The sequence below is a fragment of the Castor canadensis genome, chromosome 5, assembly GCF_047511655.1.
Source record: "Castor canadensis chromosome 5, mCasCan1.hap1v2, whole genome shotgun sequence".
In the NCBI taxonomy this organism is placed as follows: Eukaryota; Metazoa; Chordata; class Mammalia; order Rodentia; family Castoridae; genus Castor; species Castor canadensis.
In genome coordinates this window covers 152,319,475-152,606,555 of record NC_133390.1, presented here as the reverse complement: position 1 = coordinate 152,606,555, position 287,081 = coordinate 152,319,475, and the positions used below count along the sequence as shown (strand labels likewise).

General features: G+C 43.0%; 5 protein-coding genes, 1 long non-coding RNA gene, 1 other non-coding gene and 2 pseudogenes across 24 annotated transcripts; 5 read left to right on the top strand and 4 right to left on the bottom strand.

Annotated features, from left to right (window-relative positions):
- Positions 1-6,480: 6,480 nt before the first annotated feature.
- Positions 6,481-8,313, bottom strand: LOC141423378 (uncharacterized). The gene is made up of 2 exons (XR_012448183.1): positions 8,178-8,313; positions 6,481-6,541 (listed from the first exon to the last, which is right to left on the bottom strand). It is a non-coding gene; the product is annotated as an uncharacterized lncRNA (long non-coding RNA).
- Cdc25b (cell division cycle 25B) lies at positions 6,532-17,249 on the top strand. 4 transcript variants are annotated; one of them, XM_020171184.2, is made up of 16 exons: positions 6,532-7,435; positions 8,206-8,321; positions 8,935-8,986; positions 10,784-10,825; positions 10,963-10,999; positions 11,237-11,359; positions 11,463-11,585; positions 11,744-11,878; positions 12,280-12,360; positions 12,477-12,653; positions 12,854-12,949; positions 13,481-13,543; positions 13,702-13,800; positions 13,988-14,121; positions 15,300-15,411; positions 15,769-17,247. In XM_020171184.2, the coding sequence occupies exons 1-16, from the start codon at positions 7,236-7,238 to the stop codon at positions 15,907-15,909; spliced, it is 1,731 nt and encodes a 576-aa protein (XP_020026773.1). In that variant the 5' UTR covers positions 6,532-7,235; the 3' UTR covers positions 15,910-17,247. The 4 variants fall into 4 exon arrangements, with proteins under 4 accessions (XP_020026773.1, XP_073930517.1, XP_073930519.1 ...); XM_074074416.1 differs by lacking the exon at positions 12,280-12,360 and having other exon boundaries at positions 15,769-17,249; XM_074074418.1 differs by lacking the exons at positions 6,532-7,435; positions 12,280-12,360 and having other exon boundaries at positions 8,197-8,321; positions 15,769-17,246.
- A 4,504-nt stretch (positions 17,250-21,753) lies between these two features.
- On the top strand, positions 21,754-30,891 carry Ap5s1 (adaptor related protein complex 5 subunit sigma 1). 3 transcript variants are annotated; one of them, XM_020171186.2, is made up of 3 exons: positions 21,754-21,911; positions 28,359-28,549; positions 29,795-30,891. In XM_020171186.2, exons 1-3 carry the CDS (start codon positions 21,867-21,869, stop codon positions 30,219-30,221), a joined length of 663 nt encoding a protein of 220 aa, XP_020026775.2. In that variant the 5' UTR covers positions 21,754-21,866; the 3' UTR covers positions 30,222-30,891. The 3 variants fall into 3 exon arrangements, with proteins under 3 accessions (XP_020026775.2, XP_073930515.1, XP_073930516.1); XM_074074414.1 differs by lacking the exon at positions 21,754-21,911 and adding an exon at positions 26,999-27,184; XM_074074415.1 differs by lacking the exon at positions 21,754-21,911 and adding an exon at positions 27,199-27,446.
- A 16,242-nt stretch (positions 30,892-47,133) lies between these two features.
- On the top strand, positions 47,134-60,344 carry Mavs (mitochondrial antiviral signaling protein). 5 transcript variants are annotated; one of them, XM_074074407.1, is made up of 8 exons: positions 47,516-47,556; positions 48,165-49,027; positions 51,175-51,304; positions 52,796-52,973; positions 54,213-54,385; positions 55,602-55,749; positions 57,620-58,125; positions 58,742-60,344. In XM_074074407.1, exons 3-8 carry the CDS (start codon positions 51,188-51,190, stop codon positions 59,186-59,188), a joined length of 1,569 nt encoding a protein of 522 aa, XP_073930508.1. In that variant the 5' UTR covers positions 47,516-47,556; positions 48,165-49,027; positions 51,175-51,187; the 3' UTR covers positions 59,189-60,344. The 5 variants fall into 5 exon arrangements, with proteins under 5 accessions (XP_020026771.2, XP_020026770.2, XP_073930507.1 ...); XM_020171181.2 differs by lacking the exon at positions 48,165-49,027 and having other exon boundaries at positions 47,422-47,556; positions 51,124-51,304; XM_074074406.1 differs by lacking the exon at positions 48,165-49,027 and having other exon boundaries at positions 47,494-47,556.
- Positions 60,345-68,301: 7,957 nt separating this feature from the next.
- Rnf24 (ring finger protein 24) lies at positions 68,302-184,352 on the bottom strand. Of its 4 annotated transcripts, none has more exons than XM_074074411.1 (7): positions 184,210-184,352; positions 151,890-151,958; positions 140,720-140,869; positions 126,940-126,982; positions 124,559-124,600; positions 119,469-119,548; positions 68,302-68,457 (listed from the first exon to the last, which is right to left on the bottom strand). In XM_074074411.1, the coding sequence occupies exons 2-7, from the start codon at positions 151,943-151,945 to the stop codon at positions 68,355-68,357; spliced, it is 474 nt and encodes a 157-aa protein (XP_073930512.1). In that variant the 5' UTR covers positions 151,946-151,958; positions 184,210-184,352; the 3' UTR covers positions 68,302-68,354. The 4 variants fall into 4 exon arrangements, with proteins under 4 accessions (XP_073930512.1, XP_020026762.1, XP_020026764.1 ...); XM_020171173.2 differs by lacking the exon at positions 68,302-68,457 and adding an exon at positions 109,539-118,415; XM_020171175.2 differs by lacking the exons at positions 68,302-68,457; positions 151,890-151,958 and adding an exon at positions 109,539-118,415.
- On the top strand, positions 82,594-109,990 carry Pank2 (pantothenate kinase 2). Of its 6 annotated transcripts, XM_020171176.2 has the most exons (9): positions 82,600-82,691; positions 82,976-83,535; positions 90,399-90,467; positions 94,147-94,499; positions 97,512-97,765; positions 99,942-100,118; positions 103,213-103,336; positions 104,795-104,920; positions 109,420-109,990. In XM_020171176.2, the coding sequence occupies exons 2-9, from the start codon at positions 83,256-83,258 to the stop codon at positions 109,468-109,470; spliced, it is 1,434 nt and encodes a 477-aa protein (XP_020026765.2). In that variant the 5' UTR covers positions 82,600-82,691; positions 82,976-83,255; the 3' UTR covers positions 109,471-109,990. The 6 variants fall into 6 exon arrangements, with proteins under 6 accessions (XP_020026767.2, XP_020026765.2, XP_020026766.2 ...); XM_020171178.2 differs by lacking the exons at positions 104,795-104,920; positions 109,420-109,990 and adding an exon at positions 103,547-104,624 and having other exon boundaries at positions 82,594-82,691; XM_020171179.2 differs by lacking the exon at positions 82,600-82,691 and having other exon boundaries at positions 83,408-83,535; positions 90,403-90,467.
- Positions 125,990-126,158, top strand: LOC141423509 (U2 spliceosomal RNA; annotated as a pseudogene).
- Positions 170,545-170,708, bottom strand: LOC141423493 (U1 spliceosomal RNA). Its single transcript, XR_012448359.1, has one exon. It is a non-coding gene; the product is annotated as a U1 spliceosomal RNA (small nuclear RNA).
- Positions 184,353-260,910: 76,558 nt separating the features above from the next.
- Positions 260,911-261,313, bottom strand: LOC109701345 (cytochrome c oxidase subunit NDUFA4 pseudogene; annotated as a pseudogene).
- Positions 261,314-287,081: the final 25,768 nt, after the last annotated feature.

The following is a 287,081-nucleotide window of genomic DNA, read 5'->3' as shown; positions in this document are numbered from 1 at the left end:
GAGCTGGAAGTGCGGCGAGCGGGGCGGAGCGGGTGGAGCGGGATCTCGCGGGAAGCGCGGGGACGCCCGGCGCCGCCTCCCGGTCCTCCGCGCCCACCCCCTTCCCGCTGCCCCCGACCTGCCACCGGGGGCGCTGCGGCCTGCGGGACCGGCCAGTGCTCCAGCGACCGGCGGGCATCGGCACGAGCCGGGACGTGGTGCGTCGCCATTGCGCCGGGTGGACAGCGATTAGCTGCATAAAAAGAATAACAACCTTTTTTCCCCCTTTAATATAAGGTAAAAATAACTCACGTTTTTTTCGGAAACCAAAAAATGCCAGAAGCTAAAAAAAATCACCTTTCACACCAGCACCTGGAGAGAAGCACAGGTAACATTTTGATACATTTCCTTCCAGTCTTTTCTCTATGCGCAAGCAGTTTTTGTTTTCAAATGTATGGTGTCAAGTATATCTGGCATCTGCTGCTATTTTACCTGGCATCAAGTGATAAGAATTTTGCCTTATCGGTAAATTTCCTTACCAACATGCTTTTTAACGGTTCTAAGCGTTTTTAATTGTTCCAAGCGTGGATGAACACTAATCTATGAACCTACTGTTACACATTTAGGTTATTTGTATGAGTTTTAAATCTATTTGATGATGCTAATGACATTTCAAAAGTTCTAATAATCCTACAATCTTTGATAAGCATTTCAGTGTGTCACTGGGCTTTTTCATGCATGTAGCCATAATATGTGTATTTGACTTACAGAAATAGCTGATATGTTTATACATATGCATATATACACACAAATCCTGAAGCCTCGGATTGGAGCATCAAACTCATAAAAACAACAACAAACCAGTTCTCAAGCAATGAGTGCAATGCAGACTTTTTAAGTCTCACAGAGCAGCAACCCAGGGGGACAGGTTGAAGACCTGGGGGCTGAATGAAGCTTCAAGTGAGTGGGTACAGATGAAGAAAAGGGGGAAGGGTTTGAATGTTGTTGAACATGCATGAAATGGAACTATGATACATGCTGAAATTGTTTTATGAGGAGGGGAGAGGGAATTGAATGGAGGTATACTGTATGAATGTGTAGAATGATCACAATGAAACCCCTGTGTACAACTAATTTCTTAAAAAGAGTCAAAAAAAAAAAAAAGAAGGAGGAGGAGGAGAAAAGAGTAAGAATAGTGCCCTGAGAGCTCCAAGGTTAAGGGTGCAAGAAAGAACCAACAAGCAGCTCATGAGGAACAGCTAAAGTAGCTGGGGAAAACCAGACCAGAGCAGTGTTCTGGAAGACTGTGTAACTAGCTGTTGTTTTAATGTGCATTTTTCTTTTCATATGTTTATGGGCCATTTGAATCCTGTGATTTTCCACCTTTGTCTGTGTGTGTCTTGTGTTTGTCTTTTTAAAAAACACTTTTCATTAGTATATGATAGCTATACAGGGAGTTTTGTTGTGACATTTCTGTATCTACATATATTGTACCATGGTTTGATTCATCCTCTCTATTCTTCTCCTTCTTCCCCCTCCCCCTTCTTAAAATGACTTTGACAGGTTTCAATGTTCCATTTCATACATGTATAGAAGGTACCTCAACCATATTCACCCTCCTTTATACTCCTGGGTTTTTCTTTCTTTCTTTCTTTCTTCCTTCCTTCTTTCTTTTTTTCTCTTTCTTCTTTTCTTTTCTTCTCCTTCCCTTTCCCTCCCTCCCCTCCCTCCTTCCCTTCCTTCCTAGAAAGAGAAGTTTGTAGTTTTCAAGCTCCGTCCATTTTTTTTTCCTTTATTGCTTCTGGATTGTGTCATACTTAAAGGCCTTTGTCACCCCTGAAATATATTTTAAAAAAATAGTCTTATAATCTCAAGGGGCAGAAGAAAATATGGGAGACTTTTTCTCATTGAGGCCAGATCAGTGCTTGGCCCCAAGACAGGTACAAGGTCACTGTGCCAAGGTGAATATGAATTCTCCTGGCTGAGGACGTACTCCTAAGTATCTTCAGGACGCTGTTGGAAACTTCATCCATGCACACATAATCCCCACCACCACGCATACACGTGTTCTCAGCTTATTATCAATGGGTATTTGGATGAATGCACTGTGGATGGACTCTTTCTCCCACTTTGTTGAATTTTTCAAGTTTTCTGTTTGTTTTGCAGTGCTGGGTATTGAATCCAGATTCTCAGGATTAATAAACAAGCTCTCTACCACTGAGCTACATCCCCAGCCCCCTCCCCCTTCCTTTAAATGTATTTTGAGACAAGGTCTTGCTAAGTTTGAGGCTGGCCTCAAACTTATGTGATCTTCTTGCCTCAGCCTTCTTGCTTATAACCTGGGGTTATAAGCATGGGCCACCATGCTCAGCTCAAGTTTTCTTTAATAAGAAGTACTACATGTCGTAGCTTCCGGGCATGGCTCAAGAGGTAGAATACTTGCCTAGCAAGCACAATCCCTGAGTTCAAACCCCAGTACTGGAAGAAAGAAAAACAAAAAACTAACCCCAGTACTGGGGGGTGGGAGCGGGGTGGGGGGAAGAACAAGATTTGGCTGGGTGAGTAATCCCAGGTACTTGGGAGGAAGAGATCTGGAGAATTAAGGTCAAGGCCAGCCTGGCGAAAAAGTTAGTGAGACTCTCTATCTCAACAAACAAGGCAGTTATGATGCCAGTTACTGGGGCGGGCGGGGGGGGGGCACACAGGGAGGAGGACAGGGGTCCAGGCCTACCCAGACAAAAAATGTGAGACTCTATCAAAAAAAAAAAAAACTACAGCAAAAAAGGCCTGGGGTCGTGGTTCAAGTGGTAGAGCGCCTGCCTAGCAAGCAAAGGCCCTCAGTTCAAATCCCAGTATTGAAAGAATATATATACCTGTTTTTTTAGTGAATGTTTTGAACTTGAGGATAAAAACCTGACCTCTTTTAATTCTATCACTCAAAGACTATCTTCATAGAACATTTTCCCATGCATATTTTTTTTTGAGGTTGCATCTTGTTATGTAGCCTAGGCTACATAACGAAATCCTCCTGCCTCAGGCTCCTGAATGATGTTTATTGTTTTTAAACTGTACTGTATTTGGAATAATAACTTGTAGCCCATATTGTTAACAAATCTCAACATAAGTGAGTTTCACACTTTTACTCTAGGAACCCTTTGTTCAAAAGACTTTTCTGGGAGCCCAATTTGTAGTCATTCAGTAATCAATAATTGCTTATTGAGCCCCTGGCAGCTGTCAGGCATCCTTCCCCAACTGTCTATCCTTTTTAAAGGCTGCAACTGTTGCAGGTACATAGGAACCAGCCTTGTATGGAAGAACAATGGCTCAGAGCATATATCCATATGTACTTTTATCATCTCTTTAGGAGAAATCCCTTGATGTGGTATATTAGGGTCAGAGGCCAGCCTTGGGCTCAGGCCTTTACAAGATGCTAGGAAGCTGGTCACTGGTGGCTTATGCCTGTAATCCTAGCTACTTGGGAGACTGAGATCAGGAGGATTGCAGTTCCAGACCAGCCTGGGCAAACAGTTCATGAGACCCCCATCTCTAAAATAACCAGAGCAAAAGACGGACCGGAGGTGTGGCTTCAAGGTGCTTTTCAAGTGTGAAGACCTGAGTTCAAATCCCAGTACTAACAACAACAACAACAAAAGATTCTGGGAGACTGACTGAAAGACGTAAATGACTGGGTCTCTCCCTGTCTTTCAGTCAGCTTAAGGAGATGAGATTCAGGAAGAGTGAAAGGCAGGTTTTAATACACAATCCTGTACCTTCCAGCAGTCCCTCACTAGGAAATCATTCTATAGAGCACACAAACATGTACAGGTATATTTCCTGCATCATTAGAAAAGCACATGATCTAAGGGTTCATCACTGGGGCTTGAGCAAACATAGACTATTATGGTACTAATATGGATCATCTCCAAGTCAAATGAGGAAAGTGAATGATCTGGAACAATGTTTCATATGCTGTTTGTATACTTTTTAAAAATTTTTTATTTTATTCATATGTGCATAGAATGTTTGGGTCATTTCTCCCCCCGTTCGTATACTTTTTAAAATATAAGTGTACCCATACTTGTAAACATAATGACCCGCACTGTGGAGAATGGTAGCCGGGTAGCCGCATGTGGCTGTGGAATCTTTGAAATGTGACAAGTGCAAATTGAGATCTGCTGTTACCATAAAACACACATTGGATTGTATCAGGAGCATGTCATATATCTCACAATAGTTTTTATATTGATAGCATGTTGAATAATACTTTGAATATGTTCTGTTAAATAAAATATTAAAAGTAGTCTCATTTGTTCTTTTTTTGCCTTACTTAGGTTTTGCAGTACTGGGGATTTAACAAAGGGCCTTGCATATGAGAGGCAAGCACTCTATCGCTTAGCTACACCTCCAGCCACTTTTTACTTTTTTTAATGTGGCTACTAAGAAATTTTAAATTCTGTTTGTAGCTCACATTGTACCCGCCATTATGTTTCCATTGGCTAGTTGTAGACTATCTCTAGGAGAAGATGCAACAAATTTATAATATTGACTGCTGCTGGGAAAGGGTCCTGAGGGTTTGGGGGGATACTGACTTTTCACTGCCTTTGGTACTATTTAAATTGTTCTTTGTCTGAATTTTGGTGCCATGTAGCAATTTTTGTTTTGTTTTGTTCTTTGAGACAGGGCCTCACTATGAAGCCTAGGCTGGCCTGGAACTCCATATGTAGTCCAAGATGGCCTCAAGCTCAGGATCTCTTCCTACCTTAGTCTCCCAAATGCTGGAATTACAGGCATGAATCACCACACCTGGCCCCATGTAACAATTTTTAAAAGCTACAGCCTGGCATGGAGGATTGTGACCCTCTCAAAAAAAAAAGAAAAACCCAAAAAACTATTTAATATATTGCAATCCATGACAGAAAAGGATCCAGGAAGGGAGGAAAGTTCCACAATGGTGATGGCATATGGGAACAGGCTTGGAGAGACTTTAGAAACAAGGTCATGTTTTCTGCTTCTCTGCCTAAGCCCTGCTGTCACACCAGACACCCTGGAAGAAGTCTAGAGCTTGAGGTGCTCAGACTCAGGGTGTCTGCTTTCATAAGAAGATGGGGTCTTGTGCAGCCCACATGTATGACCAGAGCCTGGCTAGATGGGAGGAATTGGGCCTCTTACTATCCTAATCACAAATATATCCCTTCCTTTTCTTTTTTTTTCCCCTGAGACAAAGAGTCTCACTATGTAGTTCATAGAACTTGCCATATACCTGAGGCTGGTAGGGAACCCACAGTCCTCCTGCCTCATCCTCTCAAATGTCAGATTACAGGTGTGTATCACCATGCTTGTCTGCAAATCTTTCTCATAACTTTTTTAAATTTAATTGAGCACTTACTCTATGATCTACTTGGCAAAAGGAGATTCAGGAAGACACAGAGTTGGTGTGTTGGGATGCTTAGAAGGACAGACTCCTCTGTGGTCCTGCTTTTCCACCGCACGGCAGAGACCACTTCTGGCTATGAGATATCAGGAGATTTTCAAAATCAACACAGCAGGTTTCCCTCTCATACCCCCTATGTGTGTTGGGTGGGAGTGGCAGGCGGGGAAGAACCTGCTGTGTTGGTTTTGAAATTGCCACCCTAAGGGCAGTTTTATTCCAGGTCTTTGGGGTGGGAGGCCAAATAGCAGCACACTCCTCCCTCCTACTCCTGACACTGAGGGTAGTCTCTGTGGGTAGGGGCTGGAGATTTGGAACTTGACCCTTGACCCAAACAGGAAATGGATCCATGTCCATCTGACCGTGGAGTGCCTGGCCCTGAACAGGAGCTGGGCAAAATTCCCACCTTGGTCACTCCTCTCTGATGGGGCTAGGGTCTTCCCTTCCTTCGCTTATCTGTCGAACCACCTGGTGCCCTAACCTACTCCCCCCGCAAAAATAAATAAATAAATAATAATATGGGTCCTCTTGCTCCACCTAGGACGGATGGTTGGGACTGCATGGATAAATACACAAGTTTCCCACTCAACTTCTGCTTCCTCAGCTGTGCCTCCCTCCCCCAACCCAGATAGTGACAGCCTCTTCCCTGGGGAAAGTAAAGCTCCCAACTGCCCACCAGCTCCTTATTGGCTCCGTCCAGGAAAACAGGCTTGGCTGAAAGGTGATTAGATAATTAGAAGATGCTAATGACAAATTCAGCCTCCCTCATCATCAAAGAAACCCCAATTAAACAATATGGTGCCATTGACACCAAGTTAGCCAAACCATTAGTGGGTGTGAGGTAATTCTGGTTTCTCTGGTGGGGCTGCGGGAGAAAATTGGGCCCCGAAGGGGTCGCGTCTAACCTTCGGGACCCGGAAGCTCCTGTCAGTTCCGCTCGGGTCCCCGCCGCCCGCCCACCTCCAGCTCTAGGGCCTCCCTCCGCCTACGAATTATGGTTCGACGCTGCTGTGCGATGCCGGGAGGCTGCGGGGTCGGAGGCTCCGGGGGAGGAGTTTATACTGGCTCCATCACTTGCTCAAACGCGCGACCTTTAATGGGTTATTGAACTTCTCCATGCCTCAACGCCCCGGTCTGTAAAATGGGAAAGGGAAAGCAGATCTTACAGAACTGTATTTGGCAAACTTCCTGAAGTCAGGTGGAGCATCTCACGGTCCCTACTGGTTGGTAATCGTGCGCGAAGTTAAACAGCGAGAGGTCGTTCTGAGACCACCCTAGGGGCTGCTGCAGGGGCTGCTGCTTCCACTGGGTGGGGGGGAAGGGTAACTCCAAATGCACCCCAAGAAATGGGATTCTGGAGACCAGGATCCTTGTGCGGGAAGGCTGGGGTGGGGTGGAAGAGATGTGCAGGGGTATGGGATAAACCCCAATTCCTCTGCTCCACCCAAAGTGGGTGGGCCGGGCTTGTCCAGCCTGCTGGCAGCTCACCCCGCGGCCCCGCCCTCGATCCCGCCCTCCTCTAACCCGCGCCCCCATTGGTGGCGTCTGGCGGCGCGGCCGCTGTTATTTTTCGAATATATAAGGAGGTGGAGGTGGCAGCTGTGACTAGAGGCTTCCCGAACTGCTGCCTAGCCCCGCGTCCCTTCCCCCCCTCCCACCCTCCCCGCATCCCTCTCCACCCTCGCCTCCCTCGCTCCCGTTGCTTTTCCTCCCTCCCCCCCTTTGCCCCTACCCCGGGCCGGCTCCTTCCCTGGTGCCGGCCAGCTGTGCCCGGCGTGTGTTGGCCTCAGTGCATCCGGCCTTGTAGCCTTCTGTCCGCCCCTCGGCTATGGAGGTGCCCCAGCCGGAGCCTGCACCGGGCTCGGCTCTCAGTCAGCCGGGCATCCGCGGTGGCGCTCAGCGTCCAGGTCACCTCCCGGGCCTCCGCCTGGGGTCTCATGGCCTCCTGGGGTCCCCGGAGCGCGCGGCGTCTTCCTCTCCGGTCACTACCCTCACCCAGACCATGCACAACCTCTCCGGGCTCGGCAGGTAAGGACGCCCCAAGGATACTGGGTATGGGATGGGAGGCCCTGACTAGGGTGCTTAGCAGCAACGACGCCTTTACCCCAGCTTCAGAGACCCAGGGCAAGAGCGCTGAGACATAGACTATATAGACTTACCCCTCCAGCTGACCTGCTTGGGACCGTCTTGCCCCTCCCCCTCCCTCATTGTGCCTCTACCACGCTGTCTCCCTAGTCTGTGCCCCAAGCGCCACCATTTTGCCCCAGGCAAGGGATCCCAAGCCTGGAGGGGGAATTCAGGGGTGAACAGCAGTGGTTTGTATAGGTTCTTCCTTGCCCCTGTTCCCTGCATGCTCCCTTCTGCCCCTAGGGTGAAAGTGATTAAAGGCTGATCCTGATCTCTAAGCAAAGCCTGTGGGGTCCCAGCTGCAGTAGAGACCCAGGTCGGAGCCCTTGCTCTGGGGAAGACTCAGGGAAGTCTGAAGAGCAGGGAAACTCTCTGTACTGCCCCCAGCCCAGCCTAGCCTCTACAACCTGGTTGCTGGCTCATCCCTCCTTGCACCTGGGAGGGTTTTTCTAAACTAATCAACCCAGAAGACACTCTAGAGCCTCAGTGAAATGAGCCACTTTGACTTGAGAAGAGGGTAGACCTGTGATATGGCCGCCTTTGGTGTGTCCCTGGGCTGGCAGTGCAGAGGCTGGGTGGGCTCTTCAGAGGTGGGGGAGTGGGTAGGAACATGGACCAGCTCACCCTTGAGCCCTACTCTTACCTTTCTCCTTTCTTGAATCCCTTCCCAGCGACACCCCAAAGAGTGTGGTAGGGAGCCTGTCCTTCCACAGGCGGCTGACACGCCTGTCCAGGCGAGCATCTGAATCGTCCCTGTCATCTGAGTCCTCCGAATCTTCTGATGCAGGTAAAGGTGGGATTCCTGGGGAGGTTCCCCCAGTGCCAGAAGAGTTCAGGGAGCTTCCTGATTTCTTGCCCATCAGGTTAACATCCTTCCTACAACCTGGTGGGCCCAGGAGCCTCTCTTGCCCTGCCCACAAAGCTGGAAGACACACCACACCCAACCCAAACTGGGGAGCCTGGGAGGGTGGGGCCCTCTCGTAGGAGGTGAGAGCTTACCTAGTCAAAACCGGGCGCCAAAATCCCTAAACCACAGCTCCACCCAGAAGGCACTTAGGGCTGAAAGTTGGTCTTTTTTAGAACATTCTCTTATTCTATAGCTGTTTTCCTTAGAAAGCCATTGTCTCTCCCAAATTATTTTAAACCAGCTTAAGAAAAATGCTTAGAAAGCGTTGTGGTTCTAAAAACTGAGTTTCCGTAGTGAGCAGGGAGTGGAGCACTTTGCCCTTTGAGGGACAATGTGTCATGTTCAGGATCCGTGGTAGGTTTTACTTCATTTTTTAATGTTTCCAGATCTCAAATTAAAACAGTTTGCTTTTTCCCTTCTTGGGATGTGGTGGAGGAAAGTATATAGACAAACAATACTGCTACTTTCAAACCAAGGTGCTCCGTCCCCCCAGGTCTCTGCATGGATTCCCCAAGCCCTGTGGACCCCCAGATGGCAGAGCAGACGTGAGTAGAGAAAAGGGACTCCCCACCCACTGCCTTTGGGACTCCTAGTTCTAGCATAAACTCACAGGAGCCTCAGAAAGTAGATAAATCCCTCAGGATCCCCATGTGTGGGTGGGTAATTGGCCTTCCCAGGCCTTGATGGGGGGTCTGCTCTCATGGGAACCAGTTGGGCTTAGGACCAAGGATGGTGGGGAGCAGAGGATACTTGACTTCAGCTAGCTCTTGTCTTTCAAAAATATAAGCTTGTCCCATTTTTCTTTTTTCTTATATACATTTGTGTGTGTGAACTATGCAATTTAAAAATATGGTCCTGCTAAGCATGGTGGGGCACACCTGTAATCCCAGCATATAGCAAGCTAAGGCTGAAGGATCACGAGTTTAAGGCTAGCCTGGGTTATATGGTGAGATCCTATTTCAAAACCCCAAAAACATTAAAACAAAACAAAAAAATTCAAAACTTTAACTCATTCTAGGCCAAATAAAACACAGTTGCCCGCACACTGGCTTGGCCCATCAGCAACCTCTGGCTTTTAATGACACTTGACTCTTGTCAACCCCTGGGCCAGGCTCCCTGCCAGAGGGAGTGGAGAGAAAATTGGTGGCCTTTGCTCTGGGTAGAGCAGGCACCTTCCAGAACACACCTGTTCTCATACAGCTGTTAAGGTCCAAGCAGGCAGAGCAGCTGCGAACCATTAGTAGGGACAGCTGGGCATCCCCAGCCTGGGCTAGGGGACTGTGGCTTTGGGTTTAGGGCAGTGACTGTTTCCTCCTGTTGCCTTTGATCAGAATGGGTTGGGCTCAGGGTTTGTTCACAAACAGGAAACAGAATTGGGTGGGGGTGGGAGGATTGTGGGTTGGTTTTTAGTGGCAACACAGCTCTCCTTGCTTACCTCCAAGGCCCAGCTGCAGATTAGAAACCAAACCAATTAAACTGGTCATGTCTGATGCCAGGTTGACTGGGCACAGCCCCCTAGCGGGGAGGGGCACCCCTGACACTAGCACTGAGTAACTCCCCTATCTTTGCACCTGCTTTGCGGGTTATAGAGTTTCTCAAAAAGAAGCTGGTATGTGTGTGCACAAAAGCTCTGCGTGGCAGGTGGTCTGCAGTAAAGTAGCTGGGGGGGAGGAGGGAGCTACATACAGACGCTTATGCCCTAGCCTCAAAAGGAACATCTGTTGGAATTCCTTTCCTGTTGGCCTCTTCTAAGGCAGGAGGAGGGGATGGGACAGAAGCTGGGTCCGGGAAAATTCCATAGGAGGGAGGAGAGGATGTGATCCTGTACATTAGTCCTTAGGGGGTCTGCTGTGGCACACTGGGCTGCAGGCCCCTGTCCTGGAGGGAGCCAGGCCAGCTTTGCTGGAATCCAGTCCTGGAGACACCCACATTGCTGGATGCCCATGGCCTGTCATCATGGGATGGATGGATGCCTTTCCTGGCGGCCATATGGCCCCGATAAGGTGATTTGCATACAGGTGGAAGGCCTGTGCTGGTGCAGGCTGGCGAGACTGTTGCCTTGGTGACGCCTCAGTGACCTTGCGACCTGCCCCAGCTGTCTCTCACTGCCATTCTCTGGGCCCTCTTCCATTCAGAGCAGCCTTTAAAATCCCAAGCCGCCTCTCATCTCCCTCCTCCCCAATACCTGGGCCTCACTGATAATGGACTTCTTTCTGCCCTTCCCATTCCCCTGCTCCTTGTTCTTGTCCTCATCCCTGGTCCCTGGCCCCTGTGGGCTGGGACCTGGTCCTGGGGGTAGATGATAGGCTACAGTGAAGATGCATTCTCTCTTCTCTTTCTAGGTTTGAACAGGCCATCCAGGCAGCCAGCCGAGTCATTCGAAAGTAAGTACACCCAGCCCTCTGTACCTACTTCAGGCTTTCCCTCAGAGTATAGAAGGCTCTGGTACAGGGACATCCTGCCTGCCCTCAGTCCCTGCCCCCAACTTCCCCAGCCCTGACTTACCATGTCCCTTCTGCAGCGAACAGTTTGCCATAAGACGCTTCCAGTCCTTGCCGGTGAGTGTCCTAAGGCCTGACAGGGCGCTTAGGCATGCATGCTGGGCAGGGGCAGAGGCAGAAGGCAACATGGGGTCACCTCCTAGCCGGTGAGCTTAAGGCAGCCTGGTGTCCCGAGGCTGGCTGGGCAGGCTGGAAGAGTTGGAGTGGGAGTGGGGTGGGAGCAGGTAGGGCCTGGGTGGTGGCAGAGGAATGCAGCCATCAGTACCTGCTGCTCTACCTCAATCTCTACCTCAGGTGAGGCTGCTGGGCCATAGCCCTGTGCTGCGGAACATCACCAACTCCCAAGCCCAAGAGAGCTGGAGGAAGAATGAGGCAGGCAGTGGAGTTGCCAACAGCCCTGGGGAAAACAAAGAGAATGTACGCTTCCAGATTCCTGGATGGGGAAGCTACAGGGAGAGCAGCAGGTGTGCTGGAGTAATCCAGTAGTATTCGATCACCTCTTCTTGCATCTTGCCCATAGGATGGATTTGTCTTCAAGATGCCTTGGAAGCCCACACTTGCCAGCTCTACCCAAGCTCTGGCGGCCTGGGCAAGCCGCAGAGAGTCCTTTACCCAGAGGCCAAGTTCAGCCCCTGACCTGATGGTACATAAAACAGCTGATCCCTTGTAGGGCCCTCAAGAGGAGGCCTGGGGGAAGAAAAGGGTGGTTTGGGGACCCTAGGCACTGGGGACCTGTCCTCACAAGGGATAGCAGTCCCCACCCATGAGAACACCATGCCTGTTTGTTGTTCGGGTGGACAGTGTCTCACGCCAGAGCGGAAGGTGGAAATACAGGAGCTGTGTCCTGTGGCCCAATCCTGCTTCTCCATGACCCCTGCAGAGGGGGCTGCTGAGGAGGACGATGGATTCGTGGATATCCTGGACAGTGATTTAAAGGTAAACAGCCTTTAAATCTGCCAAGCATCTACATCCTTCTCTCTGGGAGCAAGGCTATGACCTTATTCCAACGTCAGAAGAATTTGAGGTAACTGAGTCACAGCCTGATGTCTGGCCAATCAAAAAGGAGCAAGTGGCTGTAGCTGCAGTGGAGTGGAGGCTGAGTAGGATGTGTGGGGGTTGCGGGGAGGGGCTTCCCACAGCTCAGTGCAAGCCCCAGAGCAAGTGGGTCCCTGCAGTTTTGGGGTCTTGGAGGGGTGTTCCTGTAGGTGGAGGAGCCAGCAGAGTTGGTAGGGCTGGAGCCTCGTATTGCTGGGAGAGTAGGGAAGATCGTGTTGGAAAATTCAGGAGTTTGCCCTATGCCTGTGGTTGTGACCCTGACCTTGCTGATTTCACCTGAGGATGATGATGTGGTCCCCCCAAGCATGGAGAGCCTCATTAGTGCCCCACTGGTCAAGAAGGTGAATAAAGAAGAGGAACAGGTGGGCCTCTGGGGTGCCCCCACCTGAGAACTTGGAGGGGTGGCCTTCTTCTCTCCAGGTGGGATTTGGGGTTGGGGGTCTGGACATTCTGACCCCGGACCTGCTGTTCCCACCAGGACCTCATCATGTTCAGCAAGTGCCAGCGGCTCTTCCGATCTCCATCCATGCCCTGCAGCGTGATCCGGCCCATCCTCAAGAGATTGGAGCGGCCCCAGGACAGGGATACACCTGTCCAGAGCAAGCGGAGGAGGAGCTTGACCCCCCTGGAGGAGCAGCAGCAGCCTGAGGAACCTGTGAGTGTCTTCCTGGGACTGTGCTGTCATTGCCCACCTGGGGATGTGTCTGGGTACTGCCTTTTTGGCTGGGTTTATGGCAGAGGGCAGTGTGTAGGTAGTTGTAGGTGGCAGAGAAAGAAGGTTCCAGTCAGACAGGGCACTGAGAGGCAGCTACAGTGTCACTCCTGACCCTGGCCTTTATCTGCTTCACCTCCCAGAAAGCCCGTGTGCTTCGCTCAAAGTCCCTGTGTCATGACGAGATTGAGAGCATCTTAGACAGTGATCACCATGGATTGATTGGAGATTACTCCAAGGTACTAGTGTGGGGCCCTCAGGAAGCTTGACCTGTTATCCGTTGTGGACCTCTAGATCAAGAGCTACTTTAGCTCTGTCTTTCTTCCTAGAGGTCCCCTTTTCTTTTCCTTTATATCTTTTCATCCTTCGTTCCCTCGCAGATCCTCCCTCTGGCTCTCCTTGGTTTCCTGACTCTACCTCAAATCTTTCCAGGCATCTGATGTAACTCAGTCTTGGAAAACATTTCCAAACTAATATCTAGCATGGATCAGCCTTCTGCCTCATGCCCTGGGCTTGCAGAGCCTTGGGGGCAGGAAGCAGAAAGTTCTTGTCTTCTATTCCTTTCCTCACCTTCTTCTTGGAAGGTTGTTCCCTGGGTATCAGACCCAGGAGGGCCTGTTGGTTGCTATGGGAACCACAGCTGAATTTGAAGGCCAAAGCAGGTGTGGCCTCTGGGCTTGGGAACAAAGCTCTGTCCTTTCCAGGCTTCTTGTCTCTCCACTTTCACTTTCTACCCTGACTCTGTCACTGTTTCTCACACATCCCTTTAGGCCTTCCTTCTCCAGACTGTGGATGGCAAACATCAAGATCTCAAGTACATCTCACCAGAAACTGTAAGCAGGGTTGAAACACTTCCCAGTGCATTTGGGATCACTCTTTGGCAGTTGACCTCCCCTGGGGATAGGCTGTATGTATAGACCAGTGGAAGGGCGAGTGCCAGCCCCCAGCCGCCAGCCTCACCTGTTGGCACCAACCCCCATGGCCTCTGCAGATGGTGGCCCTGCTGACAGGCAAGTTCAGCAACATTGTGGAGAAGTTTGTGATTGTGGATTGCAGATACCCCTATGAGTATGAAGGCGGGCACATCAAGGTGAGACGGGTGAAGGGGGGCCATTACCCCACTTGGTTCAGTTCCCTTGCCCAGAACTAGAGGCAGATTTACCCTCTCACAGGGAGGGAACTGCCTAGGAAAAGGTGGAGTCACCTCCGCAAAATGCCAAGGGGAAGGGTCTGCCTTTGGGGCAGAGACTTGGCTTGACCTTCAGCTCCTCTGACAGACAGCTGTGAACTTGCCCTTGGAACGGGATGCCGAAAACTTCCTGCTGCAGAGCCCCATCACACCCTGTAACCTGGACAAGAGAATCATCCTCATTTTCCACTGTGAATTCTCATCTGAGCGTGGGCCTCGAATGTGAGTCCCAGCTCCACCCAACCAGCCCATTCGTACCTGCCCTTTGCCTTCCCTACCCAGGCTATGGCTGTTATAGCCTGGGCCTCTTGCCTCATCTGATGCCTAGAGCTAACCTTACTTCCTTACTATGGAAGGCACCCTCACTGTCATCCCATGAGGCCCTGTGTCCACCGTCTACCTCAAAATCTGGTGCTAAGTATCCAGCAATGTCCTCAGAAATCCTGAGTGCCTGGGGAGGTGGAGATAGGAGAACTTCGATTTGAGGCCAGTCCAGGCAAAAAGTTAGGGAGACTCTATCTCAAAAAACAAGTTGGGCATGTTGCTTCATGCCTGTGGTCCCAGATACTTGGGAGGCAGAGGTAAAGGATTGCAGTTCCAGGATGACCTCAAATCCTAGCTGAAACAAATGAAAGCAGAAAGGCTTGGAGGCATGGCTGAAGTGGTAGTGTGTTTGCCTAGCAAGCATGAGGCAAACCTCAGTACTGACAAAGGAAAAAAAAAAAAAAATCCAAGGTCCTTGTCAGTATTCTGTCCCTATCCTGAGTGATGCTCAGCTTCTGGTATTTGATGCCATTACGTCTCTCTTGGAATTCTGTTCCCTTGGTGTCCACAACCTGGGTCCTTGGCCTCTTTCACCTAAGTCTCTCCTGTCTGTGTTCATGCTTTGCCCCGTGGTCTCTCCTTTCCCTACCTCCTATCCCAGGGTTGCCACCAGCTCCATCTGACAGCTGGTGGTGGCGCTGTATTCAGGCTTTACAGTGAGCTGAAATCTGCCCCCAGATCCTCTGTACAGTGGCCTCATCCTTACTACCTTCCTCTCCTCTGAGATGCCAATCTGTTCAGGAGCCCTCCTGGATGTATCTCTTGTATTATGTGTGCTTGTCACCTCTCTTGCGTCCTCTTTCCTGATCCAGGCCACGGATCTCTCTAACAAAAGGTGCACAGCTGCCTTTCAGAAACACAGAGGCCACCCCCTTGATTTACCTCCTTCCTGACATTGCCCTAATCTCTCTTACCCAATAGCCAGACTGATCTGTGACTGACATTCCCATGTTCATAAGTTTTCTGTGGCTCCCAAAAGCCCTCAAACAAGTGGATACGGGCAACAGGTCCCCTGTGTGCATCTCACCACATGGCCAGCTCTGACACCATCCCCAACTCCCACCATGCTGCTCCAGGTGCCGATTCATCAGGGAACGAGACCGAGCGGCTAACGACTACCCCAGCCTGTACTACCCTGAGATGTATATCCTCAAAGGCGGCTACAAGGAGTTCTTCCCACAGCACCCGGTAACATGGGCAGGGTGGTGCGACCCAGCCGTTGTGTCACACTTGGACTAAAGGACAGGGCTCAGCCAAGCTGTAACCCTTAGAGAAGGGAGGGCTGCTGGGTGCAGGCGGCTACTTGGGAGGCAGAGATCAAGAAGACTGCAGTTTGAGGCCAAGCCAGGCAAATAGTTCTGGAAACCCTATCTCCAAAAGAGTTAGAGCAAAATGGATTGGAGGTGTGGCTCAAGCCATAGAATGCACCTGCTTTGCAAGTGCAAAGCTCTGAGTTCAAACCTCAGTCCCACCAAAAAAGAAAAAGGGGGGCTGGTTCTCCCCCAACTGTCCCCCTATTGATAGACTCCTCCCATCCTGCCCTAGAACTTCTGCGAGCCCCAGGACTACCGGCCTATGAACCATGAGGCCTTCAGAGCTGAGCTGAGGACCTTCCGCCTCAAGACACGCAGCTGGGCTGGGGAACGGAGCCGGCGGGAGCTCTGTAGCCGGCTGCAGGACCAATGAGGGGCCAGTGTCAGTTCTGCCACCCTCCTTGCCTCGCAGGGCCTGGAGGCTGGTGGTCCCATGGGTCTGCAGGACTGAGGGCCTACTGGAGGCCCTAGGTGCTATCTAGGGGAGAGATGGCATGGGTGTGGTGTCCATCTGCCCCTGTCTCTGATTCCCTTTGTCTCACTCCATTCACTTTCCATATCCTAGTGTCAGCCTGGTAGATTAGTACCAGCTCAGAGGACGTATTTTGTATTTAGCAGGAACCTTTATGCTTTTCTTCTTCCTTGTCTTATATGTCCAGAAAAGCCCCTTTGTGTATATGTGAGCTGAGGGTAGGAGAGCCACAGCCCCCAAGGATGGGTAGAGCAAGCCCAACTGTGGCCCTGAGCACTTATCAGTAGGGCTGCTCCTGCCCTCTGCAAGAATCATGGTGTCCCTGCCACATTGCCCCTTTCTCTTTTCCTCTCCTGTCCCTCAGCACAAAGCACCTCCAGTGTAAATGTAAGCTCTTACTCTTTCCTGTTGTAGTGTTATTTTCAGGCTCTATTTTTGTTCGTCTCACTTTTATGTCTTGCTGGCTATGTAGACTCCCCTTGCCCAGCTGGGGGTAGAGAGTCAAACATAATTACCCACCTGGCCCTGGCTTCTGTTCCCCGAGAAAGGGGTGTTATCCTTGAGGGCCTGGGAGCCCCATCCCCATTGCTGTAAACCCTGGAGCCTGACTGGTCAGAATTTGCTGCTGTCCTGTTGCAGATGGACGAATGGACAGGTGAATGGATAGATGGATGGCCATGGGTACACAGCGCCTTGCACACATGTATGTACACACAGAGTAGAAGCATTTTGGTGAGCATGGCAGGCTGCAGCAGGAATGTATGTATGTGTGTCTGTGTGGACAAAAGTCTTTACACTTAGCATTTGAAGATGTTCAAGACCCGATGTCACGGAAGCAGCTAAATCAAGGACTGAGCCACCTCTGGGGTCTGAATCTCAAAGTGCGGGAAGGGCTGTGCTGGAAGGCCTTGCTGAGTCATCTGGTAGGGTCTTGGTTCAATAAAACACTGAGCAAATTGAATAACCAGCTTCCTATCATGTGAGACCCTTGAGAAGACCACAGCAGACCAATGATAGGGTTAGGCAGGGAGCTGGACAGCAGAGACTGGAAGGCTTCCTAAAGAGATGACCTCCTGTTGTCTTTCCTTCCTCTCCTGAAGTCTAAGTCTCTTACATGACAATCCAGCAGGACTTGGATTCAGCCTCTTTTCCTTCACCTGACTACCCAAGTACTAAGCTCACCCTTCCTAAACACTTCATCAAGTGGTAAGAATTATTAGTGGCTCCCATTGTCTTCAGGATGAACTGAAAAGGATTCCTGGCTCTTTATTTAGGATTTGGGGCTTCCCCAGCCTCATCCCCTCAAGAGAGTTAGGAATGGGTCAATCTGGAGGGTCCAGGCCCAAACCCAAGTCTCTGAAGAAATCTTGTTTGGCTATCTCTGCAGATGACCAAATGTGAGCTGTGTAATTGTGGGGACTCAAGTCTGCACAGCAAGATGGCGCCTTTGCTTTATGGAGAGTGCACACGGGCTAGGCGTGCAGCTCAATAGTTGAGTACTTGCCTGGTATGCATGAGGCCTTGGGCCTGATGCCCAGCACTAGGGGAAAAACAATCCAGAGTGTACACATCACATGTGATGCCACCATTGTGCAAATTTACATTCTGGTTAGTGTAGTGACTATCCATCCACCCCATTTTATAGATGGAAAAGTGGAGGCTACTTCCTCCCAGAACAAGGGGACTACAGGTTTCCGGGCTGAATCAGGACACCTGCCCTGTTTCTAGTCTGTTCCTTACGCAGGAAGGTTTGGTCTTCACTGTTGGTCCAGCACCTCATGAAAGGCAGAGTGGGTATGGCATGCGATGTGGTTTTGATGGTCCAGAGACTAGGTCTATTGGCGGGGGGGTTGTGGGGGGGGTGGTCCTAGACGCCACCACCCACAATGAGCATACAACTGATATCAAAGATGAGCATTTATCTGGGTAAGGAATCTTGCCCCAGAAAAGGGGAAATAACTACAGACTCTGAGAAAGGGAGGGGTGGGAGGGGGAGAGAGTGAGCCCTGGCAGCCCAAGTATTTGCCTGCCTCACCTGAAGAGCTCTGGTGAAGCCTCCCTCCTTCCTGGAGTCAGGAAGACATCTGCATGCAGAGAAGGCACTCATTCACCCTGGTGTCACGCAGCAATAGAAGCAGAGCAGGCAGCCCGCCCAGAAGTCCCACCCTTCACTCCCACCTGGGTCCCTGAGCAGCCAAGGGGGCAGTGGACCATGCTTCCTCTTCTGTGTATGTCCTCTTCCCATACCCTCCATCTCAGCTCGCCTGAGGGAGCCTGGACTGTCTACAACGCCAGGCCTCCTCCAGCCACATGCTGATGTCTCCTGGCCACAGCTGTCCCCATCATAAGCCACCAACAGTCACTCACAGTTGCAGTCATGGGATTCCCATGTGGCACTTATAGCCATTTTACCTCCTCAGCCCTCTGGAGGGCATTCAGCTTATTTTGCTGGAGAAAATGGGAGTGGGAGGGGGCGGGCTGAGGGAACTAGGCCCAGCCAGAAGACAAAGACACCTCAAGAGCAGTCCTGATGCTGGCATCCACCCCAAGGGAGGCGGGTCTGGGTATGAACAAAGGGCCACTGTGGGTGCCAGGACATGCCCTGCCTCTGGAAAGTTCAAGAGATGTCAGAGGTGGCCATAATGACCTGTAGAGAAATCTTTCTAACTTTTTTTTGGATACTCTTAAGGAGAAATGGATCAGGGAAGGAGACAGTTTAAAATCTCGGGCTGCCAGCCAGTTTTGAAGGTTGTTTTGCTGGGGGCAGGGCGGGTGCTGGAATTCCAGGCTGCGGGGAGACTGGGAGCAGTCACGTGCCTCCAGCTTACGTGGTTAAAGAGCTGTGGGGTTAGCCTTAAGCTGGCAAACCCGCTAGTGCAGCCTGGCCAAGGCTGTGGTGGAGATAGGGTCCAAGGAGGATAGAGGAGAACTTCATCCACTTACGGACTGAATTGCTGAATATTTATTATAATAATGTTTAAAAAAAGTCTTTTTTTTTTTTTTATGTACTGGTGTTTGAACTCTGGGCCTCCAGTTTTTCCACTTGAGACATATCCCTAGACATTTTTGCTATACTTTTGTTTTTCAGATAAGAGTTTGGAGCTTTTGCCCATGTGCATTGGGCCTTGATCCTCCTACCTCCCCCTCTCAAGTAGCTGGAATTATAGATGTCAGCCACCACAGCCTGCCAGTGTCTTTTTTTTTTTTTTTTTAATTTTTTTGCAGTGCTGGGGTTTGAATTCAGGGCCTACACCTTGAGCCACTCCACCAACCCTTTTCTGTGAAGGGTTTTTTTTTTTTTTAGATAGGGTCTCACAAGCTATTTATTTGCCCAGGGTGGCTTCGAACCACAATTGAATTACAGGAGTGAGCCACTGGCACCTGGCTCAGTGTCTTCTTTTTAAATGTAGTGAGCATTTCATCAAAGGCACACATCATCAGCATAGACTGTACAGCTCCAGAGGACATCTCTAGCATTTCAAAACCCCGCTCATGTCCCTGCATTACCCCAACTCCAGAGGTAGTCATTATTCTGACCTCTATTATAGTAGTTTGGTTTTGTCTGTTCATGAATATCCTATAAATGAAACAATAATGTCTGTTTTTTTCACTTTGCATGATTTTGATACTCATCATGTCTCATTTAGCAAGAGTTTGTTCTTTTTCATTGCCAGATAACAGTCTATGATATGGAGATATATATTTCTTTTGGGGTTTTTTGGCAGTACTGGAGTTTGAACTCAGGATCTCACACTTGCTAGGCAGGCACTCTACCACAGCCCCCAGCCCTGTTTCATGTTGGGTATTTTTGAATTAGGATCTCTCAAACTATTTGCCCAGGCTGGCTTGGAACCACAATCCTCCTGATCTCTGTCTCCCAAGTAGCTAGGATTATAGGTGTAAGCCACCTGTACCCAATGAGATATATATTTCAATTTAATTCTGTATTCTACTTTTCTTCTTTTTTACTTTACTTATTTGTTTGCAATGCTAGAGATTGCTACAACTGAGCTTTATCCCCAGTCCTCTTCTGTTTTTAATTTTAAGAGATTTTTTTGGAATGAGGTTTGAACTCAGGGCTTTGCGCTTGTGAAGCAGGCACTCGACTGCTTGACCCACCACGCCAGTCCTCCTCGTTTTTTTTTTTTTAATGAAGTTATGCCTGGGTGTGGTTGTATGCATCTATAGTCTCAGCTACTCAGGAGGCTTAGGTCGGGAGGATTGCTTGAGGTCATCCTGGGCAACAGGGTCAAACCCCAATCTGGAACAAAAAGCTGGGAGTTCATGTCAGTAGTAGAACTTGCCTAGTAGGGCAAGACCCTAGGTTTAGTTCCCAGCACCACAGGAAAAAAAAAAAGTTTGACACATGAGCTCCTGCCTGTCTCTTGCCGTGTGATACCCTACGCAGCCTCAGTGCTCTGCCAACACCAGATGTGGCCCTTGACCTTGGACCAGAACCATGAGCCAAAATGAATGGGTTTGGTTTCTTTTCCCCTTCAGCGTTGGGGACTGAACCCAGAGCCTTGTGCATGCTAGGCAAGTGCTCTACCACTGAGCTGTACTCCCAGCCCAAATGTACCATTTCTATTTGCTTATTTGGTTTTGATGGTACTGGGATATTCAACTCAGGGCCTTGGCACTTGGTAGGCAGGCACTCTACCATTTGAGCCACAACCCTACCCCAAATACAATTTTAGAGGGGTGGGCAGTACTAGGGTTTGAACTCAGGGCCTTGCACTTTCTAGGTGCAGCCTAACCCCAAGCCAGCCCCAAGCATTTTTTTAAAAATGAAATTAAAATGTAATTTACACGTGGAAAAACTCCCCGCTTTGAGTATATGGTTCTGTGAGTTTTGACAAGTGCATACAGTTGTGTACCCACCACCACAGTAGAGATAAGGAACACATTCATCCTACCCTGGGTGGATTACTGAGATGATTGCAAATAGTGCTGGGACCATACCTAGGCGTGCAATGTGTTCAGTTTTAGAATTTCCACACAGTTCTCTAAGATCCTTGCATGGACTCATCTTCTCACCAGCAGAGTCTGAGGGTTTTGTTCAACATTCTTGTCAAAATTCTTAAGTTGTAATTTCTCTCTCTTAACCAATAAATGCGATTCCCATGTAGAGCAAAGAGCTCTAGTAACTGCCAAGCACTGAACCCACATATTGTCTATGGTGTTGGCAGGTGTTTAAACGTCCAGACCCAACCTATTTTCTGACTCCTATATTGGCAGCATGAGGCAATATTAGCCTAAGTATTTTTTTTCCCTCAAGTCAGATTCTTAAGGAATCAGTGAGTCTTTGAAGTTAATTGGCCGTGTGTTCACTGACTTGAGTCTTTCTGCTATCAGTCCCAACAGCCCAAGGCTATCTAGAAAATTGAGGATTTCTAAAAGACCTGAATGCACAGCCCACCTACTTTCCACAGGCACTAAAACTGTTGGTGAGGCAGAAAGAAGTTTGAACAGAGGTCTATGGGCACGTGGAGCTGAAACAATCAGGAGAGGGAGGCTGAGTAATGGTGAAGTTGCTGCTTTGCAGATGTGAAAGTCATGCCTTAAGAGAATGTTCAAAGAGGTGAGATTCTTCACCATCTATTGTTCAAAGAAGATAGATGATATGTCTGTGTGGCAACCAAGGAGCTCAGGGAGGGTGGCCTTGGCTCTACCTAGCCTGCACTGGCACGCACACCCCGGTGTGGGGGGGGTGACAACAGCTGCCAGGCTCTGAGTCAGCCGGCCTGGGGCAGCAGGAAGAGAAGGAGCCTCACGTGGCTGGGCCTATCCTGCCTCATGGGAGCCTCCTGGCACTCAGCCCTACAGGAAGCACCACTGTTTGAAAGGACGAATCACACATGGCCTTATTCTCCTGGGAGCTAGCCAAGACCACTTCCCTGAAGGTAGGGCTGCAGGGGCCGAGGGGGCTCCTAGAGTGGGCCAGGGAGTACCAAGTAAGGAGGACATCAATCCTGGGGTGGAAAGGCAGCTACCAGAGTGGGTTGTGGAGGGTAAAGCAGGGGTGTGGTTGAGAGAAAGGCTAATTATATTCCAGAGATCTGGGGGAAGGGCGGCTGGGCAAGCTTGTGGAGTGACCACAAGGGAATGGGCAGGAGGAACACAAGGGAAGTGGAAAGGTCAGGCTGTAATCTATCAGCATGCACATGACCAGGGACTTCATCTACTGGGCCTCTATCTCTCATCTGTGAAATGGAGACATTAAAACCCCTGTTTGGTGTGCTTTTTTTTTTTTTTCCTTCAGTACTGAGGTTTGAGCTCAGGGCCTTATGCTTGCTAGGCAGGTGCTCTACCACTCGAGCCACTCTGCAAGTCCTAAAGCCCCTACTTGGAACAGTTGTGGATTGAATCAAATGAGTTGGTGGATGAAAAGCACTCAGAACAGGGCCTGCCTACAGTGAGGGCTGCTGTGGCTGCTTAGGGCCAGTGTCAGGACTAAACAGACATCAAGGAAGTAAAAAGGATGGGCCTAAAAATATTTAGTTCAAGGGACCAGACTGGGGCTGGGGTTTCATGGTTGGAGGGTTTTTTTTTTTTTTTCAGTACTGGGGCTTGAATGCAGGGCCTACACCTTGAGCCACTCCACCAACCCTTTTTTGTGATGAGTTTTTTCAAGATGGGAGATAGGGTCTCTTGAATTATTTGCCTGGGATAGCTTGGAACTGTGATCCTCCTGGTCTCTGCCTCCTGAGTAGCTTGGATTACAGGGGTGAGCCACTGGCACCTGGCTGTGGATGGAGGTTTTGGGGAGACAGAGGGTGGGATTGTGGTCCAAATGGCCCAAAGAAGGCTCCCAGCACAGAAGAAAGCTGTCTGTGAGATGCCACACGGAGGTGAAGTGGAGAGAGGGACAAGGGGTTGCCTGACCTTTGTTGCCTTTATTTAGGGCAGGCAATCCACCCAATTTCAGCCCACTCTGATTCTAAAAAAAAAAAAAAGCAAGAGTCCCCTCTGCTGCTGAGTTTCTGCTCTGCTCTTTGAGGAATGGCCAGCCACCCTTATCAGGGAGTCAGTTAAACTCACTGCCTGCAGTTAGCAGATTCTAACAAATTGCCCTGCCCACATCCAGGTGCAGGGAGGCTCCACCAAACTGGTCCCAAGTCTCAGGTTCAGTAAAGATCATAAATTAGGGTTTCCAGCTGTCAAAAACTAATAGGACTATCTGGTAGCAGGAGCTACCAGACATGTGTGAATTGTGGGGATTGGTATTGAGTCTGGAAGAAGACTCAGTCATCTCCAGATCAACCATTTTGCAGGTATCCGATTCTGCACACCAAGGGGAGTCCATACAGATAATCCTAGGCTGCCTGCTATTGCTACTGAGCAGAGGAAGGTGGAGGTGAGGAAGGGGCCAGTGTGGGTGGATGAGGAAAGTCTGCAGGCAAACTCTCAACTTGGAGGACCACTGAAAAAGCAAGAGGGAATGCAGAGTGATGGAGTCTTCTGCTCAAGTTGAAAGAGGGAAGGGAAAAGGTGAGGTGTGTGGTGCATGGCCCCATCTGGGCAGATGCGCTGGGTCGCAAATCAAGCTCCTGTAGTTTCCTGGTAGTGCTTTATTAAGTTTTACTTTTGTTCCTTCTCGTCTTCTCTGTCACACTACACCAAACCCCACAACTGCACTACTGTGTACTCAGTCCTGCCTCAAGCACTGGACTAATATAAAAACCTTGCAGGCGGGGGAGTGTCTCAACTGATAGAACATCTGCCTAGGCCCTGAGTTCAAACCCCAGTGCCACACACACAAAAAGCCTTGCACAATGAACACACAGCACACTACCCAACACACTCAACTGCCTCTGTTTTGTCTTCAGGGCAGGTCTTGTAACCAAGGCCAGCTTGTCCCACCCTACCCACCTCCAGCCTCTGAACTGCCACCTAGGAATGCACTCCGCTGCATGTAACAGAAACCCCACACAGTGAACTTGGCAAGAAGACCCTGCAGCACCTCCAGGGCCCAGGTCCACTCCTACCTCTCTGTATTTAGCCACTTGGGAGCCACAAGATGACTGAGTGAATGGCCACACACTACCCCCCCTTTTTTTTTTTGTGGGATTGGAGTTTGAACTCAGGGCTTCACACGTGCCAGGCAGGTGTTCTACCACTTGAGCCACACCTCTAGACCATTTTGCCCTGGTTATTTTGGAGATGGGGTCTTGCAAATTATTTGCTCAGGCTGGCCTCAAACCTTGATCCTCCCGATCTCAGTCTCCCAAGTAGCTAGGTTTACGGGTGTGAGCCACTGGCACCTGGCTTTTTTTTTTTTTTTTTCCTTTATCTTCAACAAGGTGTCTATGGTCACTGTGCAGCCCAGGCTGGCCTCAAACTTGAGATCCTCCTGCCACAGCTTTCCAAGTGCTGGGATTACAGACCTACATCACCACCACCTGGCTTGTTTTATCTTTCTTTCAGGCCATGTCCATCCTCTGCAGTCTTGTTCAGGTTCTCCCCTTTCCCCTTCCTCTTGCCTCCCCACCAGCTGCTGCAGAAAGTAGAGCTCATGCCCCTATCTGGTCTTGCACTTGGCACTTTGCTGTGTGACATTAGCCACCTCAGGGAGCATCTCTAGGCCCTTATCTGCCAAACAAGAGGCTGTGCTTCAAAGTTATAAATCCCAGCTGCTTGGGCGGGGCCTGAGTCTAAAGGCCTCATGAGGTTGGCAGGCAATTGGAGGGGTTTGAACCCCGCCCTCTAGCGACACTTGCCTCTTCAAACCTTGCCATCCTTCCAGTGTAGGAGAGCGATCCTGTCACATTCTTAGTTCAGCTTAAAACTAGACTTCAAAGTAAATAATAGTTTTAGTGAAATTGTCACAGACCATGGATGGTCATGACTCATATGAAAATGAGGGCTGTATGAGAGGGAAGTAGACTTGCCCCGCCCCCAAATGGCTGGGGTCTTCATGTTTTTAAATGTTTTGTTGAATTAAATACACAGAAACATGTGCATATTCCAAGTGTCCAGCTTGGTGAGTATTTGCAAAGTGAATATGCTCATGTAGTCAAAGCCCAGAATGTGACTGGCCCCAGTGCTCCCTCTGGCCTCTGCAGTCATTACCCCACAAGAAGAACTACCATTCTGTCTATAACCATGTGGAATGGCTTGCCTAGATTTGTGCATTCTGCTATCATATGATAGCATACATTTTTGTCACAGATTTCTTTCATTCAATATTATGTTTGTGAGATTCAGCCATGTGTGCATAGTAGCTATTCTTTTTTTCTGCCATATAGCATTCCACTGTATGAGTACACACAATACAATATCCATTCCATAGCTGATGTGTATTTGGGTAACTTCCAGTTTGGAAAAATTAAGAACAAATCTACTCTGAATATTCTATATGTGACATCATCAGCTTTCATTTCACTCAGGGGTACAAAGCAGTGTGGTTAGTACGAGTAGGTACTGCTGGGCTAGCCTTGGTGGATGTAACCATGGTGCCCAACATGAAGTATGGTGTGGAACCAGAAGAGGCTGGTGGCCACTGAGAAGGGATCTCCCAGGGCATGCCCTCAGTAAAACCATCAGAGAGACCTCCACTCTGCTGCCTGCCCCCAGCCCTGGCTTCCTACCAGGCTGAGGAAGACCTCTGTGGTCTTCCATGGTCTACCTGGGTCCTCCATGGTCTTCTAGGATAGAGGGGTCAGGCCAGCCTTCCACCGTTGTCTCCTCCACACCCCTCACATAAGGTCAGCTCTCCAGCAGTCTAGAACTTGATGTGGACTCATTGAGAAGTGGACAGAGGCTGGGGATACTGTGTTCTAGATTCCAGGTGGCCCTAGCAACCAGAGCTCTGCCTGCTGTCTGCTATATTCAGCTAACAGACACAAGGCCTGGCTAAAGTGATAGGATCTGGGACCAGGACCTGTTCCCAGCAACTGAGCCAACACCATTCCCTAGCCTTGTGGTTGAGGCCCCACAGTCTCTGGGCCCATTCCTGCAACTACAAATATACTTATGTGTTGAACCTGAGGTTAAAATGCTGCCTTGGCCAGCCTCACTCCTCCTGGTCCTATGGCCAAAGAGGTCCAGAATGCACTCCCTATCCTATCCCTGCGTCACCCTGCCCTATCCTGCATTTCTTGTCATGTATTCAGCTTGCTTCAGTCCTGCCTTGCACTTGGCTCTGGAAGTGACAATGGGAGCCACAGCCCAAGTGTTCCCATGGAGACACCATCACTGCAGTTGAATACCAAGAGTCAAGCTAGCAGGGTTTCCCCCAAAGTTTTGGTCTGAGAACATGTGGAAGAGCAAAAGAAGAGGAAGGGGATTCCAAGCTGAGGGAACAGCCAGTGGGGTTGGGGAGGGCTGAGACATAGGACACTGGGACATCCCTGGGGTGACTCAAGCAGTTCACGTGCCAAGATGTCCAGGGGAACATCCAGGGCAAGCAGTGAGGTATTATTGGCCTTGGGGTACTCCAATGCTTTTGGTCCACGCCTCCAGGTTCAGGTCTTTATCCTACGGCAAGGCAGTGAGTGTTTCAAGTTTAAGATAAAAATCTCTTCCCGATGCCTCAGATGGCCTCCCAGCAAGGAGTGTGAACAGGGACTGTGTCATAGATGGGACGTGGAAGGAAAAAACTAAGCGCTTGCCCTAGGTGTCAGTAACTATGCGGTTTCAGTGAGACCCAACGAAGTTGACTGGCCTCCCAGGGACACGCAACTGTAAGGTTGGGACCAGAGTTCAAATCCTACTTCAAAAACCCAGCTCCAGACCCATGGAAGGAAACCAGAACCCAGAATCTGCGCAAAACAGTCTACATATGCCAAAGTCATAATTTTCCAGGGACGAGGCCCAGCAATCTGCACTTTAACAGGCATCAGTGCTCCTATGGCACAGCGTCAGTCTACGAACTCAGACCCCCACTGTCAGGCCCCACGGTCGCTGATGCCCCTCCCCCCCCGCCAGAGTCCAAGAGCCTCACTAGATGAGATTGGCAGGCGACGCAAGGGCCTAAACCCCGCCCTCTAGTGACGCCAGGCCTCCGGTCTCTTCTGGAAAGTCTGCGCACCGGCCGCCGGGCCGCTGCGCCCCCTGGCGGCAGCTAGGGGTTGGCGGCCAGAGGGGAGACAGGTCCAGGGCTTCCAGCAGACACCGGGCGTGACCCACGCGGCCCCAGCCTGGAGCTCTGAGCGCTGAGTCCCATCGTAGGAAGGTACGGTCCGCGCCAAGATCTCAGACCACTCCACGGGACGTGAGGCCCCGCCCACTCCGTCCCGCGGCGCTCTTGAGTGCGTCTGCTACCGACGTGTGCAGACGTCCGCGGGCCGCCATTGCTTTCCTGCCGCGGAGTTGGTCGGCCGGTTAGAAGTCTGCAGGCCCGGAGGAAAGGCTGAGTGAGACCCTTCGACAACAGCAGCCTGGTGCTGCAGGGCAGCTCCCTGGGCGGGATACCAACTTACGCTTGGTCGACTGGAGTAAGGACTACAACCCCCAAAATGCATTGCGCCGCAGGGCTGGGAAGGCAGTGACGTAAGGGGTGTTGGCCCCTATCATTTCTCTGGTGGGGGTTGGGAGCGGAGAGGGCTGATGACGCGCTCGCAGGTCACCGGAGGTCAGCGCCTGGGAACCAGTGTTCGATACTCAAAACACCTTCGTTTAACCTTCCTGATACTGATTGTCTGTTTATCCTTAGCTATGGCTACCTGCTAACTGTGTACCTGCTGCCTTTCAACCCCAGATACCATTATTACTTAGTCTTGATTTTGAAATAATTTGCCATATTCCTTCCTGTGACATTCATCATCAATTAACATCTTTTGTCCATTTGCTTTGTAATTTTCTCTCTGTCTGCACGTTTTCCCCCTGGACTATTTGAGTTATTTGTACCCCTCTGCCCCTGTACTTAGAGGTACATCCTTGTGTATTTTCTAAAAACAAGGACACGTGCCTACATTCAAAATTAGGTAACATTAGTCAAGATTATTTTCTGACCCAGTCCATATTTAAGTGTTTCCAGTTATCCTAGTACCGTTCTGTATGGAAGCTCTTTTTCTTGGTCCAGGATCTGTTCCAGGAGTCCACAATGCTTTCAGCTGTGGATTCTCTTTAGTTTTCTGCAGTCTGGAGTGGCTACTCAGGTTTCCCAGACTCTCATGACCCTGAAGTTTTTGGAGATTCTTGGCCAGCTTTTTGTAGACCTAGATTTAGGGTTGTTTGAGATTTCTTCTGCCCTGGACCCTGTTCTGTGGGGCTGACCAGGCACTGTATTATCCAGAGGCTGGGGTGTGTTTTGATGGTTGAGGGGTTATCAGTATCTCTGGATGCCCTCCGGAGTCCTGCTAGGTCACACCCTCTCTGCTCTCACCCCAATCTCTGCCTCCCTTTAGCACCAGTCTGGAGCCATGGTCCATGCCTTCCTCATCCACACCCTGAGGTCCCCAAATGCAGAGGATCCAGGCCTTTGCCGAGTGCTCTACTCCTGCGTCTTTGGTGCTGAGAAGTCACCAGATGATCCACGGCCACATGGTGCGGAGAGGGACAGGCTTCTCCGCAAGGAACAGATTTTGGCTGTGGCCAGGTAACCACACACCCAGCCCATATTGAGCATATAGCTGATTCCAATAGGTGTTCTGGGGCACACAGAGAAACAGGAGACTGATAAGCAGAGAGACTGGTATATTCCAGTCTTCCACAGTTGTCTATAAGTGTTACTGTGAGAAAGGGTTCAAGAAATAATAATGCCATTATGTTATTATTATAGTTACTATTTATTGGGCATATAAATATGTGTAAGTATGTTCTGGGCGTTTCTTATATATTAACTTATTTAATCCTCACAGTAGTCTTTTGAGGTAGCTATAGTTGTTATCCCCACCTTACAGATGAGTAAACTGAGGTACAGAGTGTTAGGGAACTAAACCTGTCCACTGTTATGAAGCTAGAGAGTAGAGTAACTGAGAGTTTAGTGTAGGCAGGCAGACCCCAGTACAGATTGAACATGATTTGCAATGCAGGACTTCTCAGGGCCTTTAGTATTCCTATAGAATTATGCATCTCTAAGGAATAGAGAGAATGCGGTGTATATTCAGGAGGCTATATATTCAGGGCTATCTGAATGCCGGGGACCCAGAGCACAGTGAAAAACACTGTTCGAAACTAAGTTGAGTAGCCTTGGACCTTCCCATCCCAGATCAGACATAGTGAGAGGTGCCAGAGTCTCCTGACCCCCTCATCACTGGGCAGGGGCATTACTACTCTGAGACTACCCTTTGCCTGCTCTTGACATCCCCTGTTTTTTTTTTTTTTTTTTACCTCTTTCCCATCCCTGTAGCACAGAAAACCAAATAAACACCTTTAAAACAGGCTTGTTCATGGCCCAAACTAGAAGGCATTTCAGGAAGGATCAGAGGGGGCTTTCAAAAGCCTTGACAACCAAATGGGAGTGGAAAGGCCAGGCCACTGGGTTTATTCCTATTGTTTACCTTCCTTTCTGCTGTGGTGGCCTTTGTGAAAAAGGTGGGGCAGACTCTTCTTCCCTGGTGTACTTTTCCAGCCCAAGGAGCTGTGTTTAGAACCTGCCTTCTGTTGGCCACATGGGACCACAAGCTGGAGCCCAGGTTTCTGAATGGAGTCACATTCCCTGGCTTTGTGACCCTGGAGAGGTCATTTAGTCTCTCTGAGCCTCAGTTTCCCCAACTGAGACATGTGGATAATGGGAGCTACCAGCTCTAGGAATGGTCGTGGGGATGTCAGAAGTTTGTGTGTGGGCTGTGTCAGTGGCTTTGCCAGGCCTGTCACCCACCAGTCTTGCCCCTTCTCCCAGGCAGGTGGAGTCAATATGCCAGCTGCAGCAGCAGGCGTCTGGCCGGCTCCCCACAGATCTGCAGCCACAGTCCTTGGATGAGCCTGTGTCCTTGCATGAGGCTCCACATGGGGCCTTCCGGCTGGCTGCAGGGAACCCATTCCGGGAGCCACGGACAGTGGTGTGGCTGGGCGTGCTCTCATTAGGCTTCGCCCTGGTGCTGGATGCCAACGAGAACCTACTGCTGGCCGAGAGCACACTCCAGCTGCTGGCCCGCCTCCTCATTGACCACCTCCGCCTGCTGGTGCCTGGTACCAGCCTCCTGATGCGGGCTGACCGCATTGAGGGCATCATCACTCGCTTCCTGCCCCATGGCCAGCTGCTCTTCCTCAATGACCAGTTCGTCCAGAGTCTGGAGAAGGAGTTTAGTGCTGCCTGGCCACGCTGACCTCTTGCTGGGATGGGGTTTCCAAGAGGATAAGGGGTGGAGGGTAGAGACTGTTCATACAGCAGATGCCTCCTGCCTGGCCTGATCCCCACTCTGAAGTGCTGCCACCCCCAGGATAAACAGTTGGGACAAACTGGCAAAAAGGAGGCTGGGCAGGGGGTGGATGAGGCTGTACCTGTTTGTAGGTCAGTGGACTTGGTGAGCATTCTGAGTCTAGAGGTGCCGTGTGACTGATCAGTCTGTGTCCTTGACCTTGACTTCATCTTCCTCCAGTCCCACCAGCCAGCCACCAGTGCTGTAACAGTGAGGAGAGGCTGCCTGGAACTTAGTCCATCTTCTCCTTCCAAAGCCCAGTCATCACAGCACAAAAGGGGTGTCTGAGACTCCCCTTACGGTGGAGAAGCTGGCTTCACACCCTGGCAGACGCTGGCCTCACATAGCCAAGCATCATCAAGGATTCTGTTGGTGAGAGCTTGCTTGGCACCCAACCCCACCACAGTTCTGAAATACCACCCAGCAGGGGGCATTGAGCTCCTGTGTGCCAAGTCCATACCCACTAGGCAGGCCCCAGATAAAATAATCATGGGCTTCCCTCATCTGCTGGCATTTGAACTCAGAGGTCTGGTCTGTTTTCTTGTTTTGAATTAAAAACACTGGCTGTATGATTTTACCCTCTCTTTCTGTGAGTTTGATGGACAGTCTGCTCCTGTGAGTAAGCGCCTCCCCAGCGTGGCATCTGCACTTTGTGTTCAAGGATCCCCCAAGAGGCTTTTTGGGAGGCCTTCGTCTCTCCTCTGCCACCTCACTTATGTTTCCTTGTGTGCCTCTTTTGGATGGCAGCACTTGCTTCCGCCACCAAAATATATGTCACAAGTGGCAGTGAGGCAGGACAAATCAGGGAAAACAGGACATGGGAATTCTCAGGAATTCAGAGATAAATTATGTATTAATGAATGACTTGATTAAAAGCACACAGGGACTATTTTCTTTGCTTGAAACCTTACACCCCTTCTGTGAGCTGCAATATTTAGTAAAAGGAAAAAGGAATGGGAAAAAGCAGTTCTCTCCCTCTGACCTTGCCCTCTTATCCAAATACTTATATGCTCTGGAAACTGAGCAAGGATTTCTTTAAAAAAGACATTTTGGGAAAAACCACCTGGGAAAAAACGAAGTGTTTACAAAGGAAAATATGTATTTAATAGATGGACATCTGTCCATTTGTATGAAGGGGTTTATGTCACTATTTACTCCAATATAATAAGCAGGCCAACTTTGAAATCTTTGAGCACAGTTGATAAAGTAGTGTGACAGCAAGAATGATTAAATATACCAGGTATCAGAACAAAGAGGACCACTTGTCCTAAGGAGAATTCAAACCAAACCCCAACATATTTTTCACCATAAACACCCTTGATGTTAGGGCACTCATTGCACCTGTTATCACATGTACTGGACCCATGTCTGGGTTGTGTACTGTGTTTCTGTCTTTGCTTTACTGATAAACTTTCTTGGTTTCTGCTTCAGTGTGTCCTAAAATTCTTTTTTGTGACACTGTCACGAACCCAAGGACCAGGCCGACTTTTGGAGATGACCTCCCTAGAGCATCTCTTGTTCCAGTAACAGCAGGTTAGTGTGGATCCCTGAGAAGCAGAGCCTGAGACAAGGGTTACATGCCAGTGGCTGATGTGAGAGGTGATCTCAGGAAGCAGGATGTGGCACAGCCCGTCCAGGTGTGTGGTAGTGCCCATTACGACTGGGGTGTATAGTGCTAGTTGGGACCAGCACAAGTCACCTCTGAATTATCTCACCTGCGGTGTCAGGGGCTGTGGGTGTTTGCCCACTCCCTTCAGGCTGTGGTTGCCTTCCCAGGGTACATAAATTCTGGCTCCTTTTGGCCCTAGAATAGGCCCTCAGGTAGTAGAGCTGAGCTGCTTGCACCATACTGAGGCCAGATCATGTATGGATAGGGCACCAAATACCAATTGTTAGAAGGTTTTTTTTATTTGTGATTCCTCCCATACCCCTCCTTTGTACTGGAGATTGAACTCAGGGCATCAGCTTGCTACGCAGGTACTCTACACTTGTACACTTGAACTACACCTCCAGCCCTCTTAGGAGTAATGTATGGGTTCGAGGTTCTCGGATACTGTGGGCTCTTGTTCTCTAAACTTTAAAGAATTAAAGCATAGAGATAAGGGCAGAACAGGTTCTGCCTGGAAGCAAGGAGGGGGGAAATTGGGTGAGGGCAGGGTGCAGGAGGGAGAAATGACCCAAACAGTGTATCCCCCAGGCCTCAGTGGTCTCCTTGGGCAATAATTATATATTTTACTATAAACACAATGAACAAGTCCTATGTTTTGCATGCTAACACTCAGTGAACCCTTAGTCAAAGCTCTGTATGTTTATGTAGGACTGGGTGTGTGTGGCTCAAGTAGTAGAACACCTGTCTAGCAAGCACAGGGCCCAGAGTTCAAATCCCAGTACTGAATACTGAAAAAAAAAAAAAAACATGTTTATGCAGTAAAGTGGCCTTGATTTTTTTCTTTTCTTTTTTTGCAGTACTGGGGTTTGAACTCAGAGCCTACACCTTAAGCCACTCCACCAGCCCTTTTTGGTGAAGGTTTTTTTTTTGAGATGTGGTCTTAAGAACTATTTCTCCAGGCTGGCTTCAAATCATGAGTCTCCTGATCTCTGCCTCCCAAATAGCTAGGATTATAGGCATGAGACACTGGCGCCAAGCCTTTTCTTTCTTTTTTTATAGACTTTATTTTTTAAGAGCAATTATACATTCACTGTTTCACAGTGAAACAGAGTTCCCATGTGCTCTCTGTCCATTATCAACGTCCTACACCAGAGCAGGTACATTTGTTACAGATGACAAGCCCACATCAGACACAGCATTATCACCCAAAGTTTAGCTTACATTAGGATTCACTCCTGGTGTGTACATTCTATGAGTTTTGACACATGTACAATGACATGTATCCATCATTACAGCATCATCCAGAGTACTTTTGCTGCCCTAGGAATCTGTGCTCCACTTACTCATCCCTTCTTCCTCATTGACTCCTGGCAACCACTGATCTTTTTTACCATCTTCATGGTTTTGCCTTTTTCAAATGTCATAAAGGTGAAGCCATACAGTTAAAGCCTTTTCACATTGGCTTTTTTTCACTTAAGAACATGCACCTAAGTATCTTCCATGTCTTTTCAGGATTTGATGGTTCATTTTTTAAAATGCCTGGATAAATCAGGTGCCTATAATCCTAGCTACTCAGGAGGCAGAGATCAGGAGGACCAAGGTTCAAAGCCAGCCCTAGCAAATAGTACGCAAGACCCTATCTTGAAAAAAATCCACCACAAAAAAATGCTGTCAGAATATCTCAAGTGGAAAAGTGCCTTCCTAGTAAACATGAGGCCCTGAGTTCAAACCTCATTAATGCCCTCCCCAAAAAATTACTGAATAATACCCCATTGTACCGATGAACCAGTTAATTTGTTCATTCACCTATTGAAGGACATCTTGGTTGCTTCCAAGTTTGGGCAATTACAAATAAAGTTGCTGAAAACATCATATCCAGGTTTTCATGGGGCAATATGTTTTCAGTTAAATTGGTGGATACCAGATTCAGCAATTGCTGGGTTCTATGGTAAGAGTATTTTAGTTTTCTGAGAAATTCTAAAGTAGCTGTATAAGGGGTCCATCACTAATGAATGAGAGTTCCTGTTGCTCTACATCCTTGCCAGCATTTAATGCTGTTAGTGTTTTGGATGTGGGCCAGTCTAATAGCTGTCCCATTGTTTTAATTTGTAGTTCCCTAAAGATATACAATGCTGAACATCTTTTACATGCTTATCATCTGTATATCTTCTTTTGGCAAGGTGTCTGTCCAGATCTTTTGCCTAGTTTTTAATTGTTTATTTATTTAATTTTTTGAGACAAGGTCTTGCTGTATAGCCCAGGTGGCCTCAAACTCACTATCCTCCTACCTCAGCCTCCCGAATGCTGGGATTACAGGTGTGTACTACTTTGCTGTGGGCTATCAACACCCAGTTTTGGTTGTTTTTTTTACTGTTGAGTTTTAAGAGTTCTTTGTATCTTTTGGATAACAGTCTTGATCAGATGTATCTCTTGCAGATATTTCTCCCAGTCTGTGGCTGGTCATCTTATTCTCTTGACATTATCTTTCATAGAGCAGAAACTTTTGATCTTACTGAAGTCCAGCTTATCAATTATTTCCTTCATGAACAGTGACTTTGGTATTTTTATCTAAAAAGTCATCTCCAAGCTGGGCACTGGTGTGAGCCATCTGTAATCCTAGCTACTGGGGAGGCAGAGATCAGGATGATAGCGGTTCAAAGCCAGCCCCTTAGGCAAATAACTTTTGAGCCACTATCTCGAAAATACCCAATGTAAAAAAGGACCAGTGGAGTGGCTCAAAGTGCTAAGAGTGCCTGCCTAGCAAGTGTGAGGCCCTGAGTTCAAACCCCGGTGCCGACAAAAAAAAGTTACCTTCACACCCAAGATTATCTAGATTTTTCAATTATTTCCCTTTCTTCCTTCATTTCTTCCTTTTCCTTCCTCCCTCCCTCCTTCCTCACTTAAATTGGCTAGATGCTAGACCACAGCAGCATCCAGGGATAGGTACTAGGGTTGAACTCATATCTTGTACTTGCTAGGCAAGTGCTCTGCCACTTGAGATACACCCTCAGTCCTCAGATTTTGTTCATGGACAATCATCTCAGGTTGCATCTGTGAACTGAGACAGTTTTATTCCTATTTTCCCAATCTGTATACCTTCCATTTCCTTTAGTTGTCCTGTTCATTAGCTAGGGCTCCCACTAGGATACTGAAAGGAGTGGTGAGAAGGGACATCCTTGCCTTCTTTCTGATCTTAGTGGGAAAACTGGTCTCTTACCATTAAGTGTGATGTTTGCTGTATTTTTTTTTTTGGTAGGTATTATCAAGTTGAGGAAGTTCCCCTCTATTCCTAGTTTGATGAGAGTTTTAAATCACAAACAGGTGATGGATTTTATTACATGCTTTTTCTGCATCGATAGATATGATGATATGATTTCCTTCACTAGCTTGTTGATATGATGAATTACATTAATTGATTTTCAAATGTTGAACTACCTCACATACCTGCGATAAGTCTCACTTGGCCATGGAGTATTGTTCTTTTTATAGATTACTGGATTTTCTTTTTTTCCGGCATGGGGGTTTGAATTCAGGGCCTCATGCTTGCTAGGCAGATGCGCTTTTTTTCTTTTTTTTTTAAATTAGGATATAGTCATTGTACAGGGAGGATTCATAGTGACAATTCCAAATAAGGTTACATTGTACATTGGTTTGATCATTAGGCAGACACTCTTACCACTTGAGTACTCACCAGCCCTTTCTTGTGATGGGCTTTTTTTTAAGGTCTCAAGAACTATTTGCCTAGGGCTGTCTTTGAACCATGATCCTCCTGACCTCTGCCTCCTGAGTAGCTAGGATTATAGGCATGAGTCACCGGTGCCTGGCTTCTATTTCACTCTTATCCATTACGTGGATAGATAATAGCTCATTTAACAAGCCTAAAACTTATTGCAAGTTATCTCATATTTACAAAGAGGGGTTTAGAATAATATAATGAGCATCCAAGTACCCACCATTTAGTTTAGCATTAACTCTTAATTTCTGCTTTTAGTTTCACTAACTCCTTCCTTCTGTTTTATTTGATTTATCTATAAATCTATAAAAGCATTTAAGGGTATTTAATGCTTTTGTTTTCAATATTTAAAAAAATTGCTATTAGTCTTTAATCTTTGAGTTTTCCTCTAACCTCAGCCTTAGCCATATTTCAGAGGCTCTTCACGTTTTCTAGAAAACCTATACTTTCAATTTGTTCCTTTTTGATACTTTATTTATGTGGTTACATGAGAACAATATTTCTGAGCTCTCCTATGTTCAAACAAATTTTGAAGCCCTTAATACTTGATCTTTTTGCCTGCGTGCCCCAAAGATTCACAAGTACATTGATGTCTTTTTAATTTTTTTTAGTGTTGTTGGGATGGAAACAAGGGCTTTCCACATGTTAGGCAAGTGCTCTACGACTGAGCTTCATCTCCAGCCTGAAGCCCTTTTTTTTTAATTTTAGAAGCATTTTCCTAGCTGGCACTGGTAGCTCACACTTGTAAGCTTAGCTACTTGTGGGGCAGAGATCAGGGCAAATAGTTCTTAAGACCCTATCTCGAAAATACCCAGCACAAAACAGGGCTGGCAGAGTGGCTCAAGTGGTAGAATTCCTGCCTAGCAAGCGTGAAGCCCTGAGTTCAAACCCCAGTACTGCCAAAAAAAATATTTTTTTCCTGAATTATATCTTTAAATAGCTATTGTACTTTACTGTTCCCTTTAGGAATTCCAAATACAAACTAGTTAGCTCTCCTTTGCCTATCATTTGTAGCTATTCCCCACCCCCCCCCCACACACAAATATGGCAGACCTCAGAAAGCACCAAAAAAGGAAAGAAAAATCTCTTCTGGATGATGTATCTCTTATTTGCAATCAGGAAGGAACTACAGTGCAGTTATGTGGTGAAGATCTAGTTTAGTTTAACTAAGGTGGAGGCCCACAGATTGTGAAGTTCATGAGGTTCACCTGTGTGACTCACGTCCCTGCCTTCTGAGTGCTTCCATATCTTCCTCCCTGAGTTGGATCCCTAAGTATTCAAGTGCAAGTTCTTGAGTTCCTGTCCTCTGCACTGGGAACTTCAGTATTACCCCAGCATCTCTAGGGGTTCTCATGGACATCTGCATCTCCTAGGAATTGTTTGCTCTAATTTTCTGCTTTTGTAGCATTGTCAGTCTCACTGGGGTCTCGGGACATGTGGATTTTCTCTCTGCCTTGCTGTGGATCTAGACAGATATTTCCCTTGATGCCTCTCAAAGAAACAAGCATTAAGTTGTAGCGGACTGTTACAAACATTTAGTGGAACAGAGAGTAATTTTATAGAACAGCAGAACAAAAAACTTAAAATCGAACACTATATATTCCCTATATTAGTCAGTTGTTTGTTTCTGTAATGAAATATGTAAGGCTGGATTTAAAAAAAAAAGGCTTATGTAGCTCATAGTTCTGGAGGTGCAGGGGCATGGGCTGGCATTAGCTCAGTTCTAGCGAAGGTCTCATGGTAGATGGCAACAAAATAGTAGGAACAACAGAGAGGAAGAGATCATGATCATCTAGCCAGAGAGATCATCTAGCCAGATGGGAAGCCAAAGAGCAGGGAGGGGCCGGTAACGACCTCCCAGTAAGCCCCACCTCTTTTTATTCTGTTTTTGATTGTTTTCTTTCTTCTTTCTCTCTTTCCCTCTTCCTTACTCCCCCCTCCCCCCTTTCTTTCTCCAGCCCTTTTGCTGGGTAGGGTCTCACTCTTTTTTTTCCTTGCAGTACTGCGGTTTGAACTCAGGGCCTTGCACTTGCTAGGCAGATGCTCTGCCACTCGATCCACTCTGCCAGCCTATTTTGTGTTGGGTATTTTTGAGATAAGGTCTCAAGAACTATTTGCCCATGCTGGCTTCGAACTGAGATCCTCTTGATCTCTGTCCCCCAAGTAGCTAAGATTACAGGAATAAGCCACTGGTGCCTGGCTGGGGTCTTACTTTTTAACCAGGCCTGGACTGCATTCTCCTATTTTATATTTCCTGCCATAGATGGATGACAGGTGTACCACCATACCCAGTTTTTTTCCATTGATATGGGGGCCTTCCAAACTTTTTTTTTTTTTTGCCCCTGCTGATCTGGGACCTCGATTCTCCCTCCAGATCTCAGATTTCAGCCTTCCAAATAGCTAGGATTATAGGTGTAAGCCCCCAGGGCCAGGCTCAGCTCCACTTCTTCAAGCTCCACAGCCTCCCAATATCACCACAGTGAAGCCCAAGCTCCAAACACATGACCCCTGGAAAAAAAACTCAAACCATATTCAAACCATAGCACTCTCATTCCCCTGTGTCTTTGACCATTCCCCTCAGGGGATTTTCTCATCCCTAGTTTCCACCTGGGACCTCTGCCTCCCATCAACTTTCAGGCTGCTTCTTTTTTTTTAATTTAAGTTTTTTACCCCATCCTGAGGTTTGAACTCAGGGCCTTGTGCTGGCTAGGCAGGCAAGCTACCACTTGAGCCACACCTCTGGCCCTTTAATTTTGTTGTTGTTGTTGTTGAATTGGAGTTTGAGAGTTTGAACTCAGGATTTTACACTTGAGCCACATTTCTAGGCCATTTTGCTCTGGTTATTTCGGGGATGGTGATCTCGAGAGCTATTTGCCTGGGTTTGACCTCTAACCAAGATCCTCTCAATCTCACCCTACTAAGTAACTGGGATTACAGGAGTGAGCCACCGTCACACAGCTAAAAATTTTAAAATTAGGGCTGGAGGTGTGGCTCGAGCAGTAGAGCTCCTGCTGCATGCACAGAGCCCTGAATTCAAACCACAGCACTGAAAAAAAATTAATTGAAAAGTGTTTTTTTAAGAGCTGAGGAGTAGGTCAGTCATAGAGTGCTTGTCTAGCATTCTTGATGACCTGGATTTAGATTTACGGTACTGCCAAAAACAAAGTTTTAAAAAAGCTTTTTTTTTTTTTAGTGCTGGGGATCCAACCCAGAGCTTGTTGTGTTGTACAAGCACATCCCCCAGCCTCAAGTAACACCTTTTTTCTTTCTCCTGGGATACAGACAGAAACAACAAACTTTCTTATCTCTCAAGGATGATACTCCCAGGACCAAAGGCCCCTCTCAGAAGAAAGCCTCTGGTTACAGCAAGGAAGACAATCACACAGTATCTGTACTTCCTGTTGCCAGTGTCCCTCTGTCAGAAGCTACACTGGCTTGCTGCCAGCACAGCTCTCCAAGAACAAGAAAGGTTCCGAATGAGGTTAGAGCTATAATCGGGTATTGCCATAGGCCCCAAGGGAAGGCAGGTAAAAAAGTGGCCAGAACTCCTCCCCTCTTGGAAACAGGTACCCAATTTAGCGTGACAGAGGTCACAGTGATACTTTTTGTGTCCACCCCAATTATAAGTTGGCCATGCCAGCAGCTTGAGGGTCCACAAATGTTTGGAGCAGCAAAGAGTTCACCTTAAGCTGGAGAGTGGAGCCAGAGCGCTTGAAGTCTGGGCATTGCTTGGGATTGTTTCATGGGAAACGAAAGAACATTAATACTCTGACAGGTCTCTGGCTCATGTGGTCCTGGAATGTCCCTGTGATGAAAACAAGGTAAGTCCTAGCCAAGAAACCAACCTTCCCAGACTCAGAGCTACCCCAAGGTAGCTAGCTGACAGCAGATAGGATGAGCAAAACTCAGAGGTTTCCTCTATCCATGAATAGTGAGTTCATAGATTTAATGAAAGGAAAGATCCTAACCAGGATAAAGACCAAAAATGTAAAATACCTAGGATCAGACACAAATAGAAATGCGCCAGTGGCTCAACCTGTAATCCTAGCTGCTCAGGGGGCAGAGATCAGGAGGATAACGGTTCGAAGCCAACCCCAGGCAAATAGTTTGAGAGACTCTATCTCAAAAATAACCAACACAAAAAAAGGGCTGATGGAGTGGCCCAAGTGGTAGAGTGTCTAGCAAGCACGAAGCTCTGTGTTCAAGCCCCAATACCCGCCACACGTATTAAAAAAAAAAAAAAAAGGAAGAACAGGATTTGTACACAGGCCCAAAATACCTTCCCATGATTACTTGTTAATTAAAAATGGAAAGTAAACCAGGAGGCAGTGGCTCATACCTGTAATCCTTGCTACTCAGGAGGCAGAGATTAGAAGGACTGTGGTTCAAAGCCAGCCTGGCAAATAGTTCTCAAGACCTTCTCACAAAAAAAAAAAAAAAAAAAAAAAAAACTTCACAAAAAAGGGCTGGTGAGGTGGCTTAAGGTGAAGGCACCAAGTTCAAACCCCAGTACTGAAAAAAAAAAAAAGTAGTAAATCTGCAGACAGAACCTTGGAGGGTCTCCTCAGCTGATCAAATTGAATAGCCCCAGTAATGGGACAACAGACATTGTGTGTTGCTGATGAAGGACACAGGATAACTTCTGAGTGTCAAAAATACTGCACCTGAGGGCTGGGGTGCAGCTCAGTGGTGGGCACTTGCCTAGCAGGTGTGAGGCCCTGGGTTCCACCTCCAGCACTGCAAAAGCAAACAAATAAATGCTGTCCCCAGTGGAGGGAAATGTCACAAACTATCTGGCCTGTTTGCTGCAAAACATCAAGGCAATGAAAGACCAAGAGAAGACTAAAGAGCCTGACAACTCAAGGCAACGTGGGGCCAGCACAGTGAAGGGAACTGGGACCCATCTGGAACCCCTTCAAGGGGTCCCTCTAATCATCCCCACAGCTCTGCCTGTTAATGGGACCAATGCAGTCTGTGATCAGAAGCCATCCCTGATCCTGGCCATCCCTGAGCCAGAGCATGGTCAATCTGAAATGCAGTATTTTTCTATGAGTCCTGAACTTTCCCTAATTTTAGCCTGCCTCATGGCTACATCTAGAGGAAGGCTGTAGGCTCTCACAGGGCTACCACAGCACCATTCATGTTTCTTTCTTTCTTTTTTTTGTGGTGCTGGAGATCAAAGCCAGGGCCTCATGCATGTTGAGCAACTGAGCTACATGCCCAGCCCTATTACTTCATTCTTTTTAAAAAAAATTTTATTGTTGTGCTGGGTGGGTACATTGTGGCATTTACAAAGGTTCTTACAATATATTACATATATCATACTTGAATTCACTCCCTCTACCATTCTCCTTTATCCCCCTACTTCATTCTTAATATGAATAAAGTTGATTAGATGTTCGAAGAAAGCCTGCAACATAAGAGAAACTAGATAAGCAAAAGGGAAAAAAATTTTCAAGAGTAAAACTACTATGCAGGGAATAGCAGATAACTCAAAAAAAAAAAGCCATCTAATTGCTACTCTTAGTAATTACATGCAGGAAGATATGATCACCTCCATAAAGCAAAGACAAGAACAGAGGATAAAACAAAGTTCTCAGAAAATAAATGTTATTCGTACATGAAATTTAACTAGAAGATTTGAAAAACAAAGTCAAGGAGCCCAGAAACAGGACAAAGCAAAGGGATAAGAAAGGTAAAATACAGGACAACTTGTTTTTCACTTTGCATAGAAAAGAAACAGAGACTAGATTTGCCTGCTGGTAGAAGTAGGAAGGTTGGTGGGTGCTTTGGACTGATGGAATAAATTGCCACAATTATTTGCCCATCCTGTATTCACACCCTGGCAATGTGGCTTTACATCACCTACATGAAGAGGTAGAATCTGAGCCACACTTGCGTCTTGTATTGACCAAGAAAATGTGTTGGAAGCGACATTTTACCAGTTTGAAGCCTAAGAGAACATTGTACCAGTTTGAAGCCTAGGCTTAAAGAGTATTGTGCTTCTCTGTCTTGGAGACCATCATGAAAAAGGCCTGGCCAGCCTACTGGAGCAAGAGAGACCATGTGGAGCAGGGATGATCCATCCCAGCTGAACCCATCCGGAACCAGTTGGTTCCTAAAGGAATTGTCAAGGCACCTGTGAACCAAGTAAGACAGAACTGCCTCCCTGAGGCCAGTCCCCTATCACCAACCCACAGAATTTCAAAAGAAATGGTTGCTGTTTTAATCTGTTACATTTGGGAGTAACAATACAGATGGATGCCAGGCACAAAGCAACGTGAACTATATGTCAAGGACAGGAAAAGCTAAATTGTGGTGATCACCATGACCAAATACTTGAGAAAACCAAAAAAGAGGAGGGATTTATTTTGGCTCACCATTCCAGTCCGTGGTCCTTGGCTTTGTTGTTTCTAGGCTTGTGGTGAGGCAGAACATCATGCTGGAGGGAGCATTTGGTAGAGACTAGTCACCTCCTGGTAGATACGAAGGAGAGAAGGAGAGAGAGAGAGAAATGAGATGAGATGTGTGTGTGTGTGTGTGAGAGAGAGAGAGAGAGAAAGAGAGAGAGAGAGAGAGAGAGAGAGAGAGACTGGGGACTAGGAATAACCTTTAAAGGCATGCCCCCAGTGCTCCACTTCCTTCGGCTAGGCCCTACCTCCCAGAAGAAGCACCAGCTGGGGACTGAGCATTCAACACGTGAGCCTATGGGGGACAGTTCATATTCAAACCATAGCAGTAATAGAATCAGAATGATTAAGTAGTGGGGCTGGTTAAAAAAGTATGAGGAAGCCGGGCTGTGGTGGCTCACACCTGTAATCCTAGCTACTCAGGAGGCAGAGATCAGGAGGATCATGGTTCAAAGCCAGCCTAGGCAAATAGTTTACGAGACCCTATCTTAAAAAACCCTTCACAAAAATAGGGCTGGTGGAGTGGCTCAAGGTGATGGCCCTGAATTCAAGCCCCAGTACTGAAAGAAAAAAAAAGTATGAGGAAACTTTCTGAGAGATGGAAGTAGTCTGGATTTTTATTTGAGTGCTAGTTACACAGGTATTGTATAAAAAATAAAGCTGTATTTTCTTTTTTTTTTTTTTTTGGTGGGACTAGGTTTTGAATTCTTTGCAAAGCAGGCACTCTACTGCCTATGCCACACCTTTAGTCCATTTTTTTCTGGTTCTTTTGGAGATAGGGTCTCACGAACTATTTCCCAACTATTTTTAAAGGTTGGCTTTGAACCATGATCCTTCCGATTTCAGCTTCCAGAAGCTAGAATTACAGGCATAAGCCACCAGAACTCAGCAGGTTGATATATTTCACTGAAGGTAAATTATGCTTCAAGAAACCAAATCTTTCCATGCATAAAATACCCAGTGTGATTTCTGTTTCCTGTGCTGAACACCTGATACCTGGAGGGGCACAGCAAGAGGAGCTGAGAGCAAGTAAGGCACAGCATCATGGCAGGAAACCAGGACCACGGAGGGATATGGACAGTAAGAAGTCACTCCCTGAGTATTCCCTTCTTTGCCTTCCCTGAAGATCCCTAGGAATCATCTGCTGTCAGGTGGCCTATGCCAGTGATTTTCAAGAAATGGCAGGTAGCATCCCCTAAATGGCAGGGCACCAACCACACAGTGCCCCAAGTCCTGATGAAGAGTCCATGCTGACCCCAGAGGCCAACAGCCCCAGAAAAGGACTAAGAAAGCCCACTCCTTCCTGAGATCCCCGCCCTCCCTCCAAGAGGTAGAGGAGATTCCTTCCAGATCCTCTTATGACCTGAATCTTGGGTTAAACCCTCTCACAGGACTGGTCAGGAAAGGGGGAGCCTAGGAAGCGAGAGGACTCAGAAAACACTAAAAGAAAAAGCACTGGGGTGTCACCAGCACTCACTCCTGGGTGGTGGCATTAAGAGTATGGATTTCAGCAGGGTGCTGGTGGCCCATGCCTATAATCCTAGCTATTTAGGAGGCAGAGATCAGGAGGATCGTGGTTTGAAGCCAGCCCAGTCAAATAGTTCGTGAGACCCTATCTCAAAAAATACCCAACACAAAAAGATGCTGGTGGAGTGGCTCAAGTGGTAGCATGCCTGCCTAGAAGCGTGAGGTCAAACTCCAGTAGTGCCAAAAAAAAAAAAAAAAGAGTATAGAGTTCAGTTTTCTTCACCAAGCATTTGTGCTTTTCTCACATTAGTTGTACAAATCACATGCATACAAGTAAATAGACAGTATAGAAAAAACAATAGTTTCAAGAATAACCATTTACATGTTGGAGGTATTTCTCAGTGGTATGGCACCTGCCTAACCTGCCTAGCATGCAAGAGGCCCTCCTTTCAATCCCCAGCACTGGTGGGGGGTGGGGAAGAACAACAAAAAGTTAAAAACATTATTTGAAATAAAGTTGTAAAAGCAGGGGTTAAGTTTTGTTTTTCAGCCTGAGAATGTTCCCTGAAGGACTCAGCCATGACAGCATGATCATTTTGGAGGCCCTCAGGCACTATCTTTGGATCTGACCTCTGTTCTCTGGGGGAAATGTGAGCTGACAACTGCTGAATCATCACTGGTGGGTCACAGCATTCCTCCAAGCATTGGTCTGGAAACATGGGTCTACCTGGGGTGAGCTTTACCTGGCAAGTAAGTTCCCAAGGCTCTCACTGGAGTCAGCCTAGGGCATAGATCACTCTCTGGACCCAACTTTCTGCTAATAAATGGACAAAAACCAATGAACTGCACCCATGAAATAGGGCAAATGCACTGAGCAATAAAAGATAAAATGAGCCAGGTGCTGGTAGCTCACACCTATAATCTTAGCTACTTGGGAAGCTGAAGATTGGGAGGATTGAGGTTCAAGGCCAGCTCCAGGCAAATAGTTCTTGAGACCCCATCTCCAAAATAACCAGAGCAAAATGGACTGGAAGAGTGTCTCACGTGGTGTGGCATACTTGCCTGCTTTGCATGAATGCAGCCCTGAGTTCAAACCCCAGTCCCGCTTGAAAAAGAAAGACAAAGTAATGTAAATAGCCACATGGAGACACAAGATGATTTCTCATTTTATTTTACTTTATAATGTTTAAATAATCTTTATAATACATTTGCAAAATAATACAAATACGTCTTATATAGCCACTGGACAATGATCCAAAATGGAAAATGGACACCATAGATTATTGTTAATTAATCCAAATCCTCGTGTAGATGTCACCATTTGTCCCACTAATGTCCCTATTCTATTTCAGGATCCAGCCCAGGATCCCACATGGCATGTAGCTGGCATGACACTATGGTCTCCTTTACTCTGGACCTGTTCTCCCATCTTCACTGTCTTTAATGACCCTGACATTTTTGAAGAGTTGTTTTGTATATCAGTACTGATCAAGAGAACTTTCTAGGGTGATACAAAGGCTCTGTTTCTCTGCAGTCCAATATGATCGCCAGTAGCCAGGTGAATGTCACATTGAAATGTGGCTAATGGGACTCAGGAGCTGACTTTTAAATTATATTTAATTTCAATTAAAATGGCTATGTGTGGTTTATAGCTACTGTATTGGACAGGACAATTGTCAAACATCCCCTATTTAGGGTTTTCTTGATTTCTTGCAACTAGCTTCATATGATGAGCTTTTAATAGGAATAGCATAGGCATGACGCTGTGCCTTTGTCTAGATTTTTTAGAGCTGTTAACAGGTGATAGGCTACCACCCACACCAGGACCTGGGTGTGGTCCTTCTAATGCCCTTCAAGGGCCAACAAAGACTGGGAGGACAGCCACATTTGGAAGCCAGTCCCCATACTTCCAATGTTCTTGCATACATGGCCACTGGAGTCAGGCCATCCTGAGGTGGGTTGCAGAGGCAGGATTGATTTTTTTTCCTCACAGTACTAGGGTCTTGAGCTCAAGACTTTGCACTTGCTAGGTAAATGTTCTATCAGTTGAACCAAACCTCCAGCCTGTTTTGCTCTCGTTATTTTGGAGATACGGTTTCACTTTTTGCTCAGGTTGGCCTGGACCACAAACCTCCTATTTTGCACTTCCCACTTGTAGCTGGGATGACAGATGCACATCACCTAATCCAACTATTGTTTGTGATGAGGGCTGGTGAACTTTTTTGGCTGGGGGTTGGCCTTGACCCTCAATCTTTAAGATTTCAGTCTCCTAAGAACCTAGAATTACAGGCGTGAGCCACTGGAGGCCAGCTGGCAGGATTGACTCCAGAGCTAACAATGCTTACCCACTCTTAGCTAAACAAGGTAAAGCTCACTTTATTACAATTGAGATATAATTTAGAATACTCTGTAAACGCTAAAGGTTGAGAAATATCCACAGAGCTACCCAGAACAGTAATAAAATCTCACCTGAAGCCAGGTGCTGGTGGCTCACGCCTATAATCCTAGCTACTCAGGAGGCAGAGAGCAGCAGGATTGCAGTTTGAAGCCAGCCCAGGCAAATGATTTCTGGGACCCTATTTCAAAAAACTCCGTAATAAAAAAGGGCTGGTGGAGTGGCTCAAGGTGTAGGCCCTGAGTTCTAGCTCCAGTACTCCCCTCCCACACACACACACAAAAGAAGAATGGTTCAAGCTGCAGAGTGCCTGCTTTGCAAGCACAAAGCCCTGAGTTCAAACCCTAGTATTGCCAAACCCTGCCCCCCACAAAAAAATACTGCAGTTGATAGTAAGTGAACCATTGACCCATGTCAAACTATAGAACACTTCTGCATCCTAGAGGGCATGCCTCTCCACCAGCTCTCTTTTTGTAACTTTTTTTTTCGTGATAGGGTCTTTCAAGCTATTTGCCTGAGACTAGCTTTGAACCACGATCCTTCTGAGCCACCTGCGGCTGGTGATGTACACTAGTTTTTCCTCTTTTTAAAACTTATGTAACTGGAAGCAGCCATCACGACCTCATGTTTAGCTCCATGAGCTGAGCACCATTTAGTCATGGCATCCATCCATTCATGGGTGGAGCGATTCATCCATGTTCTGTGTTGTGCAAATCAATAGTTTGTTCCTTTCGCTGCCTAGTGCTATTCTATTGTGTGAGTACACATCAGTTTATCTCTTCATTCATTTTACTGATGGGTATTTGAATTGCTACCAGAATTTGCCTATTATGAATAAAATCACCAGGACATTATCTAGTGTGTATGCTTGTAAGTAGATGTTTATCCAAAAATGAAATTGCTGGGTAATAGGGTTGGCATGTATTTTAAGTTTAGTAGTAACTGCCAAACATTACCCCAAGTTTCTTAATCTCTCTTTAAAACAGAAAGAATAAACCTACTTTATCTGATTATTGGTTAATATCTGATAGGTCAATTAACCTTGGCGTCTCTGCCCTACCCCTATCTACCCTGCAATCTCCAGTTTGAATTCTCCCAAGGGTCCACCACTGCCTAGGCACTCACGATTCTGTGACCTGTGCGTATCACCTGATGTTTACTGAGTACTGTGTGCCAAGCCCTGGGGACACAGGAGCGAGCGACATGAGGCTTTCTCCCCTCAGAGCACTTGGCTGGAGCAGGGGTAGCTTCACTTAGCGTGGGGATGGGATCCCAAACCCGCGGATGACTCCGAGGTGAGCCGCCCGCCTGATTTCTGGCAGAACCCTGGATTTCCCCGGAGAAGTTGGGGACATCAGTAAAGGAAGAAAACAATTTGCCCTCTCCCCGACCCCCGACGCCCCTAGCAGGAAACTAGGTCCAAAACCAACTCCTACCGGAGAGCTTCCCCACCCGCGCACCAAGGCCAAGTTCTGCCCCCGCCGCGCAGCCACCCACTCGTGCCCGCGAAGCCCCGCCTGCTGCCCGGCCAATGGGCGCGCGGGCCCGGCTCCGCCCCGCCCCCACCTTGGGGAGGGCTCGGCGCTGCGGACGGCGGTCAGCTGGTTGCCGGGTGGTGGCTACTCTAGGTAAGTTGGCTGCCTTGGCGCTCGGTGCTCTGGGCATGGCGCGCACCAACGTCCTTCGGGGAGGTGGGCTGCTGTGACACGAGCCCGGTGGCACTCGGAGTACGCCGGGACGCATGGGGTCGGAGTCACGCGGGGGTGCCGGGAGGGAACCGAGCGCGCGGGACTCTGGGAGAGCAAGTCCTGCGGCGCGAGGGTTCGGGACACCGAATGCCCAACTCGCTGCATCCAGCACCCGGGGGCCGGGGTAGGTGGCGCGGGGCGTCTGCGGTGGCTCTGGGAACCGTTGGACCGGAAGGAGACGGGCTGAGCTCCTGCTGCCTCTCGAAGGCCCAGGGTGACCCTCAGGCGAGGCCGAGCCCGGGTGCGCCCTGTGGCGGCCGCGCAGGGGAGTGGTTGCGGCCCGCCCTTGGATCTTGACAGTGCTCGATGGTGACACCTACCCACAACAACCTTCCTTCCGGGGGAGGACCTGGGTCCCGCCCAGGAATCCGATCCGAGGCTGTGAGGCCTGCCCCTCGGGAGGGTGGGTATTTCTAACACCGCTCCGAGGCTCCAGAGCAGTCTGGTCCAAGACTTTGGAACACTCTGCCATTTCCATTTCTCTGAAGTTGGAAGGAGGTGCCAGGAAAAGGATGGAAACAAAGTGTTAAGAAGGACGTTTTCTGTATGGATGCTGTGAAGTTTCAAAAACGTCTTGGAGGACAGTCCGCCATCTGGGAAGCAAGTCCGATGTTAACGATGTTAACGGATGTCCCCAGCCGTGTCTGAAAGATTTCCATTTCTGTCTCTTTAAGAGAAGGGACTTAATGCTGCATCTTCCCAGGGGCACTTTCATTGGCGACCACCCTCACACAGGCAGTAACCTTGGCTCTTCCCCTGGGCATAAAGGCAAGGGGTTGTGTGGCCCTCTTGCTGCAGGTATAAGGCAAGGTATAAGATCTACTGTAATGAAGCAGAAAGTCATGGGCTCAAATTCTGCGTGGACCCCTGGCCAGCTGTGTAACTTAGTATTACTTACCCCGTCCTGTGATTGTGGCAAGGACTAAGCGGAAGAATATTAGGATGTCCCTAAGTGAGCCCTCAATAAATGCGAACAACTGTGGGCTTCCTTTCCTTTTGGTGGGCTACATTCCCTCCCCGCTCCCCTCTCCCCCATCTGTGCCTGAAGGGATGAGGTTGGGCTGTAGATGAGTTCTTGCCGGATCCCCTCCTGGTACCTTCCTAGATGCCGAGAGAAGAGAAGGAGAAAGGGTCCTTCTACCTCCGCAGGGTGTTTTTTGTTCATCTTCCAAAGGGTCAGAAGGCCACCACCTCACCTCTCTGATGTGGCCTTCCCTCACTAGCGCCTGCCCCACCAGGAATGTGGCGCCTGGTGGTTGGCAGTGCTAGTCATGCAGAATGGAGCTGTGAGGCCACCAGACAGGACCGCTGACCCATTTCCCATGTAGCGCCAGCCTGGTGCCTGCAGCAGGTATGGGCACACCCTGCTCTGCAGCACTGTCTCTAGATGTCTCATGTACCATGACACCCACTTGGTCCCCTTTCCTCTGCCCTTTGCCTTCCCCATAATGCTGTTGGAGCCCTGTAGCATCCCAAACTTCACTCATTCAAAATGGAACTCCGGAGCTCCCTCTTGATCATGGCTCCTCCGTGGCATCCTTAGTGCTCCCTGGAGTGCTCAAGGAGCAGTGCTTGATTCTCTTTCCCTCCTCCCATCTCCACAAAACACCATGTATCAGGCTGTCCCTCTCCACCTCCATGGTTACCATCCTGCCACATCCATCACATCTCCCCCTGTGACCTCCTGTCTCCTCTTCCTGCTTCCACCCTTGTCCTCCTACAGCCCTCAACTACCAGAAAGGTCTTCGGTGTAAATCACATCCTCCTTCCCCCCCCCCCCCCCCCTAGAACCGTCCAGTGTTTCCCTGTTTCATTCCAGATAAAACCTGAAGTCCTTCCCTACCACACCCTACATGAGTGGCCCCTGCCACCTTTGACCTTGATCTTTGTCCCACCCCCTAGCTTTCTAAACCACTCACTGGCCTGCTTTCTATTATTCGAACATGCCAAGTTCATTCCCATCTTAGGACTTTTGTGTTTGCCTTCTGTCTGAGACACCAATCTTCTCAGGGCTGAGAACCACTCAACTCAAATGTTGATAGTTCAGGGGGGCTTTCATGACCACCCTAGTTCAAGCAGCATTCCCTTCTCCAGGGCCCTGCTTTATTTTCTCTATGCCCTGAAGTACTCTCTGGATTTCTTTTTCTTTCCTTTTTTTTTTCGCAGTACTGAGGGGTTGAACTCAGGATCTCACTCTTGCTAGGCAGGTGTCATAACACTTGAGCCACTCCACCTTCTTATTTAGGTTTACATTTACTGATCTGTTATCTGTCCCCCTCCCCCAATAGAACATGATGGCATACACCTTGTTTCTCTTATTCCCTGCCCTCCCCATGGGGAGGCAAATAAGAAACAAACAAAAACACATCTATAATTGCAAACCACGGTAAGTGCTATATAAATAATGCTTGCTTGTATTTGAGGTAGTGTAAAATTTTTAAAGATTTTATGTATAAACTACTGTATTGTCAAAACACAAGCTCTGTGAATCATTTTAAGGAAAAACTGGACAAGGCTGGCTTGAGTCACACAGTGACTTCAGAGCACTGGACCCCTGTCTCCTGTCATAAGAATATATATATAGCAAGCTTTAATGTTGTGTTTGCCGCCTTGTTCTGGAAAAAACCGATTCTAAGTCCTCAGTTCTTTGCTCTTCCTGTAATTAGCAAGCCCCTTAATTTCTTGGTACCTCATTTTCTTCATCTTTACAGTAGGATGATCCTATTATGATCAGGTACAGCTTCTTTCTTTCTCTCTCTCTCTTTCTTTCCTCCCTCCCTTCCTCCCTCCTTCTTTCCTTCCTTCCTTCCTTTTCTTTTGATATTACCCAAAAAAGCAGCACTTAAGCCAGGCACTGTTGGCTCATGCCTGTAATTTTACCTACTTATGAGGCTGAGATCTGGAGGATCACAGCTCGAGGCTAGCATGGGCAAATAGTCTGTGAGACCCCCATCTCCAAAATAACCAGAGCAAAATGGACTAAATGTGTGGCTCAAGTGGTAGAGCATCTGCTTTGCAAGTACAAAGCCCTAAGTTCAAATCCTAGCCATACCAAAAAAAAAAAAAAAAAAAAAGCAGCACTTATAGGTTGCTCTCTTGCTGTCCTGCTTTAAAGCCTCACAGGCACAGCAGCTAGGGGTACATACAGAATCCCCCTCCCCCATACACACATATGTGCTAGAGGTACATACAGACTCTTCCCAATACCAGTGGAACCCACAGGGCAGAAATGGACCGTGGATCTGTATCTGATTCTGCCACCATTCATTTTTAAGCAAATTCTTTGAGAGCCTCTGGGATCTAGTCAATAATAACATAGGATGTTTAAAGAAATTAAAGATTAAAGGAACAAAATAAAAGATTCCAAAAAATGGATAAAGAATTGCCTTCATCCAACCCCACTCCTACTCCCAGCTCTGTTCCCATGAGTGATCTCTTTTCTTGCAGTCTCTTTACCTCTCTCAGTCCATCCTCTCTTCCTGGGACCCCTCTGTTCAGAAGCTGAGCAGCCATGACCTTTGCTGAGGACAAGACCTATAAGTATATCTGCCGCCATCACAGCGATTTTTGCCGGGTTGATGTTCTAGAGATTCTGCCTTACCTGCCCTGCCTTACAGCCAGCGACCAGGTGAGCCAGCGAAGTGATAGCCAGACACAGGACTGGGGGCAAGGCTGTAGAATTTCCAAGTTCAGCTCCATCCCAGTTCTTCACTCAGGACAGAGCCAGCTCCCTCCTTCCTTCTGGGTTTTGCTTCTAGTCTTAGCTGCTTTTCTAATTTAGATCAAAGTATGGTTCCCCGTGGCTTTTCTAACCCCGCCAGCTCCCTCTTGTGTTGTTTTTGTGTAGTGCTTAAAAATATGGTGTTGGCATTCTGGGATGTTCTGGCTCTGATTCCCACACCTACTATTTTTCAGAACCTGTTCTTCATCTCTCTTGTCCTTTCCTTCATCTGCTTAGTTTTGATTCCATTTTCCTTGTTGTGGGACTGTGCCCTGGAATCTGAGCCCTGGGACTCAGATTTGAGAGCTCATAGGAGCTAGATCTCTCTTGCTCCACTTGGACTTGCTATGGGCCCCCTGGGCTCATTAGCCAATGAAGTGGCAAAGCCCCTTTCTGCTTTAGTTGCTCTCAGATGGGACCCCTGTGCTCCCAGCACAAGGTTTTCTTTTTCTTTTTCTTTATTTATTTTTGAGACAGGGTCTTTCTATGTAGTGTAGGCTGGCCTGTAGGCTCTGAGGGTTCTTTTGGGACCCAAAAGACACCTGTCCTCAAGTGTCTCAAGAGTACCATTGCGTTGGGGACTGATGGGTCACGTCTGTATTCCCAGCAATGGCAGGAAGCATAACATAGGAGGATCTCAGTCCAGGCTGGCTTGTGCAAATAAACCAAAATAACCAGAGCAAAAAGGATTGGAGGTATGGCACAAGTGATAGAATGCCTGCCTAGCAAGTAAAATTTCAATGACCTGGAACTCACTATCCTCCTGCCTCAGCCTCCCAAGTGCTGGGATTGCAGGTGTGTACCACCATGCCCAGCTTAGTTCCTATGAGTTTCATTTGTGCTGTTTGATTGCTTGATTTTATATGGGAAATTGGGTTGCTATAAAAACTCTGCAGCTGTTGTCATCTTCCCCGAATACCCTCCCCCAGTACTCAGCCTTGTTTCCCATTCTTGGCCCCTCTTTTCTTCTTTACCCCCATTCACTTTACTGTTGTCATGCATTTTCCTCCTCTGCTCACCCAAACCTCTCTCTTTACTTTGGGGGCTGCCTAAACCCAAGGCTTTGGATTCCTGGTCCACTGCTGTAGGGTCTTTGCTAGTTTACTCTGCTAAGCCTGTTTCCTCATCAGGAAAGTAGGGATAATTAGCTCTATGTAGGATAATTCATATAAAGCCTTAGGGAGAGGATAGGCTGGAGCTGTAGCCTGTTTCCTGACAGCTGCCTTTATTGTTGCTAGTTGTGTTCCTCATTCTTTACTTGGTTTCCTGCCCTGACCTTGTCCTGGGTGGTCTCTACAGCTGCTTTCTTCTTGATACTCCCTCTGCACTATCCCTCTTCTGGGTGGGGGAGGGGTGGGGACCACCTGTCTTGAGCAGGGAGGCTGCACTCTCTTCCAGGACCGACTGCGGGCCTCCTACACACGCCTGGGGAACCGGGACACACTCTGGGAGCTCTTCAACAACCTCCAGCGGCGGCCAGGCTGGGTGGACTTCTTCATTGGGGCATTGAGGTCCTGTGAGCTGCCTGGGCTCGCTGAACAAGTGGCTGGAGTCTACCAGAGCTATCTACCTCGTGGTGAGCTGCCTGCCCTGGCATTGCTCTTGGGCCTCCTGCCTTTCTCTCACCCTCCCTCCCATCACTCCTGAGCAAAGAACACACTGGTAGATCCTGGCTGAGTTACTTATGAGCTGTGTCCCTTTGGCCAAGTCCCTTAATTTCTTTGATCCTCAGATTTCTCCTCTGCAAAATGACAGTGTCTGCCATGGAAGACCGCAGTGGATGGACACCTCAGGATGATGCACTTACATGTGCTCAGCATAGGGACCTCATTTTTGTAGCTAGGGTGTTTGCCTTCCACATCTCTCTCCACCTGCAACTCCTTCATCTCCTTCTCTCCATTCCTGTCCTTACATTTTGGTCTCCACCCCCTTTCCTCCCCAGCTGCCCAGTTTTTCCTTAATTCCCCTCAATGCCCCTGCCAGTGACCAGAGGGGATTTAGTGGGATGGGATCTGAGAAAGAGTTCAGAGCACCCCTGAAATCTCAGTTACCCTTACAGCTTAGGATACTCCATGTTTGCTTTTCTTTCTTTTTTTTCCCCCCTTTTTTCATAACTGGTATCTTCATTTGATAATTTTTTTTTTGTGGTACTGGGGTTTGATGCAGTTGTTTTGTTTTGATGGGACTGAGATTTGAACTCAGGACCTCGTGCTTGCAAAGCAAGTGCTCTACCACTTGAGCCACACCTCCAGTTCGGTACTGGGGTTTGAACTCAGGTCCTCACACTTGCTAGGCAGGCACCCTACCACTTGAGCCACTCTGCCGGCTCTGTTTTGGATTGGGTATTTTCAAGATAAAGTCTCCTGAACTATTTGCCTGGGACTGGCTTTTAACCTCGGATCCTCATGATCTCTGCCTCCTGAGTAGCTAGGATTATAGGTGTGAGCTACCTGCCAGGCAATAGCGATCTTTTGATTATAAACAACTGTGGGAGGGCTGGGGTATGTGGTGGCAGGGGTCAGTTGGGGGTGAGAGCTGTGAGGAGAAGAAAGCCTTGGGTCAGAGAAAGGCTGACCACTGACACAGCCTGTGTGGGGAGGGGCTTAAGAGCCCTCCTGCCCCCTTGCCACTTCTCCTATCTCCCTCTCACTCCTGTACTGTCCTAGTGATGCATATAGCATCCCACATCAGGTCAGTGCATCCCACATCAGGTCAGCTTTCAGAGTTAAGAAGAAGGGCTGGGAACCCAAAGACCTCTACCATAACCAGGATACCCATGGTTATTTCTTGACATCACCGTATCTTTCTCCTCCAGGAACCCCACCCAACTCCTCTAACCCATTGGAAGTGATGCCAGCAATTTCTGCCGAGGGTCCAGAAGCCTCTGCACCTGCTACTGTCCACAGCATCCCTCACAATGGCTATCGAGGGGAACCAAGCTATCCCAGGCCTATCCAGGACACCCAGCCACCAAAGTCCCCAGAAGAGGTACGTCCTCATAGACTACTTTAGGCTATCCACTTTTGTATTCCTGTCTGCCTACCCAGCCTTTCAGAAGCTCTCCCCCTGCCTCCATAAATCATGCCTAATCTCTGCTAAAAACCCCAGAGCTCCCAGACTACTAGCCTGCTTGCCAGACCTGTGGTAACCCCCCAGCACTCTGTCATTAGCCCACTGGGAGGCCACAGTTTGGAGGTCTTTGGAAAGGTTGTGTGAGATGTGGAGCTGAGTGGCGAAGCCTGGGGAATGACCAGTTTGGTGGGGGGTAGAGGGTATGGAGGTCATGGTGGATGATGGGGACTAGGATTATCACCGGTAAAGTGTGGGGGGAAAGATGACCAGTTCTACTGAGATGTGATGCGTAGGCCAAGGAGTACCCAGGAGATACCAAATGGTGGATCTGAGGCCACAGGGTCTGTGCAGACCCCCTGAAGAAAGGACTCTGTGCAGTGGCTGCAGAGAGAGGGAGAGGGAGATGGAGATGGAGATGGAGATGGAGATGGAGAGAGAGAGAGAGAGAGAGAGAGAGAGAGAGAGAGAGAGAGAGAGAGAGAGACCTTTCCATAGGACCAGACAGGTGGATAAGGACAACCATAGGTCAGTGTGTGGTTTTTTTTGGGAGAGGGGTATGGGGATTTGAACTCAGGGTCTTGAGCTTGTTGGGCAGATTCTCTACCACTTGAGTCATGGATCCCTTTTTGCTTTAGTTGTTTTTCAAGTAGGGTCTGGTGTTTATGGCTGGGGTCCTCCATGATCCTTCTATTTATACTTCTTGGGTAGCTGGAATGACAGGTACTTGCCACTATGCCCAGCAAACTTTTTTTGCCTGAGCTGGTCTTGAACTGGGATCCTCCCATTCTCCACTTCTTGAATGACTAGGATTAATGGCATGAACCATTGCAGCTGGCCTTGCTTTTCAGTTTTTTTTTAAGTGTTGGGACTCAAACCCAGCACCCTGTGCATGCTAGACAAGTATTCTACTGAATGACACTTTCAGCTCCCTGGTGTGTGTTCTCTAAGACATAGGTGCAAGGTTATGCCAGACAGAGGATCTGGCAGTGATCAGAAGGAAGGCAAAGGCTCCCTTGGTTCCTGGGTTCCAGGGTGTGGGCTTAGACCTGCAGGAGATGTCCCAAGAACATCAGCTCCCCTCTGCCAGCTCTTGGAAGAAACAACTTCCTTACTCACATTTCCCTTCTTGCAGAGTTCAGAGCAGGCCCATGGTCCTGGGGATGTCCAGAGGACATCCAGTGGCTCCTTGAAGCCCTCATCTAACCTGCCGGTCCTCAGCCCTCTGACCTCCAGCAGGCATCAGGAGCAGGACCCAGTACTGGGCAGCACTCACATAGCAGGTATGTAGCAATGCAATGTTTGAGGGCCTCTCTGACCTCCCAAGTGAAGGTTAGGATTAGAGTTGCCCCTTGGCCTTCCTTGGACAGGAGGCAAGGTGGGAAAAAAGGGTGTTCACTCCAAGGAGCAGAACAGTTCTTTAGGGAACATTTCAGTTAGCACTGGCTGTGTAACAAATAGTTCAAAAAGTATCTTTAGATAGTTTAAAATGTAACCATTGTTTTGCACATGACTGACATGCCAAACAGTTTGGGTCTTGGCTGAATTTCCTCTAGTGAGTTCACCCACATATACATGTGCTCTACTTCTGCCTGTTGGTTCGGGCACCTTTGCTCTTTTCCATGTCATCTCCCATCTCATTGCAGTTGGGCAGAGCTGAGAGGGAGGGAGGGAAGGAGAGGAGGGGAGGGGAAGCAAAAGCTTAAAACTGGCAGTGTACCTCCTGCCCAAGTTATAAGGCCAGCCCAGATTCAAAGAGTGGAGAAATGTATATCCTTAGATGGGAGGACTGGCAAAGTCACACTGCAGAGGGGCTAGTTGCTACATGGGTGTGTATTGCTGTACATTGCTGTACTGGTGGGGAAGAGAATTAAGGCCACTTCTGTACTTTGCCACAAGGACCTTCTAGGAATCAGCCAAGGCCTGGAGGACAGGAAGGACAGTAAAGGATGGACGTGCTGTTGGCAGGGAGCCCTTAGGCACTGTCCTGCCCCAAAGGTGTCTCCAGTTCCCAGAAAATCACTAATATATCGCATCCCCCAGAGGAAGTGTGGTCTTCATCAGCCAGGGGCCTGGACCCCATACCAGTACTCCCCCCTCAGGGGTAAACACTGTCCAACCTGATCAGTGTTTCTCCACTACTTCCCAACTGTGTTCCACATAACACTGGTCACATATGTCACACTGGTCACTGGACACATGGCCAGCCCTTGGTGTCCAGGGACAGTTACAGGCATAAGAATGGTTAAAGGTTGGGAATAGCTATCTTGGTGCCCTCCCCTCCTGCCACCCCTAATAGCCCCAAGCATCTGTTCCTGCTTTGCGACATTCGCTTGTCATGGATGCTACTGTGGCCCATGGGGGCAAAGGGCACATTTATTTATTTATTGGCAGTACTGGGGTTTGAACTCAGGGCCTCGTGCTTGCTTGGCCAGTGCTGTATTACTTGAGCCATACCCCCAGTCCAAAGCACTTTAATTTTAATATGTTTGTAGATACAAGTCTCCTGAAAATCTCTGGGTTAGATCTGGGGATGGAGACATCAAACATTGCTCTTGACATTTGTCAGCCGTGGAGTCTGATGTGGATCCTCAGAACCCCATGGAGATTTCTGATGCTGCTGCCCTTATGGACTGTCACTCCCTGTTACTTCCTGCTCCCCAAGGTCAGGCTTCTTCTGGGAGGTGGCTTTGTCCTTACCCTGAAGCCTCTGATGCCACTTAATTGGTGTGAGGGATTCTGTTTGAGCGATCCTGCTATCCTTTGTCCTTGTCCAAGATTGTTCCTGCTCAGGCGAAACAAGGGACAACAGTGAGGGGAGCGCCCAGAATTCCACCAGGCTAAGGAGGAGGTAGAAAGGCAGAAATGGGAAGAGTGGGGATGTCCCAAGTGGGAGACAAGAAGCAAGCTCCTGGGTATGGTTTGAGGGAAGGACCATTTCACTCTTGTGACAAGACAGACTTGGGTCTAGGTCAGGGTACCTGTTGAGCCTTCAGGCCTGAGAGCATTGACCAAAGGAATGGTGGAGTCTCCTGCATGGGCAGGAGATTGGGAGGCCTGGATATAGTAGGGACAATGTGATCTGGGGCAGAGGGACCCTCTTCTAGGGTAAAATGGTTCTGTGGGTTTCTACCTTTGTTTTGCCATCTGCAGGTGCTGTCTCCAGCCCCACATCACCCCGCGGGCCTGTGTCTCCAACTGTCTCCTTCCAGCCCCTGGTCCGTTCTACTTCCAGGGCAAGCCACTTGCCTGGACTAGCAGGGTCAGCTATGTCTGTTGGCTCCTCCTCCCCTTCCTCCATTGGCTTAGCTTCTACAAAGGGAGCTGGTGATCATGCTAAGGCTACCATTTGCCCGAGCGATGCAGAGGTACCCGCCAACTCTATGACTACCAACTCAGCACCTTCTCCCACCACCCTGATGCCTACCAAAGTGCCTGCCAACACAGCACTTGTCAGCACAGTGCCTTCCAAGTTGCCCACCAACTCAAAGCCCCCTGGTGCAATGCTTCCTACTGTGCTTACCAATCCAGCACCATCCAAATTGCCCATCAATGCAACACGTGCTGGCACAATGCCATCCAGAGTGCCCACTGGCATGGGGTCCTCCAGGGTGCCTGCCACCACATTGCCCTCCAACAGGAGCAGCAGCAGAACCAAGGTGAGTTCTCATTCTTTCTCAGTGACTTTGGCCTTTTCCCTAGGAGAACTGATCCTTCAGGCCCTGTCCTTGGACTCTACCCTGTCCTCATACTGTATTGAGCCTGGAGTCCATGTGCTCTCCTTGAAGTTGTAGGGACAACTGAAAAGCAGCCTCATCCAGACCCCACACCATGTCCTCCATAAGAACTCCTAAGTGGGGACCCTCAGCATAGTCTGACATGGAGACCACCCTCACTCAGTTGGAGTTCCAAGCCCCTAGTTAAGCTAAGCAACACCATTTTGCAGATGAGGTAGCGAGGAAGAGTGGAGCACAGTGGCCCGTATGCCCAGGCAATGAAGGATGGCCTATACCCCAGGAAGGGCTCCCCACTGGGGGTGAACTCACAGTCAGGACAATAAGTGGGAGAAGGCTGCCCTGGAAGGCCTACCCATGATATACTGCAGGGCCTTGGTGCCTTCCTCCCTCGCTGCATCTGCACCACCAGTGTGTTGGGTCCCTAAGAGAGGGTGGTTTTAGGGGCATTATGGTCTGGGAACCCAGGAGTTGGGTCACCCAACCTAGCTTGTCTCCCTGCCACCCCCAACCCCTTCCAGTACTCTCTTTGTTTTCCCAGGACACCCCAGAAGCTCCAGCACCCAGAACTGCCTTTGGAGGCAGCTCGCCCTGGCCATGCAGGAGCTCTGGGCCAGAGCTGAGCAAGCCTGGTGTGCTGGTATCCCAACTGGATAGTCCATTCTCAGGCTGTTCCGAGGACCTTGCCATCAGCCCCAGCAACTCCCTGGGCTCAGAGCCTGGCCATACCCCCAAACCTGGCCACAACCTGGAGCCCGACCATAGTCCAGAGGAAAACGAGTATGTGTCCTTTGCAATTCATGTGGCTGAGGACCCCAGCACTGACCTCCAGGAAGAAAACGCTGTGCTGCTAACCACTGCACAGCCCGAGGAAGGGGAGGTGCAGTGCGTGAATGCTGTGTCCTGGGGTACATGGCTTGGGGTGGCTGGGGCTGCCTTCGCACTCCTGACTGCACTCATGGTGGTGCGGCGACATCTGCTCCAGTGAAGCCTCAGTCCTGTACCTGGTGCCAGTAAACTGCTGTGATCAGCCATGCACTTTCTCCTGGGTGGGCTGGCCAGGGGCTGAGTTAGAGGGGAGCTCAGGGACTTTGGGTTTGGTGGGGGCCTCACCCAGTCCTGGCAGCAGTTCTGTCTTAGCTCATGCCCTCTGCTTGTCCCTTACCATCCTCGACTTTCTGGGCTCTGGATTGCTCACAGTGCTTCTGATCTGCCCACCTGGCAGAGTGAATTGTCACTGGAGGTGCTCCTGAGGAGGCGCCCTGACCAGGCCTCAACCCTGTTTGCCAAGACTGCAGATCAGGAGGTACCATTGGAGAGCACTCCAGGTTGGCAATGCCCCTCATCCTACCCAGGTCCCGTGAGGCCAGAGTGCAGGAGTGCTGGGTGGGGGACCCCACAAGACCTTCCTTCTACCTTGCAGTCCAGCCTGAGGCTTTGGCATTGGAGCTGGGGGAGCAACAGGGTGGCTGGTCTCTGGGGAGCCAGCTGCTTTGAGTCCCTTGCCCTCCTCATCCCTTCCACTGCCAGGCAACCCTTGGGGGAGGTCCACAGAAGTTTCTGGCAGACCCCCAAGGAAGCCAGAAGCAGATGGCAGACCCAAGGAAGACCTCTGGAACACCCTCTAGCCTCCTCACTCCTGCCTCCTCTCCCTCCCTCCTGGTCTCCATTCTCTCTGGCTCCTTTGGTTGGGGAAGGGACACCTAGTGGGTAGAGCTCAGGCTGGGTTTGGATTTCAGCTCCACCCTTTTTGGGCTGGCCTAATTTCTCCACCTGGGCAGTGACTCTAACTTCCTTCATTGGGTTCTTTTAAGATTGAAGCATACAGGTGTTTGCCAAGTGCCTGGCTCAGAGAGGCCACTTCTCTCCTTTCCAGTCCTGTCAAGCTGATAGTTTGAGAGGTAGAGCACAAGTGACGAGGGTGCACTTTGCAGGGAGGGCAGTCTTGACCTGCATCTTGCTCTTCTCACTAGCTCTGTGATCTCGGGCAAGGTATTAACCTTTCTGTGCCTCATTTTTCTCACTTGTTAAATGGGGTTGAGTGTGTGTGTGTGTGTGTGTGTGTGTGTGTGTGTGTGTGTGTGTGTCTGTCTGTCTGTCTGTCTTGTCATGAGGATTAAATGAGTTTGTCTGTGTAAATCTTACAGTGAGTCCTGGCATTTACTAAGGGTTGGATATATATTGTTACTATCACTACTAAGTGGGGAGGTGCTGGAGCTTTTGGCTACACCTAGTAGCCTTTAGAGGTCAAACTGCACCCTGCTGCCTCCCCCTCCTTTTGTTTGCCTCTTATTACTGCCTGTGTTTTGGAGAGTTATTGGGGAAGGAGGCATGTCCACTGGACAACTGTGCAGGATAGGGCTAGTGTTCCATCAGTTAGGTGTGCTCTCTGCACCTCCATCCACAGGAAGACTGCTACATTTACATCATAAACATGGTGGGGTGCATTCAGGGTGTGCTTGTGGGTTCTTTTCAGGTGGTCTTTGCTTGGCAAGGGGTAAGCACAGGACCTATCTTCATTCTGGGCTTTGCAGAGACAAGAACTAGAGCCCTTGGTGACTTGAGGAGTGGGGCTTACTGTGTCCCCCGCCAAAGTTATCAGCCTATAGGGAAGCTTTCCCTTGCACTGCCCTAAAGGACTTCAGTGGCCCAATGACCTCTACTTCCGAACTTCAACCCACACTCCAAACTCCACAACCTGCATCCAGAAGTGATGTGTCTTCAAACTGTCTGCACCACTTCTCATCCACCCTTGCTCCTAACCAACCCTTTGCTCCCCACACCAACCCAGGTACCAGGCCCGCTGGGTCAGTGAATCATTCATGCATGGGTACTAGTTTTAATGTATAACCTTCCCAACATAGCTTTGAAAAAATGTATCTCAAGAATGCAATGTGAAGCCGGGTGCGGTGGCTCATGCCTGTAATCCTAGCTACTCAGGAGGCAGAGATCAGGAGGATCGCGGTTCGAAGCCAACCCAGGCAAATAGTTCTTGAGACTCTTATCTCAAAAATATCCATCACAAAAAGGGCTGGTGGAGTGACTCAAAGTGAAGGTCCTGAGTTCAAGCCCCAGTACCACAAAAAAAAGAAAAAGAATGCAATGTGTAGCCCCAGAGTGTGGCCCAGATGGTGGGATTTCAAGCATAGTAACCAGCCACTATGGTCATACCTAGGGACCTTCCCACTTTTTAGATTCTGCATTTAACAGCATCATCTTGGCTGGTACCAGCCTGGAGGCCTCTCTAATGCCACCTTCAAGACCTTCAAGCAGAGGCAGGAATTAGCCAGTGTCAGATCTCAGGAGTCCTGTGTTTGAATGGGGCTTTCAGCTGCAGTGGGATTCACCACAGGGAGAGCCGAGCAGGTCACTCTGACAGCCATAGCCTGGAGAGGTGGGGCCAGAACTCAAGGGAGGGAAGAATCTCTACCTACAGGGGTGCACCATACTTGGGGCTTGACAAAACACGCTTCCTCTTGGGGTGAGGTTGTGGGGTTGGCTAGAGGGAGCAGTGCTTCATTTGCCTTTTTCCCTGACTGTAGCATCTCCCTCAAAGCCCAAGAGCTGTCACTGTTTGTCTTCCTGGGGTGTATTCTGGGTTCTGCTAGGACTGTGCAGGTGGACAGTGACACTCCCTCACTCATTTCTCTTGTTGGATGCCCGCAAATTTAGGAAACTTCTTAGTCAAAGATGAAGGGATACCCTTTACCCTGTGTTGGAATTGATAACCCTCCGGTACTAAAAACAGACACTCAAGAGACAGAAAATCTTGACAAGGCAATTTTCTCTTGATTAAGAGAGTGCAAGCATGTGCTCACTCCTGCTAAGCAAGCACACAGGCACAAAATGGCTGACAGTGGCTCCTCCTTATATCCCTGACGCAGTTGTACCTGCCCCTCACCTGGGATTTGTCCAGGTCAAAGGTTCACAATCTTTCCTGATTGGCTAAAAGGCCTGGGGGATGGGTTAGGGCATGCAGTTTGATGGGCAATGGAGTTGTACAGGAATCTGGAAGAAGAAGCAAGGACCCTTTAAACATGCAAGTCATCTAAGATGGTGACCTGAGGCATTTTTAGGTAATCTAGGAGGATAACAAATACTTTGATAGAAAAGATCATTTTTCTTACAATTTCCTCCCTCTTTTAAGTTAAATTCTTTTCTTCAAACTCATTTAGGAGCTGTTGGCTCTTGTGTTCCTGTGTTTCTAATGGAAACAAGTTATTTTGGTAGAGCAGGGGTGATTGTTTGGTGAGGGCTGTCTCAATTAACTACTGTATTAGTCCTCAGACACAAGGAATTATGCAGCATCCTGCTAAAATTAAAACTCTACCCACTACGATCGAGGAGGTTAAGATTGAGGTCATCCAGCCCTTCCATCTCCCCAAACCAATTTTCCATTAAGTCAGTGAAGGGATCATTTATACCTTGAGTTTCAGCTAGCTCATTAGATAGGGTAGTTAATCCCTGTAGGGCCTTAGTAGTAGTTCCATTGGGGGCTGTATTATTTGATATTCGTTCAACACAAAACTCCAATCATTATGCAGACTCCTCCCTTTTTGGGCAACCTCATGCCTAATGCTAGCCTGTTCTCCCAAGCCATCTGGCTAGTTGGTCCCAATTGCTCTGCTATTCCTTTGATGGCATCCCTGTTAACAAATCTTTGTTGGTTATAATAAATATAATTAATCCAATTGGCATTTTTATTTATAGTGGACCATCAGAAAAGTACTGATTCCAATCCTGCTTCAATTTGATTTCTGTCTTTGAATTTGTTTGGCATCCCCTAGGAAACCCAATGGCATCAATGTAAGCATGGGGATCAAGGGAGCCTCTGTGGTTGGCTGCAGTGTCTGTGTCTATGTCTCTACTTTTCCTAGGTGTTGTGGCACAGGCTGGGGATTTAAATGCTGGGGTGAAAGGGATTGCCAACTGCACCAAAGCACAGGTGCCTGCCCAGTTATCTGAGAGAGTCTCAAGTAAAGGTCCTCTGCAGTACCACCAGACATTGGCTCTGCCCACTGAGAGTGTGGACTGGTTTGTGAAGCAGTTGAAGGACTGGCTTTCACTGTATCCCATCAGGTTTCCCACACTTGTCAATCGTCCCCCCTGTCGGTGAGACATGGAGTATAATTGACGTCTAGGGTGGGTGGCCTAATAGTCCTCGGGGACTGACCCATAGGACCTCTGACCTCTGAGAACAGTAGTGATAGCATCTGGCAGGAGTCATTGCCCCAAGCTTTGGCATCCTGAAACAGAGCCAACATGCAATACATTCCATCTGGATCTGAGGACCATCCTAATGAGAACGGGACCACCTGAGACTCTGGTCTCCCAATAGCACAAACATAGCAATTGCTCTTATTTAACGTGCAGACAGCATTTTATCCGTTCCATCCAAGCATTTGTATCTCTGTACCTGATTTCAGTAGCCACAGTTTGTCTTAGGTCCTTGTCTTCTACTACAGTTACCTGAGTTCGATTGTTGTACAAACATGGAGGCAATATTGGAGTGGAGGTAGAACTGGGTGTCACCTAGGAGGGGTTGGGAACTAGATAGAGCTCAAAGGCACCTAACAGGTCTGTCCCTGAGACATCTGCCTCAACCCATGTCTACGAAATATAGATGGTTCTCGTGTCATACTCCAAGGGCTTTCTATGACTAATCTAAGTGGGTTACATTGTTTATCTTTACAAGTAGGAGAGGAGTGTGTCTGAAACAGCTGTAATTTTGACTGTAGTTTGTTAAAAGACTGTCAGTTGTTCTGGATGGTAGAAATCGTAGTCTTTCCAGTGCCCTGGGGTCTGGTCCAGCCCTTAGGATTGTCATAAAAGGGAGAAGTGTATCCTTTATACCCAGTGTTTCACCCCACATCTGTCCACTCTGGACAGATACCAGCTTCCCTGTGGGTTCCAGGATGGGGCACATATAAAAGGAATATTCTTGGAGCTGGAGTTGGGACATAAGGCCTCCACAAGGAAGGATCTGGCGTATATCAAATTCAACAATTAAGGGAAAAGTACTCCGAGTTACATTCATAATAAGCATACCATTTCCCAAATGAAAGGGAAAGAATATTTTAACTATAGTCTTTTTAAAGTCACTTTGGTGTTGCCTGGATGTGAGAGCATAGCCCATTGTTCCTTCTGGTCAGGTGGGGGCGTCTTCTTTACCTGTGTGTAATGAGTCCATCCCTGCTCCACAGTCTGGACAGTTGTCTCCATGGTCAGCAGGACCAGGAAGGGTACTTCCCAAGCTGGCTCAAGCTTATTTTTTTTCCAGGTCTTGATTAGCACATAATCACCAGGCTGATGTGGTGAACAGGAAAGTCACGTGGAGAAGCCTGTGGTAACAATCCTTTTTTTCCCAAGACAAAGTAGAGGACAATCCAAGTATATAATTTTTGAGGAAATAGTCTGGTTTCGAAGGAAGGCACATCAGTAACAGAGCTAAGGTAAGGAAGCCTGTAAAGCATTTCACAGGGGGAGAGGCCAATGTCCTTCTGAGGGGCTGTCCTAATTCTGAGTAGTGCTATGGGAAGACATTTAGTCCAAGGTAATCTGGTCTCTAAGACTAATTAAGTGAGTTGTTTTTTAAGAGTCTGATTCATTCTTTCAACTCTCCCTGAGGAAGGTGGATGCCAGGGAGTATGATATTCCCATTTGATCTCTAGAGCCTTCATAAGTCCCTTAAGGACATTGGCAGTGAAACGACTCCCATTGTCTGAGTCTATATTTTCTATAACCCCAAACCTTGGGATTATGTTTCTAGTAATAACCTAATTACATTTGTAGCAGTGGCCCCTGGGAGAGGGATAGCCTCGACCCAGTGAGTGAGATGGTCTACAATAACCAAGAGGTATTTTAAGATGACCTGTTTTGGGCATCACAGTGTAATCTACCTGAATGCTTTGGAAAGGTCGAAACCCGGGGTTTCTACCCCCAGCTGGTCTCTGTCTCAGAGATTGCTTGTTAATCTTTCAATAAGTAAGATATCCTTCTGATACTTGTTTGGCTAGTGTATAAATCCCTATACACCCACAGGCTTGCAAAACTGCATCACACATGGCTTGGGGTCCCCCAGTGGCTCCCCTGATGGAGATAAGTAAGGAGTTCTCTCATTAGGGGCTATGAGATCATTTCTCTCACATTGGGGAGAACCCAATTTCCCTGTTCAGTCCTGACTGCCCCATGTTTTTTTAGTTCTTCCTCAGAGGGGGTAAAGATAAGGGGTGACATGAGGAGTAGGGAGGTGTGGAATAAGACAAAAGACCGAGGCCTCAGAAGTGAGAGCAGCCTGTTTTGCTGTCTCATCTGCACCTTTTGGTGACCTGACACATGGACTATGGCTATTTTTTCAGGTAGTTTTAGGCTCTCTATTATTTGTTGAATTGATTCTCCATGTACCAAGTCTTGGCCTTTGTGATTGATTAAGCCCCATTCCATCCAGATTTTTCCAAAGGTGTGGACCACACCAAATGCATATTTTGAATCAGTGTGTATGGTCCATTCTTTGTCCTTTAGGTGTTTTAAGGACTGATTTAGGGCAAACAATTTGCAAGTCTGTGCCGACCAATTGTTAGGGAGTTGGCCTGATTCTATTATAGTCATTGCCTCCCTGTCTACTATAGAATATCCATTATGCCTTTTCCCCTTGATTAACCGAGAGTATCCATCCACAAAGAAATGGAACTTGGTCTGGAAAGAAGTTTCCCCAAGATCTGGACTCACTTTTGTTTGATATTCAATCATATCTAAACATTTATTTTCGGGTGCTCCTCCCTCCTGCCTTCCTTCCAAGAAAGTGGCTGGATTTAGGGCCTCATCAGTAGTTAAAGTTAGGTCATCCCTTTCTAGCAAGATAGCCTCATACTTTAGGATCCTGGAATCCATCAGCCATCTACCCACCTTCTGATTTAAGATTGTCCTAACTTGATGGGGAGTGCTAATAATTAGGTCTCCCCCAAAGGTGATTTTTCTACTTTCTTTGGTTAGAAGGGCTGTAGCTGCTACTGCCTGAATACATTCAGGCCAACCTTGGGTGATGGGATCCAGGAACTTAGGTAAGAAGGCTATACGTTGGCCCCCATGTTTTTGTGTTAGCACCCCAGGGCAATTCCCTCATTTACATTCACAAAGAGGTGAAAAGGCTGCTCAAGAAGGGGGCAAGGCTAGCACCAGAGCTGTGATAAGGGCTTACTTGTATTTTATCCCTTTTTACATGTAAACCGATTCCTAATCGGGTCATTAGATCTCTTCCAAATAGGTTGGTACCTGCCTCAGGGACTAGGAGAAATTGTATCTTAGTGGTCTTGTGTTAGAAATAAACATCTGTTTCTTGTAATATTTTAACTGAGAAGCTTTCTCCCTTTACCCCAGAAATTAGTATCCTCTCCAGGGAATAGATTAAGCCCCTGGGCAGAAGACAGAGGAAGGATCTGGAAGCACCTGAGTCAATCAGGAAGGTGACAGTTTCATGTTGTGTTCCCATTTCTAAATTTATCAAGGGCTCTGAGTGGGACCCTTCAAGGTAAAAGAGCCCCTGGCCCCCTATTCTTCATCGAAGGTCATTAAGGGAACAGTTTCCTATACTCTCTTTCCCATTCTGGACGTTTTCTCTTAAATTGTCCAGTCTCCCCACATTTAAAGCACTTATGTTCCCCTCTTCTTTGTTTCATCTTCTGACTTTCTGGTCTCTTACATCCCATGAGGGCAGCCAGGCTGGTTGAGGTCTAATAGGATATTGGTTTGGCCTTTCCCTATTAACCTGCTGGATCATGGATGACATAATCTTTGCTTTTTGTTTGTGTTTTTCTTCCTTTCTCCTTACATATACCTTTTGTGCCTCTTCTAATAATTCCTCTGTGGATCTATTTTTCCAGTTTTCTAGTTTTTGTAATTTAGAGCAGCAGCCTGAGGGGCTGAGATTTGAAGGGGGTGGAGGTGGAGGGGTGGAATCCTGGAGGGCAGGGCTGGGGCCGGCTCTGGAGCCTGAGCTGGAGGAAGAGCAGGCAAAAGGAGGGGGAGGGAAGGGAGGAGAGTAAATCCCAGTTAGAAAGGGTTTTTTTTATGGAAACAGGACTACAGGACTCTGTCTCCAACAGAGGGCATATTCCATCTCCTCTTGAGTGACTGAGCTTTTGTTAGTAACATGCTCAAGTAATAGTTGACAGACCCAGTCCTTGTCAGACCCAAATTTTGGCCAAAACCCCCAAACCCAAAGGTCAGATCTTTGGTCCAGATAAAACAACAGTATTTAACAATTCATTGTTTCTTTCTCCTTTAGTGGTGGTGGGGGGGCTATCATCCCAATATTTTAACATCTTCCCTAAGGGGCTCCCAGAGGGTATTTTATCCTGGGCCTTTGCTATCTGGCCTCCCCCCCCCACTGCCTTTATTTCCCATTTCTCCCTTCTGGTTGACTGTGCTCTATCAGGAGCTCAACTCCCTGCCCTCCCCTTTGTCATGGAGGTTTCTTGCACTCTGATTCTTTTTCATTTTGTCTGTCTCTGCCCACGTGCTTGAGGCACCTCTTGGTAGCCTGCGGGTCAGTATAAATTGCTGACCTGGATTAGATTCAAAAATCTAATTCCGCCTTAAACAGTATGATGTCGCCTCAGAACTGAGGATCAGGACTTCACTTTCCCTGTGTGTCCCCTGACACATCTCATTCACACATCACACAGCCTCCAGTATCCTGACCACCAAGACATTACTTGGTCACCCCTGTGATGTTTCTTGTCTTGGCTTGTGCACAAAACTTACATGGTTGCCACAGTACCTATCTTCAGAGCTCTTTTACCTGCATTGTCAAGAAATTCTGCAGTCCTAGTTCATTCGCAGATCTGGAAAGTTGTCAACCCTTGGCCAAACCTCAGGACCACCTCAATCAGGCAGCAGGACTTGTCTCCCTGGGGAAGGGCCAGGACCCCCTTCCTGGAAGGAATGTAAAATCCCGGACAAGCCTCCAAATTGTTGGAATTGATAACCCTCTGGTACGAAAAACAGACACACAAGAGACAGAAAATTTTGACAAGGCAATTTTTTCTTTATCAAGAGGGTGCAAGCATGTGCTCACTCCTGCTAAGCAAGCACGCAGGCACAAAATGGCTGACAGTGGCTCCTCCTTATATCCCTGACAAAGTTGTACCTGTTCCTTATCTGGGATTTGTCCAGGTCAAAGGTTCACAATCTTTCCTGATTGGCTTGGGGGATGGGTTAAGGTATGCAGTTTGGCGGGCAATGGAGTTGTACAGGAATCTGGAAGAAAAAGCAAGGACCCTTTAAACATGCAAGTCACCTAAGATGGTGACCTGAGGAATTTTTAAGTAATTTAGGAGGGTAACAAATACTTCGATAGAAAGATCATTTTTCTTATACCTGCCACACTTCAAATAACTCCCCCCACCCCAGAAACATTTATTATGAACAGCTTTCAAACACAGGCAAAAGTAGAGAGATTAGAATAACAAACAGCCATGTGCCCATCACCAGCTTCAGCATCTTGGCCATCTTGTTCATCCCTGCTGACGCCCCTTTTTCTGTGCAGGTTCTTTATACATTGAGTGAGAGGGTTTAGAAAAGTAAGGGGCAATGGGTGGAATTGGAGAACATCATTCTGAGTGAGGTTAGCCTGTTCCAAAAGACCAAAAATCGTATGTTCTCCCTCATATGTGGACATTAGATCAAGGGCAAACACAACAAGGGGATTGGACTTTGAGCACATGATAAAAGCGAGAGCACACAAGGGAGGTGTGAGGATAGGTAAGACACCTAAAAAATTAGCTAGCATTTGTTGCCTTTAACGCAGAGAAACTAAAGCAGATACCTTAAAAGCAACTGAGGCCAATAGGAAAAGGGGACCAGGAACTAGAGAATAGGTTAGATCAAAAAGAATTAACCTAGTAGGTAGCACACACGCACAGGAAATTAATGTAAGTCAACTCCCTGTATAGCTATCCTTATCTCAACCAGCAAAAACACTTTTTCCTTCCTATTGCTTATACTCTCTCTTCAACAAAATTAGAGATAAGGGCAAAATAGTTTCTGCTGGGTATTGAGGGGGTGGGGGGGAGAAGGAGGGGGTGGAGTGGGTGGTAAGGGAGGGGGCGGGGGCAGGGGGGAGAAATGACCCAAGCCTTGTATACACATATGAATAATAAAACAATAAAAAAAAAAAGTAAGGGGCAGATGTGGACTGGGGGGTTTTGTGCTTAAGGCCTTTTCTCTTCCCAGGGCAATATTAGGTAGCACCTCTTGGTTTCTGTGGGTTATTTCCCTCTTTTTTTTTTTTTTGGTGGCACTGTAATTTGAACTCTGGGCCTCACAATTGCTAGGCAGGTGCTCTGCCATGTAAGCCATTCCACCAGAATGGCTTTTTTGTGTTGAGAATTTTTGAGATGGGGCCTCCTGAACAAATTGCATGGGGCTGGCTTCAAATTGTGATCCTCCTGATCTCTGCCTCCTGAGTGGCTATCAGTGCCTAGCAGAAGATGTTTATTTGTACCATATGTGCAGAGCATTGGGGTAGGTCTTGGTGACACTGAATAATAAAGCAAAGACTCTATCCTAAGCCTCTTGCCACCACCCACTGTCCCCAATACAAGATAGAGTGCCCCTGGAGCATAGGGGAGGGGAGCAATGAGGAAGAAGGACAAGTGTCATTTCCATCAGTTATGTACTATTAATAATGATAATAACTAAATCTGGATGGGGGATCAACACATAGAGCCCATCGGGAATAAGATCAAATGTTGATGAAAACATGAAGCAACTTAAACTCCTAAATTTTGGAGGCATGTAAATTGGTCTTAATTGTCTAAATGTATTTGTCCTGTAAATTCATATGTTAAAACCTAACTCCAAGGTAATAGTGTTAGGAGGTGGGGCCTTTGGGAGGTGATTAGGTTGTGAGGACTCCACCCTCATGAGTGGGACTCCTCTTAGAGGCTTGAGGGAGCATTTTTGTCCCTTCCACAGTGGGGGGAGAAGGGAAAGCAGCTAAGAAGGCACTGTGTCTTTGAAGCCAAGAGCAAGCACTCATGTGACCCTGAATCTGCTGGTGCCTTGATCTAGGACTTCCCAGCCTCCAGAATTGTGAGAAACAAATCTTCCTGTTGTTTATAGATTACCCAATCTAGCAGAAGCTTGGCGAACTAAGACAAACTAACCCTGTTGGAAAACTGGCAATATCCACTGAAGCTGAACATAGGCCCAAACTATGCCCCAGCAATTCCACTCCTGGGCTTCATGCCAGAGATAAGAATTCATGTCTACCAAGATGTGCGCAAGAATGCTTCTAACCACTGCACCGTGCATAATAGGCCCAAACTGGATACACCCCAGATGGCTATCCACAGAGGGATGGATGCATACCTTATGACAGAGTCACACAGAAAAATGCTAGTATTGAGCAATAAATGTTGATCAGGAAAAGTCAGTACACATAAAAGAGTGGGATTTCATTCAACTGGAAAAAAAATAAGCAAAATGGATCTATGGTGATAGAAGTCAGGAGAATGTTTAATTGGGGGAGGGGGTGGACAGAGCTGGGATGGAGGTGTCCTGATCTGTGTGCTGATTTCATGAGCGTGTTTCAGTTTGTGTCCAGCTCCCTGTTGGGGATGTAGAAATAAACAAGACAACCCAAATGAAAGCAACAGAGAGCCATTTAGTCGGAGCCTGAGAGGCAGTCCACTGCTATCACTTCATTTGGGAGGGACTCAAAGATAGCCAGGGATGGGGAAACTTTATAGTAGGGGTGGGAGAGCAGAAGGCTCAGGTGCACTGTGGTGGGAAGTTCTTGGCATGGGGACTCCAGAGGCAGCATGTAAAGATTGGTTGGGGAGCGTATTTGGCTTTCTCTGGTTGGTCATGAGGTGTAAGAGGGGGAGAGGTACTATAGCAGGGAGGAGGACCAGAAGAGAAACAGACAGGCCTGTGTTCTGATAAAGTAGCAGGGGAGAAGAGATGGTATAGCAGAGAGATAAAACCTAAAGAATCCAAATGTGAAGAAGGTCAAATAGCATTGTTGGGTGTGGGGGCTCAGAAGACAGAATGAGCTGGTGCCCCCATTCCCCATGAGAGCACTGTGAGCTCTACATCCTGTAAAGGGACACGCGGTTTCACAAGTCGTGGAAGCTCAAAACGCCACAAGACTGATAGACAGGAGGCTTTCACGGGACTGTGTACATGTTCCTGTAGAGATTTGTTAAGAGACCACCCCTGACTCCTGATCCCCGCCCCAACAGAAAGGACCAAATCAAAAACTCCTCTATGTAAACACAGGAAGCTACTGATTTTCTGGGCTCCCTGTCTGTCTCTAGGGGCAGCTTTTCCTTTCTCTCTAATAAATCCTACTTTGTGTGCTGACCTTGTCTCACGAGTCAATCTGCTGCCTCACGAGCGAGTTCTTTGGACCATGGAAGCAAGAACTCTCTACACAGGCCTGTAACAGCACTAGGGGCAGTGGAGCTACCCTGCTGAACTGTAAGCATACCTCCAAGCTTCCTCCAGCTCCTACCCTTCCCTGGGGTCAGAGGTGCCTGCCTCAGCTGGTGAACCCATGGTCAAAAGGTACTGCTTCAAGGTATTGCATGGCTGCTACACTTATCAGGGTTCTCTTTTAAGGTTTGGCTTAAAGCTCTACTCCTCCTGGAAGCTTCTTTGATTAGACCTTTCATTTATTTGGCTTCTGAAATTCCCAGGGTTTATTCAAACACTGCTTTTATGTGTAAATTCTGATCTCTTGGCCTGCGCTTGAAAAACACTGAATAGCTTCTCTTTATTTCCTCAGTGATGTTTAAATTAAAAACAACCCCCCCACAACTTGTTACTGAAGTGTAATAGACATATTAAAAGGGTGCTCAGAGACAGAAAGCAGGTGGAGGGGTGAGAGGTAGAGGTGGGGAGAGAAAACAGGGTAGGGGTAGAAAAAGTGAAGAAGGGAGAATCCCTGGGTTGTAGTTCCAGGATCCACAGCATCCACAGCCAGCTCTGGGCATCCCTCGCCTCCAGAACCAGTAAGTGGAGAGGCTGGACCAGGCAGTGTCAAATCCTACCTCCTCCAGAGCTCAGCTATCAGACTTTGGGTGTCCTTGGTCCACAAAGATCTGCCCCAGCTTCTTCCACCTAACCTCATGCCCTCTTCCTCCATCTCCAGGTGCCATTCCCACACCATCTGAATCAATGATTTCCTAGCAATCAGACTGTCTTCTGTTTAATCAGTTCCCTTGTATTTAACATAAGAAAAAAAGAAAGAAAAACATTTTCACTGCCATATACAGCTGGAAATCAGTTCTTGCAGGAGGCCTATCCAAGAAATTAGGGAAGAAATGGGTAATTGCTGAATTACTTTATTTTTCTACTTGCTGTCACAGTGATGTCCTTAGAATTGTAAGCCCATGAATGCTGGTGTGCAGTAATTCTGCCATTATTATTTCTATAACTTGAGATCATTTTTAGCTCTTTCTTCTTTCAAGAAAGTTATGAGAATCTACACTGGCCAGATGCCTCCTGCTAACAAGGTTGCTACAGTGAACAAAAATAGAACTTTCAATTTGGAGGCTATCTGGGATTTCTCCCCTTTTGCCCTTCTGCCTTGTTTTTCAAGGGACATTCTACTCAAAGACAGGTGCCCACCTCTCAGACGGTGTATGAAGCAGACACCTTTCAGGCTGGCTCAGTGGAGGCACCCAGCCAAGTCAGTCTGTCTCCTCTTTGAATTTTCACCTTTCTTATAATCCAGTCTCTTTAAAACAATTTGTTTTAATTACATAAGTAATAATGAATATATTTTTAAGAAGTGAAATCCCAAACTATACAAACTTATATAGACCAGAGTTTGTTGAATTTTTTTTTAATATAAGACCCTCTGGGGAATCATTGAATCTGGGATGGGCCTGAGACCCTGCATTTCTAAGGAGCTCTTTTTTTTTTTATTCTTTAGCTGACACAGAAGAGATGGTTTATTGTACATTGTACATGGGTCACAACTGAGTTCTTTTTGAGTAAAGACAAAGAGTAATGATTGAAAATACCCCTCACTCCCTTGCAGTCCTGTTTCCCTTTTGATGGGCATCATTCCCTACCTTTCTCTATGTACTTCTGTGCCATTTTAGGTCCTGACCTAATCTCATCCTTGGCTTGGTGCCAGGCCTCTTTCTGAGGCTGTTGATAGGAGTGGGGTACAAAGCCTCCATCCTCCTATACAGCTCCCTGTAGCTCCCCACAAATTATTGTTGCTAAGATTAATAGGTTCTTTATTGAACTGAATTTAGTTCATACACAATGCAAACAATTTAATCACTGTTTCAGTTGGCTAAGGAATCTCTGGTTCTGGATTTTTTTTTTTTTTTTTTTTTGGTGGCGTTTCACCATGTTCAGGATGAACTATCCAAATCATAGATGAAACAGAGAGCAGGGGATAGCCAGGGCTAGAGTCCCCTATAATGCTACTCAAAACAATTGGCAAAGCTGGGTGCCAGTAGCTCATGCCTATAATCCTAGCTACTCAGGAGGCAGAGATTAGGAGGATCGCAGTTCGAAGCTGGCCTGGGTAAATAGCTCCACTAGACACTATCTCAAAAAACCCTTTACAAAAAAAGGGCTTGTGGAGTGGCTTGAGGTGTAGGTCCTGAGTTCAAACCCCAGTACCCGCCCCCCAAAAACTGGCAAACTTGTTACCAGAGGGAGTGGTTCCCTGAAATTCCCAGTTAACATGCAAAATCACAGGTATATGCACAAATGTGAAAAGATTTTCAAGGTGTCTAACAACAAGGAGTCTCACAAGGTGAAAGTTTTAGCAAGGATTTATTTTAGTATGACAGGATAAAGTAGGAAGTGGGGAAAAAAGGGAGAACCATTTCCTGCTCCCCCTGCAGGAAACGGGAGTAAAGACAATGGTGTTTTTGTCTGTAGTCTTTATACTTTGACCTGGGGGAATACGTGTGGTCATGTTATCTAGCACCCCGTAATCATTAGACAATGGATCTGGGTGCCCACCATGGGTGCTATTTATTATTTTAAAACATGGAGAAATGACCTAGGCCTGCCCAAACACAGGGACAATCGGTGTTTTAGGACTTCCTTAAGCTAGACTTGGCTTTCATTTTTTTCGGTCCCTCTACCCATTCAAGGAGCCTTGCAGCTTGGTGAGACCCTGTCTTTCAAAAAAAAAAAAAAAAAAAAAAAAAAAAATATATATATATATATATATATATATATGGGGAAAGGTTTTTTTTTGTTTTCTTGAATTTTTAAAAATAAAGTTAAATATACATTTACCACATGATCCACTCCTAGGAACTTAACTTAGAGAAATGAAACCATATGTCCACATAAAGACTGGTACACATATTTCATTGCAAACTTATTCACAATAGCCAATAATTGGAAACAACCCAAATGTCTACTAGCTGCTGGTGAATAAACAAAGCAAGGTATTTCTACATACTAGAGTATGACCCAGAAAGAAAATGGAACAAGCTACTGACAGACCAGCAACATTGATGAATTTCAAAAACATGCTGAGAGAAAGAAGACAGACACAAAGAGTATGGTTGCTGAGTGGCTCCACATGTATAAATGGCTCCATTCATATGAATCTCTGAAAAAGACAAATATAACTAACAGAAACAGAAATCAGTGCTTGTTTTGGGACCAGAGGTAGGAATGAGTAGGAAATGGCACAAGGGAATTTTTTGGGGTGATGAGAAAGTTTTGATAGTCATACTTATCAAAACGCTTTAAACTGCATTAAAAATGGATGCATTTTGTTATGTATGTTAAGTCATTTGCCAATGAAGTGAATTGCAATGTAATTTGAAGGAGGAGTGATGTTCATACCTGTAATCACAGCATTTGAGAGGTTGAGGCAAGAGGATCAAAGGCCACCCTGGGTTAGACAGCAAGACCTTGTCTCAACAAACATCCCAAAAAGCTGGGCTTGGGACACACACCCATAATCTTAGTACTCAGGAACTGAAGGCAGGAGGATTTTGAGTTTGAAGACAGATTGGGTTACCTGGCAAGATTCTGTCTCAAAAAAACCAAAGGCTGAGGTTGTGGCTCAAGTGGTACAACAATTGTCTATAAAGCACAGGCCCTGAGTTCAACCCCCAGTGCCACTAAATAAGACCTCCAAAACTAAACAGTGCAGTTGGAGAGCTGGTAGTATTGCTCAGTGGTAGGGTGCTTTCTTGGCATGTGTGAGGGCCTGAGTTCCATTCCAGGCACCAAGGGGAAAAAACAAAAAGGACAGGCAGATAGAGTAAGTAACACCTAGTAAAGATGGTGGTTGAGGAGATTTTCTGATTGAGAGAACATTTGAGTTGAAACCTAGCCAGAAAAAGGACCCGCAGAGTCAAGGGTAAAAGATTAGGTGGTGGACTGGGTGGGGATGGGAAAAGAGTTCTGCAGGCAGGAGGGAGGAAGAGCAGATATGAAGGTACTGTAGCAGGGAAGAGCTAAGGAAAATTGCTTTGCAGCAAGTAATTGCATGAATTCTAATCAGGAGATGTTTGGCCTACTTAAAATAACAAAACAAATTCTTTGAAGAATTTGAGTAGCACTCCACTAACCTGGTGAGCATTTATGACTAATCATGAAGCATCTTCTCTATTCACTAGTACAGATCCCTTAACGACCTCTTGACACACTTTACAAGCCATTCATTTAAGTCAATGTATGAGGGTGCTTGAGAGCAATAGAAACAATATTTCATGAGAATGACTAATTTCACACTGTCATTACTGGGGAGCTTGTTTTCAGTGAATCTAGCCAGGGGCAGGGGTTTTGAGAGGAAGGCACCATAGAGAAACTTCTGTACTGGTTCTAGATGTCAAAATAATGTAGACAATTCTTCCTTTGTGCATTTTAACCTCCTAAGCTGCCTGAAATTTGAGGATTCTTGAGAAAAGACGTCCTTATTGTAGGAAATTTATAATTCAGGGTATTGAATCATGGAGAGGACAAAGGGAATGGTCTTGAAAAAATGAGGGCTTAGCCTCCATTATGATTATTTCTATTAAGTCGCTTGGTTTCAAGAAACAGAAGACAATATAACCTAGATTAAGAAAAGGGAAAGGGTGATTTAAGAAATTTATTTTAATGCTACAGGGAAAACCCATGGAACTCAGAAGGAATGTATTCAGGTCAGGAAAAAAGAAATGGGCAGAACTGGAGAACTGGCAGGCACTTTTCTTTTCTGGTTTGCTCTTTCTTAGGTCTCCCTGTAGACCAGTTTTCTTCACTTCTTTGCCTACATAGGGTATGTGGCATCACACTTTGAAAGGTGATCCTTATTCTGAGGTAATGGGGTTATGAGGTACAAACATGGATGCTGGGGCTTAATCTGTGATCTGTTGGGGAGAAGGATTTCTTGGAGAAGAGAGAATGGTTGGGAGCTGGGCAGATACCAAAGATTACCCGCTGAAGATGTTGGTATTTTAAGGGAACCTAGAGCTGCTATGGTCACTGTAATCTTTGGTTACAAACACATATTGTGTGTGTGTGTCTGTGTGTGTGCATACACATGCATGCCTGCACAGGCATATGTGTGCTTACTCTGTGAAAGGCTCTGTGAAAGGGGGATGTAAAGATACAAACTTTACATCCTATGATGTAAAGATCCATAGATACAAACTATGATATAATAACTCTCATAGTCTACCTGGAACTATATAAAAGGTACACTGAGGCTTTTAAGTCATGAGAGCGTGTGAAAACGCCATTGAGAGTGATATATAGGCTATGCACACTGTCTCAAGCCTACAATCCTAGCTATTGAGGAGGCAGAGATGGTGAAGATCGAGGTTTGAAGACAGTCCAGGCAAAAAAGTTTGCAAGACCCTATCTCAGCCAACCACTGAGCATGATGGCCTGTCATTCTAGAAAAGCACAAATAGGAGGATCATGGTCCAGGTCAGCCTGGGCATAAAGTGAGACTCTATCTCAAAAACAACCAAAGCAAAAAGGGCTGGCAGAATGCTCAAGTGGAGCTGGGTGCCGGTGGCTCACGCCTACAATCCTAGCTATTTAGGAGGCAGAGATCAGGAGGAACCTGGCTCAAGGCCAGCCCGGGCAAATAGTTCTCAAGACCCTATCTTGAAAAACCCAACACACACACACACACACAAAGGGCTAGTGGAGTGGCTGAAGGTGTAGGCCCTGAGTTCAAATCCCAGTACCACAAAAAAAAATGCTCAAGAGGTAAAGCACCTGCCTAGCAGTTGTGAGGCCCTAAATTCAACCCCCAGTACTGAGAAAAAGAAAAGCAGAGAGCTCTTAGCTAACAGTGGTAATCAATGAAGACTTTAAGGAGAAGGCATTTCGTAAGCAGAAATGTGGTGGGAAGGAATTTCATGTAAAGACAAAGGATGATCCAACGGTTAGATGGGTATGAGTAAATTCTACCTGGAGAGTTGTGAGATTCATTTTGGTAGAACATGTTATGCAAGCATATGGGAAGTAATGAGGAAAAGCAGGAAGATGCCAAGTGTTGGGGTTCCTTGGATGTTAAGTTGTTTGAGTTTTATTTATTTATTTTTTTGGTGAGACCGTGGTTTGAAATCAGGGCTTTGCACTTGCAAAGCAGGTGCTCCACCTCTTGAGCTCTACCCTCCAGTCCATTTTGCTCTGGTTATTTTGGAGATGGGGGGGTCTCACAAACTATCTGCTCAGGCTGGCCTCAAACCTTAATCCTCCCAATCTCAGCCACCCAAGAAGCTAGGATTACAGGAGTGAGCCACCAGAATCCACCAAAGGTGGGGTTATAAACAGAGCAATCTTTAATAAGATAAACTTATGAGCTTAAAGAGAAGAGAAATTAGGTAGAATAATCATTTAGGAGGCAATGAAAATAGATTACTGATCAGAACTTTTTGTCTGTGAGAGCCACTAGAAGCATGTGGTTGTTGAACACGTGGACTGTGACTACAGCTATGTGCTGAAATATTTTAGATATATTTGGTTAAATAATAAAATTTTAATATAACTCATTTTTACCTTTTAAAGTGTGGTTACAGAAGCATTTTAAGCCATGCCATGTGGTTTATATTGTATTTCTCTTGAACAGTACTGGATTCAAGCAAATGAAAGGAAGAATCAAGTCACAGCAACATAAAGGTGCCACCAGTAAGACAAGGAAAGTGGGAAAGTGGAATTGTTTACAGAAATGAAGACCAACTTGTTTTCAGAACAGATAACTCTAACAAATAGGCTTATTTGGGAATGAAAATAATACCAACAATCAAAATTCCAAAATGGAAAGAACCAGTTTCTTATTGCCTTTAATATAACAGGCAAGTGACTTTATGTTCAGAGATGAATTTCTCAAAAATGTGTTCTGGGGAATAAGAAGTTCTGTGAAGAGTTTCATGGTCAATTACATTTGTAAGATAGCTACATACCATATACACCCCAGCTTCCTCTTGGAGAAGCCCTACAGCATAAGTTTATCTGTTATTTGAACACCATCGCTTCTTTGTAACAACTATTAAAGCAAGAGATTACTGTGGTTATCTAGCAATTCACTGTATCCCAATCAGGGTTGTTTAGTCAAGAGATAGGCTAGGCCTTGATTGTTCAACTTTTTCAGAACTTGGGAAGGGGTATGATCATCCATAGCTAGGAAATTCTAAGTTGTTCTAAATTCATCATATTTCATCTTTAATTTTCTTTCTCTATTCTCATTTGTGTGTGTGTGTGTGTGTGTGAAAGAAAGTAGTCGATGCCTTCACATTGCTTGCAAGCTGTGGTGAGGCCACCAGAATGTCATATGCTAGCCATACTCTGTGTGTGTGTGTGTGCGTATGTGTGTGTGTGTGTGTGTGTTTGCGTATTCAAAGAACACATTTCTATCCCTCTTCAGATTTTGAAAGAAGTGCCTGATGGGGTCGGGGTTGGAAAGACGCAGACTGATATTTTCTTCTTTTTTTGGTGGTATTAGAGCAGCCCTTTTCAGTAGTGGACTCCGGGCCAGGAGCCAGGCCTTGGAAGAGCATGTAGGGGTTTAAAAACTTGTTCTTCAAATCTTGTCCTCTGAAACAGTAAGTAGGTAATGCTTTCCCAAGTTCCTCATACCATTGGGCCTTGGCTTAAAAGAGTTCTGCTCCTGGAACTGAGGGATCCCAGTGAAAGGAGAATTTGGTGTGTTAAGCTTCTGTTGCATGCACTTCTCATTTTTACTCTCCAATTGTTTGAATATGAAATGTCTCTTTGTGGGCTCATGTGCTCAATGATTGGTCACTAGCTACTGGTGCGGTTTTGTGAGATTTTGGAAACAGAAGGTGGGGCCTAGTTGGAGGAAGTAGGTCACTGTGGGTATGCCTTTGAAAGTTATTACCTAGTCCCCAGTCCCTGCTCTTTGCTTCCTCGTTACCTCAAGGTGAAGAACCTCCTCTGCCACACATTCCCACCACTGCTCAAGCACAGGGAGCCAAGCAACCATGAACTGAACCCTATGAAACCTGAGCAAAATAAATCCTTCTTCAAGTCAGGCATGGTGGCTCATACCTGTAATCCCAGCACTTGGAAGGCTGAGATAAGAGGATCGTGAGTTTGAGGCTAGTCTGGGCTACAGAGCAACACCCTATCTCAAAAAAAAAAAATTCTTCCTCCTTTAAGTTGTTCTCTCATGTATTTTGGTCATAGCTACACAAAAGTAACTAATATACCAGTGATGTTTTATTTTAGTGGAAGGAAAACTCAATAGAAATTCAGAGAGGGTCTTGATGGCACTTGATGGTAGAAAAAGAGATGAAGATGTGAATCACCAGGGGCCAGTGGGCTTGTGGGCTCCAAGAACCCAAAGGTTCTCTCTCTCCTGATATTTACATACTTCTGTAGTACCAACCCACATAGCATAGATCTGACCTGTGTATTAATAGAACATTGCACAAATGATGGAGTACGTATGACTTCCCAGGCTAGGTCATAAAAGACATTTCAACTTCTGCTTTATTTTCTCACAGATCACTAGCTCTGGGGGAAACCAGAAGCAATGTTGTAAGGACATTCAAGCAACCCCAGGGAGGAGGTTTTGTGAACTGAGACCTGCCAATAGCCAGCACCAATTTGCCAGTGACAACCAGGCAGGATTCTCCAGCCCCTTATATCTTCAATTGATTGAAATTGGTTGAAAGACCCTGAGCCAGAACTTCCCAGCCAAGTCACTCCTAATTTCTTGACTCAAAGAAACTGAGACCATACCTCAGTATTTATTACAACTTAAGCTAAAGTTTGGGCTTATTTTTTACCTAGCAATAGGTAATTAATATGGTAAATGAGTATTTTGTATGCTGTTTGATCCCAGAAATGGTTCTAGATTTGTAAGTCATTTCTTTTACAGTCTGGGTAGTTCCTCTGAATCGTTATGCTTACCAAGTTCCTTGTGCTGCTCATACACCAGAAAATCAGTTTCTCCTGAGGGTGGCTATAACTGGTAAAGAACTTAATAATGATCTCTCTTTAAAAAAGCTATTATAACCACAGAGAAAGGAAACTTCTTAATTGCTGCTTTCATTTCACTTTTTGAACATAAAAATACTCTTAAACTTAATCATGGGTTTATCTTACTTTGCTCCCAGGCAATTCACTTTCTCTTTTTAAAAATAAATGTTTTAAGTACAACATGCATACAGAAAAGTGCATAAATTGTAAGTGAACATCTTGATAAACTATTACACAGTAACAACTACCCGGATCAAAGAAACATTACCAGTCTCTTAGAAGCCTTTCATCACTTCTCCCTCCCTTTTCCCAAAAGCAACCATCATCCTCACTTCTACTTCTACTAATGTTGTATCTAATATATTTATTTATTGTGGTGCTGGGGATCAAAACTTAGGTTTTGGTTTTGACCATGCTAGGCAAGCACTCTAGCACTGAGCTCCAAACCCAACTTCTGAAATTGATATAAACAGAATCATACAATATGTATTTTGTGTCTGATCTCTTTTGCTCAACTTATTTGCATTTCTGATCTAGGATTATAAACATTTTGTCTAGTTATCACTAGTATATGCTTGATCTATTATTTTAGGCTAGTTTAATGATAGTGACTGCCACTAAATTCACAAATATGCTAAAGTTATATGTAATTAAGGAAAGCCTTTCAAGCTAGGCATAACAGGCTTACACCTGTAATCCTAGCTACTTGGGAGGATCGAGATTTGAGGCCAGATGGGGCAAATAGTTTTTGAAACCCCCGTTTCCGAAATAACCAGAGTAAAATGGATTGGATGTGTGGCTCAAATGGTAGCGCTCAAATGCAAAGTCCTGTGTTCAAACTCCACCAAAAAAAAATCTTTCAGCAATTTATTGGAATTTCACTAAATCAGTGCCTTTTTTTTTAAATTGAGACAGGGACTCACTATGTAGTCCAGGCTAGCCTAGAAGTCCCGATCCTCTTGCCTCAGACTCAAGAGTGCTGTAATTACACACGAGCCAAACTTTTCAGGAGTCCAGGCTCTGCATTTGTTTTTTTCTTTACACATATATACATTTATAAATAAAGCTATGAGTTTTTATATGTAAAGACACGTAGAACTGTAAAAAACACTATGCAGATTGCAGATTCCTGGTGGAGTCCTGACGTTGGAGTGCATGTTGGCAAACAAGAGATGCCCGTGATGGCGATTCATGATTCTTTTTCCACAGACTTGGATGGAAGTCCCTATGGGTCAGGGAAGACCCACATTTTCCCCAGGGCAGGGGCAAAAATGTAGGCAACGTTGAGCACTGAGACTTAGAAGAGTAGCTGTTGCAGCTGTTTTTGGTTCTTGCAGAAGCTGGAATTTCGAGTTAGGAAGTTGGGTTTCAGAGTTACTCCTACATCGTGGAGCGCTAGTTTGGAGAGGGCATGGGAATTCTTTTCAACAAGCACAAGAGAAGCACAACTTTCCTGTTCAGCCTGCTACTACCAGTCAGGAGTGGGGAGTTGAGGAAAAGTGGGCTATCACTCAAGGGACATTACAGTCTCCCAGGGGAAGAAGCCCATATGAAGTAATCAGTAGACAAGGAGTGCCTTAGGGATACAAAGCTGCGTGGGATCATTCTAAGCTTGGGCAGCCGTAGAAGGGATGCTTGGAAGGACCTTTGGTAGATGAGACACGGGGTCTCTGGGCTATAGTTGACCATTTTCTCTCTCCTTAAAGATGATTAAAAAAAAAAAATCCAGGCTTCAAGACGTCAGCCAAATCCTTTTGTGCCCCCAAAACACCACACAAAAGGGGCTCCGGGGCTCCTTCAAAAAGCGAACCCAGTTTCCTGGCTCTCAAACCCCCTCCTTCACCACAGGAGGGTGGCGAAGGATTTATAACCCACCTCCTTCTTCCAGTTGCCATGGAGACCAACCCCAGTCCTTTCATTCCTTCTGGTACTAGGAACATCTCTCCAGCGCAGGCGGAATGGAGGGGGTTTAGCCCATACGCATTGGGGGAGGGCCTGCGGCCTAGACGGCAGCTGCGAAACCAGGCCGAGGGACAAAGGCTAAGGTCAGCTGCAGTTCAATCCCTTCTGTGGGCCCACAACAGGCGGCCAGCCGCTTTGGGGGCTCAGCAGTGCTGGAGGAGGGCACGAGCCAGGAGTGGTTGGTACGGAGTAGCGGGGCGGAACTCGGGGGTGTCCCGGGAGAGTTCCGAGGACCAAGGGCATCGACCTGACCACCCGTGGGGGCGGGTGGGGAAGAAAAAGGGGACGCGGGGTCCCTCCCCCCACGCATCTATTGGGCGGCGCCGCCATCACTCTCCCCTAGGCGACACTGCCTTCTCCTCCCCAGAACCGAGATTCTCCCCTCCTCCGCCACCCTCTACCCGCCCGGGCTTGGAAGCTTCTCATTGGGTGGAGGCGCGGTCGATCCGCCTCGAGTCAAGGAACCTATTGGACAAGAGGCCTAAGGGCGGCCCCCAGCCTGCTCGGATTGGCTTGCTGCACGTTGGCGCAACGGAAGAGGCGGCCGGTCGAGGGTGCGCCTCTGCTCGTGCTGGACTACCGCGGAGGAGGCGAAGAGGAGTCCGGCGCTGGGGGGCTGGCTCGGGCGGCAGCGGTGGCTGCTGCGGATGGGAGCGGGCCGGCTCGGTGCGCGTATGGAGCGCCATGGCAGAGCCGCCGCCACCTCAGCCTCGTCGGTCGCGGAGCCGGCGTCTGGGGTCTCCGATGGGCGGCGGCGGGAGCCACTGCGGCGCCGGGCGAGCAGCGCGTCGGCACCCGAGGTTGGGGCGTCGGCACCCGAGGCTGGAGCCTCTGCGGAGGATGTGAGGCGGGACCGGCCCGGTTCCTACAGCGGCCCTGCCCCAGTTTCCCGCCAGCGCGTCGAAAGTCTCCGGAAAAAGCGGCCTCGTAAGTGCCCCGCGGGGCGCCCTGCGGCTCGCCCTGCCCCCCTTCCGGCCGGGCCGCCGTTTTTCCCTCGCGCGGACACTGCCCCCGTACGGTGGTCCCACGTTGGTGCGTGGCCTCGACGCCTGGCTGGATACCACGGCTCCCTCAGCTCGTTGCTTTTCGGAGTTCCGCCCCGGCTTGGCCCTCGCGGCCATTGGTCTGCGCTCCCCGGTTGTTGTAGTGCCAAGACCCTTCCTCCCTCAGGTCCTGGGGGCCGTTTCCAAGAGTCACATGATTTCATACTGGAGAAGGCTTCTTTGGACCCATTTCCATGTCTCGCTTCCCTTCCCCCCAGATCCTTTGAATTCCCTATTGCTCTCCAACGCGACAAGTCCTTTTTATCTACCTGTTTCGGATTACTGGAAAACCATCCCTCTGGGTTCCGTGTTCCATGCACCTCTAAGCTTTGGCTCCTTTTCTTCCCACGAGAATTCAGGTCATCTCACACCCAGATATTTCCTCTGATTTCCTTCCGTCTATTTTCAGGTACTCAAGATTCAGCGTTGTAAGCATTCCGAGTATTAAGGCTTTTTGTTTTGAGGAAAAAACGACATATTTGTCAATTTTGCCTTGGGAGTTGCTCTTGTTCTTCTCGAGAATCGGTTTTTCTCTTATTACCAGTTTCTTTTTCTGGATTGTGTGTCCCCCCCCCCCCCCCCTTTTACAGGTCTTCAGTTCAGGACCGCTGTCTCACAGCAATGGCTACTGTTGAAAGTATCATTTGTCCTTATACTGTAATACGAGCTTTACAGTGTAGTTGCGTTTTACATACGGGTAGACGCGGTGATTGCCAAATTCCTGTTTGAGGAAATCGACTTGCTTAAATGCAGGTCGTGAAGTGAATGAAAGTGGTGGCATGTGTGTAAGATCTGTATTGATGTCTGTACCCTAGCCCAGTCACCCACATGATTTCATCATCTATAATTTGGACGATTAAATGTTCCGTTTTACTGTGGAAAGTTTGGGAGCTTTCAATTCCTTTGTCTTTCCCCATCTTGTAAGAGATTTGGTAATCTCAGCAGAGGTAGGAGGATCAAGGATTGTGAGTTTGAGGCCAGTTTGGGTTACACAGCCAGACCCTGTCCTTGGGGAAAAAAAGGTCTGGAAGTCAGATTCTCAAACTATTCCGTTTTCAGAGTCATAGTTATTTGATTTATGTTTTATCTGAGAGGCACTTGACTTTTAAGCAATGCAAAACATTGGTTCTTCATGATTTTGTACATTGTTGGATATGAGTGTAAATTCCAGAGATTCAGCAAGCAAGAATCAGTGGTGTGGCTCAAGCTATAAGCCCTGAGTTCAAACTCCGGTCCCACCAAAGAAAAAGCAGAATTAGCGGCATAGATAGCTGTTCATGACCATTGGCTACAAAGATTTTAAGCCTTACATTTTTGGTGTTTGCTTGCTAAGAACTTACAACTCATTAGCCCCCCAGCTCTGAGGTGGGTGGTAGTATTCCGTTTTGCAAGTGAGAAAACTGGTGCATCTTTGCTCAGCATCAAATGGCAAGTTCCTTATTCAGATCCAGGTAACTCAAAGACCACTCTGGAGAACACTGGTTTGGACAGTTTGAGGATAGGATTATAGTATGGTGGTTTCAGAACTTCTTTCAAGGAACTAAGACAAATGTTCATGTTGAATGTAAGATTTATTGTCTGATATTGGTTGTGTTCCCCTTCATTGTATTCCCTGTCTGACTGATAAATCATGAAAAGCCATGTTTTAGGTAAGGAGACCTGCTAAAGACACAAAACAAACTAACTTAACTTCTTCCCTCCCTCCCTCCCTCCCTTCTTTCCTTCCTCCCCTCCTGCTGTATATCCCCAGCTGGTCTCAGACTTTTGATCCTCCTGCCTCTGCCTCCTAAGTGCTAGGATTATAGAGGTAGATGCTGGCTTCAGATGGGTGTTGCGCTTCCATTTATTTGCACCTGTTAGATGGAGCGGCAGCTTGTTGCTGCTGAACCCTCCAAGAGTATACTAGTTTTAACTCAGAGAATTCAGTGAGGACTAAATCTGTGTTTATTGTGACCTTTTATTTGGTATTAGGAAACCAGTGGTCATTTGAAACTAGAAGGAGCTGTTCACTTTTTCTTGGAATTTTTGTGACTGGTGAATAGTTATGTTCTGCCACATGTGTCTGTAGAGCAGCAGGATTCACAGAATAATTAGGGATCGGGCTAGGCATGTGCATGCATAAGAAGTTCTTCAAAAGTTTTGGATCAGGACTGAGAGAAAATACCAAATAAAGATTTGTTGAAAATGATGGAAACATGGGCTGAGGAAACAGCTCAATTGGTAGAGTGCTTGTCTAGCAAGTGCGAGGCCCTGGGTGCCATCCCCAGCACCATAATAAATAAATCAGTAAAATTAAAAAAAATGATGGAAACAAAGATGATAACATAGCTACCATTTTCTGAGTGCTTACTTGCTTGTTACACACTGTGCCAAGTATTTTATAAACATTTCACTCAGGTCTCACTGTAACACTGTGAGGTTAATTTTTTTAATCCCCAATTTCCAGATGTGGAATTAGGCACAGTGAATGTGTCTCTTTGTCCAAGACCATGAAATGAATTAGCTTTTTGTTTTTTCTTTTCCCTTTTGCTATGCTGGGACAAGTGCTTTACCACTGAACTCTACCAGCTGGGAACTCGGTTTTGATTTTAGATGTCTGATTTTAGGTCTGATTTTTTTTTTTTTTTCTTCAGTACTGGGGTGTAAACTCAGGACCTCACTTTAGCTCGGCAGGCACCCTGCTACTTGAGCCACTCTACCAGCCCTTTTTTGTGTTGGGTATTATCGAGACAGGGTCTCAAAGACTATTTGCCTGGGTGGGCGTGGAACCACAATCCTATATCCAGCTTTCTTGGTCCCTATTTTGGGATGGGGAAGGCACATGTGATGTAATTCTGAGAAGTTAACTATGTCCCTCACCCACCCAATTCCTGTTGCATACAGAAGGGTCTAAAATTATTTTTAAAATTTGTGCTGGGGATATATAGCTCAGTGGTAGAGTGCCTACCTAGTAGACCGGGTTTCATTCCTAGCACTGCTAAAAAAAATTTTTTTTTTTTTTTACTGAGGCATAATTACGTACAATAAAATGGCACTTTTGACAAAATGTATACATAAGAGAACACATTTTTATCAAGGGCCCCAGATGTATGGCAGATGTGCAGGAGATGTGAGAACCCTGGGATTCTTTGTTCCACTGCAGCACCAGGGACAAGCTGGTTCTTTGAAGAAGTCTGTTATAACACACCTGGGAGGTCTTTGGGACTTGATTTTGGATTCATGCCAATCACGGGATATCCTTAACCTTCATTAGTTTAGAAAATAAAGCTTTTGTTTGTAGTTTGTCAGTACTAACCTAGAAAAGAGGTTTCTTTCCCTTGGCTTTCAGTGGAGCATCAGTGTTGGCAGAATGGAAATGGTACTGGCACTGTGTGAGACTGGGTGAGTCTGACTGGGGAGGTCGACTCAGCATTTCACCTGCAGTTACGGAAAGAGGTTGGTTTTCTGTAGCTTGGTAGCTCATTTTTGAGAGACAGAATGGAAGAAGGTGCTTTGGCCTAAACTTCCTTTTTTCTTTCTTTTTTTTTCCCCCCAGAACAGGAGTTTGAATTCAGAGCCTTAAACTTGGCTTTGTAGATACTCTACCACTTGAGCCATGCCTCCCAGATGGCCTTATACTATGCAGCCTCCCAACCCACCCCTCATTAGACCCAGGGCTACACTCCTTGCCCCTGTTTTACTACCTTTAACTCTAAATGAACCAAAGTAAATACAGCCCTTCATCTTGGATATACGACAAACAAGGATTAAGCAGGGCCTAAAAGTAGTCCTTACATAGCAATGTAAAGTTGTACAGTATATTGTTTTATGACTGTATGAATCATGTGTTTAGATAATATGGGGGTTCAGTGTTGTCACATCCTGCAGATGCCACCCAGGACCAAAAAAGTTAGTGAAAACTCATCTCAACCAGTGAGCTGGGTGTAGTGTCTTGAGCCTGTGGTCCTAGCTGCATAGGAGGTATAGCGGGCTGAGGGTATGGTTCAAGTGATAGCGTTCCTGCCTAGCAAGCCTAAAGCCAGGAGTTCAAACCCCAGAACTGCCTGCCATTTAAATTTATTTTTTATGATTTAACACTTGTTATAAAGGAGAGAGAAGGAATAAGACAGCTGTCTGTAGGCCATTGGAAAGGATCTTATCAGGCAGCCGAAAGAATGGCTGTTTTAGTTGGTCATTTAAAAAAGCAGTGACTGTTGTTGTACTTTAACTGAGCATTTAGGTTCATAATAAAGTATCTTTGTCTTTAGGCATTGTTCTCAGTTTATGTCAGTAAGACTGACTAGGATATGAAACCTCCCTTTTCTAAATTATGGCTTAAAATTTGCTTCCTAAAAATGAAAGCAGTCTTAGTTTTTCAGTAGTGTTACTATGTTTATGTTTGTTATAATAAATGTAGCATTTATTGAGTCTGCTGTTTATAAGACATCATTTTATGAATATCCAGTCCCTGAATTTAAAACTATTTTGAGAGAAGAATAATAATTACTAAAGTACAAATTTCAATGTGAGGCTAAGATCTTGCAGTATTTTAACCTCATATGCAGTTCAGAGCATTGTTAAATTGAGCACACTTTCATAAACACCCTATTTTCCATTAGAAGAAATGAAAGCAGTCTGTCATTGAGATCTAGTAAGTGAGGGAAACTGTGCTAAAGGTAGTTTTATGTAAATAATCTACGTGAGAGTTTAAATTCTCTCTAGAATTGTGTCTTCAAGAACAGATTGCTTAGGTTTGGGTACTCCTGAGGTATTAGTATCAGTACATATGCTAAGGGCTGTGAAAAAAATAGTGAAGTGCTTACTATTAGAAGTGGAGGCTTTTTCTTAGCAGGGGAGGTGAGAGGGATGTGATGTTGTAGCAAGAGCTCCTTTTTCCATGACTTCCTACCTGGAGCACATAATGTTTTGGATAAGAATTGGAAGGATTATTTCAGTATTCATGAAGTTACAGTTTATGAGAGGAATCTTAAGCCCCTTTGCACAGGCTGTATGTTTAGAAATAACATAATTGCATGTCCTCAAACAATTCCCCCACCTTTCAGCTATTTTCCTCAGTTAACAGCTGATGAACCTTCATGCAACTCAGTGCCTCCCAGTTCTTGGATATGCAAATGATCCTATCAGTAGTAAGAAGAATCATTAAAGGATTATAACAAGGGAGGGCTTACCTAGCAAGCTTGAACCCCTGAGTTCAAACCCCAGTATCACAAACAAAACCTAAACCAAAAAAACAAGGCTGATGAACTGTGCTGCTCTCTTTGCTCAGACTCTTGTGTTTCCTGATGCTTGTTGATTTTCTTTAGTTATTAGAGTATATGAATTTTATTAAACTGCGTTTTAATTTTTTGGTTTTGACCAAGAATATGTGTTTTGTGTTGTTGCATTTGTATAGATAATTGCTGAAATGTACTTGTTATAGGGCTCAGGAGACTTGGGTTTGAGTCTTACTCACCTTTACCTTTTTTGGCTGTTGGACTCCTTTGCACTTTAATTTTTATTTATTTATTTTAAAAAATTTTTATTGTTTTATTATTCATACGTGCATACAATGCTTGGGTCATTTCTCCCCCCTGCCCCCACCCCCTCCCTTACTACCCACTCTGCCCCCTCCCTCTCCCCCCCACCCCCTCGATACCCGGCAGAAACTATTTTGCCCTTATCTCTAATTTTGTTGAAGAGGGAGTATAAGCAATAATAGGAAGGAACAAGGGTTTTTGCTAGTTGAGATAAGGATAGCTATGCAGGGAGTTGACTCACATTAATTTCCTGTGCATGTGTGTTACCTTCTAGGTTAATTCTTTTTGATCTAACCTTTTCTCTAGTTCCTGGTCCCCTTCTCCTATTGGCCTCAGTTGCTTTTAAGGTACCTGCTTTAGTTTCTCTGCGTTGAGGGCAACAAATGCTAGCTAATTTTTTAGGTGTCTTACCTATCCTCACCCCTCCCTTGTGTGCTCTCCCTTTTATCATGTGCTCAAAGTCCAATCCCCTTGTTGTGTTTGCCCTTGATCTAATGTCCACATATAAGGGAGAACGTACGATTTTTCGTCTTTTGGGCCAGGCTAACCTCACTCACTTCGCCAATTCCATCCATTTACCAGTGAATGGTAACATTTCGTTCTTCTTCATGGCTGCATAAAATTCCATTGTGTATAGATACCACATTTTCTTGATCCATTCGTCAGTAGTGGGGCATCTTGGCTGTTTCCATAACTTGACGATTGTGAATAGTGTTGCAATAAACATGGGTGTGCAGGTGCCTCTGGAGTAACCTGTGTCATAGTCTTTTGGGTATATCCCCAAGAGTGGTATTGCTGGATCATATGGTAGATCAATGTTTAGCTTTTTAAGTAGCCTCCAAATTTTTTTCCAGAGTGGTTGTACTAGTTTACATTCCCACCAGCAGTATAAGAGGGTTCCTTTTTCCCTGAAACATCTATCTCCTCATCCTCAAATAATTGTGATTTCTCTCTGGTGAAAACTCTTTAAATCCTTTAGGGTTGGGGTGTAGCTAAGTGGTAGAGTGTGTGCTTACCATGTGTGAGACCCTGGGTCCCATCCCCAGCAAACCACTCCCCCCCAAAATATAATACACTGTTGTTATCTGTAGTTAATTCTTTGAAAATTCCTGTTTTTCTATTCTGTAGTTAACCTGTACATTTTTATTTTTAACACATTTAAACCATCACTTCTCTGTTCTTGTCTCTTAATTAATCAGAATCTTTATCTTTTCTCCCTTTTCCCAACAAGACAGAAGTGCTGCTTACTTTCACTTCCTTCTCCTTTCTCTTCCTCTTCGACTTCCTATGTTGAAATCATGTAAGTATTTTAGTTCCAGGGTGCTTATTTTTCTTAATGTCAGCATGTATTTGTTCCTCTGCTTATCACTTGTATATAAAAAAATTTCTTAAAGCTCTTGGATATTTTTAAATTATGTTGGTGTACATCTACTAATTCAGGAAAGGTCTTCAAGTACTAAAAGTTGGGCTGGTGGAATGGCTCAAGTGGTAGGAGCACTCGTCTAGCAAGCATGAGGCCCTCAGTTCAAACCCTGATGCTACAAAAAACAAACAAAAAAAGTAATAAAAATTGAGCTCTTTTATATGTGAAGGTTTCTTTTGAGTCCCCCCCCCCTTTTTTTTGGGGAGGGTACTTAGGTTTGAACTAAGCCTTGCTAGGCAGGTGCTGTACTGCTTGAGACACCTTGCCAAGCCCCTTGAAACCAGCCTCTTGAAAGGTGGTTTGTCCAGATAAAAGTTTCCAGATCTTTTTCCTTATAACTTTGAACCAGTGCTCCATTGTCATCTAGCATCTGTGTTGATGAAAGTCTGCTATTTATGTGATTTATGTATCTTTGTAGGAACAGGATTTCCTGAAATTTCAGTAGGATGTGTTTAGGTCTTACCCTTCTCCACTAATTGATTCTAATGCTAAGGGTTTCAACCTGATAATTCATGTCCTCTCTCTCCCCCAGGAAATTTCTAGAACTTGTATAAATAGACATTGGATTTACTGGTTCTTTATTCTGTGGGTCTACCTTTCCTTCATACGTAAGAGGCATTCTGGGAGAATTCCTTAGTTATGTTTTCCTTTTTGTTTGTGCGCATGTGCACGAACACCCTTTTACTGTTAAATCCATCTCTGAGCTTTGTTTAAAATTTTTATTTTATTTTATTTTTTTTGGCAGAGCTGGGGTTTGAATGCAGGGCCCCATACATGCTAGGCAGGTGCTCTACCACTTGTTATTCCAGTAGCCCTACTTTTCCTGTTGATTGTTTTTGAGATAGGATCTTGCTTTTTACCTGGTCTGGCCTTGAACCTTGAGCCTCTTGATATCTCTGCCTCCCAAATAACTCGGATTACAGGTGTGAGCCACCAGTGCTTTATTTTAACACTTTTTTTTTCTTTCCTTTATAAAAAGTTTGCTTATTGAGGTATAATTTACATACCTGTATCCATCGAAAGTGTATAATTTCATGCTTTTCTTTTTTTTGAGACAGGGTCTCTATGTAGCCCAGGCAGGCCTTGAACATGTTATGCAGCTCAGGCTGGCCCCAAACTTTCCATCCTCCTGCCTCAGCTTCTTGAGTGCTGGGATTACAGATGTTGGCTACCACACCCAACAGTTCCATGCATTTTGAAACACACACACACACACACACACACACACACACCCCACCTTCCCACTTGGTGTGTACACACACCCACCCACCCACCCACCCACACCCACCCCCACCCCCCCCCCCCACCTTCCCACTTGGTGTACACACACACACACACACACACACACACACCCTCCCACTTGGTTCACCACCAGTGTGTGTACACACACACACACACACACACACACACACACACACACCCTCCCACTTGGTTCACCACCAGTGTGTGTACACACACACACACACACACACACACACACACCCTCCCACTTGGTTCACCACCAGTGTGTGTACACACACACACACACACACACACACCCTCCCACTTGGTTCACCACCAGTGGTGTTTTTCTGTTTCTGTGCAGTCTGTCCTTCCCTTTCTTCCCTAACCTTTGATTGGCTCTCAGAAGAAGAGGTGGTTCGTTTTCATTTTCTAGAGGTTTATATAAATGTTTATATACAGTTATTCAGCCTGTTCTCAAGATTCACGCCTGGTAAGTGTGGTAGTTTGTTCTTTTTGGGAGGATTTGAAAATTTTTCCCACAACTTGGAAATTAACTTGGACAAATTTTATTTAAATTGAATTAGTTTTATACACTTTTGTGTACTTAGTTCTGTATAATTTTTTTTTGTGGGATTGGGGTTTGAACTCTGGGTTTTGTGCTTGCAAAACAGTAGCCCTACTGTGTGAGCCACAACTCTAGTCCATTTTACTCTGGTTATTTTGGAGATGGGGTTTCATGAATTATTTACCCAGGCTGGCTTTAATCCATGATCCTTCTGATCTTGGTCTCCCAAGTAGTTAGGATTACAGGTGTGAGCCATAGCACCGGCTGGCAGTCCTTTTTTTTAATTTCTGATTTTCTTTTCTATGATTGACATCTTATTTTATGTCTGAGGGCATTTATGTGTCTTCTGGTTGTTCCTACAACTCTTTGATCAAATATTTAGTTTCCCATTTTTGTGGTGTTGTTTTCCCCCTTGGTGATTCTAGTTTATACACTAGTTTGAAAATTGCTATTCATCTGTCAGTAGATGCAGTTTCTGTTTACCGTCTGGACTGAGGGGAACATGGGATGTGTGTATGGTCAGGCATGCGGGCTTCCCATTTATTCTGGGTAGTAGTCACCCAGATGCCATCCTAATTCTGGGGCCGCAGTGCTGTACTTAGCGAAGAGTTTCTCTTCTGTGGGGGTGGAGGTAGGAAGTGTTCTTGGTACAGGGAAGTGGGTAGCCTGTCCAGTGCACCAAATGCATTTTCCAACCACATCACCCATGACTGCCAGAGCCTGCTCCTGTTTCCTCAGAGCAGCCACTCCTGTCTGCAGCTTCAGTAGAACATCCTTACTTGCTCTCCCACTTTCATAGCTGCTCCTACCTTTAATAGCATTCTTTTTTTTTTTTTTTTTTTTTTGTGGTACTGGGGCTTGAACTAAGGGCCTTCACTTTGAGCTGTTCCACCAGCCCTGTTTTTGTGAAGGGTTTTTTGAGATGAGGTCTTGCGGAACTATTTGCCTGGGCTGGCTTTGAACCTCAGCCCTCTTGATCTGTGCCTCCTGAGTAGCTAGGATTCCAGGTGTGAGCCACTAGCGCCTCGCTAGCATTCATCTTTTGATGATTCTGGATAGATACTTGCCTATCACCCTAGTTCTGGTAATAACACTTCTTGTGTCTTAGAATTATTTTTGGAAAGAGTATGTTAGTAAATCCTTGTTTCTAGCCATTTCTAGAACTTGCGGTGGGAGAGGAAAGCACATATGTTTGTGTAGTCCATCTTGCATAAAGTCCAGTGAAATATTTTTGTTGTTATTTTTTTATGGTAATAGAGATTGAGCCCAGGGCCTTATGTACGCTAGGTAAGCACTCTACAACTGAGCTAGTCCCTGGCCAGATTTTGAGAGAATTGACCACTGGAGATTACTTACTAGGTATGGCTGGGAATTTCCTCTAGCTCTAGTTTCAGTACTAAACCAGAGCTCTAAAGTAGTGACATTTCTTCTTTGAGCCAGTGAAAAGATTGAATATTTTCATTCTCAAGCTTTGTTTTCAAGACTCAGACTATCTGAAAATTATTTTGTTATTTTAAAAAATATTTCATAGTTCAGTTTGGGCTTGTCTGTACAGAAAGATTGGGTTGGTTCAGTATTTTGATATTTTTATTTTTAATCCTAGTTTTTCCCAAATGAGAGAGAATTCATTTCTTCTCCTCTGAACCTTTTTGTTTAGAATTATATTCCTTGGAAACCACAGGGTGTGAAATTAGTTGCCAAATTAGTAAGTATAAACTTAATTTTAGAAAAAAGCTGTTCTGACTTTTTTTTTTCTTCCCCATTTAGTTTTTCCGTGGTTTGGCTTGGATATTGGTGGAACCTTGGTCAAGCTGGTTTATTTTGAACCCAAAGACATCACTGCTGAAGAAGAGGAGGAGGAAGTGGAGAGTCTTAAAAGCATTCGGAAGTACCTGACCTCCAACGTGGCTTATGGGTCCACGGGAATTCGGGACGTGCACCTCGAGCTGAAGGACCTGACTCTGTGTGGACGCAAAGGCAATCTGCACTTTATACGCTTTCCCACTCATGACATGCCTGCTTTTATTCAGATGGGCAGAGATAAAAACTTCTCGAGTCTCCACACTGTCTTTTGTGCCACTGGAGGTGGAGCATACAAATTTGAGCAGGATTTTCTCACAGTATGCATTTTTAGCTTATATACAATTTATAGTAATTTGATTGTTAAAAATAATGGCAATTACAGGTGGTAGAATCATTCCCATTTCTAACGGAACTTGAGTTTTTTTGAGTGAAATGAAGATTAAATGTAAATTAGTGAGTTAGCCATCTAGAGATTGTTACCTACTTTACTTTTTGCCTAGTTGAGATGTGTTGATAGGAATCAGAACCTTGAAAAGCATAACATTTTGTCATTCCTTTAGTATGAAACTTAGTGAATGTGGGATAAGCAGAGTAACAGACCTGTGAAGAATGACATTAAATCCTGCACAAAAAGATTGAAAAATAAAATTAAAAAAATTTGGTCATAGTAGTTTCCAATCTCACCTACTACAATAGGTAATTTCTCCTGTCTTCTCACTTGTTTCCTGTCTTGTTCACCAGTTACAAAAACAAGGAACTCTTGTTAACAGTGGTGTCTTCAGGTCTCAGTACGAGTCTTAGATGACTGACAGCAGGGTCCTCCTTTCCCCACATGCTTTGTGACAGGCTCTGTGCTGCAGTTACGGGTTTTTTTGTTTTTTTTTTTGTTTTGTTTTGTTTTCTTTTTTGCAGTGCTGGATATCAGACCCAGAGCCTGGTACATTCTAAACAAGTACTCCACTACCACTGGGCTACATCCCAAGCCCTGTGCTGCACTTGTTAACTGTTAACCCAGTCTCAACCATGTGTGATCCCTAGGACTGGTACCACCAGACACTTGATTTGCTTTCATTCTGTGAACACTGAGCAAGCCTTGAGGTTATGTGCATGTCCATGGACATAGTCATAGGTGCAAGAATTGACAAGTAAATTAGCCAAGACCCTGACCTTGAGAGTGTAATACAGATTTTAAATGACTTCCATGACTATTTTTTTCATATTACCAAATGAGGGTGTCTGACCAAAGGAGAATAAGCCTTTGTCTGTGTTATTCTATATATCTTCCTTTTCCTCCCGTGTGTTATTATATGGTTTGTGACCTCATCCTCTTTCTTTGTCCTCTGTCTCCTGACTTTTTCCTCTAAGTGGCCGTAGTAATCATAATTATCATTTAACAAGGTTTAAGTTCTTTGCTTGGGTTTTTCTTTGTTAGTTTTTAGCAGTTTCTTTTCCGTCTGTGAATATAGGGAGGTAGCAGGAGAGAAGGTTCCCATCCTTTGTGAAAGCCTACTAGTGGACTCTGGATCGAAGCTGATAGATAGGTAACTGAGAAAACCTGAGGCCCCTTTGCCACGTACTTGAAAACCTTCAGGCTTGTTGCAGAGGCTTAGTGTTGTGTAGCAATCCTAGGAGAGGGTGCAGACTGGATTTTATACCTTAGGAATTGGTTGTTACTTAGGCTATTGGCTTTTCTCCTTTGTATGCACCAGTTCTATCCTTAAAACTATGAAATGAAATACCGATCAAACTCTATATTTAATGATACATAGTGAAATATTTGTTTTAAATATCAAGTTTTCTTTTTTAATGCGAATCAGATTTTTTCATATTGAGTTTGTCCGTTGGTATTAAACTTACTTTGCCAGTAACTTGGGTTAGTGAATCACCTGTGGATTCCAAGAGTATGTCCGCTAGGCTGAGATTGATTAGGAATAATAACAATAGCACATTTTAGGGTAACATGAATTATAGGAAGGATAAAAGGAGAAATTGGTTTGACATACAAGATCAGAAAATAGCGTGGGTTCTAATAAGCCACCAGTGTGAAACAATTTGGTTTAGAAATGAAAATGCTGGCACTTAGCATTTAATTCATTTTTTTTGGAGGTGGGGTTTTAACTCAGGTCCCAAGCTCATCTCTGAATTCATCTTGACATGAGGGAATGGCCAGATAAAATGATGGTGATAAACACCTGAAAGGGCTTGGGTTTGGTCCGAGGAGTGATTTAGTATTTCTAATTAGGGATTAATTAAATTAGGGCTTCATCTGAAGTTACCTACTAACTTTTCTATCTCTCACAGGGGACCGGAATAAATTGAGTATAAATGTAATTAAAGAGGAACTTTCAGGGCTAAATTTGGTTATAAACAAAATCAGGTACTTTAGGGGTAGAGGCTTAATGAAGCCTTTTGTCACATATTGAGTATTTGTGCTTGCAAGCATCCAAAGTGAAATGAAATCCAGTCAAATATGGCAGTGTGTATCATCTCTCCAAAGTCATCACTGTTACATGGTTTATACATCTTAAGTACATGACTCTGTATGTACACTTATGTGCAAATAAACTTGTTTGTAAAAATAGGCACATGGGGATGGGGCTGTATTTTATAAAATATTTCCAAAGTTGCTTTTCGACAGGTTTTTTTTTTTTTTTCCCCAGACAGGGTCTCTCTATATAGCCTAGGCTGGCCTCAAAACTAGTGATCCTCTTTGTTCTTAATTGCTGTACTGTGTCCAATAATGTGAATAATGGTCTGCAAGTTTGTTAATTTTTGAAAGGAATTAAGTTGATAAAAATGGTTTCAATTTGATACTGCTAACCCCCCCTCCTCTAGAATGATGTAACCAGTTTAGATAATCTTAATTTCTAATTGGGCACTTGAAGTCCCTTTGGCTACAGGTTGTTAAGTAGTAAGGTGTGTGGCTTCTTTTGATACTGCTCATAGCCTTGAAGACTTTCTTGTTCCTGCCATTATCACCAATTGCTTTGATAGAGCCATGGCCTCAACTATACCTGCCTCATTGCCACTGCCAGCACAGATCTTGTTTTCTGCTTGACTAGGCAAATAACTACTCAATTGTGATTTTGAGTATACTTTTCCAGCTGTTGCAGTGGTTTGTATGTAGAGTGTATGTATTTGGGTCTGTGGAAGCAGGAGTCTGTCTTGGCAGTCCATTCCTCCCTTTTGTTGTCCTGTATCTGTCTTGTAAAGCATAGACAACTGTGGGTATGCTTTTATGGTTTATATACTGTAGAGGGGATTTTTAAAAAAACTATTTAAATTTTCTATTGGTTTATTAAGAAGTCTGAATACATTCTTATTTACAGATAGGTGATCTTCATCTTTGCAAACTGGATGAACTTGATTGCTTAATAAAAGGAATTTTATACATTGACTCAGTTGGATTCAATGGACGGTCGCAGTGCTATTACTTTAAAAACCCTGCTGATTCTGAAAAATGTCAGAAGATACCATTTGATTTGAAAAACCCATACCCTCTGCTTCTGGTGAACATTGGCTCAGGGGTTAGCATCTTAGCTGTATATTCCAAAGATAATTACAAGAGAGTCACAGGCACCAGGTAAGTTTTTTTTTTTTTTTTTGGTGGTGCTGGGGTTTGAACTCAGGGCCTACACCTTCAGCCATTCCACCAGCCCTTTTTTGTGATGGATTTTTTCCGAGAGATGGTCTTGCGAACTCTTTGCCTGGGCTGGTTTCAAACCACAATCCTCCTGATCAGCTAGGATTATAGGTATGAGCCACTGGTGCCTGCCTAAGGTCTCCCATTTTTGCCTAGGCCAGCCTGGACCATGATTTTTCTATTTGTGCTTCCTATAGTGGCTGGGATGACAGATGTGTGCCACCACACCAGCTTTTGCTATTGTGATGGAGTCTGGAGAACTTTTTGCCCAGGTTGGGCTGGAACTAAGATCTTCCTGATTTCAGTCTCCTGAAAGATGATTTGACAGGTGCTTGCCACCACATCCAGCTATGGTTGACATAGGGGTTTGTGAACTTTTTGCCTGGGATTGACCTCACCGTGATCCTCTTGATTTTCACCTCCTGAGTAGCAGAATTAATTAAATTAAAATTAATTTTTTTTTTTGTGCTACTGGTGTTTGAACTCAGGGCCTCATGTTTATTAGGCAGGTATTCTACAACTTGAGCTACTCTGCCAGCCTCATTGTTTGTTTTTTATATAATGGGTTAACTGGGTTTTCAGGTATTACAGATAACATCCTTCAAGAACTTGTTAAAATTAAGTGAAAGATTTTAAGTTTTTCTGGGATTATGAAAACATGTTTTTCTTTGAAATTTCTACTTTAATGACCTACTTTAATCTCTGTTTAAAAGGTTTTTTTGGCAGTATTGGGATTTGAACTCAGGGCCTCATGCTGGCTAGACAGGCACTGTACCACTTGAGTCACCAGCCTCTTCCTATGCTGTTGTTTGGAAATATGGTGTCTCAAACTATTTGCCTGGGCGGGCTTCAAATTGCGATCCTCCAGTTCTCTACCTCCTGAGTAACTAGGATTACAGCTGGGAACCACTGCATCCGGCTTAAGATTTTATTACCATAGTTTAGAATGATGGAGGGGGTGAATTTAACTAAGAAATATTGTTAGCACTTTTGTAAATGTTAACAGTGTACCTCAAGTACAACAATAATACAATAAAAAAAGATTTTATTACTAAAATTTAATAAAATGTTACATCAACACACTCATTAAGCCCATAGTCCTTACTCTCAGTTTATGGTGCACATATACCAAGTAACTAAAGTTATTAGGTAGGCTCTTAGGAGGCAAAGGAAGGCTAAACACATCTAAACACAGATACACACATACATACACACTAAAGACTGGGAGTGTGGCTCAAGTAGTCGAGGGCTTGGGGATAGTCAGGGTATGGTGTGAGATCTAGAAGCTGAAGTGCTGATCAATAAATAATAATTGGGGGAGGATAGACTAAAAATGGAAGGTTAGATGGAAAGAGAAAATGTGTTTTGGCTTAAGGATCACAGGTCACTTTAGGAAAAACAAGGAACTGGGATTGGGATAAAAAAAGTTTTAAGCCCGGTGCCGGTGATTCACGCATGTAATTCTAGCTACTCAGGAGGCAGAGATAAGGAGGACTGAGGTTTCAAGGCGAGCCTGGGAAAATAGTTCTACATACTCTCTCTCAAAGATACCCAATTCAAAAAAAAGCCTAGTGGAGTGACTCAAGTGGTAGAGTGACAGCCTAGTAGGCGTGAAGTCCTGAGTTCAAATCCCAGTACTGCCAAAAAACCTCCCAAAAACAAACTTAATAGATGTGAGAATGAGAGCAATAATTTTGGGGAGAAAACAGATCACTGGAGAATTAATGGTGGGTTGGGGGACCAATGAGCTAGCGTAATTAGATGCTTGAGTGAGAAGGACTGCAATCATTTTACACTTGAAGAGGGAAAGGGCTGATGTGCACCCCAGGCTCTTGATGCTCAGCAGGTGCCAAGACTGCACTTGGATATGGGCAGAGTCCTGTGTTTCCGCTGCTTTGCTTGCTGGTTCACATGAATATGTACATTCAAGGTGCATATGAGGCACCTTGTGTTTGTCTTTTGCTGGCTTGTTGTATCTTACTGGTGTCACCTGCATGGTGGGATTGGGGCAGGAATGAATTGTTACATGATTATGGTTTGGGAGTTCATAAATCCTTACTTTCTATTCCTATTTTTAAAAATAGTATAATACTACACTGCTTGTTTGTAATCACAGTCTTGGAGGAGGAACTTTTTTTGGTCTCTGCTGTCTTCTTACTGGCTGTACCACTTTTGAAGAAGCTCTCGAAATGGCATCTCGTGGAGATAGCACCAAAGTGGATAAACTAGTGCGAGACATTTATGGAGGAGACTATGAGCGGTTTGGATTGCCAGGCTGGGCTGTTGCTTCGAGGTAAGGGAGCATGTAGGTTGTAAGAAATATAGGAATAAAATAGTAAGTACTACTTTTAATGAAATACCATTTACGTATTGTAAAGTCATCTGTTTAAAGTGTGTATTTTAATAGTTTCCAGTGTATTTACAAAATTTGGCAACTTCCTAATTGTATTTCAGAATGCTTTCATCATATTAGAAACATAAAATCCATTAGTTGCCCTTCCCCATTTTTCTACTTTAACCCTGCCCTACACTAATCTACTTTTTGTCTCTAAAGATTTGTCTGTTCTGAACATTTTATGTACATCAGCTTCTTAGCATAATATTTTCAAGGTTCATTCATGTTGTAGCAGGAATCAGTACTTTATTCCTTTTTACTGTTGAGTTCTGGGGATTGAATTTAGGGCCTTGAGCCTTAAGTTGGTAGGCAATTAGGCTAGGCAAGTGCTCTACCACTTGAGCCACTGCTCAGTTGTTTTGCTTTTAGTTTGTTTTTCAGCTAGTCTTGTGCTTCTCCCCAGTTGGGTCTTCTGTCTCTGCTTCTGGTATAGTTGGGATTATTGGCATGAACCATCACACCTGGCTTGTTTTTGAGAAAGGGTCTCATGAACTGTTTGCTTGGGCTGGTTCGAACCAGATCTTCCTGATCTCTGCCTCCTGGGTAGCTAGGATTACAGGCGTGAGCCACCAGTGCCTGGCAGCATGGAAGTTTTTAATTTTGGTAAAGTCTGTTTTCTCTTTTATCTCTTGCACTTTTGGTATCATCCATAAGAAACCATTGAGGCTCAATTGGTAGAATGCTTTCCTAGCATGCCCAAAGCTGTGAATTCATTTCCCAGAACCACAGGGAAAGAAAAGATACTAACCCTTTACATGTTGGAGGGCTTAAATCTGTGATTAGGAACAGTAAGAGTTTGTGGAAGCTAGTTGTCATCATATACGACTGTAGTCCTAACACTGGGGAATTGGGGGTGGGAGGATTGTTAACCTGAGACTAGCCTGAAGTTTCTAATGAGACCCTGTCTCAAAAAACGCCCCCAGACAAGGCAGAAACCCAAAACAAAAACACAAAAGAAACCATTGCCTAATCTGAGGTTGTGAGGGTTTATTGCTATTTTCTTCTAAGAGTTTTATAGTGTTTTAGCTCTTTCATTTTGGTCTGTGATCCATTTTGAGTTATTTTTTGTGTATGCTGAGACGTGAAGGTCCAAATTCTTTCTTTAGCATGTGGCTGTCCAATTGTCCCAGCACCATTTGTTGAAAACTATTCTTTCCCTATTGGATTTTCTTGGTCCCTGTATCAGAAATCAATTGGCCATAGATACTAGGTTTATTTCTAGACTAAATTCTGCTTTGTTGTTTTGTATGTCTGTCCTTAGGCCAGCACCCTGCTGTTTTGATTACTGTAGGTTTGAATTAAAATTTGAAGAAAATAGAAATGAGTTCTCCAAGTTTCTCTTTTTAAGATTGTTTTATCTATTTTGGATTCCTTGAATTTCTTATGAAGTTTTGTCTCAACTTCGCAATGTGTACAAAGAAGACACGTGGAACTTTGTTTGCATTATATTAAACTACACACATCAAGTCTGTTGACCAGTTTGGGGAGTACTGCCTTTTTTTTTTTGCGACACTGAGTTTGAACTCAGGGCCGGCCTCACACATGCCAGGCAGGTGCTTTTTTTATTGCTTGAGCCACTCCCGAGTATTGCCATCGGATTTTCCTTTTTTTTTTTTTTTTTAATGGAGGGCAGTACTGGGGCTTGAACTCAGGGCCTACACCTTGAGCCACTCCCCCAGCCCTTTTTTGTGATGAGTTTTTTTGAGGTTGGGGGGTCTTGAACTATTTGCCTGGGCTGACTTCCAGCCTCCTGAGTAGCTAGGATTATAGGTGTGAGCCACCAGCACCCAGCAAGTATTGTTACCTTATTATTGTCAAGTCTTCTGGTCCAAGAAGATGGGCTTTCCATATATTTACGTCTTTCCTTTCTTTCAACAGTGTTTTGTAGATTTTAGTGTAGAAATATTATACTTCTTTTGTTAAATTCATTCCTAAGTGTTTTATTCTCTTTGATGCTATCATAAATAGAATTGTTTTGTTTTTTGAGATAGGGTCTTGCTGTGTAGTCCAAACTGGCCTTGAACTTGCTATCCTGCCTTCACCCCCTGAGTGCTGAGATTATAGGCATTTGCTTTTATACCCAGCTTAGCCTTGTTTTCTTAATTTAAAAAAAAAATTTTTTTTTTTGGCAGTACTGGGGCTTGAAATCAGGGCCTCATGCTTATAGGCAGGCAGTTTACTACTTAAGCCACTTTTTTATGTTGGATTTTTTTCGAGATAGGGTTTCACACACTATTTACCCAGGCTGGCTTTGAACCAAGGGCCTCCTGATCTCTGCCTCCTGAGTAGCTAGGATTATAGGTGTGAGCTACCAGTGCCTGGCAAGGACACCTGACTTTTAATAATAGAGAAGAGGCATTCATATATACTTGCTTGTTTGCTAATTTGAGGCACTGAGTACCATAGAGTTTATTTTCTGTGTTTGCAGCATTTACTCATTGGTCATCACTTCCTTTTTCTGATTGGCTAGGTTTGTGTTCTGTTCATAGTTATTAATGTAGCAATTCTGGCTAGGAAATTTGAAGTACTTTATTTTGCTGGGAAATCTGCAGCTCTTAAAGTAGCTTTCTGGGCCTCATCTATACATTGCTTTGCTCAGGTAAAGCAGTTAAGATGTGAATGTGACCATCTGAGTGGAATAGTCGTCACTAGAATGAATTACTAATAGAGGTATCTTCTTGGAACTGTCTCTGGTAGCAGGAAGGGCAATGTTGTCTTCTGGGGGAATCTAATGAGATGTTGGGATTATCTGGTATCAAAGTTATATTTCAGTCGAAACCACAGGAAGAGCTGCCTGCTCATTTAGAACACTTGCGGGCTTCTATTTGAAGCAGTTTTCTTTGAGCAGATACTCCATCATTGTATGGTAAAAAACTGGAAGATTTGAACAGTGTTGTTCTAAAAGCCAGTTTTATTCAGTAAAGTCACGTCGAATGTCTGTTGGACTGCGCTGCGTTTGGTTTAGCAGTGCGATCTTTTTTCCTCCTCGCAGCTTTGGAAACATGGTGAGCAAGGAGAAGCGAGAGGCTGTCAGGAAGGAGGACCTCGCCAGAGCCACTCTGATCACCATCACCAACAACATTGGCTCCATAGCAAGAATGTGTGCCCTTAATGAAGTAAGGGGTCAGGGGTTTCTTTTGTTGCTCCAAGGAAAATACTGAATATTCTTAAGGTGGGGGGGTTCCACCTTGATAATTGGCAATGTCTGTTATCTGAAAATAGTGCCTAAATGTAGTCATATGGGATGGACTTTGTTTCAGTGCAGAGTTAAAACTTTTCAAATACAGGTTAATCTTCATTGATTTTTTTTTTTTTTCTTACTAAAGATAGATACTGTTATTGTAAAGGTAAAATGACCTTTTTTGAGGAGAAAGTGGAAGAAGATAGGAAGAAAGCCAGTGTTCAGATGATGGAGACCTGGGAATGGGTGTGATGACGGATAACCATGCTGAATCTAGATTTCATGCTCATCGGGAGTTCTTGAGGTCCTGGGAAGGAATCCACAGGAAGTCACTGAAGTTGGAAGAAGACTGAGTAGGCAGAGGAAGGCCTGCCTTGGTTCCTCTCCACCTCAGTAGAGCTGCATCTTCGTGCTTTCAGCTTCTTTACAGTGCTGCCTTGTAGCATTCAGGTCAAGCAGCATTGTACAGGGCTATGAAAGAACCAAGAATGGGCTGCCCTTGGGGAAAGAGAATCTTGGATGCAGTTGGTGCAGCTTATGACTTGTTCCTGTTTATACAGTTTGGTTTTAAATTGAAAAATTTCATTTGAATATTATAACAGTACCTTTCTCTTTGTTGCATGTTTCCTGTGCTTATGTATTTGGAGATATTTTAGTTGGTATACATAACCATATTTTTTTTTAACTTTGACATTTCATGACTTCATATTTGATCAGGCTTTTTTGTCATACATTATTCTTATAGAGCTTGCCATTTGGTTACTTGCCAGTGATAACTCTGCAGTAAGGGTTTTTAGGTGTGTGGAGCTATTTTTGGCTCATTTTTGCTCAGGAGTGAGACTTCTTGTCTTTAGAATATGATTGTGATTATGAGTCTTCGTGTGAATTGCTGTGATGCTATTTTTTTGCACTGGGCCCAAACCCATTTAGATCATCTTTAGCAATGATGAATGAATCAGTTTCACTGCATCTTTACTAATGTTGGGGGGTTGAAGCTCAGGTAGTTGTTTTTGTTAACTTAATAGGTCTAAAATTTTGCTTTCTTTGATCACTAGTGAAGCTGAATTTTTTCTACCTGTTACATATCTAGTATAATTTGCCTATGTGTGTCACTTTCTGTTTTTGAATTAGGGTCTTAACTTTTTTTTTTTACCTACTTGTATACGATTTTTACTTAATAGTAGTTATTTACCATATTTAATAAAAATGTTTTTTCTAACCTGTTTTTTGTGACATTTTTGGGTGTAGAGTTTGATTAGCTCTGGACCAACTGGATTAAATTTGACCATCATTCAAATGCTGCTAAAAACTGTGTGGATCATGGTCTTCTGACTGTAGCATTTGAGAACAAAAACCAGGATATAAACTAATTGCCCTTTTTTTGATGTCTTAGAACATTAACCAGGTGGTATTTGTTGGAAATTTCTTGAGAGTTAATACGATTGCCATGCGGCTTTTGGCATATGCTTTGGATTACTGGTCCAAGGGGCAGTTGAAAGCGCTGTTTTCAGAGCACGAGGTGAGTGTACTTTTTTCTGGTGAATGTTACATACACAAAGGGCACATAATTTATATTGTAGAGGAACTTAAAGGAGACTCAAACTGGGCTGCACTATTTCTTTTTTTTTTTTTTTTGTAATTGTATAAGGTTGGATTTATTAACCTTGTGGGCTTTTTTTTTTTTTTGTGGTACTGGGGTTTGAATTAGGGCCTACCCTTTCAGCTACTCCACCTGCCCTTTTTTGTGATGGGTTTTTTCAAGATAGGATCTCAACTCTTTGCCTGGGCAGGTTTTGAGCTGTGATCCCCCTGATCTCTGCCTCCTAAGTAGCCAGGATTTCACACGGGAGCTACTGCTGCTTACCTTGCAAGCTGTTTCTTACCCAGTATAATTCAGAGTAGGTAGGTTTCTGACTAATTATAAGCTTAAACAATGTTAAGGAAAGAAATACCTTTTTTGGTAGTGCTGAGGATCAATCCCAGGACTTTGGCATGCTAGGAAAGCACTCTGCCACTAAGGTACATTCCCAGTCTCCAAAGGAAAAATTCTTTTTTTATTTTTTTCCTTTTTTTTTGGTGCTGGGGACCGAACTCGGGGCCTTGCACTTGCCAGGCAAGCGCTATTCCACTGAGCTAAATCTCCAACCCCAGGAAAAATTCTTGATGACCATTTCTCTTTATTTCAAGTATCATATTTTCTGAACAGTCCTCCATTTCACTGGCTCTGTAAATGCAGTCCCTTTGGGTTCTGCTTTTTTTTTTTAATGCAAATTTTTATGTATTGATAGAATCATGTGCCATTTATGTAACATTTATGTTCTAAAAATGAAGAGAACAGTAAGAACATGCTAGACTAGAACCATACTATCACAAGGATAGGCTAGAAATTACAAAATGGAAAGAAATCATCAAATTGTTCCACCTGATACTCTACCTCAGAAAGTACCCTTTTGTTTTTCCTGTTTGGAGGAAAAATGGAACAAGAATTATGGAAGGACGGGGATTCTTTTCCCTCCCTTTGGTTGATGGGTGGTTCAACCATTTCACATTTTTTTTTTACTATGAACATTTTCCTGAATAACGTGCATGTTTGTTGTAACAGTGTTTATGTGAATGACAAATCAAATAGGATTTGAAGTGATACAATAATTACTTTTGCCGTTAAAGTTGCTCTAAGGTTTTCTTTTTAAATTGCTTTACGTTCATAGTTAAAAAATCCAAAGTACATAAATTTCCCCTAGCAGAAAGATTAAATCTAAACCATGTAACTTTTTTTTTAACTCCTAATGCTATATATTAGCAAATCGTTAAGTTTCTTATAGTTATAATTTCTGTATGCATCTTGTGCCTTGCGATCTTTTAGAATGGAAAATTCTAATTTAATGTTATATCTTAGTATAACTTTCTTCCTGCATACTTTCTACCTCTTGTTGAGATCTTTTTCCTAGGTGAAACAGATTAGTTTTTTATGTAAACCTATTTTTTTTATTTTGTTTTTTTTTTGAGAAAAGTCTCACTGTGTAGGCCAGGCTGACGTAGAACTTGCTGTGTAGTTCAGGCTGGCCTTGAATTTGTGATACTCCAGTCTTGGCCTGTTGAACGCTGGGATTACAGATGTGTACCACCATACTTGGCATGTTAATCTTTCCCTCTGACACCCCCCCCAAACAAAACAAAACAAAACAAAACAAAACAATTTGTACAGGTTAAGTATCTCTAATCAGGAAATCTGAAACTTTGAGTGCTGATGAACATTCTGGATTAGGGATGTTCCACCGGGAAAATCTATGTATATATTTCAATCCGAAAGACTCCAAAATTTGACAGACTTTTGACTTCCAAGTATTTTGGATAAGGGTTACCCATCCTGTAGTTATACTTATTTTGTCATTATTACTGCCTGTTTAACTTCATTTTTTCTTCTGCTTAGCATTGCTGGACCATTTCTTCCTGGGTTTTCCATTTGCATTCATGCCTCTGACTATTGTTGATTTCCTAGACTTGAAAAAAACTCGTGTCCTTCTGTGGCGAGGCAGTCAGTTTAATGGTGGTTGTGGAAGCTTGGTGTATTCTTCTGAGGTCATCTGTCTCTTTCTTCACTGTTCTTGGTTGTTGACTACAACAGCCTGTCTCTTTGTTTACTTAGTGTAGGTTCAGGGTCTTTAGTGAACTCAGTGTAATGGTTAACTGTCTTCTTTTGTCATTGTAAAATAAAGCACAGATACAGGAAGCTACATGAAACAACATAGATTTTTATAAAATAAACACCCGGGGCTGGAGGAGTGGCTCAATTGGCATTGCACCTGCCCAGCAAGCCCAAAGCCCTGAGTTCAAACTCCAGTACAGGCAAATAAATCAGTGAGCACCCTTGCCTCTGTGTCCCTGGCCACGATAGCTAACTGAGCTGTGGCGAGTCTCTTGGCTGCTTAATCCTCCAATGCTGGCCTCCTCACGATACAGATAGTGTGGTTTCCTTATTGAAAAGCAAGGAAACAGACAGAGGGCAGACCATAGCTTCTCTGTTGTTTGGGGACATGTATCTACTTGTGCTAGCTTTTCTTTTTTTCTTTCTTTTTTTTTGCAGCCCTGGGGTTTGAACTCAAGGCCTCATATTTGTGAGGCAGGCGCTCTACCATGTGAGCCACTGTACTTGCCCTTTTTTGTGTTGAATATTGTCGGGGCTGGCTTTGAATGGCCATCCTCCTGATCTCTGCCTCCTGAGTAGCTAGGATTACAGGCTTGAGCTACCAGCACTCAGTTCTGCTAGCTTTTCTTGAAAAAAAATAGACTGAACCTACTATTTCTAATACTTCAGACACTTGGTATGTTCTTCAGAATTCACAATGAAGTCTTTCAAGATCTTTCTATGTTCTGGTTTCATTTCTTTCTTCCCTCCCTCCCTTCCTCCTTTCTCTACCTCCCTTTCTCTCTCTCTCTTCCTTTCTTTCTCCTTCCTTCCCTCCCCCACTTTTCTTTCAACCCAGGGCTTCATGCACACTGGAAAAGCACTCTGCATCCCTAGCCCTAGTTACTTCTCTTAAGTATAGTTCAGTATTTACTCTCATGCTTTAGAGACCTTGATGAATTCTGTAGCATTGTAGTTTTCTTTGGTTCCCTGTTGGCATTCTCCTGCTGTCAGTATGTGCTTTGTCTCATTTCTTTCATTACTTCATCCAGTTTTGTTTGTTTGGTTGGTTTCTAGTATTTGGTTGCATTTGATCTGACTCCTTACTTGTGGCGATGGTGTGACTCTTGTCCTCTTTCAGGTCCTCACCTGTTCTCCAGAGCTGCTTTCTTCAGTTTGTCTCCAGACATCCCCTGCTACTTATGGGGAGTAGATTATGAGAAACCTATGAGAACTTGACAGTTGTGCTCAATGATCTACAGGCTGAGTTTGGCAAGCCCCAAGCTGCAGCAGAGAGAGAAGGCAAAATGCAGCACAGCTGCTGTTCCTAAATTGTTTACGTTCAGAGAAAGAAGTAGGAAGTTCAGAGACATAGGAATGCAGGTTTCTCTTGTTACAATGTCACGCCCCTCCCCAGAACTGTTGCTCCACCTCCTTGTTTACCATTGGATATAAAAGACTCACTGAAGGAGGACAGGAGGGTTTTTTGATGGAGGTTGGTTGATTGGTGGATTGCTGTGTTACACTAGAGATTAGAGGAAACATGGGACAGTGCAAGTCTTGAGGACCGAGATTTTAAGAAAGCTAAAGAGAACATGGGACAGTGCAAGTCTTGAGGACCGAGACTTTAAAAGGGAACATGGGACAGTGCAAGTCTGAGGGCCAAGACTGCAAGAGAGATTAAAGGGACAGAGCATGTCTAAGGAAAGAGACTTTAAAGAATAGAAAAGAAGCAAGGTTTTAAAGAAAGACTTTAAAAGTAAGGCCTTAAAGAATAGAGAAGAAAAGAATAGTAGAGAAAAGAAGTAATGAGGCTATTGTGTGTCTTCATCTGAGCGTCCTGCGCACCTGGCTCCAACTTTATGCATGTTTATCTTCTATCCTTTGTCCTTTCTTCATCTCCAGTTGCCCCCAATTAGGTCAGGAGGAACAGAGCTTGAGAAAGCTCACTCCAGCTACCCTCATCTCCTATAGGTGAATCTTCGGTCCATTCCACCACTTCCTCACCTTCCTTCCCATCTCCAGGTCTTCAACCTCTGTGGTACTTATGCCCCATCTCACCTTTATCTCTTAGTTGTCTGGAGTTGTGCCAGGCCTCTGTTGGCTCTCCCTTCTTGTTCCCCAGGACAGCCCAGAGCAACTGAGTCCCTGGCTGCCTCACCTACCACAGAGCTTGCTGTGGGCTTGGCTGTGCTCTTGCCACAGTGGACAGACATGTCTAGGTGTCTTATATATCCAAGCCCTCCCACCCGGAGGCACTCTTGGAAATGGGTCAGGAGGTGCCTAGGAAATGGAGTTAAGGGCCACATTGGCTTTAATACTAGTAATCCCATTTGTGGTAACTTAATAAGCTTAAGGAAAATTGCTCTTATTCTTGTTGTTCTTTTTTTCAGGGCTATTTTGGAGCTGTTGGAGCACTCCTTGAGCTGTTGAAGATTCCCTGATTGTTACTTGTGAGGGCTTCCTGGAACCTTCCACAATGGGATCTGTGAACTTTAGTTTTTTAAGAGACTCAGTTTTATGATCGTGTACTAGCCGAATCAGCAAGAAATGACAAGTGTATTTTTCTAAGTCATCAAGATAAATCCTTAAAATTCAGTCAAAACTAGCAACCAGTGAGGAAAGATACATTAAAAGCAAAAACCATGGGCCATGTCCAGGCATTGTGAAGATTTGCTGTTTTTAAGTTGCTCTTCAGCATAGAAGTGTTGAAATCTGCGGTGTTGAAATCTCTGCCTTGAGAGACACTCTCCTGGGGAGAGCTGTCCTACATTCCTTTGTTCAGCTGACTGTAGTTGTGTGTCCTGTTTGAACTTGCTAAATGCATTGCAAGCTGCCCTGTGTTCCACTCTAATCAGAATTTTGTCAGTATGCCCTTGGACATCACCTGTGCATTATTCTGGTTTGCATTTAGCCTTTGTGTGAACATACAAAAAAAAATGATTTATTTTGAAGTTCTGCAAACTTAACTGGGCATTTCAGTTTTTACCTGCAACTTTACTACAAGTTTTGGAAGGGCAGTTCATGTTACTTAACATTGTAAATCGTGGAGTGGTCTGTGTGGAAAGACAAGGCTTTGACAGAATTCCCTTGGGTAGTGGGGACTGGGGACCTGATGAAAGCAGGCAAACTAATAGAAAAAACACAGTCCAGAAGACACTAGACTAAAGGGCTGGTCTAGAGTTGACATTCCCAGACAAAGCCCACCAGGAACTGGCAGGGGGCCTTCAGGGGAGGAAACAAGTCTCAGGAGGCTGCTTGAGAGATTTGACAGTCTGTGAGATAATCTTGGTAAGGACTAAACTTTTTCTTTTTGCCATGTAGAAATGGTGCAGCCTTTGTATCTTACATTAAGTAATGCCTCTGTCATTGCTGAAGGCAAGGAACAGCTTGTACACAGCAGCCTTGGAAGAGAGACCTCAAACTCTGTGGCCACTTAGCTTAGTTTGCCTTTTGGCTGGGGCTGAGGGATGGGCCCCAGGTAGCACAGAGCCACCCACAGGTCAGGGTAATAGGATTTCAGGGATAGATTTGGCTGGCCAGCTCACAATCATTCCTAATTCTTAGAGGGGCAGCTGCCTTTGAGAACGTGCCTTGGCACACCTGAGGTGTGGTGCCACTCAGATGGGGTCTTGTGCAGTGCAGAGCACAAGGGATGCAGCAGAGATGGCAGTTTTGTCTTCGCTACTGCTCCTGGCCCAGCTGTTTTGGTACCCCAATGCTGTGTTCTGCCCTCTGCTCCCAGTTACTTTGGTGGCTCTGCATCCCCCCCACAACCATCAAAGATGGCATCATCTATTTTTGCCAGGTGTTTTCAGCTCCTGTGCCTGAGGCCCTGCTACTGCCCTGGGCCTGCCCCTCCCCCTAGCTTTCTGAAGGTCTTGACAGTGCTGTATGTGGGTCTTCTCCTTCAGCCCTTGCTGTTCCCACACTAACAGAAGGAAACAAGCTCAGAGGAGTGGCCCAAGGTCACAGTTGGGAGTGGCAGAGCTGGACTCAGGCCCGGGTCTGTCTGGCCCAGGAGCTTGAGTTGGGAGTCTTCCTCCACTTTGCCTTCCTCCCTGAACCCGCTGCTCCATTTCCTCAGGTTCCACCTTGTATTCAGCTCACCCTCTCATTTCATGGGATTGTAGACATGTGACATCATGTCTGGCTCACATGGGTGGGTTCTTGACAGGCCACCACTGACTCTCAAAAATTGAGGGGGCATTTCAGGGCCTCATCTTTACCTCTTAACTATAGGACCTTCTTGCTTCTGCTTCCCAGGCTACCTCTTGTCTGCCACGTTACTGACAATAGACATCACCAGTATTCAGGCTCAGTTGAGAGCCTTCCCCGAGTAGTCATTTGCCCTCATCTTGACTACCAAAGCAGCTCTGCGGCCAGCCCTGGTCTCTGAGCTCTAGCCTGACACTGCCTACTTCACTGTTAACCGGTAGGCCTCCAGGGCCATCGCTATACAAAAAGATGCACATCTGCACCCATGCCATCTTTAGACTGTGAGGTGCACACAGACTCAATCTCTAGTGATTGCCTCCACCTTGCCTTCTCAGCAGCTTTCAGTCTGCCCTTCCCTTGGTGCTCTGAGTGTCCCACCTCTACCACAGTAGTGCAACAAGGACCTTGAACTAAGATGGGAGAGAGGAAATGCTTTGTGGGCTGTTTGGGCCATGGTGGCTAGAGGTGGGGGATGAGAGCAGGGAGGCACTGTGAGGGCAGCTTGGCTTGATTTGACTGTTTGAGTTGAAGACATTCATTGAATAGACAGTTGGGTATTTGGGTTGGAGATACAGAGCTGAGAATGTGCACGTTAGTGAATCCCAGAAGTGTGAGTAAGTCACAGGAGATGGGTAATTAAGCAACAGGCCGCAAGGAAAGCAAGCCCAATTAGGGGCCTGTGGCTCAGCAGGACGATCGGGGGCTCTCTGTACCTTCGTGAAGAGGTTATGAGGCTGCCCAAATGGGGCTGCAGAGGTCCTGATGAGGGATCAGCAGTGGCCACAGCTGCAGAACTTTGGACCAAGACTTTTTTTTTCTCTTGAAAAGTAGTTACTTCCAAGTCTAAAAGCCCTCCCAGCTGTAGGACTGAGGTGGCGGGGCAAGTCCTTGGGTATCGTGGGCTGTGGTGGGATGGTGCTCAGCTGTGCTAGTGAAAGTTGTCATGAGTGGTGTTCATGAATGGGAGACTGCCTGCCTGTGCCCAGCTGGCGGAGCCTGTGTGTCCACTGTAGTCTCCATCTGGTCCTCTGTCTTACTCCTTGTGGAGACTCGGCACTCTCCACCACAGCCTACGCCCCACTACTCTCTACATACATAGGGGACAGGCCAGAGGCTCCTCCATCCAGTTGATCAGAACTTGTCTTGAATTTCCAAGTCTTGCCATGAGTTAAGTTCAAAGGTACACAATATGAAGTATTTTCAAAATCTCTTTATTTACATGTGTTCCAGTCAATTACATGCATGTTTCATTTTTAAACAAGTGATTAGCAAAAAATGCATTAAAATAGCAATTAAATATACAAAAATATAGCTTACAAAACCTGCAAATGTTTAAAAATATTCTGCTGCAGAATTCTTAGTGTACAAATATGTCTATGAAACCTGAAGGTCAGCATTTCATAAACTTTTTTAGGGAATTATACAATACCTAGTGAATAAGCCCCAAAGGGCTAAACTGCAAGACTAAAGTGCCCTCCTTTCCCATTATGGTTTGTCAAGAGACCCAGAGACCCAGTTACTAGTTACTTGGAAGACCAGGCTGTAACCAGGAGGAACTTGCCAACACTTGCCACCCTTCCCCACCTGTGCTAACCTGGCCTGGGAGGGAGGAATGTGGACGGAGAGGAACCATGCACAGGAGGCCTGAGACCCAGACCTGCGAGGGCGGGACTGGACAGGTTGCTAAGAGTTTAACCAAAGCTCAAACAAGTCTCGATGTGGTAGGGCACACGTTCTAAGTTACGCTGTGTCTGTGAAGCAGTGAAGGTGTTTGCCCTGGCCTCATGGCCACAGGAGTAAGGACTGGGCTGATAAGCCAAGAGTGCTAATCCTGCCCTAAAAGTTGAATGAAACAATTTGCATCTTGCAACAACTTGCGTTCTAAAGCTGAACTGGAGAAACCACATTTATGGAACAAGCCCCTATTTTTCTCCTTATACATCTCACGCGGAAGCACATTCCATGGCCCATGGGCCTCTAATCTCACAGAGCCACGGCTGGCAAATTTTCTATTTATCACCTGCAAATTTCAGAATTTGTGACTTGACATCTCCTTAGGAAATTCCTAATAGTTCCAGGGGAAGACACTAACCTAGGCCAGAGATTCCACAAGTGCCAGAAGGATGGGGTTCACAAAATTCAATTCTCAAGGTTGAGATTGGGTGGGCCTAGTGAGACAAGTGGTAGCTGTGGGAAAGCAAGGTATGGATGGGCCTGTGCCCCTCTGCTCAGGGCTGCTTGGAGGAAGCAGCTTTAACCTGTATCTAGAAGGCAAGAATAAACTTGAAAAAGCTACCACTAGTGGCGTTTTTTTTTTTTTTTTTAATTGGAAAAGAAGTTGGGGGAGGGGGATTCTATAGAACATTTGCTTCTGCAAGTGCCCATAAAGATGGGGAAGAGGGGAGAGGGAAGCACAGTTGGCCCTGGAGACATGGGCTGCCTGCTTCACAAGACAGGAGTCTTCAGTTGCTGCTGTTCACACTCCTGCCTCAAAAACATTGGTACCCACCTGAGATAGTGTAACAGTGGTAGCCAGACACAGGCACTGGACACTCCTGGTCCTCCTGGAGTGGCCAAGATGGGGGAGGGGTGGCAGCTTCTCCAGGCACCTGCAGGGGCTGCTCTTGCTAGAGAGCCTGATGGGAGGGGCCTGTCATACATCAGGAAGATGGTCAAATTCTGGTTGTTCTGTCAGATTATCCCCTATTCTTGGGGATAAGGGAGAGATTTCAGTTTCTGATTTGTATAGGAAACTAGAATTCCAGTATGTTGCAATCAAGTAGAAATACGCCTTATTCAAAAGTAATGTGATGGCAAAAATATCCCACAATTCTGGACTCACCTTTTACAGATGATCTAATTTCTGGATGGTTCTTCCCACATGAGTAAAAACATTTTCTCAAATATACCTGACTGCTGTTCTGTGAGTAAAAAGATTATATATACACACGTGAATGTGTGTGTATGCACAAATAACCCCTGCAAGGATACACAAGGAACGTGGTGGTGGGTGCTCTTGGGGTAAGGAGCTGTGCTTGCTGGGGTGAGGAGTACAAGGAAGACATTAACTATTTTGTGATTTGCAAACCCCGTGGAAGGATTACTTATACAAAAATTAAGAAAGCAAGACAGCACTGAGTAATCAAGTCAGGGTGCACTGTGGGCAGAGACATGGTGGTGACCAAGGAAGATCAGGAAAAGACTGGAGGCCAGGCCTCAGGGAAAGCCCCCATAGCTACGAAGCTCACAAGCTTGTGACCCAGATATTATGAGGTATCAGTAGCCCTCTGCCCCTCAGGCCTCTGTCCACCAGACTTTGGACTGGCTAATCCTCCCAAGAGGTGAGAAGAACACTTACTACAATCCCTGGGTAGTGGATAAGTAAACAAGGCTCTGAAAGGCTAACCTGCAAAAAAGCACAAGGCAAGTTGAGTGGTAAGGGAGTGATTTCCAACTACTACATGCACTTCAGCTGAGAGCTCTGGGGTTCCTCAGCGCATTTCCTGGCTCCCAGAGAGCCTCTCAGAAAATAATTCATTCAAAGTAGAAATTTAGAGTGGGACCAAGCAATGGAGATGGCATACTTTGGAATGGGGCTGTAAAAAGAGACAAGGCCTAAGGTCGTTCCTTTGATGGATCCAAGGGCCTTGGCAATGGGGTAAAGGATCTTCACTTGTGAAGTCAAGAACCAGGGTACTTGGTGGCTCCCGCCTGTAATCCTAGCTACTTAGGAGGCAGAGATCAGAAGGATTGTGGTTTGAAGCCAGTCTGGGCAAATAGTTCACGAGACCCTATCTTGATTACACACACACACACACACACACACACACACACACACACACTCTCACTCTCACTCTCTCTCACTCTCTCTCTCTCTCTCTCTCTCTCTCTCTCTCTCTCTCTCTCTAGGTGTAGGCCCTGAGTTCTAGCCCCAGCCCCAGTACCACAAAACAAAACAGGGTACTTGGCAAATGGTGGGCGGTCCCCTGTATTCCTTAGTCCAGACTTTACCAGAGGCCACCTGTCCCAGTTGGGGCACAGGCTAGGCAAGCATAACTATAAGGCCTCATCTGCCAGGGGAGGGCCTAACCAAATCACACTTCCCAGCTTTTAGTGTTTTATGGTGACTCAACTAGAAATCAAATCAGGCTGTGCTGGTTCCATTTCCATAGCCAGCTGAATTCAGTTGTCCCCTTAGCAACCACGACCATGATTCAGCTACCAAGGAGTCCAGCTGGACTAAGTTATGCTCCACTAACTCTGCACACAAGTGACATCCAATCTTTGAGCTGTGCTAAGACACTATAACAAAGTATATCAGCTCTAGTGATCCAAGAGCAGACCACAGTCCCCAGTATTGACAAAAGGTCAACAAATCATGGAGGTGGATGTAGAATAGGCAGCCTTACTGTGGGTTTGGGCCTGAGCTTAGAGTGTCGAAAGGAATCCCTAACTCATCAGCAGTGCAGATGTACAGGGAAACCCTGGTGGGGAATCCAGATGTGGGGAGCAAATGAATTTGGGTCATGTGGTTAGGAGTTAGTTGCTGGAACTACTGAGAGTGGTACTGGGCCTGCTACAGCAGGAGGCCATCCAGCCCAGAAAGAGATGACTAAAAGCAGAAAGAATACTCTTCTAACTCCAGCTTCCAGCCCAAATTCTAGCCCAAGGAATGCCTTTGAAGAAGCACTTGCATTCACAAGTGCTGAGGTGGTGAGATCAGCGGCATCTCACAGGTTTGCTGTGTTCTGTCCGTGTGGGCCCAAAGCAGGGTAGAGGGCATTTTTGTGCTTTCTTCCACTGGCCCTGACTATCCAGGCTACACGCCGACCACCTCAACCTGCCTAGGACTCTGACACAGTGAGATGATTATTTTGCCTCCATACACGTTGGGCATTGATGAGGCTGTCTCTATTAATGAGGACAGGAAAAGAAAAGGGCTGCAGCTGAAAGGCTAGCATCTTACAAAAGCTTGTGAGTGGTGATAATTTGCAGTATAGATCACATGGAATTCCTCCTTTGAAGGAAAAAACTTTCTTATGGGAGCCCTATAACAAAGAGATGAAGTCTATCCCAAGGCCATGCCATGGGAAATGGGGGATGGTGGCCATTCATGAGGCTTAGACCAGAAGCAAGCCCATTCCTGACATTGGTCACTGAGAACACTTCACTGTAAACTGGATGTTGCAGCATTTGACTCTATCATGCTACAAACAGAACACAAGGAGAGGGAAAGCAGGGGTGTAATAAAGAGTTCTCATGGGGGGCCAAACAGGCTAAGGCATTCATGTAAAATAGTTTACATTTCTCTTGCCCTGTGTGAACAGGTCACACATAGGAAACAGTCAATTCTGAATAACTGGATTTGTAATTTTCCAAACTGGATTCTGCTCAGCACTTTTCTTTTTTTTCTTTTGAGACAGGGTCTCACTATGAGCCCAGGCTGGCCTCAAACTTGTGATCCTCCTGCCTCAGCCTTCCTAGTGCTAGGATTATAGGTGTGTCTCACCATGCTGGACTCCCCCAGCACTTTTCTAGGCAAATGGGAATTTTCCTCCTTATCTGACCCCAGCTACCTGAGGCAAAGACAGGTTCCCTCTTGTTCTATGATGGTAGAGGCTGGATTCCAGAAAAAAAGTTTCTAGAGACATGCCATAAACAGAGCTGTAAAGCCTCCTTCATCCTCTCCATGCCATGCAGATGTACTTCCAGTGAGAAGCTTCCCTGCTCACACCTGTGGGATGGAGTGGAGCAAATAAGGTGATGAGGTGAGGCAGCACTCATGACAAGGGAGGGGACAGCAGGCTGTGAAGAATGTTGGCTCGCCCACTGCTGCTTTACATGGCTAATTTACACAATGTTCACAGATCCTAATGGGCTGAGTCATTTCTAGAAAGGTTGGACAGAAACAACCAAGAGCAGCATGCATTTCTCTCCTAGAAAGACACTTTTCAGTTAGTCATCTTAAGTCCAAATACTGAGGCACACACCAGTGGATGGACAGCCCTGCAGGAGCTTCCTGAAACTATATACAACTCCAAGTGTATTACCGGCTCCAGGTGTTGGAATGACATAGGATAAACTGTTAAAAGTTAATGCCAGCCATTTTTTCTTGAGTAGAAATGGCATGAGGGAAGAGAACAAAGGGAAGGAAGAAGGTGGGAGCCAAGGGGTCAGCAGCTATGCTAGCATCACTCTGCACTGGAAGGTACATGGGCAGCACCCTTAGGTCCTCCTGGGTCACACAGGGACAATGTGGGCTCAAGGCCAAGCCCCTGCTGGGGCTCCTTGATGGGTCGTACTGGTGAACAGGAGGGGGGAATGATTAAAAAATGGCTTCTCACCAAGCCTTTCCAAGTGCATTGAATATTTTCAGCTTAGATGATTTGACAGCAAGTGTCATGAACCTGGGGGGTGGGGGCAGGTGTGGTGTGGCGAGGGGTACTGTTGCAGTTGTATTGAGAGCCCTTGGGTTCCAAGATGGCCTTATCAAAGGAACATGGAAAGCCTTGTGGGCACTGCCTTACCAACCGCTGGCAGCTGGTGTGCTTCAGCTGCCATAACTGCTGCTTTCACTTGGCTCAGGGCTGCCAGGAGGGGTTGGGGTACAAAGGCATGCGAGGTCTGCACAGAAGCTTATCTGTCCACAGAGAAAGATGTGGCTTTAAAGACCTGCCCTAAGTCCCCTTCTCTTAACACCTGTGTTTATCTTCCCTTCTGCTTGATAAAGATTCATCTTGACTCTTGGAGACAGAGTATAATGGAGTTTAGCAAGAGATGCTCATGAAGTTTCTGGAACCAAACCTGCAGGCTCAGCCACTCCTCTCCTCTTGCATGGGGTAGTGTCAGAGTGCTTTGGCTGTCTCAGACCCAGATGCCTAGGTTCCTAGCTTGGCTGGCCCAGGAGTTCTTCATGAGGCAAAGGAAGTGGCAGCTGGTACCCCAGGAAGAGAGCAGCCAAGAAGAGTCTGCTTGTGTTCCTCCTGATTCCATGAAGATGTCATATCCAGACAGTCTGATCCTTGCAGGGAGCTATACAATGTTCTCTGCCCCAGGGAGGGGCCCCTGGGGGGGCCCGTGGTCCTGCTTACTGTGTAACTGGGCCAGCTGCAGAACTGGCATGTTGCACAGGGGACACACCTTTCGAACCTCCAGCCACTTAATAAGGCACCTGCAAAGCGAGATGCCACAGGGGTAAGATGTTAGTCCCATGCTTGTGGCAGCTCCTGCCCCGATCTCACTGTTGCCATGGATAGGAATACATCTGTCATCCAGAGCTACAGGGTGGCCCCAATGATTCCCACTGTAGGTTAAGAACCCATGTCACCCTCTGGAGGACCCAGGGCCTCCTGTCTTCACCAGGTGATATTAAGAAGCCAATGTCAGCATATTATATTCTCAGTTACCCACGACTTCTAAAGCAAACAAAGTACAGAAGGAGGGGATTGGGAAGTAGGAAAAATAAAATCTTCTAATATAAATGCAACAACACATAAAACTTCAAGAGAAGGGGGTATTAGTATATCTATATGAGGGGGAGATGCTCCATACTACCATTTATTTATTTTGATTGAAAGTCACTATGGTTTTGATTAGAATACATTTTTAGGAGATGGAGGCTGTCACTGGAAAGCTCCAGCTAAAGACCTGTTTATAGCCTCAGCTCCAAAGAGCTGTGGGTTTGGCTAGCTCTCTGAGTCGCTGTGGTGGTTATGTTCCACCTCTCTGAACACTCCTAAGGTCACGTCTACACACACACCCCACCCCATGGGTTGCCGTCAGCTTTCTGCATTACAGACCAATCGTGAAGTTATCAAGCTTATCTGGCATTGCCCTAGACAAGTTACCTGGTGTGCCTCAAAGTTGGGTCACATTAAATAATTGTACATCAAATCAGGCATGGTAGTGTACACCTGTAATCCCAGAACTGGGGAGGCTGAGGCAGGAGGATCAAGAGTTCAAGGCCAGGCTGGAGGGATGCCTCCAGTGGTAGAACACCTGCCTGGTAAGTGGAAGGCCCTCAATTCAAACCTCAGTAATGTCCCCCAACACCCCCCAAAAAACAAAGAAAAGAAAAAGAAAGTGCAAGCTGCCATGTTTACCTTTAAAAAAATTTAAAAAGAGTTCAAGGTCAGTCTAGGCTACACAGTTTTAGGCCACACAATGAGATGCTATCTCCCCTCTGCCTGCACCCCCCCCCACAAAATTCCACACCAATACTCACTTTCTGTGGAAGGCATGCTTACATGGACAAATCCCCAACTCATCTCGAGGCTTGAAGTCTTCCAGACATACTGCACACAGCTGAAAGGCAGAGTTACAAATGAGGCCATGTCTGGTAGGTACTTGCCCAGGTCACAAAGTGGAATACAGACTTCTGGCCTATCCATCTGGAGGGTCTTACAGTATCTCACAACTCCTTAAGGGAGAGGAACAGGCTGACACGGACCAGTCCTCTAAAAGCCCTCAAGTTTCATCTTGGAGGGTTAGTGAGCTGGGAAAAATGGAGTTTAAATTGCTGTTGGTCATCCTGCTACCAAGGAGACAACCTGCCTGGAAATGAAGATGATCCAGAGGAAAGAAGGACTAAAAGAGACAGGACCAAGTTCAGAATGACAATGTGTGAGCCTGTGGCTCCAGATACTCCTGAAGTCATTGTACCTCTGATTTTTCAAAATTTTAAACCAATCAATTCCCCCTTTCATGTTTTTTTTAAAAAAAAGTCTTATGCTCTTCCTGTCATATGTGGAGAGATGGAAAGTAAGCGGCAGCTTCCTTTACTGCAGTGCATGCCAGGAGTGTGCCCGGGTTACTCATTCATGCAGGCTTCTTTCCCTTTCTGTATACTCAAGGGCTGATTTTCCCCAGGGGATGCTCTGCTTGCTCACAGTGCAGCCCTGGCTCCCAGCACTCCCTGAAGGGTCTGCTCACACCCTGGGCAATCCCTGCCCAACATGCAGTAACATGCTATGTATAGTCCCTAGGGCAAGAACCATGTTGGGAAGTAGTCAGGCCTGATGGATCAGGAAGTGGCCAGGTCTGGCTGTGGACCCTAGTCTATTGCATTGAGGGGCTGCTGTACTAGTTCTGTCTCCTTCCCAATGGCTATACTCTTCTCTGCTTATTTCCGTGCCCATCCTCAGGGGTCCTGGCTCAGGCTATCATTTCTTGTTTCAATTACTGACCTGGCTTCACTAACAAGCTTCTTAACCTATAATATGCAACCCAGTCTTCCTGGGTTATGTGCTCATGGTCAGTGCCATGAACCGTAGTCTTTGGATACCTGTGTTGAGGCAGCACTTGGGGCTTTGTGTGTACAGCAGACAGGATCTTCCCAGGAGAACAATGGACAACTGTGTCCTGTCAGACTCAGTATTCCCACAAGAACTGCAGGAAAGAAGAAGAGCAGGACTGGTGGCATGCCTGGGCTTAGACATCCACTAGTTGAGTACTCTCTGTCCTCACGACATCCCTCAGAACATTGTTTTATTTTTTTTGGTGATGGTACTGGCTTCATGCTTGCAAGGCAGGCAGCTCTACCATTTGGGCCACACTGCCAGTCTTTTTTTGTGCTGGGTATTTTTTTTTTTTTTGTGGTACTGGAGTTTGAACTCAGGGCCTCACGCTGGCTAGGCAGGTGCTCTATCCCTTGAGCCACGACCCCCAGCCCTTGTGCTCGGTATTTTGAGATAGGGTCTCACGAACTATTTGCCTGGGGCTGGCTTCGACCCACAATTCTCCTGATCTCTACCTACTGAGTATCTAGGATTATAGGCGTGAGTCATCGGTGTGCAGCTAGCATTGCTCTTCATCTGTAGAATGAGGATACTATCTGCCCAACTCTTCACAGGACTGTCATCAAATCAGGTTGAAAGGAGGCAGTAAGGCACTCTACTAGTATGAGTTGTCTATGAATGTTTAAATTTTGTGATTGGACCACTAATTCAAGCCCAGTTTTGTTTTCTAGATGCAAGTCGAGAATGAGCTGTGGACAAAGATAAGAAACCAGCAGTTTCAGTCTTGGGGTATCTCTTTGAGCCTCAGCTTCCCATCATAAAGGGGACGATGTTCCTGCCTCCTACATGATGTGGACAGAAGCTGTGGCCTTCAAAAGTCAGCTTCCCTCAGCCTAGCTTCGAAATGGGTAGGAGTGCTCTGTGGAGGTTTACCACTGACCCTACCAAAGTGCAATGTGGACACGTTGCTTATTTCTAATCACTTCTCTTTTCAGGATTCAAAATCAGATTTGTAGCCTTCCCAAAATATAGTTTGTAGTAATGGTTATAATGTGCTATTATGTTCTAAATAAGCCAATTCTAAAACCATAGAGCCCGAGAAAAGGAAAAAAACCACACACACAAGATAAATTCAGACATGTTAAGTGCTAAAAGTGACCAAAAATTAAGGGCAATCACAAAAAAACAAAAGCCTCAGATCTGCCATCTTAAAAGTTTTCTGAGAGCCAAATCATTTTACAACTTTCCTTTATGGATCACATTTTGCAAATGAACTTTACTTTCTAGTATTTCAATGGCAGATCCTTTCTCCAATGTGGCTCCCCATCACCATTTGAAAAATGGAGATATAATTCACATACCATAGGACTTATCACTTTAAGTAAATATTTAAATACATTTTTGTAAATATTTTAAAATACATTCACAGTCATGCAATGACAATCTATTGCTACTAATTTCAGCACATCTGCTTCATAAAGCAGCCACTCCTCATCCTCTCTTTTCCTCAATTCTTGGCAACCAACCACTAACCTACTTTCTTTATTCTGGACATTCCATACAAGTGGAATCATACAATATCTGGTGTTTTGTGTCTGGCTTCTTTTCCCTAGTATAGTGTCTTCAAGGTTCCTCCTTGCTGTAGCACGTATCAGTACTTCATTTTTTCTTTTTTTGAGACAGGTTCTTGATAATGTAGCACTAGGCTGGCCTCGAACTCATGATATTCCTGCCTCTGCCTCCTGAGTACTGGGATTACAGGCATGTGCCACGATGCCTGGCTTTACTCATTTCTATAACTAAATAATATTCCCTTGTACAGATATACTAACATTTTATTTATCTATTCATCTGCTGATGGCTACTTGGGTTGTTTTTACTTTTTGGCTACTGTGAATAGTTACCATGAAAGTCAACTGTAGTAAAGCCAGCCAGCTTCCCCTTGTCTCTCTCTCACCATGTGACCTCTTTTCTGTATGTGTCCCTTCCTGTCTGTGCTTGTGCCAAGCAGATGCCAGCATCATAAACCTAGACTTACTTCCAGTACTGTAACTCCAAATCAACCTCTTTGCAAATTACTCAGCCTCAGGTATTTTGTTATAGCAAGAGGAAACAGACTAAGACAATGAAAACAATTTTGGAAAAGAAGAATGAAGTTGGAGGAATCACACTATTTGATTTTAAGACTTACTGTAAAGCTACAGTAATGGAGACTGTGTGGTAATGATGAAGGTACAGGCACATAGATCAGGGAACAGAAGAGGGAATATAGAAATAGAACCATAAAATTTTCATTTTTGACAAAGATGCCAAAGACCACCATAACCACAGCTAGGGATGCTGCAGTAAACAAACCAAAAAGACTAATAGAAATGGCCAAATTCAGAAAAACTGGAATTGATAGCTGAAGTTGGGACACTCACTGATATTAATGATGCAATGCATGTGCTTGTTCATGAAAATGTTTCTAAAGTAATGGCCAAACCAATAAGAAAAGGCTGCTGTTCCTGACAAGGCTGTTAGTATTAATTTTGGCAGTACTGGTGTTTGAACTCAGGGTCTCATGCTTGCTAGCCAGACACTCTACCACTTGAGCCACAACCACAACCCTTTTGTTTTAGTTATTTTTCAGATAGGGTCTTGTGTTTTTGCCCAGAGCTGGCCTCATATCATGATCCTCTTAACTGCCTCCTTTGTAGCTAGGATTACAGATATATACCACTCTGCCTAACTTATTGATTGATATGGGGTCTCATTAACTTTTTTGCCTGCTGGCTTCAAACCACAATCCTTTCAATCTTTGCCTCCTGAGAAGCTGGAATTATAAGCATGTATCACCATGCCTGCCCTCCCCCCAACACTGTTAATGTACATCAGAGTTTAATCTTTTCATTTGTGTTTATCAAAAAGACTTCAATTAGAAATAGATACCTTCTGTTATTTCATGTTAATTTTGGCTATTTGTCAAAATTAACTCTTAGGAAAAATTAAAAATCAGACAGTAATTAATGCTTGAGTTTAATCTAAGATTAAGTGCTATTAAACAGGAACCTGTCAACTCTGATGAAAATACGCAGAAGCACCAAAGGAGTAGCAGATGATTTCTAAGTGTTTAACAATAATATAAATATTTTACTATTCAAAGAGTGTCACAAATTAAAAAAAATTTTCTTTGCAGAAACTGACAATATAGCCTCAGCACAGTTAGACTTACAAAACACACTTACTACTTATATGGCTTTCCAAATCCTTGCATTAAACACCAATTCAAAAACTCAGAGAGGCAGAAAGAGAAAGAAAAGGCAATCAAAATAAAAATCCTGTACATTTATAGTTAGATAACATTAAGAAAAATTCTTGGGCTGGTGGAGTGGCTCAAGCGGTAATGTTCCTGCTAGCAAGCATGAGGCCCTGCGTATAAACCACAATACTACCAAAAAAAAAAAAAAAAGACTGGTGATATAGCTCAGTGGTAGAGCACTGAGCCTATTAGCATGTGTACCCCTTTTCCCCCCAAGAAAGCTCTTACACACTATGTGTCTATAAGTAGAAAGTAAGTAGAGAGGAGAATATACACACTCAGGTTTATGTTTGAGTCACCACGCAAACCCCATAGCTGAAGAGTTAGACCATTCCTAGGGTTCCTACCTCCGGTTCCATCCCTCTACCTCATTTCTTCAATCCCTACCCCCCCCATGAAAATAACTGCTGCCTATTTTTGTGCCATTGGTAAGAAGGCAATACTGAGAACATTTAAGGGTGAAATTAGTGCAAACTCATCTTGAGCAGAAAAAGTAATTTATGTCTATCTCCTTTTCATATAGTGTGGACAGAAAACAGGATCCCTGCTGTTACGAATCTTACATTGGCACATTCCTATTAAAAACATGAGCTATGTTACTGTCTTAAAACTCTTACACAGTAGATTTTTACATGACTTTACCCTAAAATAGTCTATTAAGCTGATCAAAATAGGCTAATTTTTTCGACTCTGTGAATAAAGGTATTTAAGCATACCACTGCATACCATTTTATATTAGAAAATGATTCAAGATTACAATACTTATAAGCAACTTACCTCGTGTAGATTCAGTTCTTTTACTTTCTCTTTTAATATCACCTGTAAGAGAAAAAATTATGCTCTTACGCCCTTTTAAATCTGTAACTTGAAACAATTCTTATTCTGTGTGTGTGTGTATAACTGGTATGTATATATGATCTCAATACTGGAGACAATCCATCTCTTTTACAGAACATTTTAACAATATTCTTTTATCTTGGGCAATGATGCAATATTCTGAAAAAGCACTTTTTTTTTGTGGTATTGGGGTTTGAACTCAGGGCTTTTTGCTTACGAAGCAAGTACTCCACTGCTTGAGCCATACCTTCAGCCCTGAAAAAGCACTTCTAAAATCTCTTTGAGAGTAGATTAACTCTTGGAAAAAGATATTAACACATGTCAATCTAAGACTAAGTAACAAGATTAAAGGAGATTGGTTGCCTTACTAATTTAGTAAAGCAGCACTGGCTGATGAGATTGATAAGTAAAGTATAAAAGATTAAAATGTAAAGTAGATCTTAATTTTGATGCTTATCATTATATATCAATGCCCTCAGTAAACTTTAGTTCTATTCATCCAGGTTTATCCTTTAACATACCTGCTCTATGGTGAGCAGGTCAGTTAAAGTAAATGTAAAACGATAAGAAGGCAGAATTCTATTAAAAAATTTTTTTCTGAGAATAAACTTAGCTTAACAAAGTTATGTTTTATCTTAAAAGTCAAAAAGCAGGCAAGTAAAATTTTGGGAAAATCTCTAAAATTTGGGTGTCTTACATTCTTGAATCAAAAATGGTTTTGAAGACAAATCACTTTTTCAGAAATCACAAACAGAAGCTACCATCTAGCTACATACTGATGTACTAAATTCCCCACTTAAAGATCAAGTTTACCATCTGTCTCACCTGATCAGTTTCATCAATCAAGTTACCTAGGAAGTGACCACAAAGGCTAATTTTACTTTCCAATGAGCCTATATGCAAACATCTTTGTAGGGTGTCAAGACTATGACTGAAGTGTGATTAAAGGATTCATTTGTTTAGAAAATTAAAACATTCGATGGTAATTATGAGTTCCAGTGAGCCCTTTGGGGAAGAGCTTGGGGTAATCAAGGACACTGGTGTGTACATCTAGGGAACATGCCAATCAGCTCAGAGTTCAGACACACATGGACAAAAAAGGTAGACAGAAAGATACATAATCCTAAAGTGGCAAAATGGTCAACATCAGTGTCAACAAGGTTAAAGAGGAAATAAGCTGAAGCTGCCTTCCCTCCCACCTCAAAAATACATATAATAAAAAGCTAAGGACAAAAAAAATTTCAGACTTAGGACAAAAGCAAAAATAAGTAAAACATAGGTCCACTATCTGGTGTTAGTGGTAAATGTTAATGGATGACACAAGGAAGAAAAAAACTACTTTTACTCGGCTTTCAAGAAAAGGTGAGTTTAATTGCTTCTCAGCCTTTTGGCTAAGATCACGTGTAGTATCTGTTCTTATCAGTTTAATATCTGATACATCCTCTATCTGAGAACAATATATTAAATGGATTTTTGGGAGATGGAAGCACTCCATGCTTCGACCTAGTATTGCAGTACCTCCAGAAATGGTGCACCCCTTCAGGGGATTTAAAAAAAAACAATAAAGAAAGAAAATCTCAGTTTAGCCAGGTGCTGGTGGCTCATGCCTGTAATTCTAGCTACTCAGGAGGCAGAGATCAGGAGCATCACGGTTTGAAGCCAGACCAGGAAAATGATTCTTGAGACCCTATCTCTAAAATACCCAACACACACAAAAAAGGGCTGGCAGAGTGGCTCAAGTGATAGAGCACCTGCCTAGCAAGCGTGAGGCCCTGAGTTCAAACCCTAGTACAGCCAAACAAAAAGAAAAGCTGGGTTTATTAAAGGACAAACGAATGAAGGGCTAGTAAAGGGTTCACAACTATGGTCCAAGTTTGTAGACTTTTAATGTGTGATCTAAGCTAACATTTAAAGTACGAAATAGGGAAAAAAGTGAAAAGAGGAGTAGATGAGATCAGTGTAGTACAGTTGGTCATCTTTGAGGAACTGCTTTATGTTTAGTGGAGGAGGGAAAGATTTACTGAATGAAATCTCTGAATTCTATCAAGTTAATGATAAGTTAAAGATTACAAGCTACAGCATTTTTCTTTAATGAACTGTTGGCTCAAGTCCTCTTATTATATCATCTGAACTTTCTATAGTTTCAAATAATGCTAATGAAAAAAGGATATGTGAGAAAATGAAGTTGATCTATTTTGTTCTGTGAATGAACATATAAGCAAATTTAGTTTCAGTTTAACATACAAGTGGAAATCTTAGTCCCCAAAGGTTTATTTTTGGGGAAAAATACGATCCCAGCTAATTGGAATTAAATTTCTTACCTGTTTGTAGGCATAAAATTCTTTGTGTGCTTGATGTCTTAGCCTAAAAGACAGAAATGATATGTAATATGGACATTTCCCAAATGACATCTCTCTTACCACGTTGTGAGTAAGTACCTAGTGAATCATGAAGTGTCACCTAAATGTAAGGCCTAGTGAAATCTCATTAAAACAAAGTCTCAATACAACATATATTTTAATGACAATGACAATTCTATGTTAATGAAAGTCTACTTGTTTTAATAGCTAATATATCACATTTTTCTTAATTTGAATATTTAAGTAAAATACACATCCAATAAAGTACAAAAACTTTAAGTCCATAGCTCAAAAATTTATAAAATGTATTTTCTGTTGTAATTATCTCCATATCAAGATATAGTACATTTCCAGCACCCCTGAAGCCTCTGAAATCAATCAATCAATATCTGCTCCCTAGAGTAACCCATATCATGACTTCTATCACTGTAGAGTAACTATTTAGACTTCATATAAAAGGATCATTTGGTATCTACTCTGTGTCTAGCTTCTTTCAGTCTACAATCCCTTGGGAGATTCATCCATGTTGTAGCAATTCTGCCTTTCTGACTGACAGTATTTTACTGAATGAAAATAATACAACTTATCAATTCTACTATTGAATATAGGTGCTACACAAATTCTTCCATATGTCTTTGAGTGGACACAGATTCATTTCTGACGAGGATAAAACTAGGAGTAGAATTGCTGGTACAAAGTGCTTGTACCAGTTTCTACTCCTGTGGTAATTCGTGAGTATTCGAGTTCTGTATCTTTGTCCCTGCTTGGTAGGTTCAGTTTTAAAGATCTTTAAATTTAAATGTAGTCCAGTTTATCAATATTCTCCAATTAGGTCAGTTCTTTTGTATCCAGTTAAAGAAATCTCTTCCTAGCCCAAGATTATGAAGATATTCTCCTGAGGGTGTTGTGAAAATAATTTGTTACTTTATCTATGGCATTAAGTCTGTGATCCATCTGAAACTTTATGTATGCTGTGAGGTAGGAGTCTAGATTCTTTTTATCTGCATACAGACTTTCACTTGCCTCACCATCCTTTATTGAAAAGACTCTCCCCACTTCACTGGAGTGGAATGTCTGTTAAAAATCAGGGGCATCCTCTCTTGGGACTCCTCCAACAACTCTGGGGAAATCTACTCTCCTGCTTTACACTTTTCTATCTCAATAAGCTCTCCCGCTTTCCACTAGCAAAAAAAAAAAAAAAAAAAAAGAAAAGAAAAAAAGATCATATGCATCCAATATGTGGGTTTGTTTCTAGAGTTTCTGTTCTGTTCCATTGGTCTATTTGCTTATCTCTGTATCTCTGTAAAATAGTTTGAACAGAGTCCCTCAAAAAATTCATGTCCAGCTAGAACCTTGGCATGTAATCTTATTTGGAAATATAATCTTTTCAGATTATTAATAAATTAAGAGGAGGTCATATGATGATTAGGCTGGACTCTAAATCCAATGTGACTGGTTCTCAGATGAAGAGGAGAGGGCAGAGATAGGACAGAAGGCCATGTGATTACAGAGGCAGAAACTGAGTCAGCAACCACAGCCAAGGAGTGCCAAAGATTGCTGGCAATCACCAGAAGCTAGGAAGAGGCAGGGAAAGCTCCTTTTCTGGAGCTTTCAGAAGGAACATGGACCTGCCAACATTTTGATTTCGAATTTCCAGCCTTCAGAACTGTGACATATGAATTTTCTGTTGTTTTAAGTCATCTAGTTTGTGGTACTTGTTACAGCAGCTCTAAGAAACCAATAGACCTTGTGTCAATACTTTGCTACATAAAAACAAAACAAACAAAAACTTTTACCAGGGGCATGCTCAAGTGGTACAGCACTTGACCAGCAAGCAGGAAGCCAGGAGTTCAACTGATTGGTTGTGAAACAAACAACTCCCCCCAAACTCTTTTATTTTGAAATAACTATACTTATAGAAAAGTCACAAAATAGTGTTCATATTTCATATATGCTTTTCATTTTGTTTTGCCAGTGTCTTGCTATGTAGCCTAAACTGGCCTTGAGTTTGAGATTCTGATGCCTCCGCCTCCTAAGTGCTGGGGTAATGAAAATACACTACCATGCCCAGCTCACATACACTTTTCTATCAGCTTCTGCAACATTCACATTTTATAGAATCATAGTACAATCATCAAAACTAGTCAATTAACATTAATAAATTATTAATATTGTTGTAACACTGATATACTATTATAGACCTTATTTGAATTTCACCAGTTTTTTTCACTCATGTCCTTTCCTATTTCATAATTCAACTCAAGATTTCATCTTCCATCTGGTTATGTCTCCTTAGCCTTCTATAATGTGTGACATTTTCCTGGTCTTTCAAACTTCTAACACATTAACTCTGATCAGCTGGTTCAAGTAGTGTCTGCAGGGCTCTTTGTAAAGCTACTCATGTCCTTTGTAAGTAACACATGTTTTAGGGGAGGTATGTTGAAGTTAGGTTTGTATTCTATTCCTCAAGCATTTGCCCACTAATATTAGCACCATCTTGTGACAATTACAGTAGTGCCTGCTCAACCACAGTCTTGTAGTTTCCTAATTCCTTGTATATTTATTATTAGCTTTCCATAGGACAGGTTACTTGTTCATTCTTCATTTATTTACACAATCACTTACTTCTATCAGTGTGGGCTCATGGCTATTTGTCTGTGGGTTAGAGTTCAGTATGATCACCATTTGTTGCTCAAATTGTTTTAGGCTTGGCCTTTAGGAGACCCTTCAGGTTGACACCTGTGGCCTTTCAAACATGTCCTATCCTTTTCCATGCATTTCTTTACTTCCTGGCATCAAAAGATGTTGCAGACTATGAGCACATGATAAAAGCGAGAGCACAAAAGGAAGGGGTGAGGATAAGTAAAACACCTAAAAAACTAGCTAGCATTTGTTGCCCTTAACGCAGAGAAACTAAAGCAGATACCTTAAAGCAACTGAGGCCAATAGGAAAAGGGGAACAGGTACTAGAGAAAAGGTTAGATCAAAAAGAATTAACCTAGAAGGTAACACCCACGCACAGGAAATCAATGTGAGTCAATGCCCTGTATAGCTATCCTTATCTCAACCAGCAAAAACCCTTGTTCCTTCCTATTACTGCTTATACTCTCTCTACAACAAAATTAGAAATAAGGGCAAAATAGTTTCTGCTGGGTATTGAGGGGGGGGGGGAGAGGGAGGGGGTGGAGTGGGTGGTAAGGGAGGGGGTGGGGGCAGGGGGGAGAAATGAACCAAGCCTTGTATGCACATATGAATAATAAAAGAAAAATGAAAAAAAAATAAAATCACTTCCAGCAGAAAAAAAAAAAAAAAAGATGTTGCAGGCTCATTTTGTATTTTCTGGGTCCCAGCCCTGGGATTAACTACTCCTTTCAAGGAACTTTGATACCTTTTACTGGAGAACAATATTCAAAAGCTGAGATCTAGGTGTTTGGTGAATAGCACTGTCTTAAATTTATTGTAGCTTTATAATAGATCTTAGGGTCTGGTAGTAAAAGTTCTCGAGTTTTGTTTTTCTTAATGACTGGCTTGGCTATTCTCGTTTTCTGCATTTCCTGCTCGTGGTTTCCTTAAAAATAACTTGTTGGGGTTTTGTGTGAGATTGCATGGAATTTATAGATCAATTGGGGAAGAACTGTCATCTTTGTAAGATTGAGTTTCCAAACTATGAATATACTTATTTCCATCTTTAATTTCCCTTTAACTCTTCCCCTAGGTATGTGGTAACTTTTGGTGCTACTAAAAAGAGTACTGAAAAAATTTCCATATTCTAATATTTTCTTGCTACCATATAGAAGAAGGTAATTTTTGTATAGTGCTTCCATATCTACTGACTTGCTAATTCACCTAATTCTGGAATCTTCTGGATTTTTTAATGTATACAGTCATATTTAATCATGTCAATTTAAACTCTGCTTGTATAATCTTACACACTTCATTCTTTTATATATTTTACATATATATACACACACATACAAACATATACGCATTTATTTGTACTGGCTAGATCCTCCTGTACAATACTAAATAAAAATAACAGTGAATGTACGTATTAGTAAGGATAATGATTTCTTTAGTTTTTTTTGGTAGGTATCTTTGACAGAATAAACAACATTCCCTTCTATTTCTGCTTGCTGATCTAAAAAGAGTATGAGCCATGCAGTGGTGCGTGCCTGTAATCCCAGCACTCAGGAGGCTGACATAGGAGGATAATGAGTTTGAGGCAGTCTGGGATACAGAGCAAGACCCTGCCTCAAAAAAAAAATATAAAATGTATTAAGTTCAGAGGAGCACACATGACATAATGCTTGGCCACTGAAGAGGACACTTTCCCCACCCCCACCCACCCACCCTGGTCCCTCAGCAGCCCATGCCAGCCTCGGCTGGTCATACACCCAGCTCCTTTATTCAGGATGGCCACCCGGGTGTCTCCCTGAGGGGCTGTGCTCATTTCTGCAGGTGCTTTGTAATGCAGGGTGTACTGGCTTCCTTAGATGTTATCTGAGTGGGATGCATCTGTCCCTTTGTCCTCACTCCCACTGTGGGGCACACTTGTCCATTCTGCCCACAGCTCCTTCCCTCGGGGCTGTTCCAGCAGTGTTGCTGTGGACCAGGGCCGTGAGGCCTGTGGGGACAGGACTTAGGCTACCGGGCAGCGTGGTTCAGACTTGGGGTGCATTCATCCTCACCAGCACTCCTGTGCTGCCTTGTGTTTTGACAACTCATGGATGAGTTGTATTTTGTGTCTTCTTAATCCCTAGTGATAGCAAGCATCTTGTCACAGGCTGGTTGGCTACCAGGTCCTCCTGGTGCTTTGACAGTTCACTCTTACAGGTATTGCCAATCTCTGGTTGTAAGTCTGATTTGTGATGTTTTTAAAAAAAAAAATCCACATGTAAGTCTGTGAGGCATGGATGAGTTGTATTTTGTGTCTTCTTAATCCCTAGTGATAGCAAGCATCTTGTCACAGGCTGGTTGGCTACCAGGTCCTCCTGGTGCTTTGACAGTTCACTCTTACAGGTATTGCCAATCTCTGGTTGTAAGTCTGATTTGTGATGTTTTTTTAAAAAAAAATCCACATGTAAGTCTGTGAGGCATGTCAAGTGTTTTCTCTTGCACTGTAATTAACCTTTCACTCTATGGTTTTGGGGCTTTCCCCCCACTCTGTTGGGGACCTCCAGCATGCCAGGCAAATGCTCTGCCCGAGCCACACCTCCAGCCCTTAGCCATTTTCCAGGCAGTTCGCTTTATCAGGCTTTGTGGTTTTGAGTTTTGCGTATGAACTTGAACGTGTTCTCTTGACCCTCACAGTCACTATTTTATCTTCCATGTTGTCACCCTCAGCCCACCTTTTCTCTGCTTGTAGAGTACAGGGTGGATGCAGGCTTCGTTCTGTGGATCAAGCTGGTCTCTGCACCACTAGCCAGATGGCATCATTGCTCTCCTGACTCAGAGGTGCATGTGAGCCCAGGTTGGGCCAGGCTGCTCACTCTCCTGGACACTGTGTGTCCTGTGCAGCAGCCAGTCAGGGGGCAGCTCAGTAACTTTTGATGTCTTGGCAGCATGACTCCTGGTCTGCTTCGTCTCCCCCATTAACTTTGAGGTAGCCATTTGGTTTCTAAAACAAAGCCAGAGCTGAGCATGGTGGTCGCAGCTGTGAGGCTGAGGCAGAAGCGATGACGCCTTCAGCATGTTGATTCTTGTGACTCAGAGACATGTGGGAAATCTCCTTTGGTTTCTCTCAATAGCGTTTTGTAGATGTCTATGTTGTGATCTTGGTACATTTTAAAAATTCTTTTCCTATATGGTTATGTTGATACGATTGTGTTTTTTTTTTTTTCCTCCTTAATTTTCTGTCTAGGCTGAAATTGTTTTGTAGAAGTATATTGCGATAAATTATTACCTAGCAGTGCTGCCCCTTCCCTGTGTCTCTCTTCTGAAACGGCTTTATTCATGTGTAACTTCTAGATAATAAAGCTCTCCAACATAAACATTAAAAAAAATGTATTAAGTTTTATCGAATACTTTTTTGTGCTAATGTGGTTTTTAAATGTTAGAACAACCTTCATTCGTGGAAAAAATGTGATTTAGTTGTGAGGTACTACCTGGGTTGTACATCTCTGAATTTGATTTACTAACATTTTGTTCATGGAAAAGATTGGCATGTAATTTCCTTTCTTATAAAAGCCTTTGTTATTAGAAACATAATTATGCTGATCTCATTCTATGTGCTGAGAAGAAATTCCTCTACTTCCATTCTCTGGAAGAGTCGTATAAGGATTGTGTTTTCCTTTTTTATTTCCTTTGGTGGTACCGGGGTTTGAGTTCAGGGCTTCATACTTGCTAGGCAGGCTCTCTATCACCAGCCAAGGATGGTGTTTTGCTTTAGGTGTTTGGAAGAAGAATTCACTGGTGAGTTACTTGGCTTGCAATTTCTTTGTGGGAGTGCATTAATAACACATTCAACTTTTTATTAGATATATAATCATTCATATTTTCTATTCCTTATGTTGGTTTTCTTTTTAATTTTTAATTCAAATTACAATTAACTATCTTAAAATCACAAATCAGTGGTAGTATATTCACAATGTTGTGCAATCAATAGCTAGCTGTCTCAAAATTTTTCCCATCAATCCCTGAAAACACTTGAAACCCATTAAGAATCATGCCTCACTTTCCTCATCTCTTGGCAACCACTAATCTGCTCTGCCTTATGGATTTGTATATTATGGATATGTTATATAAAAGGAATCATACATCCAGGTGCTGGTGGTTCACGCCTGTAATCCTAGCTACTTTGGGAAGACCTGAGTTCAAACTCCAATACCACAAAAAAAAAATACTAAAGGAATCATATGATATGTGGTATTTTCTTGTTTGGCTTTTTACTAAGCATAATGTTTTCAAATTTTATTTTTAATTTTTAAAAATTTATTATAATATTATTGTTGTACTGGGGGTACACTGTAATATTTAAAAGGTGCTTGCAATATATCTTAGTTAAATTCACACCCTCCATCATTCTCCTTTATCCTCACTTCCCCTCATTCTTTTTTTTTTTTTATTTATGGCACTGGAGTTTGAACTCAGAGCCTCATACTTGCTAGGCAGGTGCTTTACCACTTGAGCCACTCTGCCAGCCCTTTTTTTGTTGTGTGTGTGTTGAGTTCTTTTGATAGGGTCTCATAAACTATTTTGCCTGGGTGTGATTTCAAACTGTGATCCTTCTGATCTCTGCCTCCTAAGTAACTACTATTACAAGCGTGAGCCACTGGTGCCTGCCAAGTTGTTTTCTTCTTTTTTTTTCTCTTTTTTTTTTTTTTTGTCAGTACTGGGGTTTGAACTCAGGGCCTCACATTTGCTAGGCAGGCTCTTTACCACTGGAGCCACTCCACCAACTTTTCCCCTATTCTTAGAATAGTTTCAACAGGTCTCATTTTTCCATTTTCATATATGAGTACATAATATTTCCACCATATTTATCCTCATGCACCCTTTCCTTATATCCTCCCTGCTCTCACTGGTACCAACCCCCACACAGGAACTGTTTTACTTTTCTGTTCTGTTTTTGAAAAAAGACATTTTTGTTTAAGACATCTATTTTCATTATGACATTTCCATGTATATATGTATTGCATCCTGAATTGGTTCATACCTCCATTTTTCGTATAATTTTGATAATTTTCTTTTGTGGGACTGTGGTTTGAACTCAGGGCTTTGCACCTGCAAAGCACGCACTCTACTGCTTGAGCCTCACCTCCTGTTTTCAAGATTATCTTAGCTGCAGTATGTATTAGTACTTTGTTTGATTTTATGGCTGAATAATATTTCATTGTATATACTACAAGTTGTTTATTTGTTGGTAGATATTTGAATTTTATATCTTTTGGGTATTATGAATAATGCTGTTATAATCATGCCTGTACAAGTTTCTATGTGGACATATCTTTTCATTTGTCTTGTGTATATACCAAGCAGTGAAAACACTGGGTCATATGATAATTGTTTAATATTTGGAGGAACCACGCAGCTGCACTATTTTACACCCCCACCAGCAATGTATGAGAGTTCTTATTTTTCTACATCCTCACCAACACATATATCATTTTTCCATATCCCTCCTTTTATTATTTATTTTTTTTTGGTGGGACTGGAGTTTGAATTCAGGGCTTTGTGTTTGCACAGCAGGTGCTCTACCACTGAGCCACCCCTCTTGTTATTTTGGAGATGGGTTCTCTTGAACCATTTGCCTGGGCTGGCCTTGAACCTTGATTCTCCTGATCTCAGCCTCCCAAGTAACTAGGATTACAGGCATGAGTCACTTGTGTCCTGTTTACTCCTTTTTTTGAGACATGGTCTCATATGCAGTCCAGCCTAGCTTCAAACTCATGATCCTCCTGCCTTAGCCTCCTGACTGCTGGGTTCACAGGTGTGCCCACTATGCCTGGCCTTAGTTTTCATAGTTTTGATTACAGCATCCTAGTAAGTGTGAAGTGGTATCTCATTGTGGTTTTAACTTCCATTTCCTTAGTGGCCAGTGATATTAAACACCTTTTCATGTATTTGTTAGTCATTTTTATATATCTTTGGAGAAATGTCCATTTAAGTCCTTTGCCTACTTTGTACAGTTGGGCTGTCTTTTTACTGCTGAATAACAGGAGTTATTAAGATATCCTAACCCCTCCGAAGGATTTTCTATACACAGGATGTTTTTACCTCTTTCCAACTTGCTTAGTTGCTGTAGCTAGGACTTCTAGTACATGCTGAACAGCAGTAATAAAGCAGACATCCTTGTTTTACTCCTGATCTTAAGGAGAAAGCTCTCGGTCTTTCACCGTTTGAGTATGATGTTAGATGTGGGTTTTTCACAAATGCCCTTTGTAGTGTCAGTTTCAATGCACTTTTTTTTTCTAGGAATTTATGTAATTTATCTAAAATTTCAAATATATTGGCATGAATTCATAATATCTTTGTGATCTTTTAATATATGTAGGATTTATTTGCTTTGTTTTTCAGATAGGGTCTCCTAGTTTTGCCTGGGCAGGTCCTAGATCTTATTACCTCTGCTTCCTAAGTACTTGGGATCATGGGTGTGCCACCATGCCAGGCTTGTTTTTTTGAGACAGGGTCTCACTAATTATTTGCCCGTCTGGTCGCAGACTGTGATCCCCCTGATCTTTACCTCCTGAGTAGCTGGGATTACAGGCATGTACCACTATGCCTAGGGCCCCCTGTTTAAAATTTTATCCAAGCACATATGCATGTATTTTAAAGTCATATGCAGTTCTACAGGTTAACAACAACAACAAAAATCCCCCTCCCCAGAGGTAACCATTTTCCCCCTTTTAGCTCATTACCTTTAGTATTTACTTCTGTCTCTCTAAATAATTACCTGTGTTACTACTTGATTTTTTTTTCATTGTTAGGAATATCTTTTGACTTCCTATTGGGGAAACCATTCGTTCATTCACTCACAAAATATTTTACTGAGTGTCTGTGTGCTACGCACTGTTCTGAGTGTTTGGGAAACAGCAAACAAAACAAATATCTATCCGGAAAGAGAGATGCATTACAAATATAAATTAGAATATTAGTGATGATTATAAAATAGGATCCCTCTTAGCAAGGTAGTATGTCTTTGTGTTCCACTGGTACCCTGTTCATAACCCGTTAGTCAGCAGACTCTGCACTACATTGCTGTATGATTGTGATTGGTGGTATGTGCCTTTAGACCTCAGTTATGTTCCTCCTTTGGTTCTGAGTCTGGCTGTGACAGAAAGAGTTCTCTGTATTAGAAGAGAGGAGCCTCATGGGAAGGTGCTGGAGAGTTTAGGTTATGTTTAAAAAATTGGTTTGGGATCGCTGGAGGGATGGTCCAAGTGGTAGAGGAGCAAGCGCAAAATTCTGAATTCAAACCCCAGTACCACCCAAAATTGAAAAAAAATGGGTCTGGGTAATTCTGAAGGAGTTTTAGTAATGAATGGAGCTCCAGGATTAACTGTAAAGACTTGCTAGATCCAAATTTTTCACTTGAAGGGTTAAAGATAACAAATTAAAATTATCAAAAAGGAAAGTACCTTATAATAACTAAAATTTCAAAATGTCACCAGTGAGTAGTAATTGAAGTTTAGGAATGCTTGGATATTACTGGCTTCTCTGGTTAACCATGCTAGTTTTTATTACAATGTAGTTGACCCTCATTTCTTTGCTTTGTTAGCTTGATAATAAAAAAGGACAAAATGGGCTGGTGGAATGGCTCGCGTGGTAGAGTGACTGCCTAGCAAGTGTGAGGCCCTGAGTTCAAACCCCAGTGCTGTTAAAAAAAGAACAAAAAAGATAAAAAGGGTAAAATGAAGAATAATGATAATGCATGAATAATTGCTATCATTTTATATCTCCTTACTTATCTTGGTTAGTAAGAATAGGAGATAAAATGGTATTTCATAATTTATGTCTCAAAATCTTTACCCAGAATTATAACTAGTTTATCTAGTTTAGTGTTTATCTAAAATAAATTTTTGATTATTTGACAAAGTATTAAAAACTATACTATGACCTATACATTTTAGAATTAAATATTTTATATATGATAACCTCTCCATACAAACATTTTTTCTCACATTTTGTTATAAAACACACACACACACACACACACACACACACACACACACACACACACACACACGACAAATGTTTTCTACGGTGGTGAGGATTGAAACCAGGGCCTCATGCATGCTGTACCATTGAGTCTCACCCTCCTGCTCCATAATACATATATATCTATATGTAGATATATGCAAAGCAGCCCCTCTACCACTTGATCCACACTTCCAGTCCATTTTAGTTACTGGGAGACCGGGGAGGGAGGGGGGGAGAGGGGAGGGGGGGAGGGGGGGTGTCACATGAACTGTTGCCTGGGCTGGCCTTGAACCATGATCCTCCTGATCTCAGTCTTCCAAGTAGCTAGGATTATAGGCATGAGCCACTGGTGCTCAGCTCCCATGTTATATTTTTCTATTATTTTTGTCTTTCCTTAAAAAATTTAAAAAAAATATGATGGAGAAAAGACAGCTTCTTCAACAAAAACTGCTGGGAAAACTGGTTAGCAGTCTGCAAAAAACTGAAACTAGATCCATGTTTATCACCCTATACCAGTATTAACTCAAAATGGATCAAGGACCTTAATATCAGACCCCAAACTCTAAAGTTGGTACTGTTTCCTGTACCAACTAATGGAACTAATAGGTATAGGCAAGGACTTTCTCAATGGAACCCCAGCAGTTCAGCAACTAAGAGCTAGCATAGACAAATGGGACTTCATAAAACTAAAAAGCTTCTGCTCAACAAAAGAAATGGTCTCTAAACTGAAGCGACCACCCACAGAGTGGGAGAAAATATTTGCCAGCTACACATCAGACAAAGGACTGATAACCAGAATATATAGGGAATTTAAAAAACTAAACTCTCCCAAAATTAATGAACCAATAAAGAAATGGGCAAGTGAATTAAACAGAACTTTCTCAAAAGAAGAAATTCAAATGGCCAAAAAACACATGAAAAAATGCTCACCATCTCTAGCCATTAAGGAAATGCAAATCAAAACCACACTAAGATTCCACCTCACCCCTGTTAGAATAGCCATCATTGGAAACACCACCAACAACAGGTGAGGAAAAAGGAACCCTTATACACTGCTGGTGGGAATGCAAACTAGTACAACCACTCTGGAAAAAAATGTGGAGGCTTCTTAAAAAGCTAAAAATTGACCTACCATTTGATCCAGCAATACCACTCTTGGGGATATACCCAAAAGAATGTGACTCAGGTTACTCCAGAGGCACCTGCACACCCATGTTTATTGCAGGACTATTCACAATAGCCAAGCTATGGAAACAGCCAAGATGTCCCACTACTGATGAGTGGGTCAAGAAAATGTGGTATGTATACACAATGGAATTCTACTCAGCTATGAAGAAGAATGAAATCTTATCATTTGCAGGTAAATGGATGGAACTGGAGAACATCATCCTGAGCGAGGTTAGCCAGGCCCAGAAGACCAAAAATCGTATGTTCTCCCTCGTACATGGACTTTAGATCAAGGGCAAACACAACAAGGGGATTGGACTTTGATCACATGATGAGGCAAGAGCACACAAGGGAGGTATGAGGATAGGCAAGAAACCCAAAAAAAACCAAGATAGCATTTGATGTCCTCAATGCAAAGGAACTAATACAGAAACTTTAAAGCAACAAAGACCAATGGGAGAAGGGGACCAGGAACTAGAGAAGAGGTTAGTTTGAGAAGAATTAATTTAGAATGTAACACATATGTACAGGAAAGCAATGCGAGGAATCTCCCTGTATAGCTATCCTTATCTCAACTAGCAAAAACCCATGGTCCTTCCTATTATTGCTTATACTCTTTCTTCAACAAAATTAGAGATAAGGGCAAAATAGTTTCTGCCTGGCAGTAAGGGGGTGGCGGGGAGGGAGGAGACGGGGGGGGGGGAAGGGGGAGGAGAGGGAGGGGGCCAGGGGGAAGTGGGGAGAAATGACCCAAACATTGAATGCACATATGAATAAAACAAATTAAAAAAATTTTTTTTTACTAATTTAGTTTCGAATATTAAATTTACAAATTTCTGAGTTAAACCACCAACTCAGCTGGGCATGGTGGTCCATGTTTATAATCCTAGCACTTGGGAGGCTGAGGCAAGAAGATCACAAGTTCAAGAATCTAAAATCACTTGTCAGAATATCAGAGACTATACACTAACTTCATTCATACTTGACACATCAGTCAGTACAAATGCCCAAAACACTGGCAACAATAACAAATTATTGCCAAAAAACTCAGATGGTGGTATTTATCTTAACCATAATCATGGCTGGGGGCATGGCTCAAGTGGTAGAGCACTTGCCTATCAAGTGCCAGGACCTGAGTTCAATCCCTAGTACCAAAATAAAGCAAAAACTTTGAGGCTTTAACCATAACCACATATTTTATAAATACTAAAAAACTATTAGACGTCTAGCTGCTTAATAAAATTCAATTTTCTACTCTTTTATTCCAAAAAAGCTCTTTGAAGAGTATCATATAAAATTTCTTATAGTGTCAGTTTTGGCTTTGAAAACTAGGTCCTGTTAAAAAACTTAAAAAGTGAAAATGCTTAGATAATTATGACTCAGTCAACCACTGAATGAAGATTCATTCAGTAAATGAATCTTTACTGGCCAAATCAAATTCTCTCAAGTGAGGAGTTATCCTTTGCCACTTATCTCCACATGCACTATTGGTAAGGTGGAATATTTAGTGTTTAATACAGACAGTCAATCACCTGAATACCCAACTAGTTTAACAACAAAAGGAGCTTAAAATCTTGAGTGACTATGAGAAGCTTTTAAAGGCATGGATCTTATTTAGACACTGTTTTCTGATCATTAACGACTTTGGATAACTCTGAAAATAGGTTAAATCTTTCGGGCAATTATATAAATGTATCTGGACCAGGTGCTAATATGGTGACATACAATGAAGACAATTTTCTTCTATTGAGTAATACGCCTCATTATCAGATAGGATCGAAGACTGTATAAAGGTATGTTACCAATTACTAACTTACAGAAGATTAAAATGCATTAACTTAGAGAATTTGCTATTATCATGCTTATACATTTTTTTAAATTGAAGGAAAAACTTGATTAATACATTCTGAAGTAACATAAAATGAAAACTGATTACCTAATCAAGTAGCAACAGAAGAGTAAACTGAGAATGAAGACAAATATAGCAGTTCCAAAAACCACAATATATATATTGAGAGGCAGATTCTGGAATCCAATATTAGGCATCCTGAAGTTGTAATGTGGGAAATCCGAGCTCATGGATGAACTGGAGAAGAAGAAAACAATGGAAAACAATTAGGTATAAAGACTAAGAACCAAGATGATATTATACTTGCATAGAAGCAAAAGTTTTCTAATGTTTGACCCCAGTTGGAATGAATCTGACAAAAGTCTTAATATTCTTGCCATTCATTCATCATACCAAACATTTGCTAAGTGCTTATTCTATACCTGACACTATAAAGATTAGGGATCCTATATAAAAGAACTTTGCCAGCTGCAGTCATTAAAAAGTATTTTACTAAAATAACGTCAGTAATCAATAAACATGAAAATGTTCAACCTCAAAGAAGTGCAAAAAAGAAAAAAAGTCTTAAGATTTTTCAGATTCTTTAATAATTTTTTTTTTTTTTGGTGGTACTGGGGATTGAACTTAGGGCTTGACACTTGCTAGGAAAGCACTCTACTGCTTAAGCCACACCCCCAGTCTTTTTGCTTTTAGTTTGTTTTTCCGATAAGAGTCTCAATTTTTGTCCAGGCTGACCTTGGACTGCAATTCTCCTACCTCTGCACCACCATGCCTGACTGCAAACTTTTACTTTTAACTTACGAACTAAAACCCTGAGGTAGCAATATTTATAATGGTAAATATCAAAAATAGATGTTTCACAAGACATATATAAAATAATTATGTAGAGTCACATGTTACAATCTTATAAAGGCATGAAAATCTAGGTTTTCAGTAAATTTTTTTTTTTGGTGGTACTGGGGTTTCAACTCAGTGCCTCATACTTGCTAAGCAGGCAGGCACTCTACTGCTTAAGCCACTACGCCAGCTCTGTTTTTAGTAAATCTTAATGTCAAGAGAAATAAAAAGATATGTGAGAAAAGCAAATGGGATATAAGTGCATGTTAAATATGAAATGAAGGCTGGCACGCACCTATAATCCTAGTTGTTTGGGAGACGAAGATTAGGAGGATCACAGTTTGAGAACAGCCCAGTCAAAAAGTCCAAGATACCCCATTCTCAACCAATAAAACACTGGATTTAGTGGCACATACCTGTCATCCCAGCTATGTGGGAAGTATAAATTGGAAGCTAGCATTCCTATTGAAAAATAACAAAAGCAAAAAGGTCTGGGGGTGTGGCTGAAGTGGTAAAGCACCTGCCTGGCAAGCACAAGGCCTGGGGTTGAAACCCAAGTACTGTACCAAAAACAAAAAAACCCCAAAAAACCCAAAAAAAACCAAATGAAGAAAGAAACAAACCAACCAACCAGGGACTGGGGATGTCGCTCAGTGGTAGAGCACTTGCTTATCTACCATGTGAAAGGTGCTTGGTTTGATCCCTAGCACTGCAAAAACAAAACCAAACCAAAATATGAAACCAATTTTGTAAATATTCACATGTGCATGTATGTGTGTTTGATGTATTAGCAGAAAAAAGATCCCAAATTAACAGTGACTTATAATTTACTAGTCATTTTTATTATCTTCTTCTTTTTTAAAAATCCCTTTTATTAAGTCAGGCTTTTTTCTTGAGAACTTTTTTTTTTTTTTTTTTGTCATACTGGAGTTTAATCTCAGGGCCTCATGCTTGCTAGGCAGGTGCTCTATTGTTTGAACCACTCTGCTGCCCCTTTTTGTGTTGGGTATTTTGAGATAGGATCCCACGAACTATTGGCCTGGGCTGGCCTCAAACTGTGATCCTTCTGATCTCTGCCTCCTGAGTAGCTAGGAATATGGGCGTGAACCACTGCTCTCTAGCTGTTCACAGATCTGTAGTGTTCTTGTTGGTTCCCAGAAGAGTGTACTTATACTGCTGACACCATTGAGATGCTGACTGTTATCTGAAATTTGAGTCACATCACTACTTTAATTTCCAGTCACTAATATCTTATACAGCTGCAAAGAACAATGCCACCAATAGAATTTCTTCTCTAGAACTACTAAGCATAAATAATGGATAATGTTTAGTTTTGAATCATTGACCATTTTGGCTTAGTAAAGCAAGTGCTTTTACTGAAACCTAATTTCCTTTTTCCTACTCCGAGATCTTAGGAAGGGGAGAAGGATGTAGACAAGAAGTATGTTACCAAATACACATGGCACATTTACTGTAGAGCTATAAGAAAACCACAGCGGCACAAAACACAGCTCTTCACTTTCATACTGCTGAGAGAGCCTCACTTGATGACCCTTGTTAGGCAAGACTTGACAGTCCTTCAATCCCTAGGAAATGTCCCTTCTAGACAAATTGTGCTTGGTAAGATACCTCTCTCTCACTTTAGTAAATAAGATTGGTGAGCTAAGAGAGAGGAAATACATTAACAGACAGAAAGCAATGTGGTGGGAAAGGAACAGGTTTATAGTTAGCAAATCTGAATGCTTATTTTTCTAGTATGTCACTAGATAAATGTCAGAACTTGTCCCAACTATATCTCAATTTTCTCATCTTTCAATGGGATAATGCCTATGCTACCAATTTTAAAGGATTCCTGAAATAAGATAATAGAAATTGAACAGTCTAAAAACCCTAAAAGGTAGGACAAAAAACATTAAGGCTTTAATGTCTGTCTGTGTTTGGGGGAAGGAGCCACAATAAATAATATAAAAGAAGCCCTCTAAAAGATTCCATCTCTAGAGAGGATTTCACTAAACCTTTCTTTCTCAGGGAGCTCTTGCACACGTAGTTCTGAGCTTTTGTGTATCAAGTGGCCTGCTATCCTGGTCCCCAGAGACAGGAACTAGAAACTGTGCCCTGGCCAAAGGCATCCATCAACATGAGCCAGGAATGAAGTCAGTGCAGTGTTGTGAGAACACTGCCCTGCCGGCATCCTTGCAGAGGTGGTGCTACTAAGGAACTCTTGCAAAAATCAGGGATACAGACACACAGACCATTCAAAGGTATTGTCATCAAAGTGAAGAGATACCTGTCTCAGTACTCCTAGGAGCTAGATATTAAGACTTTCATGAGTTCTCACCACCTGACAGTACCTCTTATTTAACCCGTATAATCACAGGGGTGAAAGTTGACAGAGAATATGTTGATGCGGAATATATTCTATTTCTTTTAGTAAACAAAATGGAGTAGCTACAATTAACATGCTGGCCCAATAATCTGAGGAGATGGTGTTATTCCAAGATATTAATCCTGGTCTAGTGAAAATTTTCACTATATCTTTCTAGTATGATGAAATTAAGATTTTTTTGAGAAAGGGTCTTTCTGGCCTTACACTCATGATCCTCATGCCTTAACCCCTGAGTGGTAAGATTACAAGTGTGTACCACCACACCCACCTAAATAAGATAATTTTTTAAAAAAGAGAGCTACATATTTATCTTCCCAGTAATAAGAATTCTTTGCTACTGAAGTCTTACAAATGTACAAGTTATTTAGTAGTTGCTTCTTGTGGGAATGAAGAGGAAAAAGAACTTAATAGTGCATGATTGGATCTCACTTGACATTTCCAACTTGTTCATATGAAAACCATTTTTCCCCTTATGGAATCCATAGCTCCTGAAATCTTTAGCTTCAGTCCACATTTCAAACCACTTAATCAGTTAACAAAACAAACAAACACCCAAATAATCACAAAAAACCATAAAGAAAGACAAAAAGATGCCGGCATGATATCAGCAATAGGGCATCTCACCAAGAAGATGTAAGTGGGACAGACTATAAGTGATTTGAATTCCTACAGCACCTGACTTTAACACAGTATGTCACAGCTAGATAGGCTGCAGCAGTGTTTCTCAAAGCATGTTTGCTAGCCACTATCTTAGGATAGTTCCTGTTCCCTGGACAGTATCATAACTTCCCATGAAATTAGTTAGAATTCTACCTTTACTTAAAAAATCCTTACTAGAGAGACACGAGTAATTATACTCCTATATTTTACAATTTTCAGTTCACAAACCATAAAAAGCTCACAGATTTATTTTTAATAAAGAATCAAAGAAAAACTTAGGAAATGGTCCATATAAAAGGCATGATGAACATTTCTTCCATGAAAACACCACAGTTACCTTTAATTTTAAAGTTATTTCTTCAGTGCAGTATTTTCTATCTATAATTACTTTTTAAAGTCATCAGCAGAAGAAATGTAAATATTGATTTACCCACTGCATTTTGTCCTGGTCAGAATCTAAAGGAAGATATTTTCAGGGCTGGAGCAGTAAAGTCTCTCTCTCTCTCTCTCTCTCTCTTTTTTTTTTTTGTGATGCTGGGTTTTGACACTGTAAGGATCCCTAGTGCTATTCTTTTATAGTCAAACATACTTCCACCCTCACCTTTACTTTCATTTTCACCCTCTACAACACACTCATGTGATAGAGCATGTGCCTAGCAAGCGTGAAGCCCTGAGTTCAAACCCTAGTACCATCAAAAAAATTGTGTGTGTGTGCATGTGCATGTAGCCAGGCATGATAAGCATGCTTGTACTTCCAGCATCAAAAAGTTGAGGCAAGAGGACTGCATTCAAGGCCAGCTTAGGCCACATAGTGAGAAACTATCTAAAAAATATAGGTATATAAATGGAGAAATACATAAATGGAATCACAAAGTATGTAACTTTCTGAAGTTAGCTTTTTTCACTAAGCATAATTTTCTGGATATTCATCCAAGCTGTTATTTGTAGCAATAATTTGTTCTTTTTATTGCTGAGTAGTGTTCCAGTTTAACTATTCATCTGTAGGGAGACATCTGGGTTGTTTCCAGGTTTTAGCTATCACAAATAAAACTGCTATGAACAGTCAGGTATAGGTGTTTATATAAACATATTTTCATTTTTTTTTTGGTGGGAGTGGGGTTTGAACTCAGGGCTATGCACTTACAAAGCACATGCTCTACCACTTAAGCCATACTTCAATCCTTTTAATCTTTTTTTTTTTGGGTGGTACTGGGATTTGAACTCAGGCCTCATGCTTGCTAGGCAGGTGCTCTTACCACTTCAGCCATTCCTCCATACTTACTCTTGTTTTGGAGATGGGGTCTTGCAAACTATTTGCCTAGGCTGGCCTCAAACTGTGATCCTTCCAAAATCACCCCCCCAAATAACTAGGATATGTTGCTTGGGCTGGTCCTGAACTCATGATACTCCTGCCTTCATCTCCTGAGTGCTAGAATTACATGGGTAACCTACCATACCAGGATAGATCTTTTACTTTTTTTTTGCAGTATTGGGGTATGAACTCTGGGTTTTGTGCTTGTGAGGGAGGCGCTCTAGTACTTCAGCCATACCTCCAGCCTTTTTTGCAAAGTTTTCATTCTCATGTGATAAAATGCCCAGGAATGCGTTGTTGATTTTTAAATTATATGTATTTTAGTTCTTAGTGGTTATTCTAGGGATTACAATATGTATTGTAATAATAATATAATTCAGAGTAATATTAATTTAATTCCAGTAAAATACACAATATAAATGCTCCAATATAGATTCGTTTCTTCCCCCATCTTCTGTAATATCATCATATGTATTATATTCTTTTTTTTGGTGGTACTGGGATTTGAACTCAGGGCCTCACACTTGCTAGGCAGTATTCTACCAATTGAGCCATTCCTCCAGCTACATATTATATCCTACATAGTTTATGAACCTAACAATACAGTATCATAATTATGGCTTTATGCAATTGTATGTCATTTCAATATGATTTAAAAAGAGAAAATGTATTTATAATTGTTTACATTCACCACATATTTACTATTTCTAGTACTCTTCATTTCTACCTGTTCATGTGAGTTACCATCTGGTATTACTTCCTTGCTCCAGTATAGCTCCATTCCCTCCCGTTTTTTGTGCTATTATTGTCCTATAAATCTCCATATGGTATAAGCTTAATGATATATTTTTATAATTACTGTGCAACTGTCTTCCACTTTCTGAAATGATCAAAAGTAACTAAGGATGCTGACTCTGGCATCGTAGCTCACTTCTCTTGGTCATCTTACTTTTCTTCTTCACACCAAAAGTGTAACCAAGCAAGTCTTCCAGTGTCATATAACTTATGACTGAAGTCTACGGTCAAGCAACTCCTCATACCTTATTCATGGTCTTCAACTATATTTTTGCCCTTTAACTTATTTCTTTGTTCTTTATGGAGCAAAAAACAACTGTCTTCTAAAAAGTCTTTTTGAGTAGGTGGATAAGAGAATATTTTTAAATTAAATTTCAAAAATATTTCATTGAGCAGTAGAAAAACCTAAGCCTTCTGGTCTAAAGGATATGCTAAAGACCCTTATGAACATATATTCTAGTAAAATTTCTGAATCCTAGGACAGAAAAGCTATGATAAATTACCAGAAAGAAAATCAAGTTATTACAATGGAAAGGAAAAAAAAACTTATCAGATTTGTCTTAGGCCACAGGTAATAAAGTGGGTTTGTGGAGTCAGACAGCTTGAGTTTAATCATGGATTTTCCAGAGACTTTGGCATGTTACTTACCTTTTCTGTGCTTCAATTTCCTTATCTGGTTCAGTAGAATAACTACTTCACAGAGTTTCATATGAATTGAGATGACTTAATATATGAAATTACTTAGAACAATCCCTGGGCACATAGTGTATACCTAAAAATGTTAGCTATCATTATTAGCTAAACACCAAATGATAAAAGATAATAGAGTTGCTGTCTTTCAAGAGACAGCCAGTTTCACTTCTGATTCTACAAAGATGGAGTACACATATATTCCCCTACTCCTCATGCTAAACACAACTAAAAACCCTGGACAATATATATAAAACAAGTACAAAATTCTAAAAGGTGGAAAGAAGACATGACACCATCTAGAGACACAGGGATACAACGAACAGTGTGATGGTGAGTTCCTACGGATTTCTTTTTGTCTAATATATCCCAGACTTGGAGTGGAAAAGCTGGCAAACCAGAAATGCTAATAGGTGAACACCAGAAAAAGCTCAACAAACCTGTTCTATCTAGCCAAGGAACACAAAAAGGGTGGCCTGGGATGACAGAAAACTTTTATGCTCTACCTCAAGCTAAACATTCCAGAAAAAAATTATGGCCATACCCCTATACATGCTAGCCAAAATCAAATGAAGGGTCTATATTTCCACCCTTTCTGGGATATAACAAAGTACCCCCCAGCTATACTGCTGGGACAGTGTCTGAAAAGGCTAAGTAGGAAGCTGGGTCAATCCTGCCAGGTAATGAGGCCCCACCTTTGTGACTTCTACCTCTCTCCAAGAATGAGGAGACTCTACTTCACAACAGGGCTGGTGACTGGGGAGAATTGGTGGGCAATCAGGATTTCACTACCACTTGGCAATAAGAACTTTTATTACTTCCAGCAAAGGAGTAAAGGGTAAGCCTTATGGAGGGCTGGAACTCACATGTGAGCCCAGTAATAATGAGGAGCCTCCTGCTGGAGGCTCAACAGAAGCTCAGGGGGAATCGGGAGTTCTACCTTCACTTGGCATTACTAAGGTAGCACTATACCTCTACTTTTTTTTTTTTTAACTGTCAGAGTGGTGCAAGGAAGCCAGTTAACAGAGATTTAAATAAAATCTAGAGTCTTATAATATACAAAATGTCCAGTTTCAACTGAAAATCATCCTAACAAGAAATAGGAAGATCACAAACAATGAAAAGGACAATCAACAGTTGATGACACTGCTGATAAGAGAATATGAGAATTATTTGACAGGGTGGGGAGTAAAGGAGGGGGCGGGAGGAAGGGGGAAGAAATGACCCAAACATTGTATGTACATATGAATAAAAGAAAAAAAAGAACAACAAAAAAAGGAATTATATGACAAAGACTGTAAAGCAGACATCATAAAATGTTTCAACAAGAAATTATGAGTATGTTTGAACCAAGTAAAACACTGAAAGTCTCAGCATCCAAAAAAAAGAAAGGAAAAAGGAAAGAAAGCCTCAGCATAAAGACATAAAAAGAACAAAATGGAAATTTTAGAATGTAAAAATGATAATTGAAATGAGAAACTCAGTGGAAAGATTTAACAGCAGAATGGAGAGGGAAAATGGAAAGCATCACTGGACTGGAAAGACAAGAGTAATAAAAACTATCCAATAAGAACAACAGAGAGAAACAGACTGAAGGGGAAAAAATAGACCCTCAGGGACTATAACTAAAAATTTAACATTCATGTCACTGAATTTCTATGAAAGGAGGAAGATGGCAGGGCTGAAGAAGCACTGAAAGAAATGGTTTTTAAAAATCTCAAAATTTACAAAATTTTACAAAATTAAATTTACAAAATTAAATTTCAGATTCAAGAAGCTGAGAAAACTCCAAACAGAATAAACCCAAAGAAATCTATATCAAGGAAACTTCTGGAAAACTAATGCCAGAGGAAAAAAAATCTTAAAACCAATTAAAGAGAAATATATACAGTAAGCCTGCCTTATTTGTGGATTTATTACATGCAGTTTTGACCAAGCACAGTCAAAATGAAAAAAAAAAAATTCCTGCGTATGCACTATGCCGCTCATTTAGTGTGGAGAGGTTCTCAGTCAGTGTCATGTTATTGTCAGTTGTGTTTAAACTCTATGCATCCGAAGCATTCCTGTTTTTTCTTAATGGTGGTCTTATTGGAACCTTGTACCTGTGGATACCAAGAGTCTACTGTATAATTGTTGGGGGAAAGTAATTTGAAGTACAGAGTTCTCATTAGAAAGAACAATGGCCAGAAGGAAATGACATGTTTTTCGGGTGCTAAAAGAAAAGAGCAATCAACCCAAAATCTTGTATCTAGCAATCCTCCAGGAATGAAATAGGAAATCAAGACATTCTTGGGCTATAACGGCTCAAGTGGTAGAGTGCCTGCCTAGCAAGTTTGGGGCCCTGAGTTTGAACCCCAGTCTCACACACACACACACACACACACACACACACACACACACACACACATGACATTCTCATATGAAAGAAAACAAAAAGGAATGTGCCCAACAGGCCTACTCTGAAAGAATAACTAAAGAATATAATAAAAAAGAAATCATAAGAAAAGGAACACTGACCCATCAAGAAGAAAGAAAAAAGAAGTTAATGCAAATAAACTTTCATTTTCTTCTTTCTAGTTTTATAACTTATGTTTGATGGCTGAACAAATAATTATAGTTGTCTAAATAATTCTAGACATATGCAAATAAAATATTTAAGAAAAGTGTCATACCAAAAATCGTATGTTCTCCCTCATATGTGGACATTAGATCAAGGGCAAACACAACAAGGGGATTGGACTATGAGCACAGGATAAAAGTGAGAGCACACAAGGGAGGGGTGAGGATAGGTAAGACACCTAAAAAACTAGCTAGCATTTGTTGCCCTTAATGCAGAGAAACTAAAGCAGATACCTTAAAGCAACTGAGGCCAATAGGAAAAGGGGACCAGGAACTAGAGAAAAGGTTAGATCAAAAAGAATTAACCTAGAAGGTAACACCCACGCACAGGAAATCAATGTGAGTCAATGCCCTGTATAGCTATCCTTATCTCAACCAGCAAAACCCCTTGTTCCTTCCTATTATTGCTTATACTCTCTCTACAACAAAATTAGAGATAAGGGCAAAATAGTTTCTGCGGGGTATTGAGGGGGGAAGCGGGAGGGGGTGGAGTGGGTGGTAAGGGAGGGGGTGGGGGCAGGGGGGAGAAATGACCCAAGCCTTGTATGCACATATGAATAATAAAAGAAAAATGAAAAAAAAAAAAAAAAGAAAAGTGTCATAAAATAAGAAAGGGTAAAGAGATATTAAGGGAGGAAAGATTTCTAGTGTTTACTTGAACTGGAAAATGATGACTGCATTAGACTATAAATATAATACAATATCTAGAGTAATCACTAAGAAAACAATACAAAGAGCTAAAATTAAAACACTACAGAAAAAATCAGAATGGACTTCATAAATAAATGTTCAAGTAACAGAGAAACAAAATACAGAGATAACAAAAAGAAAATGAAAATTAAAATGATAGGCTTAAGCCCTAATATAGTAATAATTACATTAACTATAAATGGCTTAAATATGGCAACTAAAACACAAGGATTGGCAGAGTAGATTAAAAAATGTCCCAATAATATGTGGTTTATATGAAAGTCACTTAAAAAATAATGATACAGGCAAGTTGAAAAGGAAAGCATTAACCAAAAGAGTCAGTGGATATAGTCATGTTAGACAAGGGCAAATAAAATTACCAGAGAAAGAAACGGGCACTATATAATGATAAAATAATCAATGAACTAAGGTGACATAGCAATCCTAAATATGTGTGCATAAAAAAAGAGCTACAAAATATATGAAAAACTGATAGAACTGAAAGGAGAACTAAACAAATTTACAATTATACTTGGAGACTTTAAAACCCTCTCTTACTGGGTGTGATGGAGCATATCTGTAATCCCAGCACTCAGGAGGTAGGGGATTGCAAGTTCAAAGCCATCCTGGGCTACATAGTGAGATTCTGTCTCAAAGAAAAAAACAAAAACAAACCCCTCTCTCAATAATTGATGAAACAAAGAAAAAAACTGACAACACAATTAGCCAATGGACTAAAGAAAAAAATTGACAACACAATTAGCCAATGGGCTCTAATAAAAATTTATAGAGCATGCCACTTAGTAATAGCAAAATACACATCTTTTCATCTTTCTTTCCAAGAACAACCATATCTTCAACATTAAAATGAATTCTCAACCAACTTAGTCATACAGACTATGTTACTGCACATAGTGGAATCAAACTAGAAATCTGTAACAGAAAATTAGTAAGAAAAAATGTCCAAACACTTGGACATTTAATGATTAAAGTTTCTCATAAATGGCATGGTAGCCCATGTCTGTAATCCTGGCATTTGGGAGGTTGAAGCAGAAGGCTCTTGAGTTCTGGGCCAGCCAGGGCAACATAGTGAGACCCTATCTCAAAAAAAAAAAAAAAAAAAAATCCCAGAAATTTAGGAATTTAAGGGAACTTTCTTAACTTGGGAAAAACATCAACAAAAGACAAGCAAAATCCAACTAAACAACGATGACAACAAAAACTGTACAGCTAACATTATTCTTAATGGTGAAAGACTGAATACTTACCCCCCTAAGATCGGGAACATGGCAGGATATCTGCTTTCACCACTCTTATTCAACATAGTGCTGGAAGTTCTAGTCAGTGCAACAAGGTAGAAAAGGGAATAAAAGGCATACACATCAGAAAGGAAGAAATTAAACCGCCCCTATTTGCCGACATCATTGTCTACATAAAAACAACAACAAAAAAACAAAAATAAGAAGAATCTACCAAAAAAACTTCTAGGATTAGTGAGTTTAGCAAGGTTGCAAGATTAAAAAGAACATACAAAAATCAATTAATAATGAATACTGAAATTAAAAATACAATGAACTTACACAATTGTTCAAAAAAAAAAAGAAACATATAGAATAAACCTAATAGGACTTATATAGGACTTTTATACTGAAAATTACAAAATGCTGACTAAAGAAAATGAAGTAACATCCACATGAAGGCAGACAAATACTATGTTCATAGATTTGAGGAGTCAACATAGTACAAATATTCCCTCCAACTGATACACAGTCTTAACATAATTCCTACCAAAATCTCACTAAGTTTTTTTGTAGACAAAGATAAATTTATAAAATTTAAACAAAAATAAAGGTAAGGAACTAAAATAGCTAAAACAATTTTGAAAAAAGAATAAAGATAGAGGGAATCAATCTACCCAATTAAAAAATTTATCACAGTTACAGTAGTGAAGACTGGGTGGCATTGACAAAAGGATAGATGCATAGATCAATGGACCAGAATTGAGACCTAGAAAGAGACCTACTAAGTGATTTTTGAGAAAGGTGAAAAAGCAATTCAGTGGAGAGAAAATAGTCTTTTTTTTTTTTAAACAATTGGTGCTGAAAAATGAGACATCAATAAGAAACCTTGATGACAATAGCAATTACGATGATGATTAGTGAGTGGTACTGGGGACTGAACTCGGGCTTTGAGTTTGCTAGGCAAGCAAACTCAAGAGAGTTTGAACTACTCTCTCCCACTCCTTTTGCTTTTAGTTTGTTTTCCAGATAGGGTCATGAGCTAACTTTGCCCAGGTGGGCCTCAAACTGCAATCCTCCTACTTCTGCCTCCTGGTCTTATACACACAAAATAATGGATTATTGGTTTACAAACAAAATGCAAGACTATCATATAGTTGACAAAAATATAGAATTTGAAAATATCTGGGATTAGCCAGAGAGACTGACAACAGAAGCATGATCTGTAAAAGGAAAAATTGATAAACTAGACTTCATTAAAATTTTAAGAAATGCCTTATGAAAGATCCTATTAAGAGGATATAAAGAGAAGCTACAGGCTGGAAGAAAAATTTAAAAAGCACCTACCTGACAAAGGACTAGTCTCTAAACTCAAATTTAGTACAATAATCAACTAATTGTAGGGTAAATTGTGTACTTAAAAGTACTGGGTCAAGTCATAACCCTCAGTAAAATTTTTGAATGATTTTGGTTTCAGTCTAAGTAAGAGTAATCAAAACAAATCACAGACCATTTAGAAATTAATCACAATGTGTAAGGGGAGAGCCTGTACTGAAAGAAAAACTCAAAACCTTCAGTTTAAAAAAATTAATGAAAACAAATAGTGAAGAATTCAACTTTAGACGGTAGAAAGAGAACAAATCAAACAAAATAAACTTGAAGAAGGAATTAATAAGGTCAAAACAAAAGTACATGGATTAAAACAAAAAGAAATCAAGGGGACCTAAAATCGATCAACCAACTAAACAACCAAAATGTTAATGAGAAAAAGATAGAAACTGTTGTTACACTGGGATTTAAAAAATCTGTAAGAGATTTCAAGTGTTAATTTCCAAACCTAGGTTAAACAGATTTTAGAGGAATATAAGGAACCAAAGTTGGTTCAAGAACAACTGATAATAGGGAAATGTCTTTACAAAAAGGCCCAAGACCCTAAAGGCAATGAACATGAAACTCACTAAAACAGAGATTTTGTTATAAAAATGTATCTGGAGAATAAGAAAAAAAAATGTTGGAAACCATTTCAACACATTTAAGGAGATAAACATAATCTTGAGACCAAAACAAACTATACAGTGAAGATCATGAATTCAAGGCCTAGGGTCTGAATCTGGCCTGCAAATGTATTTTGTTTGGCCTACACAAAGTTTTTAAAAAATTGAGATAATGGGTCTAAAAATTTGGTATATTCAATGTAAAATCTGCAATTTCCAACTTCACAAGGAAAAAGGCCAGAAGATCTGATAATGCTGGGCTTCATTCTTACATGGCAAAAACTGCCTGGAGCTAAGTGGCCTTCCCCCAGCTGCTATGTTGTTGCAGGATTTGGGATGGTGGGTGGTGTTCTTGCAGTCTGTAGTGTAAGCATGCCATGGCCCTATGCCAAACAGGCTCCTCCTTGTCACAATTTCCAGCACTCCCTGTCACTCCCTAACTCTGTACCAAATGTAGGTGCCAATTATTGCTGTATTCATGCTGCTATTTTTCTCAAAGCAGATAGATATTTCTACTTCTGTTCATGTAACAAAATAAATTGAAGGCAGCATTTTATTTTCTGTTCAGTTTTCTTTGCTAATTCCCTTATCCTTGTTGGCAGTAAGTTTGTGCTCCTGCTTTATGGTTTCTCCACACCAGATTATAGAAATGTCCATTTACATTCTTTTTTTTTAAAAAATTATTTGCATGGTTTTGTACCTTAAACTGAATGATCAACCCATCTTGAATGTATGGAATTGAAAAAAAGACCTGTAGTTATTTTCCAAGTTAGTAATTTCTTCCAATAACAGAATTTATTCTTTTTCAGAGTCACTTCTTACACATCCCTGGATGTGTTTCTCAATTTTGAAGTCTGTTTCCTTTTCTTGTCTATGATGTCCTATGTGAGCACCCAATGCTTTGCTTCAATGTAACTTTAGAATACTTTTAATTCATACACAGTAAAGCAATATTTTTATCATTACTTTTTCTTTTTTTAATAGTTTTGAGACTATTCTTATTCAATATTTTTTTCAGACAAACAAGTTTTTAAAATATTTTATTGGGAAGTTGATTGAAAGTACATTAAATTTATAGCTTACTTTAGGGAAAATGGGTTTTGCTAAAGGTTGAATGCTTGTGCCCTCCCAAACTCATGTTGAAATTTAATTGCCATTGTGCTGGTTTTAAGTGATAAGACTCCAAGAGATTATTAGGCCAGGAGGGCTCTTCCCATAAATGCATTAATGCTGTTATCTGGAAGTTGGTTCCTTAAAAAAGGACAGGTTCAGCCCTCTTTGCCTCTCTGTGGCCTTCTCGTTATACTTCCACTACATTATGATGCAGCAAGAAGGTCCTGCTAGATGCTGTCTCCTTGATCTTGGTCTTCCCAGCCTCCAGCAAAATTTTGATTCATTTTAAATTACCCAGTCTGCAGCATTCTTTTATAGCAACACAAAATGAGTTAAGAGGGCTGTGGACATGGTTCAAGTGGCAGAGCACCTGATTAGCGAGTGCAAGGCCCCAAGTTCAAACCCCAGTACCTCCATAATAGGCTAAGATGGTCTTTATATTTAGGCATATAGTTTTTCACTTATTCTAGTTTTATTTTATTCAGACTTGTACTGCTTATTCATGCAGACTTTGTACTTTTTGAAGTTTATTCATAGTTAATATACATTTAAAAATTATATATGAATGGCATTTTTTCCATTATATTTTCTAAACTGATTCTCCTGACATAGAAAAAAAGCTAATTTTTTTTGCACATTTATTTTACAGCCTAACATGGAAAAAATGTTTAGTGCAGCTACCAACCTGCCATATAAATAAATCTTAAAAGCTGACCCACAAAACATTCAGCTCTCAGCTATAAGCACTCCAAGAAAAATTAGTTGTAAAACATACACCAAGACAACTAAACATATGACTTTCTATATGAGCTTTTAATTTATCATTTAAAATATTTATAAAAAACACATTTGTTTTGCACTAGCTGATCTGTAGCTCATCTTTCTGATAACAAATAAACCAGCAAGTTGTCTCTCAAGACCCTGCCCAAATGGAATGTGAAAACACACTATTGTTGCTTTAAAAGATGCAATCTTTTTGTTTTCTAGCTTAAGTGAAGGTGGTTTCAGTAATAAATTATAGATATGTGAAAACCATGCTAAAACCCTGACTTATCTAGCTAGTGTAGAAAGAACTGCAGAGACACCATTCTTTTAGACCAGTTGCTGAGGTTCAGTGATGAGCTACCTGGTCCTACTGCAATGGCCTGGATCTAACAAAATCAGGTGGCAGGCTGTGGCAGATGTGGAACTTCTGCAGTTCAGCCCATAGGCTCTCCATGACAGAGGCCAGTAAAATTACAAACACATGAATTACTGGATAGACTTGGTAGATTCCACTAGTGAAAAGTTTAGGGATTTGCTTTGATTTTTTTTTTTTTTTTTGAGATAGGATCTTGCTATGTAGCTGAGGCTGGCTTCAAATTCCAGATCCTCCTGACTGCTGTGAGTGTGTGCCACTAAGTCTGGTACAGAAATTTGCTTTGAATATACACAAACTAATCCTGATAAGATATCCAAGAAACTGGTAATATGAGCTGCTTTTTGGTATGAAAATAAGGAACCTAGAGGTTTACAGTGTATACATTCTTTTGTGTCTTTTGAATTTTGAAAGTTATGAAAACATTATCATTTTAAAATGCAAAATTTTAAAGTAAAAAAATCAATGTATATGATCATTTCTGTCTGTATCTTCACACAGATACAGACATGAATTCGTTGAAATCTTCACATTATAGACAAGGTTATTAAAGGACTTGAAGGGAGAAGGTATTAGAAATCTGTGTGTACAGAAGTACAGATGACATATATAGAATTAAACATACATTTTCTGGCATGTCTAGAATACACCAGTGAATGTCAAACACATAGGTCCTGCAGAAAGCATCTCTATACCAGAGAAGAAATACTTCTTAAAAGCACCGACATTCCTTTATTCCAACTCTAAATTCAGCCAAATTATGTGCTGATTTTGTCTTTCCCGTAAGACTTACTTACCTAGGGGAAAGTGTGAAAATTGGAAGCTCAGACCTGAGAATGTAGCACCTTCAACAGAGATCCTGCACTGGACAGTGTGAGCCTGAGCACTAAGCCAGTTCATTCCAGGATGACACCAGTGCTGTACTTCCTTCCTAGTGCATTAGTCTACTGCTATGTCTCAAAGTCTCCCTCTGCATTCTAAACCTTTTGTAATCTTTCCTGTTACTTTGCTATTGGAAACAGGTATTAGGGTTCTATCAGGGAAAAAGATTTCAGAGGGCAGGCAGCCAGGCAAGACAATTGGCTGGTATTGTATAAATACTTCTCTAAGTGCATCTTTTCCCTATTGTTTAAATGTAAAGTCTAAGGTCATTCTAATTCTCCAAAGGATATTTCTTCTTTCTTTCCAGTGTCAAGAAACCAGTAAGTATGTATGTGGGTATTCTGTCTTTAAGTGCCAAATCTGGAAAAGAAGTACTGTCTACAAACTCTCAATCTGTAGGCAAAGATCTGTTTTTCTTTACAGTAACTTCTGTAATTTTTCATTTCTTAAGGCTTCCTCTTCCCTCATTATTTAGAGTTAAGGGGGGAAACAAAAAAACCCTAATCTATTGGAATTGCTGTAGTGCACTTGTCTATCGTGTGTGTGTGTGTGTGTGTGTGTGTGTGTGTGTGTGTGTATTTTTGGTGGAACTGGGGAACTAAACTCAGGGTTCACTCTACCACTTAAGCCATACCTCCAGTCCATTTTGCTCTGGTTATTTTGGAGACAGGGTCTCACAAACTATTTGCCTGGACTGGCATTGAACTGTGACCCTCCTGATCTCAGCCTCCCAAGTATTGTTTTTATGAGACAGGGTCTGCTATATAACCCAGGCTACCCTCAAACTCACAATCCCCTTGTCTCTCACTTTTAAGTGCTGGGATTAACAGGCAGTATGTGCCACCACACCCAACCTTGGTAGGTCTATTTTTACTCTGACATAGTCCCAGAAATTATTCTATGTCAGTTTCAGAAAGACCTTTTTTTCATTTTTATGTAATGAAGTCTCTATTTTCAATTTTTAAAAATTCCACCAGATTTTTATGAGACTTCATTTTGATTATAGTGAGGGATTCAAATTTGACATCTCATATTCCCTTCTGACCTCTCTATCCCAAGCACACGGTGCATGCACTATAATTTTACAAAGAATCTGTTTTACCCTCATCTAACTATTGGCTTCTTTCTGATTCACAGTTTTGCAACTGAGTACAGAATTCTTTCTTTTCTTTACCTCCTTTTCCTTCTCCTCTTCCTCCTTTTCCTTCTCCTCTTCCTCCTTCTTTCTTCCCCCACAAGCCTCACTATGTAGCCCTGACTGGCTTGGAACTAATTATGTATCCCAGGCTGGCCTTGCACTCGCAATAATCCAGCCTCAGCCTCCTAAATACTGGGATTACAGTGTGTGTCACCACATCCAGTTCTAACAGCAGACTTCTTAAAAGCATGAGCTGTAAAACAACAAAAACCAAACCAAACCAAAACAAAAAAACAAAAGAGTAATGTTGAGATAGAAGGAGGGTGAAATGGAAGACAAGCTAGAAGGGAGGAAAATACTCTTAAACTGAACATTATAGTTGTAATTATACAAAGGCAGTGAAAAGAAGCAGGCAGAAAAGGGCAGTTCCCATTTCAACATGAAATATACTCTAAGTGTAATATGATGCTGTTAACTTTAGAAAAAAGCTGATTTATGTTCCCCAAGAAAAAAACATATTTTCCTTACAACAAAGGAAATCAAAACGCAACAGAAGAGCAATGCCTATGCCACTCACAACTAAACTAATTACCTGCCGATGTTTACTTTTCAACATCTCTCAAGTGTGACACATGGGCCAGTGATTCTCTTTCTTTAGAGGTGGAACTTATACATAAATGGTTCATCAGTTTAAGGTGCAAAGCATGGAACAAATGTAAGTCTTAAAAATTTGTAAGTGCTTCCAGTTACTGTTATAAACACTATTTATTGTTGGTATAATACTAACCTACTTATTTACTAGGCTTAATATCATGAAGAAAATCTTCAGTATGAATTAAAAAAAAATCTTTAGACTGGGTTATTAACATTATTTGAGACATGCTTGTATATTTTCTAATCCTTTAAGAAAACCAACCTGACTGTAAAGGAATTAAAATGAACATTATTTGTAGATGATGGTAAATAAAAAAGAATCTTACCAAAAAAGCAAAGAGATAACTAATAAATATACAAAACAACTAATAAATATACAAAATAGGAGACTATGAGAAACACTAGAGAAGATATAAATAACTGGATATATCCTTGGTTGTACAAATTAAATGTTATAAAGATGTCAATTTTCCTTAAATCTACAAATTTAATGTTTTTTGATGTTACTGGGGTTTGAACTCAGGACTTCACACTTGCTAGGGAGGTGGTCTACCATTTGAGTCACTCTGCAGCCCTTTTTTGTGATGGGTATTTTCATTTGCCTGGGTTAGCTTCAAACCACAATCCTCCTGATTTCTGCCTCGTAAGTAGCTAGGATTATAGCTTACCAACTGGTGTCTGCTTAGGTTGTCTTTTTCTGAGACAAAGTGGATATGGGAGAAGCTAATTCCACTTCAATAGGAAAAATGAAAATGAGAGAATAACCAGAGATATTCCACAAAGGCAAAGACCTGAACTACTAATACATAATTGACAATATGACAGGACAGAATAGTCATAGTTACTGTTTGCCAAATGTTTTCAGCTTTCCGTCTTCTGGGCAAATGTCTGACTGTACTTCCTGGCTCCCTTATTGTGGATGAGGTCATGCGACTAACACTTGACAGTGAGCTGAGAAGGGAACTGAGGTATGTTACTTCTAGGCTAAACATTTTATTGATGAGGTGAGACTTTCCAGGCCCTTTAGCCAGGACAGCTGGTAATGTTCAAGATGACGGCAGCTTTGTTTACCTGAGTTCTTAAGTGAGGCAGTATGGGACAAAGCTCCCAGCCAATCTTGATGGACGTATACCAAAAGGGAAGACAATTCATGTTGTAATAAACCACTAAGAGTTCAAGGTTGTTTACTATGATAGTGTAATCTAGTCTATCCTAGGAGATACAACAAAGTTGAAGAACAGCCAAATTCATATCATCATAAAGCTGACGTTTCCCACTAGTGAAGAGAAAGATGAATTATTCAGTAATGACATTAGGACAATGCAATGGGTAGCCAGCTGAGAAAAAAAATTAAGCTAGCTTTACTTAGTACAAAATATCTCAGTTGAGCCAAAGACTGAACTATGCAAATTAAATTATGAAGTATTACAAGGATATCAAAGAATTTTTAAAAAGAATCTTAAAATGGGAAGGCCTTTCTAAGTAAAATCCAGAAGCACCCCCACACCCTCCTAAAATCCATAAAAACTTCCTGTTTGGATTTTGAGGAAGCATTCTCACCCATTGTTAGTATAATTGTGAGTTAGCAGAACTGTCAGACTCCAAGAACAACTCAGCAATATTACACATGGACTTATTTACCCTATTACCATATCTAAGAATTAATTTTTCAGATGTACTTGCATGCACATTCAAGACACAAGTACCAGGCTCTGCATGCAGCCTTGCTCAGAATAGCAGATTTGAAGCGACCTAAATATGTAACTGGTGAAATTATAATACATCACCATAATTTATTTTTTTGGGGGGGAGATGGGACTGGGGTTTGAACTCAGGGCTTTATGCTTGTAAAGAGGCATTCTACCACTTGAGCCATGCCTCCAGTCCATTTTGCTCTGGTTATTTTGGAGATGGGCGTCTTGTGAACTATTTGCCCAGACTGGCCTCAAAAAATCCTCCTAAACTCAGCCTCCCAAGTACCTAGGCTTATAGGTATGAGTCCCTGGCATCTGGCTACCATAATCTAAAACTCTGAAGTTATTCAAGAAGTGTTTGAGACCTGTATGTGCTGACTTGGCAGTTTCCATGATAATATTGCTAAGTGAAAACGAACAAAACAAGGTATAGAACAGTATATATGGCACGCTGCCATTAATGTAAAAAAGAATTAAAAGACAAGTTAGTTTTGTAAATGCCTAAAATGTCTCTGGAAAGATACATTAAAAATTGGTATGAGTCCCCAGTTCACAGATTGCCTACTCTTTAGGGCTGGAGGCGTGGCTCAAGTTGTAGAGTGACTGCTTTGCAAGCATGAAGCCCTGACTGAGTTCAAATTCTAGTCCCACCAAAGGGGGGATAAAAAGAAAGAAAAAAATTGGTATGAAAGCTGGGAGTAATGGCTCAATGCTGGTAGTTTCAGCACTTGGGAGGCTGAAGCAAGATGATCACAAGTTCAAGGTCAGTCCAGGCTGCATAGTGAGCTCCAGGCCAGCCTGAGCTACACAGGGAGATCTGCTTTCAAAACATACAAAACAGAAAATAAACACCTCCCCCCACCCCCAAACAGAAACAACAACCAGAAAATTGTCATATCTGTGATGGCCTCTGAAAGAGCTGGGAGGAGACTGAGTTTTTACTGAATACCTTATAGTATAGTTCGTATATAAAAGCATCTGTTCCTGTTACTCATTAAAGACAAAAAATTTAACTGTAAGTAGAATTGTATAAACAAAAGCATTTTTTAAGAAAAAAGGTTCCCTATGTTGTTTGTTAAGATTCACAGAGATTTAAAATTGTTGATTCTTATTTAAAAGGCTTAGTTGAAAACCCTAACTTTTTCTGGATATGGTAAGGAAAAATTGCCGTAAGGATTGCTCTATACCTCATAAATATCCTGTAGCTATCTGTCTTAATCAGCAGTTACTTAGATTAAGAAAGATATGTGTGTATATCTATATCTATATCTATATATACATATCATATATATGATATGTATCTTTAGATATACTGATGTATGTATATATATATTCATTCCCCTCCTCTCCCCCAGTACTAGGGATTGAACTCAGTGCCCTGAGCTCACTAGGAAAGTGCTCTACCACTTGATCTAAAGATAATTTAAAAAACTTTTTTTGGTGGTACTGGGGTTTGAACTCAGGCCTCCACCTTGCTAGGCAGGTGCTCTACCACTTGAGCCACTCTACCGGCTCTAATTGTCTAATACCTCTAGAATGATGATTAAAAAAATGTTAGTAATGGACATTCTTGTCTTATCTAATAACATTGCTGTTTCATGAGTAAATAGAAGGTGTTGGCTGGAAAGACATTCACGCACACCCCCCACACCCCCACATTTATGACACTAAGGGAGTGACTCCTACTCCTACTAACACACTAGTTTTTAGTCAGTGAGAAAATGCATACCTCAAGGGTAAAGGAGTTTTACTCATTATTTTACCAATTCAGTATAAGTTTCTTTTCCTTTTTTAGTATTCCTCTTTATTCAAAGAAGCAATTGAGGAGCACTGATATGCAGCTCTGGCTTTACTAGAAAATCTATTTCTTAGACCTCTTTTGGTCTTGGTATTAGATTAAATTTTTGAAAAAAGAACCTTATTGGTCTATGTGAGGCTTTTTTAGTGAAGCAGCTAGATCAATAAACAGTAGAAACAGAAGGAAGAATAGTTAACATCTGATTGAAGCCACACAATGGCTCTTTACCAAGCATAGTCGTAGCAACAAATCACCTGAAATAAGAATAAGATTGAATCAATTTTAGATCCCGCAGATATAAAATAAGAAAGACAAAATACTGTCATAGGTAGCTGCAGCACTACTTAAACATTTTGACTGAGCTCCTTGTTTTCAATTAGTCATAGAATAATTTACTTTCACAAACTACAGCGTTACCAAATCTCTTATAACTTGTAGCTTGGACACCTTCTCTCTGGGGCTCTCTTCATGGATTTTATTGGTGGTTTGGGTTTTAAATTTGAGGAAAACTAACACACTTGGGGCTTTCATGTTTGAAATTCTCTTCCAAATGACATAATTTTCAAAGTAAAAGCACTAGACATTGGCTTAAATAAGTTAAAATAATGCACAAGTAAAATCTGCATATTAAATAGACTTCAATGTTTGACTTAATGCTGTGGGTCTTTTTGTTGTACTGGTTTAAGTTCAAATTCTTAATGATAAAGTTCCAAACTATCGTAAGCACAGTTATAAACAGATCATCTACAGATTTTGATTGTACTCATAGCAACATTACAATTAATCTAGGAAAAGTTATGTAAAGAGAGTCAGCCTAAACTGAGGGACAGGAATGTAAAACAGGTCTCATTAGAGGTGGGTATAGTGGGAGGAGGAAAGTTAATGGAGAAGGTAAAGGAGGTGAATATGGTTGATATAATTTATATACTTGTATGAAAATAAAACAATGAAACCTGTCGAAAGCATTCTAAGAAGGCGATGGAAAATGGTGGCAGGGCTGAACCTAACCATTCTGTAAGTATACATGGAAATGTCACAGTGAGACCCCACCACCCCAAACAACTAATATATGCTAATGAAAATGTTTTTTAAAAAGACAGAGAGACAGCCAGCCTATCGTATAATCCATGAAAATCATTTTTCTCCATGCAATTCTTTACAAGGGTAATCAAAAGGAACATTTTGCATAGGGCTTTACAGTTTATGACTAGGAGTCACATAAATCTTTTTTTTGTTTTTTTAGGTACAGGGGTTTGAACTCAGGGCTTCCACTTGAGCCATGCCCCCAGCCATTTTTCTTTTGTTATTTTTCAGATATGGCCTTACTTTTTGCCTGGGCCAGCCTCAGACCGTGATCCTCCTACTACCCCTTCATTGTAGCTGGAATTATAGACCTGCCTACCATGTCAGGCTTGTTTGTTCATATGGGGGGGGGGTGTCTCACTTTTTTTTTTTTTGGCCTGGGCTGGCCTCTAACCACAATCTTTCTGATCTCTGTTTCTGAAGTAGCTAGGATTACAGGCATGCATCACCACACCTGTCCATACATATAATTATAATTATCATGGGATGGGTACTACACTTGCAAATATACAGATGAAAAAACAGACTCAGAAAAGTCAAGTTGGCTACCCAAACTGAAACCACTAGTGAGTGGTGGAAGGGACTAAAATCCACTGAAGCCATATCTCTTTCTCTTCCCATGAGATCCTGTTGCCTTCCATGGACTTCAGTAACCTTGCACAGAACTGGCAGAACAGATGGCACAAGTGAAACACATCCTGGAACTGATTCCTACGAGCAGTCAGCACGCTGATACACCTTCATCTTGAGAGAGCCTCCAGAAGGGCCAACATCATATTTCCCAAATGATTTGGAACAAGATACATATATTTTACACTTTTTATTTTTAAATAATTTTACATTTACGGAAAAGTTGCAAGAGTTCCTATACTCTTCACCCAGTTTCCCCTAATGTTAAATAAAATCTTATATAATCATAGCACTATTCAAGAAAGCAAGACTGAAATAATTCTATTAACTAAAATATGGACTTTACTTAGATTTCACCAGTTCTTCCATTAATGTTCTTTTCCTGTTCTAGGATCTAATGTAGAATCCCACATCACATTGTATCTCTTTAGTCTCTTTCAATCTGTGACAAAGAACAGTGCCTTTTAAACTAATCAATGTTTGTTTTATTCTGAAAATATCATGGTATTTCAGGAAGCAGCATTGAAAATTGCTGGGTCTATAGGATAACCCAGAAAATATCCTCAAATAAAGAGCCACAGTGACCCTAAAGACAGAAAAGAGCCTCTCTATAAATAAAGAGAACTGACTGTTAACAATCTCAATAGGTCAGTGGTATTTAAAACACCTGACCATAAGAAATAAATCAACAATCAGTTATAAGTTCTTAGAAAAGCACAAAGCAACAAATAGAAGTCAATACAACTCTGTTTAATGGAGCAGTCATGAAAGATTTGTTTTTAAATTAAAGGACCCAAGTTTGTTCAGTCTTCAGACAAGGCATATTAATAACTGAATTCAAGTATTGAATTCAACAAAAGTTATTAGAAGGTACTAAATTTTCTCTCCATATGGACCTATTTTTCCAATTGGTAGCATAAAAGGTGCTGAGATGAGTAACCCTGATTCAAACTGTGAACCCTGGAAGTTTAGAGTCTTTAGAATTCTGTATTCAACCCACTCTGGAAGAAGTGCAAGAGGGTCCTGTATAAAGCTCAACAGCTGCTCTTATTCTTGAGGGTTCTGAGTTGAGCACTTTATTTCTGAAGTTCAAACCCAGGGCCTCACACATGCAGGTATGTGAGCTATATGCTATACTTCTAGGCTATTGGTGAAAAAAAGGTACTGGTTTTTAGAATTCCCACAGGAGCTTAGAATCCCTGAAGAAGAAAGATAGAAGGCATAAACCCTATATCTAACCATACGTACAAAGTGTGATATAAGGAAGTTCAGAAAACCTTTATCACTTCTAGAGTGTAAAAATAAGCAAACTAATGAATAATTGAAGATTCTGTCAATATATAGCCTTAAAAATGAAAGAAAACAATGTCATCAATGCTTTAGAAATTCAGCAGCAAAAAATGAGACTAAATGAATGAAAGCTCTATAGCAATAAGTAGGCTCCAAGCAAGATGGCACAATAGAGGCATTAATTGCACAAATTCCAGCACGGCCCCTCCTCCCACTAGTACTGTAAGCAAGTCTCAATTTCCTATCTGTAATCTGTAAAATAAGGATAGTTACAACATTCACTTTGGAGGTGTGCCTGGCATATAGTGAGTGTTCATCATTGCCACCAAGGTCTCTTTTAGTTTTCTGGTGCAAGGTTGGTTTGGGGATTAAGGCTCTGATTTTTTTTCTGAGTCAGCAATCATTTGGTCCTGAGCCATGTCTTACTGGGCCTCACTGGGCCACAAGTGGACCCTTTTCTGGAGTGAAATGGAACAAAGCATGCAATTTTAGTAAACAGACATTAGTTTAGCAACATTTCTTCCACAACAATTTCCAGATGGCTAATCTGTATAAATTAATATCTTACTAGTTTTTGGATCTCAATTTTGTAGACAGAAAATTCTATGGCCATAAAACACCATCAAAAATGTTCATGACTAACCCAGCAATCCTCAAATAGTTCTGAATCCAGCAAAGTATGCAGGTTGCTTTTTATGTATGCTGACTCTGGTGGCAATTACCTTAGGTATGTAAATATTACAGTCCTAAACACTACCTCAAAATCCCTCTTTTGTCTACTGCAATCACCCTGTTCTTTTAGAAAGACATAGGAAGACTTCATCCTTAAGATGATTTCAGGCAGAGGATGGAACGGCTGAGACAAGAGGATAGATGAAATATGTTACTTCAGTAGTCTGGGTCTGCTGATTTTATATTTTAAAAAATTCTGAAAAGGTCATAATCATTCCAGAATGGTGAATAATCTCTTCCTAAATGGCTTTTAAAGAGTCAAGACTTGCAGTATCATTAGTCCTGGACGCTCTTTTTCCTTTATAAAAACATTTTATGAGGCCATTACTATAATCTTCATCATGCAAAGCTCTATTAACGTTGATTTTATAGATGGGTATGGTGAACTATACAGAACCCTCCTGCCCCCCACCAACAAGATCAGGAATAGGAGGCTCATGACAGAGGTATATGCTCCCAGTAAGGTCACTGTACATATAGGGTCAGTTCCATTGTGTACTTGATCATTTTCCCCAGGGTTTACTGGGCTCTGTGGAAAAATTTACACTAACTCAACTCATAAGAGGTTGGTTTATAAACCACAATATCAGCTCTAGAATTCAAACCAGGATATACATCTACCAGGTTTCTTTCTTTCTTTCTTTCTTTTTTTTTTGTTGAAGTTGTATTCTTGTCATTAATTTGTTTTTGGTTAATCATATCTTTTTTTTAATTATTATTCATATGTGCATACAAGGCTTGGGTCATTTCTCCCCCCTGCCCCCACCCCCTCCCTTACCACCCACTCCGCCCCCTCCTTCTCCCCTCTACCCCCTCAATACCCAGCAGAAACTATTTTGCCCTTATATCTAATTTTGTTGTAGAGAGAGTATAAGCCATAATAGGAAGGAACAAGGGTTTTTGCTGGTTGAGATAAGGATAGCCATACAGGGAGTTGACTCACATTAATTTCCTGTGTATGTGTGTTACCTTCTAGGTTAATTCTTTTTGATCTCACCTTTTCTCTAGTTCCTGGTCCCCTTTTCCTATTGGCCTCAGTTGCTTACCAGGTTTCTTTTGAACATTTCCATCTAGACAATCAGTATCAGCTACTAGAAACATGGAACCCTCTTTCTTTAGAGGAAGAGATATAATTGCAAATACCCTTGGTTTCCTGCTTTTTGTTTATAATTAATAATGCTATGACAAAGACTGATGGTTTGTCCTCCTCTCCTGCTTTTCCTTTCATCCACTGGAATTTTTAGCTGAGTACAAGGTTACACTTCCAAATCATGCTTAATAAAGCACTGACAGATACCTTCCATCTTCTGCTTCATCCTGCTCTCTATAATGAGGATGCCACCATTGTGCTCAATAAGATTGAGGTTTATGGGGGCTGGAGGTTTGGCTCAAGTGGTGGAGTGCCTATTTAGCAAGTGTGAGGCCCTGATTTCAACCCCCAGTAATGTAAAAAAAAAAAAAATCAATTAAGAATGAGGTTGAAAGGCTGGGGGTGGAGCTCAGTTATGCAGTGCTTAGCATGCACAGGGGTTGCGGGGAGGAGGAAGGGAAGGAGGGAATGGAAGGGAAAGGAGGAAGGAAGGGAGGGAAAAATGAGTTTTATCCTCCAATTGGAGGGTGGAGTGGTAAGAGGGGCATGGGGGAAGTAGTATATAACATGAAACTCTATACCAGACTGTGCTAACTTTACATGAGTGGGAAATAAATTTTAATCTTAAATAAAATTTAATAAATTTTGATCTTTTCTGTCACTCACAGCTGAACCCATCTCATGCTCTAGGTCAGAACTATTTTAAATTATTTTGTATTCACAGACCATTCAGGAGATCATATCACAGATCCTAATTTTAGTTTAGAAAAAAATACAGTTTTTGCTAAGACTGTACGCACTACTAGCCTTCTGTTATGGTACCACATTAGATAAAACACAGGAAATCTGACATTACAATGTAATCTTGATATAACATAAGAAGTAGTCTGGGACCATCAGCAATACATTTACTAATTATCTTCACAGAACCACAGAATTAAGACCTTCGGCACTAAGTAAGTATCACAGTTCAATCACCTCACTTTAAAGAAGGAGAAACTGAGACACACAGGCTAGTTTTCAAAGTCAAAAGGCTGGCTTTTAATTTTTTAACTACATCCACAACTTTGGGTGGAATATATCCCAGGGATTGTACTTTTATGTGTCCTGGTTCTAACATCTCATTGATGCTACAGGGTATATCCCGTATCTAAAAATGTATCAAGTTTCAGATTTTTTTTTTTAGAATTTGGAATATTTCCATATACATAATGAGAGATCTTGGGAATGGGACCTCAATCTAAACACAAAAGTCATTTATGTTTCATATATACCTTATACACACAACCTGAAGCTAGTTTCATACAGTATTTTTACAGTTACCTGTGTTTTGATTATGACCTGTCACTTGAGGTCTGGTATCATTTGACATCATGTTGGTGGTACGCAAAAAGTCTCAGATTTTGGAACATTTCAGATTTCAGATTAGAGCTATTCAATCTCTAATATACAATAATTGGTTATCCCAAAATAAAATGTCAAGCATTTAGCTCATAAAGCTCACATAGTAACTAAAAATGTAGCATGTAAGCCTAGACATTACAAAAATAATAATATCTGAATTATACAAAACAGTCAGCAGAAAAATTGGTTACAAGAGGAAAATAGCAAGTAAAGATCACAGTGGTACAACAGTTTCAGTCACAATAGTCCCAGAGAGTTACACATTATTACCCTCTGTATTGAAAAATGTACCAACAGTCATGATATCATTCATACACACAAAAAGCTAAAAAGAATGATGGGACATGAATCCTTTCCACTTTCTATGGAATACTATTCTTTTGTCTGCTGCTACAATAACTGTGTAGAAAGCTTTTCTTATCATTTGTGACTGACAATGAGTCATGGGACATATGTCAATTTTCCTTATTAAAAAAAGTCATTTAATCTCTTCTTCCTATAGGATAGGTCAGTGTGTCTCTAAGAACCTTAATATTACAAAAAGATGACTTGCTTTAAAAAGCAAGTCACAAAGACCACATATTGTATGAAATAAGGCCCAGAATAGAAGCAGAAAGACTGGTGAGTGCTTAGGGTTGGGGGCTGAGGAGAGTAGGGGGTGAATAGAAGATTGAGGTTTCTTCTCAGGATAGTGATAATAATGGAAATAATCCAAAATCACTGGTAGAGTGGCTCAAGTGGTAGAGTGCCTGCCTAGCAAAGAAAATAATCCAAAATCATGGTGATAGATGGTCAACTGTAAATGTACTAAACTCTAAAGAATTGTACACTTTTTCATAAATATAAGGCCATTTATGCCACCAGCTTTGCCTGGTTGCTGAACTGTGCCTGGTCAGAGGTTCTAGTCCAGGGATTGTGAAAATTGTTACTACTTAACTGTACTTCATACTTTGTTCAGTTTCAAAGTATTTATGTAAATTATGTCTCAATAAAGCTGTTCAAAAGTGTGGCAAGGAGAACTGTCTTAAAACAACCACTAGACATGGTGTATATATAGAAGCTCTGAAAATTGAACAAAGTATGAAGTCTCTTTTTCATATATATGAAAAAGAGAACTGATACATAGCAAAGATTATGTACTCTTATACTCATTCCTTCCATTGTTCCATCCCTTGCATAACAACAATAGTCATCAGGAGAGTACTTTATTAAAGAAGCTGAAGTATATTTCCAGTAACTGAAGTATTCAATTGTAAGAGTTTGAGATAGTGAGTCACTAAGGCCACAGTTGACAAACAGGGCCAGACCTTGCTCAAATTCCATGTGCCTTCCCCTATGTCATTCTATTTCTTTTTTGCCTTTATGAAAATACACTTGGAACTTACCATGTAAAATATGTATGCTTAGGTTCTAAAGAGAATTGGAAATTAGCCTGAGTAAAATCTTAAACGGAGACTCTACTGATTTCACTGCATTTGTGGGAAGTTATCTTAGCCTGGGAAAAGTCTTGAAATTTCCTCAGAGGAGCTAGTTTTCTTCAGCTTTACAGGAACCTTTATATCAGATTATATGAAAAATGTCAGAAAAAGAGTATTAAAATGACAACCTCAGCCAGGTGCTGGTGGCTCACGCCTGTAATCCTAGCTACTCAGGAGACAGAGATCAGGAGGATCATGGTTTGAAGCCAGCCTGGGCAAACAGTTCATGAGACCCTTTCTCGAAAAAAACCATCACAAAACAGGGCTGGAGAACTGGCTCAAGGCCTTGAGTTCAAGCCCCAGTACTGTAAAATAAACAAACAAATAAATAAATTGACAGCCTCAAGTCTAATAAATCCAGAATTAAGCTACAATTTAACTTCATTACACATAGAGAAGTCATTCATCAAGTATTTCTTACCAAAAATATGCATCTCCATAACTTCAGATCAGACAATACCTGGCACATAAGAGATACTCAACAAATGAGACAGGAATAAAGGTAAAATAGCAAATGCAAGCAGAATATTGGAAGAAATAACTGAGATAAGTCTTTTTTTTTTTTTAAAGGGGAGAGCGAGAACACAGTCCCCCACTACCACAAATTATGCAGCCAAGTTTCCCACATTTGGGGAAATCGCAGGGGTCAGCACATCCAGAGTGCAATGGATAAGCCTTGTCCTGGGAAAGCCACCTTCGTGATCATGGTATCTCCCCTGCAAGGTAAGTATTGAGATATTCTTAAAAAGACAAAAATGACCCTTGTTTCTTGTAGAATGTACAAGTTTATGGCCTCCCAAGAGCACAGCTTTAAGACCACTAACTGCTATGGTCCATTGCTTTCTAGGACCCCTTACCCAAAGTGTAACAAACAAACAGGACAAAGGTTGGATAGAGTTCTAAGTACAATGGGCTTTTGGCTTCCTTAAGAGAAGGCAAGAGTGAGGATGCAGCAGTGAAATACACTTTCCTAGAGAGGCTCTTTGCAGATATGAATGCATCCTCTTCATCTGAATGAAGAAATCAACCCTTCTCCTCAGCACCCAGCACAGTGACTTGCACATAGTAGGTGTTTTACAAGCATCTGTTTAATTCAACAAATAGAAAATGTAATTTTAATCACTAAAACCATGTTAGACTGATGGATGGATGAAGAAAATGTTGTACTTATATACAACAGAATTTTATTCAGCCATAAAGAATGAAATTTTGTCATTTGCAGGTAAATGGATGGAACTGAAGAATATCATCTTAAGTGAAGCTAGCCAGGTTTAGAAAGCCAAAGGCTGCATGTTTTCTCTCATATGTAGAACATAGGCCCAATACAAATACAAGTAATATTATGAAAAACAGGTCCTGATAAGGGGAAGTCACTAACAGGAGAAGGAGGATAAAAGAAAGAAATTAAGAATGTGAATATGGTCGATGTACTTTCTATACAAGAACGAATACAAAATTTTTAAACCTGTTGAAATCAACCGTAAGAAGAGAATTAAGGTAGAAAGGAGAAAAAGAGAGGGGATAAACCAATTCAGATTATAATACATACATACATGGAAATGTCACAATGAAACTCCCTGTATAGCTACCTTAAACAAACAAAAATGTCTTTTCAAAAATGGAGAAGAAGGAAAACAGGTCATGTCTGGGGTTGGTTTCAGGGGGAGGAGTAAGGATATAAGGAAAGGGTGTAGGAGGGTTAATATGGTGGAAATATTGTGAACCCATGTATGAAAATGGAAAAATGAAACTATTCCAGGAATGGGGGAGGGGGGAATAAAGAAGAATGATGGAGGGGTGAATTCAGTATGATATTTTATAGGGACTTCTCTAAATGGTACCCCCAGTATAATGGTATAAGGAAAAGATAATTAAAAAATCAGTTGTCATGCTTACCTCAACTGATTAAAAATAATTATGATTTTGTGTATGATGTTTGGCTGGGGGGTGGCAATGTTTTTGTTTTTGTTTTGCTGTGCTGGGGATGGAACCCAGGGCCTCATGAACACTGGGGGAAGCTATATCCTCAGCCCTTGTCTATGGTCTTTTGAGGCATCCCTTCATAATGGCATTCGTCGTTTTGTAAAGACCTACAGTGTATTTTAAGTAAACAGCATATTCATAGCAAGGGTTTGCCTTCAAAGAAATCATACTCTTATGCACTTTTTTTCTTTTGCTGGTACTGGGGTTTGAATCCAGGGCCTTGTGCTTACTAGATAGACACCAGCCATGCCCGCACCCCTTTTTGCTTTAGGTATTTTTCAAATAGGATCTCCCCATTTCTGCCCAGGCAGCCTGGATCCTCCAGGCTCCTCCTATTTATGCTTTACAGCTAGGACAATAGGTATGTGCCACGGCATCTAGTCTTTTTATTGATTGAGATGGGGTCTCATGAACTTTTTTGCCTGGGCTGGCCTTGAAATATGATCCTCCCATTCTCCACCTCCCAAGTAGATAGGATTACAGACATAAGCCACTATGCCTGGCTACACCCGCACTCTTAATGGCCTTCTCAAATAATATGGTTGTGCTGGTGGAGCGGCTCAAGTGTAGAGCACCTGCCTATCAAGCATGAAGCCCTGAGTTCAAACCCCAGTACTGCCCCCCTTCAAAATAAATAAAAAGCAAAGAAAACACACCCCTCAAATAATATGGTTGTTTACAGATATTTACTAAACTAAGAACACTAACCTGGTTTAATTTTCATTTGATACCAAAGTTACCTTCCTCAGAATACAAGGATTTGGGAAATGGGTGCAAACCATCTTAAGATAAAATGGAGGACAATAAGTAAGGCTTTACTTAGTATTTATTTGTGACCCAGACGTGGTGGCACACGTCTGTAATACCAACACTCCTGGAGGTGAAGTGTTAGTTCTAGGCCAGCCTGCACTGTATAGTGAGTGCAAGGCCTGGCTGAGCTACATAGTGAGTCTCTGTCTCAAAAAAAAAAAAAAAAAAGTAAAAAAGGAAGGTGAGATTAAACAACAGGTATTATGAGAACCTGCTCCAATAAAGTAAAATTGAAAAGAACAATATTGAATGAAGAATTCTGCCTTTAAGAATATATATTTTTTGGTGGGACTGGGGTTTGCAGGTGCTCAGCCACTTTACTGGCTTGAGCCCCATCTCCAGTCCATTTTGCTCTGGTTATTTTGAGGCCTGGGCTGGCCTCAAATTGCAATCCTCCTAATTTCAGCCTTCCAAGGAGCTAGGATTACAGGTGTGAGCCAATGGTGCTCAGTTAAGAATATTTTCTTTAGTCTACACACAATTTCACGAAAATATTGGCAATATTTTAGGGACACACATGAAAACTTGGTAATTGCTGGAGAGAAAGAATATAAAATATTCAAAAAGCAGACCATATCCTATGGCTTTTATTCATCTTTAAAGACAGATCTGACTAGGCAAGTTCCTTCTCTATGAGAGATTTTAAAGTCAAATTAAAATGAGGAGAAAAACAACCAAAGAGAAACTAAATCTCAATAGAACAAGTCCTATGGTAATTAAGAACTTGGTGGCTGACACCTGTAATCCTAGCTACTTGAGAGGCTGCCATCAGAAGGATTATGGTTCAAGGTAAAAAAGTTTGAGAGACCCCATCTCAATCACTAGCTGGGTGTGGTGGCTCACTCCTGCCATCCTAACCAGCAGGAGGCTGAGATTGGGAGGACTGCAGTTCCAGGCCAGCCTGGGCAGAAAAGTTCAAGAGACCCCATCTCAAAAGAAAAAGCTGGGTGTGGTGGTATGCACCTCTTATGTCAGCTATGGTGGGGAGTGTAAATATGAAAATCATGTGCAAAAGGCAGTCTATTTTCAAAATAACCTGAGCAAAGAGAGCTGGAGACATGGCTCAAATGGTAGAGTGACTACCACCAAGTGTGAAGCCCTGAGTTCAAATTATAGTACCACCAAAAAAATTTGGATTCACTATGTAATAATTCTGAGAAATAATAAAAATATTGGGCAAATGAGGTTCTTGAATATTATTTTTAAAACTCTCAATAGAGGGGACAGAAATGGGGATAACGAGGGGAGCAGAGTTCTTTTTATAATCCAAATAGCTTTACATCTCAGGCTTAATTCTCTAAAAACAGAATCTTGCTCAAGAAGAAAACAGGTAGGCTGATGGAATGGCTCAAGCAGTAGAACACTTGCCTAGTAAGTGTGAGACCCTGAGTTCAAACTCTGGTACCAACTCCCCCTGCCAAAAAAACAGAAAGAAAAAAAAGAAACAAACAAATCTAGAAAAACATATTCTAGGGAGTGGGCGAGGGGAAGGGGGGAGAAATGACCCAAACATTGTATGCACATATAAATAAAAGAAAATTTTAAAAAAACCTAAAAAAAAAAAAGAAAAACATATTCTAATATAATCATCACTGTTTTCCTTTCCATTTTACTGAGGAAATAAATTTATAAACAGTATCTTACAGTGTTTTTCTTTTTATTATTTTTCTTTGATTCCTCACTCAGGACTTTCTTAGGAACTTAGTAATATTTCCCTTCCAGAGATTCTAGTTTATGAAGAATGAGTGGATTAGACATTCAGTTGCACTTAAGAAGGGCTGAGCCAAATCAAGTTTGGGGCTCCCCTAACTTTTTATCCTAATATAATACTCTTTCCTCTCCACTGCTTGACTGAGTCTATAAAAGGCTTTCGGATATCTCCACCTTTAACTTTTATAAGTACTGGAGTATGAATCTCAACTGTACATTATAAAAGATAAATAATCATTCATAGTTTGCTATAGTACTCAGACTTTCAAGGTAGCCCTCATTGAAACAAAAGATTGTGGCTGGCATTGTGGTCCACAACTGTAATACCAGTTAACTAGGAGGGGGAGACAGGAAGATCTCGGTTCAAGGCCAGAATGGGCAAAAATTAGCACGAGCCTATCTCAAAGTCAGGCTGGGTGTGGTGGTGCATGCCTGTAATCCCAGCTACTCAGGAAGCAGAGATAGAAGGATCACAGTCTGATCCTAGCCTAGGCAAAAGGATGAGACTCTAGCTGAAAAAACAAACTAAAAGCAAAAGGAGGGCTAGTGGAGTGGCTCAAGTGGTAGAGCATTTGCCTATGTGAGGCCCTGAGTTCAAACCGCAGTACCACCAAAAAACCACCACCACTAACAACAAAGCAAAAGAAGTGGAGGCATGGTTCAAGTAGTAGAGTACTTGCCTAGCAGTTACAAGGCACTGAGTTCAATTCTCAGTACTGCCAAAAAATTAAAAAATAAAGCAACCTCCACCAAAAGATAAAATTCTTAATCTGATTAATTCAATTCCTTTAATTCTGATTAAAACTTCTTATCTTTTATCAAGGACACAATAGTATAAAGTTACATGGCATCCTCTCATATAAACTGTATTTTAGGGTAACCTCATCGATGTCCCTAGTTAATGAGATAAGGGGCTTCTTTCCAGATTTCTTGCTAATAAATATGGAAGAGATGACAGAACAAGAAAAATCATCATTTTGCCATCATGGATGAAACACCCTATACTGACGGAGACCATCATTGGGGTCTTGAAGGAACACTAGGTAAGTGGATAGCCAGACACGAGGCCTCTAGAGGTGATGCAATATTAAGCACCTGGCAAGCATTCTTGACAATAACCTTAAATCTGATTAATCAAAGCCTCTAGAACTACCTTCCATTTTATAGGAAATGTAAGGAACAGAGCAACAAACAGCACTGTGACGAAGCAAGTAGACTAATCCCAAATGTGAGAATGTCACAGGACAACTGACCCAGTTCCTGCAATGAGTCCATGACACAAAACAAAAAAGAGGAGGAGGAAGAATTGCCCTAGATCAAAATAGACCTAAGAAACAAGATGATGAATGTGATCTGTGGAACCTGAATACCAGTGTAAACAAACCATTTCTAAAAAAGATGTTCTTGACACAACTGGGTAAAGCTGAATTGGATCTATTTATGGATTATACTAAGAGTAAATATTAATTTTTATTAGGTGTGAGAAGGGAATTTTGGTTCTATAAGGAAATGTCCTTATTTTTTAGCAATGTCTGGAATTTGCTTTAAGATACTTCAGCAAAGAAAGGTGAAAAAGAATAAATGAAACAAACGTGGCAAAACCTCATCAGCTTATGAATCTGACGGGTATTGGAGAGTATGTTGTACTAATTTCTACTTTTTTAAGTGTTTACAATTTTTCATAATAAAAACATTTAAAAGAGGAACCTCATTAGCAGGTAAGTTGGAAAAGTAGTATGGTTCAATCTATTAAGTAATATTAATCTTAGGTAGAAAATAAAGGGATCAGTGAAAAATTTACATGGTTTTTGATTATGTAGAACTGAGATAAGTTATATGGAAAATAGCATTTTTCTCATTGTATAATATGGTCAGACAGCTATATGATACATTGTTTTATTCCCAAAGTAGGCCGTTTTGCTGAAAATTGACAGCACAGAACAAGGAGTTTTGTAGAATATATTTTAAAAAATCTTTTAGGAATATAGCTGTCTGTTCCTCCCCTCAGAACTGTGTCAGGCTTCTATGTAATTCTGGAGTTCTAAATGGATAGTGGTAGTGAAATGAAACAGAGAAAATTGAGATACAGAAAACAGAAGTCACAGCTGCATTCTGAACTGAATGTTATGCTGTGAGCTCTTCCTTTTATTTAATCACTTGATTACTTTTCTAGGACTCTAGGGCCTTTTTCACATGCCTTCTGAAATAACAGTTTAACTTTTGACTTTTTTGTGGGGGGCAGTACTGGGTTTGAACTCAGGGCCTCACACTTGCTAGGCAGGCACTCTACCACTTGAGCCTCTCTACCAGTCCGATAGTTTAACTTTTAGTATGCAACATTTGCAATGTATTCCACATATAGTGCTGACTAAGGTTCTCTGGTGCTTAATTTTCAAATTATCTTCCAAGTAGTTCAAAGTAAACCAAAAATAAAATTAATAGCCTTCTAGAAACATCTTCAAAGCATAAAGCATTTTATTTCTAATAGAGCAGTGGTTCTTAACCTTTTTAAAAAATTTATGAACCCTTCTGAAAATCTTTCTACAGAAGAAAATCTACATATTTTTTCAAAGGATATTATTAATAGCTCTTAAGGCCCCTGTGAGAAACTCTTGTAATATGTCCTCATGGGTAAGCAACTCTAAACCAAGTACAAATTCATCAGCCCAACACTCAAGACCTTCCATGAACTGGCTCAGACTATTCAATCTCACTTTCCACTATTTCTTTAAATGCCACACCTCAGTCAACTGCATGATGCCTCCCTATCTTTGTTCTTGGTACTTCCACTCTATGCATATTCCAGGCTATTCTCAATCATAGGATAAAAATGTGTCCACCCTTTATGGTCTATTTCAAGCAACACAATCTCCATGAAATCTGCCTTGGAATCCTCCAAACCTTTCTGAATTTCAGTTTTCTGTTCTTCTATACTTCTAATAACTTTCCCCATTGTATATTTTGGTCTATTGAATACTTGTCTAATCTGGGATTTTGTGTGACACAGCAGTAAAACTGAAAAGAAGCTTGGCTGACATCCATCTTGATTTCCAACTTCTGGACTCCAAGACTGTGAAGAAATAGATTTGTGCTGTTATAAGCCATCAAATTCATAGTAATTTGTTATGGTAACTCTAACAGACTAATATATCCCCTTTGCCCCTATCTAATTCTAACAAGTAAGTCATTTTTATTCACTGCAGAAGTTCTGCAAAAGTGTTAGAAAAAAAAACAAAACATGTAGATGCCTTCCTCTCCACCCTCACCCATCTCTCCTTGTTCTCTAGCTATTTTCTGCAAAGGTCTCTGAACTTCCTTTATCAACGGACCTCCAGAAGTGTCAGTACAGGATAGCATCTGAATATTCTTGTGAAATTTGACATCAGCTGTGACAGGTGATGGGCTTTGGAGATGGCCTCTGGCTTCTGACCTGTGGTGAACCTGAACAGGTTATTGCCTTGATCTTTATAGTTTTATCATCCAACGAACAAGAATGAAATGTAACACAGCCTAGGGAAAAAAATCAATCAATAATATAGTTGTCATAATTTTTTCGACTCTAAGTGTAGTAAAAAGTGGTAATTAAAAAATAAGTGAAAGAACAAACTGTCTTGTTAGAAAAATTTTTAAAAGCCAGAGCTATTTTACTGGGTTTAAAATGTCAGTTGTGCCCTTTCCCCCCATATACTGAGTAGAACTTGTCCTAGGGAACATAGTGGTAAACAGGATAGATGAGGTCCTTGCCTTCCTGGAGCTGACATTCCAGTGAGGCTAAGAGAAAACAAGATCAATCAACAATAGAATTTCTGAGAGTGATATAGGTACTATAAAGGAGATAGGAAGGGAATGTGAACTTCTCATTTGAGACATTAACTATGTAGGTAAAAATGAAGGGGATGAATGGGAGACAGGGAAAGTTTGTTATAATTTGCTATTCTGTTTTTAAAGATGGAGAACGAGAGCATGTGTGTATGCTAACGTGGACAGACCTCTGGAGAGCTGATGCAAAAGAGAGGGCCAAAATACAGGAATTCCTGGTTATGATGGGGTTTAAGGTAAAGAAGGAATGAAGAGAAAGAGGGTAAGGGGGAATTGGTTGTTGATATGAAAGAGAGAAAACATGGATTCCCAAGGAGGGAAGATTTCTAGACTTGGTGAGGAGAGTCTTCCAAACCCTCAGTCAGCTTATCTGAGTGGTAAAGAGGTGGGCTGCTGATGACTTTAAGGAGGGCAGTATTTCTAGATTAGCTATAGGCAAAAAGATTTTTATTAGGAAATCAGTGGCAGCTTTGCTAGGCAATACTGAGTGCCCACTTCAGAATTTGGTCATGAATCTGTAGTTCACTAGCAACAAAGCTAGATAAACAATAAGATAATGTGAATAGAAAAAAATATGCATAAAAACATTTTTAAAATATGTACCCATGAGATAAGCACAAGGACATTGACAATGTCCAATCAAGCTGCGGTCTATGTAGCTCCACTTGCCTCCACCTTCTCATCACAGAAATTCTTACAATTTGTCACATTAATCATGGCATATTTAATCATGAAGCTTAAAGATAGTTTCTTTTTGGTCATGAATGGTTCTGTTATTTCCAAAAGTGGATTATTTTTAAATGTACCTGATAGTCTCCCTGTTGTTTCTAGAGGTGATTTCATTTCACTGAAGCTCTGTGATGTTACCTGATATTTTCACTGATGATTCCATTTAAAAGTAAAAACAAAATGCAACATCCCCCAATCCCAAGGAATATACATGCAACTATAGTGATTAATCTCAAAATGTCTGAATAGCTGTCACAAGGTAAATGGGAAGGTAGATGCTGACCTGATGGCTCTGGACACCTAGCAGTGCCAGGTGCAGGCTGTTGTGTGCTTGTGACCCAAAACATTCTGAGGAGAATTCACACTTCTTAATAGAGGCAAAGGGTAACATATTGGGTGAATGGGTGTGTGTGTGTGTGTGTGTGTGTGTGTGCATTCGTGTATATATTGCATACACACCTTATGTGTGGATTCATTAATCCAGTTTTGAACAAGTGCAGTAAAAAAGTAATAAATTAAAAAATAAAATTTCGAAACCAAAAAATTTTAAATTCCTGTGCACCAATTATACAGCTCAGTCCCACATTATGGTCAGTTGTGTTTAAATGGTTGTGTGATCTGCTGAGTGTTTCCCTGCCCTTAATGTAGTAAAAAGGTATGTAATGTACTTTAAGTATTAAAGTGAAGTTTTTGATTTGTTGAAAGGCGACACGTCTTTAGCAGAGTTGGGAGGTGTAATGGGAAAAATGAACCAAGCGCTCGCAGTACAGCACTAATCTCTATACACCCTGAGCATTTTTTTTCTTTTTTTGGGTGGTACTGAGTTTTGAACTCAGGGCCTCCCACTTCCTAAGCAGGCTCTCTACCATTTGAGCCACTGCACCAGCCTTGTTTTTGTATTGGGTATTTTTGAGATATGGTCTCGAGAACTGTTTGTCTGGGCTGGCTCCCAATCGAGATCCTCCTGATCTCTGCCTCCTGAGTATCTAGGATTATAGGCGTGAGCCACCAGCGCCCAGCTCACCCTGAGCATTTGTAGTTTTTACAGGTAAGTTTCAGAGGAACCATACACCCATGGGTAGCAAGGGTCTACTCTAGTAATTTTTAGGAAATACTATCTACTCCACAAGCAAAGGGAAAGAAAAAGACTTATACCAAGGTACATTATGAAATGTCAGCAACAAGGGCTGGTAGATGGCTCAAGCAGTAAGAGTGCCTAGCAAGCGTGAGACCCCAAGTTCAAACCCCAGAGCTGCTAAAAATTAAAAAAAAAATTAAGAGATGAAATGTTAGTAACAGCAGGGATAAACTGATGAATCTAAAGTCTTTCAGAATGGGGAGAAAAAGGAAATAGAAATTAGACTGGCATTGGATCTCTCAATAGTAGTGTTGGAAGTTAATATTGGAACAATGACTTCAAAAAAGGGACAATAGCTTTCAATCTAAACTTCACCACTGAGCTAAACCATCATTCAAATGTGAGGGTAAAATGAAGACACTTTCACATCTGTAAATTCTAAATTTAGGATGGAATTTCAGAGTTTGTGTGTATCTTTTCTCAGGAAGCTACTAAAACACAAGGTAGACAGAGGAAGTAGGAGATCCAACACAGGGGAATGGCGAAGTGAATTCCCAAGATGACACAAAGGAAATCCCGGCATAATGGCTAAATAGTAGTCCAGAGAGCAAACCAATCAAGACTGGAGTATGGGAAGGACGGCTCTAGCAGAACCATCTCCCAGGAAAAAGAAATGAAACTGAGAGCTTACCTGAAAATACTGGAAGGTTATAATTTCTGCTATAGAGTTTGAAGATGAATTAGTGACTGACACAAAGAAAAGAAAGCAAATGAAAAATAATCCCCCAAAAGCAATTACTTAAATTCAGGGGAAACAAAAGTTATTCAAGAAGAAAATGTAATGATAGTACCATAAATGTCTCAATCTTTGAACAGGCATACTGTCATATTCATATATAAATACTGAGTATTGACTTAACTGGGAACTGTAAAATATGATGAAGGATGGTCAACTTCCAAGACAGAAGTACATATATAATATCCAAAGGTGAAAAAACAAGAAACAGCAGCATAAACATTAAAAACAAAATAAATTAAAATGCAAATACCAGAAGGAACTGCTAAGAGTTGAAAGAGGATGAATCATAGGAAACTGCTGTTTAATTATCATTTTTCAATTCAAAAATGAAAATTTTATATTGCACAAGGCTAACATATTATACAAACATTACTACTGATTTCTGAACAGAAAATAAGAATTGATAAAGAATGTTCATGTAGCTGGGCACCAGTGGCTCATGCTTGTAATCCCAGCTACTCAGAGGCAGAGATCCGGAGGATCGTGGTTCAAAGCCAGTCTGGAGACATAGTTCATACACACAAAAAAAATAGAGCTGGTGGAGTGACTCAAGGTGAAGGCCCTGAGTTCAAGCCCCAGTACTGCCAAAAAAAAAAAAGTTCATGTAAAACCTTTTTACTTTTAGTTAGCAGACACTGTTAAGAGGATAATGGGTTCTAGTTTTAGTTAACAAAGTGTCACCATATAGTTAAATAACCATATTTAAGTTATTACCATCACTTAAATAACAATATTAGTATTCAAATGAATATAAATTATTTTATAAATATATAAATATATTTACCACTAAAACACTTAACATAATCTATTTTAATATTATAAAAGTTACTTTAGAATTTTTCTTCAATTATCATACTACAGAAACATTTAACTTGGGTTGGTAAAGATTTTGACTAACACAATGGTGATTAACAAGGCCAGGTTGTATTTAGGTTTCTTTGTTGATAATAAAAAATAGCTAAGTCACTCTTGCAAAATCAAAGTTCTATGAAATTGCAGTACTATGCACGCAGATAATTCCGGTTACACTATTCTGTTTATCTAAGACTTCCCCTTATGATTTGTTTTGAGGGTATTCCTAAAAAATGTCCTATGCAGTCAAGATAGGCTATAATGGGATTGCTTCAATTAGTGACACTTTTTTTTTTTTTTTTTTTTGCAGTACTGGGGCTTGTTTTTGTCTTGTGTATTTTCCAGATAGGGTCTCGGGCTGGCTTCGAACCTCAATCCTCCTAATGTGAGGTGTGAGCCACCAGCTCCCAGTGTGACACTGATTTTTAAATTGACATCTCAGTTAAATTCACTGATATTAAAATTTATTTAAATCTACATTATAAAATCAAAACTTCTCCAATTAAAAAACTCAGTTTTTACTAGCTTTAACTCTTATTAGAGAAGAATTTGAACTTGGTAGCATAAGGTAAGAATTTTACCAAAAATAATGGATCCTCATCCAACCAGTGGAAAATTTCCCCTTCAAATTAAAAGCAAATGTTTTAAACAGAGGGAATATGCAAAAACAGATGCTGTGGAGGTTTACATTTCATTTTACACCCAAAACTGGGAATGAAAATACATGTGACTCAAAAATAAATAACCTTAAAGAGAATCTTAAAGAAAAACCAAACCCATTAATTACTCATATCATCCAATATAATTTCCTCTTAATTTTTTATTACTATTTTGCATCAAAAGAGCACAATAAAAATATTTTGGAAGTGTATTTTTACTTGCTGGAGTTAGCTAATTTCCCATCACTGCACAAAATTAGAAGGGTAAAAGAAAAACTGAAAATCATCACCCAATTAAAGTAACAACTATCTTCTAAAACTTAGATAATTTGATTTAAAAACAAAATAGCAAGAAATAGCCGGTACTATCGTAACTGCTACTTTCTAATTGATACACATCAACTCTAACTCCTCTTAACTTTATCAAGACGACAAAGTCAGACAGGCAGGCCCACCAACCCAAAGTCTATGGGAACTGCAGAGCTTCCTTCTCTCTCAGGGGATAAAGACAATGAAAAAAGGTGTTCTGTTTTCCAGTAGCCCTGTAAGAGGAGCCATTGAGCTGGGATGCACAACCAGACAACAGAACACAGGAAAATTCAGATCAAAGCAAGGGTGCATGCCAGGGAAATATGCAATAAAAACCCTGTGCCAAAGCATTAAGGAAAAAAAAAGAAAGAAAGAAAAAAGGAGGTGGAGAGAACCTGCTGGACCACCTTCTTATTAACTCAGGGATGCAAGAAGAAACACAATCTTCCTGTAATGAGAAGCTGAGAAAACAGTGTCCTAGATATTTTGGAGTATTGCTACAGACGTGCACACAGGTACAAAGACATATGACCAATGAACTAAACCCAGAAAGCAGTGTCTTGTATGTTAAGAGTGTTTCATTGCACACAGATAGGAGTCTCTGTCCATTATCTACACCTTTCCCCCAAGCAAAGTGTCCTAAATATACAGATATGTGAGAATACACACATACATTTCCAATTAACAAAACCCACTGGTTTTGCAGAGAAACAAGGAACTGCTGTTTGAAATAACATCAGAGCCAGAATGGGGCAGAGGTGTGATGAAGTTATCTTTTTACCTCCTTCTTTTCCTTTATCGTTTTTGAGGATTTCCATTCTCTCATTTCATAGGACGGGGACACACATGCACGCACACACACCATCAGGGCTCCGGAAACAAAGAACGGTCTTTAAATTCTCCGGCCTGAGTGGCACACACGCCCCCCGCGCACAGACGACGAGGCCACCCTAGGGTTCCCATTAATGAGCACGCCAAGGCAAGCGGTCTCAACGCAGACCACTGCCACGCCACTGTGACAATCCCGCACGAGTCAGACACACAAAGAGAGGAGTGGATCGGAACCAGGAAAAGACTGCCATGCCTCGCCCCGCAAGGCGCGTCCCCCCCCCCCCGCCCCAACACCCACCATCCTCCTACTCGCCTCCCTGCTCATCCCGGTCGCCTCCCTCGCCCGGGGACGCGACGCCAGGGCTCCAGCAAACTGGGCGTGCGGGGGGCTGCGAACCCGCCCTCGGTGACCTCCCGGTGACAGCTCTGCGCCGCCTTGAGTAAGGGACCCTCCTCCGCATCCCTCCCCAGCCGGAGGCGCTGTGTCCGACCTCCGCCCCTCGCCCAACCCGCGGAGGAGCCCGGGACATGGAGGGGAGGCTGGCGCGGGCCCGCGGTCTCCTCAGCATCCCGGACCCGGACTCGCCCCGTCACCCAAGACCCAGCGCGGGGGCGGCGGCCCTCAACCGCCGGGTCCTTGCTCGCTAACTTACTCTGGCACGCAGGCGGTGGGCGGGTGGGACCGTCAGCGCCCGGCCGCAGGTTGCGGGCGACGAAATGCAAGCGACGAGTGTCCGTTGGGACACCGCGCGGCTGAGGTGGCGGCGGCGAACTCTGAGAAGCGGCCCCCAGCGAGGGGCGGGCCCGGCGGGGGAGGGGCAGGCGCCGCGCCTCTCATTCATGCAGCGGGGGCGGGGTGAGGAACCCGGATGCCCGGGGAGCCCCCGCCCACTTCGCTGAGGGCGCGCGGCTTCAGCGTCTGCAGTGCGCAGGCGCGGCGCTCTTGACTGAGCCCAGTCCTGCCCTGTCGCTGCCGTTGTCTCACAGTAGACCCTTTCTTTGACTGTTTAAGTGTTTTTGCGTGCCCTGTGAACATTTTTAATGATAAATTCCATCCCCTTCCTAGTATTCCTCCCAGGAGTCCTCAGGGATACAGGGACAGGCACGGGGGCGGGGTACCTTCTAGTACATGGGGAAACGGTGCACACCGCCCCCTCCTCCATCTGTCCCTCCTGCTGCAGCACCGCGGTGATGGATTACATCCAGACTTTGTCCAGATAGTGGAGAGAAGTGTGTGCAATGTTTCTTGCACACTTTAATTACATCTACTTAGTCCTCTTAGCGCCCAGCTCGCATTCCACAGAACAGACAAGAAACTGACGTTAAAATTTTGAGAAGCTCAGCCCTTCCTGTAATTCCAAGGCCAAGGGTCTAATGCTGCTCCAAGGATATGTGCAACATCTCTTGCCTTTAATAGGTAGTGTATTCTTGTTCCCAGTTCCTTAGCTCTGCCCCTCCTGGAGCTGGAGGAGACAGCAGGCCTCGTAGTCATGCACTCTGAGGCTCCTCAGCGAGTGTGTGGACATAGGGTTTGCAGAAATGATTGCCCACTTTTCCTCTGTCCCTATGTCCCTCTCTGAGGTTCTCCTTCCAGGACTCCCGCACATAAAACATAAATAGTTAAGTGGCTTAACTTTGGGAAGCAAAAGTCATTATGGAAAATTCGCCTAGCAACACCACAATCCTCTTGCATTGTCAAACCATAAACCTCCAAAGCAAGTGGGAAGTAAGAGGAAAACAATGGTGATCATCTCAAGATGTAAACTGCTACCCTGTGGTCGTAGTCATAATCCCCCAAGGCAAGAGATGAGCATAGGCATGTGCTAGGGAGAGTGTACCCTCTTCCATTAGAGTGCTTATCCTAGGGCGGGGGACCCATATCTTCCCTGCCCTTCAAGCCAGGAAGCTTCTCTCCTTGCTCTCAGTAGCAACCGTTACCAGGAGAGTCTTCTCAACACAGGTTTCCTGATGATACCTCTCATTGTCTAAATCAGGCCTCATCTCAACCCTACGTGGTTGCAGACATCTCCATCGGTTCCCATGCAAATCTATCCTCATGATATACAAATTTGCTCCGTTTCTATCTTTTCTCCTTCCCTCCCCCATCTCACATCTTACGCCTTATTTTCCAGTGGTTTCCAGAACAGCACCATGGTGTTTCTCCCTTGGTGACTGCATTGCCTGCTGATCACTTTACTAGAAAAGCAATACTTATTTAGCAACACACAAAAAACCACAGAGGATTTTCAGGGCAGTGAAAATACACTATATGACACTATGATGGTAAATACACGCCATTGCACTTTTTTACAAATGCATAGAATGTACAGCAACAACAGTGGATCCTAATGTAAACTGTGGGCTTTGGGAGATAATGACATGTCAGTATAAGTTCATCAGTTGTAACAAATGTATAACTCTGATGGTGGATGTGATAATGGGAGAAGCTATGCATGTGTGGGGTGAATGAGGTATAAGGGAAATCTCTGTCCTTTCCTCTCAAGTTTTCTGTCAACCTAAGACTGCTCTTAACAGATCAAGTATTTTTTAAAAAGTCACTTTTTAAAGAAGTCTTCCTCCCTCTTTCCTTCCATTGACAGACTTTTAGTTGGTATTGTCCCCTGTACCTACTTCCACCTTGGCACTGGGCACCCTTTGGGGTTCTCCACTCATTTGCATATTTTCTCCCCCACCAAAAAGTGAGTCCTTCAATATCAAGAACAATATCTTCCTGGGACCAAGTGTGTGACTGGTATTCACAATGGACATGCAATTGTTGGTGGAGGTGACATTCGTTGGTGGCCTAGGAGGTTCCATAGGAGAGAGAAAAGTTGAGTTCCTTTTCTTTCTCTTTCCTTCTTGTGGCTTTCCTCCCCTGGCCTATGTCTGGAAACCTGTTTAGTTTGTTTATAAAACTTGGTTAGTAATCACTAGTCCAAAGTGGCTGTAGGGTAGAGGGTGGAGTGACTCCAGTTTCATGTCCTTTGTCCTTATGAAAATTAGGTGTGTGTGAGAGAAAGAAAGAGAGAATGTAAGGAGCAGGGACCATGTTCAGTTGCTACTTCCATGGGGACCCGTCTTATCAAAATTTTGTTGAGGCATCAGCTAGCCCAACTGCCTTTTGGGGTCAGGGAGAATGTCTTCTTGGGAGTAGACAGATGGATCCTGGCTTCACAGTTTCCACAATATATGTTAGGGTCCTGCCCATTCCCAATAGTGAATTCTTCCCTATTCATCTTGGGGAGAAATCAGTTTTTGACCTTTTGGTGTCTTCAGCTGGAGAATCACCAGCAGATGGGTGATACTATTTGCTCAGTGATACAAAGGGTCTACTCACTGACCCCACAACTCCCACCCACCCTCACTGCTCTAGGCAAAATGTATGTAGTATGTGGGGGAGAGCAGGTGCATTGAGGGAGGTCTTCAGTGTTCTTTCTCTGGACAGTTTAGGTGGGTCCCCAGGCATCTAGGACTTGAAGGGGTGTCTTTCCCAGCTAACATACTAACATATTCCCTTGTTCCATATGATGGCAGGGGTGGGGAAGACTTCACAGTATAGGGCTCCAGAAGATGTTCCTCTCTTTGTTTATTCCATTACTAAGGTTTGAATGTATTTCCCAACATTCATGTGTTAGAAACTCAGTCATAAATACAATAGTGCTGAGAGGTGGGACCTTGAAGAGTGACTAGGTGAATGGATTAACACTTTTTTTTTTGGAGGAATGGTTTCCTGATAAAAGAATGAGTTTGGTCCCCTTTTCTTCTCTCTTTCTCTCATATGTGCACCATCTTGCCCTTCCACCTTCCACCATGGACAACATAGCAAGAAAGCCCTCACCAGATGCTAGCCCCTTGATCTTGGACTTCCCAGCCTCTAGAACTGTAAGAAACAAATTTCTATTCTTAATTACCCAGTTTTAGGTATTTTGTTATAGCAGTATAAAAAGGATTAAGAGACTTCCTCCTCCTGTCCTTTCTCATCTCCGTCCTAGGTTATACCTCTTTTAAAGCATTTTCATCCTCCCCAATCTATCTCAGAAAATTCTGCCCCTACCCATGTGGTCAGAAGTCCTTCAAGACTCTTCCTGGTGGGCTATGGTTGTGGCTTAAGTGGTTAGAGCACCTGCCTAACAAATACAAGGCGCTGAGTTCAAACTCCAGTATTGTCAAAAGACTCCTCCTAGAAAATGAAATGACATCTAATTTTAAATGTCTGTGACTAATTTTGCAACAGCAGCTTTTGGATGGTGACTACAGAGGGAGTAGGATCTGGTTTTAGTCACCTTTGAATCTGGCACTCAATACAAATTTATTGAGTGACTGCCTGACTAATGTAGGCAAAAACCAGTCTTTCAAACAGAAGCTAGAAATCAAAGGTTGCCCACAGTGCAACCTCTCTGCCTATTGTCCCTCCTGATGGAGTTCAGTGGTGGCTACCTATCCTAGAAAAACATCCCTTCGCTGCTTAGTCACTTGACTACTTGATTATCCAGAGTTCTGAATGACTCCTTCAAGGGTTGGTCATACAATATTTTGACTCCTTAGACTGGGCCAGCTTGTTTTCCTGTATTGCCTGAGCCCCTTCAACCCAAGAATTCCAAAGAGATCCCTTCTGTTGGTCCTTTCCTCCTCATAGGCCACATGGGCCTCTTGTTGAGGTATGACCCTACCTGTGGAGGGGAATTGCTTCTCAATGCAGGATGTGTGCACATGACCATGAAGCAGTAGAGCAGGGAAGAAGCATAGGTACCTGTGTGCATGGGGCTGGCTGTGTGTCCACCTTCAGAACCAATGAAACATGTTGAGAGCCAGGGATCCTCTTTCCCCAGCCACCAAGAAGCTACCTTGCCTTCCTGGTGCACACACGGGCCCAATTAGTCAAACAGAATTCAATGTGTCTGAAACATAAATGTGCTTGGGATTCTGTGTGGGCACTTCCCAGCTGAGACCAGCCACAGATGCAGGACAGCATGGCACAATTTTCCAGGGTGGCACAACCTGCTCAGACTCACTTTCAGATTGGAGGACACTTGTCTTAGTGCAGATTCTCCCAAAAACAGATTCTGAGACAGGGACTTTGATGTGGGCTATTTATTTGGGAAGTGATACCAGGAAACAGGAGTAAAAAAAATGGGAAAGAAAGCTGTGGAAGGGAGAAAAGCTAATAATACTATGGTGTGTTGATGGGCCAGTTATTGCCCTGGGCAACTATGACTCAGTCCTTTAGAGAACCCACAAAGCAGCCTTGTGGAAGAGCCCTCAGCATTGTCCTCATTGATGATGAGAAGGCTGGAGTATTTATCCACTGACTTCAATCACCATTGTTCATAGTTGACCATCAGGGAACTTTCAAGTTCCACTTATCCAGCTTAGCTCCTTCAGCTATTGATCACACAGCTCCTCCCACTATTGCCATCCTTAGAACACTGGCATCATGACAATTTCTGCCTCTCTTGATTTGCCCACCCAATTGTGTTACGGTCTTTTCTCTCTGTTGGGTGCTTAGGTCTGAGCCTGAAAAAAGAAGTGAAGTGAGATGCTACCTTTCCCCACAGCTTATTCTAGAAAAAAGGAAGTATGGTGGTTTTTGTCTTCCTCCATTTCAACCTTCCAGTCTACTCTAGTAGCTCTTAACCACCATCGCTTCATCCCAAAGCAAGTGACAGGAAAGAGAAACAGGACAAGAAAGCAGACAGATTTTCTGGAATGTTGTCCAGCAAACACAGCACCTCTTCTACTCAGGCTTCCCTGGGTATCTCAGCTTTCTGCTCTTTCAACCTACATGATCAAAATTGGAGCTCAACCCTCTATGCCCTCAGAGGTTGGCTCAGGCAGTAGCTGAAGGAAGAAACTGCACTCTGTAGGGGAGCAGAATCCTCTATGGTGAGACACAGCTTCCATCCCAGGCCTTTGGCTCCATTACTTGGCATCTCTCACTTGCCTGTCTGCTGTCCAAGAGATTAAACAAAGAGGGCAATCCTGACAGGACATGTCTTCCTAATAGCACTGGACAGTTTTTTCCAAGATTGGGATGGTGTATTGAATCCACACATCTACTTCTGCTCCTTCTGCATCCCCCTAAAACTACTATAAAAGGATTTAAAAAAGACATGAACTCTTGAGGATAGAGAAAACAGAAGACAGTAGCACAATAATTTTGGATGCTGGGAAAGAGAGGGATGCATAGTAATTGACTCAGAAGCGCCAAGAAAGCTGAAACCCAGGGAAAGCTAAGAACAGCACTATTTTCATAGCAAATAAAAATAAAATAAAATGAAATGGGCAGTCTTAGATACCTCTGGAAGTGAGCAAGACAAAGTCAGGAGAACCAGGTGAAAAGTGACTCGGAAACAGTTAAAAGTCTTAGTTCCCATCTCCCACCTTTCACACTGCCGGCTGTTCCCCACCCAGCAGAAGACTAGGGATTAAGTTTCTGGAGAGGGTTCAACAGAGGGTCTCTGGACTGGGGTACCAGGCACAGCTGAGGACAAAGGCACCATGTGGAGAACTGGGGTATTAAATGAATATTTACTCACTGTATGCTAGGATCCTCAACTTCTCTGCTTGCTTTCCAAATCACTAGCAACTATCCTCCACCTCTCTTCTCTAGGAAATCTAGCCAGCCAAAAAAGAAAGAATTAAAAATATTAACATTAGAGATTCTCATAAATGATAGGTACCCTGTCTTCCTTTCAGTGAATTTGTGTTGATATGCCTGACTCTTACTTTCAAAGCTTTTTTGGCGTGGGTTGGGTTGGGACTGGGGTTTTAAACTCAAGTCTTCACATTTGCAAAGCGGGTACTCTACTGCTTGAACCACACCTCCAGTCTATTTTTCTCTAGTTATTTTGGAGATAGAGTCTCACAAAATATTTGCCTGGGCTGGCCTCGAACCTCGATCCTCCTGATCTCAGACACCTAAGCAGATAGAATTGTAGACATGAGTCACTGGCGCCTGGATTATTTATCTTTATAAACAGGGTCTTGATATGTGGCTTGGGTTGGTCTTGAACTATTGACCCTCCTGCGTCCACCTCCCAAGTGCTGGGATCACATGGGTGATCCCCAGGCTAGGTCTTTATTTGTTTGTTCATTTATTTATTTATTCAAACTCTGGTTTGAACTGGTACTGACTGGTGTTCAAACTCTGGGCTTTGTGCTTGTGAGGGAAGTACCTCTACCACTTCAGCCACACCTCCAGCCCGTTTTGCTGTGGTTGTTTTGGAGATGGGATCTCACATTTATTCCCTGGCTGACCTGGGACCACTTCCCATAGTAGCTAGGATGACAGGTGCATACTGCTACACCCAGCCTTTTCCACTGAGATGGTGTTCATGAATGTTTTTGCTTAGACTGGCCTGGAACCATCATCCTCCTGATCTCAGCCTCCTATGTAGCTGGGATAACAAGTGCACACTATTGTGCCCAGCCATTGGTTGAGATACAGTTTTGTAAACTTTTTGCCTAGGCTTGCCTGGAATTGCAACCCTCCCAATCTTAGCTTCCTGAGTAGCTAGGATTATAGGAAGGAGCCACCAGCGCCTAGCTTGGGCCTTTACTCTTAATCAAGAGCAGACAGCCAGAACTGACGTCTTAGGTTCCCTGGAGACAGAGACTAAAGACAGGGATTCATATGCACATAATTTAGCAAAGACAGGCTCTCAGAAGAAACTCCACCATCCTCTCCCAGAAGCAGCAGGGAAAGGAGACCAGGGGGGTGGCCTTGGATGGAGTCTAGCCTCAGTCTGATCCCACAGGGAGCTTTGGAGTAGAAGTTGCTCCACAGAGTTGATTTTGTCTTTCAGAAAAAGGGCTGGTTTATTGAATATACATATTAATCACTGACTATGGGCTGCCAGGCAGGAGGCCACAACCACTCAGGCAAGTCAGTTCTTAGCCTAGGACAATTCTCTAGAGAAAGGGGAACAATCCATTGGCAACCCAACTCACAAGAGTTGGAGTATGGGCAGGGTACCCATAACATCTAGTATAGATTAACAGATAGCTGAAGAAAATTGCTAACATGGAAGATAGAGAGCTAATAAAAATAAAAACAAACAAAGCACCAGTAAAAATAAACATAAAAATCAACTTGGAAAACATCAAGACTTACTCTCAAGGATAAGCGATAATATGCCAATAAAAAAGAATAAGATGCTATTTAAAGACAAGAAATAAAAAATAACTTTACAATAAATACATACATGTACAGGTGCTGTAGCAGAAATGAAAAAGTCAGTAGAAAATTTGAAGGAAAAGTCTGGGATAGCTCACAGGAAATAGATCTCAAATGTAACAATGAAAAAAATAGGAAAGAAAAGATGACAAATGTAAGAGGAAGGGACCAGAAGGTTTGACTTCTGAATAATAGGCTTTCCAGAAAGGGAAGGAAGGAAATCATGAATGAGATAATTCAAGAAAAATTTCCCAAACTGGGAAACATAAATTGCCAGGTTGTAAGAGCTTACTATTTGCCTAGTTCAATGGGTAAAAATAGGTGCAACCTAGGCAAGTTGTGAAATTTCAGAACCCTGGGGACGAAAAGAAAATTCTGTAAGCTCCAATAAAGAAAAAAACCTGAGGCATATGTCAAGTCTTAAGAATCAGAATGGTTTTAGATTTCTCTTCATTGGAACTACTTCAGCAACACTGTAAGTTAGAATATTAGGGTAATATCTTCAGAATTCTGAAGGAAAATTATTTCAATCTGTACTTCTCTAACTAATCAAACTATCTATCAATCAAGAAATGAGTAGCGTGAAGACAATTTCAGATATACACAATCTCATGCTTCCTTTTCACAATCCCATTCTTCTTTCTGAAGAATGTGCTCTATCAACAAAGAGAGTAAGCCAAAGACAAAGAACAAAGATATAGGAAATGGTGGGGTCCAACACAGGGAATGCCCATGAGGCTGACATAGGGTAAACTTACAAGGATTGAGGTAGAGAGACTCAAGGGACAGATTCCAAAGACTCTCATCACCAAGGTGACCACTAACTCCTGCCACCTTTATAACCAGCTTTTCTTAGAGGCACAGATTTTTGGGGGTAAACTGGCTAAAGGTAGAGACCCCAGTCATTGTTGGAAGAGCACTCAACTAATACTGCTGAAGTCTGGCTTCCAATTCTGACTCTTGCTTGAAGTAGCTTATGAGTTTCAGGCAAGTCATTTTCCTTCTGTGAATCACTTGCAGAGCATCCTCTGTGAATGTCCAGATGGGCTAAGTGAATTGCATGTGTCTTCAAGACTGTTGTACCTCTGTAAAATTTATTCTTTATAGCATGCAGTTCTATGGGTTTTGAAAATACATAGCCATGTAACCACCTCCATAGTCATGCTACGGAAGAGCTCCATCATCCCAAAATAAAGTCTCATGATGCCCCTTTGTAATCTACTCATGACGTTCTCCTTAAATCCTGGCAACAATTGATCTTTTCTCCATCCCCATAATTTTGCCTTTTCTAGATTGTCATATAGATAGAATCATACAGTATGAAGCCTTTTTTCATTGAATGCAGTAAATTTGGTTTGATATATGAACTAGCAATTAGCACTGATCTTGTTTTCAGTTCTCCCCCAAATCAGATGTTGATACAAGAAGTACAAGTAGTTTATGTGGGAAGTAATCCCAGGAAGCACCAGTTAGCAGAGCAAAGAAGTGAGACAGGGAAGGAAAGAAGCCCATTCAGGTGTGCTAGCGAGTGAGTTAACATTGTGCGAAACAAGCTCAGGTTCCTGGGGACTTTGAGACCTGGAGCAGAATATGTACTTCAGAGCTATCTGGTCAACAGGATGAAGAAGCTGGGAAATTTATCTACCAAGTCCCTGTTCATCAGTAGTTGAAGGCTGTTTCTTGGGACCTTAAGTCTCTAGAACTCCAACTTGCCTTGTACATGGACCAAACATGTTCTTGAAGCTAGAAATGAATAAGAATTCAGGCAGAAAGGTAAGTAGTTTTCCATGTGCAGAGGTAAATGCCAAAGGCAATATGTGAGGTATTGACTTCCTGCTCCTCCAGTGAGAGAGTAAAACCCTCATATAACACAAAGCAGCTGCACAGAGGAGACTTGGGAACTTCTGGGGTGAGGGCCTGAGAAGGAAGCTAAGACAATGAACCCAAAGCCTCTTTTTTTAAATTTAATTTTATTTTATTTTATTCATATGTGCATACAATGTTTGGGTCATTTCTCCCCCCTTACCCCCGCCCCCTCAATTAACCCCCATCCCCCCCTTCCCTCCACCCCTCCCTCTCTCCCCCACTCCCTCACTTCCAGGCAGAAACTATTTTGCCCTTATCTCTAATTTTGTTGAAGAGCGAGTGTATAAGCAATAATAGGAAGGACCAAGGGTTTTTGCTAGTTGAGATAAGGATAGCTGTACAGGGAGTTGACTTGTAATGCTTTCCTGTACATGTGTGTTACCTTCTAAGTTAATTCTTCTCGAACTAACTTTTTCTCCAGTTCCTGGTCCCCTTCTCCTATTGGCCTCAGTCACTTTAAAGTATCTGCATTAGTTTCTCTACATTGAGGGCAACAAATGCTATCTAGTTTTTTGGGTGTCTTACCTATCCTCATACCTCCCTTGTGTGTTCTTGCTTTATCATGTGATCAAAGTCCAATCCCCTTGTTGTGTTTGCCCTTGACCTAATATCCGAATATGAGGGAGAACATACGATTTTTGGTCTTTTGGACCAGGCTAACCTCGCTCAGAATGATGTTCTCCAATTCCATCCATTTACCAGCGAATGATAACATTTCGTTCTTCATGGCTACATAAAATTCCATTGTGTATAGAGACCACATTTTCTTGATCCATTCGTCAGTAGTGGGGTATCTTGGCTGTTTCCATAGCTTGCTATTGTGAATAGTGTTGCAATAAACATGGGTGTGCAGGTGCCTCTGGAGTAACCTGAGTCACATTCTTTTGGGTATATCCCCAAGAGTGATATTGCTGGATCATAGGTAGATCTATGTTTAGATTTTTAAGAAGCCTCCAAATTTTTTTCCGGAGTGGTTGTACTAGTTTACATTCCCACCAGCAGTGTAAAAGTGTTCCTTTTTCCCTGCATCCTCACCGACACCTGTTGTTAGTGGTGTTGCTAATGATGGCTATTCTAACAGGGGTGAGGTGGAATCTTAGTGTGAACCCAAAGCCTCTTTAGAAGTTTTTTCTTTTCTTTTTTTTTTTTTTGACACCTCCCCCCAACTTTGGGCTGGCCTGGAACTTGCTATGTAGTTGAGGCTGGCCTTGAACTTGAGATCCTGCTACCTCTGCCTTCCAAGTGTTGGGATTACAGATTTGCAACATACAAACTACATCTGGCCTCAATGAAAGAATTCTAAGAATGGGGATTCTTTGCTTTGGGGGTAGTCTGAGAGGAAAGACTCCTCTTCTAAAGGGGATGGGGTCACCAGAAAACAGGGCTATTATCACCTCCCCCCCACCTGCTCTGAGTCCCCTCCTGTACTTTCTCCCCCATTAAGCCAATCCTCTGATGTGAGCAGCAGCAGCACTTTTATTCTCTTGACAAGTAAAACAGGTTTGTAGTTCGTAGGAAGAACCCTTAGCTCTTTTTTTTGTTGCTATTGCAAAGGATGTGCACTTCAGCAGAAAAATGCAAATGCACATTTAATTTTCACAACTTAAATCAAACTCAGTTTCTATTGTGATCCCTATTCTGAGGTGGTCTTACCTTCATCTATCAGTTGAGGGTATTTTCTGCTTCTGAGAGGCCTCCTGGAATTGAAAGTACTGGTGGGTGGCTGCTGGTCTGTACCATCACTGGCCATATCAGCAACATATATAAGTGTTCTTTCTGTGTGGTCTTTGGTGGTCAGCTCATACAAGTTCTTGTGGGCCCTTATCTCTGACTGCAATATTCCTTGAGGGCCAGCAGTCTCTCACCTGATTTCTGTGTCCTTTTTTTTTTTTTTTTTGTGGGCCTGGGGTTTGAACTCAAGGCTTCTTTCTTGCTCTACCGTTTTAGTCACACCTCCAATCTGTTTTGCTCTGGTTATTTTGGAGCTGAGGTCTCACAAACTATTTGCCTGGGCCAGCCTTGGACCTCGATCCTCCTGATCTCAACCTCCCAAGTAGCTAGGATTAAAGGCACGAGCCACTGTTGTGTGTCTTCTGTGTTACGTGTCTCTCTTGATGCTCAGTGCATTCTAAGTTCTGTGATGGGCACAGAGGACTTGGATTATTTAGCATACTTCATACTTTGGAGGGGATTATTTCTCAGGTGTCCCCAATTCATTCATTCCATTATTTCTACACTTTGCTGGCTCTTGGTAGCTCTGACAAGGCTGGCTCAACCTGCCACATGTACATACAGCATCAGCACTGCCACCCTGAACTCTACTCAGGGCTCTTTCTGTACTTGGATACTCCAAGTTTCATCAAAGAAACAAGGCAGAATGCATCCTCAGCATTCAGTGTGAGGGTTTATTCCATGATAGGCATGGATGAATGCTTGCTCTTAAATGCATTCCAACCAAATTGTCTACCAGTACTTTTTATCTAGGTTTATTTATTTCTAATGAACTTTCTTTAAAATTAGTTTTAATTATGAGATAACTTTAGATCACACAAAGATGTAAGGACTTATATAAAATAATCCTGTGTACTCTTCACCCAGTTTTCCTCAATGGTAACATCTTGAATAACTATGTAGCACAATTTCATAGTCAGGAAATTGACATTGATACAATACAGTAATCTTATTCCATTGTCACCTGTGTGTTTAGTTCTATACAATTTATCTAAAGTGTAAATTCATGCAATCATTCTCACAGTTAAGATGCAGAACAGTTCAGTCACAAGTCCTTCCCCATCTCCTGGCAACTACTAAAAGGTATTTCATTTGCACAATTTTGTCATTTAAAGGGTGCTATATGAATGAAATCAGACAGTATGTAACCTTTGAGGATTAGCTTTGTTTACTCAGCATACTTCTCTGGAGATTCATCCAAATTGCGCCTGAATCATTAGTTTATTTCTTTTTATTGCTGAGTAGCATTCCATGGTATGGCTGATTTCACTGTGTCTTTTTAACCATGGACCTGCTGAAGGACACCTGCATTGTTTCCAATTTGAATATTATGAAAAAAAGTCAACAGAGTACAAAAGTGATGAACATTTGTGTATAGGTTTTGTGTGAATATAATTTCTCTAGGACAAATTGCTCAGGAGTGCAGTTGTTAATTCACATAGAAATTTGCATGTTTAGTATTAAAAGAAAATGCTGAATTGTTTTCAAAGTGTCTATTACTAATGTATGAGTGATCTAGTTTCTCTGAATTCTCACTAGCATTTAATGTTGTCACAACTTTTTATTTTAGCCATTCTGATTCTGATAGGTGTGTAGTGATGTCTTATTGTGGTCTTACATTGCATTTCCCTAGTGGCTAATGATGTCAAAATATTTTTCATGTCATAATTTGCCATCTTTACATCCTCTGGTGAAATGTCTGGTCATATCTTTTGTCCATTTTTTAATTGGATTCTCTGTGAGATTTTTGTTTATTTTGGGTTTCATTTTTAACTATTGAGCTTTGAAAATTATTTCTATGTTCTAGATACTAGACCTGTGTTAGCTATATGGTTTGCAAATATTTTCTCCCAGTCTATTGCTTGTATTTTCATTCTGTTGAAGGGTCTTTCACAGAGCCATTGTTTTCAATTGTGAAGAAATTTAGTTTCACAAATTTTTCGTTTATGGATTGTGGCCTTAGTGTCAAGTCTAAGAGGTTTACCTTGTCCGTGATCCTGAAGATTCCCCCTATATATTTTTTCTAAAATTTTTTGCATTTAATTTAAAGCCCATGTTTCATGTTAATTTTTGTATAAGATGTGGTATTCTTTTATATATATTAAAAAAATATACATATATATATATATTTGTCCTTAGACATACAATTGTTCTAGGATAATTTGGTAAAAGTGCTGTCCTTACTCCATTGGATTGGTTTTGCACCTTTCACAAAAATCTGTTGGGTTCATATGTGTGGATTAACTTCTAGTTTTTTGTTCTGTTCCACTGATCTATGTGTCTGTTCCTTTGCTAATACTGCACAGTTGTGATTACCATAGTTATGTAACCACTCCTGAAATTGTGTAATGATTCCTCTCACTTTATTCCTCTTTTATATAATCGTCTTACCTATTTCAGGGCTTGTGCCTTTCTATATGAACTTTAGAATAAACTTGCCTATATCTAAAAAAACCCTTTCTGGAATTTTGAAAGGAATTGCATTAAACTTAGAGATACATTTTCTGAAAAACTGACGTCTTTACTATGCTGACTTTTCCAAACCATAAATAAAGTCTGTCTTCATTTAATTAGATCTTCTTTAGTTTCTTTCACCAGCATTTGTAACTTTCAGCATACAGATCCTGTACATGTTTTGTTAGGATCCCAGGTTTTCCTTGATTTGGAGTGATTACAGATGGTGTTGTAGGATTTTTTTTGTTCCTTTCAGATTTTACATGTTCAATGCTGGCATAGTGTGGGCTGATCTTGTATATTGTGATTAAACTCACTTGGTGTCTAGAGCGTTTTTGTTGTGTTTTGTTGTAGTGTGTGTGTGTGTGTGTGTGTGTGTGTGTGTGTGTGTGTGTGCTTGGGATTTTCCATGTAGCCTATCATGTCACCTGCAAATAATGATAGTTTTATTTCTTCCTTTGCAATCTGTTTTCATATCTTATTGCACTGGCTAGAATTTCCAGTATTATGTTAAATAAGAGCAGTACAGCATAAACATCCTTGCTTTGTCCTTGATTTAGATTGAAAGCATTCAGTATTTCACCAGTATTTATGGTATTAGTTATAGGTTATTTACTGATGCTTTTTAAAAATCAAATTGTGATAATTCCATTCTATTTCTAATTTGCTGAGATTAAAAAAAATCATAATTGGTATTGGATTTGTGAAATACCTTTTTTCTGTGCCAACTGATATGACTGTTAATATGGTGGGTTACATTATTTTAAGTATTGGACCATCCTCATACCTGTAATAAATCCCACTTCGAGGATTTTTTTTTTTTTTTGATAGATGGTTCCAGTCATGGTGGTTGTTGTTTGAGACTTGGTCTCACTACATAGCCAGCTAGCCTCAAACTCACAATCCTCCTGCTTGAGCCTCCCTAGTGCTGGGATTACAGATGTGCACCACCTTGCCCAGCAGAGTTATGCTTTTAATCCATTATGCCAATCTCTGTTTTGATTGGTATATTCAGTCCATTTATATTTAACATAATTATTGACATGTTGGGACTTAAGTCTGTTTTTTTTCCTATTTGTTCTTCTTTGTTTCTCTCCTTCATTCCTGTAGATTTTTTGAACATTTACAAAGAATTTCATTGATTATCTGTGTGGTTTTTGGGATTTGAACTCAGGGCATCTCATTTGCTAGGCAAGTGCTCTACCACTTGAACCATGCCTCCAGCCCTTTTTGCTTTAGTTTGTTTTTCAGATAGGGTCTCATGCTTTTGCTTGGGCTGGCCTCATTTTGTGATCTGCCTATCTCCACCTTGCTCATAGCTGGGATTCTATAGATGTGTGCCAACACACATGGCTTATAGTGTGTGTGGTGTGTGTGGTGCTGGGGTTTGAACTCAGGGACTCATGCTTGCTAGGCAAGTAAGGCTCATTTTTTGAGGTAGGGTCTCACTAGCTTTTTTTTCCCCCCAGGCTGGCTTGGAACCACAGTCTTCCTATCTCTTCCTTTCAACTAGCTGAGACTATAGGTATAATTCACCATGCCCCACCTGTTTAATATTTTTGATGCATACCTTTGTATAACTTTTACAGTGTGCTCCAATGTTACTACACACACATATACATTCCCATTATTACAGTCTACTAGCATCAACATTTTACTAGTCTGAGTGAAATGTCGAAATCTTAACTACCTTTTTAGTCCTTTTGTTGTTCCTCATTTATAACTTAATTGTCTTGAATATTTCCTATGATGACATTGAGAATCACATTAGACAGTGTTACAATTTTTGTTTCAACCATAAACAAACTCAAGAAAAGAAAAGTCAATTGCATTTACTCTTTTTTTTTTTTTGTGGTATTGGGGTTTGAACTCAGAGCCTACACCTCTAGCCACTCCAGCAGTCCTTTTTTGTGATGGGTTTTTTGGAGATAGGGTCTCATGAACTATTTGCCCAGGCTGGCTTTGAGCCCCAATCCTGATCTCTGAATAGCTAGGATTATAGGCCTGAACCACCAGCTCCTGGCCTTACCCATATTTTTGATGTTTTGTTCTTTCTTCTTTCCTGGTGTTCTAAGATGTTTTTCTTTTATCATATTCTTTCTCTTTAGAGAGCTTTCCCTAGGCATTATTTTTTTTTCTGGTAACAAATTCTCTTAGTTGTCCTCATCTGAAAATGCCCTGATTTTCCCTTCATTACTAAAAGCTATTTCAACTGAATGTAGAACTCTGGGTTGAAAATTCTTTCCTTTAAGCCTTTAAAAATGTTATGCTACTTCCTCCTGCCCACTAGAGCTGGTCATTCTAACAGATTTTCCCTTATAGGTAATGCAGCATTTCTTTCCTTCAGCTGTGAAGAGTTCTTTTGTCTTTAGTTTTAGAAGCTTGACTATGATATATTTTGGTGCTCATTAGTTTGAATTTAGTTCATTTGGAGATTTCTTGAATCTGCATATAAAAACATAAAGATATATATAGATAGATAGATATAGATACATAGATATAATTTTACAAATTTGAATCATTGTTTCTTAGAATATTTTTCAAGTCCATATCTTTTCCCTCTTCTAGAACTTATTTACAAATGTCAGATCTTTCATTCTATTATCACAGATCCCTTTGGTCTTTCTTCCCTCCATCATCCCTTCTTTTTTTTTCTTTTATTCATATATGCATACAATGTTTGGGTCATTTCTCCCCCCCCCCCATCATCCCTTCCTTCCTTCGTTCCTTCCTTCCTTCCTTTTCTTCCTTCCTTCCTTTCTTCCTTTCTTCCTTCCTTCCCCCCTCCCTCACTTCTTTTTTCTCTTTCTGTTTCCTACATACACAAACACTTTTTTGTTTGCTACCTATATCTCCTCCTCTGACTTTCTTGCCTCCCTCTTTCCTCTTTATAAGGACCTTTTATGATTTGGATAAGTGTGTCCCAAAGACCCATGTATTAAAGGCTTTGGCTGCCAGCCTCTGGTGCTATTAGGAGCTGGTGAAACTTTAAAACATGGGGCCTAGTAGGAGGAGGTTCGATCACTGGGGACATTCTCTTGAAGGGGATATTGGGAACTTGGCTCCTTCCTATTTCTCTCTTCTTGAGTGCCGTGAAGTGAGCAGTCCTATTCCACCACTTACTCCCACCATAAGTCCCCATGCCACCACAAGTCCAAAGCAACAGGGTCATGTGATCATTGATTAAAACCTCCAGAACTGTGATTCAAAGTAAACCTTTCCTCCATATAAATCGATTGCCTCAAGTATTTTGTCACAATGATGGAAAGTTAACACAGGACCCTGGGAAGGCATGGGATCAACCTATCTAATATAGGATAGTCTCTCCCTCTCAAAATCCTTAATCACAAAATATCACAAAGTCCCTTATGACATTTGAGTTCTGAAGATTAGCATTTGGACATCTTGAAGGGGTCATTATTCTGTTTGCCACAGTGCCCATGGTCAAGCCTCCAGAATGAAAAGGGCTTTGAGTGAGCAACATCTGCCCACAGGAAACCAGTGCTGGAAGAGAGAGTAGTGGTAGAAGTCATAAAACATAAAATGAGGAAATACACAGAGAAAGAAATACACGTATTTCAGGATTGTATTGTGTGGTATGTGTGTGTATGTAGGAGGAAGGAGGTGGAGGAAGTAGGATGAGGGTGACTGTGACAGTAACCTGGAAAGAACATGAGGAACAGTAAGAAGACAGGTGTGCTGGGTCTACTGAAGAAATGGCGTCAGAGGTGGAGCTGCAGAGAGGCAGAGTGAGGGTGGAGTCCAGGGGTTTTACAGAGAAGAGTTTAAAGTCTGCCAAGAATGTGCACATGAAGTAAAAAAGAAGAAGGGAATGTGGCCCAGACCAGAGGTTGGGAGGTTCCTGTGTGGTAGTGCGAGGATTGCAGAGAGAGAGGAGGAGTCAGGGCTCTGTTAGAAGGGAGGGGAAAAGAAAGAGAAACTAGGTTTGTTATGGGAAATGGGGCCTCATACTTGGAAGTAAGTATAAATGCAAAGTTGGGGAAGAAGTATAAATGTGGAATGTTTAAACAGTTTATTGTATCTTATTAAAAATCCTCTGCACATACCAAAAGAGAGTCATCCATTGACTCACTGGACAGTGTTCTTTGCACTGGAGATAGAAACAAGGTGAGTGGATGGAGTCAGGTAACCAGGTGAGATGGAATGGGGAGACAAAGTTCTGGTATTGAGTGAATGATGGAGGCATAGCAGGCTTTTCTCAGCAGGGGAGGAGGTGAAGTTTTCGATGTTCTTTTCACCTGCTAAGGGAGGTTTTCCCAGCACCCACCTTCTGGCACACCTGCACTGAGGACAGCTTTGAAGCTTATGTTCCCCACTCTCCTCCTCCTTGGAGCCCTTCTCTCTTACCTTCCTTTTCCCTCTTCTTCTCCTCCTGTCTTCCTTTGCCTTGGCACTGATGAGGACCACAGCTAGAGAAGATGAGACTTCTTTCTTTTGCTTCCATCTTTTCTTCCTACCCCTTTGTTCCAATACAAAATTACAAAGATGACTAGAGACTTACTATCGACCTGGAATCATGCATGAATGAGGGACATTCATGGCTGAGGGCAATTATCCAGCAAGGGTGTATCTAAAAGTCATTAGCAGCTAACACACCCAGCAGCTGGGCAGAGTGTGCCAGCTTGTAAGGGGGTCTGTGTGAGAAAATAAGACCATCTCTTATAGCAAGGATGTGGAGTAGCAAATAATTTTATACCCTGCTGGTGATTTCATACACCTTGTGGGAAATCTCACACCCTGATGCAAATTGGTATAACACTTTGGAAAAGGGTTGGGGATGTAGTTTAGTGCTGAAGTGCCTACCTAGCATGTGCAAGTCCCTGGAAAAAACTTTGGAAAGCACTTTCATAACATCTGATGGAGTAGAACACACATGCCCCATGACCTAGCAATTCCACTACACGTACCCTAGGAAAACTTTTGTTTTTTTTTTTTTTTTTTTTTTTTTTCATTTTTCTTTTATTATTCATATGTGCATACAAGGCTTGGTTTATTGCTCCCCCCTGCCCCCACCCCCTCCGTTACCACCCACTCCACCCCCTCCCGCTCCCCCCCTCAATACCCAGCAGAAACTATTTTGCCCTTATCTCTAATTTTGTTGTAGAGAGAGTATAAGCAATAATAGGAAGGAACAAGGAGTTTTGCTGGTTGAGATAAGGATAGCTATACAGGGCATTGACTCACATTGATTTCCTGTGCATGGGTGTTACCTTCTAGGTCTAGGAAAACTTTTGAATACGTGAGGAGACAAGCACAAGAATGTTCATTGCAGCACATTTTGAAGTATGAAAAACTGGAAATAAATGAAATGTCCATCTAATAGGAACTTGGCTATATTCACACAATGGAGTATAGCAGGTAAAATAAGCAAAAGTTATGGGTATCATCAGAGATAATTCTAAAAGCATGTTGAGCAAAAAAAAAAAAAAAAAAACAAAACAAAAAAACCCAAAAGCATGCTACAGAAAGATACATAGATTTGCCATTTGTGTAATGTTTAGAAACATGAAAGATAATATGATAAAGTGTTTACATATGTATGTATGAATTTACTTGCATATATTTACACACACATAATAAAAGTGTAGGAGCATGCTTGAGAATGCTAATTCCCAATGTTAGAGTCCATCAAACATTGGATTTGCATCCTAGTCTCATCTCTTACCAATCACATAATCTGGGAACCATTCCTTAACTTCTGTAACTTCAGTTTTCTTATTGTAAACTGGGAAATGACAATTGTATTAGCAATTGTTACCCTAATGCTACAGAACAAACAATTCCTAGGCTTAGTGGCTTTGAACCATAGACCCTTATTTTTCATGCTCTGCTGGGCTGGGCTCCAGGATGTGGCTCTGTTCCTTGTGTTTCCACCCACTATCCAGGATATGAGTTTTTACGTGGCAGAGGCCACATGCATTAGAGTGGCAAGCAGAAATATGTGATGCCTTCATCAGTCTTGGACTCAGAGCTGGCAGGTTGCTTCTACTCACATTTTGTTGGCCAAAACAAGTCCCAAAGCTGAAGTTAGTGGGATGGGGGAAATATCGCTTGTCCATAGGGAAGCAGGGGAAGAATGGGAGAAGGAAGAACAGTGAGCAAATAACAGCATGATGGTGCTACCTCCTAGGACTGTCAAGTGGATTGGATGAATTAACATGGGTGAGGGCTTAGGGCAGGGCCCAGCACATAGCAGGTGTTGTAGTCTCATTCTTCAGGAGGTCAATGGACTCTACTAAATTTCCTTTCTTTTTCTTAAAAAAAATCTTAAACAAAAAGGAGAAAAAGGCTAATATTTGTTTTTAAGAGATGGCTTTTGGATGGTTTGGAACTATTGGTTCCATAGGGGAAGTTTGGGGAGGAACAGACATGAAATCTTAGGAGCAAATGAAATTTTGTGGGAGAGGAGCTAGGTATATAGCTCAGTGACAGAGCCTTGCCAGGCATGCAGGAAACTCTCTTTCATCCCCAGCACCTGGAAGAAGAATAATGAGGAAAGGAGGAGAGGAGGAGGAGGCAGAGAAGGTAGAGAGATGGAGGAGGAGGAGATAGAGGAGGAGGAAGAAGAGAGAAGGAGAAAGAGAAGAAGTTATGGGAGAGAGAGAGAGGAAGGCTGCAGACTGGACCTCAGAAAGCATCAGCATTAAAAAAAAAAAAGATGAAGGACTTAAGTGTAGACTCTAGGAGGCAGGGACTATGTGGTCTTACTCATTTCTGTGTTGCCAGCACCATGACTGGCCCATAATAAATGCTTCCAAGGGGCATGGGGACGGAAGGGAGAAAGAAGCAATGATGGCAACAGAGGTCAGAGAGAATCAGAGGAAAACAGGGAGCCTGCATCCCAAAAGCCAGAAGAAATCATTAAAGGGGGATGGACAGCTGCCTGGTACACTGGTCAGTAGTGGCTACTACCCCACTCTGGACCCAGCCTTGCTGTCTGGGTCTAGTGTCCCAGGGCAGAAGGGACAGACTTCCTATTTCATGTGGTGAGTTTTGCCTCAGTCCCAGCTCTGAGCAGCAGGGCCAAATGGCCCTGTCCCTCTGGCTTTGGCCCTGACTCTATTCTACCACCTCCATTTCTCCCTTTCCCCTTTGGCTGACCCCCACCTCCTCCAGTGGTAGGCATGTGGAAGGAGGCAGGGAGGAGGCTCTCAGGGCTCAGAACTCCTCTTAGGTGCTTTTCTACTTTGACCTGAAAAGTTGCACTGAGCCTCTGCAAAAGGCAGGTGGCCAAAGACTGGGAAGAAGGTGGACTGACTTCCTCAGAAATTATGTAGTTATTAGGGCGGGAGTTTCACATGTGGCTTTTTGCATAATCAGGTTATCAGGTAGTTGGCCCATTAAAGGACTCATAAAGTCTAGGCTGCTCTGACTCACACCCTGAAACCTGAGGTGAGCCAGCAGGAATGGAGCTCCAAGGAGAAGCCGGCAGCCACTGGCCTGTCTGGTATCAGGTAGATGCTTTTGGGGGCCCAAGTGTCACAAAAACCCCAGGCTTTGGAATCAGTCTGTTTGGGTTCAAGTCTTGGTCTTAGCACTTGCCAGCTATTGTGACCTTGGGCAAGCTACTGATCCTCCCCGAGTCTTTGTTTCCACTTTAGGGTAGTGGGGTTGTTTAGGAGGATCTGCTTAGGGATGAGCAGCTGGCTGTTGGGCAGCTCTCTGAGGGCAGATCCCTGAGGAGGGCATTAGTGGGTGTGGCCACCAATGCCCAGCATCCAAACCTTGGATATCCTCAGAAATTGAGTGGTTAGCCCTTTGGCAAATGGCTGGGCAATAGCTATTAGATTCATGGTGCTAGTTTCCTAGACCTGCCATAACAAAGTGCCACACACTGAGTGACTGCAAACAAAAGAAATTTATCCTTGTACTGTTCTGGAAGCTGGAAGTCTGAAATTAAGTTGTTGGCTGGCAGGGTCATGCTTTCTCCAGAGCTCTAAGCCAGAATCTCTCCCATGCTTTTTCTGAGTTTCTAGTGTTACTAGCAATCCTTGGCTTGCCAGTCTCTGCCTCCGCTGCCATACAGCATTCACCTGTGTACCTGTCTTTCCTGTGTGTTGCAAGGCCCTTTTATTTGTGTGCATTGTTCAAATTTCCCTTTTAGAAGGACACTTAATGACTGCCTTTTAACTTGATTACATCTACAAAGACCCTATTTCCACACAAGGTCATGTTCATACATACCAGAGATTGAGGCTTTAAGATCTCTTTTGGGGGACACAATTCATCCTTATCACTCATTTTAACCATGAGTTAGCAATTCCACTCCTAGGATGATAACCTAAGGAAAAAACTGTTGTCTCCCTAAAGACATGTACTAGAACATTCTTAGCTTTTTTTTTTTTGTACTGGGGATTGAATTTAGGGACTCAGGCTTGTTAGACAGGTGTTCTACCACTTGAGTCATACTTCTTCTAGCCCTGGCTTTTTTTTTTTTTTTTGAACTTGGATAGTGTGCTTTGTCCTTATTGGCATCAAACCAAGATATTCTATTTCCACCTCCCAAATAGCTGAAATTACAGATAGGTACCACTGCATCTGGCTGCAACTTTATTTTTAATAGTCCCAAACTGGTCACAACTCAAAGGTCGATTAACAGAAGAATCCATAAATTGTACTGCATTCAAACATAGAACTACTCAGCTGCAGTTATAAGCAACAACATAAATGGAAGAGTACATACTCTGTGATTCCATTTATATGGAGCTCAAGGAAAAAACTAAGTGAATAGATGGCAGAATAGTAAGAGGGGTACTGAGTAAAGAAGCATGAGGAAATATTTTGGGGGTGGTTTGGGAATATTTTGTATTTTAAAAGAGATGTGTTGTATGTGCTTAATTTTGTATAAGTAAAAATGCAATGAACTGTACACTTGTATTGGGGTATAAATTATACCCCAATTTTAATTTTTGGGAAAATAAAAAGAAATTCAGTCCCAGCATGACCCAGTCAATGACCTCCAGAGCTGATTTCTACTTGTCAAAGTCATAGGAGCTTGATGTGTCAACTGCAAGGCTGATTAGGTGACTTCTTATGAGGATCCTACTGAGTCAGAGGCCCAGTGCCTGCACAGTCTGGACAGTGCTGGAGACAAACCATTCAGGAAGCTCCTTGAGACAGCTTCTCCTGAGGTCCTGCTGTTTGATTACATCCCTTTCTTGGATAGCATCCCATATAATCAAGTGGGTTCTAACTCAATCCAATGTCCTGTGTCCTTGTGTAATGCTCTGTGTTCTAGGCTGCTCATCTCTAGAGTGGCTATACTCACCCTTCTGTGCATGGCGGTATGAGAAGCAAATGACAAGACAGTGTATTTAAACTCTGAGGCAAAGTAGCTATAGTTAATATTTACACTTTTTTCATGAAGACAGGATGCAGTGGCCTACTTGGTCATTTTTCTTTTCCTCTTTTTGGATGCTGAGCCCTCTATTGATAGCTGGAAGAGTTGACAAACACTGCTGAGAACTTCTTCCCTTGTTTGTCAGGTCACATAGAGAATACCTGTGATTTGAGAAATCCTGGTACAGCCCACAGCCCAAGAATATATGTTCCACCAGCTGCTCGGGGTCCTACTGTAAACGTGTCCCCCTATAGGTTACTACTGCACCGTGCCTAAGTACTAGCTTTCTTACAGGGCCAGGGGCAGGAGCAATAATGCATCTGTTGGTCCTGGTGGTAGATAGAAAGGGTGGGAGTCCTTATGACAGGAAGAAAGGAGAGAGCATTATGGAGTCTGAGCTAACTGAGAAAGAGAGATTTGGAGTATTTATATCTCCTCTTGTCTCCTTGAGACTGCCCTGGGACCTCAGCATCCTGGCAAGATGACCAGAAGAGGGGAGGAACAGTGAATTCTGGCAACCACTGCCTCCTTTGGGCCTTCCTCCTCCTGTCTCAGGCATTCACACCCAATCCACATTCCTATCACCTTAGGCTAGAAAGTATGGAGAAGGTGGAGATAGGGCTACTGGGGACTGGCAGAAGGTGCCTGGGGAGTGAAGTGACGTCCTGAAGGGGAAGCTTGGGGAGCAAAACAGGAGGGCAATCTGCTTTACTCAAAAGTTCATTAGTTTAAATGTTAATCTTATCGAAATAAACCCTCACAGAAATATCCAGAGTGCTGTTTGATCAAATATCTGGGCACTGTAGCTCAGCCAAGTTGACACATAAAGTTAGCCTCCTAACTAGTTGAAATGACTTCACCAAGCAGTAGGAGTAGTAGCTCCACTTACTGAAGTCCTATCCGTGTTGGGAATCTTGGACACAGTGCTGCAATGACCTGATTCAGGCAAATCATCCTAATATACCTATATAGTAAGTGTCTTGCTCATTTGACAGAGGGGTCAACTGAATCTTGCCCAGTGTGATAGGCATTGTTCATGCCCCACCTGGATCCCTTTCCTAGCTAGTGTACCCCTCCTCCAACTTCTGTCAGTACTGTGGCTACAGCTTAGATCTGAGACCCTCCCTGGAGGATTCCTCTAGCAATGGGGAGGTCCTTGTCCAGAACCCAGGAACTTACACCTCCTTCTCCCAGCCTCAGCACCCCCTCCATCCTTCAGAGGTGTGCAATGATGGACTTGGGTACACAGAACCCTGGCCTGCTTCCCTCCAGGGGCAACAACTCTGGACCATTCATATCCCAGAGCTCCTATGTATCAGAACAGATGCCAGCTGAGGTCACATCCCTGCTTACCATTGTCCCTGGCCCTGTCTTGCTTTCTTCACTGCTCCTCTTCTGTGATTGTTTCTTTGGTAAATTATGTACCCACAAATACCCACTCTAGACTCTGAGTCTAGGAAATGGGACCTAAGACACCTGTGAGTGAAGAATTTAAACCCAGGTCTAGCTGGGGTCAAAGTCAGCCAGCCCACTGAAGCTTTGTGCAGCCCATAGCTGGGTGGTAAGATGACCTCCTTCTTGGGGGAGGGGGTTTGTGGCTGAGGAGAGGGCAGGAGTCCTAGCCTTCAGGTGAGTTGTCACTTTCTCCCTCTCTTGCTCACCCCTCGCTGCTGCCTCATTCCACAAAACACAACACCAGCAACAGAATTGGAGCCTCTAGCTGGGCCAGGAGGGGAAAACTGAGGTCTCAACTTGTGGGTGGGAGAGTCTGTGGGTTTGTAAGTCCTACTTCAAGGCTTCTCAGATGAGAAAGTTGCCATTTGAGGAGCAGGGTCCCGTGTGTGCAGCAATGGGAATGAATCCGAAGTCCTGAATACCCCCTGGGAGAGAGCATGAGCCAAACCTGGGCAAGCAGGCTGGCTGCCTGCTTAGCAGGCTCCAGGCCTAGGCTGTAGTCTGTGCCCTCCCTCAGCCCCTGCCTGTGGAGTGCTGAGTCACCACCCTGGAAGGCCTTGGTGGAGATTTTCCATAACTTGGAGGTTTGGAAGTGCCTCAGTCACGCCTGCTCTAGTTGAAATTTTGTTCCTGACTTTCCCAGGCAGCCTCCAGCCCTCGCTGAGAAACAGCTGCTCAAGAACAGAAAATAAGTGAAAGCCAGGGGCCCAGGTTGGGGTGAAAGAATCTGGACCAGAGAGGGTGGAGTCCAAGCTTGGCAGAGGAATTGCTGTGGGTGGCCATTGGGTGGAGAAAGACCCCTTGCTGGCACCGAAAGAACCTTCTATTCCACCTGGCTGAAGAAGATCACCAAAGATGCAGAGCACCAGTTGGCAGAAGGCTTTCTCTCTTAACAAAAAGAGGTGTTGGACTGTTCTCTTTAGTTAAAGCCCTTCACTTCTGCCTCCTCTAGTCAGATAGAACTGACTAAAAACCTCTGTTTTGTCCTTATAAATTCTGTGATGCTGGGAAGCTCACTTATTAGCTCAGAACCTCAGTTTCCTCATCCATAAAATAGGTGGCCAGGCTCACTGCATAGGCTTGCTATCTGAGACGGGCCAAGCCAGATGAGGGAAGTAGCTCAGCCAGAGTCAGAGACAGCCTTGGTGGGATAAGAATACTAAAGAAAAAGTCAGTCAACTTCATCAGGAAGGAACTAATATGCTTCTAGAGCCATGGTGGTGGCATAAGGCCATAGTTCACCCACTCCAGTGCTCAAGGCATCAGAGTTCTAGCCACACACCCTAAGCCCAGATGGAGCCTCCAGTTGGCTTCTAGCTTCTAGAGGTGGCATTGAGCTGGACTAAGTGGCACCCCTGCCTGCCCTCCAGTGAAGAAGCCTTGGCAACCAATGTGGAGGACTCCCTAGGAGTGTGAGAAAGGCAATTTGCTTTTTAAGTGTCTTCAAGCTTAAATACTTGGGGATGGAGATGGTTTCTGCACATGGAGGTGAGCATCCCCAGGGCTCTGCCATGTTCAGGTTGCTTGAGTCACTGAGGAGAGGTCAAGCTCAGTGTGGGCCTTCAGAATGATCCCTAGCTTGGCAAAGAACTCACCAAAAGTGGGCCTTCAGAAGCAGACTCTGAGACAGATTCCAATGCAAATATCCTATTTATGAAGCAATCCTAGGACCTCCTGAATGATGGAGAGGAAGTGAGAGGAGGGAAGAAAAATGACTAAGCAGGTGGGGTACTGGTTACTGTAACAAATCACTTACCTGAGATAAATCAACTTACAAAGAGGAAAGGTTTATTTTGGCTTCCAGTTTTGGAGGTTTCAGTCCATGGTCACTTGGCCTCATTGCTTTGGGCCTGTGGTATGGCAATACATCATGGTAGAAGCATATGGTGGAGCAACCTGCTTACCTCTTGATAGCTGGGAATAGAAAGGTAAGAGAGACCACAATCCACAGTCCCCTTCCTGAGGGAGGCCTGGCTGGAGCGAGTCAGGGTGTTGGTGAGAGCTTGATGCCTAGCAAGGGAGGAGAGGAGGTGAGAGGTGCTAACACTGTGCCCTGGTCCTAGACTTCTGCAGGTAGCCCTGCATACCCAGCCTCACACTCTTCCTAGTCTGACCCTCCTGCCTCAGAGTCAGAGATGAGGACTGGCCTCTAGTTTTTCCCTAGTCTAGACTCTAGGAAGGCGGGCTCTCCTGTGGAGAGTTGGGCCAGAGGCTGTCCTTTAAGCAGCCAGGGAGTGGTTTAGAGATTACCTTGAAATCCTGGGGTTTGGCAGATTCTGTGTTGGGCTCATCATTGCCACATGTGGCAAAGTGACCTTAATTCTTCTCCCTTTCCTGAATTGACACCTCATACAATGAAGTCTTACAACTCTTCCTACTGAAGGATGGAGTCTGTTTCCCTATTCCTGGCATCTGGTCTGGACTAGTGGCTTGCTTTGGCTGATAGAAGGTGCTAGAAATGATATTTTGAATTCTTTTTTGAGATTAGGCCTCAAGAGGCTCTGCCTGCTTCTGCCTGGTCTCTTGAGCACTGCCTTCACTATGTGATCCAGCTCAGGCTAGTCTACTGGAGGATGGGAGACCACATGGAGCAGAGACATGCTTCGTGGCTCAAGCCACTAACTGGTGCTGAAACATGTCAGAGACCCCAGCCAAGATCAGCAAAGATATCTACTAGACTCATAGCTGACCGGAGATGCATGTGTGATCCCAGACAATAAGAGAGCTGCCCAGCTGAACTAGACTCAAAAATGCTCATTATCTTAAGGTACCATGCTTTGGAGGGAGTTGTTACACTGCACTAGTGAACTGATACAGCCAAACCTCAGCGGTCAGACCTCTTTCCTTCATCCCAGCTGGACACTCAGTTGGCCCAGTGTGCGAGAACAGCATCTACCCTGACCCAGGCATCTGCAGAAGCTTCCCTTTCGGTCTCAGCTAGCACACACTTTGGCTTCCTCCCTGTTGAGGGGGCTGTCTCAGAGCCCTCTCATCTTTTTTTCTGTATTCTTCCGTGAGGAGGCCAGTCTGGGGTGTATGTGTGTGTGTGCGTGTGTGTGCATGTGTGTATTCGTTCACACACCCATGACTGCTAAACCTCTAAAGTGTATCTCATATCTTTTTTTCCCAATGCTGGGGATGGAACCCAGAGCCTTGTGCATGCTAGGCAAATGCTCTACCACTGAGCCACATCCCCCGCTCCTATCTCACATGGTAGGGCCATGATACACTTCATCTCTAGGACATATTCCCAAGATAGGATCGTAAGTCCATCGTTCCTTGAAAGCTTTCCTGTCTAATGGTTAGTGTAGGTTGTGAGGATCCAGCTTTGCACATTCAGTTTAATCCGACAAACTGCCCTGCCTTGCCCCTGAACCTGGCAACAATGGTAAGTCAGAGCCCCCACATCTAAAGCTAAAATATCCCTGGATGGGACAGCTTGTCTCAGCTTTCCTTGCCTTTCCAGGGGCCTTCCTACCTAATGGCTCTCCCTTGTGACCTTGACGGTCATAGGACCAGCTGCTTCTATCCGTCTAGGATTTGACAAACCAGAATGACTTAGGACACCACCCAGATTTCTATGACACTCAGCTCTGAGCTCTTCCAACACAACATTTGCCAGCTTGGGTATTTGGTCACAAACCACAGAAACTGACTCTGAGTGACCCTAAATAGAAGAGGGATTTATTACACAAATATATAGTGTCTGACAGGATCAATCAGAAGGGAATGATCATAGGAAGAACGTGGCTGGGTGCTACTACTGCTAGCACCATGTGGTCATGTTTTCAGCTGTCCCTGCTTTTCTGTGGCCCTTTCTCTAGACTCTTGACTCTGGGAGGCATGACTGGGAGGAGGCTGGGTTTGGTATTGGGCCTGCACCCTCATCTCTGGAGAAAACAAGTTAAACAAGTCACAATATTGGTCTTCTTCAAGTGAAAGGAGGTATTTTAGATATGGGGGAATCAAAAAAAAAAAAGATGATCAGACGGCTCCCAGCCATTCATCCTTTTAGGATCTGTTATTTTGTTACAAGGAGTTGGGTGCTCCAAGCCTAGACTAACCTCAATAGTAATTTTCTTTTCACTGTGCCATTTTTAAAAAATTGAAATTTAATTTATAAATAACAAAATGTATGCATCTTAAGGATTCAGTTCAGAGAATTTTCTTCTAACTTGTTTATGTACTTGTCTAACTGCCATGTAGACAAAAATATAGAATAGCTCCATCACCCAGAAATGTCTTTTGAGTCCCTCCTGATCAATCCATCCCTTTCTCCGGAGAAAATGACTTGTGATCTTAGCTTAGTTCTTTTTTTTTTTGGTGGGATTGGGGTTTGAACTCAGGGCTTCATGCTTCCAAAGCAGGTGCTCTACCGCTTGAGCCATGCTTCCAGTCCGTTTTGCTTTGGTTACTTTGGAGATGGAGCGGGGATCTCATGAGCTATTTTCTCAGTTTGCTCTTGAACCTTGATCCTCCCAATCTTAGCCTTCCAAGTAACTAGGATTACAGGCGTCAGCCACTGGCATCTGGCGATTTTTGTCTGTTTTTAAACTTTGCATAAAAGAATCATACAGTTTGTATTCTTTGGTGTAGAGTTCCTTTTGCTTAGCCTAATGCATATGAGACTTGTCCAGATTGTTTCCCATGTCAGTAGTTCATTCCTTTTTCCTTGTCAAAAAGTTTTCCATTGTATGGAAAGACCATAATTTGTTTATACATTCCCACTGTAGACATTTGGTTTGTCCCTTATTTTGAATTTTTAGGAATAAAATTATGAACATTCATGTCCAAGTCTGTGGCCAACATAATTGTTAATACAGGATTTTGACTAGCTGACCTGAATTATTAGAAACTTTTCCTGCTAAGTTGACCATAGATCTTGGCTAGTGAGACAAATTAATCAGTTTCCACAGGAAGTTATCATTCCTACTCCTAACTGAACTTCTCATCCATGTACCCAGATCTGCTCTTTCTGCAGTCTTTCACCACACTCAGGCCAGAAACCATGATTCTCATAGCCTCCAATCAACATTCCTATCATATGTGTCTTCAAAATATGTGATCATTTGTCGTCTATCTTCACTGTCCAACCTGGTCACCATCACCTGTGCCTGGACCACTGCAGTATCCTTCTCCCAGTTTCTACCCTTGTTTCTTTCCCTATCCACCCTGCTCCCATGGACACAGCAGCCAGAGTAACCCTTTAGAGGCCAAACTACTGTTTCTCTTCTTTGAAACCTTCCAAAGGCTCCCACTTCTCTAAGAAAAAGCCATAGTCCTAGCAATGTCTATAAAGTCCTGCGTGATCTCTGCCCTGCTGCTTCTCACCTATCACCCCTGTATCTCTTTCTCTTCCACGCTTTGGCACTGGCTATCCCCCCTAGATATCATCCTGGCTCCTTCCTTTACTTTCCTTCAGGCCTGTTGACTTTATCAGTTCTATTTGTCTCCAGGATACTCACCACCACATGACCCAGTTTATTTACTAGTTTACCTGGTTGTTATCTTTCTCCCCCATCAGTGTCTCAGCTTCATGAGCACAGGGACTTTGCTTAGCTTCACTTGTGTCCCTAGTGCTCAGCACAGCATGGGCTATGCCATAGGCTATAGCGATACTAAGGGAGTGTCAAGACTGATGGCTTCCAACTTTGGCTCACTCTTGGGTGTTGGATTTATTAAGAGACTGCTAAGAGCATCTTCTGAGTTCTCTGCTCTGTCAGAGATTTCAATAACTTTGACCCAAACTCCCAGAACCCTTCAGATCCCTTCTGTGGGTCCAGTGCAGGCTGAGGGGATTGGAAAGGCTTTGGGAAATTGGCCTGGGATGGAAGTTGGGGCTTTGGTGTCAAGAGGACGGAAAAATGGCATGGTGAGATACTGGGGCCAACAGAGTTTCTGAAGGGCTGCCTCCCAGGGGTGTCACAATCACCACTCTGTCCTGTGCTGACCAGCTGGGGACAGCACAGGTGCAGCAGTTCCAGCACTGTCCACTTTTACTTCTCTTCCAGTGTCCAACATCAGCTCCAACTGGACTTTGGTTATTTTAAGTTGTTTTTCCTTGACTGACAGTGAAATAAACATATGGAAGGAAACATTCCTTCATACAGCAAGCCTACAGTGTCTCTGAACAGGCAGGAGGGAGGCAGACCTGCCCAAACAGGTCTCTGGACTGACAAGACCAAAGCTGGCCTGCCTGGGTAAAGAGATGCCTGACCTCTGCCAGGGTGTCTGGAAGTCAGATACCCAGGCCATCTCAAGTCTATGACATGTCACACTGGGTTTTGAAAGCTGCCAGAGGAGCTTCTTATTCTCCTTGACTGTCCCCAATATAGCTGCTCCACCCCATCTCTTTCCTCAGTGTGTGTTGCAGAGTCATTCTCCCTTAAGTCCAAAGTGTGCCTCAAAAGATTCTGCTTTTGAGTGTGGCACAGGGAGAGACTACCACTTTTGTGCACTGCTCAAATGGACTGGGTGGGTTGCTTGGGGTAAGCCGGGAACAACTGTGACAGAGGCTGTGGAGATGAGGAAAACTGGGACACCTGTGGTAGGTAGGATGACCAGTAGGCAGGCAGGTGCTATAGGGCACTTTACCTTCGCCCTATGCTCTGCCCTGTCTGGGATCTGAACTTCCCTGAGCCCTGGAGTCCCTGTCCTTTCAAAGAACTAGGTCCCAACCCACAGAAAGTTCTCCCAGAACCTCTTCCAAAGTCCTATCTGTATCCCCCCAGAGGAGATGGGGAAGACAAACTGTCTTGAAATTGGGATTCCCAGGGTCCCCCCAGCCCAGGACATGTGGGACTGGGCTGAGATGGGCTGAGCGCTCTCTCCCCTCATAACCTTGCTTGGGCCTTGAAGCCCTTTAGGAAGCTGGTGAAGACCATGGCGCCCCTTTCAGAATAATGCTCTTAAATGCATTACACGAAGTACACTGGATAATAAAGAATAGCAATTATGCTGAAATGCAGAAAGATGCAAAAAAATGCAAAAAAATATGATATGGGAGTATATGCACTTCTTTATTACTTGTTAAAGAATAAACTCTAGCAGTGGATCTAATATCCATCATAATTTCATATATGATATTTTAAGGTATCTGCAATAATTAATATGTTACAGAAATACCTGTGATTTTTTAATAGTGACAAACTTGCAGGGGTTAAAATCACCACTCTGATTCGTTGCCTAAACTTATAATGTAAGAAAATGCTGTGTTTCATTTACAGCCTAGTGAAAATAATGGTGTAACTTCTTTCAAAACCACATTTACTGACTCTGCCTTTGACCTTCTCTCACCTTCACTGCCTTCTAGATCTAGCTTGAGGATCTCACAGGGGTAGAGAGGGACCAGGTCCTGATTTCTCATTTGCAAATATATTTAGACAAGAAGCATTGATGTTTGTGAAACAATTTAAGCAATATAGGTAAAGGGAACTCTCTCAAACCTTCTTCATAACAATTATATCAGTTAAAGATATAATATTTAACTTTAAATATCTAAATAAAAGTCATTGAAGTATTTAATTTAAATTATTTATTAAATATTAATTAAACATTATATTAAAATTAGATATTCTAATCTTACGAATATTTTTAAGGAGCTGGGGTAGTAGTACACATCTATAATCCCAGCACTTGAGTTTCAAGGCCAGCTTTGGATGCACAGTGAGAACTTTGTCAAAAAAAATCCTCCTACCTTGCTAGGCAGGTACTCGGCCTCTTGGGCCATGCCACCAGCCTTTTTTGTGCTATTGGTTGTTTTTGAGATATTTTTGCCTGGGATGGCCTGGACTGTGGTGATCCTTCTGTTTGTGCTTTCCTGCATGGCTGGGATGACAGACAGGTGAACACCACTGCGTCCAGCCATTGGTTGAGATGGGGTCTCATGAACTCCGCCCTCCTACACACACAGATCTAAAACCCTGATCCTCCTCATCTTTACCTCCCAAGTAGCTATGATTATAGGATTGAGCCACCACATTCCTGCCTTAACTTTTTTTAATGGCTTTTACATACAATATACACAGAAATATTTACTTTTGTGTGTTATCTTATCAAAGGCAAGTAGGATTGTATGGTACGTATTCTGAAACCTTCCCTTTTAAACAGTGTTGTGGAGGTCTTTCTTTTGATGTCAGTAGATATGGGTTTGCCTCCTTTTTTTTTCTTATTCTTTTTTGAGCTGCTTAGTGTTCAATACTATCAATGTATTTTAATTTATGTATTCCTCCCAATTGGTGAGATTTCTAGGTTGTTTCCAATTTTTCAACGTTCTAGACAATCTTGCTGTGAACTTCTTGTTTATGCCTATTGGATTTATAGCTAGATATATAGAACTGGGTCAAAGGCATGCAAGCTTTGAATTTTTTTTTTTTTGTGGTACTGAGTTTTGAACTGCTTGTTAGGCAGGTGTTCTACCATTTGAACCACTCTGCCAGCCCTGTTTTGTGTTGGGTATTTTTGAGATAAGAGTCTCCAGAACTACTTTTGGGGGATGACTTTGAACCCTGATCTCCTGATCGTTGCCTCCTGAGTAGCTAGGATTATAGGCATGAGCCATCTGTGCCCTGCAAACTTTGAATTTTAATAGAGTTTCACCAGCTCCTCCGTGCCTGAGGATATGGGCAGGGGGTCAGTCACCCCAGCCAGAAGCTAGGCATTGATTTCCCTCTACCCTACTTGGCTTATCTAGTCTACTATCAAACCTCCTGAATATTGCCAGTCTTGTGTCCTTTCCTCTAACCTAATTGCCACCACCTTCGTTCAGACAGGAGGATGCATGCATTGATTCTTGCTCTTACCTGTTGAACGCAGCCCGTCCCTCCTCCTCCCATCCTACCTTCTGCATGGCCCATTTTCTGTTGTTGTGACCTCAAGTCCTTCATGACTTCAAGTCCACCTAAAATTAAACAATACTGCTCCAGCCTGAAGTTTGGCCTCTTCTCTCTCCAGAGCCTGATTGTTCCTTCCTTTCCTTGCTTCTTAGTTGGCTGTGTTCCTGACTCCTGGTTTAAGAGTTGTAGCCAATGGCTCATTCAATGTTAACTGTGTCAGGCAGGGGATGAGGGTGTGCAAATAAGTTAAACTGTGGATGGCAGTCATTTGAAGTCAGTGGGCAGACATTTCAAAAGTGTCAACTCAGATTTGCATTGGGGCTGGTGGAGTGGCTCAAGTGATAGAGTGCCACCTAGCAAGCATGAGGCCCTGAATTAAAAAAAAAAAAATTACACCCATGATAGGATTAGTGGAAATGTGAAGATTATCAGCAGCCTAAGTATCTACTAGTAGGGAAAGGCTAAACTGTAGTTGGTTCATACTCCAGAGTACTACTGTGGTAAAAAGAAAGAACTCCAGGTCAGCCACGGTCCTGCATGCCTGCAATTTTAGCTACTCAAGAGACAGTGATCTGGAGGATTTCAGTTTGAGGCCTGCCAGAAGCAAAAAGTCAGTGAGACCTCATCTCAACAAATAAGCCAGGCGTGGTGGTACATGTCTGTGATCTCAGATACAGGGGAAGCATAGATAGGAGGATTGTGATCCTAGGTCAGCTCCAGGCAAAAACACAAGATTCTATCTGAGAAATAACTAAAGCCAAAAAGGGCTTGGGGTGTGGCTTAAGTGATAGAGAACCTGCCAAGCAGGCTTGAGACCCTGAGTTCGAACCCCAGTATCACCAAAATTGTTTTTAAATAGAGAGAACGAACTCCAAGGTAAATTGACAAATGAAAAATTATGTTGCAGAACATAGTTCTAGCATGGGAACATGTGCACAGAAAATAATACCCAGCATGCCTGTAAATACATAGAAAAGACGGTTGCCTCTGGGAGGGACTAGAGGTAAGACAGGGGGACAACCAAAGGGTCTATAATTTTATCTGTAATATTTTCCCACTTTTATAAGGAAAATGTATTCTAGCATAAACTCAGATAATTAATTAAAATATGATTTAAAAACACCTATTTGTACCCCCTGTGTTCAGGTCCTCAGAACAGTTTGATAGAGACATTAGTCAATCAATCAAACAATATTGAATGTATGTCACACAGATCTGGTTTGGACATTAACAAACTGTGTGGTCTTTTTTTCTATTCAGTCATGTGACTGTATTTCATCTATGATTCTCATAGGCCAAGGAATGTTGGTTTCAATCTGAAAGTGTACAAGCTGTGTGATCTTGAACAAGTGACTTAACTTCTCTGACCTTTGCTTCCTTCTTGTCTTAGCCTGGGTTTCCCTCAAACAGAAGCTGAGACAAAAAAGCTTGTGAGGGCATAGTTTTATTTAGAAATGTGATTCCAGAGAGCAAGAGGAGGGACGGGGGGCTGAAACTGAGGAAGAGGAGGAGAGCTAATACAGGTGGTTAACCAAGTTGGCCAATGTTATAGTGTCTGGGACTCAGTGCCATCATGACCTTCTCCAAGGAGACTTCTGAAGTGTCTCAGAACTCTCTTCTCGGGGACAAAAGGGAGAAGCACTTACATTGGCTCTTATCCCCTAATGGCCAAGGAAAACCCCATGGACTCAGGGTTTCCAATATTTCTGGACTGCTCATGCTTGAGCTATGCACAATCCTTTGGGCATCCCACCAACTGTGTTGGAGAATCTCCAGGCCAGGTTGAAGCCTGTCCAGAACAGTTCAGCTCAGCACTGGCAGTAGGGAGAGTTTTGGCCATGAGGTTTTGAGGTGGTGTCCAAACTATCTAACATACCCATCTTTTCACAAGGAATGGGATCTTCACAGGGACACTGAAAGGACTGGGCTGAATTCCACACCTAAATAATGAGATTAATGTCCTTCAACTAAGGAGGTGAAATAAGAAAACCCACCGTAATAGACAAGATCAGAGTGAGGTAGATCCAGAATCAGGAATTTAAGGAAGGACATGATTTTGAGAAAATCATGTGAAAAAAGGGTGAAATTGCATTCAGGATAGGGACAGGTGCCAGGTTGGGAGGAAAGACTTGTATAAGCAAAGGCTGAGAAGGCAGAAAGAGCAAGAGATATCATCAGAGGACACCATGGAGACCAGACTGAGGAGAAATTGTGGGAAATGAACATTTTTAGGAAGACTTGTGTAACTGGAAGGCAGAGTTTGGCCTGAGAAGTTCCTGAAAAGTAGTTGACAGAGGACAAGTTGTTTATCCACTTGCTTTTGTGGCATAACAAACCATCCCAGAATTTAATGACTTAAAACCACAATCATAGTTTTTTTTTTCTTTTTCTTTTTTTGGTGGTTGTGGTACTGGGGTTTGAACTTGGGGAGCTTGCACTTGCTAGGCAGGTACCTACCAAGCATTTGAGCCATATCCCCAGCCCTTTTTGCTTTAGTTATTTTTCTTTTTTTTTTTTAAAGACCAGGAAGGGGCCAGTAATAACCTCCCAGTAAGGCCCATCTCTTTTTAATGTTAGTTATTTAACAGCACTGGGGTTTGAACTCAAGGCCTAAAGCTTGCTGGGCAGTTGCTCTTACCACTTGAGCCATTCCACCAGCCCTAGTTATTTTTCAAATAGGGTCTTGCATTTTTGCGAGGCTGGCCTGGACCACAATCCTCCTATTTATATTTCCCTTATAGCTGGGATGATAGGCGTACACCCCCAGACCCCAGCTTTTTACTGGTTGAAATAGGGTCTTGAGAACTTTTTGTCTGGGGTGGTCTTGAACCTCAATCCTCCTGATCTCCACCTCCCAAGTAACTAGAATTACAGGCATGAGCCACCATGCCCCACTCACAATCATTTATTATTTCTCACTAATCTCTGGTTCTTCTGGATGCTTCTTTTGGGCAGGTGTGTCCCAACATAGTAGTTCCTTTGCATATGTGGTCAGCTGGCAGGTTGGCTGGAGATGGGCTAATTTAGGATGGCTTCCTTGTGTGGTTGTCATTTGTCTGGTGATTACATGGACTGATGGAGGTGGCTGGGCCACATGATTTCTCATCTTCTAGAAGGCTCTCCAGGGTCTACTTACATGGTGGCTGGACGGATTTCTAAGGGAAGTAGAAATGCATATGGCCTCTTGAAGCCAAGGTTCAAATTTTCTGCCACATTTTATTAGCCAAACAATCCACTGGGCTGGGCCAGATTGAAAGATAGGGAAGTAGACTCTTCCTCTTGATGAGAGGAGGTACAGAGTCACATGGTGAAAGGTGTGGATACAGGAAGAGAAATATCTGGCCACTTTTGCAGTTAATCTAGGTTTGAGGGAAACAGGTGGGAATGAGATAGGAGAGGAGCCCCAGGGACTGGAGGCCTCCTTGAGAATGAATCTCAGTAGTAATTAGAAAGAGAGAGATAGGGTTTGCCTGGATTCCAAGGTGGGGCAGACCTGGGGAAGAGGGATGATAGAGAAGGTGGGGAGAAAATAGTTCTCTGAATTTGAAGCCTGCTGGGTCAGGCTGGGAACATAACTATTAATAGGGTTAGGAATGTCAGCAGGTAGCTGTTGGGAGAAAGACCTATCTGATGGCCTGTGTGATTTGGAGCCAGGCACTGGGAGGGCCTGAGGTCTTGACAGATGGCAGCTCTGTGAGCATTTGAGCCTTGAAGACTCTGCTACTACAGGCTGAGAGATCTTATCAAGTCCTTTAATATTTCTCTTGTGGAATAGGGGTAGAAATTCTAACCTTGCAGGGCATTAGAGACCAGCTGAAGCTGGCTTTGGGGAAGCATCTTGTAAACTCTTTTGGGTTGTACATTTACTCACGGGTTTTACGGTTAGGTTTTGTTTTTAATTTGAGAGACATTAGCTTCACAAGGAAGGACCTAGCAGGGAAGGGAAAAGAGAAGAGGAGGCCTCAGAGCTTTGTTTAGGGGAAGGCTGATCTCGGCGGGGGGCTGGGGGGTGTAGAAAGATCCTGTAAGGGGAGGGTTTGGCTTGAAAAGAGTCCCTCCAGCTTGGGGTGAGGGAAGGTTCAGGACAGCAGCAGTATGGAGTGTTGGGCTCTGACTGGCTCTGTCCTCGGATCAGATATTGAGGTCAGAGAGTTGGGAGTCTGGTGGGGGGAGTTTGGTGGGGGAAGTTAGTCTCTCTGCTTGGTCCTCTGACTGCAAACTCCTGGGTGGTCTGGACTTATGACGTCAGCACAGCTCCTTCCCTCTCCCTCCCTCCTCCTCCTTGCAGCTCTGAAAAGTCCAGCAGCATCACGCCTTCCAGATGTGGCCTCCAGATGTGGCCTGGAGTGTTTCCAATGGGAATCAAGGATGCAGAGGCAGCAGCCAAGCTCCTGGCTTTTCTTTTTCTTTCTTTCTCTGATGGGGCCTGATCATGGCTACCCTTCCTCTGACTTCTCTTCCATTACTAGGTCAGTGTACCAGGTACCCAGAGGCCTTGGGTGGATGGATAAATAAATACTAATTTGGAACAAATCTGAGCCAAACAGATGCATCTTTATTCATGTTGGAAAGAGTTTACATCTGGGGGAGTGGAAAACTCTCAAATGTTTCCATCCTGAGCAGTCCCAGCAGCTCCAGGAGGAAGTGAGCTGTCTCCTTGGCTGGGGACTGGCCAGGGCACTGGGCAAGGGGCCAGCTGGGGTCTGGGAGGAGCTGCTGAAAGCCTCCCCTAATGGGAACAGCCTGGGCCGTGGTGTCTCATGGGGATGGAGCCCCAGTTAGGGGGAAAGGCAGCTGTTTTATTAGCCACAGACCATGGAAACCAGGTGGGGCTACTGAAGGGAGTTCTCTGATGGCTGGGCCAGCCTGCTTCAGACTGTAATGTGTGCTCAAATTTCCTAGGGTTCTTGTTAAAATGCAGATTTCAGACTTGGTTCATGTGAGGTAGGGCCTGAGATTCTGCAATTTTAACTACTACCCAGGTGATGCAGATGCTCTGTGGACCATACCTTGAGTAGGAAGGCTCTAGACTGGCATCCAAAATACATCTATACTTTTCTACCTTTTGTGTATACATATATATTTCTGTATTTTTTTCTGCAAATTTTCCTCTTTTAAAAAGTTTTTAATTCATGTAGTACCAGGGAAGACAGGCGACACTCTGTCTGCCCTTTCCTTTCTAACCTTGGCCTTGGATCCCACAGCCTCCATTGATGTTGGTCCCAAAAACTGAATCACCATTTATGAATTCCTTTTTATGGTGTTAATGGAGTTTGAACCCAGGGCCTCGCACTTGCTAAGCAGGTACGCTATCACTTGAGTCATGCCTCTAAGCCCTTTTTGCTTTAGTTATTTTTGGATGGGGGTCTTGTGCTTTTGCCCAGGGTTGGCCTTGGACCATGATCCTCCTACCAACACCTCCCTCTTACCTGGGATCACAGGTTTATGCCACCACGCCTGGCTTGTTTGTTGAAATGGGGGTTTCTCTCTTTGTCTGGGCTGGCCTTGAAGCTTTAGCCTCCCAATATTTGTCTCCCAAGTACTTATGAACTCCTTTTGAAGGAAGGAGTGAGGGTGGCAAGAAGGGTGTTCATATGCCTAAGCACACAGTTGGCAGACATGGATGTGCCTGACCTTCATGTTATGAAGACCATGCAGTCCCTCAAGCCTCAAGGCTGTGTGAAAGAACAGTTTTCCTGGAGCTGATTCTGCTGGTGCCTCACCAACAGGGTGTTCAGTATCTGCATAATTACCTCCACCTGCCCCTCCCACATCACACCTGCCACCCTGCTCCCAACCATCCTGAGGCTGGCAGGCCTTGACCCAAAGGTCTGGAGGGTGAGTGACCTGCAAGGCTCAAAGATGGGAAGCTGACAGAGACACCTACAGACATAGGGCTGTGTCCCCTGGTGCTGACAAGAAAGCTGAGGCTGAGGTTGGGGACAACAACCGAATTCCAGTTTAGAGGTGGATTTGGTCATGGATGCAGTTTGTGACCTCAGTAAGATTGGAGGGGATTATATTTTGTTGAATAAACTTGTAGACAGAAACTAACAAACAAAACCCTCAAAGGAGCAAAGTTAGACAGTGAACAAATTTTCTATTTGTCCCTAGTAATCCAGCAGTCCTTTCCATAGTCAGTAAATGTTGAGGGGTTTTCCATACATGCCTTCAAAGCATGTGTGTGTGTGTATGTGTGTGTGTGTTCTTTTCCTTGCCCTACTTAGATCATTACCTGATAATGCTGTTCTGCATCTTATGTTTTTTTTTTAACTCCACAACATATCTTGGAGGTCATTCTAGCTTCTTCTTTCTTTTTTTATTTAATTTATTATTATTATTACATTTTATTTTGGAGACCAGATTTTACTATGTAATCTAGGCTAGTCCCAAACTCCTGGGCTCAAGCCATCCTCTTGCCTCAGCCTTCTGAGTAACTGGACTATAAGTGTATGCTAACACACCTGGCTATTTCTTACTCCTTCCTCCTTTCTTTCCTTTCCTTTTTTTTTTTTTTTGACATAGGGTCTTACTATGTAACCTGGGCTGGTTTGGAACTTGCAAACTTCCTGCCTCAGTCTTCCAAATGCACGTACCACCACACCCAGCTTCTGGCTCTACTTTCTTTTCTAAAGTTTCAGTTTCATTATAAGCCATATCTCACTGAGGAAATTCCTTGTACATGGACACTTGGTTGTGTCCAATCTTTTGCTCTTGTGCAATAAATACTTCATCGGCCCAGGCTTCCCTCAGGCATGAATTTATCAGGAGAATAAAAGCCTACAAGTGGAAATGCAGGGTCAAAGGGTACACGCATTTGTAATTTTGATGAATACTGCCAAATTGACCTCCACAAGGAGGTTGTGCTAACAATGAGGTAGAGAGCATTCTCCATTCCTTTCCCAACATCCAGCATTAAGAAACTTTCTGAGCTTTGCCAATCTGATATGTAAAAACTGCTAACTGCCCTTTTTGAAGCTCTCTCCGCCTTAGGCTTCTATGGCTCCCTTCAGCAATTTATTCATTGTTAGAATCCTTTTGTTCATCTTCTCTGGGCCTGCCAACACATCAGGCGCTGGCTGGGAATCCAACAACAAGAAAGGTCAACAGTTAATTAGTCAAAGATGACTGATGAGCAGGATGAGAGCTGTGGGGGGGCGGTGAGTCTTTGAGACCACACCCTCAAACTTCAATGTACACATGTATCAACTGATAACTTATTAAAATGCAGATTCTGAATCAGCAGGTCTGGGTGGGGCAGGAGATTCAAAATCTCACAAACTCTAGGTGAAGCTGTTGTTGCTGGTCCTGAGCCCTTCTAGAACCAGGATCGGCAAACTTTTTCTGGAAAGTCCCAGATGGTGCTTATTTTAGGCTCTGAGGGTCATCTGTGGCTCCGTATTATAGCTATTCAGCTTGGCTTTGAAAGCTGCCAGAGGGCTGCAGTGTAGACCAGTGGTAGAGTACTTGCCTAATATATGCAAGGCCCTGGGTTTGAACCCCAGCACCATCATCACCATCTCAACAAAAACAAGTGAAAACTGAAAGAAACCAGAGACAGTATGTAAATGAATGGACATAGCTTTGTTCCAATACAACTTTATTTATCAAATAAGCATCCAACCGGATTTGGCTGCGGTTTGTTGACCCTTGGCTTTGAACAACATACGCATCCAATCATGTACTGAAGTGACGAATGACAGGATGCTCTTAGAGAAATACCAGGAGACTGAGCTGAACTTGGGGGTCATCGAATGGTTGGTAGAATGGTGTATTAGTCAGATTCCTACCAGAAACCAGTGTTTAAACAAAGGCAATTAAATGCAGTGAATGGGTGTGGTGGCTCACACCTGTCAGCCCTAGGGAGCCAGAGGCAGGAGGATCTTGAGTTCAAGGCTAGCCTTGGGTACTTAGTGAAACACTGTCTCATGAAAAAACCAAACTTAACCAAACTAACTAACAAAACCATCAGGGAATTAATTACACAGGCAATGGAAGAGCTGATCAGGCAGCCAGGGCAGCCCAGAGATTAGCAATAGCAGGAAGCTAATATCACCCGGTGAAGGAGGAGAAGGGAGAGGTCAGGGACTTAGGTCAACCACTAAAAGCTGGAATCATGCTGGCTATACCTACTGGGAGCTTGGAGCCATGGACAAGACCCAGCTGCAGTCAAAGACCCTGGGAAGAAATGCCCTGCAATCCTCCCTTCTTCCTGCCCTTCCACCTCCTACATTGTGGTCCATCAGCTGTGATCCAGTAGCCTGCAGAGGCCAGCTACTGCCAAGCTGAAAGGACATCTAGAGTGAGTTCTGAAGTGTAGAAAATTGACAGGCATCTGAGGGAGGAAGAATGGGAGTTTACTGCACAGGTTTAAGGTGTGTAAGGGTACGTAGTAGGGGATGAGGCTGGTGGGAGGCTCATTCCCTTAAACAGGATAAGATTCATGCTTTAGAACAGGGGTTGGCAAGCATCTCTGTTGCATAGTTTTCTTTAAAAATTAAATGTAGTGCTGGAGGTGTGCCTAGCAGTGTGAAGCCCTGAGTTCAAACCCCAGCACTGCCAATATATATATATATATATATATATATATATTTTTTTTTTTTTAAGTAAAATGTAAAAACAATTCTTAGTTAACAGGCTATGCAAAAGCAGATCACAGGCAGCAGCACTTGGTCCATGGGCTAAAGTTTGTCAAACTGATTTTGAAAGATTTATTTTGTTTATTTATTTATTTGATGCAGGGTCTCCCCATGTTGCCCATGCTGGTCTTGAACTTCTGGATTCAACGATTCTCCTGTTCCAGCCTCCCCAGTAGCTAGGACTACAGGTGGATGCACACCTGGTTCAGCTGTTTTGTTTTACTATTTTTTTTGAGGTGTTGGACATTGAACCCAGGGCCTTGAACATGCCAGGAAAGTGTTCTACCACTAACCTACACCCCCCCTCGCTTCCCCCCTTGTCAGAAAGACCCAGTTTAGAAGGATGGATTGGAGTGGGTAAGAGGCTGAGGGAGGAGACAGAGAGGCCAGAAATAAGGCTGTTGAAGACTCTAGGTAGGAGATTATGAGAGCCCAACTAGTGATTGTCCTGGTGGACAAGGAGGGGTAACTTAGAAACACAGAACAGTTGGTCTGAACAAAAGGTCTAGACTGGGTCTGGAGGGATTTACAAATCTGCAAATTGAATAGTTCCCTGATCAGCTTGGAACTTCCACTTTCCTTTGCCAGTGGAAAAGGAAATCCTGTCATCCTGGACTATGACCTTCCCTATGCTCCGCCCCCAGCCTCTGTTCTCTCATCAGGCACGATGGGTGGAGGAGCAGGTAGCAACACCTTCAGTAAGTGTGGATCCGGGCTGCCCAGCTGTTGGTGACTCACTTATAACTCATTCTAGAATATGGGGACCGAGCATCTCCTGTCCTCAGTTTCAGGCCTTGGTTGCTGTTCCAGGTCAGCAGGTGAAGCCCCGTGCACCAGCATTCTCTGACACCTTCCTGTGGAATTTGGGTCCAGAGTAGAGATGAGGGCTGGCAAGTCCTTCACTCAGCCCTGGACTCAGACACCTACTGGTAGCTTCGATTATCATCTTGTGACAGGCTGTCACAATCATGTGTGGGTTGGGCTCCCCTAGAAGCAGACTCGGAGATGAGGCTTTTGTGCAAGTAGTTCTGGGAGACAGAGGAAGGAAGGAGCCCATTTAGGTTACCAAGCCAGTTATCATAGTGGGTAACTGGAGTGTGAGGAACTCAAGTGTCCTAGGATTGTCCTGCCCAAGGGACAAGGAAGCTGAGCTCCAGATGGTGGGCTCTTCCAAGGGCTGTTAGTTCCCCTGTCCTATGAGTCTGCTTTGTGGCCTTCTACACCACAGGAAAAGAAGCTCTCAGTTGTGTGCATGTGGCTTCACAGCCAGAAGGCAGCTGGAGATCCCTGAAGATGTAAGGCCCAAGGGGATGGACATGGATGTAAGGACATCCATGACATCTGCTCTAGATGCTTCTCACCTCCACTTGACATTGGGGATGCTGAGAAGCAAAGTGACAGCCTTTAGTCAAATGGAGGTTTATGACAAATGGTGAGCTGGAGATTGGAGCCTATAGGTCCAGAATCTTCCACTATGTTTTAGTATGGTGTTGTGGGTCTTCTGGCAAGAGAGGAACTGCCCTTGGTGTCTCATAGGCTGGATCTACTCCCTACCCCCTGCATTCTCTTTCTTGTTGCACTACTCAGAATCCAGCAGGTGCACAAGGAAGAAACCTGAAAGACATGCATCTGTGGCAAAGCCAAGTGCCTATTTGGAGCTTGCAGAACCTGGGCAGGAGGTTAAGTGAGAGACTGAGTGAGGCTGGCAACTGGTGGATAGCCAACTGACCAAGCTATTTGGGAAGGGTATGTTGAGCAGAGATGAAGACAAGGGTACAGGATCAGCCTGGAGGGTATCAAGAGGACTGCAATGGGGGCTGGGCAGGTTTGAAACACCTACCTGTTGTCCTGGTTATGTGTCCTGGGACTCTTTGTGTTGCTGGACCAGACATTCCAGTGTTGAACAGGGCTGAGCACTGAAGGTTTTGCTTGTTCTGCATCAGGCAAGAGCCGACCACTCATTCATTTGTTCATTCAGGGATCTCTTAAGGAGATCTCAGTATGTCCCAGCCATCATGCCAACTACCTTTGGCATGACCACTCTTGGAACCCATTGGATCCTGTAGGGGGAATAGTACAGCTTTCTCCATTCTCCACTGAGTTCTCAGATGAATAGTGGAAGATGGTATAATTCTTAGTGAGTTCCAAGTAGGAAAGATATACTCCCAAATCCAGCTGGGGTGTCTCTCCCTCTGCTCAGGGAGCCTTGGAAACCCAGCAGGGGATGGGGGTGACCAGAAGCTCTGAGTAGCCCAGCAGAACCTGTACGCTTGAGGGTGGACACCAAAGGCTGTAGATTCCAACTCCTGCTGACCTAGACTCCATTCTCCCACACCGCCTGTGGTGGTTCATTAACAAAGGTAGTTGCATTAGTCCCTTCTGTGCTTTCGCCCTTTGCAACGTGACTTTGCCATCTTTCCCATCAGGAGGTGGAATCTACTCCTCACCCCTCAAATCTGGGCTAGGGTATTAGTCAGAGTTCTCTGGAGAAACAGAACCAACAGCAGGTGTTGGTGATTGAGAGACTTATTTTAAGGAACTGGCTCACACAATTTTGGTAAGCCCAAAATTTGCAGAATAGGCTGGCAGGCTGGTAACCCAAGGAAGAGTTGCAGATTCTGTCTGAAGGCTTTGTGCTAGAGAAGTCCTTCTTTCTGGGGAAAGGAGAGGTCAGTCTTTATTTTATTCAGGCCTTCAACTGATTGGATGAGACCCAAGCACATTGTGGAGCGTAATCTGCTTTTCTAGGTCTACTGATTGAAATGTTAATCTCATCCCCTTAAAAAAAAAAGAACACTCTCACAGAAATATCCACAATCATGTTTAACCACATACCTGGACACGTTGGCCCAGCCAAGTTAGCACATAAAATTAATCATTGTGGTTGGCCTGTCACTTGCTTTGGCTGTAGAATGTAGTGAAAGTAATGCTGTGTAAGTTCTGAGCCTAGGTCTTAAGCAACCTTGGTCAATTCTTGCTATCTTGGAATTCTGCCAGCCATCATGTGAACAGACTTGCGCAACCCACTAGTGGATGAGTGGCATATGGGACAGAGATGAGATGTGTCAATTGACTGCAGGTCCCTGCAGATGACTACATATGCCAAGAGAGGGAACCAGGCCAAGAAAAATTGCCCATCCAAGATTGCTGACCTGTAGAACTGAGAGCTAAATATATGTTTTTCTAGGTGACTATGTTTTGGAATGGTTTGTTACACAGCAAAAACTAGCTGATACACAGTCCAACCCCCAGGTACCCTTTGAGCCTGCCCCCTTAGCTGATGGAGAGGACACAGGTAAACAGAGGGATGGTTCCAGGTTCTAATAATGCTTGTGGGTATCTGTGTTCATTGAAGACACATGCATAAACACTCTTCTACCTTGAGATTTAAATATAGCTCTGTCTGAGCACACTCAGGCCTGGGAAGCTCCCACAATAATGTTGCAGAGCACAGGGAGGGACTGACAGCTGGCAACCAGGGAGGCTGCATGCTGGGGACTGAGGAAAGCTAGCGACTGGGTCCTAGAGACTACCTCTGTGGGTCTGGGGGTGGGGTTTGAGGGACAGTTATAGGATGGAACTTCGGAGGTAGCAAACCCAGATTGAGTCCTGCTTCTGTTGCCCATTAGGCCTGTGTCCTGGGCAAATTGCCTTGTCATTCAGAGCCTCAGCTTCTCTAAGGCCAGAGCTAGGTTTTATGGGGCCTGAGCTGATGAAATTTGGGAGCCCCTTTCAAGGAGAATGAAAACTGTGATTATAAAATTGCAAGGCTTTGCAAAGGGTCCCTGCAAGTGAGCTTAAGCTTTCATTGTCTTTTCAGGAAATTGCTTCTGACTTCCTCACTAGAAAAATAGAAGAGTTAACAATACAGATGGAAGGTCAAATGCATAATGAATACGTCATTCCTGGTGGGGGTCCCATAGGCAGGAAGGCAGTTTTGCATGGGGGAAAGGGCTCATATGGAGGCTGGTGGGTGGGGTTCTCAGGGAGAGGTGAAGAGGAATGAGGAGGAGTGGAGTGGAGAAATATGGTGGGTTATCTAGGCTCCTTCCTACCTGGCTTGTAGAAAGGGACTGTAGGCAGAAGTAGGAGCTGATTTCATGGAGGGTTTTATGAGCTGGAGCTGAAGCAAGGTTCTGGGCACAAAGTTGGGAGGAAGAATATGTTTTCTTCCCTAGAGTAAGAGCCAAGGGCAAGTCTCAGGAGAATGGGGCAGCCTTTGCAGCAGCTGGTAGAAGGATGCACTGGTCCCTGGGAGGAGAGCTGGGCAGGACACCAACAGAATTTACTACAGGAGTTTCCCCCCATTTCTTCAGTACCCAGAGCCCTACTGTGGTCTGGGGTTTGCAACTTCCAGGGGACTAATGGATGGAATTTAGGCAGGATCACCATGATGGGCCTGAGGCTAGACTAGCAGGGGCTGTGGTGAGGTGCTGCCCCCACGTGGCTTCTAAGGACTTGGCTTTCCAGGAGGGAACCTATGCTAAGTTCATGCAAGACACTTTAGAGAATTCTGGACAAAACAAGGGGCACCAGAGCACCTGTAGTCTGCAGAGAGGGTCATAGCCCATGATGTGTGTGTGTTTTCTTGTTCATACAAACTCATTTGTAAACATGGGCTGGTGGGGCCTGGAGGAGCTCTGGGGAAGAGAGTTTGAGAAAACTTTGTTAGTTCTGAAGTATAGGATGCCTTCCAAAGTCATGTACATGATCAGTTAGGAGTTCCCTGATTCGCCCCAGTTCTGGCATGGCCCACTGGTTGGTTTATAAAGAAAGGGAAGCTGGGCATGGTTATGTATGCCTGTAATTCCAGCATTGGAAAGTGTGAGGCAAGAGGATTGAGAGTTCAAGGCCAGCCTGGGCTATATAGCAAGACCTTATTGAGAGAAAGAGAGAGAGAGAGAGAGAGAGAGAGAGAGAGAGAGAGAGAGAGAGAGAGAGAGAGAGAGAGAGAGAGAAGAAGAAGAAGAAGAAGAAGAAGAAGAAGAAGAAGAAGAAGAAGAAGAAGAAGAAGGAGGAGGAGGAGGAGGAGAAGAATGAGGAGGAGAAGAACAAGGAGGAGGAGGAGGATGGCGGCAGAGGAGGAAAGGAGAGGAGAGAAGAGAAAAAAGGAGAATCAGGCAGGAAAGAATGGTGCAGCCAGGGTCCTGCATCTTGCATCTGCCCTATAGCCAAGGTAATATTTATCTTTGCTAAGATGAATCTTAGAACAAAGCAACTGGCAATGCATACGGTATAGGTAAAAGTAGAAATTGGCACAACCATTTGGGAAAACTGTTTGGCAGCTCTTTATAAAGTTAAACTTTCTTATCATATGACCTAACCATTCTACACCTAGATGTTTACCCAAGAGAAATGAAAACATATCAGATTAGTCATCTACCACTGTGTGATAAATTACCCCCAATCTTGGCAGCAACAATAAGAATCTCTTATCCTCACAGTTTCTTTGGGTCAGGAGTTCAGGACAGCTCGGGGGGTGGTCCTGGCTGGAGGTCTTTTGTAATGTGGCAGTCAGTGTGATGGTGATGCTTTATCCACTGGAAGGCTTGATGGAGCTGGAAGATTGCTTCCCGTGATTCACTCACACATGGAGGAGGTAGTGCTGACTGGCTGGGGGAGGGAATCCCATTCTTCTCCATGTGCATCTCCTCATAGGGCTGCTTGAGATTCTGTAAAACATGGCAGCTAGCTTTCCCCAGAGCAAGTGATCCAAGACAATAGAGCAGAAGTAGCAAAGGCTTTTGTGACCCAGCCTTGGAAACCCCACATTGACATCTCTATAATGCTCCTGATTCATAGGTTGACTCTACTCAGTGTTGGAGGGGACTAGACAAGGTGGTAAATACTAGGAGGGGACATGATGGGGACGATTTTGAAGGCTGGTGACCACAGGGATAACACAACCATGCCTCTTCCATCCTGCACAGGCCACGCTCACCTCTGAATTGTTGCCATTCTGGTCCTGAATGTCCCTGGGGATTGATGCAGGGGTATTGGACCCAGTAAGGCTGGAACAGCAGCAGCAGTGGCTGCCAAAGACTATAGTGCTTGGCAAGAGGCTGGGCAGAGGAGCCATGGCCAGGCCACAGTGCCTTTGTTCCTGAATGAACATGACCTTGCACTAGGTGCTAGCCTCAGTGAGCAATGTGGCCTAGTGCAGGTTGATTAGACTCAACGGGAGGGACCTTCCTGATGAGAACTCCAAAGAAGTCACCTGGCCTCCATTTTTATATGCTGTGAAACAAGGGCCCAGGACCCTCAGGGCAGCTTCTCAGCTACATGTCAAGGTTGAGTGGAGGTAGAAGCACTTTGATGAACCTGAAGGTTTGTGCTTTCTTTATCCTGGAATCTGGCAGGAAAGGGAGTGCATGATCTGTCTCCTCTAATGCCATGAAACTGGGGCACTGTCAGCCCAAATTGTGGTCCTACAAGGCCCCTCCTGTCTTCCAGGTCACCCTCCACCCGTAAGGGTCCTTTTATTATCTGGCCATGTGTTTTGGGAATAGATCACTATTGAGCTAGCAGAGTTTTGATTGCTGCCTTCTCCCCAGGGAGCGAGGTCCTTGGCTGAGTGTGTAGGCCAACAGACTACAATCCTTTTCTCCCTACCCTACCAGCTCAGCTTGCAGGCTGAGAGCCTCGTAGGGTGGGGGCATGCCCTCTGTCTGCCTCTGCAGGGAAGCAAGACAAATCCTTCTGTATCCTTGAATGCAGCTTGTGTCTCTATGAATGCATTTTGGCCCCTCAAGAAATGGATTTTGAGTGAATACAGAAACTTAGGCGTGCCTTTTCTTCTTCATCACCAAAGCCCCCATTTCTTAGGGATACAGATAAAGACAGACTCTAGCCCTTTAAAGGGGAAGCCAGGGTTTGCCAACCAATGCAAATTGCATGCAAATGAATCTACACAAGAGGACTTGGGACCCAGAGACAGTGAACTTGGATGAACCAAAGGGTTTTCATGCCAGTTTGCTCAGCCTTGAATCTTAGCTCCCTGTTGGAAGTGAGAAGGGGTGCTACAGCTCTAGAATTTCTATACAGGAGGAGCTGGGGGTGGGGTGAGATCTGGCTGGGAAGGTGGGACACTGCAGAGAGTCACCAAGTTGACCTGGGAGCCACACCACATTTTGTATTGATTGTATATTTATTAGAAGATGACATTGACTTTCAGTTTTCTGGATTCACTTTAACACCTCCCCCACCCTTTCTGACTTGATCATCGGTTTGGAATTTTGTAAACCACTCCTCCCTTCTTGTTCACTTACCACCTGGATTCAGCTGTTTGTTTTACGCCTGATGGAATTTGACATTCTTTCCATGTACTTGCCTGGTCCGAAGGTTATTCTGATGCCCAATGCAGAGCTCTGCCTGGAGAGTTCCAGATTTAGTAGCTCAGAGTTTCCTAAATTAAGTCCCTTGCATGACTTCGAGTGAGCAGAGCTGAGGTGGAACTCATGATCCTTTAAAGCCCAGTTCTCATCAGTATCCCACATCGCAAAAAAAAGGCAGCTCCATCCAACTAGTGCATAAACTTGAAGACACCCTGGCCCTATGCCTCCTAGGCAGTCTATCTCCAAGTCCCAAGTCCTGTCTCAAAGTTCTTGTCTGACACCTTGACTACTTCAGTGGCCCCAAGCTGGTCTCCTTGCACTCTCTCTTACTACCACCCACTACTCTATCCCTCATTCTTCCCAATCTTCACTCCAAAATCAGTTATTCATTTTCCTACTCTAAGCTGTGTGATACTAGGAAAGTTACTGCCTCTCTCTGAGCCTTAGTCTTTCATCGGTCAGAGGAGAAGCTGGTTTAGAGACTTGTCAAGGACCAGCATGATCAGTTTCTGGTGTGTCATGAGCCTGGAGGGTTAGTTGCATTCTGAATGTCTAGAGCCTCCACAGTGGGGTGGGGGACCTCCCTAGGGTCTAGGAATATTAGGAATCAAACATCCCATCAGTCCTGTTTCTCCTTGGAGCCGTCAGCTTCAGGTTTTTGCAACCTGCATGCCTTTTCCTGCACCGAGGAAGGAAAAAGTGGCTGCAAGCCACAGCTGAAACTCATATATCTGTGCTGGTTCCTCTCTCACTTTCCCCATACCAAAACATGAACTTGCTTTTTCATTCCAGAACTACAAACCCAACCCACATTCTCACCAGTGCGAAGTTTCATATAGTTTTTTTTGTTTGTTTGTTTTTTGGGGATAGGGTCTCCATATATAGCTCACCTCAAACCCTCAGTCCTCCTGCATCTCCCTCCAGAGTACTGGGATTACAGTTGTGTGCCCCCTTCCCAGCTTCATATATCAAAGTTTTTTCTGTTCTCTTATATATTGAATTTTAAAAACTCCTTTACTTGAAAATTATTAGTGATTCACAGAGTTGCAAAGACAGTATATAGAGGTCTCAGAATCCCCTCTCCTGTTTTCCTTCAATGTTTGCCCTTACTGCAACTACACAGTACCGTATCAAAACTGGAAAGCTAACATTGATGCAGTGTGTGTGTGGTTTTGTTATCCCTTGTGTAAATATGTGTAACAACTACCCCTGTGGAGATACCCGTCACACCCACCTCACTCCCTACCATCCCTAATCCCTAAAAACACTAATGTATCCTTTATCTCTAGCTTTATTTTCATTTTGAGGATGTTATGTAAATGGAAGCATTCAGGATACCCTTTTGAGATGTCCGTCCCCCCGCCCCCCAGCTCAGAATCGGGGGCTTGAGATTCTTCCAGGTTGCTTCCTGGATCAACAGTTTCATTTTTGAGTGGTAGTCCCGCACAGTTTGTTCAACCATCCATTCATTGTAGACCCATTTGGCTGGTTCCAGTTTTTGCTATTATAAATAAAGCTACAATAAACAACTATAGACAGGTTTTTATGTGGACGTAACTCTTGATTTCTCTGGGATAAATGCCCAGGAGTGCAATTGCTGGGTTTTATGGTAAGTGTATGTTTAGTTTTTAAACTGACAAACTATTTTCCAGAGTGGCTGTACCTTCTTACATTTCCATTAGCAATGGACCCGGTTTCTCCACATCTCGAGTATTTGGTATGGTCACTGTTTTTCATTTTAGCTGTTTGAATAGGTGTGTCGTGATTTCTCACCATGGTTTTCATTAGCATCTCCCTAAAGACTAATTACGTTAATCACCTTTTCCTGTGCTCATTTCACCATTATCTATCCTCTTTGACTAAATGTCTCTTCATGTGTTTTCCCCACTTTCTAATTGGATTATTATCTTAGGTAGTATTTTTTGCAGTGCTGGGGATTGAACCCAGGGCCTCATGCATGCTAGGTAAATGCTCTACCACTGAGCCACATCTTCAGCCCTATTTTTTTCTTAATGTTGAAGGGTTATTTTGGTTCATTTGTTTTGCTGTTGTTGTTTTTGAAAATATTATCTCCCTATCTAGCTATCATTGAACTTGCTTTGTAGCTGAGGCTGACCTCAAACCCACAATCCTCCTGCCTCAGCTTCCAGTGTGCTGGGACCACACCCTGCAACTATAGAGTTTTGAGGGCCTTTGTATATTTTGATACATGTCCCTTGACAGATATACGGTCTAAAATATTTTCTCCTGGTGTGCAGCTTGTGTTTTCAGCATTTTAACAGTCTTTTGAAGAACAAAAGTTACTAATTTTAATGTAGTCCAACTTTTTGATTTTAGGGATTGTGTTTTGGGTTCATGGCTAAAAAATCTTAAGCCTAGGTGTTGATTCACTCCTATGTTTTCTTCCAAAATTGTTGTAGTTTAATGTTCTACACTTACATCTATGATCCATTTTGAGTTACTTTTTGTATAAGATGTGAGGTTTTTAGGTCTAGGTTCCTATTTTTGCCTCTGGTTGTTCAACTGCTCCAGCATCATTTATTGAAAACACTACCCTTTCTCTGTCGGAGATCAGCTGTGATTATATGGGGCTATTCCTGGGTTCTCTAACCTGTTCCATTGATCTGTGTGTGTACCCTTCCACCAATGACACAATCTTAATTCTGCAGTTATGTAGCAGGCCAGTGATTCCTCTGGCTGTATTATTCTTTTCAACATTGTGAGTTCCTTTCCAGATAAATCTTATCTTTCCAGACAGTCTTATCTGCATAAAAAAAATTGTGCTGGGATTTTGATAGAAATTGTGTTGAACCTATCTATCAATTGGAGAGTTGGCTTCTTTTCTAGAGTGAGTCTTCTAATCCGTGAACACATTGCACATCTCCATTTGTTTAGGTTTTCTTTAATCAGTGTTTTATAGTTTTCATCATGCAAGTCCTGTACATGTTTTATCAAATGTATACTTAGCTCATTTATTTTGAATAGTTGTAAATGGCATTATGTTTTAAACTCATTTTCCGCATGTTCATTGCTAGCATGTAGAAATATCATTAATATTAAGTCAGGCATGGCGGTGCACACCTGGAGTTCCAGATATTTGGGAGGCTGAGGCTGGAGGATCATTTGAACCCATGAGTTTGAGACTACCTTGGGCAACATAGCAAAACCCTATCTCAAAAAAAAAAAAAAAAAAAAAAAAAACCAAAAAGAGAGGAGAAAGAAATCTAATCAATTTTTATTTGTTGATTTTCCATCCTGGAACCTTGCTGATCTTACTTAGCAGTTGGTACATTCCTTGGGATTTTCTACATGGGCAATCATGTAATATGCAAACAAAGGCAGTTTTGTTTCCTCCTCTCTGATCTGTATGTGTTTTCTTTCCTTTCTGCACTGGCATGAACTTCTAATACTATGATGAATGGCAATGGTGAGAAGAGACATCTTTGCTCTGCTCTGATCTTAGCAGGAAAGCATTGTCCTGAAGTAGACTTCAAGTCACAGGCCTGTCTTCCAGGTGGCAGCTTTAGGAGCCAGTACAAAATTGTCCCTAGGCTTTTTCCTGCCTTGGCAGGATGGAAGCATGGAGATGGAACCTCCTTTCTGGATCCCCTGAGTGCAGAAGTCACAGAGCAGAAAAACTGCAACACTTACCCCACCCTACACACTTACCTAGGGGACTTGCAATGGTTATGTAACATTGGCAAGAAATAAACCTTTGAAGCTCTCAGCCCCTGGTATGTGCGTGTGTGGGGTAGGGGAAACAAAAAGAAAAGCAAAATAGGATGTAGGGTTTTTATAGATGTGTTTTGTCAAGTTGAGGAAATTCCCCTCTATTCCTGATTTACCGAGGTTTATTTTTTTTTTTAAATCATGAATGGAGTTGGGGTTTTGTGAAGTTGCTTTTCTGTACAAGTAGATATGATTTTTCTCCTTTAGCCTCTTGATATGATGGATTACATTAATTGATTTCAAATCTGAGCTAGCCTTTCATACCTGGGTTATTTTATATATATACACACAGAGAGTCATGTGTTGTTTAATGACGGGATACAGTCTGAGAAATGTGTTGTTAGGCAATTTCATCACTGCACAAACATCACAGTGTGTACTTACACAGACTAAGACAGCCACGATGTCACTAGGCAATATAATCTTACAGGACCACTGTTGTTTATGTGGCCTATCAATGACTTCAACGTTGTTATGCAGCACTTAACTGTGTGTGTGTGTGTGTGTGTGTGTGTGTGTGATCTGAATTCTATTGGTTAATATTGTTAATATTTTATTGGGATATTTTCATTTATATTCACAAAAGATACTGGTCCATAACTGTCTGTTTAAAATTATAGCTGTACATTTTGACATTTGTAAAAGTTCTTACAATATACACCCCATCCATCATTCTCCTTTTAGAATCATCGTTTTTTTTGTACCATCTCTGAGCCGCTTTGTTGGTAGGGTGACACCGGCTCCCTAAAATGGCTGGAGGGACATTCCCTCTTCTCTTTTCTGGAAGAGATTGTGTAGAACTCTTAGTTCTTCTTTAAGCATCTGGTAGAACTCTCCAGTGAAATCCTTGGGATGGAGATTTCCTTTTTCAGAGTTTTAAAATTGTGAATTCCATTATCTTAACAGTCAAAGGACCTCTCAGATTACTCATGTCATATTGAGAGAATTGTGGTTTTTGCGGAATTTGTTCATTTCATCTAAGTTGTGAAATTTGTGTGTGTAGGAGTCTCTCTTTCTCTTTGATGTCTGCAGGCTGGAGTGGTATTACCTGTTTCTCTCCTGATTGGCAGTTTGTGCTTTCTCCTTTTTCTTTGCCAGTTGTTAGCAGTTTGTCCACCTTACTGATAGTTTCAAAGAATCAACTCTTAGTTTTACTGCCTTTCTCTCTTGTTTTTATTTTTATTGATTTCTCCTCTCGTCTTGATTATTTCCTGGTGTCTGCTGGATTTGAATTTGTTTTACTCTTCTAAGTTTCTTGAGGTAGGAGCTGACATGATTGACTTGATTACATGATTGACTTTCCAGGGTTTGTTTTCTTTGTTTTGGCGGCACTGGGGTTTGAACTCAAGGCCTTGTACTACTAGGCAAGTGCTCTACCACTTGAGTCACACCTCCAGTTTTAGGTTAAGTTTTAGATATGGTCTTGCTTTTTGTCCAGGCCGGTTTGAGACTGTAATCTTCTTCCCTACACCTCCTGTGTAGCTGGAATCACAGCAACACACCACCATGCCTGGCTTATTTGTTGAGATGGGATATCAATAACTTTTTACCTTGGCTGGCCTTGAAGTGAGATCCTCCTGATGTCTGTCTCCTGAACAGCTGGGATTACATGTATGAGCCACCATGACTGGCTGACAGTCCTCTTTCCTAATGTAAGGATTTAGTGCTACAAATTCCCTCTTAGCTCTGTTTTAGATGTGTCCCACACATTTTGCTGTTTTATTTTTGTTTTTATTAGTTCACCCTATTTTTTTATTATTTCCCTTGGGACTCCTCTTGGACTCACAAATTAGCTTAAAGTGTACTAATTTCCAAGTGACGGAGATATTCCTGTTACTGTTTCTACTCTGATCAGAGAACATGGTGTGACTCAATTCTTTTAAATTTGTTGAAGTTGATTTTATGGTACATGATACTGTCTATTTTGGCATAGAGTCCCAGCTGCTTGAAAGGAAGAATGTGTACTCAGTTACTGTTGGGTAGAATGTTCCATACATGTCAGGTGGATTCTGTTGTATGATGGCATTGTTGAATTCCATTTCCTCACTCACTTTCTGTCTAGATGTTCTATCAATTGTTGATCGAGGGAAGGGCAGTGTCCCACAACAATTGCATCTGTTTCTTTCTTCTTTGAATGTGATCAATTTTTGCTTCACATATTTTGTAGCTCTGTCATTTTGAGCATACACCTTCAGGTTCCTATGTCTTCTTGGAGTGGCCATTTTATTACGATATAATATTCTTGGTATTTTCCTTTGCTTTGGAGTCTGTTTTTCTGCTATTAGTATAGTCACTGCTGCTTTGTTTTGATTTGTGTTATAACCTGTCTATTCTCTTACTTTGTAATATCGAAGTGAGTTTTGTGTAGACCATATATATTTGGGTTATTTAAAAAATTCCTTCTTCTAATCTCTGTGGTTTAAGTGGTGCAGTTAGATGTTTATGCTTAATGTAATCATTGATATGTTAGGGCTTAGGTCTGCCATTGTGTTTTTATTTTCTCTTTTTTTGTTTCTTGCCTTCTTATTGGCTACTTGAATGTCTTCTCCAATTTTGATTTATCTAGTGTTTTTGAGTGTATCTCTTTGTATAGCCTCTGTAGTAGTTGTTTTAGATATATTTCTATCTTCTACACGTATATCCATATCTACATGTATATCCATATTGAGCTCTGTCTCCACATATTCCATGTGCTCAGATAACATGTCTATGTGATTTCAAATATTTTAAATAACACAGTCCCTGAATACCAACATTATACCAGTTAAGAATAAAACCCTACCTTCCTTGTATCCCATTACCCTCCCACTTATAATATTGTCTTAAACATCTACTCTACCTACACTGAAAACCACATCACACACTGAAATAATTTTTGCTTTAACTGTCAAACACATTTGATTGTCAGTTTGGTTGGATTGAGTGATGCCTAGGAGATTAATAAAGTATATGTCTGGGTGAGTCTGTGGGGTGCTTCTAGAGATTAACTAAGGGTGGGGGAAAGGCCCTCCATGAATGTGGGCAGCCTAATCCCATAGGCTGGGGAGTTGGATGGAATCAAAGCACAGGTACTCTCTCTCTTTGCTTCCTGACTGCCTGTGATGTGAATTGCAGAGCAAGAAAAGGACTGGGGACTTATAGTTTGAATATGAAATGTCCCCCACAGGCTCATGTGTTGACCGCTTAGTTCTCAGTGGGTTGTACTGTTTTGGGAGGTGATGGATACGTTGGGAGGTAGGACCTAATTTGAGGAAGTAGGTCACTGGGGTGTGTCCTTAGGGGCTGTATCTCTGTCTCTCTGCTCTCTCTGTTTCCTGTCCTTCATGAGGTGAGCAGCCTCTGTCCCGCACTCCCACCACCATGGTGTCCTGCCTCAGCAATGGAGCCAAGCACTATGGACTGAAATCTCTGAAATTGTGAGCAAAATCAATAACTTCCCCCTTAAATTGTTTATGTCAGATATTTTGTCACTGTGTGTGTGTGTGTGTGTGTGTGTGTGAAGGGTCACTAATACAGTTATTTTAAGAGGAGGGTACTGACCACATTCTCTTAGTTTTTCTCACCTGAGTGAATTTGGGAAAATTTCAGCCATTATTTCTTCAAATACTTTCTTCAGATGTGCCCTCTCCTTCTGTGTCCTTTCTATCAGGATACCAATGACACAAATGTTAGATCTTTGTTACAGTTACAGTGTCACAGTCTCTCAGGCTCTGCTCTTTTTTTTTGGCTCATTAATTCTTTTTTTATGTGTGGTATTGGGGATTGAACCCAGAGCCTCACACTTGCTAGGCAAGCACTTTGTCACTTCAGCTATGCTTCCAGATCTTTTCTTTTTATTTTATTTTTGAGATAGGGTCTCACTGGCTTTGTCCAGGCCAGCCTCAAACTCATGATCCTATTGCCTCTGCCTCTGGAGTAGCTGGCATTATAGATGTGCCCCAGATTCACTAATTATTTACTCTGTTATTTCTAGTCTGTTTAGCCATTGTTGCTGGATTTTTTTCTCTTAAAATTTCCTTTTGTTTCTTTCTTTCTGTCTTCTGTTTCTTTGGTGAGACCTGAGATGTTCTATTTCTTTTCTGAGATTTTCTATTTGTTTGTTTGTTTCAAGTGTGTTTATAATTGCTCTCCGAAGTATTTTTATGATGTCTGTTTTGCAATTCTTGCCAGACAATTCTGATTTCGGTATCACCTTGGTGTAGGTGTATGTTGATTGTCTTTTCTTATTCAAGTAGAGGTTCCCCTGATTTTTGGTTTGTTAACTGAAACCTGAAGGTCTTGGGTATTGAGTAATGAGACTGGAGCTAATTGAAACCCTCTGGTTTAGCAGACCCTTTCTAAAGTTGCAGCAGAGGGAGGGGCTGCTACCTTGTTACTGCCTGGTGGGGTGGAAGTCTAGAGCTCCCCACTACTGTTTGCCAGGGGTTGGGAATTTAGGCTCCCTCCTGGGCCCCTACTATCCATCCCTCCTGGCTGGGGAGGGGATGGTCAAGCAGGGGTAGTTTGTTACTCTTCCAAACATGGCTACCACTAACACCATGGGGGAAAAGGGTTACCTGTTACCATGGGCAATGATGAAAGTCCTGCGTGTCCATAGACCTCCTCGGAGGCCATCCCAGCAGAGAGGGGGAAGGGACAGGGAGAAGGCCAGGTCTTTCATGTGGCCCTCACTGACATTTCTAGGGTGAGGGAGTCTCATTGCTGCCTGGTGGGATGAAAGTCCTGGATTATCATTCATCTTTTTCTGACACTAGCCTGGACAGGGGAGGGAGGCTGGACCATATCACAGCCTGGTAGAGTGAAGTCTAGGATCCCCAGTTGACCTTTGATGATGTGGATGGGGGTAGGTTTTAGTTATTTATTTTGTCATTCATTTATTCTGCGGTATTTGTCTACAGCAGAACAGTAATTGTCTAAAAGTTTTTTGGTCTTGTTCCATCTTGGTCCTTTGGTAAGAGAGAGAGAGAGACTTTTCTAGGGGCTTTTTGTTCTGTCCCACTGATGTTTCATGTTGCTGACTTCTCCAGCACCCTGTCCATGACATATGAGGCCAGCAAATAAACCCAGAGAACTCAATACTGTGTCATATCCTGGTCCCAAAGTCCCTAGTTGGTCTGCTTCCTTCTTTCTACTTTCAGATGTTTGTTTTTAGGTAGCATCTAGGATTTTTACCTGTACTTCATGGGGGGAATAAGGAAAAGTATATGTGGAGAGGTTTGAATTCTTGTCTATTGACTTAACCATGTCACTGCTGCCTTCAGCTCTGTCTGCCTAGTTGCAGGTGTCTTCTAGATTCTTTTTTTTTTCTGCTAGATTTTTCATGGGGACCTGGCACTGGGTTGAGGCTGGAGAGTAGACGAGACTGACCCTGCCCTCTGGAGCTCACAGCGTTTCCAGGGACACATGGCTTGCCTCAGGTAAGCTCTGATAGTGAAGAACAGGATGCCATAAAGGGAGAGATTACTTCTATTGCTTTGGTTGGGGGGAGCTTCCTGGGGGAGTGAAAGTGGAGAGCTAGACTAGTCAGGCAGGTTTAAGAAAGCAACAGCAGGAAGTAGCAGTGTGAGAAGCAGAGGTCCTGAAGAACAGTGGGGATGGTGGGAGGCTGTGGTGAGACAGATGGCCTGGTTGGAACCTGGGGTAGAGCAAGTGAGCTTTGAGGGTGCACTTTGCCCCTGAATCTCATGCAGAGGGGTTTGGTGGTATGATCTTCAGAAATCTGGGGGTGGGTAAAAGCAAGGATCAACAATAACAATTGTGCTGGCAAGTGATGATGGTGTCTGTGGGATGGAGAGGAAGGGGACCACGTGCAGGTGCCTGGACAGGATCCAGAGGGACATAAGAGGCAGTGCTGATGTATGCCTGGATGGAAGTAAGGGGAGAAGGAGAGGGAAGAATTAGATGTGACACAGGTTTCCAGCTATGATCTCTGGAGAAGGATGGAACCACTAGCCGAGAGGGAAGCCAGGGAAGAACCTTTGGCAGAAGAGGATGAGATTTGGGGCATTGGTACCCAGAGACATTTCTCCAGAAAGTGATGCTATAAGGCCCAGGGGCAAGTTTTCTTTGAGTCCTGTAATTTCTAATCAAATAAGCAATAGATTGCTGCTAAATAAAGCATTTTGGACAAATAGCACATAACAATTTTCATACAATAGGGGTCTATACTTAATTTTTGGAAGAAAAAAATAAAAATCATGTACTGAAACACTGAGGTTTCTCCTAGATTCAGGCCTCCCTGGTCTTCATTACTTTCTCTTGATCTGATGGTCAGAGGACCTACTATTCAAACTGCAAGGCAAGATACCTCATAACCACTCCACTCACCTGTCTGAGTTTGTGAATTGCATGATAGATCAATCACAGCCACCCAAATCATTCTAGCCAATCAGGCCTGGGCAACTGGTGGATGGTTTGATGGCATCTTTTCAAAGAATAGAAGCCCCAAGAGGGCAGGAGTCATTTTTCTGATTTGTTTACTGAAGGATCCCAAGTGTCTAATAGGGTGCTTGGTGTATAACGAGTGTTCAGTAAATATTGGCTGAATAAATGAAGGGGAGCATTGGATTGGAGGGCAGCCTGGGACCAGGATTAGGGGAACATTGAAGTCAGATTATTAGAACATTGGCTCTCACTTTTGTTACTAAAACTGGTTGAGTTAGGTAAGTGTCTGTCTACTGGGTCAAGGTAAGGCAAGGAATTGAACCCTTCTCAACCGGAGGACCCCTTATAAGGCCAAGAGAACAACCTTTGACTGAGATTTTAAAAGCGAGATCTCAGACAGCCAAAGTCTGCCTTTCTTTTCCTGAAGGGGACCACTATGCAGGTGCCTGGACATGGGCACACAGTTGCCCCCTGGTGTCAAGTTGCAGACACTGCCGCTCTGACGTAGCATCCTTCCAGCCTCAGCCAGGTCAAAACTACACACCTCAATGCAGGGTCCCTTTGCCTCCTGGGCCTCAGATGGAGAGGAAAAAGGTATGAGGGCTCACCATCTCTTGCTGATTTGCTCTTGCCCTATTTTCTGCTGTGTCTTCATCAAGGAAGACCTCCAGGGACCTGTCTCCTACATGCATAACCCAACTCCCTGCTCTCCAAGGCCACGTCTGCTTGTGTAGGACAGATTCCAAGGGCATCAAGTCATGGAATAAGCTCCTCTAGTCAGCTTGGTCTGACCTCACTAATTTCCCCCTTACATATTTTTATCAGTGAATATTAATTATACAATGTGGGGGGGTCATTGTGATAGTTCCTTACATGCATATGATATACTTTGATTGTATTCACCCCCTCTATTACTCTTTCTTATGCCTCATCCCATCCCCCCAACCCTACTTTCTTGCCTCTTCCACCCTGCATGCTCTTTGCCAGTCCAAACATCCTGACATGGGGACTCCCACTAGCCAGCCCTTTGCCTGTTCCAAATGTGTGCCCATCTGATTTTCACAGGGCCCATGTCTGTAGTTCTAGCCAGGTTCTTGAAGAAGGGGGAACTATGGGGCACCCCCACCACTGCCCCCTCTCTCTGCATGGCTCTGGTCCCCTTCCAAGGCTTCTTTAGAACAGCTCTTGGAACAGCACCTCAGGGTAGCTGTAGCTGGTGTCAGGCTGCATCCCTAAGGTAACTATCATGGACAGAGAGGGCACATGCTCTGGCCAGAGGGTACCCATATTCCAGGTCAGAGATGAGGATTTATCTCCAGTATGATCTACCATGGTCTGACAGAAATGCCATGACATGCTGTGTCAATGGCATGAGCATCTGGAGCAGGTTGGGTAGACATGAGTGGAGATCATTCTTTTCATAACAGGCAGAAGGAGTTCCCAGGGTGCTGGGCTGCAGGGCCAGGTCTTCATGCTTCTGCTCATGCACAGCAAACCCATGTGCTTGGTCTGCAGCCCCCTTCCAACTCCCAGGAAAGAAGATACAAGGCAGCTCTTGGGGGAGGTTTCCTCTCCTTTCTCCTCCCCCCACTCTTCCTTCCCTTTTGTGTCCCCATGTGATCTGTGGAAGGCTTTGCAGAGCATTCAATCCCTATTTTGGCCCTGGGAAGGAGTGGTTCTTAACAGAAAGAGAATTACGTCTAAACCATGCCCATCACTTGCCAAAGAAATATGCATGGCTAAGATGTGCAAATTGTCCATTACTTGAGGTTTTACCCAGTATTGTTGTCCTTACTGTCTTCTAGGGTATCTTTATTTACAAGGGGTAAAGCAGAGGTCCTGGGTTGGTCCCTGCAGGCTGAGCCTTAGCATAAAGACTGGCATTCCACAGGGCCCAGCATTGAGTATGGATGGAGAGGAGCAGGGGTTCCTGTCAGAGGAAGCAGGTGGACCCATGAGTCACAGAAGCTCCAAAAGATATAGGTGAGGCCAGGAGAGTGAGCGCAAGGGAGCATGGGATCTCTCAGCTGCTCTGTACTGGGATCTAATGTCTCCTAAATGGGGCTCTGAGGATAGGACCACTTCTGAGACTTGGCAGCCAGAAACTGTGGGGCCAGTACTCACCTAGCCAGAGGGCCCAACTAAAGCAAACCCTCCAAAGACCAGGATGCTGGGTCATGACTCTGGGATAAAAGCAGTCTTCTGAAACCCAGGAAGCCCAGAGGGTGGCTGGGATGCCTATGAGAATGTTAAAAGAGAAGAGCAAGTTCAAGTGTACTGTAGCATGTCAGGTTGGGGAAATCCAACTTTGTGGCAGAGGAGGATAGCAGGAAGTCTGGGAAGCTAAAGGCCTTTCAAAGCCGAGAGGGCAGTGGGCTTGGTTGGGATGGTTATGTTACTGGAATCTGAGATCCACACTCTCTACCAAAAACCCAGGAGACATAAGTTGACTTCAGGCTGGGGAATCTCTCCATGTTTGAGGGCTCAGGGAGTAAGAAGGCTTTTATAAGACATAAGAGATTATAGTGAGACAATGGGTGGAAAATTCCTGGGTTTTGGGCTGTCTTTCTCTGCAGAGCAGCAATCTCCTTCTCTTCTCCTGGGACCAACATCTGCATTTTCTTTTTAGATAAACCATTTCATACAATGGAGAGGAGGAGGGGGATTTTCAGAGAATGTCATGTGAAAAGAATGAATTGTTAAAAGATTAAGGAAAGGATGGAAGGGAGTCCCCCACTCACCACTTCACATCCCAATTCTCTTCCTCCAAAATAACCAGCTTAATAAGTGTGTTGTCCTAGACTTTTTCTATACTTTGATGTTTACAAGTCTACATATGGTTTCTGCCTGCACTGTTGCATTCCCCACTGTTAAGCCTTCGTTCCATTTCCGTGGGATGTGGGGTTGACATCTCTGGGTTGGTTGCTTCATGCTGAGTGGGGGCAGAGTTCAGGACATCACCAAAGAAATTTGATTTCCTCCTCAGAATGCCATTCAACTTTTCCTACCACCACCACCACCACCACCACCACCACCACCACCACCACCACCACCTCATCCAAGGAACTCTACAGGAATCTGTCAAGTTGGTCTACTCAAGCCAGATCATATCATCTACCTCTACCCTGACCCTTCAAAGACTTTGTATAGTCAGTTCACAGTTACAAGCAACAGAAACAGGCCCTGACTATGGCAAACAGAGAATCTTGGAAAGGTATGGGTTAACTAGACCCTGGGCAACTAGACCAAGAAATTACAGTCACCAAGAGTGAACTGAAAGATGGTTCTAGAGTCCTGGGCCATAGGCCCAACTCTGGTTCAGAGTTCAGTACAGAGTAGCTGTCAGGTCTGGCAACTCACCCTAAAGAAAAGATTTTAATTAACATAGCTGTGTTGAGAAGATGGAAAGTAAGCATTTCAACCCATTTTTGGGGTATCAATAATAGCTTTGGGTTGAGATAGAGGAAGATTTGGGGTGGAGGTGAGAGGTGTGCATAATTAAGCAGACTTGGTCAAAGTGTGGTCTAGTTGATCATTATCTCAGTTCTTGTTCTACAAGATGGTCTGAAAAAAAATCCTTATTTCTTGAGGGGACAATATGTTTCCCATGAGACGATTGTTCCTGTTTGCAGGTGATCTTACCATTAGGTGATCTGTTCTTATGTTCCATGGTGACTGCAGGTTTAGGTTAATGACTAGAGACTTTCAGGTGCCTTTTGGGGGTGGGGGGAGTTCTGGAAAAGGACATTGTAAAAGCCCAGTTACTCTTATCTTTGTACCTGTAGCTTTGGAGAGAGATGAGATAGGTTAGGTATCACCAGGTTTTAGAGAGACACTCTTTGAGTGATTGACAAGCTTACATGCAGTTAAAAACTCCCAAAGTTTTATGACAAGGAGATGGATGCAAAATGAAAGCAAGGATGCCAGACTTCTATCATGTTTTTAGTTATTTCGTGAGCTCATGTGAGCAGAAATTGCAAAGCAATTTCTAGGTACCTGTTATAGGCCCATCAGTAAAAGCATGCTTCTGGAACATCTAAGGGAGGGGCTGGCTACCACCACCACCTACTCTACCCCTGGCTCTCAGATGTTACTGCCATCCCCAGGGCAAATACGCCATTGTTCCTGCTCCCTGCATCTCTTACTATAGATTCAAAGATCTGGGTGGAAGCGATTGATTGGCTAAGAACCTTGTTTTAGAAAAGAGAATTGAAAAAAAAAATCTCATTTAACTTCTGTGCTGACTTTATCAGTGGAAAATTCGTAGGAATTCACTGGAAGGGGAAAGATATTGGTCACTGAAATGTTCTCACTGACTGTGCTCCCAAGGCCACCAGAGGTGGGGTAGGGACTTGAGCTGGTGTGATATTCCTGCTGTGATAGCATTCTTTTAGTTAAATGTAAATCAAAACTACCTTGAGATTCCATCTGAATGGTTCCACCCCAGTCTGAGTGGTTTATCATCAAAGGAACAAATAACAACAAATGCTGGTGAGGATAGGGTGGAGAGGAGGAACCCTTACTGTGGAAATCAGTTTGGAGGTTTCTCAAAATATTAAACATACAACTGAAAAAAGAATCAAAGTCAGCATACAATGGAGATACTTGAATATCCAGTATTCACAATAGCCAAGTTATGCAGTCAGTGGATGTTTATCAGTGGATGAATGGATGAAGAAAATGGGGCATATATACACAATAGAGTTTCATTCAGCCATAAAGAAGATCAAATTTTGTCATTTTCAGTAAAAGAGCTGGAAGTAGTTCTCATCATGTTAATTGAAATAAACCAGACTCAGAAAGAAAAGTGTCACATGTTTGTTGTCATATGTGGAGTTTAAAATATTTTTAAAAAAAGACATGAGAGTACAACAGGGACTATAAGGAATGTGGAAGAGGAAGAGGGCAAAAGAGGGTCATGGGAGGTTGAATATGATCAAAGTACTTTACATATAGGTATGAAAACGGCACAACGAGAGCCATTACTTTATACAATTAATGTGAGGAAAAAAAATCTCACAATTCCCTTTTGGTTTAAGTGATAAGGTGTTGAGGATGGTAACTGCTTTTTGCAAAGCCATCAAGAGAAGAAAGTCTGAGCCTCTGGGGAAAAAGAAATCAGTCAAAAGCAAAGAACAAGGGCTGGGGAGCGCCTGCTGAGCAAGTGTGAGGTCCTGAGTTCAAACCCCAGTATCACCAAAAAAAAAAAAAAAAAAAATAAGGCAAAGAACACGGTGGTGAGCCACGCCCATAACCCCCGTTCTTGAGAGACTGAGGCAGTAGGATCAACAGTTGGAAGCCAGCCTGGACTACATAGTGAGATCCTGTCTCAGAAAAAACTAGGCAAATGATGTGTAAGATTCCCCCGGACCTGCACAGGTGTGGACCAGAGGATCCCCACTGCAGGAGCCTCACAAATGGCCCCAGCCACTGGGACAACCCCCTCTGGGGTCTGGATCCAAGGAAGGACAGGGACTCTTCCCAGGAAGAGCAGGAGAGAGACTGGAGGGGACGGCAGAACACTGGGTTCGGGCCTGAAGTGGACACTGCTGGGGACAGTGCCCCATCTGAAGTTGCTATGCCTGTGGGTCACAGCTGCCTTCTCGCCCAAGGAGAGCCCCCACCCCCACCCCGGCCTCACGCGGCCGTTGGCTGACTGCCAATTAGGCCCCGCCCCCTGCCGCCAGGTGTGTCTTGTAGGTAGGCGCCACTGTCGGGGTCCCTGCGGGGTCAAGCTGAAGCTGACCCCGGCTGAAACGCACCTCTGCCTGGCAGCGGGGGCGCCAGGGGGCAGGGGGAGCAGTTGGCACGCTCTGGGGATTCCCCCTTCTCTCGGCCGCGGGACACCCGCTCAAGCCCCGAGGACACAGCCGTCTCACCTCGGCTCTGTATTGTACTTTCTGCCGGCATTTGGGAGCCGAGCAAGGATCACTGCAGAGCCATTGACTCTCTTCTGCCCCCTCGTGGACTACGGAAAATCCTGGCGATTCCCAAATAACTAGTGTTTTTTCCCCCAGCCTAGTGGCTTTCCCAAAAGTGGCGCACTGGGACTCAGGTGGGAGAAGGCGTCAGGGTGGTAAAATTGAAGGTAGTTCTTCCAAGCGAAGGGTTTGGTAGGTTATGGGGAATCCCTTAGAAAGCCTCGATGTTCACGAGGGCCAGGCAGGAAAGCAGGGGAGAAGGGGATGGTTGATTCTGTAAGAGATTTCTATGGCCTTGGGTCAGGTGCCACGACTCCGTCAAGTAGAAAGCATCTGACCTGGAGGTAAGAGGTAAACTTGAGTACAACCACGACAGATTTGAGAGAGCTTTGAGGTCTTGAGCCACACTGACCTTGCTGTCTACTGGATTTTCACCATATTAACTCTCACCATTTTAACTACATACACTCTATTTCATCATTTATTTTCTTTCTTCCTTGCATGCAGCCTGTCTACCTATGGGTCTTCCAGCCTGCTTCTCTGGCCTCATCCCCCTTGCTCTCTCTAGTCCCACACCGTCTTCTTTTGGTTCCTTGACTAGCCAAACTTTTTCATGTCATAGGGTGTTTGCGTTGTCTGCTCTTCCGCCTGGAGCATCCTTGTATGTGTGTGTGCATGTGTGCTTAAAATTTCAGTGTAACTACCTCTTTATAAAAGTGGCCAGCCGTGATTGACCCATTGTCCCCCTTTATTATTATTCCTTAATGTCAGTTACCACACTCTTAAATTATCTTGTGTATATATCAACTTTGCCTTCTCTTTCCTCTAGAATTTGTTCTCTCCTACTGCTGTAGTTTGCATCAGAGATGGCCCTAAAGGCTCATTTGTTAAGAACTTGGTCCCCAGCCATGAAACTACTGGGAATTGGTGGATCTTTAGGAGGCAGGGCAGTGAAAGGAATTTAAGTCATTGGGGGCATGCCCTTGAAGGGGATATGGGAACCACATCCTTCCTTGTTTTCTGGCCACCATGAGGCAAACAAAACCTCCTCCACTACATGCTCTTGCCACGATGCACTGTGTTGCCATAGACCTAAAGAGATAGGGCCAAGCAACCAAAGACTGAGCCAAAATAAACCTTTCTATCTTTTAGGTTGATTTATCTCAGGCATTTTTTTTTTTTTGCCATAATGAAAAGCTGACTAACACACTTGTTAGAGGGGCATTATTATAATCCCCTGTGTCTAAAGTATGACCTATCACTCTCATAAATGCTATATCAATTAAAAATACGTTCAGCTGTGAGTAACAAAAACATCGGATAAGTGATAGGCTGAACAAAAAAGGGTTTCTTTTTGCCATCTAAGAAGATATCCAAAGGTGAGCAATTGCTGGTATTATTTTAGCGACCCAATAATGTCATTAGGCTCCCAGTTCTTTCTGTATTTTTGCTTCATTGTCCTTGGCATATTGGTGTCCCTTCTCACATTTGGTACCTCATGGTCACAAACACATACTCCAAATATAGGCATGTAAGACTGGAAGAAGCAAGGAAGGATGGTGTTAACTATGACTTCTTTTGTGGGAGCAAAAAGTTTTCCCAGGAGTTGATGAGTGTAGTTCCCTTTACACTTTATCCCCTCAAGGGAGGTTGGAAAAGTGAAGTAAGTTATGATTAATTTTATATGTCAACTTGACAGTGCCCAGATGTTTGGTCAGAAATTATTCTGGGTGTTTCTGTGAGGTGTTCTGGGATGAGATTAATACTTAAATTGGTAGACTGCAAAAAGCAGATGGTCCTGTCCTCTGTAAGGTGGGTAGATCTCATCCAATCAACAATACCTAAATAAAATGAAAAGGCTTACTCTCTTCTGAGCAAGAGGAAATTCCTTCAAATTGACACACTGGCTTTTATCCTGCCTTTGGACTTGAATTGAAGCATCAGCTCTTCAACACTGGAGGTATCACAATACCAGATTCACACTGTACTACAGAGCCATAGCAATAAAAATAGCAAGGTAGTGGCACAAAAACAGATATGAAGACCAGTGGAACAGAACAGAGGACCCAGATATGAATCTACCTAGCTATGCCCACCTTATTTTTGATAAAGACACCAAAAACATATGATGGAGAAGAGACAGCCTTTTCAACAAATGGTGCTGGGAAAAGTGGCTATCTGCCTGCAGAAAACTGAAACTAGATCCATGCCTGTCACCCTGTATTAGTATCAACTCAAAGTGGATGAAGGACCTTAATATCAGACCCGAAACCTTGCTGTTAGCAACGAAAGAGCAAAGAATACCTGGAAACAATAGGAATAGGCAAGGACTTCCTCAGTAGAACTCCATCAGCCCAGCAACTAAGAGAAAGGGTGGACAAATGGGACTATGTGAAATTAAAAAGCTTCTGCACAACAAAAGAAATGGTCTCTAAATTGATGAGACCACCCACAGAATGGGAGAAAATATTTGCTAGCTATACATCAGACAAAGGATTGATAACCAGAATATGCAGAGAGCTCAAAAAATTAAACTCCACCAAAATCAATGAACCAATAAAGAAATGGGCAACTGAAGTAAACAGAACTTTCTCTAAGGAAGAAATCCAAATGGCCAAAGAACACATGAAAAACTGTTCACTATCCGTAGCCATAAAGGAAATGCAAATCAAAACCACACAAAGATTCCACCTCACCACTGTCAGAATGACTATTATCAAGAACACCACCAACAATAAATGCTGGTGAGGATGTGGTGAAAAAGGAACCTCATACACTGCTGGTGGGAATGTAAGCTAGTACAACCACTTTGTAAAACAGTATGGAGGCTTCTCAAAAGACTAAACATAGATCTGTCATATGATCCAGCAATACCAGTCTTAGGGATATTCCCAAAGTAATGCAACTCAGGTTATTCCAAAGGCACCTGCACTCCCATGTTTATTGCAGCACTATTCACAATAGCCAAGCTATGGAAACAGCCAAGATGCCCCACTATCGATGAATGGATTAAGAAAAGAAGGTATTTATACACAATGGAATTTTACTCAGCCACAAAGAAGAATGAAATTTTATCATTTGCAAGTAAACAGATGGAACTGGAAAACATCATCTTAAGCGAAGTTAGTCAGGCTCAGAAGACCAAAAATCACGTGTTCTCCCTCATATGTGGATTATAGACCCAAAACAAATGCAGTAATATTATTGGACATGGGTCACACACTGAGGGGAGAACATGTACAGGAGGAATAGGGAAGGAAAGTAAGCCTAAACCTTGAATGTGGTTGATATGCTCCCTGTTGAGGAGCGAATAAAGTAATCTTAAATTAGCAGAGGCCACTATGAGAAGGGGTCAGGAAGTAGCAAAGAGGTCTGGTAGATATGAACCAATGTGGGTTACAATGCAATACACAAGTGCATGGAAGCAACGCTAGGATCTCTCTGTATAGCTATCTTTATTCCAAACTAGCAAAAACGCTATGTCTTTCTTATTATCTCTTATGTTTCTCTTCAACAAAATTGGAGAAGAGGGCAGAACAGGTTCTGCTTGGAAGTGGGGGGCTTGGGGGGCTGGAGGGGTCGGGGCGGTGGCACAAACAATGTATGTACACATGGAAGTAAATGTAAAAACAAAAAATGAAAGGAGAAAAAAAAAAAGAAACATCAGCTCTTCCTGTGTCTTGAATCTGATGGCCTCTGGATGGGACTACACTATCAGTTCTCCTGGCTCTCAGGCCTGCAGACTTGGGATGGAAAGATAACCATCAGTTTTCCTGCATCGCAGCCTTGCTGACTCACCCATAGATCTTGGAACTTGCCTTATCTATGTATCTATCTATCTATCTATTGGGATATACATTCATATCTCCTTTTGGGCCTGTTTCTCTGAAAAAGAGACTAATAATAAGCAGTATTGTCATCGTTACTTCAAATAAGTGCTGTCCAATAGAAATATAATGTGAGCCACATATGTGATTTAAAGTCTTCTAATGCTGCATTAAAGTCATAAATGAGGGCTGGGGATACAGCTTATCTAGAGTGCTTGCCTAGCATGGTTGAATCTGAGTTCAATCCCCAGTACTACAAAAATAAATAAATAAAAATAAAGAGATAAAATTGGCTTAAATAATATATTTTATTTAACCCAATATATACAAAGTATTATCACTTTGACATGAAATCAATATGCAAGTGATAAAGGACATATTTTATATTTTTGGTATAAAATCTTCAAAATATATTGTGAATTTATAGCACACCTCACTTCAGACCTCCATATATTAAGTACTTGATAGTCACATGTGGCCAGAGCCTACCATGTTGATCAGTACAGGCTTAAAACAGTTAAGATACATCATCTGGGGCTGGATATGTTACTATTCCATACAAAGAGGGGAGCACTGTTAGGATATTGGATAAGAAACTGAGAGATAACACCTAGGTGTTCAATACATGCTTGTTGATTGGATGATCACAAGTCATTCCATAATTGTCATTACATATAAGCAATGTTAAGTCTCCTCTGGTCTTTCTAAATATAACATTAACATATGACAACATTAATATAAACACATATACATTGACACATTGAGGTCAAGATGAAATGAACTTATACTCCCACTTGAAACAACCAAATATCTTGAAAAAAAAAAAGAAACAATGACTGTAAAGACATTGGGTATTAATGCAGGACAGTGACCTCTGAGAGATGGGAACAAATGAACGAACCCTGTAATCGTTCCACTGAGTGTTTGGAGAGTTCCCAGACTGTACTGCAGAGTTGTATATACTTCTTAACAAAACTTAAAAGCAAGATCTGAAAGTATCAAACTCTAAATAATTTAATTCCATATCCAAAGAAAGCTCAAGAAATTTCCAGACATGCAAACAAAATTCCCCCAAAAAACCAAATCCAAGAAAAATGATCTAAGAGGAAGAAAAAAAAATCAATTAAAACCAGCTCAGAAAAATAAAGATGATAGTAGACAAAGTCATTAAAACTATTACTATGACTATATTCCATATGTTCAAAGAACTAAAGGAAACAATAAAAAGAAAAAAAAAACAAAAAGAAAAAAACTAAAGGAAAGTTTAAATGTGATAAGCAGAGACATAAATGATTAAGAAGATCCAAAGCTAGGTGTCAGTGGGTCACACCTGTATTCCAAGCTACTTGTATTCCAAGCTACTTGAGAGGTTGAGATCAAAAGGACTATGGGTTTGAGGCCAGCCCAGGCAAAAAGTTTGTGAGACCCCATTGCAACCAATAACTGGATGCAGTGCTGCACCCCTGTGATCCTAGGTAGGGTAGGAAGTCTAAAATCAGAGGATTACAAAAAGTGAGACCCTGTTTCCAAAATAACCAGCATAAAAGGGGCTGGAGGTGTGGCTGAAGTGGTAGAGCTGTTGCCTAGCAAGTGTGAAGCCCTGAGTTCAATCCCAAAGAAGAAGAAGAAGAAGAAGAAGAAGAAGAAGAAGAAGAAGAAGAAGAAGAAGAAGAAGAAGAAGAAGAAGAAAAAGAAGAAACTTTTAGAGTGTGATTAAATGGCTGATTAGATATTGTACAAAACATTAGTAATCTTGAAGGCACAGGAATAGATGTTATCCAAAATGGAACACGGAGAGGGTGAAAAAGACAGAAAATAAGTGAATAGATCATGAACTGCAAGGCAAATTTAATCAGCTAAATATATGATTATCTTCAGAATCACTGAAGATGCCTGAAAAGAGGATACTGAAGAGACATTTGATGAAATTATAAGTAAAATATAATGATGAAAACTATAAACTCACAGATCCCAGAAGCACAATAAATCCCACAAGAAAGAGGGGACAAAATGACATGAAAGCACACCATAATCAAATGTCTTAAAACGTGATAAAGAGAAAAGTCTTAAAGGCAGTCAAAAGGGAAACATAAACGAACAAAAACATACTATGTATGGAGAAAACCAACAGAAGGTTTCTTGTCAGAAATAATGTAAGCTAAAAGATAATGGCTGACATTATTAAAGATACTAAAAGAAAATGGATCTGTCTGTCTACAATTCTTTATTCATGAAAACATCTTTGGAAAGTCAAAAACAAATAAATAATATAACTTTTTCCAGACTTCTAAAACCTGAAAGATCTATCACCCTTAGATCCCCACCATTAGGTATTTAAGGGATGTCCTTCAGGCAGAGGGAAAGTGATGCCAGATGGCAACTATCACTATCCTATCACTAGGCATAAAGGGCACTGGAAATGGCAACCACACGGGAAAATACAAAGACTTCTCAAATTATTGTTTAGGTATTTCCCATTAAAAGGTAATTGACTGCTTAAAGCAAAATGAATAAAAATGATTGTAGGACTTATATTTTGAACTAAATGCATGAGATTTCCCAAACACTGAAGAGAAGTTATTTCTCAATTCTTTAAGGCCAGTATTACTCTGATATCAAAAAAAGAGATTGCTATGACAAGAAACATACGTACTACTATCTTTAAAGACATGGATGTAAAATTATTAAGGTTTTAGCAAAGTAAATCCAACACTATACAAGAAGAGTAGTGTGTGATGACCAAAGCCAGGATTTATCACAGGAATGCAAGGTTGGCTTAACATCAGAATATTAATGAATGCACTTCATCATATACATAGACCAAAAAAGTAAAAACAAATGAGGATGTCAACAGATGCAGAAGAAACATTCAATACAAACTCACATGCATTCCTGATAACCCTCAGAACACTAGAAATAGAAGGGAAATTCCTCAGCTTGATAAAGAATACCATGAAAGATATCTGTAACTAACATCATATTGAATGATGCTTGCTCTCCAAGCTCAGCAACAAGGCAAGAATGTATCCTCCTATCAATTCTCCTTCATGTTGCTTTGGAGGTCTTGTCCCGTGCACAGAAATGAGGGAAAAAATAGACATCCAGGCTAAATAGAGAGAAGTAGGGCTATCTTTATTTGCAGATGGTAAAGTCATTAAGTCGTTTGATTAGCTACTTATGATGGAATATACGAAAAAAACTACTAGAAATTAAGAAATGGGTTTAGCAAGATTGTAATATACAAAAAATAAATTTTATTTCTGTAGACTAGCACTGAAAATAGGAAATTAAAATGAACAAAAGCAAAATCATTTATGACAGCTTCAGAAATATGAAAAACTTAAGGGATAAATCTGACAAAAGAAATGGAGGACATGTACACTGAAAGTCACTGATAGAAATGAAAGGAGAGCTGTAATCTCAGCAACTCAGGAGGTAGAGATCCAGAGGACTGCCAGCCCTTGCAGAAATGTTAGCAAGACCCCATCTCAATGAATAAGCTGGGTATGATGGTGTACACCTGTCACCCAGCCATAATGGAGGTTGTAGGTAGGAGGATCAAGGTCTGAGGTCAGCCCTACCTGAAAAATAACAATAGCAAAAAGGGCCCAGGGTTCAAGTGGTAGGGGACCTGTCTAGCAAACTCAAAAATCTGAGCTCAAGCACCAGTACCATCAAAAAAAAATTGAAGAAGACCTAAATTAAAGAAGAGGTTTGCTGTGTTCATGGGCCATTGTTAATATTCTCTTCAAATTGATCTATAGATTCAATGGGATTCTAGTAAGTATTTTTGTAGAAATTTGCAAGATGATTCTAAAATTCATATAGAAGTGCAGTAGACTTAGCATAGCTGAAGCCACTTTATAAAGGAACAAAGTTTGACTTACACTTCTTGACTTTAAGACTTAGAACCTGACATTAAAAAAGACAGCATGAGATTGGTATCATGATAGAAAAACAGAACAATGGAGCATAATAGAATTCAGAAATAGTCTTACTCATGTCTAGTCAATTGATTTTTGACAAGTGTGCAGGCATTTCAAAGGAGAAAGTGTAGTTTTTCAGCAAACTATATGAATAACTGGATATCCACATACAAAAAAATGGACTTGGATCCATACTTTTTACCAAAAAAAAATGAACTCAAGAGGATTGTAGACCTAAATTTAAATGTAAAACTATAAAACACAGGAGAAAATAAATGATCTTATGTCAGGCAAAGATTTCTTAGAAAAAAATTCCCATCAAAGCAAACGCATTAAAATTTGATAAATTTGGCTTCTTCAAAATTAACAACTTCTGTTCTTTGAAAGACACTGTTAAGAGGATAAGAATTCAGTCACAGTCCAGAAGAGGAATGTTTGCAGATTATATAATAGAAAAGATATGTATTTAGAATATATGTATTGTATAAATATATACATATGCATATAATTTTTTTTGATGGCTCAAATGCCAGCACATTTGAGGGTTTATTGATTGGGAAGGAGCCCTGCAGAGGGAGGTCTCCAGCAAGAGAACTGAAGCCCGAGAATATATTTTTAAAAACTTCTCAAAAAAAGGACTGAAGAGGTGGCTCAAGTGGTGGAGTACTTGCTTAGTTCTTAGTACAAGAACCTGAATTCAAACCCTACTACCACCAAACACCTTTTTGAAACTCAAAAATAAGAAAACCAACAACTCAACAAAAATGGGAAAAATTTGAACTAATACTTAACAAAAGAAGAGTTATAAATAACAAATACATAAAGAAGGTGCTCAACACTCAACATCATCATCATAGGGAAATGCAAATTAAAACACAGTGAAATATTGTGACACGACTCTTACCATTACACTAGAAAGAGATCAGTGGCACCACCTGTGTTCATTTCCCAGGATTGCTGTAACCAATGATCACAAATTGGATGGTGTAAAACGACAGAAATGAATTCACTCGCAGTTCTGCAGACCACAAGTAAGTCTGGAATCCAGATGGCAGTAGGGTTGATTTCTTCTGGAGACTGAGGAAGAATCTGTTCCAGGCCTGTCTTTAGCTTCTGGTGGTTGCTGGAGACCCACGGCATTTCTTGCTTTGTAGACACATAACACATAGAGTCTCTGCCTTTGCCAGAACATAGCATTCTCCCTGCATATCTCTTTGTCTTTGTATCTAAATTTCTCTTATAGGAACTACAGTTATTGGATCAGGGCCCATTCCACTCCATTATGGCCTTGTCTTAGCTTGATTAATCTGAAAAAATTGTTATTCCAAATAAAGTCATATTCATAGGTGCTGGGGGTTAGGATTTTCACATACATTTTTGGGAGACAACACTACTTTAAAAAGGGATTAAATTTACCATAATTTACACTTAGACAACTGAACATTGTGAGCCTGCTGATGTGTTGTGGTATGGAGTCATTGCACCAAGAACGTCTAACCCAAATCCAATTAAGCCTTTGAACGACTTTCCAGGTTATGACAATGGTGGGGGTGGAGGAGTAAGTTACACGACATCATGATGAGCTATCTGGCAAGTCCAGAATGGTGGCGGCTGGAGTGGGGCATTCCGCAAAACAACTAGTGCATACCCTTAAAGAGTGAATGTCATGGGTGAAGGAAAGTGGTGTGTGTTTTTGTGTGTGTGTTTGATCAGCACTGCAGTAGAAATAAAGTTACATATGTGACTCACAAATGTGGGCATGGCTCAAGTAGTAGAGCACCTGCCTAGCAAGTGCAAGGCCCTGAGTTTAAACCCCAGTACCGCCAAAAAACATTGTTCAAACCCCTGTACCACCATAAAAAATTGTTTTTATTAGTCACATTAAAAAAGTAAAAAGAAATAGGTACAGTTAATTGTAGTAATTATTACTATTTTTCTTATTAATTAATAACAATTATTTAACCTAATGTAATTGTTTTCCACTTCCATTACTATAAATTTAGTTAGTTCTTTTTTTTTTTTTTGTGACAGTACTGGGGCTTGAACTCAGGGCTTCTACCATTTGAGTCATGCCCCCAAGCCCTTTTTGCTTTAGTTATTTTTCAGATAGGGTATCATGATTTCTGCCCAGGGCTGGCCTCAGATAGGAATCTTCCTACTTCCCCCTCCAGAATAGCTGAGATTACAGGTGTGAGTCACTGCTTCTGGCTACAAGTTTAGCTCTTAAAACAATACTAGACCACCCATGTCCCAGCTTACCTAGCATTAGCTGGGTCAAGGTTAACAGACCTCACCAACATGCTGTAGAAACTGTATTGTTACACTTCACAAATATGCAGGTATAAAAGCTACTTAATAAAGGAGGACCTGAGGGTACTCGTGGATGAGTTCCCTGGATTTTTGGGAATCAAAAGACCCTCTGGCTGTGGTCAAAATAATGAAGGACCTGGATCAGTGCTGAGATGGCACGGTGAGTTCCAGAGATTTTTCCTTAATTGCAGGCCTCTCCATTATGTGCAATGACTATTTTGTAGTTCACATGAAGCAGAGGGAAAGAAATAAGCAGAATCTGTAATTACTCCTGCCCTGATTCCTTATCCCAAAGGGTCACCTAAGGCATCTACCCTGCAGCTTTGCCTTGTATCAGGATTTCATGAACAGCTCAAGGACCCTTAGGAAATATACAAATGACATCCAACTCCCATTTGAGAAGCAAAGAAAGAAAAGCTAATGAACACCAGATAAGCTTTTTGATTTCTATATTGTTTGCGTCCTCTCACTTTCAATAAATAATTCTTTTTTTTTAATCTGGAAAAATACTAATTTATTTCACAGTTCTGCAGGTCAAGGTTGGATTTGGGTCTCATCAGACTAAAGTTAAGGTGTCAGCCAGTTGTGTTCCATTGTGGAGGTTCCAGTGGAGAATCTATTTTAGTTGTTGGCTAAATTTAGCACCTTGCTATTACAGGACTGAGGTTCTGGCATTCTTTCTGGCTGTGAGCTAAGGCCATTCTTGCTTTCTAGAGGATTCTGTGTTTCTTGGCTTGTGGCTTTCTTTCTTTATCTTGGAAATCAGTGATAGCAAGTGGAGTCTCTGTCCCTTTTCCCTGATGCAGTTGGGAAAGGTGATTTACTTTTAAAGACTCCTGTGATTAGATTGAATCCACCTAGGTAATTCACAATCATCAACCCATCTCAAAATCCGTAACCTTAATCATATCTGTAAAGTCCCTTTTGCCATGTAAGGTAACACAGGTTCCATCAGTTAGGGCATCGACATCTTTGGAGGCCACTATTCTGCCTACCACATCAATATATCCAAACACGTGACAAACTGTATGTAATCCATATAAAATTTGCTAATGAGATCTTTAACATTCTTTTTTGGGGAGGGGAAGGTGCTAGGTCTGTGAAATCCCATGTGCATTTTACACTTACAGCACAAAGATGAGACATATTTGAAGGTTTCATTAGTCACTTGTGGCTGGTGGCTGTTGTATTGGATGGTGTAGTTCTAGATTAAAACAGGCTATGATGGTTAATCTTTTTTAATTTTGCCTGTACACAAAACGAAAGCTTTATTAAAGCAGCTTAGAGTCTCATTTTCAATTATACAAATATATGGAAATGAAAGAAATTCTACAAATTCTAAGTTTATTTTCTACGTCCTAGTTGTAAAGTTCAGAGCAGACTTTTAACATTAAATAGTGACACACATCAGGTTTCAGAGATTTATTATTCAGTGTAATAAATCCAACAAATGAACATGATATGCATTCAGAGGAAAAATATTTCCTGGTTCTGTGGAAAATTGTGCTGATGGCTTCTGAAAGACCTTCATTTTAAGCAGCTTTATAGTGAGGCATTTCACTTAGAAGTCTGGGCCTTCTTTCTTCAATTTGCTGTAGTACACGTTCACTGAGTAAAACTTGTATTGATCATTGGAGCCCACTTTGTTCCAGGGTTCTGGATTGTTCTTCCTGTCCCAACTGACATCTGGATTGAGCAATGTGAGACACATCACATACAGTGCAGCTCCAGTACCTCCTGCTCCAGTACACACAGAGAGGGGGATCAAACTTGGATGTTTCCTGGCCTGGCCGATGTTCTGGCAAAGCATGTTTGCAGCAGAGGCCTATGGTCCAAAAAGAGAGAAAACCGCCAGGCTCGAGACTGAGCAGCCTCTGCTATGGTGGGTAATCTTGATTGTCATCTTCGTTTGGGAGAAGCACCTGGGAGATTAGTAAAGCACACCTCTGGGTGTGTCTGGGAAGGCATCTGCAAAGACAATTAGGTCATGAAGGCTCTGACCTAATGAATAATTTAATCCATTGATGGATTAAAAACTTGAATAAACTACTGAGAGGTGGTGACAGTGGAAGATGAGGCCTAATTGGAGAAAGAAGATTACTGGGGGTGTCTCCGTGGGGGCTGGATCTTGCCCTGGCCCCCTCGCTGTTACTTCTCTTTGCTTCCTGCCCGATGGCCTCCTCCTCCACCACCATGGTGTTCTGTCTCCCCATGGGCCCAGCATCAACGGAGCCAAGGACTATGAAATCTCCAAAACCATGAACCAAAATAAATCCTTCCATTTTTAAGTTGTTTATGTCAGGTATTTTGTCATAGCCATGAGAAAAATAACCAATACACAGGTTAAAGACATAGAAACCAAATACAAACAATGATTAGATTCTGATTTTTAAAGGAGAAGTAGAGGTAATGCAACCACAGATAAGCGGTAAGTGAAACACAGCCCACGGAACAAGGGACACATTTTTCAACTCACATATATATCTGATAAAAGGCTTGTATCTAGAATATGTAAAGAACTTTTACAGTTCAATAACAACAAGATACTGAACTCAATTTAAAATGGATATTTTCCATGGAGTGAGAAGACAACCTACACTAGTAGAAAATGCTTGCAAATCATATATTTAATAAAGATTTAACATTCAACTATATGAAGGACACCTACAACCCAGCACAAAAGATAAATCCAGTTAAATGAAAAGCTAAATCCAATTCAAATGGGCAAAGGACTTCAATAGATAATTCTCTAGAGCGGATGAACAAATAGTCAACAAGCATATGAAGTTGTTTGACACCATTAATCATTAGGGAAAATCATATCAAAAATCACAACAAGGGCTGGCGGAGTAACTCAAGTGATAAAGTGCCTGCCTAGCAAGCATGAGGCCCTGAGTTCAAACCCCAGTACCACCAATAAAAAAATCACAATGAAATAACACTTCCCACCAGCTAGGATGGCTACAACACACACACAAAACAAACACATACAAAATGGAAAACAAGCCATGTTGGTGAGGATGTCCACATCCCCAAGGCTGTGAAGAAAAAGATAGTCACAAGTGTTGTGAGGACGTAAAGAAATTGGAACCTGGGGGTGGGGTTGTGGGGGGAGGTGGTCCAAATAATGTATACACATGTGAGTAAATATAAAAATGATAAAATAAAATAAAAAAAGACACTGAAACCTTTGTACATTACTGGTGTGTTCAATAGCACACTTTGGAGAACAGCTGGCAGTTCTTTAAATCGTTAAAAGCATTAAGCATTACCATGTGACTCTACAATTCCAACCCTGGGTATATACTAAAGGGACGTGAAAACATATGTCCATGCAAAGACTTGTATGTGAACATTCAGAGAAGTGCTGTTGATATTAGCAAGATGTGGAAACAACCCAAATATCTACAACTGATGAGTGGATAAACCAAGTGTGTATTTACATATGATGGAATTACATATTATTAAGGCATAAAAGGGGTGAAGAACTGATAACTGCTGCAACATGAATGAATCCTTGAAAACACTATATTAAGTGAAAAAACTAATGCATGATTCCATGTAGATGGAGTCTCCAGAGTGGATGAATCTAGAGATAGAATGAAGATTCTGTCTCTCCCTAGGGCTGGAGAGAGGGACAGAGAGGCAGAGGGATGCTGCTAAGGGCTACAGAATTCCTTTTTGCAGAAATGAAATGTTCTAAAATTGATTGGGGTGATGGTTTACACAAATCTATAAGTATACTAAAAGTCATTGACTTGTACACTTTAAGTAGGGCAATGTACAGTATGCAAATTATGTCTTTTTTTTTTTGTGGTACTGGGGCTTGAACTCAGGGCCTTCACGTTGAACCACTCCACCAGCCCCTTTTGTGATGGATATTTTTGAGATAGAGTCTTGGTGAACTATTTGCTCGGGCTGACTTCAAACCGTGATCCTCCCAACCTCTGCCTCTGAGTAGCTAGGATTATAGGCGTGAGGCACATGCACCTGGCATAAATTTTATCTTTATAAAGCTGCCAAATGTTAGCCAGGCATGGTAGTGATGCCTGTAATTCCAGTACTCAGGATGTGGAAGCAGGAGGGTCTGAAGTTCAAGACCAGCCTGGGCTTTGAGACCCTGTCTCAAAAAAAAAAAAAAAAGCCAAATGTTGTATATTCTAAGTGAAATGGGTGCCTCATAACTGTCGATGATGCCTGGAGTTGCAAAAGGGTAAAGGAGTGTCCTTTTTTTTTTTTTTTTTGTTATTGGCAGTACTGGAGTTTGAACCCAGGGCTTTGTGCTTGCTAGGCAGGTGTTGTACTGCTTCACGGCTCCAGCCGCTAAAGGAGAGTCTTGATGAGGATTTGTAAACGTGTGGTTTTGGGATGTGCAGAAACTTGTGTGACCTTGATTTATACTTTGAGTATCTGTGAGACAAGAAATTTCCAGAGCTCTTTACTCCAAGGAATGTGACCTTGGACTTGGATTTGGATTTGTTATTGCAGCCATTGGTGAGACCAGAGAGCCAGACCACTGATATCGGTCCAAGAGTCTGTAAAAAAGGTGTAGGTGGGCAATTGAAGGTCAGGGGCATCCAGTGCTACCATGACTACCTGAAGTAACTTGTGCCCACCTTTGCATGGTTATGGTATGAAAAGCAGCAGCTTTTCAGGGACCTCTATCACGTGTGCTGGTGGTGATGGTGCCTGTAAATCATATGAACTAACTCACTTGCTGTTTACTTGGTTGATTTCAAAGGATTTTCCAAGTAGCCAAGGGATGGTGTCTTCCAGCACCATGGCATATGGCAAGTGACTGAGGTCAGGGTAGGTCACATCCTTCTGTAAATGGGATTCACCAGAGGGCCTAGATCTGGCTCCATCCTGTAGGTACCATGTCCTTGTAGCAAGGAGACTTCAGTGACTGTGCTGAATTTTGCACTGCTGCTTCCAAGGCATCATGTGTAGCTGGGAAGCTCGAGGTCTATAAGCGCCTGTGTCTCCAAGAAAGCCCATACGGGGCCAGCGATGGTACCATGGGAAAACGTGGATGTAGTTAAGGTCTTGCCTGCAAAGATTGTGTGTGGTGGCGGGGCTATTGAATTTCTTTCTAGGTAGGCAGGTAAAGGTGAACTGCATCCCTTTAAAGAGGAAGGCAAACTGTGGCTAGGAGGCTGTTAGGACAGGTGCCACTAGCCAAGTGTATGACAGCAAAATACATTCCAGTTGCTGACTGAACGGTCACTAACATCTATGACAGTGGGTTTGGGGGACTTAATGGACACAGCGTTAGGATTGTGATAGTCATTTGTGAGACACCATTCATTCTTCCCAGGTTTAGAAACAGGCTATTAAATGAAGAAGCAGTGGGGCTAGTCAGCTCTTCTCAAATAAATCTGGTATAGCGATTCCAATCCTTGAAGGCCCTGTTTAATATTTATTGGGATACATTAACTATTTTAAATGGAGGGGAAGAGAAAGGTCTGTGGAGTCCCATTTTGTTAGGTGCCAGAGATGAAATTTAATTTTAATTTGTTACTCACTGTATCAGAGAGTCATGCCCAGTATGGGCTGTTTTAGGGCAATGGATGCTGTGGTGACAGAGAATTTAGGCGAGGCAATAGTTCTGATAGTTAGGTGAGGCATACCTGCTTCTCCTTTATTTTATGTTTAGTAACTCCCTAAGGGGTACCTTCATTTTGTTTCCTTCCTTCCCTCCCTCCCTCTCTCTCCTTTCTCTCTCTCTCTCTCTCCACTCTCTTTCTTTTTTGGTGGTGCTGAGGGTTAAACTCAGGTCCTTGTGCTTACTAAGCAGGTGCTCTACCACTTGAGCCACACTCCCAGAACCCCACCCCCTTTTTGAGACAGAGGCTCAGTATGGAGATCAGGCTGGCCTTAAACTCAAGATCCTACGGCTTCAGACTCTCTAGTCCTAGGATTACGGGCATATGCCACTATGCTGGCTTGGCTACTTTGTTTTGGTTTGGTGGGATCTTTGGTAGAACTGTAATTTGAAACCCAGTATTGATGAAGGTCAAGTGGTACATTTCAGCAGACATTAAAGTTAACTCAGAATCTAGCCTGTAGTGGTAAAAAGCCAACTGGTATCCTTTTATCTTATGTAGGTAGAAATTCTTTCAGCAAATTTTGGATTTCCACTTGGACCATCCCTAATTGTGCACCTCTGCTGTTTGCTTTCTCCTTCTGTGCATGCATCCTGGGGAGGGGTGATGTGTTGCTGACTATCCTCGGGAAGTGTCTCTCTATCCCTCACCTATTTATGAGTTTCACCCTGCAGAGAGAGTCCCAAGTCAGCAGGTCAGGGTTAGGGGCCTCCTCCATGGCAGTTGTGACTCGACTGCCTAAAGGAACAACCCAGCCTAAGCAGGAACAGAGTAGCCTTTTAGTGTGGTGTGGCTTTCAGTCGATCCCAGGGTTTTGGTTAATTTGTTTAACAGTTGTCCAATAGGATCATGCCAAGACTGATACGAGCCAGAGAAAAATTTCTGGGTGGATGTAGTAAGGAGTGGAGGATGGAAATGAGAAGCTCACGGAAGGGAAAAGAGGCAGTCTGTGATGTGGGAGGGACAGGCAGGAGTAGATGAGGCAAACATTGTTAGCAGCACAGTGACCAGTGGCTAGAAAAAGAAAGACAAAAAAAAAAAAAAGAAAAAAGAAAAGAAAAGAAAACAAAACAAAAGCTCAAGAGTATTTGGGAGCAGAACACTTTACTACTTGGGTAGTAACTGGACACAGTCCTTAGCCTCCATGTGCCTCAGTTTCCTTATCTGTAAAGTGTGGGGGGTGTATATTAGCTCGCTAGGGCTACCAAAAATACCACAAAATGGGTGGCTTGAACAACAGAGATTAATGTTCTCACCGTCTGGGAGCTGAAAGTCTGAGATCAAGTTTTCTTTAGAACTGGTTGCCAGATACTTCTCTCTTTGACTTGTAGTTGGCCTTCTTCCTTCCTGCAACTTCAGAGGTCTCTGAACTTGTTGGTGTCGTATTTCCTCTTTTTTTTTTCGTTCAGTACTGGGGTTTGAACTCAGGATCTATACCTTGAGCCACTCCACCAACCCTTTCTTGTGATTTTTTTTTTTTAACATAGGGTCTTGTGAACTGTGACCCTCCTGATCTCTGCCTCCCAGGTAGCTAGGATTACAGGGGTGAGTCACCAGTGCCTGGCAAATTTCCTCTTCTTACAAGGACACCAGCCATATATTGTTTTAGCACCCACTCTAACAATCTCCTTGTCACCAAGTTACCTCATTAAAGACTGAATTTCCCTAATACATTCTGAAATAATGAGGTCAGGGCTCGAACTCTTAGGAGCCCTCTCCCCTTGCTTCAGGTATCACTTCTAAGTCATGGCTCTCAAAGACCAGGATCTCTAGAACCCTCTTCTTCCCACAGGCACCTGACTGGAGGGCCCCTAAAAGCAACTAAGCCTACGGTTCTCAAAGTATTGTGACCTGAGAACTTGTTTGAAAAGGAAATTCTCAGGCTGGGGGCCATGGCTCAAGTTGTAGAGCACCTGCCTAGTGAGCCCAAAGCCCTGAGTTCAAACCCCAGTACTGCCAAAAAAGAAAAGAAAGAAACAGAAGGAAATTCTCAGGCCCACCCAGACCTACTGAATCACAGCCTTTCTGGGTTAACAAGCCCTCCATTGATCACAATGCTGGTTCAAGTTTGAGAACTGCTGAGCAAAGGGTTAAGGAATCACTTCTGCTCAACTATCACTTGGGGGCAGCACAGGACCTCGAGGCAGCCACAGGCAGCAGGAAAACACTCCATTGCAGAAGCCTGTCTGCCCTTCCCACCTCCAGTCTCACTCTCAGCACCCTTCAGCTACTACCCAGGCTGAAACACCTTTGGGAACCTCCGACCCCATGGAGTCACTGCTCCAGAATTCTCCAGCAGCTCCCGATGGTATGCAGGGTCCTCATCTTCCCAGCAATATCTCCTGCCATGGCGTCTTTTTCTTAACATCTCCCACAGATCAGACAGACCTGAGCTCAATTTCAGCCCTGCCTTTTAAAATCTGTGTGTGTGACTTGGGCACGACACATCATTTTGAGACTCAGTTTCCTTGCACGTGAAATGGGAGCAACTAATAAGACTTTTCTCATGGGGCTGTTAAAAGAGTTAGAGACCTTGTTTATAAAGAGATTTTATGGAGTATTATTCAGCCATAAAGAAGTATGAAGCTATGTCATGGATGGAATCAAAGATCATCATGTTAAGTGAAAGAAGCTAGAAACAGAAAGACAAATATTGCATATTTTCTCTCATGTGAGGAATTTAGATTAAGAAAAAAGAGAAATAAAAATAGAAGGGGGACTATTTGAGGGTAGGTGGAGCCAACAGGACAAGGGAGGAGGACAGGAGAAGGTGATGGATGAATATGATTGAGGCATACAGTATACATGCATGAAAATGTCATGACACCCGTTATTTTGTATAACTAATAAAAAAATCACAACAGTAATTACCTAGGATGATGATAGTTTTCTATTCTTCAAAGATGTGAAGGTTTTACAGGTGTATTTGCCAAAACTATGTAATATTTGTGCCTTTGAATATATTGCACATCTGACTCATCATAAACAAATTAATAAATCAATGAATAGATTTTATTTTTTATTTATTTATTTTTTTCATTTTTCTTTTATTATTCATATGTGCATACAAGGCTTGGTTCATTTCTCCCCACTGCCCCCACCCCCTCCCTTACCACCCACTCTGCCCCCTCCCTCTCCCCCCCCTCAATACCCAGCAGAAACTATTTTGCCCTTATTTCTTATTTTGTTGTAGAGAGAGTATAAGCAATAATAGGAAGGAACAAGGGGTTTTGCTGGTTGAGATAAGGATAGCTATACAGGGCATTGACTCACATTGATTTCCTGTGCGTGGGTGTTACTTTCTAGGTTAATTCTTTTTGATCTCACCTTTTCTCTAGTACCTGTTCCCCTTTTCCTATTGGCCTCAGTTGCTTTAAGGTATCTGCTTTAGTTTCTCTGCGTTAAGGGCAACAAATGCTAGCTAGTTTTTTAGGTGTCTTACCTATCCTCACCCCTCCCTTGTGTGCTCTCGCTTTTATCATGTGCTCAAAATCCAATCCCCTTGTTGTGTTTGCCCTTGATCTAATGTCCACATATGAGGGAGAACATACGATTTTTGGTTTTTTGAGCTAGGCTAACCTCACTCAGAATGATGTTCTCCAATTCCATCCATTTACCAGCGAATGATAACATTTCGTTCTTCTTCATGGCTGCATAAAATTCCATTGTGTATAGATACCACATTTTCTTAATCCATTCGTCAGTGTTGGGGCATCTTGGCTGTTTCCATAACTTGGCTATTGTGAATAGTGCCGCAATAAACATGGATGTGCAGGTGCCTCTGGAGTAACAGTCTTTTGGGTATATCCCCAAGAGTGGTATTGCTGGATCAAATGGTAGATCAATGTCCAGCTTTTTAAGTAGTCTCCAAATTTTTTTCCAGAGTGGTTGTACTAGTTTACATTCCCACCAACAGTGTAAGAGGGTTCCTTTTTCCCCGCATCCTCGCCAACACCTGTTGTTGTTGGTGTTGCTGATGATGGCTATTCTAACAGGGGTGAGGTAGAATCTTAGTGTGGTTTTAATTTGCATTTCCTTTATTGCTAGAGATGGTGAGCATTTTTTCATGTGTTTTCTGGCCATTTGAATTTCTTCTTTTGAGAAAGTTCTGTTTAGTTCACGTGCCCATTTCTTTATTGGTTCATTAGTTTTGGGAGAATTTAGTTTTTTAAGTTCCCTGTATATTCTGGTTATCAGTCCTTTGTCTGATGTATAGTTGGCAAATATTTTCTCCCACTCTGTGGGTGTTCTCTTCAGTTTAGAGACCATTTCTTTTGATGAACAGAAGCTTTTTAGTTTTATGAGGTCCCATTTATCTATGCTATCTCTTAGTTGCTGTGCTGCTGGGGTTTCATTGAGAAAGTTCTTACCTATACCTACTAACTCCAGAGTATTTCCTACTCTTTCTTGTACAATGAATAGATTTTAGCCTAGGTCTCAACAACAGTGTGTTTCCTACTGTGCATGGCCAGATAGAACACACAGTTCAGGGTGCAGACCCACCCTCCAACATCATGGCGTCCCACTGCTGGAGCACCTGTCCCACTGCTTGGGCCTTTGTTCTGCTCTGACACCCACTGTGGGGCCAGGACCATGAAACTCTGCTCAAGGGGTGATGATAGGGTTTGCCTCATGGAGCTGCTGGGAAGATCTTGTTAGTGGCCTGCACAGAATAGGTCCCAAGATTTTGGTGTTGGGATGATACAGTACTTGCTACCTCTGTGAGGCATCTGCCCACAAGGCATCTACCATGTCAGGAATACTGGGCAGTAGATAAGGACATGGTACATCTCAGGGGGCCTGCTTCACATGGTGGCTCCCTGGTCTATCACTTCTGACCTCTGCCCTTGGGCTCCCCCAAGCTGGTTCTTGACTACTCCCTTTCAAAGACTTAGGATGTAAGAAGACAATGGGTACCTGGGTACCAGGCTGCTAGATCACCTAGGCTATCAGGCAGGGCAGCTAGTTCTTTACAGGCTCAGGGTGTCACCTGAGGATGTCTGTGTTCTTGATCTTCATGTTCTTCAAGGTGCTGAACCTGCCCTGGATGCAGGTGGCATTCATCGATGTGCTGAACCCCCCTCAGTCTAAATGACCTGCTCTGCTGGACTGTCATTCTGTGTGTGAAACCTCACTGTTAAACATTGCTCTCTTGTTTTCGAAAAAGTTAGCACATTGCCCTTAAGGAATAATGGCAAAATAGTGCAAAATAGTGATGTAGGATTTCTTGTTCAAGAATTTCCACATGGTAACAGCAAAGTGTGGGGCCTTGCACCTCTGTACAAGTTGCATATTCAAAAAGCTAGCTGTGCCTGCAGCTGATTGATGTTCAGTTTCATCAGCTCTTTTCCTTGCACCAAGGAGGAGCCCTACAGCTGCTCAGGGAAGATCAATGACCGCAAGACAAAATAAGCCTCTTCTTCCCTCAACTCCAGACACCCATTACTTCCAAGATCCTGAAACCCAGAGGTCTCTGGCCAGCTCCCATTCTCACTGGGCCTCTCTTCTGAAGAGCCTTCTGAAGATTCCACTGGACTCTCTAGGTTCCTGGAGCCACAGAAGTGTCAGGGCTTTTCCTGCCTATGGCCTGGCTGGCCGGAGTAGGCCATCCTTCCTAGTCAGCCTGAGCTCCTTTGTGTGCCAGGCCTGCTCAGGGAGTTCTTTGGGATCCTCTGAGACCCTTTCTTATTCCTGGACACCAGCCAGCCTCTGGGTTCAAGTCTCAACAGGCCCTCCTGCCTGCTAATTAGATGCATTTCCTGCACCCAGAGCTGTTCTAGGCTCTCCATCTCCCCTGTAGCTCTTCTTGGCACCCTGTGCTCCAAGAGACTGAGCTGTGTGGAGGCCCAGGGGCTCCATCTGGCTGGCTAGGTGTGACCAATGGGAGTGGCAACTGGAAATTGAAGGCAGGGGGCTGAAGGGAGGTAGGCATTTATCCCCCAGCTCCCTCCAGAGAGCCAGGTGGCCTGGCTGGGTCCTTGTCCTACTCTCTCCTATTCTTTCTTACTCTCTTCTAGTCAACTCTCTTCTCACAGCCCTCTCCACCTCTGGGTTCTCACCCTCCCTGCTAAGGGCTCCCTTAGCAGGGTTCACCAGCCTTGAGGTGATTCCAGAATCCTGCTGTCTCTGCTATCCCTTCCCTTGAAATATCTTGACACCCCCTGCCCAAAGCTTCGTATGATCATGAGAGTACAATGTGTGCACCTGTGCAGGGCCCTGCCCTTGGTGTCCTGCTCTACTATTGCCATCTTGAAATTCTTGTTTGTTTTTTTTTGGTTGCACTTGGGTTTGAACTCAGGGCCTAATGCTTGCTAGCAGGCGCTTTACCACTTGAGCCACTCCACTAGCCCTCTATCTTGAAATTCTTAATAAGTTTTTGGCCTCAGCCTCCTAACTGCTGGGATTACAGGTGTGCAACACCATACCTGGCTTGGATTGCCATTTTGTATAAAGCTTTACCTATGAGATAGCAGGTCCTGACAGCAATTTGCTAAATTGTAAGTTGCTTTGAGGTGTCAGTCTCTTTCTCTAAAAGAGACTTTGGAAGAGGGTGAGGCTGTACTCTGAGGTTTGGTGCCCGAGCAGACAGCATGACGGGCTGGCAGGGGAGAGATTTAGGCCTGCGGTGGGGAGGGTCGTTCTGAAGCCCTTTACATCAAATTCCTTGATTAAACTCTTCTAGAAGTATATTAATTCAAATATACATCTATTTTCTTCTGGGTCCCTGACTGGAATTTTTTCTCTGCTGTACCCCCAAATCAGGGACAGTCAGGTCATGGGCCAAGTAGCCATGACCTCAGTCAAGGATGTACCCCTCAGTTCCTCACTTAAGTAGGGACACTTCCCCACACCCCCAACAACATCCTCAGATAAGGTACCAAGGACTGAGCCATTGTATCTTTTTCTCCAGCTTTAGGGCCTGATGGAGGCAAGATGGTTCCCTCAACTAGAGAGTCCCCACCCCAAAACAGGCCCCCTTTGATCAGGTGACTAGGGAACCAGAAAAGTTGATAACTAGGTACTAGGCAACCAAATAACCAAACATCAGGCAGCCAAACAATTAGATAGACAGACATCCAGGTGACCTGCCCAGTTGACACGTGGCAGCACTCTCTCAGGGGGTATCTGCTGGTTTGGGGTTCCACCTCCACTGTCCCTTTTCCTAGTAGTGGATTTTCCCTGGAGGGGGCCTCTGCTCCTTTCCTCTTGGGCCCTGCTCAGTAAGGCACCAGGACCTAGGCCTATGCTAACTGGTTATCCAGGCTTAACCAAAGCTGATACTGGGACTTGAGTAACCAGGAAGAGGCTCTTCCTTGCTGGGCCTGCTGAGATCAGATGAGGCTTGGAGCTCTTTCCACTCTTTTAAATCCAGGGCAGGAGCCAACCTGAAAGAAGGCAGGGCTGAGATATAGAGACATTGCTTTAGCCCTGATCAAGCCATTCCTAAATCTAGATAGATATCTTAGATAGATATCTTGGAAAACTTTCAGTTATACAAACAAATGAATTCTCTTTTGCATAAGCCAGTTTATGCAGTGTTCATTTCCTTGCAAAGGCAAAAGCCCCTTCTGGGAGGGGAGGCCCCTGTAGGCTGTTTTGAGGTGTGAGAAACCTTGCTCTGCTTGTGAAAGTCTTCCTGGAACACACCCCAGGGTGTCAGGTGAAAGGCTTGGACTCAAGACTGGGTCTGCTGTTAAGGAACTGTCTTAATGCACATGTCCCTTTGGCTCTTAGGGTCTTTGGCTCTTCGTGAATAGCTATGAAGCTTCTGCCCTGTTCTTCCCCCTACCTTTGCTCCAAATTACTGTGTGGCAGGGGACTGAACACCTGATTTTTTTGTTTTGTTTTTGTGGAACTTGGGTTTGAACTCAGGGCTTTGAGCTTGGGAAGCAGGCACTGTACTTCTTGAGCCATGCCTCCGAGAAACTAATGCTAGCAAAGTTTTTATCAGGAAATCCCACCTGCATCCCTCACTCAGCCTATAATTGCTGGGAGCTGCTTGTCCCAAGTGCTTAGCTGTGTGGCTCTTAAAATGAGGACTCCAGACCAGCAGCCCCTGCATGACTTGGGACCTGGTTAGAAATGCTCATTCTTGGGAGCTGCCCTAGACAGATCTGCTCAGTTAGAAGCTCTGGAGATGGGCCTAGCGGCATGCATTTTAAGGGACCCTCCAGGAAATTCAGACTCTTGCCCAAATGTGGGAACCATGCCTTGGAGCTGCTGCTGGCACAAGAGTTCCTTGGAGAAGATGGACCAGTCACTGACTTCATTCTTTTAGCAGCTGGTCTGCTGCTCCCTGGTGCTGGGGATGAGCATCGGCTGCTAGGTTTCCTGTCCCTTCTCCCTGTGCAGGATCATCACACCTGGAAATGCCCACCCAGGCTTTGGAGCCTAGTCCATGACTGCTGGCCTTGGACCCCTGGTCTCCAGGTGGGACATTCTGATGGGAAATACCTTCCAGAGCCCCTCCATGAATTGGGCCTGTGCTAGATTTCAATTGCCTCAACTTTCTGCTGTTTCCAAATGCCTTGAGCTGCTGTTGGCACAACAGGTGTGAATTACCATACAGCACCCTGGTGCAAAAAATCAAAGTCACCGGTTTGGCTTTACGAAATTAAAAGAAACCTGGCTTGCAGGATTTTGCCTGACAGGTTGGCAGATGTTGGTACTTGATTCTCCTCTGCAGTTTGACTAGAAAGTCAGCCAGGAGACCCTTCTGGAGTCAGGAGGCCCTGAGTCACACATGGGCCCTAGTGGCTGCCAGCTATGATTGGGTCATGTTCTTCTTGGTCTCAAAGAATCAGCTTCTCCACCTTTGGCCCAGACCTGAGAAGGACACATTTCACAGGGAGTCTAGGAAATACAAAAAAACCTGTTCTCCTCCCCTTGCTGCCCTTGTTTTCAATAGAAAAAAAAAAAATAAAAGAGAGAGAGAGCTGGGTGTTGTGATCCCGTTACACAGGAGGTGCAGGTAGAAGGATCATGGTCGAGATCAGCCTGGGCAAAAAGCTTAAGACTGTGTCTGAAAAAGTAGCTAGAGCAAAAAGGCCTGGAGTCATGGCTCAAGTGGTAGAGCAGCTGCCTACCAAACACAAAGCAGTGAGTTCAAACCCCAGTATCACAAAAATGAGAGAGAGAGAGAGGCAGAGAGGCAGAGAGGCATAACATCGGTAACTTTCCCTATTTAATATGTGAGGGAGTAGCAGAGTGAATGGCAAGTTTGTGTGTGTTTGTGAGTCCGTGTGTCTTTGTGTGTCTGCATATGTTGAGTGTTGAGGTGTGCTTGTATATGCATGTGTATAGGTGTGGGTTCCCACAAGTATAGAGTTGCATTTGCATGACTGTGCAGAGATGTTCCCATGTGTACAATAATGTGTTTGCATGATTGTGTGAGAGGCGTGCCCACATGTATAGGGAGGTGCGTTAGCAAGACTGTGTGCAGAGGTGTATTCATGTGTGTACAAGGGTGTGTTTGCATGACTGTGTGAAGAGGTGTATGTTCACATGTGTGTTGAGTTGTGTTGCTATGACTGTGTGCAGAGTAGTGTTCCATGTGTATAGATGTACATTTGCACAACTGTATGCAGAAGTGTGCATTCACATGTGTATGTAGATGCATTTGTATGACTGTGAGAGGTATACTCCCATGTGTAGAGAGGTGCATTTGCATGAGTGTGCGGAGGTGTGTGTTTGCATGTGTATAGTTGTAGGTTGCATGACTAGGTGCAGGAGCATGTTAGCATGTGTGTAGAGGTATGTTTTCATGACTTGTGCAGAGGTGTGGTCACGTGTATAGAAGTTTGTTGTGTGGCTGTGTGCAGAGGTGTGTTAGCATGTGTATTGAGGTGAGTTTACATGAGCAAGCAGGTTGTGTAGAAGTGTATTGTTTGTGTGAGCTTATGGCTTTGGGTCCTTTCAGAGAGCTAATCACCGAAGCCAGAGCCTCACTGCTCCTCAGAAGATGCCAGTCCCTCCCGGAGTCCCAGGCCTCACCACTGACACAGTGTCTACCTCTAGAGCCCACTGGGAGTACAGAGCTGGTGTTAGCCAGGACAGTGGGGCGACCTGTCTGAGATCCAGCCAGCTCCTTGCACTTGCACTTCACGGGGCAGCGGCTCTGAGAGAGCAGCAAAACCTGGGCAACTACAGTCCAAACATACCCAGGAGCCTGGGAGGCTGGAGTGAGATCCAATTAAATAAACACTTTACAAGACACAGCCTGGGAATACAGTGGAACAGTCACAGCATTAATTATTTTTTCTGGGAGCTGTGATTATGCATGATCTCTATTGATGTCCTTATGTTTATTTGCATTTTTGAGACTTTCTGCAATGAACATGAAGCATGTGTGCAATAATGGAAAGTGAAGCTATAAAAATAATTATAAACACCCCCACATCTAGCCCTGGAGTACCAGCTTCCTCTCACCCCATCAACACAGGGAAACTTCTGCTTCCTTAACTCTGTTGTGACACCTCGGCATAAGAAAGGTGGAGAGGACACTGTAATAACATCTGTACCATATGCAATATGCTTTGCCACGTAGATTCAAAATTGTGTTTTAGAAACATTTTCTTTATATGTATATATAAAGAATATATATACATATTTGAATATATATATACATATTCAAAATACACTTTTCTCCTGAAACATTTAAAAGTAAATCGCAAATACCATGATATTTTCCCTCCCAATGCTTCTGATACATCTAAGGACAGTCTCTCTTGAAACTACAGTGACATTTCACACCTAAGATACTAATAACTCCATTATTTTACTTAATGTCCCATCAATGTTCAGTTTCCTTACTTGCATTAAGAATATCTTGTGTCATTATCTATATTTTGAACCAAGATCCAATCAAGGTCCTTATGTGGTATTTGGTGTTATATTTCTTTATTCTCTCTCTCTCTGAGACAAGGTCTCACTCTATAGCACAGGCTGGCCTGGAACCTGGGAGCTTCTTGCCTCTACCTCCCGAGTGCTGGGATAACAGATAGGCACCACCATGCTTGGCTTTTAACCTAAAACATCCACCTGTTTTTTTCCCTGATGCTTTAACTTTTTGAAGCGTCTGTGGCATTTCTGGGGTAATGTCCTATAATCTGAATTAATTTGTCTTCTTGTGAGATTGTTTTATTTGTTCCTCTCTTCCTTGAATTTTCTCTAACCTGGAAATTACCTTTAAAGGTTCAAGTACATTCAAACTTTACACATTATTAAATGCTGATTAGATTGAACAAATATTTCATAGGTAGTTCACAGCAGTGGATTGCTTCACTGCCTTTGATTGCTTGGCAAAGCCCCTGATCTCTTGGGTGAAAGGCATGTTTCCCCTTTGCAATTAATAGGTGGGCTTTTATTTTGACACCTTGTAAATTTCCCACTCATGCCCACCTTATACCTAATTGCTTTATTATTTCTATATGATCCTGACCTGAATCAATTATCATATTGGGGATTAAAGAAGTGGTGATTTAAAAATATCATTGTGTCCCTATGGATTATATATTATTCAGTGTTTTGCTACCAATCACAGTCATTGCTCTTTTTGATATTCAAAGTATCCCAAACTTGGTGTAAGCCCATCATGCTGGGTCATATGTCCTTTTAACAAGGCCCAGTGAAATCTTTGGGTTCCTCCTTGCTTTCTGGGACACGATGCTCTTGGCTCACTTTGTATTTTCCTAGAAGCAGCCATTTTTCCAAGAGCTCTGGTTTTTTTAGTGCAGGATGTATTTGGAAGCCAAGATCTGTTAGAAAATATGTTTTCAAAATATTATAAGTTCAATGTGTCTGAAGAACATGAAATTGGTTTGTTGAAGAGACAGGTGCACTCTCGTGTTCACTGCAGCACTATTTACACTAGCCAGCAAATGGAGACAACCAGCAATGGAAGAATGGATAAAGGAATGTGGGTTATATATGCACTGAAATACTACTCAGCTATAAAACAGAATGACGTGTGGTCATTTGCAGCAACATGGATGAACCTGGAGAAGATTATGTTAAGTGAAATAAGCTAAGTACAGAAAGACAAGTGTCACACGATCTCACTCCTATGTGGAATCTAATGAAATTGGTCTCACAGAAGTAGAAAGTAGAATGAATAGTGATTACCAGAGTCTGGACAGGGTATTAGGGAGAGAGGATAAGGAGAGGGTGGTCAACAAGTCAAAGTTACAGTTAGAAAGGCAGAACACGTGCTGGTGTTTATCTCATAGTAGGGTGACTATTAACAATATTGTATTGAATATTTCAAAATAGCTAGAAGAGAGGATTTTGAATGTTCTCACTACAAAGAGATGATAAATGTGTGAGGTGATATATATGCTAAATGCCCTGATTAGATTATTACAGAATGTATAGATATATGGAAACATCAGACTGTGACCCATAAATACATAAAATTAATTATGTTAATTGAAAACAAAATAAAAGGAAAGATGTAAGTTCATATTGATATAGTTCATTCAGACTTAATATTATAAGGTTTAAAAAATTTTCCTACACTAGCCCAGTGCGGTTAGTTCATGCCTCAGGGAGGCTGAGACTGGGAGGATTGAATTTTGAGGCTAGCCCAGGCAAATAGTTCACAAGACTCCTTCTCCAAAATAACCAGAGAAAAAATGAACTGGACGCATGGCTCAAGAGGTAAAGCACCTGAGACTGGTGGAGTGGCTCAAGTGGAAAGAGTGCCTGCCTAGCAAGTGTGAGGCCCTCAGTTCAAACTTCAGTGTCATAAAAAATAAAATAAAAATAAATAAATAAATAACAATAACAACAACAACAAGAGGTAAAGAGCCTGCTTTACAAGCACAAAGCCCTGAGTTCAAATCCCAGTTCCACCAAAACCAAAACCAAAACAAAAATCTTCCTAGATTTTCAAAGATTTGTCTCATTTCTCTTAAGTATAAGAGAATTATTGGTTGCTAACATAGGGGTGGAAAAATGGATGATCTCTTTCCTGCCCATTGTAAAGTGTTGTGGACAAGATCCCATAACAAAAATCAACAAGAGAAAAGCATAACTCATTTGTTTGATAACAGCTTTAGTGACACAGAAACGTCCAGACTAAAGACCCACAGAGCCAGGGGGAGTTATGACGCAGGGACAACTGTGTAGCAATGTGATCAGATAAGAAAGTTCTGAGCCAATGGAAATAGATGAGTGGGAAAACCAGAGAGGCTGTGACTATTCTTCTTGGCCTCTCAGTTGTAGAAGACAGGAAGGTCCCCTCTGGGATGAGGGTCTTACTATTTTTTTTTAACAGCCTGCTATTACACAATGAGGTGGGGAAGCTTAGAGTATTATTTTTAGGTTTTATGGCTGATTTTGAGGAAAAGGGATTCTAATTTCTATGACCTGACTTGGGGAAGAGGAATCCTGTTTCTCTAACTTGCCTTGGAGGAAGATGAAGGGGAGAAACAGAAGGGCAGGGAAAGATCAGAGAGAAACTTTGCTTCTGAGGCATTTACTTTGAAGTATGGTTTTCTGCCCCAATACCAACAACATTGCTTATCCTAAAATATATATAAAATAACTTAGCAATAACCCCCTAAATGAGGGTTAAGATTGGTTTGTATATATTTATCCTGGGACTATATCCCACCATAGATATATAATCAGAATACTATGTTTAAAGTTAATTGAAATAATTTTTTTCTTAGTGGTTGTTACCAATCTGATATGTAGTCAGATACATTTGTTTCAATTTCAGGGTTTGCTTTTTTTCTTCTTAGTTTAGTTTTTGAATATATAAAACACTTGCAAGTTTTAAAAGTTAGTGCTTTGTGACAGCAGTCAGGCTTTGATCCCTCTTTCTCAAGTCGTGTTTCTGCTGCCCCCTGTTGGTAACTTCTCATTTATTTCTAGTGTGTCCTAGTGTTTAATTTATGTAAAAATAACCCAGGTTCTCTATATCTGTGTCACTATATCTTATTTGCCTTTTATTTTTATGTCACGGGAAATGTATATTATTCATACTGCTCGCACTTTTCATTTTTATACATGCTCTTTCACTTACATCCTGGAAGTCATTCCATATATGTCATCCTCATTCTTTTGCACACCTGTGTAGATGTGCCAGAATTTATTCAACCAACCCACTGTAGACAGACATGTGGGTTGTTTCCAAACATTTTCTATTTCAAATAATCCTATAATGAAACACCTTGATGTTTTGTATTTGCAGAGGTGTAACTTTAGGGTAGATTCCAAGAACTGGGGTTGCTGTCAAAAGCATATGCACCAATTAAAAAAAAAAAGCATATGCACCTGCATTGGGCAGCTCTTCTTAAACCTCAGTCTAATCCTGTGATAGCAACTTCTTGTGGCCAGGATTATGACTTCAGATTTTCATTCAACCTGATTGTGATCAAGCAGTGTTCTTCACTGAACAAGCAAATGCAGTCAAGGCCATTTCCCTCCATTGGTGTTTCTCTGAACTGCTTCACCTATCTAGATCATACATTCAGAGTCTATGATAAGCCCCTCCATAAAACCTTCTCTGAAATTATCAAGCAATAGCCTATTTTGTTATTTAAGTCTTGATTCAGCATTTCCTGAGTAGAACAACTCTGAAACCAAGACCCAGTTCTGCTCTCCAGGAGCCCACAGTATGGTGGGTGCTTTGGGAGTCATCAGGATTTGGTGATGGTGAAGGTGGAGGTGGGGGGTAGTCAGAGAAAGTATTTCAGAGAGGCAGGTGACATCTGAGCTGAAACCTGGAGGACATAAGGAAGGTGCAGAGCCACAGGTGTTGAGGGGGAGTGGGAGGTGTTGTCTCAGGATCTGATTTTTATGTCAGAAAAATTTATCTTCCCACATGCTCAAGAATATTGTTTGGCCAGGCACAGTGGTGCATCTGTCATCCCAGTTAATGGAGGCTGAAATCAGGAGGATCACTGTCCAGGCTGGCTGAACAAGAAGTGAGATCCTATCTCAAAAATAATTAGAGCAAAAAGGGTTGGACATGTGGCTAAAGAGGTACAGTGACTCCTTTGCAAACATGAAGCCCTGAGTTCAAACCCCAGTATCGCAAAGAAAGAAGAAGAAGAAAGCACAGGGACTGGGCAGGAGTTATGCAGCATCCAAGAGATCACTGAAGCCCAAACTCGAGTGAATGGAAAGGAAGGTTACTAGGGAGGTACAATTGACTGGGCTTGGCTTTTAACTAGACACGAGTAAGGACACAAGTCAACATGTGACAAAGCATCCAAGTTTCTGGCTTTAGCAACTGGTTTGATACTGGTGCTTTGGCTAAGTCAGGCAATTTTTAAAAAGAAATCGGATTTTATGGGTGGGTGAGGAAATGGGCTTCCTTTCACTCATGTTTTGTCTGAAGTGTTTGAGGTTTATCCAAGTGGTGACATCTGGTAGTTAGGAGTTTGTATAAAAGATCAGGGGACTCGTCTAGATTGCAGATGGTAGATTTGTGGGTGATTAGCATATGGATGGCAAATCTGAGAGGAGAGTGTGGCTTTAGAGAAGTGGGCTGAAACCCAAACTGACACATTTATGAGTCGGTTGGAAGAAAGAGACCAAGAAAGAGCATCCAGAGAGGTGATAGGAAAGCCAGAAGCTGATGCCAAAGAAACTAAGTACACTTCTAAGGAAGGAGGAAATGATTCCCAGGGGGGGTAGGTCAGAGGAGGATGTACAAAGGTCCACTGAGGACAGTGTCATTCAGAACCATCTCTGAAGTGATGAGGGCAAAATCAAGATTCCAAGGGCTTGAGTGACAAGTACAGCACGAAGTAGAGAGATACCATTCAGGGTTTGCTTCATAAGCAGTAGGGAGGAGTTGAGACTGAGAGATGGATGGATGGAGGAAGGGAGAGACCTTTGAAATGTGGTCTGCATTCTCCATTGCCCCTTAGTACCCAGCTGAGGAAGAGGAAAGCTGTGATGGGACATAGGGGTGGAGGAGGAATGTGGCATCTGCCCAGGGAAGCCAGCCAAGGCTGGGCCCAGAATATCTGGACCGGAACCCATTCTTCCTTCTGCAGCAGGAAGTGGGGTTGGGAGCTGTGTTAACTGTGGAATTTCCGAGCTTGGAGGATGTTCGTGGCAAGAGCTTTTTATTTATTTATTTTTTCATTCATGAAAAAAAGAGTTGGAATTAAGTGATCCCCTCCAAACATTCCCTCCCACAGAGGAAACGCTTATTTTAGCCTTATGGTCACAGTTTAAAAAATATCCCTGAGGTTTGAAGGCCTCTGCTGGGTTGTCACCCTCTAACATGGTAGGATGTTAAAAACAGACCTTTGTGCCTTGACTTCTATTGAGGATCAAAGAGAAAATAGGTGGCCCCATCCCAATGCCAAGAGGAAGTCCTCTTAGACCACTGGTGGGGATGTTTTGGGAGCCACAGATGGCTCCATTCCCTGGCCCATAAAATTTGTTGGTGAAGCAGAGAGAGAGTTGAAAAATTAGAGAGGGTTTCTTTAGATGTGCTTGTGCAATACATCTATGCCCCTTGGGGTGAGATACAGGGGTGCTTCCTCTTACTCAAAAGAGAGGCACTTCCATGCTACCACATATACAAAAATCTTTGCTCCCCTCAACAAGAGAAATGGCCCAAAACTGTTACTCAATTAATAATTCTAGCTTAACGGCCAGGATTTATGGGAGATGTGTGTTTTGTCCACCAGGGCTGGTTAAACTCTGGGTTGAATGGCTTATAAAAGAAATGACAAGTTATCTGGCCCACACCACGCATGGACTGTGTACAATACTGGAGTGAGAACAAGGTAAGTAGAACAAAAATTCTCATTTGGTAAGTGAGAGAATGGAAAACCTGCACAGCAGTCAGTAGTTCAAGTCCCATTGGGTGGGCAGGAACCGTGGAACTCCCTGTCTGACAATGGAGTTCTTGATCCTGTTCATTTCTTCTTTGACCTTGGCATTGCCACTTGGAGATGAATTCTCTTCCATTTAAAGGGGACTTTGAAGCATATGCCCTTCTAGGCTTCTGTATAGCTTTCAGGGTTGCTTCAGGTGCAATTTGATGCTTAAGTAGCCTCACCCAAGGAATATCTTTTTTCATATTTTTTTTAATGTTTGAAAACTTAACTTTTGTTCATCGTCCTATATATGTGACAACTTCCCTTATTCAGATTAGTGTTAATTCCCCCGAGGGCATATGAAATAATTGACTTTGATGTGAAGGTAATGGCTGTGTTCTGACCTTTGCTGCTAGTCAGTTGCCTACTGTGCAAGACTGTAAGTCTTGAGAGGATCTCGGGTCCCAGTCTCATCTCTTGCTTAGGATGTGTGTCTTTTCAAAGCCACCTTCTTACAGATAGCCAGGTACTTGGGACGATGGCCAAGAGTAGACTGTTAGAAAGATGAATAAATCACATTCTATCTTTTCAATTTTCCTTTTATTCTAAAGCAATATAAATATTTTCTGGGTGCTTAATGGCCCAGCTATGACTTTGTTTCCCAAGCTCCCCTCCAGCTAGCTGTGGCCTTGTGGTCAATGAGAAAGGAGCGCATGTGGTGTGTATAGTTCCCTAGTTGTACCTTAAAGAAAGTTTATTCATTCTAGTTTTGTCTTTATTTCTTCAGTGACATTTTGTTTTATTTCAAATTCTTTCTCAAATGCTGTCACATTAATTCTAAGTTTTCCTAGTCTCAGTTATGTTGCTATTTAAGATATTATGTAATTTCCAATGTCTTTTAACTCATTTTGATAGATGACATTTTACAATCTGTCTTATGTTCATTGTTACAAGGATGTTATTTTGTTCCTTATTTTTCTTTTCTCCCTCTCTTCCTCCTACTGGAATTTGAACTCAGGTCCTGGAGCTTGTTAGGCACGCACTCGGCTTGAGTCACACCCCCACACCTTATTATGTTAGCTGTTTTTCAGATAGGGTCCTGTGTTTTTGTCCCAGACCGACTCAGACCCGGATTCTCCTACGTCTGCTCCTGCGTAGCTGGAATTACAGGCATGGGCCACCATGGCCAGCCTCTCTTTTTTGATAATAACATTATGTGGGATTTGGCTTTGGTAATTTTCTATTGTTTATTTCTATGTGAAGTTAATTATCCTGAATTTTTAGAAGGAGGATGACCAAGACTTTTAGTACAAGGTAAAAAGAGGCAGTGAACTGGGGAACAATATATGTATACATAGAAGTGTGACAACAAACCTCCCTGTATAACTATCATATATTAATAAGTTGTTTTAAAGAGGCAGTGGAAATCCTTGGTTTATTCTATGATTTTTTTTTTTTACGGATTTGGTGGATATCTTTTACCAGGTGTTTGTTTTGTTTTGGTCTTTTTGATGGGGCTAGGGTTTGAACTCAGGGCTTTGCACTTGCAAAGCAGGCATTCTATGGTTTGAACCAAATCTCTAGTCCATTTTGCTCTGGTTATTTTGGAGATGGGATCTTGCAAACTATTTGCCCAGGCTGGCCTCAAACCATGATCCTCCCGATCTCTGCCTCCCAAATAGCTAGGATCACAGACATGAGCCATAGGAGCCCAGCTAAGGGGAAAGGTTCCCTGATCTGGAACTGAACCCTGGGTCACTAGACCACTAGGGAGCCTTTTACCAGGTTTAGGAAGTTCCATTCTGTTTCTAGATACCTAGGAATTTTTAATCCTTAAAGGGCATGAATTTTTTTAAAAATGATTTTTCCTCATTTGAGATAATCTTGTATATTTAAAATTTTTGTTAATTCTCTAAGTGTATAGTTAGTACATTTTAATGTTGAATAATTTCTGAATTCTGGAGGTAAATCTAATATATTATTGCTTTGCATACGTTACTAGATACAGAATGTAGAATTTTGTTTTAAATGTTTATAACTATATTGATAAATGATATTGATCCTTGACTTTTCTTTCTCATTTTGTTCTTGTTTGGTTTGGGTATTAAGATTTTTATAGCTTCATGAAATGAATTGGGGAATATTACCTTCCTATTTTTTAAAACAATTTGTATGAGATTTGAATGAGCTGTTTCTTAATTGCTTTGGAGAAACTGCCTATCAAACCACAAGAACCTATTTTTTGGCAGTAGTAGGGTTTGAACTCAGGGCCTTGCACTTGCTAGGCAGGCACTCTACCACTTTAGCTACTCTGCCATCTTGAGTCACCTTTTGATAGATATATTTTCCTAGAAATTGTATTTTTCATTTAAGCTTTTAAGTTTGGTGGTAAAATGTTATTCATAGTTTATTTTATAGTTGATTATAGCTAAATTTCTGAGTTTTTCTACCATTATGAATATTTTTTTCATTTTTCATATTGTTATGCTGTGCCCTCTTTCTTATATATTTTATATGCATTTAATTCTTTTTCTTCTTTTTTTTTTTTTTTTTTTGAGACAAGGTCTCACTGTGTAGCTCAGGCTGGTCTTGAACTCACAATCCCCTTGCCTCTGCCTCCCAAGTGCTGGGATTACAGACTGTGAAACCTGGCTTTACACACTTAATTTCTAAATCTTATAATTTCATTCCATTTGTCTTCTTCAGATTTATTCTCTTATTTATTCTCTCATGACTAGTTGGCTGCATAGCTCAATAATTTTCAGCCTTTGTTCTTATCTAATAGTACCATTTATGGTTATACATCAATCTTGGGTCCTGCTTCTGAGAAGCAGAGCCTGTAATGGGGATTCTTGTGCATGTGATTTATAGAGGGAGGGTGCTCAGAAGAAGGGAGCTGAGGAAGCTGGATGAGGCAGAGAATGGACCTAAATAAGGATGTGTTCAGCTGGAGTGTAGCTTTGGCTTGATCCTGTGGGATGCTCTGAAGCAGAAATGGCCACAGAATAGGTCCCGCCTGGAGGCAAGTGGTCTAGACTTTTGTACTGCTACTCCAGTCAGTGATTGGCTTCAGACTGCTGTAGGCATGGCGGGCAGAAGCCTAGTCTCTCAGGTGGAATGGTTCCCATCCACAGAGGGCAAATCTCTGGAGAAGCAGGGGATATGAGCTTCTAGCCATCAACAGTCATGGCCACTGAAAGATGGGCACATCAATCTGTTAGGGGGGATATGGCTGGGCACTGCCAGCAGTAGTTGCATCCAATAAGATATACTATTATAATTTCATATTTGTAGCAGTTCATGCATTTATATAGATTTTTAAAAAATATATAACTGACTTAGAAATATAATTTTTCAAAAATAATATATTAACATGGGAGTTTTTAGTTATCTTTTTGTTAGAATTGTAATTGAATTGTTTTATATTAAGAGAACATTTGTGAGGCTCATTCTTTGCTATGGATTGAGGTTGCTCTATGGTCTATTTGTGGTCAATTTTTGTTAAGTATGTACTTGAGAAGAATGATGCTTTTGTTTTTCTTTTGCTGGGTACAAAATTCCTCATACGTCTTTCAGGGCAAAGTTACTAACCTAATTGTCTAGATCACCTATATTCCTTAAAGATGTTTAATTTACATAATTTCTCAATTATTGAAAGAAGTTTGTTAAAAATTTACACTAAGCTGGGCATGGTGATACATGTCTGTAATCCCAGTACTTGATAAACTGAGCTAGGAGGGTAAAGAATTTGAGGCCTGCTTGGGCTACATCATAAGATCCCGTCTCTCTGGTTTTTTTTTTTTTTTGTTTTGGCAGTACTGAGGTTTGATCTCAGGGCCTTATGATTTTTAAGCAGGCCTTCTGTTACTTGAGCCACTCCACCAGCCTGAGCCCCTGTCTCAAACAAAACAAAACAAAACAAAACTAAACTAAACTAAACATCACCAAAAATTTACACTAAAATCATAGATTTGTCAAGTCTTCTTAGAATGTTATTAAATTTTGTTTTACTCTGTTTCATCAATTTTTAAGAGCAGTTGGCAGTGGGACAGATGACTTTTAGTTAGATGGCAGTGGAAGTAAGGAAAAAGTGTAAATGATACTTTCATTGTTAGGGGATATATCCATAGAATTTTACACCTGGTGGAAATAGGTACAGTAAAGTCATTTTCATAAAATAAAACACCTAATCAGAACATTTGTTGCTACTAGAAAGATGATGACTACCTTTATTTTGAAATATGTGATAGAAACTAAAGCCAAAAAAGTGGCTTAAAGGAAACGCATAGGGGAGTAATTTCAAGGGTGTTTTGTTTTAGAGCTCTGAAATACAACAAAGAATTCTCAAAGTTCAGTGATAAGACCAATAACCCAATAAAAAATGGTCCCTTCACTTAGGAAGATATACAAAGGACAAAAAAGCACATGATAGGTTGCTCAACAATGTCATTTTGGAATTGCAAATTAAGACAACAACGAGATGGTACTATATAACAATTGCACGCTGCAACCATCCAGCTTCTAGTATTTATCCAAGTGAGATAAAAACTCACAGTTTATGCACAGATCTATATGCAAATACTTATAACGCTTTCACTCACAACTTCCCCAAACAGGAAACAACCTAAAAGTCCTTCAACTGTGAATGAGTAAACTGTGGTATATCCAAAAAACGGAGAATGATTCCACAATAAGAAGGTATGAACAGCTAATACGAATGAATCTCAAATGCATTGTGCTAAGTCAAGGAGCCAGACTCCAAAGGATACATGCCACATGCCACCATTTATTGTAGAAGAGGCAAAACTCTAAGGGGCAGGGTAGAATTTTTCAGGGTGATGAAACTATCTTGTATATTGACTGTGGTGATAATAACTGTATGATATGTCAAGACTTGTAGAACTGTGCACTGAAAAGGGTAAGCATTACCCTTGTAAATTATACCTTAAAAAGAAGAAGGAGGAGGACAAGGAAGAGGAGGAGAAAAATAAGAAATCTTCAGGATATTTTGCAATCTCACTCTCTGGCCTGCTGTTTATCACACACAGACAAACAGACACAGACACACATACACACCCCTCCCTACGCCAAATACGTTGGTGGTGTTGAGTCAAATTTCCAGCGCCATTCCCTCCAGCCCCCTTCCTTCTCTTACCTGATGAATTTTCTGCCTGTTTTACTG

What these genes read in the sequence shown, in the direction of transcription:
- Pank2 (XM_020171176.2), top strand. Translation starts at nt 83,256, where the DNA reads ATGGGAGCGGGCCGGCTCGGTGCGCGTATGGAGCGCCATGGCAGAGCC. An exon ending in AAGAGAGTCACAGGCACCAG is followed by an intron (nt 97,766 to 99,941) that starts GTAAGTTTTTTT and finishes TTGTAATCACAG; the next exon opens with TCTTGGAGGAGGAACTTTTT. An exon ending in CGCTGTTTTCAGAGCACGAG is followed by an intron (nt 104,921 to 109,419) that starts GTGAGTGTACTT and finishes TCTTTTTTTCAG; the next exon opens with GGCTATTTTGGAGCTGTTGG.
- Mavs (XM_020171181.2), top strand. Translation starts at nt 51,188, where the DNA reads ATGACCTTTGCTGAGGACAAGACCTATAAGTATATCTGCCGCCATCAC. An exon ending in GCCTTACAGCCAGCGACCAG is followed by an intron (nt 51,305 to 52,795) that starts GTGAGCCAGCGA and finishes ACTCTCTTCCAG; the next exon opens with GACCGACTGCGGGCCTCCTA. An exon ending in GGAGCAGCAGCAGAACCAAG is followed by an intron (nt 58,126 to 58,741) that starts GTGAGTTCTCAT and finishes TTGTTTTCCCAG; the next exon opens with GACACCCCAGAAGCTCCAGC.
- Ap5s1 (XM_020171186.2), top strand. Translation starts at nt 21,867, where the DNA reads ATGGCCTTATTCTCCTGGGAGCTAGCCAAGACCACTTCCCTGAAG. An exon ending in CCAAGACCACTTCCCTGAAG is followed by an intron (nt 21,912 to 28,358) that starts GTAGGGCTGCAG and finishes GCCTCCCTTTAG; the next exon opens with CACCAGTCTGGAGCCATGGT. An exon ending in CAGATTTTGGCTGTGGCCAG is followed by an intron (nt 28,550 to 29,794) that starts GTAACCACACAC and finishes CCCTTCTCCCAG; the next exon opens with GCAGGTGGAGTCAATATGCC.
- Rnf24 (XM_020171173.2), bottom strand. Translation starts at nt 151,945, where the DNA reads ATGTTGAATAAGAGTGGTGAAAGCAGATATCCTGCCATGTTCCCGATC. An exon ending in ATGTTCCCGATCTTAGGGGG is followed by an intron (nt 140,870 to 151,889) that starts GTAAGTATTCAG and finishes CTTCTTCTCCAG; the next exon opens with TTCATCCATGAGCTCGGATT. An exon ending in AAGCATGCCTTCCACAGAAA is followed by an intron (nt 118,416 to 119,468) that starts GTGAGTATTGGT and finishes CTCGCTTTGCAG; the next exon opens with GTGCCTTATTAAGTGGCTGG.
- Cdc25b (XM_020171184.2), top strand. Translation starts at nt 7,236, where the DNA reads ATGGAGGTGCCCCAGCCGGAGCCTGCACCGGGCTCGGCTCTCAGTCAG. An exon ending in GTTCAGCCCCTGACCTGATG is followed by an intron (nt 11,586 to 11,743) that starts GTACATAAAACA and finishes TCGGGTGGACAG; the next exon opens with TGTCTCACGCCAGAGCGGAA. An exon ending in TCCTGGACAGTGATTTAAAG is followed by an intron (nt 11,879 to 12,279) that starts GTAAACAGCCTT and finishes ATTTCACCTGAG; the next exon opens with GATGATGATGTGGTCCCCCC.